This window comes from Staurois parvus, unplaced genomic scaffold (genome assembly GCF_062004578.1).
Source record: "Staurois parvus isolate SC_StPar_1 unplaced genomic scaffold, SC_StPar_1.0 ptg000159l, whole genome shotgun sequence".
NCBI classification, from domain to species: domain Eukaryota; kingdom Metazoa; phylum Chordata; class Amphibia; order Anura; family Ranidae; genus Staurois; species Staurois parvus.
The window spans coordinates 6,411,706-6,700,063 of record NW_028317955.1 but is presented as its reverse complement, the minus strand read 5'-3'; the positions used below and the strand labels follow the sequence as shown (position 1 = coordinate 6,700,063).

The window sequence follows — 288,358 nt, the reverse complement described above, 5'->3', positions numbered from 1 at the left end:
TCAGTGGAAGGAATAGTGCCCCATTGTTGGTGTCAGTAAAAAGAATAGTACCCCATTGTTGGTGTAAGTGGAAGAAATAGTGTCTCATTGTTGGTGTCACTGGAAGGAATAGTGCCCCATTGTTGGTGTCAGTGGGAGGAATAGTGCCTGTCATTGGTGTCAGTGGAAAACATAGTGCCCCATTGTTGCTGTCACTGGAAGGAACAGTGCCTCACATCAGTGGGAGCAACACTGTCCTAAGGGCTGGATAAAGACAAGGGCCGCAGTTTGGAGACTATGGCTGTAGAACAGAGAAATTAAATAAAGAGATCTACTATTGGTCCAAGGCAGGGCTGTGAATAAGGGGGTACCACTAGTCCTCCTGTACGGGGCCCAGGCAGCTGGGCGAATCGGATGTGGGCAGGGAGGGTGATTTGTATGGTGGGAGGGGCAATTACTGGAACCGATCCCCTGTATTGCTCCCTCTGCAGCAGCTGAAAGCTGGCTTCTTCTTCTCTCCCTTCTGTTTGCTTTCAGCTGTTGTAGAGAAAGCCATACAGGGGATCAGTTCCAGTAATTGCCCCCCTTCCTGCACCCATTACCCTACCTATGACCATACATGATAGTTTCACCTGTATGCCCCCACTCCCGCAGTTCTGCCGGATTCCCTCCTCTCCTTCCACACCAGCAGCTGCAAGCACACAATAGGATCCTTCAGGATGGAGAGTGGTGGAAGTGTGCGATAAATAAGTCCCATTTACCAGCCCCTTCTTTTCCTGAATGAACACAATGAGTGATTGGTACCAATCATTCACTGTGTTCATTCATAAATAAACCATAGTAAACTGTTTTTCTTGGGATGGGGGGCCCTGTCATGTTGGCTGTATGGGGCCCCGTGGTTTCTAACAGCAGACCTGGTCCGAGGTCTCTAACACACTAGTACATCAGCAAAGGAATACGTTCAGCACAAAGCACATCATACAGTTCACTATGCAGTCACTTGTATTGGCTATTCAGCACATTTCCTCTCCTAGAGAACTGCGAATGGGTGCCTAGAAAATTCCCCCTTCTCAAGCCTGTAAATGTATTTGTCCAAAGAATCTTCTGTGGTGTACAGAACAGTGATGGCTGGCATGTCTGTGCTGAGAACACACTGTATGTACAAACCCTCCCTGTCTATTGTTTTCTGGGTGCTTCTCCTCTCTATTCCCTATGGCTTGTCACTCTCCACTAATCTGCAAACAATGGCTACTTCATAGAGGAGATAGGGATGGCTTTATACTGAGAAAGCTCAGGCCAGCTTTAGGAATAGACATCATAAATAATGAAGTGACACCTGGCATAGTATTCTCACTGCTGCCGTACAACTCTGCAGACTTGTGTTTAAATGGAATATACTATAGCATGCCAGTTCTGACGTGTGGAGGCTGCTTTTGTTTTCTTTTTTCCTTTTTTTTCTATTAGTAGAGAATCCAGTGTCCTGAGCATCGAACTAAAATCTTATAGGATGTTATCAGCTTTCCCAGTTGTCTTCTGTGAACTACTAAACAACACCCTACTATGTAATGAGGAGGTGTTCATAACTTCACTATGCACTTTATGGTGGCTTTATCATGCTACTACTATCACTATCCTTTTAGTTTTTCGATTATAGTAGCACTTTACACATTTGGGAGATTATTGCAAAAGAGATTCCGATTAGATGTATTGGAAAATTTGCTGTGTGCATTTTTGTAATATGCTGATCTCCTTTGATGGGCACTTCCATCTAGTGGCCGTAATGTGGCATTTTTTTTATCAAGGTATTTCAGTAGATGACTGCATTGTGGCCCCTGGAGCTGAAGGTAATAGATAATTATATTACAAAAAAAATGGTGATCATTTGTAGTGCTTGAACAAATACTTAAAGTGGTTGTAACCTTCAGACATGAAATATGAACAAATCATATCCCTCTATAGTGTGTAAAAGCACTAAGTGTTATTTCTGTCTGCTGCTTTGTTCCTCTGCAATCAGCATGAGTCACTTCTGACAAGTTTTCCTGACACCAAGAGAAAAATGGTGACAGGGGAGGGACATCCAGGAGACTGACAGCCTCAGCTCTGTTCATGTGTGCTGTGTGAAGGGGCGGGGGTGTCTCTCCCCTCCAATCAGCACTCAGAGCTTTCCTCACTGAGCTCTGCAGAGCAGTGGTGTATATAGGTTTTTTGCTGCCCTAGGCAACACAAAAATTGGCGCCCCCTGCAGAAAGAGCCTGACAGTGTCCAAGAACACCCCTGCCCTCCACCTGAGCCTTCCACTACCACTGCCCACCATACACCAGCCACCATCCCCCATGACAAGAGAGAGAGAGACTCAACTTTAAAGCTTCGGACATCCCCAGGAATGAGAGTTGGGCTGTGCATACACCGTCATGAAACCCACAGCATGTCTCTGAACCCACAAGGTCCCCATGCCACGTGTGTCCCTTCTTCCATCCCTTCTTCCAAGGGGCAGTGATGCCCCCCTGAAAAATGCCGCCCTAGACAAATGCCTTGTTTGCCTTCTGGTAAATACACCCCTGCTGCAGATTGTAATTTCAGCTCTGCCCCCTTTTTTCTGAACTCTCAGAACAGCTTTAAGATTTAGCACTTTGAATGGATGTAGAGAAGACAATACTGCAGATAAGCAGGTACAACTTATGTAGGCAGAATGATTTCATCCCCCTGTATCACCTGAGGACAATCACTTCACTGGATATATGTAAGGTTTACAACCACCTTAAAGCTAAACTCCAGGTATAAAACCAGAATGTATATACCGTATATTCCTCCATAGCCACAAAGGATATAAATCTACTTTATGTGCACCAAATGCCTTTGCAATTCCAGATATTACTTTCTAAAAGTAGCAGTAACATCATCACTGTGCTGTACATAGCCCGTGCAGAGGTACCCAGCAGGCCCCACCCACTACAGACAACTATCAAAACAACTATAAGCACACAAATACCCAATGCTGTCAGATCAGGATGATAGGAGGCTGATGTCCACCATAACAAAAATCCATAATCTGCCGTGGATCAGTTCCTGCAAGCTCCTCCTCTATATCCGGGATGGTCATAACTAGCACACTAAAAACAGAGCAGACAGGAGTGCAGGACCCGGAGGGAAAGCTGTGTATCTTTATTAAAATAAAAACAATAGCAGACTCACAGTCAGACAGCTTCAAAGCTTGACAGAGGATCTCCCTCAAAACACGTTGCCCCCTCACCCAACGTAGACCAATTCATGTCATCCTATCATAAGTGACGTCTCTGGGACCTAATCGTGTCAATGTGATTACCACGTATGATAGACCACTACTGATTTTTAACTATGTATTTGTTGATGGATTTTTTATTAGAATTGTAATAATGAATGTTTTTATTGAATGTTTGACTCTGACTGGCATATTGCCATCAGCCCTATAGTAGAAGTACTGCTACAGCGCAGCGCGGCCACGCAAGATCACGTAAATATACTTGATTTGCGTTTCCGGGTAGGGGGCGCGCGACGCTATTGGTGGCTGGGGATGTCGATCAATGGGTCCCAGCTGGTGGTTCCCGAATGGCACTCGGTGATCATCGGCAAAGCTGACGGGAGAAACTTGTGTGTAAACAACATTGGTCTGTCTCCTGTCAGCATGGACATGCTGCTTTGTATCTGCGCAGCAGAAAGATACAAAGCAGCATGTCTCCCAAGTAAAGCAGCACACAGTTAACCCCTTCCTGCCCAGTGTCATTAGTACAGTGTCAGTGCTTTTTAGTAGTGATCACTGTATTAGTGTCACTGGGGATGTCAGTGACAGTCAGTTCCCACCCAGTCCGTGTCAGATTGCCCACCGCAGTCCAGCTATAGGTTGCTGATCGCCGCCATTACTAGTATAAAACAAAAATAAAAATTCCAGTATCTATACCGCCATTTGTAGACGCTATAACTTTCTAGTAAACCAATTATTATGCAATTATTGGGATTTTTTTCAGCAAAGACATGTAAAATAATAAATTTTGTTCTAAATTCATGAAATTTGATTTTTAAAATTTTTTTATTGGATATGTTTTATAGCAAAAAGTAAAAAATATAGATTTTTTGTTAAAATTGTCAGTCTTTTATTGTGTTTAGCACAAAAAATAAATGCAGAGGTGATCAAATACCACCAAAAGAAAGCTCTATTTGTGGGGAAAAAAAGGACATAAATTTCATTTATGTACAGCGTTGCATGACTGCGCAATTGTCAGTTAAAGTATTGCAGCGCTGTATAGCAAAAAATGGCCTGGTCAGGAAGGGGAGTAAATCCTCTGGAGGGTGAATGGTTAAAAAAAAGAATAGCAGACTCACATTCAGGCAGCTTCAGAGCTTGACAAAGAGTATCAAACTCAAAACGCGTTGCCCCCTCATGTAGATCGATTCATGTCATCCTATCATAAGTGACGTTGCTGGGACCTAATCGTGTCAATTGATTATCACATATGATAGGACACTACTGATTTTAACTATGTATTTGTTAGAATTGCAATAAATGTTTTTATGAAATAATGTTGTACCAGTTTGACTTCGGCTGACATATTTAAAGTCCCATGTATTTTTTTATTTCTTCTTTTTATGGGGGGGGGGGGTTGTGTTCCTGCTCACCTTTATGTATTCTACCTCCTCCTGTTAAGTTCATCATTATAAAAATGATTTCATCTTGCTGGAAGGGCAGGACCGTTCTCACCAATAGATTCCTATGGCAATTTTGTCAAGTAGTTCAACAATCTGGCATCCACCAAAAAACTGAACTATTACTTCTAGGTGGACCGGCCCTTGAAATAAGATATATTTATATTTTGTACCATGAATACCTCTATTGTTCAATGTGAAGCTGAAAGTGTTTCCAAAGAAGAAGGTTTTTGTGTAGCTGGCTCTTTCATTCCAATGGGCTCTTTTGTTGTTTAAAGAGTAACTTTCATAAATATTCATCTAAATCACATAACTGAAGGTGTGGGCTGATGAGGGGTTCTTACAGACTCGGTGTGGTGCCAGGAGTTTGCGGACTACAAAAACTTGCCTTTCTTTCTGCAGCTTGTTTTTCTACAGGAAAACAATTGGAAGGTATAGGGATGATGTATCTTGTTTTAAAGTGTTACTAAACCAATCAGTCTGTATATGCAGTAAAGCATGCTTGTTATACTCACTGTGGAACCGAAGGGGTTAATCCTCCGCATTGTGTAAAAAGGCTGTTTGTTCCTGTCTTCTCTGATCCTCCCCTTCTTCTACTGTCCCCAATCTAACTGCTGATAGTACAGAGCTCTAGGAGACACTCTGCACATGCTCAGTCTATTCACTGGTCATACTGGATGTGAATTGGCATGTGGTTTGCATGCTGTGCGAGTTGCAAATCGCTTGCCAAGTCACACGCTATTGTCCGCAATTAGAGCGGTCATATCGGTGCGGTTCCCACTTGGTCGGAGCCGCACCAATTTCTAAAGTAGTGTATACACTACTTCAGGTGCGATTTGCATAGACCTCTGTCTATTGTCTTGGAAATCGCACCTGAAATCGGCATCTCATCCAACTTTGAAGTCGCACGATTTTAAAGTCGGGTTTGATGTGACCGGGGTGTTAGCATGTATTGCTAGAGAGTTTTTTTTCTTGGGTCCGGGGAGACCGGATATAGTGAATGCAGGGTCCGGGCAGACCGGATACAGTGAATGCAGGGTCCGGGGAGACTGGATATAGTGAATGCAGGGTCCGATGAGACCGGATACAGTGACTGCAGGGTCCTGGGAGACCGGATATAGTGAATGCAGGGTCCGGGCAGACCGGATACAGTGAATGCAGGGTCCTGGGAGACCGGATATAGTGAATGCAGGGTCCGGGGAGACCGGATATAGTGAATGCAGGGTCCAGGGAGACCGGATACAGTGAATGCAGGGTCCGATGAGACCGGATACAGTGAATGCAGGGTCCTGGGAGACTGGATATAGTGATTGCAGGGTCCGGGGAGAGCGGATATAGTGAATGCAGGGTCCGGGGAGACCGGATATAGTGAATGCAGGGTCCGGGGAGACCGGATATAGTGAATGCAGGGTCCGGGGAGACCAGATATAGTGATTGCAGAGTTCGGGGAGACCGGATATAGTGAATGCAGGGTCCTGGGAGACAGGATATAATGAATGCAGGGTCCGGGGAGACCGGATATAGTGAATGCAGGGTCCTGGGAGACCGGATATAGTGAATGCAGGGTCCGGGGAGACCGGATATAGTGAATGCAGGGTCCGGGGAGACCGGATATAGTGAATGCAGGGTCCGGGGAGACCGGATATAGTGAATGCAGGGTCCGGGGAGACCGGATATAGTGAATGCAGGGTCCGGGGAGACCGGATACAGTGAATGCAGGGTCCGGGGAGACCGGATACAGTGAATGCAGGGTCCGATGAGACCGGATACAGTGAATGCAGGGTCCTGGGAGACCGGATATAGTGATTGCAGGGTCCGGGGAGAGCGGATACAGTGAATGCAGGGTCCGGGGAGACCGGATATAGTGAATGCAGGGTCCGGGGAGACCGGATATAGTGAATGCAGGGTCCTGGGAGACCGGATATAATGAATGCAGGGTCCGGGGAGACCGGATATAGTGAATGCAGGGTCCTGGGAATCCAGATATAGTGAATGCAGGGTCCGGGGAGACCGGATATAGTGAATGCAGGGTCCGGGCAGACCGGATACAGTGAATGAAGGGTCCGGGGAGACTGGATATAGTGAATGCAGGGTCCGATGAGACCGGATACAGTGAATGCAGGGTCCTGGGAGACCGGATACAGTGAATGCAGGGTCCGGGCAGACCGGATATAGTGATTGCAGGGTCCGGGGAGAGCGGATATAGTGAATGCAGGGTCCGGGGAGACCAGATATAGTGAATGCAGGGTCCGGGGAGACCGGATATAGTGAATTCAATAGACAAACAAATGAAACCAGCGCTCAAATCTTCATGCAGACTAGGGAATTGAAAAAGCCAAAACGAAGAGGTGCTGCCCCTCAAAGACCGGGAAATCTGAATACTGGTGAACAAAAACAGACCAGGGCGCACTCTCATTGTGCATTACCATGGAGACCCACTTATTTATTAAATGAAATGGAAATATACTCACAAACCAGCGAGAATAAAAAACAGAATGAGTGGTATGCAACAACAGCAGATGCAATGCTGTGCCCTTGGTGTGGATAAGCTGACGCGTTTCGGGAGACGAACTCCCTTCCTCAGAGCTCTGAGAGTTATGAGAATTGCATAATGCCAGCCTAAGGCTGGCCATAGACGGGCCGTTTATCGGCCGAATTGTCGGCCAATAAACGAAAAATCAGTTGTTGCCGATGCTGCCACCAATGTCTACGAAAAACTGATGTTTTTCGTGGATTTTCCAGCATGACCGATAAAAAGAAACAAGACAATCCATGAAAAACTGCTGACGGCATCGCCCCACTAACGGCGTAAATATCGGCGGATGTTTAGTGCGGATGAAAATTCAGCCGATAAATGACCCGTCTATGGCCTGCATAAGATCTGTACACGATGCAGGCTTTGGGACTAATTAATATACATGAATTTATTGCATTTAACAACATTTGCTGTATGGTGCTGTAGACACATTCCTGCGATTATGTTTTACGAGAAATGTCAATCGTCTAGGAAATACAGATTTCAACAGGAGCACGATGGTAGAAATTTGGAGGACGCTCAGCTGTTATCCCCCCCCAACCCCCAAAACTCAACCAACTACCCCCCCCAAAACTCAACCAACTACCCACCCCCAAAACTCAACCAACTAACCCCCCTTGCCTGAATGTGTGATACTAGAATCAATTGGATTGTTTGGAAATCATGCGCTGTATCTGACCAAGCAGACAAGTTAGCCCCTGCCCAAGGTCTGTTTGCCCTCAGGGATGATATCCATCAATCCTTTAGGGCTCCTATAATTAACACAAACACTGGGGGTCTAATCTTCCCCTTGTAAACCTGCTGTGCATACAAACATTTAAAGAAATGTAAATGGGGCCCAGAGACAACAATCCCAAGTAGTTGATGTGAAGAATCCTGAGGTTCAGATGCAAAGGACAAACATTTGTTGTAAACTTTGTTAAAAAGCCGGCACCTCTTGGTTCACACCTATCACACACTGATGATACCACAAGGATCTCTGTGCTGCCACTATACTCTACTTTGTTCCCGGCCGTCTGTATGAAACGGCTCATAAGAGTGAACAATATTTGATTCCAGTAAGACAGCCCATAGATGACTTGATTTTTTTTCCTTCCTATAGTTGCCAGCAGTAATCGAATGTAAAAAAATTCGACAGGCTGGTTGTACCCAAGATGATCATTTGATTACACTCAGCCCGCCCATACTTGAATCGAATTTCAGCCAGTCCCTGCTAAACCAGTCAAATCTCAATCCACGTATGGCCAGTTTTACTCTAGATCACTAATACCTGTAATGATTGTAATCAGTATATTAAAGCAGAACAAACCCGGGCAGCACGGTGGCTAAATGTTTAGCACTCCCGCCTGGCAGTACTAGGGTCGTTGGTTGAAAATCCCAACCACGGCACCACCTGCCTGGAGTTTGCATGTTCTCCCTGTGCCTGCGTGGGTTTCCTACTGGTACTCTGGTTTCCTCCCACACTCCAAAGACATACTGGTAGGTGAATTGGATCCTGTCTGAACTGGTCAATGTACAATATATATGTAAAGCGCTGCGTAAATTGATGGCACTATATAAGTACCTGAAATAAATCATAGTAAATAATCTATGGACAGCCTAAAGTGAATCTATTCTTTGCCTTTCCCACCACTCCATTCAGCTGCTGGTAGTGAAGAGTCATAACATAGAGCTCAGGACCCTCTCTCCATTCCCACTGGCCAGCACTGAGCCAATCAGCAAGCTCCAGTAGCATGACCTAGGAGTGAGGGGAGAGTGTCACATTCACCCCATACTAAGAAATGGAAGGTGAGTATAAGCTACTGCAGGGTCTTCCATTAAAGGCAACCTATAGCTTCTCCCTGTATGACAAAATTCACTTTCAGGTTCACACCACATCGGATACAAGACAGCCAATGAAGGGTAGCTTTCTACCAGCCACTGAACCTCTCTCCCAGAACAGCTTGGAACCTCTGGAACAGCCATAGAATCAATAGGCAGGTGAGGTCCGAATACCACAGGTCATGCCCACATTGAAGAAAAATATATTTGAAATATATTTTAAAAATATTCTTCCCAAATATATATATATATATTAACATATATTTGAAATGCTACGATTTTGGCCATATTCAATATATTTCAAAATATAGTTCAATAAATATATATATATATATACACACACTGTATGTTGAAATGTATTTTTATTACAAAATATATGAAAACCATTTTTAAAAATACATTTCAAATATACTGTATGTCTTTAAAAATACAAATCTACATTTCTGCAATGCATTTACAAATATATGTAAAAATATATGTTAAAATTACTTTTTTATATGTTAAAGAAAATCTGAAGAATATATTTAAAATATATATATTTTTAAAAATACCTGTATATATTTTTTAAATATATTCAGATTTTTTTTAACATATAAAAAAGTCATTTTAACATATATTTTTACATATATTTGTAAATGCATTCCATATACCATATATACCATACCAAAAACCTCAAGCGACGCAGTCACGCGCTAGAGTGACTATGGCGCAAAACCATATCCCAACAAGCGTTCACCCAATACAAATCCGCCTTCCTCACCTACACTTCCTCCCTCCATGCCAAGCAAGCCTACTTACCCTCATCAATACCCTCTCCTCCAGCCCTCGCCGGCTCTTCTCTACCTTCAACTCTCTGCTCTCTCCGCCCTCACCTCCACCCTCACCTCCACCCAGTACCTCACTCACCACCCACGAGATTGCTAACCACTTCCAAAGCAAGATCAACGCAATTCGCAGGGACATCACCACTGCTCAGACTTCCGCCCCACCTACCATCCCTCACACGAAAACCCCCTCAACACGCCACTCTTTCAACCCTGCTACCACTGAAGAGGTCACTAAGATCTTCTCTGACGCTCGCCTTACCACTTGCCCCCTTGACCCTGTCCCCACACAACTCCTACGATCTCCCTCCTCCTCCATCCTATGCTCCCTCACTCACATCTTTAATCTCTCCCTCTCTACTGGCACATTCCCCTCCCCCATTAAACACGCGCACATCACTCCCATACTTAAAAAACCCTTCCTGGATCCCACTGACCTAAACAACCTTAGACCCATCTTCCTGCTGCCATTCTCATCCAAACTCCTTGAGGGCCTATAATTGCCTAAGCTCCCACCTCACCGACAACAACCTCCTTGATCCCCTACAATCTGGCTTCCGTCCCCTACACTCCACCGAAACCGCCCTACTCAAACTAACCAACGACCTGCTAACCGCCAAAGCCAACGACCACTACTCAGTGCTACTACTCCTCGACCTCTCCGCGGCTTTCGACACGGTTGACCACCCCCTCCTCCTCAAAAAACTGTACTCTTTTGGCCTCAGAGACTCTGCTTTCTCTTGGCTCTCTTCCTATCTATCTCCACACTCCTTCAGTGTTACCTATAACGCTGCAACCTCCCCCTCACTCCCCCTCTCTGTTAGGGTCCCCCAAGGTTCTGTCCTCGGGCCCCTTCTCTTCTCCATCTACACCTCCTCCCTTGGTCAACTGATACACTCCCACGGCTTCAACTACCATCTCTATGCTGATGACACTCAAATTTATCTCTCTACCCCTTGCCTCACCCCTTCAGTCTCCGCCCGAATCACTAGCCTTCTGAACGACATATCAGACTGGATGTCACTCCAGTTCCTCAAATTAAACCTTGCCAAAACTGAGCTCCTAGTTTTCCCCCCAGCCCGGGCCCCCCCCCCCCCCGACCTCTCCATCACAACCAACAACACCACCATCAGCCCCACAAGCCAGAGTACTAGGTGTCATTCTAGACTCCAATCTGTCTTTCCAGCCCCAGATCCAATCGCTGACAAATTCATGCAGACTCCACCTCCGCAACATCTCCAAAATACATCCGTTCCTAACTCCTGAAACTACAAAGCAACTCATTCACTCCCTTATCATCTCCCGACTTGACAACTGTAACTCCCTCCTCACCGGCCTACCCCAACACAGGCTATCCCCGCTTCAGTCTATCCTGAATTCTGCGGCCAGACTCATCCACCTTACCAACCGCTCCGTATCCGCCACCCCCCTCTGCCAATCCCTCCACTGGCTTCCGATTGCCCAACGCATAAAATTCAAAATATTAACATTGACGTACAAAGCTGTTCATAACACTGCCCCAAACTACATCACCGACCTGATATCCATCTACCACCCAAACCGCACTCTCCGCTCCTTACAAGACCTCCTACTCTCCAGTTCCCTGGTCTCCTCCTCCCATGCCCATCTCCAGGACTTCTCCAGGGCTTCCCCCATCCTCTGGAACTCACTACCCCAATCCATCAGACTGTCACCTTCCCTCCTCACCTTTAGGCGCACCCTGAAAACCCATCTCTTCATAGAAGCCTACCCCTCTCTCACCTAACTGCTGATCTCCTCCGCTCTTCCCACCACTCCATCCCCCACAGCTATTTCCTCCTGTACCACTCTCCCCTCCCTCCTAGATTGTAAACTCCAAGGAGTAGGGCCCTCAAACCCCTCGTGTTTTTTATTGTATTGTTACTGTACTGTCTTGTGTACTGTCTCCCATTATAAAGTAAACCGTTGGCGCTATATAAATAATGTATAATAATAATATATGTTATTACTTATAAAATACAGAAAATGTTGGTCAAACTGGTTTTCCAGCATGTTGCAATTTTTTATTTATAGATTGTCATTTTCAAGAACTATTATCAATACAAGCGTATTTAAGGCAAATGAGGTTTAAAAAGTAATGACCGGGTAATACCTACCAAGCAAATGATAAGCAGATCTGGAGACTCAGTCACCAGAAATTCTATACAAATCTTGGCTACGAAAAGTGAATGCTCAGGTTACCCCTCCAGTGCCTCCTTATTGGTCCTTCAGCGTAATGGATGCCCTTACTAACCAATAGGGATGCTCAGGAGGTGAGGCAGGAAAAGTCAAGATTTACATATAACTTTAGCTGTCTGTATCTTTGGATCTAATTATAGTTTTAACATGAGGTTTTCGTAGAAGGTAACTTCTAATTATACATTGTTTCATCATATGCTCAGTTTGAACTGCCCAGGTTTGTGACACTGCTGTAAATTACATGAAATGAAGAAGACAGGTAATTACATAGGACAGGGAAGACGATAAGTACAATATGTTATAGGTACAACGGGTCAATTTTTAGCCCATAAATGACACTCTCATTCATTGTATGGAAACAAATAAAGACATATACTGTACCTGTACCAGTACTGTGACAACAACAACCAACTGCTACTGCAGACAAAAGCCACCCATATCAATAAACACTGAGGAGACACAATAGGAGGGGAAACTGTAGCAGAGGGACTATGTCTCTGGTTACATAACAATATATTCCCGGTCATTACCAGACCAAAGTATAAACATGCATTGAAACTCAATTACTTTGCATTTTTTCAGCCATTTTACCACATAATGAATGAAACGATGGAGGTTATTTACTGAAACTACAAAAAATCTGGTGCAGCTCTGCATAGAAACCAATCGGCTTCCAGGTTTTTTGCCAAAGCTTAAGGCTGGCCATACATTATACAATTTTCTTGAGAATTTTGCTTTAGATTTGCCAAAAACCATATAATATAAGATCAAAACTAAACAACACTTTCAATTTTATCCAGTTAAGAGGGCCCTTGCGCTACATAGTTGAAGATAAATCTAAAGGAAATTGGGCAGAAATTGAACAGAAAATTGTATAATGTATGGCCAGCCTAACTGAACAAGCTGAAGTTAAAAGCTGATTGGTTACCATGCACAGCTGCACCAGATTTGGAGTGCTCCAGTTTTAGTAAATCTCCCCCAATGAATGTTATTACTTTATGAGTCTCTCTGATCTAGTTTTGCTTAGTAAGAGATTTCTGAGCTAAGACCTGCCCAATTGTCATACACCAGTCCAATAGGATAGCTTTAGTGGCCATTGAGTGTGCGTTTATTGAACAGGGTGTATGCAGGTAGATGGGTTTAGCCCAGAAGTTAGAAATGTTAAAGGAGACCGTCCCCATCCCCTCCACTTTTAGTCTTCCTAATCTTACACCCATCTCCTCGCAATCAGACAATTTTTGAACCTTTTGTGGGGACCACACCCCCACACTTCCTGGATCTTGATCAGACTAGAATGACATATTCAGCTGCCCATGGCTTCCTGGGATATTCGCATCATGTATTCCAAGAGGTCTCGTGGTACTCTACAAAGCATAAACCACAGCGCATCATCAGGGAGTCGTTTGGCTTTTCCTGGCTCACGTAGCCGGCCCCCTAATGATGGGCTGTGACACATGAACGTAATCAGGCTGTAAGAACCGAGAAGAAACCACCTGCTCCCAATAGATGGAACCACGAAGAAACCAACTGCTCACAATAGATGGAACCACGAAGAAATCACCTGCTCCCAATAGATGGAACCACGATGAAACCACCTGCTCCCAATAGATGGAACCACGAAGAAACCACCTGCTCCCAATAGATGGAACCACGAAGAAACCACCTGCTCCCAATAGATGGAACCACGAAGAAACCACCTGCTCCCAGTAGATGGAACCACGAAGAAACCACCTGCTCCCAATAGATGGAACCACGAAGAAACCACCTGCTCCCAATAGATGGAACCACGAAGAAACCACCTGCTCCCAATAGATGGAACCACAAAGAAACCACCTGCTCCCAATAGATGGAACCACGAAGAAACCACCTGCTCCCAATAGATGGAACCACGAAGAAACCACCTGCTCCCAATAGATGGAACCACGAAGAAACCACCTGCTCCCAATAGATGGAACCACGAAGAAACCACCTGCTCCCAATAGATGGAACCACGAAGAAACCACCTGCTCCCAATAGATGGAACCATGAAGAAACAAACTGCTCACAATAGATGGAACCACTAAGAAATCACCTGCTCCCAATAGATGGAACCACGATGAAACCACCTGCTCCCAACAGATGGAACCACGAAGAAACCACCTGCTCCCAATAGATGGAACCACGAAGAAACCACCTGCTCCCAATAGATGGAACCACGAAGAAACCACCTGCTCCCAATAGATGGAACCACAAAGAAACCACCATGCTCCCAATAGATGGAACCACAAAGAAACCAACTGCTCCCAATAGATGGAACCACTAAGAAATCACCTGCTCCCAATTGATGGAACCACGAAGAAACCACCTGCTCCCAATAGATGGAACCACGAAAAAACCACCTGCTCCCAATAGATGGAACCACGAAGAAACCACCTGCTCCCAATAGATGGAACCACGAAGAAACCACCTGCTTCCAATAGATGGAACCACAAAGAAACCACTTGCTCCCAATAGATGGAACCACGAAGAAACCACCTGCTCCCAATAGATGGAACCACGAAGAAACCACCTGCTCCCAATAGATGGAACCACGAAGAAACCACCTGCTCCCAATAGATGGAACCACGAAGAAACCACCTGCTCCCAATAGATGGAACCACGAAGAAACCACCTGCTCCCAATAGATGGAACCACGAAGAAACCACCTGCTCCCAATAGATGGAACCACGAAGAAACCACCTGCTCCCAATAGATGGAACCACGAAGAAACCACCTGCTCCCAATAGATGGAACCACGAAGAAACCACCTGCTCCCAATAGATGCAACCACGAAGAAACCACCTGCTCCCAATAGACGGAACCACGAAGAAACCACCTGCTCCCAATAGACGGAACCACGAAGAAACCAACTGCTCACAATAGATGGAACCACGAAGAAATCACCTGCTCCCAATAGATGGAACCACAGAGAAACCACTTGCTCCCAATAGATGGAACCACGAAGAAACCACCTGCTCCCAATAGATGGAACCATCAAGAAACCACCTGCTCCCTATAGATGGAACCGCGGGACCAGGTAAGCAGCAGCGGAGCAGGGAATGGCTGTGGAAAACCACTGGATTTTCTGGGTGTGAGATTGTTTTTGGCAGCTAACCCAGTGGTAAAGGTAAAAGGGGATATAAAAAACATGGGGGCAGGGGGTTAAGGTGGAGTGAAATTCCTCTTGAGTTCCAAGATCCATAGAGGAACTAAATCAGAGAGGGACAATAAAAAAGGTAGTAGCAGGGAACCATTCTTACACAGCTGTCACAAGGTTAGAACAAAGGTTCTAGCCCTTCATCACTCTACATTCAACTGGAAAAAAGGTTTTACACATTGCTGTCCACTGAACTTGCCTCTTCCCTTCTACAGATACATTCATATGTATACTAGAGGAAGACAAGAATGGATTTGAAGGACAGTTGGCTGATAAATGTCCTAGTGGTTGGATCATGTGTGCACATCTTCGTATATCTACGGTCAGTCAGAGACATTAGAATACGTCCAGTTCCAGGCTTATCCAGACTCAAGAAGACCATAAGTTAGGCTGCTATTACAGTATGTATTATGTGAGACATCCTTGTCCATAGATATCCTACTAAAGCATTTACGCATGTGATGGTGGAGCACTGGATCCCACAGTAGACTGAAATCAGGAGTAAAACAACATCACTTTTAAAGGCAGCTCTCTGTCAACTACATTATTCCAGAGTAGTCTGTACAGACGTGATTCTCAACCTTTTTCAAACTAGGGCCTGGTATTTTCTTTCAAACCTTCCATACTCCAACAGTAAAACATAAAATGTATACTCACACAATGAAAGTATGGTAATGCATTGAAACATTGGAAAGCTCTGGATGGGACTGGGCCATTGTGGGAGGAAGAGCAACACTGTAGGAGATGGGGGGTCTATGGAGGCTGAGGGTTGGTAGGGGGCCTATGGACACTGTGGACCACTATGGAAGGTTGGAAAGCACTGTGAGAGGGATCTGCAATTGGCTGGCAGCCCAGAAGATGGGAGGCTGTGGTCCATCAGTAGGTTATGGCCTGGTGGTTGAGAACCACTGCTGTAGAGCATTAGGACTAAAGCGCCCACAGCTTGTTTCAGTGCAGTAACAATTCTTATTTTTCAGGACATCATCCATACAAGCAATGCGTTTCAGGGTCTCAGAACTCCCTCGCATCAGAGCTTGTGTCAATATATTTGGGAAGAATATTTTTTAAATATATTTCAAATATATCTTTTCTTCCATGTGGGTAGCTGACCCAAATCCCATGTTATCTGTATGAGTTTGCAATTGTTATCCAGTACAGACCTGAATTTACTGCCCTGATGAAGAAGGAGCTCTGAGCACCCAAAACGTGTTGGCTTTTAAATGATGTTTTATGTGTTACTGGACTTAATCAAGCTTTGTGCCCCTCTCATCCTTCTAATGATCTATGGCAGGGGTCTCCAAACTATGGCCCTCCAGCTGTTGAAGTACTACAAGTCCCATCATACCTCTACCTCTGGGAGTTTTGCCTGTGGCTGGCTGTCAGAGTCTTGCAAGGCTTCATGGGACTTGTAGTTCCTCAACACCTGGAAAGCCATAGTTTCGAGACCCCTGCTCTATGGACAAAAGTAGGTGCCAGATTTGGGTCGGCTGTAACAATCTCTATGTATATGGGAACCAAGCTGTCATCCCTCTCGTGAGCTCACCCTAATTTTTTTTTTTGATTCTGTACTTTTCTAGCACGTACCACAGATGTAGCAATAATAGGTAACGGGGTTATTGCTACAGACATGGAGATAGGGCAGGGTGAGTCTTCCTTCCCCATTCAGTCACAGTATGTTCCTAATCAGAGGTAAAGCCTTGAAAGGTGATCTCCAGCAGGACAATGTTTGCATTCTGACTTAATCAGGACATAAATGATTTAGCACATTAATGAGGTTGTGTTGTCTCTGAGCCAGGCTGGAGATGTCCTTGTGTAGATGACATTGTTTAGGGGCTTTCTACACAATACTGGGTATTATAACAGGTAGATGTCGGTCTGACCAGACACACAGGTCACAGGTCCACGTGATTGTCACTAATGATCCTGTAATATAGTAGTGTGACCAGGGGCGGACTGACCATTCGAGCACTGCCTGAGGGCCCGGAGTCAGTAGGGGACCCCATGAAAGGCCCCTGGTACCTTTTTTTTTTATTATTATTATTATTATTATTATTATACAGTATTTATAAAGCGCCAATAGTTCGCTCAGCGCTGTACATTACAAAGGGGGACAAAACATGTGACAGAACAATACCAATACAATGCAAAACACGAGGGGTTCGAGGGCCCTGCTCCTTGGAGCTTACAATCTAGGAGGGAGGGGATGGTGGCACAGGAGGAGATAGCTGTGGGGGATGGAGTGCTAGGAAGAGTGGAGGAGGTCGGCAAGTTAGCAGGGGGTGGTGTAGACTTCCCTGAAGAGATGGGTTTTCAGGGTGCGCCTAAAGGAGAGGAGAGTAGGTGATAATCTGATGGGTTGGGGAAGGGAGTTCCAGAGGATGGGTGACACCCTGGAGAAGTCCTGGAGGCGGGCATGGGAGGAGGAGACCAGGGAACTAGAGAGAAGGAGGTCTTGTGAGGAGCAGAGTGTGCGTGCTGGGCGGTACTTGGATATTAGGTCGGTGATGTAGTTCGGGGCAGTATGGTGGACAGCTTTGTACGTCAGTGTTAGGATTTTAAATTTGATCCGTTGCGCAATCGGAAGCCAGTGGAGGGATTGGCAGAGGGGGGTGGCGGAAACGGAGCGGTTGGTAAGGTGAATGAGTCTGGCAGCCGTATTCAGGATGGACTGAAGCGGGGATACCCAGCGGCGAGGCAGGCCAGTGAGGAGGGAGTTGCAGTAGTCGAGTCGTGATATGATGAGGGAGTGGATGAGCTGTTTAGTGGTTTCTGGGGTTAGGAACGTGCAGATTTTGGTGATGTTTGGTGAGGTGGAGTCTGCACAAGTTTGTTAAAGATTGGACTTGGGGCTGGAAGGATAGGTTGGAGTTCAGAATGACACCAATAGGCTTTTTTGGGTGTGCTTTGAGTGTGAGCAAAGAAACAGGGGCCCCATGATCCCCTATGGCCGGGGGCCCCATGAGTTGTCAGTCCGCCCCTGATTGTGACCACAAGAGTGTGAGGACCTTGAAACCCACATAGTCGGTCAGACTGACGTTTACATGCAGACATGGGAACAACATGGTGATCCTTTTTATCTAGTATCAAAGCTCTCTCTGGTGACACCTAGAACCCTCATGTAACGTATGGATTTCTATGGAGGTATGCAGCATTCTCTAAGGAAGCCCATACATTCATATTCTTGCTTCAATCAGAAGGATGAACTTTAATAAAATGATCCGATTCCCCCATCCACACATTCGAGGTGAAGGGGGGAATCCTTCCTGCTGTGGTAGTGTGTACTGACAGCAGGGAGACGTCCCCACTATCACAATGCAATGACGATTGTTTCTGGCTATGGCCGTCGGCACTGATCATTCGGGAAAAACCCAGCAGGCTAGTTGTACAAAGTCAATTGATAGATCTTCTTGTGTACAACCAGCCTGCCCATACATGGATTTTGAGCCATGTATGGCCAGCTTAACATGTAGCTTTTACTGATATCATATCATGCAGACTGCAGGCATGGTGCAAGAATTGGTCAGAAACTGCAGACATGGTGCAAGAGATGGTCAGAGACTGCAGACGTGGTGCAAGGGATGGTCAGAGACTGCAGACGTGGGGCAAGAGATGGTCAGAGACTGCTGACGTGGTGCAAGAGATGGTCAGTGACTGCAGACGTGGTGCAAGAGATGGTCAGAGACTGCAGACGTGCTGCAAGAGATGGTCGGAGACTGCAGACGTGATACAGGAGATGGTCAGAGACTGCTGACGTGGTGCAAGAGAAGGTCGGAGACTGCAGACGTGCTGCAAGAGATGGTCGGAGACTGCAGACGTGATACAGGAGATGGTCAGAGACTGCTGACGTGGTGCAAGAGAAGGTCGGAGACTGCAGACGTGCTGCAAGCGATGGTCGGAGACTGCAGACGTGCTGCAAGAGATGGTCGGAGACTGCAGACGTGATACAGGAGATGGTCAGAGACTGTGGATGTGATACAGGAGATGGCTAGAGACTGCGGACGTGGTACAGGAGATGATCAGAGACTGCGGACGTGGTGCAAGAGATGGTCAGAGACTGCAGACGTGGTGCAAGAGATGGTCAGAGACTGCAGACGTGGTGCAAGAGATGGTCAGAGACTGCGGACACGGTACATGAGATGGTCAGAGACTGCGGACACGGTACATGAGATGGTCAGAGACTGCGGACACGGTACATGAGATGGTCAGAGACTGCGGACACGGTACATGAGATGGTCAGAGACTGCGGACACGGTACATGAGATGGTCAGAGACTGCGGACACGGTACATGAGATGGTCAGAGACTAAGGCTGAAACACACTGGATGGACAGGACTGGGGACATGTTGCAGGAGACTACCAGAGACTTTAAACACGCTACGGGAGTTGTTAGAGCCCAGAACACAGTCTCCTCCGGTGACCCCCCCGTCCATCATGGCCCCCCCCCCCCGTCTCTCATGTCTCAATGTTCCCCCCCGATAATCTCTCATGTTTAGCGGATCTCCAGAGTTCAGCGGACATTGGAGGCGGTACGTCGTGTGGCTCCGCCCCGTGTATAGTAGAAGAGGAGAGGAGCCCCGCCCCCCAGGCTCAGTCCGGGATCCCGGTGAGAGGCGGATGGCCACAGTCCGGGAGAAGGCGCTGGTACTCGGTCTATGTATGGACTACAGCCCGGTACACCGACCGCCAGGTACTGCGGGGATCTATGTGATCGGTGTGTGTTGGGCTGTACATGGGGCGCACACAGGAGATCCCTATAGTGGGGAGAGTTGGGAAGTTGTAGGCGATGCTGTGTTCTCTGGTCATACACTGACCGACTTCTATGGGAAGATCTCCTGGGTGGTGTTATCCTTGTTGGGTTGGTTGGAGATGGGTGAGCACCCCAGTTTTCTATCTGATCCGTGTAGGGAGGGTCCATTGGGTGGTATTTTGGGGGGGGGAGGGTCCAGTGGATGGTATTTTGGGGGGGTCCATTGGGTGGTATTATTAATGGGGCGGGGGTCCATTGGGTGGTATTTATTATTGGGGCGGAGGTCCATTGGGTGGTATTAATAATGGGGCGGGGGTCCATTGGGTGGTATTATTATTGGGGCGGGGGTCCATTGGGTGATATTGGGGGGAGTGGTTGGGCTATCTTTGGTTGGTTGGAGATGGGTGGTCAGCCCAGTTTTCTATCTGATCCATGTGGGGAGGGTCCATTGGGTGGTCTTATTGGGGGGGGAGTGGTTGGGTTATCTTTGGTTGGTTTGTAGTTAGAAATGGGTGGTCACTCCAGTTTTCTGTCTGATCCATGTGTGGGGGGGTTGTATGATCACCTCTGGTCTCCAGGGTGCAGGTAGGTGATCAGGCAGAGACCTCCATGATGGTTGGAGATGTTCTCATTCGTCTGGGTAAATCTGTGGTCGTCCGGTCCTCCTTTTGTCTGGCTCTGATTTCCTCTCTCCTGCCATGGCACACATGTTCGCTGTGTACACCACACACACGGGCTGTCATGCGTAGAAGTTGCGTTCTATTCAGGTTCTGTGCGTTTACAGCGCCTAGTAGAATGGATCCGGTCTGACCGTTTCCCACAGCCGCACATTGGTGTGAGCTGAATCCATGGGAGGGAGCCTGGCCTCTGAGCCCCAGATCTCCTCCTGCTATTGGTTTGGGGCTCATTTGTACCAATCGGCACGCTAAGGTGCGCAAATGCATGTCTACTGCTGTCCACTGTGCGAGCGCACTACAACACTCCTGAACACATCGCAGTGATTGCATTTTTATTTACTTTTCTTTTGCTTTTTGTATACTTTGACATGAAGTCCTCTGTGATGTTCAGAAACAGTCTGTTCCAGGGGCGGACTGACAACTCATGGGGCCCCCGGGCAATAGGGGATCATGGGGCCCCTATGTCCTTGCCCAAACTCAAAAAAGCCTATGAAAAAGGTACCAGGGGCATCTCATGGGGCCCCCTACTGACCTTGGGCAGTGCCAGAGTTTCCAAATGGTCAGTCCGCCCCTGGTCTGTTCTAGGTTTTTTTTTTTTTTTTACAGCACACACCAAGACTGATTGATGGGACTTGGAAGCCGAGGGTTCTGCCTGGTTCAACCAATGTGATTAGTGCCTTTTGCAGCAACACACTACAGTCCAGTTAACATGGTTTCCTATGGGACACGTTCATATCTGGGCATTTTTGGAAAGGGTCCAGGACTTCTTTAAATGCAAAAAGCAGCATTTTTGCTACAATAGAAAAGCTGCTGAACTGCATGTAGTTTGTTTTTGTCGCGCTTTGTGTTTGTATTCTGCCCAGCAACAAAAAAAATTTCCACTTTAACACACAAAGAAGAAAAAAAGGAAAATACAGGGGTGCAAATAGACAAAAAGCACAAGGCATTGGTGTGAACATGACTGAAGTTTCATCACTGTGTTGGCCAACGCTGCTCATTGTCAGGTGTGAGCGAGCCCCCCCCATCCCCCGTTTCCACCGCCCGCTGTTCATATCCTAATCACTAGGAGTAATCTAGAGGGTCTTGTACTGTAGAGGTGATCTGCAGCCCTTACCTAGAATAGAGGTCCTCCACCAGTGCTAGGTGTCTCAGGGACAAGGAACAGGTCAGGATTACCTACAGGACCCCAGCAGGTCATGTTCTCCAGTTTCCTTCACAGATGGCCCAATGCAATTCTAGGTATTTAATCATTTGGGTGTCCTGAAAACGTGACCTGTTAGGAACACATGGAGTGCTACCTTGATGTAGACTTTAGAAAATGATTCTGTATAAGGCCCTGTGCACACTAGCATTTTTTATAAGCTCCCAGAAGCTGTCATCATTTTTTTTTTTTATTTGCTCTACTCCTAGAAGCTAAATATTGTTATCCATCCTATGTGTCCATGCACACTATAGGCTCGTAGCATTATTTTGAGCTTCAGCATTTAATAGTGTAAAAAAAATATATATTTTTTTTATTTGAGCATCTTTCAGCACAAAATGCTATGCTCTCCTAAACAGTGTTTTTTTTTTTTTTTTTCCCACTTTACATGTATGGTTAAAAAAAAACCCAAAAAAGATAGCGTTTTTTTCTCTTCTGCGCATGGAGCCTAAAACCATTTAAAATGTTTAATAAAAGGGGTTGTTTGGCAAACAAATTAATTGAGTAATTTAAATAATCTTTGAATTTTTGGTGTAAAAAGGTTTGCATTAAAAAAATGGGGATTTTTCAAGAGCAGGTTTTTGGCAAATCGAAGGGCTTGTTTACACTAGTGGTTGGGGTGAGGGTAAAACTCTATGGTTGACTCGCTTTTACTACCCCCTTCAGCTGCAGGCCAGGTCAGTGGCGGGGGGCGGGGGGGGGGTGCAATGTGTTTAGATGCTGCGGGTGCAATGCTTTGCATTATGGCCTTGTTAGGAATTATGCCCCTTGATGCTTTTGGTAGGCATAGCGCTCACTGAACGCAACCCATTAAAGTGAATGGGGCCCCTCTGCAAGCGCCCTGCAGCTGCTTGCAGCACCAGCTGTTACTGCTTGCTAGTGCAGGATTCAGGGGGTTAAAGCAGGTGGTGAGGAGGTGATACAATGCCGCCTCATTTCCTGTCAAATCCTCTGAAAAGTGAGCTGAATGTTGATCACTCTTCACAGAGCAACTCTAGCGTGAACACTTTTTTTCCCTTGGTCTGAGCAGTGCTGATACAGAGGTGAAGTAACATGTAAAGCTAATGATGGCTGTACACATAGCAATCTGATCAAACCGTTCTTCAGGCTGCGTTCACACCTAAGCATCATGTTTTCAAGCACTTTTTTTGAGCAGAATGGCACATTTGTGCAGCTTTTGTCAGGCATTTTTCAACTAGGCGTTTGGAGTGCTGCTGAAAAAAGGGGAGAAAGCTGCTGTTTTGAGTAGAAAATGCGCAACAGAAAGCTTGAAAAAACGCTCATGTCGCACTTTTCGGGCATTTCTTTTTAATTCTACAAGAAAAATGCTCAGTTCTGCCCAGGGGCGGACTGACAACTCATGGGGCCCCCAGGCAATAGGGGATCATGGGGCCCCTGTGTCCTTGCCCAAACTCAAAAAAGCCTATGAAAAAGGTACCAGGGGCATCTCATGGGGCCCCCTACTGACCCCGGGCCCTCGGCCAGTGCCCGAGTTTCCAAATGGTCAGTCCACCCCTGGTTCTGCCTGAAAAGTAGCTCATTCACATTTTTGAGTGAAAGATGGCTTGCTAGACGTGACAGATTGCTCAGGTGTGAACAAGGGCCATAAAAAACAATATGTTTTTGATTGTTGAGCATTTTTTGAGCTACAAGCTATAAATGTGATTGGGACCCCAAAGATTTGGACAATGTGATTGGCTCTAAGGATTGGACATTTTTTGAGTGAAACAGATTGATTTCATTGAAAGCATTCTGATCTGCCAGGATGGTAAATGCTATCATAGGAAAGTAGATCGCTATGATCTTTAGGCGTATGGCAAGATTGTTCAATACGCCAATCTTTCAGATGTCAATCGATCAATATGATTGTATAAGGAATCATTCTGTGTGTAGCTCCCAGAAGAGGGGGCCGTACATGCCTAGATTTCTTTAATTTTAGTCTAGAGATCAAAATAAATCGTATCGTCTTCCCTGATCCATGCTAAATGGTGTGAATGGAGGAGTCTTTCCTGACAGCGATTGTGTCCTGATATCCGGTACCCCCTGCTCTCAGAATACCAGAACAATGACCCCGTCTGGGCACAGTCACTGCTTGGACGACTTTTTCCACCCAGCTCCCTCAACTTAATTCCACAATCCGCTTTTGCTGAGCTTGGTGGTGCCGACAGGGACACTCCTGACTTGAATTTTGGCTGGTTGGACAGGAGTTGGCTGAAATTTGAGCCATGTATGGCAGCCTGCAATCCCTATGAAGGGAGTGGATCTATCAGAAACTTGTTCTGAAAAGCAAACTGTTTAATTAAAAAAAAAAAATTGTTACATGTGCAGAAATCCAGCTAAAATCCCCTTTATTGTATGTATTTGTATATTCATTATAGAGCTATACTGTGTATGTGGGGTGTGTTGGATGTCCTGTGCATATTTGTGATGTGTGCGCATATTGTGTGGTGGTGTACTGTTTTATTGTGCATGCGCTGTGCATATTTGTGTTGTGTGCATAGTGTGTGGTGGTGTGTGTTCTGGGTTTTCTTGTGTATGTGCTGTGCATATTGTGTTGTGTATGTGCTGTGCATATTGTGTTGTGTATGTGCTGTGCATATTGTGTTGTGTATGTGCTGTGCATATTGTGTTGTGTATGTGCTGTGCATATTGTGTTGTGTATGTGCTGTGCATATTGTGTTGTGTATGTGCTGTGCATATTGTGTTGTGTATGTGCTGTGCATATTGTGTTGTGTATGTGCTGTGCATATTGTGTGGTGGTGTGTGTGTGTTCTGTGTATATTGTGTGGTGGTGTGTGTGTGTTCTGTGTTGGGTGCACTGTGCATCTTTTGTGTATTGTGTGGTAGTGTATGTTCTGTGTTTTTGTGTATGTGCTGTGTTTTTTTTGGGTTTTTTTTTTTATGTATGCGCTCTGCATTTTATTTGTGTGGTGTTCTGTGTTTTTGTGTGCTGTGCATTTGTTGTGTGCGCTGTGCATATTGTGTGGTGGTTTGTGTTCTGTGTTTTTAATATGCATGTTCTGTGCATATTTGTGTTGTATGCGCTGTGCATATTATGTGGTGGTGTGTGTGTTCTGTGTTTTTATTGTGTATGTGCTGTGCATTTGTGTTGTGTTCGCTGTGCATATTGTGTGGTGTGTTCTGTGCTTTTATTGTCTGTACTGTGCATATTTGTGTTGTATGCGCTGTTGCATATTATGTGGTGGTGTGTGTTCTGTGTTTATTTGTGTGGTGTTGTGTGTTCTGTGTTTTTTATTGTGTGTGCTGTGCATTTGTTGTGTGCGCTGTGCATATTTTGTGGTGGTCTTTGTGTTCTTTGTTTTTAATATGTATGTGCTGTGCATATTTGTGTTGTATGCGCTGTGCATATTGTGTGGTGGTGTTCTGTGCTTTTATTGTCTGTACTGTGCATATTTGTGTTATGTGTGCTCTGTGCATATTTTCTGTATTGTTTGCTGGTGTGTGTTCTGTTTTATTGTGTAGTATATGATGTAACTGAGTTTCTCCCGTCACCAGTGTTCTATGCTGCCTCCTGTATGGCATTGTATACATGCTTCTGTTTTTATGAGTTTGTTTATGCACATGTTGTGGTTTGTGTTTTGTAGTGGCTGATTTTCCTATTAGTCAGTGGTTTTGAGAATCTGCTTCTTTCAGAGAACAGAGCTGTGTAATGCAGTTAACATATGGCAGTTGGCCGGGCTGTCCTTTGCCGCGTTACATGCGAAGGTATGCGATGTCTCAGCTCAGGGAATGTGGACGGGGCAGCTCAGCCGTCTGGTTTGAAATTTTGTATTTGCTCATTTCCTTTGAACCGGCTGTATCTTCCTGTCAGGGAGAGAGTATGGATTGTCTCTACCTGAATATCTCCGGATGGGGTTGTGTGATCAGAAAGAGAATCCTGGGTAGAGATCAGAACCATCCCTGTAATATGTTGTGGTCGGGTTGGACTGTGTTCTGTGTGGTCTGCTTACTTGTACAGCCCTGGCCAAAAGTTTTGAGTGACACAAATATTCATTTTCACAAAGTCAGTGTTCAGATCTTTTTGTCAGATGTTACTATGGTATACTGAAGTATAATTACCAGCATTTCATAAGTGTCAAAGACTTTTATTGATAATTACATTAAGTTTATACAAAGAGTTAATATTTGCAGTTTTGACCCTTTTTCAAAATCTCTGCAATTTGCCCTGGCATGCAGTCAACTTCTGGGCCACATCCTGGCTGATGGAAGCCCATTCTTGCATAATTAATGCTTGGAGTTTGTTATAACTTGTGCTTTTTTGTTTTGTTTCGGTTTCTTTTCTATTTCGCCCTCCTCTTGAGGATTGACCACAAGTTCTCAATGGAATAAATGTCTCGGGAGTTTCCTGGCCATGGACCCAAAATTTCGATGATTTGTTCCTCAAGCCACTTGGTTATCACTTATAGCAAGGTGCTCAATCATGCTGGACAAGGCATTGTTCCTCACCAAAACTCTTCTTGGATGGTTGGGAGAAGTTGCTCTCGGAGGATGTTTTTTTGTACCATTCTTTTCTCACGGTTGTGTTCTTAGCAATATTGTGGATGAGCCCACTCCCTTGGCTGAGAGGTAACCCCCCCCCATATGAATGGTCTCAGGATGCTTTACTGTTGACATGACACAGGACTGATGGTAGCACTCACCTTTTCTTCTCTGGACAAGGTTTTTTTCTGGATGCCCCAAACAATCGTAAAGGGGATTCATTAGGGTAAATGACTTTACCGCAGTCCTCAGCAGTCCAATATCTGTACCTCTTGCAGAATATCAGTCTGTCAATGATGTTCTTCCTAGAGAGAAGTGTCTTCTTTCCTGCCCTGGACACCAGGCCATCCTCAAAGTCCTTTCCTCACTGTGTGTGTAGATGCACCCACACCTGCCTGCTGCCATTCCTGAGCGAGCTCTGCATTGGTGGTGCCCCGATCCCGCAGCTGAATCAACTTTAGAAGACGGTCCTGGCACTTGCTGGACATTCTAGGGCACCCTGAATCCTTCTTCACAACAATTGAACCCGTCTCCCTAAAGTTCTTTATGATCTGATAAAAGGGTTGATTAGGTGCAATCTTGGTAGCCACAATATCCTTGCCTGTGAATCTTTTTGTGCAGAGAAATGACTTCATGTGTTTCCTTACAGATAAATTAATATTTGACATTATCAAAACTTTTGGCCAGGGCTGTACATGTGATTTGTTTGGGCCTCATGCTATGGTTGCCACCTCATCCTTTTAAAACTGAATACTTAATTACACAGGTTCTGTGGCTGATTAAAGTGGTAATTAAACTGCGTGCCTTATCTGCATTAAATTAGCCTCAGAACCTGTGTAACTTGTGTTCAGGTTTAAAGGGATGAGGTGGCAACCCTACATCATGCACATGGGTGGCTTGACCCATCGGCATCAAATTCCAGCGTTTTCGGGCACCTGGGCAACACAGGCTGACATCCATGGTGGTTGGGCACTGTACTGAGCGATATTGGCTGTATATTCTCAAAGCACACCACTCTAAATGCTAGCACAATGTCCAGCCACTGTGCATTTCATCCAGGCTTCTGTCAGCAGGGATGGACACTGCACATGTGCCTCCAGGGCACCTGAAAGCTCCAGGATCAAGTCCTTGTCCACTTCACTTGTGCAGAGCCCACACAGGCACAGCCCACTGTTCTCTATGGGTCGGTCAGTTGTAAACGGACACTGGCATCCGGTCCACTAGACCAATAGGGAACTGATCCCCATCAGTCGGTTTATATTGGATGCAGGCGGATGTAAACGGACACGTCTGTTTTACATCAGTCTTCTCCCCATAGAGGACAATGGGTGGTCCGATGGGTCTGCCTGCCCATGTGAAAAGACCCTTATTCTTTTTTTTTTTTTTGTTTTTTTTTTTTTTTTAGTTGCCAGCTGTGTCCGTTTTTGCTATGTTTGCACTAAATCAGGGGTCTCCAAACTTTCCAAAGAAAGGGCCAGTTTACTGTCCTTCAGACTTTAGGGGGCCGGATTGTGGCCAGCAGTGGTATAAAGTCTCAGGGCCAACATCAGTAATGGTAAACAAGGTCTCCGGTGTGGTGTTCAGGTGCCTGTGGTCAGTAGGAGGAGGAGTAGTGCCCCATTATTGCGATCACTGGAAGGAATATTGGTCCATAATTGATGATAGTGGATGGAATAGGGCGCCATCATTGATATTGGGGAAGAATCGTTTCCCATTGCTGGTGTCAGTCGGGGGAATTATGCCCCACTTTTTGTGTTCATGTTAAGAATAGTGCCCCAAGGGCTGGTTAAAGGCTAGCAAAGGGCTGCAGTTTGGAGACCCCTGCACTAAATGTAGAACTGCTTTGCTACATGTGGGGGCAAAGCAACAGATTCACTTCAGAATGCATACAGAGGATGCACTGGCCTGGTGCTTTATTGGAAAGATAAAAAGTAAGTATCGTACTCACAATAGGCAAACGGGTCAAAGGCACATCACACTAAACAGCGGTGTCCAGTCCACATAGCATATAAGTCCAAAAAAAGAACCCTGGACTTCCAGCAGGATAACGTGCTTCGGGGTCTCAACCTCCTCCTCAGAGCCACCAGAGGTGGCCACCTCCATCAGAGGTGGCTCTGAGGAAGAGGTTTTGTACTCTTTATTCGTCCAATAATTTTTTTTCGATAATGCACTAGGCCGGTGTGTCCTCTGTTTTTCTTTGTATCCAGTGGCATTGGACTACCCCTGTCTGAGGGCAGCAAGGAGTGAATTTTCCAGGATATCTGATGTTACCACAACCCTAGCAGAGTCCATCCCAAAGCACAGGAGTACAGAGTTTGCTGTGACTTCAGAATGCATGTAGGGGCAGAAGAAACATACCCAGTGCATCTCTGCAATACATACAAATTTCTGTAATTTTAATACCCTGCAAGTACTGATAGAACTATAGATTTTGCATTAATGCTCTATTACTAATTCCTGTTGTGGGCTGACGGTGCACAGCGTTTTCTGGAATTAAATTGTAAGGTATGGTATTAACCATGCCCAGGTTGACTGTTAAACTACAGTATAGACCTCCGTCAGACATGAGGGCTGCTTTGTAGTCCCAAAGGGTCAGGTAAAGACTCTGCAGTCCTGGGCTACTTAACCTAACACTTTCTTGCTCTGAGGGCAGAGATAAGGTTTGTGCTACAGATGGGGCTAGTACAGGGGCGGACTGACCATTTGGAAACTCTGGCACTGCCCGGGGTCAGTAGGGAGCCCCACGAGATGCCCCTGGTACCTTTTTCATAGGCTTTTTTGAGTTTGGGCAAGGACACAGGGACCCCATGATCCCTTATTGTCCAGGGGCCCCATGAGTTGTCAGTCCGCCCCTGGGCTAGTATTAAATTTAACTCTGTTAAACATGCCCTTGAATGAAGCCAATGAAATGCCAGAGGACTTTCCAGTCATGTGACTACTGATTGGTCATCATAATCACCTGATTTGGAGCTTGTTCCACCTTCCAATCATGAACTGTGACCAGAAGCTGTTGACAGAGTGAGTGCCGCAGCACAGAACAAATGGCTACCATTGACTGTTTCTGAAAATGCTGGTTACTTGGCTGCAGGATTTATGTTCCAGGTAGTCAAAAGCACTGAGACCAGGAATGGTGACCCCAGGAGTTTAAAAAACAAAGGTATACCGCTCAGGCAAACAATCCAGATCGATCCCAAACAGGTGCAGGCTCTGGATCGCCACCACACACGATGCAATAGGAAGAAGGGTCAGCCGCACACCGGAGGATAGATGAATATAGTGTGTATTTATTGATCCATAGGACACACAACACCAGGACATGAATACAGGACCTGTTAACGTGTTTCACACGATCTTGTGCATAATCGTGATTACGCACAAGATCGTGTGAAACGCATTAACAGGTCCTGTATTCATGTCCTGGTGTTTGTGTCCTATGGATCAATAAATACACACTATATTCATCTATCCTCCGGTGTGTGGCTGACCCTTCTTCCTATTTAACCCCAGGCGTTTCCCAAGAAATGTAATCCTAACAAACATGCATTTATAATTTGGTTGGCGCATGTCTTGGGCTCCATTCACACTTCTGCAGTTTGTTTATTGTCCGTGTTGCAGTGCTTTTTGCAGTTCGTTTTGTGTTTTTCTACATGCGTTTTTGTGTTTTTTGTTTTGTTTTTTTTTTGCTGGGCAGAATAAAAATGCAAAACCTGGCAAAAATGCACTACCATGCATTTCAGCAGCTTCTCCATTGAACTCTATTGTAGCAAAAATACTGTTTTTTTTCCTTTAACCACTTCAAGTCTGGACACTTTCACCCCCTTCCAGTCCAGGCCAATTTTCAGCTTTCAGTGCTACCACACTTTGAATGACAATTGCGCGGTCATGCAACACTGTACCCATATGAATTTTTTAGCTTTTTTTTTTTTTTTTAGACCGATAAAACTTTTGGTGGTATTTATTCACCACTGGGATTTTTATTTTTTTGCTATATAAATGAAAGTCAAAACATTTTGAAAAGTGTTTTTCTTATAACATTTTGCAAATCTTTATTCATAAATCTTGGCCGAAATGTATTCATCTATCTTTTTAGTAAAAAAAAAAAACCAAATTGGTTTAACCAAAAATTATAATTTTTCAAGTGTTTTTACATTTTTATTAATTTTTTTGGTTTAACATACTGTCACCCTAGCAGTACAGTGTCACCACAGTGACACTGTACTACTTGTGGGGGGTTATGAAGAATTTTTTTTTTTTTTTTTACACCCATAAAGGCTGTAAAAGCAATAATTTCTCCTATCTGGCTGCATTCTTACAGCCATTGAGAAATACTGTGCAAGCTGTAATTGGTCACAGCTGGTCAGATGGTACAAGACTGTTGTGAATGGCCCTGTACTATGTGACCTCTGTGATCATTCAGATTTCACTAGTAGTAAGCAATGATGTCAGGAAGTGACATCTTGCTTACTACTATTCATATGATCACTGATTGGCCAATCAGTGATCACATGATCGGGACCTCACACAGGTCCCATATAGCGATCGGTGTTCCGCTGCTCCTCCGGACACGGCAGGCACTGGATCGCGGTGCCGCGCGCTCAGGCAGGGAAGTGGGAGGACGTTTATAAACTGCCACCCACTCCTGTACTGCTCCCATCTTGCCATTTATGTACATGGGCCGGATGAGAAGAGGTTAAAAAGTCTGACCATTTCTAAAAACAAAGTGGCTCAAAATAGCATGGAAGTGAACATGTTCCATAGGAAACCATGTTGAATAGACTGTAGTTTATTTCTGCAAAAAGCACTAAAAAGTGAATTGGTGTGAACGGAGTCTATTGGTGCAATAGATTTAGACCTGGAGCAGTGTGTATGTCTAGATGCATTTGCTGTTTGGCTGACAGTTTTCTGCCTTTCTGCCGAGTGTATTCAATCTAGGGATAGGAGGTTTCCAACAGGGCCACCCTCAGTGAATTTTGACAGTTTGACCAAGAACCATCTGAAATTTTGCTCAGTGTATGGCCAACTGAAGTGCGTTAACTTAATGTGTTGTGTAGTCAGACGGGGCAGCCAAGCTTCAATGACATAACACTTCAAAAGTCACATTTGTGTCCAGGTTAACCTGTTGCTTTGCCCTTCCCCGGCAGCACATACTTGTGACTCTCTCCCCTGTGTAAGCTCAGAGTTCTAGTTGGAGCTTACACGGGGCTGAAGACCTCTGCCTGCATCAATGTGATGGCACTGGTCTGATCTCCAAGCACCACACTGTACCCTTTCCCCCTGTCCCCAAAATGATGCATATTCTAATTCTCATAGGCTAAATGTAAGGGGGGACCGTGAGAAGAAAAGGTAATTATGTTCTGCTTTCTGCTAGGGATGGTGGCTTTAAAGTAAACTCATTGCTTTGTCCTGAATGGGGAAAATCAAACTGGTTTTACACCATTAGAATTTTTTCATTTAGCCAGCGTCCAGGACTGATCACTTGCAGGCGATCATGACATGAGCGATTTACATGCTGGTGGCCTTAATCTGCTTTTCAGCCATTAGCCTCTTATTGCTTTCAGTGAGGCTGCCTCCTGCAGCTAATCACCAGGAACCCCCGCTGGTGCATTCGCAGGTGTGAATGTTCTCTAGCCTGATAGCCCCGGAGTAAAGGTAGATCAGCTCATTGTTGCCGATTGCAGTTTGTTTGCTGGGTGACGGCAGGTTACAGGCGTGTAGAGATAAGACACAGGAATGCTCTGGTATTGCATGATCTGAATGTGACCTTGGTCAGAGTGGAAGTCCAATGTACCAAATCTGGCTGCTTTGGAGCTTTAGCGGCTATATCCAGTGCTGACTAATTCTGTTGGCATCTAACTAAAGAGTAGCAAATGGTTACATATTATTGTCCAATATAACTGTTTCCTATAAACTTACACAGGAACGATGGGAAACCTTCAGCTTTGTTTAAAGAGTACCTGTTTTAGAAGATTGCCCATGCATTGCTTGACATCCCCTAGTCTAGGCACTTATTGACGGTTTACCAATTCAGGCTTGGATGGCTGCATACATTTGCTGTCTTGGTTCATTGTATTTGCTGAAAAAAAATTAAGACCTTTTACCTCCTATATGGCAAGTGTAACTTGTACAAGACACAGGCATGACATCTCATTGACACCATTCCTTGCATTGGTTTTTATGCTTCTCTGCGTATCCAGGGAACTATAGGCTGAATGCAAAATTTGCCATGAATTTGCAATTTTGTCACTTGACATTCTACTTGTATCTAGTCCTACCCTGCTAGTGACCACAAACTAAGATGTTGACCATCATAGGTCAGGTGATCTTGAGACATCTGTGAACTTTGTATGGTAAAGGGGGTCTGTTTTTTTTTTTTTCCCCCACTTCAAGAAAGGTGGCTGGAGGAGGCTGGTGAAAATTGGGAGATACTGAGAGCTACTTGGCAATTGTCTCATTCCGATCGTTAATAATCATTGTTTTTAGTAAAAAAAAAAAAAAAAATGCTTGTGCTTTTTCTGTTTTTTTTTGTTTTTTTGTTTTTTTTTTTCCTTTTCCTTTTCCTTTTTTGTTTTTTGTGATTTTATTTTTGTCTGCAGGAGCCTGTAAAGCATCAGCAGATCGCTGGTGTCATGCAGGTCTCCTGCAGTTCTGTCAGTATATCTGCCAAGCAGATGTACTGCCAGGAAGAATCCTGGAGCTCCATGGTAGTTGTGTACTGCTAGCCGACAACTGCTAAGGCTGTCAGGACTAGTCTCTCATTCAGTAGACTTTTATTATTTTTTTTTTTTAACGTTTGACAACTAGTGGAGGATCTTCTCCATGATGGCTGTCAAAGTGGGGTGGGGGGGTGTTGGGTGTTGGCCTGTCCGATCGTAACATGTTACACCCTGAATATGGGTGTAATGCGTTAACAAAGGTGAACTTATCCTTTAAGCTCATCACGTTACAATCTCATTGGACAATACCCTTTAGAGCTGTCAGCAACTGTGTAGTACAAGGGCGACCAAATAGGATTCAAACTGGATAATTTAGGAAGTTCCACATACAGATTTGGTATTGTGCTAGAATGTGCAGTCAGAAAAGTGAGCTGTAGCTAAATTAATGCAAAAGTGGACATAACTTTTCAACTTTCATGGGTTGTTCATATTTCACATTGGTAGAGTAAGTCTTCCCCTATAGCAAATCTTTTTCATTGCAGGTAAATGCATTCCAAGCAAAAGCAACTTTGCGTTCTTGAAGAAGGAAGGATGCAGGCTGTCCGACATCCACTGAAAGCTACAGAATGTGTACTCGCATGACACTACTGACAATGTCTTGGCATCGGTGACTCTCGTCAATGGTGTCATCCACGTAAATATTCTGTAGTCTTCTGTGGCATGTCATACAGCCTGTGCCCCTTTGTCAAAAACCCAATGACAACATGTTGCTTCTGCTTGAAATCCATTATTTACCTGCACTGAAGTGTCATAGAGGAAGTTACTCTACCAACATATGAAATTTGTATGACCTATGTATATTTATAAAAAGTGATTCCCATGTTTGCATTGCTTTGGGTACAGCCCTTGTATGTGTGGTGATCCTAGGGAAGGTGAAAAGTACCTATAAAGTATTGCAACTGTTATCAGTGGATCGTGGATTCAGTGCTTTTGGCTCCTGTAGACTTTTCTCCAGGTCCGTACAGAGGTATAGACCTTCAGCTACGGGGCGGAGGAAGTATTAATGGACTAAAACTGTGGGGAACTTCTCTTCACATGTGCTCCATTGAGAGCTACACTTTCTTGCTGTGGTGGCAGGTGGAACTTGTAGTTTTTGTTTAGTTTTTTTGTGTTTTTTGGTTTTTGTGGTGTTTTGTTTGTGTTTTTTTGTTTTGTTTTTTTATGGCTTACAGGTCCATTACACCATGATAGTCATCCAGTAATACCCCCTTCCCTGTATAGGTACTTAAACATACATATGTGTCTGCAGCTTGCTTGTCCTGCACAGATCTTTTCATGGTGGTCCCCTGGATTTTGTAAGTATTTTATAGTCTCTTGAGCCTGTAGTAGTTAATTTGCCCTCCTAAATACCACAAGTTGTGCCACAACCATAATACCGGTGTAATTGCTTTGAGATTTATAGCCGTGCGTGAATTGACTGCTGTTCTCCAAAGAACAAGGAACTTTAGTGTTATTTCTGCCAGTAAAAATGTCAACTGGTAAAATATATTTGTGGTTTTCAGAAGTACAATTGTAAAGCTGGTAATATTTCATAGCAGGGCGTATGAGAACTAGAATGCAGGCTGAAACCTATCCTGTAGGTTTAGTTGGTGAAACATGGGGGCTCCTGGCATCCCTGCAAGCTTGCTACTGCTTACATTCATCAAGGAGTTATTTGGGGGTTCTAACTGTGTGTCCCCATCATATGGCTTGGTGCGTTAGACTTTTTTTTTTATTTTTTTTTTATTTTTTGGGGATCTAGGGTAAATTTCTCCGTACATGGTTTTATCCAACAAAACTGGTAGGTCAATCTGCTACTATCCAAGGAATACATTGTGCCATAGTATGACTTTAGTTGTAAAACTATTAAGGGGTCAGTCTACCCAAAACAAATAGAAGTAGCTGTATTTTGTAGCTTCGCCCTCTAGTAACTTTCAGTGTAATCATTGCTAAATTGATCAGACTAATAGTGTAGGTGAAGCCTTTGAAAAGAATTCATGTATAGAAAAAAAAATCCAAATAAAACACACGATTTGTACATTTTCTAAATTACTGACAAATATAACCAACATGTTAATTTTTTTTTTTTTTTTTTCCTGCATTTTGCCAGGTCCGAACCTAAATAATAAACCATTCCGAGCCACCTACATCTGGAGCAGCATCATCCACGCTCTGCACACTCAGGTGGAGGTGAAGAAGCGGCGGCACCACTTGAAGTCCCACCCGGATTGTTTCATTGGCTCCGATGCTGTGGATGTTGTGTTTGCTCACCTGGTGCAGCACAAATACTTTGGCGATGCTGACATCCCACGTTCCAAGGTTGTGCGGGTGTGCCAGGCTCTTATGGACTGTAAGGTGTTTGAATCCGTATTGAGCACGTGTGTCTTTGGGAAAGAGAAGAAACGCTCCGTGTTTGAAGACAGTAGCTGCAGCCTGTACAGATTCCTCAATGTGCCACATCGTACTACTGGGCAGGTTGAAAAGGGCCATGGTCGATGTACGCCACAGAGGTATGTTGAGTCCGATGGAATGGGCTATAGAAATACCATATCAGGAATGAATACTCACCAGCCACTTTATTAGGTACACCTTGCTAGTGCCGAGAAAATATCCCCCACACCGTTACACAACCACCACCCTGAACCGTTCATACAAGGCAGGATGGATCCATGTTTACACCACATTCTGACCCGACCGTGAATGTCGCAGCTGAAATTGAATTCCCATTCTCCTCTGACCTCAACGAGGCGTTTTCGTCCACACTGCCACTCATTGGATAGTATTTCTTTTTCGGACCATTCTCTGTAAACCCTAGAGCTGGTTGTGTGAAAATCCCAGTAGATCAGCCGTTTTTGAAATACTCAGACAAGCTTGTCTAGCACCAACAACCATGTTCAAGGTCATTTAAATCCCCTTTCTTCCCCATTTTAATGCTGGGTTTGAACTTCAAGTAGCCTTCACCTTGTCAGATGCCTAAATGCATTGCGTTGCTGCCATGTGATTGGCTGATTAGCAATCGGTTACCAAGCAAGTGTACCAAATAATAAAGTGGCTGCCGCTGCTGTTTCTCAGCCAATGAGGAGGGAGAGACCAGGAGAGCTGAGACTCCTGTGCACATTGCTGAATTGTGATAGGGCTTAGGTAAGCACTAAGGGGGGGCTGCTGCACACAGGTCTTTTACTGGTTAAAAAAACAAAAACAAAACAAACCTTCAGCCTTTTAGAATTTAAGATAGTAGGGTGTTTTGGTGTCCCATTGATTCCCCCTACTGTACACCTTGTTCTAGAACTCACTGAGTGTGAGAAGTTCCCTCTCAGTTGTTGCTGCACCAAGTGCCCCCATGGGAAGATGACCCTCTCCTCATGTTCCAAAATCATACAGTGGTCACCAGTTGTCCGTTTCCAATCACTTCATTCCCTGTTACATCGGTCAAATAAGGAACGTGAATGTGTCAGTTCATTGTTGGTTTTACATACATTCTCAATATAAAAATGCAGAAAAATAAATTTGTAGTCTGTCAGGTACTGGTCAAAAGGTCAGCTGCCTCTAAAATATGGCTCCCTGCTGTCCCATCTTAAGGGGTTTGTAAAGTTGTAACTTTTTCTTTCTGGGCAGATTTTCTTTCACATCCTATCAGGAAGATGTGAAACTTTCTGCAATGAGGAATTTCCCTCTGACCGTTGTCACCCAAAGAGGTCTACCCAGTTGGAAGGTTTTTTTTTTTTTTTCTTTCTTTTCTCTTGCCTGTTCTGGCAACAACTGACATGTATTTCCCATTGTCTTGTCCATGGTCATCAGTACACATAGGGAGTACAATGCTACTTGGCCAGAACGCACAGCAATAAAAATTGTAATGACTACTCTACTCTTCAACTTTACAAATTCTACTCTATCCAATTTTTCTAACAAAGTTTTAGTTATACATATACTTATTAAAGTAGAACTGAAGGCAAAACTTTTTGGTTTTTTTTTTTTTTTTTCTTTCACTGATGATAAACAGGACACATAGGGTGAATCTCCCTAACGGAGGCATAGAAAGCAATCAAAACGTGGAAGGTGTTCTACTTCATCTCCACTCTGTCCAAAACTAAAGAAGAAAATTTTTTTTTTGCCTTTGAGTTGTATTTAAAAATCATCTGCCTTGATAAGTTTCTGAAATTTAAGTTTTTCCCCAGGAATGTCAGGAATTTCATTTTCTTTAATGAAAATTATACAACTTTTATACATTCTCAGGACTTTTGAACCAAAATCTTCATTGTGTATAAATTGGCAGTTGGCCTGTCATGTGATGCTGATATTTCTGTAGTAAAACTTTATTATATATTTTATTTTACTAGATTGATTATTGCTACTGCAAATGTTATAATTTTTGTTTTTCCTGCAGGCATAGGAGGCCATTCTTTGTACCTAGCTAGATGTTCCTTTTGTGCCTTCCTCTAAATTTATTTAGTTTCATGTTTTTTCGCTAGTGCCTTCTTTCATCTAGGGCACTTGCTGGACAGGAATAATGCAGGCGGTGGAGTTTAGCCATAGGCTGGTAGAAGTTGCTCACTGGTAACAAAGTAAACCTACATCAAAGAAGTACAGATTTGCCCCTTTTATAAATCTGGCACGGTTTAAAACTATAATCTTTAAGCCTGGGTTCACACTTGTGCGGTGTGACATATCACATGTGACTTCTGTGTGGTGCGATTTGAGCATGAACTGGTTGTGAATGTGGTGCGGAATTGGCACAGAAACCGCTGCAAATTCTGCACTGCATCAGTGTGCACTAATGCTATGGCTCCATGCACACTTTTTTTTTTTTCTGCTCCTAGAAGCTAAATGGTGGTGTTCATGCATACACTTTAAGCTGTTGGCATTTTTTTTTTTGTGCTGCAGCACCTAGGAGCAGAAAAAAATGTTTTTAGAGTGTTTGTTTTTTCCAGCAGACACTCCTAACAGTTTTTTTTGTTTTTTAGGTTTTTTGTTTTGTGTTTTTTTTTTTTTTTTTTTTTTTCTATATGTACTGTAAAACCACTATTACCAGAATTTTTTTATCCAGCTTTTTTTTTAGCTTAAAAGGAAAAAAAAAAGGCTAGTGTTCATAGAGAGTCAATGTGTATGTATTTTTAACATTTGCCACAATCTATAAATCGGGCTGAGCCGTGATATTAGAAGCTACACTCGTATCTTGGTCTGTCCTGTCTTGTATTGATCTATCCAGTTGAGGCAGTTCTACTGGTAGGCTTGTAGCCTGAGGTTTGTTAGTATTCATGTTGTACAAACTAGATCATTCTAGGTATGCTGAATGATGCCGGACAATTCAATTGTTTAAATTCTTAGAAACTAGCTGTAATGGTTGTAGTGTAAACAGATGCACCTGTTCCTTTTTTAATCTAATGTGATATCAGAGGGTTTGCAGTTGTGATCAAAACAGAGGTCCAGTATGGTGAGCTAACCTTTAGATCTAGAAAGCTGGCTGGCTTCCTGCTTCACAGGTTGCCACTGGAGTCCTCTTCCACTCCTCCATGATGACATCACGGAGCTGGTGGATGTTAGAGACCTTGCGCTCCTCCACCTTCCATTTGAGGATGCCCCACAGATGCTCAATAGGGTTTAGGTCTGGAGATACTTGGCCAGTCTATCACCTTTACCCTCATCTTCTTTACCAAGGCAGTGGTCGTATTGGAGGTGTGTTTGGGGTTGGAATGTTGCCCTGCAGCCCAGTCTCTGAAGGGAGGGGATCATGCTTTGCTTCAGTATGTCAGTACATGTTGATATTCATGGTTCCCTCAATGAACTGTAGCTCCCCAGTGCCGGCAGCACTCATGCAACCCCAGGCCATGACACTCCCACCACCATGCTTGACTGTAGGCAAGACACACTTGTCTTTGTACTCCTCACCTGGTTGCTGCCACACACACTTGACACCATCTGAACCAAATAAGTTGATCTTGGTGTCATCAGACCACAGGATATGGTTCCAGTAATCCATGTCCTTAGTCTGCTTGTCTTCAGCAAACTGTTTGCGGGCTTTCTTGTGCATCATCTTCAGAAGAGGCTTCCTTCTGGGATGACAGCCATGCAGACCAATTTGATGCAGTGTGCGGCGTATACTCTGAGCACTGACAGGCTGAGCCCCCACCCCTTCAACCTCTGGGAAATGGACATATGAGTGCTGCCAGCATTGCTGCAGAGACAGCTTCTGGATATGATGCTGAGCACTTAACTTCTTTGGTCAACCATGGCAAAGCCTGTTCTGAGTGGAACCTGTCCTGTTAAACCGGTGTATGGTCTTTGCCACCGTGCTGCAGCTCAGTTTCAGGGTCTTGGCAATCTTCTAGCCTAGGCCATCTTTATGTAGTGCAACAGTTTTTGTTCAGATCCTAAGTTATTTGCCATGAGGTGCCATGTTGAACTTCCAGTGACCAGTATGAGGGAGTGAGAGCAATCGCGCCAAATTTAACACATCTGCTCCCCATTCACAGGAGACTTTGTAACACTAACGAGTCACATGACACTGGGGAGGAAAAATGGCTAATTGGGCCCAATTTGTACATTGTCACTTAAGGGTGTACTCACTGTTGTTGCCAGCGGTTTAGACATTAATGGTTGTGTGTTGAGTTATTTTGGGGGGGGGTCAGCAAATTTACACTGTTATACAACCTGTACACTCACTACTTTACATTGTAGCAAAGTGTCATTTCTTCAGTGTTGTGAAAAGAGAGAATCAAATATTTGCATAATTTTCATACAGTATCTCACAGAAGTGAGTACATCCCTCACATTTTTGTAAAGGTCATCCTCTGCTTTGTTTGTAGAGCAAATATTTTACTTGGAAGGATCACTATAGGCATTGAAGATTTTCAATCAAAGGAAAACGTTCTTTGGGGCACTGGACTTTTTTTCTCTTTTTTATGTGTCACTAGACTTTTTATTTTTGTATGGGTCACTTGATTTTTTTCTTAATTTTGTTTTTTTGTATGTATCACTGGACTTTTAATTTTAATATTTTTTTTGACGCTTATACTAAAGTATGTTTGTTTATTATTGCTCACTTATACTGATTGGTGTGAGTTAGTGTGTTTTGCACTGGTTTTATATTGAGAATTTTTTTTTTGGTTTTTATACCTGTGCACAGCGGCATTTCACTTAAAGAGGGTGTTAGTGAGTTGGTCCTGGGCGCTGTGTTTTTTCTATTTGCATTCAAATATTTTACTTGTCAAGGAGTGGTAGTTTTTTGTAGGAAGCTGTATTTGGGTTTTTCCTATTAGAGGAAAAAGTGGAAGTGATCCCTATAGCATTTCACCTGTCTCCCTAGAAATAGATTGGGAAATCTGGCACTTAATGGACTGCTTGGAGCCTTTCCCATTTTATTTGAATTGGACTTAAAGCAGAACTAAACCCTCCTATCCTTAACAGCCAGTGAAGCTGCCATCTTGGCTTCTGTTGGTTCTGTAGTTGCTATTGTGCTGTATATATGATCAGCTTTGACACCAGCCATGCCTTGACAGTTTGGTTCAGGGCCAACATAAGCACACTAGTAACTGTATTCATTATTGAAGGCACAGGATAAATTGGTGGGTGATTTTTCCCTGGGCTTCTGCAATAAAGAGCCTGGCTGCTTGGCTTTTAAATTTTTTAAAGTGGAGCTCCTGTCAATCCCCCCCCCCCCCCCCCAAAAAAAATTAAAAATTAAGTCGGCAGCTAAAAATACTGTAGCTGCTGACTCTTAATGTAAGGACATTGCCTGTCCAGTGATCCAACGATGTTCTCACCTGAGCTGCTTCTTCAATCTGAGTTCAGTCAACCGCCGGCATCTTGGGGAAGGAAAACTGGCGGTGAAGCTTTCTGGTTTCCTATTGCGCATGCACAAGCTGCGCTCTGCTTTTGTGAATGGTCCTGCAGACTTTTGAGGCCCCATGATGCGTCCCTGAAGGTTGCAGGGGTAAGGAGGGGCCGAAAGTCACTCCGGCAATCTAACTGGGAGTGGGTACTTTCCAAAACCAGGTACCCCCCCCCCCCAGGAAAAAGTGCCAAATGTGGGGGGAGGATGCAAACAAGTGCAACGTCCTTTTCTGGGTGAAGTTCTGCTTTTGGAATTTAGTTCCACTTTAATGCTCGTCATAAGTAAGACTTTTATCTGATTTTATGACCAGAGATGGGCTGTGAAGTGTTTTTGATTTTGTTAAAGCCAGATTTTCTTCTAGCCTAGCCCTATAGATTCACTAACACAAAAACCCTTTTTGATTGCCCAACCTGCAGAAAGATTTGGTGCCTGGAATATAGCAGCTGTCATAAATACTGTAATATACTGTTCATTTCCAGCAACTAGCTCTCATGCGGTGTATGTTTAAATGCCGTGTGACCTTGCTGTATTGACTAACCTGTAATCTGTCACTGGCAGGCATGAACAGGCCAGGTTCCCGTCCGCTCCTCTGCAGTCACAGAGCCTGGAAGATCTCTGGGATAACCTCAGTCTGACACCTGCTGACCCAACACAGATGAATCTGCCCATAGACCTACCTCCCAAAGGTAAGAATGTATGGGATGATGAAGCAATACTTTGGGCCGTATGTTTAAGCCCAACTGTAGCCCAAAAATGTTTAGTTTTGTACAAAGTGGCTTTATTTATATAGTGTGTGTGTGTGTGTGTGTGTGTCTTTTGCCTTCCCTTGTAATGTTGGCCTTGCATGTTGTGGCTGCAGTTCTATCACGGCAGATCAATTCCCCAATGCCCATGTATTCATTCACCTAGCTTGTCTCTGTTCACTAAAGGGACAGGTAGCTTGTCCTGGGTCACACAGCCTTTCCAATCCTTGTGTTGCATCACAAATGGAGTGCTAACATGTTAAAAACACACTTCTTCCAGCATGGTAAGCTCTCTGAATGCTGTGCTAGTTTTGGTTGAGCCAAACCTCATGTTTGAACACGTTTCTGATACCGGAATGTAATGATTAGTCTACTAGTAACGGCACACAGGCCAACAAATGACACCTTGAAACTACATGAGCAGTGTACATCCTATGCAGGTAAAAACAAACTCCAAGTGCATGTAGGAAGGTTTATAGTGCTTTAAATTTAATTTTTTTTTTTTTTACATGGTCTTTCTACAATTCTACTTTCTGCCAAGAAGGTAAGAAGTGACCTTTAATTTCATTTTCAGTGTTTTCAAGAACTCCACGAGTAATTGTTAAAAATCTGATCAATACTAAAATTGCATGCTTTGACTGATTACTTGTAATGATTAAAGCACTGAATGATTACGTTGGGTTACTGTACCCACTTAATAAAGAATTTAAGAAACCTGAAATATTTGCCTCCAGGGCAAATCTGCTGCCAGACTAGTAACAAACACTTCTATTGACCAAGGCACAGTTTATGGCATTGTTCAGTTCTTGTTGTCACGTTCATTATAAAGTATAATGACGAGCTTAGTAAGTCCATGAAAGGAAGGGTTTATGTGTAACTTCACTTGACTATCTGTCAGTTTTTGGCTTCAAGATTGTGGAAGGAAATCTCTAAAAAGGTCCTTTGTATTACAATGGTGGTGATTGTAGTCTGCACACCATACGGGCTTTTAAATGGAAGATGACACTCTGTATGTTTTTGTTCTGCAGCACTACATGTACTGTCCCAAGTCCACCAAGACCTTTCCATCAGATCTTGGAGTGCTTTACAGTGCATGTGATTCCATGGTGGGTCATTTTAAAGTTGGAACATTCTAAAAAGTACTAGAGACCCAGTAAAGGCTTTAATAATTTTTTCTACAGTTTCATGCAGAGACTAGTACCTTGATGTGTGTCAAAGCGCAAAAATAAATGCAAAATATTACAGCTTATCAGTTCTTGGATGTGATGACTGCATTACTGTTCTTTAACCACTTGCCTACCGGGCACTTGTACCCCCTTCCTTACCAGGCCAATTTTCAACTTTGCGCAGTCAGTGCAACAGTGACAATTGCGCGGTCATGCAACATTGTACCCATATGAAATTTTTTATTTTTTTAATATTTTTTTTCCTCACAAATAGAGCTTTCTTTTGGTGGTATTTATTTGCCACTGGGTTTTTTTTTTTTTTTTTGGGGGGGGGTTTTTTACGCTAAAAACAAAAGCAAAACACTTGGAAGTTTTTTTGTTTCTATTATAAAATTTTGCAAAAAGGTAATTTTTCTCCTTCACTGATGTGCGTTGATGAGGCTGCACTGATAGGGAAAACTGATAGGGGGCGGCATGGGTGGGCAACACTGGTGGGCTGATGATCAGTGCTGATCCCTGCTGATAACTGCTGGTTTTCGGCAGTACTTTCCTCACGCTCTGACAGCTTGAGAGTGCAGCCGAGAACTGGCAATTGCATTTCCCGGTGATCAGCGTGTCATTGGACACAGCTGATCACATAGTAAAAGGCCGCAGTGATTGGCCTTTTAGCACATCATGTGATCAGCTGTGTCAGTAAGACACCGAGATCACCGGTGCACGCCCCTGGTGGTGCGCAGAACGTGTTCTAGGAGGACTTCATATGACGGCCTCCCAGAACTGGCCGGCCGCAGTGCAGCCGTCATTTGGCTATCTGCGGTCGGCAACTAGTTAAGGATGTGCCTTTCACCCAGTGATCCAACCAGTAGCACACTTACCTTGTCCTCGGGTGGCCACACTCTCCTTCCTTACTGTATCTGTGGAGGAGCAGCATTGTCACCCTAGGCTGCTCTTCTCTTGACTGCAAACCAAACCTCTTCATTACGTAAGGAGAGTTGTTGTAGTCAGCAGAAGATGTCTGGGAAAACATCATTTGAGATCAGTTTAGTGCACTGAACGTTTCAAGTACAACTGGATCTTGGCAGAAACTATAGGCCAGGGCTTAAAATTTCAAGTCCTGAGCTGCTAGTCAGGCTTTAAGAGTTACTCACACCAACAGACACCTGTACACACACAGACATGTACATACACACACAGAAACATGTACACATATATACACACAGGCATGTAAATACACACGCACAGACACATGTACATACACACACCTGTACATGTGTTGGGCGGCACAGTGGCTAAATGGTTAGCATTTCCACCTGGCAGTACTAGGGTCATTGGTTCGAATCCCCACCACGGTAGGTTAATTGGCTCCTGTCTAAATTGGCCCTAGTATGTATATGTATGAATGTAAGTTAGGGACCTTAGATTTTGTCCCTGAGGGTTAGGGACTGATGTGAATGTACTGTGTGTGTGTGTGTGTGTGTGTGTGTGTGTGTGTGTGTGTGTGTGTGAAGTGATGGTGCTATACAAGTACCTGAGATAAATAAATGCACATACAGACACAAACACCCCCCCCCAAAACGTTGGAGTGATTCGTTGTTCACTCACAGAGCCGGGTACTGCATTCTAGGGGGAGGCAGAGAGCACAGCACACTCCTTCCTTTGCTTTCACTTTGCTCAACTATTGAGCAGTCTGACGGCTCCCAGTGCCAATGACAGATCCGGCCTGAGCTCCGAGCCTGCTCAGCAAGGCGGCCCTGGGGGACACCCTTCCCCCTCCACCACCACCACCACCAAATTTCAAGCTATGCTATAGGAGATATCCTGTACTTGCAAAAAATATACTTGGCCTGAAAAAAGTAAATTTAATGCACCTCCATATGCAAGACGTTGTAAGCTGCAATATATGCATTGGTGATCTTGGGTTTAAATTTGCTTGACCGCAAACATGCATTCATTTTTTTTTTTGTGTGGTTTTTGTTTAAGTTCTCAGTGAAGTCTGGCAGGAACAAACAATTCGCCGACTACTGCAGCTAGTGGACCTCCCAATTCTGGACTCTTTATTGGAGGGTACTCCTGCCATGCCTAAAACACAGCCAACAAAGAATGAAGAGCTACTCATTGCTTCCCACTATCTGGACCGAGAAATCCTCAAGGCATTCAGTGACTCTCAGTAAGTGACAAGACCATTCTTTTCTACTCTTTGATCAAAGCAATTCTAAAGTGTTTATTATACAAATTGCTGCTATTTCTGGGTGGGGGCAAGAAGGGGATTTGGTTGGGGATTGTTCTTCCAGTGTAACCGATGGTAGAGATAAATGGGTTTTCCTTTAAGCCAGCCATAGACTGTTCGATTCTCGGCCGAAAATTGAACCATGTATGGGCAGGCTGAATGTACACTGTATTTTACATGTGCATTTTACGTGCGGTTATTGTTAGCAGCTGGTATAGCCACTAGCAATAATCCATGGTTTTTTTTCCCCCTTTAGGGATGGCTTCTCCCCCCCCCCCCACCACCAGGAGAATACAATGGCTTTGCAGGAGGGATTCCCCTGTCAACAGTGGCTGATGGGGGAATCCAGTGAATTTCTTTCCTGCAACTCATGGTTGAAGGAAATTTTTTGCTCTTTCTATAGCTTGCCTTGTATATGGAAAGTTCCACCCTGTGGTCAGGTGCCAACTAAAATTCATTACATAATCCGATCTATCCCAAAAATGTTTAACTTGGCTTCTCCATGATCCTTTAAGTCAGTGTCTTGGGTGGTGGTTTCATTGTCCCTGCAGCACTGCAGTTCCTTTTTTTTTTTTTTTTTTGCTTTAGGCAGTGTTTCAATGAAGCAGGACAGAACAGTAGCAGAACCAGATCTACAACATCTCATCCACTCTTGGAACACTGTCTTTAAAGTGTTCCCATGCTCACACTAATGTAAAACCTAGTGCTTTACTCTGCAAAGAGAAACGCACAGGTTTCCCTAAAGCTTTGAGCAAGAAATGCAAGTCAGCTGTGGTTTTTATGAAGCTTTTATTTTTTTGTGGCAGGGCGGACGAATGGGTTTCAGCAGCAGTGGACTGTTTGGAGTTCCTCCCGGACCAGATTGTTGTGGATGTGAGCCGAAATCTCCCTGAATGCCCTGACAAAGACAGGTCCTGGAAACTGCTGCTGTTTGAGACCATCAGCAAGTACTACAGCCAGAACAGGGTTCCTCTTGTTACCAACCCATTCTTTGACATTCACTCGGGCATTGCTGAGCTTTTAGGTAAGTGTTTAGAAGCCAAGACATGAAACTGTATTTACATTACAAAATCCTTCTTGGAGTTTGCAACTTTAAGATCCCTTGTGCATATGAGCCCAATTGGCAAGATCTGTTGTTAACTGTAGGAGGACAGGCTGTCCCATTAGCACAAGTCCTTTGGACAGACATTGGTGCTAGAGTTAATACACGGCAGTTTGTCTTCAGCATGTCACAAAGCATTGGAACAAACCTGGTGAAGGAGACCTTTTCATGGGGGGGGGGGGGTTACACATTTTCAGATTAACACTATTTTATGGAAAAGCTTTGTAGCACTTTGATGAAATCTTTACTAAAATGTTTATTATACAACATACATTTATCCCCGGGAAAGGGTCCAATCAATATTCTTTCCAAATGTATCAAACTGCAATGTTGTAACGATAAGGTCACCTTTTGACGAAAAAAAAAAAAAATAATTATATATATATATATATATATATATTACAATTTTTTTATTTTTTTTTTCTGCAGGAACCTGTAAAACATTGCACCAGCGATCAACAGTTCACTGGTTCCATGCAGGGTTCCTGCAGACCTGTCAGTATATCTGCTTGGTCATCATACATTCCATATGGGCAAGCAGATACTGACAAGAAGAATCTATGAACTACCACGACACTCCACAAAGCCGTGGTAGTTCATTGAGAACTACAAGCTGACATCAGCAGAGTATGTCGGTACTTGTAGTTCATTAATTCACAGAACTATGTGAATGAATAACATGGCTGTGTGGGCGGAGAGCCGCACTGTTTATAAAAAGTGCCAGCTAGTGCGGAAGTCTCCCAGTACTGCTTTCACAGGGTGGGTGGTGGGAAAATTGGGCAGCGGCTACAGCATTGGGAGCTTATTACATGTACCCAAAGATGAACTCTTCCTTTAACTGGGGAACAGCTGGGGCTGGATAGGACGACTTGCAGAGGCACATGTGGCCCACAAAATACAAGCTAAGCTATACAGGTGTGTTTTACAGGTAACCTCTTGACTTCTGGGCATCAGAGGTAAACAATCTTCTGGTCTGTCGGCTAGTAAACTAAGCCTGACACCACAGATGTTATGAAAGATGGTGGTCAACAATGATTACGACCAGTATCTGGAATAACTTTGCGAACAGCCATAAACTTTATGGGCAAAATCAGGTTACCTGACCATCACCTATGAACCTGGACAATCTATTCCAAGACCATGTTGAGTTTGATTCCATTGGCGGGTACAAAGCCACATTCATAAAGTCTTTATGGTGGAGAACTAGAGTGGATTGCACAGAACTCTGTGACTTCAAGTTTACTGAACACCTTTGGGATGAACTGGAACGCAAATTGCAAGTTAGGTTTGCTCATCCTACATCAATACCTGACCTTTGGCTGACTAAGCATTTGTGGTGGGGTGTGCCTCAACCAAGCTCTTGACTGGTCAGATTTAGGACTTGACACTTAAGCAAGATTTTGGCATTTTCAGATCCACTTTGAAAGCACTAATTCCCTTTTTTAGCATGTACGCTTATACCTCAGGGGATGCTTCAGAGAGTTTAAAGTGCATTATCCAGAACATGGTTACCAAACTATTTAATAGCAAATGACAAGCTGTTTAAATAAGTTACAAGAGAACGTGAGATAAGACCAAGTTAACTTGCAGATAAAGTGCTTCAGTTCTGTAGAGGTGTTGAGCAAACAATTTATGTACTCTAGTGCTTGAATGGCTTCAGTGACTAATTGTAGGATGTTGTCACTTCAGACAGCCAACTTTCAGTACATTTCCACTTCTTTCACCCGTAATTATGGCAATATTTAGTGGATTCGACATGTTGTATAGCTGAATGGAGAGAAGGCTCTGTACTGTTCAACCAAAAGACAAGAAATAAAAACACTTTGCATTCTTTTGAACCCAAACTTTGGAGCTGATCCAGAAGACAAAACCCTTTTATAATACATGGTCCAATGTGCTGCAACAGGGAAGAAATTTAATTCCAGATCCCCAAAAGGCAATCGTATCTCCCTGGATCAACATTAGTGTTCTTTTTATAATCATGGCTATTCTAGCAGACTAGCTTTAAAAGTAACTAACTTGGTAGGACTATCAACCAGGCTGAGCTGTTCTGCTGTTGGTATGATAAATATAGGTCAACTCCTTGGGTAGTGAAGCCAGAGGTGGGATCACAGCCAGACCCACATTTATTTCCTTTTTTTTTTTTTTTTTTTTTTTTTTTTTTAAGTAATGGCAACTCCTTCAATTGTCTGGTTTTTGTTTTAATAAACCCATAGACATTAGATGTCTGGCCAGATGCACTGTCCATGCCTTACGGAGTATTACTTGGCAAAGTGGGATCTGCTATGTGGAAACAGTTCGCCATTGTTTTTTTATCACTGCATCCAAACACATGCCCCTGATGGATGTGTGGGTCTCTATGAATAGTGTGCTGTGGACTTCCATTAAATGGTGGTTAGCTTTGTAGCCATATTCTTTCTATCTTGCATAGAGAACTATGGGGGAAGGGGAGGCAGGGAAGGCGTGCAGTCTACCATGATGACTTAACAGCCTAACTAGTTTAGCTAGGCTGTTGCTTTCGTAAAAGGCTGACAGTTGCTCATGTGGATTTCAACCAAGCAACACTTTACGGTGACGTTGACCTGAGATAAAGAAAAGTTCCTTCCCAGTTTGTAAAACTAACAGCTCTGGGGTTTGTCACATTCTCGGTTCTCAAGCCATCTGCCTTGTATGGTAGATCTGAAGGATGAGCATGGAGTCTTAAATGATTGGTCTACATGATGTAACACGTTTGATCCTGGCGTGCTGTTTTCTGTCATTTCATTTTTTAATGTTTATGAATGCTCAGTTGATTTTCTGTGTTGAGCAAAATGAAAAATGCAGAAACTGCCACCAACTAACAGACATTCGTGCCTTTTAGTCAAAAATAACCTAGCTGCATTAACTATACTTAAAAGAAATCTATTGAGGTGTGAAGGCTACCATTGCTGACTGTTTGGAAAGCACAGAAAAGTCACTGGATCAGCATCACAGCAAGGAAGCTAGCATTTTCAAAATCAGAATTGGCACAATTAGAAAGTGCTTTTTGGGAAGGAGGCTGCCACTGATCCCTTTTAATATACTGGTTTTCTGGCTGCCATGGTAATCCAATGGCTTTGGACCTTTAGGTCAGTGGCTTGGAACAAGTATGCTTACCAGTAATTCTGACTTCATAACATGCTTGTTCAGTCAATGTTTCGTAGTATCCATGCCAGAAGCAGCCAACAACTTTCATTTTCAGAGTGGTCCATACACTCCATATTTTTTCCTGTTTGGTTTCCTTCAAAGACTTCCTGTCATGAGACAAGTATGGGGGATGACTTTGTGGCCATTGTTGGAAATCTGAAAATGCTAGTTGCCCAGTTGTTTGGCTTCAGTACCTGGCACTAGCATGCTGCGAGTGTCAGGTTTTAGAATTCTTCATCCCTGTACTTGCAAAGACATACCATCATGACATTTTGTATGAATATTCTCAAAAGGATAGGTTACTTTCAAAATGTAAGTCTTCAGGTTTCCTTTTGAAGCTGATCTGCTTCTATTTTGCCCTTCACCCTCCTTCCCTTCACCAACATGCTTAGCTTAAATAAACCAATTTCTACTATATACCTGGTTTTAGACCCAGTGATGTCCTCACCAGGTCTCAGCTTTCCTATGCAATGGCTGGTGGGAGAGATCAGCGAAAAGCTGTTCATGGTCTTCTGAAAAAAATCACTCGCCCTACCTCTCATGAGCTCTCCGCTCTAATACAAGCAGTGAGCTGACTTTTGGGGAGTTGGACAAGTATAAGGCTCCATGCACACTGGTTGAAGTTGCTACTTCTACCGGAGTTTCTTTGCCTGTAAAAGCAGCTCAGTGTTATCCTATGTCTCCATGCACATTAGGATGATTAGAGGCATATTTTAAGCTCAATATCTAGAGGTAGGAAAAAACCCTTCTGGTTTGCGCTTTTGATTGGAGCTTTGGTTGGATGTGGGTCTTCAGCAGTGAATATTCCTAGGCAGGCTTCATTTTGCATGCAGATCATTTTAGTTAATGTGGATGTGATGCTGAGACTTCATAATTTAAAAATTGAGATCCAATGAGTAGAAAGGGTGAGCCAGGGAGTGGAAGGCTGAGTAGGAAAGACTAGATATTGGATGTTCTCAGAGGTGGGTTCTAGAGCCATTTCAGTACAGTAGAGGAACCTGTACACCTGTGAAATACTGAAGGTAAGCTTTTGCAGTTTACCTTCAAGTATTTGCACCTCTTTGATCTAGCTAGTTTCTATTACGCTTGCTTTTCTGATCTTCCTGAGTTTCATTAAACTCCATTTTGTACTTTTTCAGTTAATGGAAAGATGGAACAAGCGCTGGAAGCCACACAGTTGTGTTTGAAGCTCCTGGATTCTCACAGCCGGGAGGAGTTCAGACGTCTGCTCTATTTCATGGCCATTGCTGCAGAGCCCTCAGAGTTTAGACTTCAAGAAGAGGTACCGGCTTTGGGTGGATGTGAAAAGTTGTAAGAAGCAGGTTTCTTCTTAGAAAAGTCAGTGTGAGAAATTGCAGCTAGCACCCAACTTTTTTGAGCCATTTTATGAAAGCACTACCCCTGGCAGCCCAGCACGGTGGCCGGCAGGGATTGGTAAGCTTCCGATGCAAACTTGCGATCGGGAGCTTTCTGATTGTGTGATCACAAATCACAGCGGTCACATGACCTTGAAAGTCCACCTCTGCCTCCTGGTATTTAGAAGCTCATAAAGGGCCGGGAGGTGTTGGTGGGAAGGGGTTGACTTTTATGTGGTGCGGGTTCCCCCCCTCCATTCTAAAAACAAATGAATAATGATTAAAGCTGATCTCCAAACAGAAAATAACACTTCATTAATTTTTAAGTGCTTGTGCACATGGGTGCTGAAAGTTTATGCAGGATCTTGCTGGCAGAAAGATCTGCGTAAAGTCAGTTTGTCCCCACTCATCTGGACAATAAAAATTTACTTCATATGAGTTGAGATGTGAATGAGCAGCTATATGGGCATTCACTTTTTTGATTACATCACCCCGTTGGGCACCCTGAATGGCTTTCACATGGCAACGCAGGCACAGATTGACCACCTGTCTGCAGTCATTGAAAATGATGCAGTGTAGACTTGAATACAGCATTTTATGTACATGTGTACATTCATCATTCAATGTGTTTTTTATAAATAAGCATTGCAAGTGTCTAAACTTTGGCTTAATATTAGCCTCATAAATTCCTTTACAGCAGAGCTCAGATTGGGCAAGGGAGGAAAAGTGGCACAAGGAACCAGTCAGTTGTGCAGCAGTACATGTGCATTAAAAGGGGCATGCTGTTAGGAGGAGAGGGCAGAATGACATATAAGCTCATCAGTCTCCTCTAACTTTCCAGTTAGACTGGAGGAGGAACCAGACCTATATGTGTTACGGAAGTAGAGAAAAATTAGGTCTGTCCTGCTAGACAGCTGTGCTGTGTGACAGACTGGATGGTCAGGAATAGAAGCGAAAAATCTTATGACAGGTAAAATGGCTCCCTTTTTAATCCAGCTGTTTTTTTCAGCAGTTGTGCTTTAAGATGTACTCTTCTATACTTGCCTGGAGTCGCTAGGGTTGAGTGGAAACGATATAGAATAATCTTGCATGAGTGTAGACTTTGATCCTCCTTTTTAAATTTAAAAGTAAAATAAATGCAGCCTAAAGGCAATGGAAATATGAGAACTGCTCAGAAGAAGCAAAGTATTCTGAATTTCAAACCAAACTATTTGTGTTTCTGTCTGTCGTAAAATGTGAGCAATGCTGAGGAAGACTGTTGTGCCGAGGGGGTGATTCTTTCAAATAACTGTTTTGGGTTTTTTTTTCAGAGTGAAAACCGAATGACTGTAAAGAGAAAGTTCTCTCGCGCCATTGTCGACCACAAGAATCTGTCCAAGGGAAAGTCTGACTTGCTGGTGCTTTTCCTGCTGGACCACCACAAGGATGTGTTCAAGGTAACTAGGTTGATATGTTTGGATAATGTGAACTTATTCTGTGACACGGTACCAAGTACCATAATCATTCAAAGAAGATTTTATTGGATGAAGAATTCTTTGATTTGGGTCAGCTTCCATTTTGATCTTGGTCAAAAAACAGTGGCTGTAGGCAGGGGCATATCTGCTGCAGGGCAAACAAGGTGCCTTCAGTGGGTCTTTTTTTTTTTTTTTTTTTTTTTTTGGGGGGGGGGGGGGGCGGCAGCTCCTCCCCCAGGCAACTGGAATATCATCCATGGGTGCAGGGTGTACACTACACGCATAAATATTGTCAGGCGCTACAGCAGTGGTTAAGTATCCCCGCATAGTGCCCCCTTAGCTCAGTTGCAGTCTCTTCCTGCTGTTCCCCTCCCCAGGGCGGCTGCGTGGTATTCTTCTCTGTCCAGTGACTGTGTCCCAGTGCTAAGGTGTCATGCCCTGAGCCATGTTCCCCCTTCTCTTCCCCCCCCCCCCCGACAACTTTCCCTGGGTGTTTCAGCTGCTGCAGAATTTCTGGGGGGGGGTCTGCTGGGTTTTGTGGGGCAGGGCAGTGATTGGCAGTTGTGCGGTTCCCAAACCCCAAATACCCCCCTCCTCCCTGCCTCTCCATCATAATCAATAACCCCCTCCCCACTATAAATAATAGCACCCTCTGCAGAGGTGGAGCCTAAAGGAGGGAGTGGAGTTTAGATTAAGGGGTGGATCTTAAATAGTAAGGGTGGGACAAACTTAGATGGTGGGGGGGCGGTGGGGATTTTAGTCTTGCCTAGGGCAGCCCAAAACCAAAATACACCACTGGCTATAGGGCTTGTTGGCAGAGGGTGGGGGAGGAAAACGGGTGGTCAATGGTAAAACCCTGCAAGAGGGTCTTACAAGGGTTGAGGTGCAGTTTCTAGATGGGCTACATTTAGGAAGACTTGAGAGAATCGTTTTGTTTCCAAGTGCTTTATGATGCTGAAAAAGTTAATCTCCCAGGGAATTTGGCAAGTGATGGATCTCAGTTGCTAAGACCTCATGCACACACGTTTTTTGTTTTTTTGCTCCCATAGATGCCTTTGCTCCATGGGAGGGAAAAATCAACTGGATAAAAGTTCCAAAAGCTGTTTTTGCTGTGCACGTGGCCAGAATATTGATTCTGGCTATTGAAATTAATGCATGAACGTGCATAAACATGATGGCCTTAATGCGTGATTTGGCGCTTCCCCCACCCCAAAACTCTTCTCTCCTGAAGGGCGCTCGTGGTGAATTTCTTTTTTGTCTCTAAATTCTCCTGCCTGTAAATGCAGATTTGTGCATGGGTACATTTGACTTTTTTATACCTAATAAATGTCCCTCTAACTCCTGTAAAAGTTTTTTGTTTTTGATGTCCTGTGTGCACAAGACTTTACCTGCACAAATATTAGTTTTTTGAACACATGGAGCCTTCCAATTGGTCCATCACTACAATTTTTTGTTTTCCATTTGGTCCCAAACCACAGTTGTAATAAAATAGTCAGTCTGATGGTTGGCACACCAGAGCTGCAGATGGAAATAGTAATGCAACATTCTAGGCTTATGTAATTTTAATTTATTTTTTTGTTAGATTCCTGGAAGTTTGCACAAAATGGTCAGCGATAAGCTGGTGGCTATACAGCAGGGAAGAGATCCAGACAAAGACACAGGTAGATATATCACAAATGTCCTTTTCCAGCCAAATGTTTTTCTGGTGATTGTTCACATGGTTCTAACATATGGGTACTTTAAAAAAAAAAAATAATGCCTTTTGAACAATGATTGGGCCCTATACATAACTGCATTTCCTAGTCCTATGGATGGTGTGATATTCCAGAAACTGCAGCCTGTGAAATGCCCAGAAACAAGCATTTGTCCGTTGTGGCTTGCAGCACTTTCTTGGTTTTTGTAATTGTTTTAGATCACTGCAGATGATTGCCTCCCATGTGTTTGCTTGACTGGTTCTCTTTAATAGAAATCGACCTTCATTCTTGCAGAAAGGAACACGTGACGTTAATATGCCCATGCAGGATAAAGCAACAGGTTCACCTTAATGGAGATCCTCCAAAGACGCATACCTGCTTTCTTTTTTCTCTCCAGCCAGTCGGTTCAGTTCAAAGTGAAAGCAAAGCCATGCAGGAGTGGAGTTGGAGTCCTAGCTTACACAGGGCTATGGATTTGCCTTGTGACAGCACAGTTCAAGCCAATACGGTCACATGCTTCTCTAAACTTGGATTTGCTGGCTATTTCCTTTTGGCTTAATGGAGTTGCGGAGGAGGGAAGGAAAGCAAAATATGCTGGGGAGGGTTGAGGGATTGCAGCAAACACATTACATTTTCTCCTTTTTATAATCCACATACAGACTTATGTTAGTTGCTGTATACACACAACTTTTCTGGATGGGGAAATTAGTGTGTGTGTGTGTGTGTGTGTGTGTGTGTGTGTGTGTGTGTGCGCTCAAAATAATAGCGGGCAGACATCACTAACCTGATCAATCACTGTTTTTGGTAGAGATCTTTCTACATGGCAAATAATTTGCTAGCAGGTATAGTAGAGTAATAGAAATCCAACAGTCATGACATGCATGCTACTGATTCTGTGTAATTGAATCACTAATTGAAAGGGGCATGTTCAAAATAAAAGCAGTGTGGAGTTCTATTAGTGAGGTCATTCATTCTTTGAAAAACAGGTGGCAATTATTGCCCTTATTTAAGGAAGGAAGGCAGCAAATGTTGTACATGCTGGTTACAGTGCATTTCTCTCTGAAATTCTGAGGAAAAGGGGTCGTTCCACACATTGTTCAGAAGAACAGCGTACCTTGATTAATAAGTTGATTGGAGAGGGGAAAACATATAAAGAAGTGCAGAAAATGACAGGCTGCTCAGCTAAAATGATCGCAAATGCTTTAAAATGGCAACCAAAACCTGAAAGATGTGGAAGAAAGCGAAAAACTACCATTCCAATGGATAGAATAGCCAAAATGGCAAGGACTCGGCCAACAATCAGCTCCAGGAAGATGAAAGAAGGTGTAAAGTTCCCTGTGAGTACTGTTACAATTAGACGCCTATGTGAAGCCAAGCTATCTGCAAGAAGCCCCCGCAAAGTCCCACTGTTGAAAAAGACATGTGCTGAAGAGGTTACAATTTGCCAAAGAGCACATTGACTGGTCTAAAGAGAAATGGCGCAACATTTTGTGGACTGATGAAAGTAAGATTGTTCTTTTTGAGTCTAGTGGCCGGAGACAGTTTGTCAGACGACCCCCAAACACTGAATTCAAGCCACAGTACACTGTGAAGACAGTGAAGCATGGTAGTGCAAGCATCATGATATGGGGATGTTCCTCATACTACGGTGTTGGGCCTATTTATCGCATACCAGGGATCATGGATCAGTTTGAATACATCAGAATACTTGAAGAGGTCATGCTGCCTTATGCTGAAGAGGAAATGCCCTTGAAATGGGTGTTCCAACAAGACAACGACCCCAAACACACCAGTAAACGTGCAACATCTTGGTTCCAGACCAACAAGATTGACGTTATGGAGTGGCCAGCCCAATCCCCGGCTCTTAATCCAATAGAAAACTTGTGGGCTGACATCAAAAATGCAGTTTGAGGCAAGTTGGTTGACTCCATGCAACACAGATGTACAGCAGTTCTCAGAAACAGTGCTTATACAGCTAAATATTAAATGATTCAAAGGAAAGCAAAATCTTCAAACATTTTTCAGTTTATATAGTGAATGTTTGAGTTTGTAAAGAAGAATACAAACACTGCTATTTTTTTGAACAGTCTAATCACTTTTCCTAAATTGTTTTAGAGGAACACAAATTTGCTTTATTTTTCTTCATGTTTCTATTTGGAATAGAATGTGTCGTGTTCCCAATGCATTTGTGTGTATGGAAATAAAAGCTATTAGAAGGATTTTGAGCTTTATTCACTTTTTTCAACACACTGCTATTATTGTGTGTATATATGTATACACTCTGTATTCCCAGTTGAGTGATTGACCTTTTTTGTCCTGGAGGCAGTTTTGAAAGATAATAGTGTTGGGAAACTAAATTTTACAAAATCTTGACTTTCTTTTCACTTCCTGTTGCATTTCCAGAGCAGGAAGTGAAGACTAATCCAGGGACATAACTGGCTTTCTTGCTGTTAGGGGTGCACCAATACCTGCTTAAGGCAGAGTAGTAGTACTGATACTTTCTCAAGTATTTGCAGATAGCCTGTTAATACCTATTTTGCCATTGGATTAATTTTTTTTTTCTTTTTATAGTTTACACCGTGCAGCTTGTCATGCAATTTGACAGTTCAAAATCGCATGACGAGTTGCAAGCCATCTGAGATTTTGTTGCGACTTGCGTTGACTTCTGTTAAATGAAGTTAGTCCAAATTGCACTGTAAGTGCGATTTCAAAGCTACAGATTGGTGTGATTTGGACCTCCCAATTTCATTGTGGCTTGCTACATTTTGTTTCCACAGAAGTGGATGCGAGTTGCAATGGAATCGCCAAAAATAGTGCATGAACTTTTTTCAAAATCAGAGCCAGTTGGCATTGCACTGATTGAACAGTTCCACAGGCTGTTCATTTGAACTGTCAAATCACATGACAAATTGCATTGGTGTGAAGTATCTGTTTTCAGTATTTGAGCATTTGCAGGAGTACATTTTTACTTCTGTAAATGCTTAGTATTGGCACAGATACTGTTATCGGTTCAACACTTGCTGTATTCACCACTAAAATAATAAAATGTGGCAATGAAGTCAGGGGATGGAGAGATCAGAAATCATTTAGCCATGGTTCACACCAGTGCAACTTGTTACATGACTTAAGAGTTTTTAAAGTCATATGACAAGTTGCACCCCATTAGAGGCATTAGAACCGTGCAAATCTGTGTGACTCCAGTCACAGCAACTTTGAAAAAGGTTAATGCATTATTTGTGTCATTTTAACAGATGTCAATGCTAGTTGAAATGAAGTGCAGTGTGTCAGCAAGGCGCAATGAAGTAGCACTGAATAGTGAGCTTTGATGTTGCACAAAGTAGATAAGTTTCAAAGCTGCTCTGGTGTGAACCGGGGCTTAATGCACACAAGCAGCCTAAGCCCTGTTTTGATTTCAAAGCTGCTTGTCAGTGCAATTTCATGTGCGGCATGCCTACATCTGTGGTACTTCATGCACAGATGTCAATGCAGGTTGCACATGAAATCGCCAAAATTAGTGCATAAACCTTGTTCAAAATCGGCAAGTCGGGGTTGCACTGATTTGAATGGTTCCACAGGCTGTCCATTTGAACTGTCAAATAGCATGACAAATCGCATTGGTGTGAATGAGAGCTAAATGTGTATATCTTGCTTCTATATAGCAGTTTCAAGTACACTTTTCTCTTGGTGTAAGATGCAGAAGCAATACAGAGAAAGGCTTGTTGAGCAGAGATGCGGGATTGTGATTATTCAGGCTAAAGGAACAAAGCTGCTGGTGGTGACATTTTTTTGAAATGTAATTTTTGTCTTTTTGTTCTCAGGTTATGCCTTTTGCCAAAGAATGGAGAAGAGCGAATTTGATTCTGCCACACAAAAAACAACACGGACAGAACTGTGGACTTTGTTGAAAACTATATATGAGAACACTAAGCTGTCCCCTAAAGAAAAGAAGCGTCTTCTGGGTCAGTTCTACAAAAGTCACCCAGAAATATTCATCCAGTTCTTTGGTGACAGAGTCAGCACGGTGTATAAATAATATATTGTAAATATGTAATAACATGTAAATGTCAAGTGTCCATATTGTATATGAATGTCTATTTTGCACATTAATAAAAGAAAAGCTTTTTTTTTTTAAATTTGGTGGCATGTAAATGGCATGAACACACATAGGGATGAATCAGACTGCACATAAAGGTACCTGAGCAGAGTGCACAGGTGATGTCCTAAACACCTAGTTTGCTTGATGGAGGTTGTCTGTTTAATAAAAAAAAAAAAAAAAAAAAAAAATCCCATAGCCCATGACTTTTAATGAATGGACCCATACATGTCCCAGGATCCATCACCATCCTCACCTAGGCTAGTTCTTCACTAGCCTCCGGGTTCCCAGTGCTGGCATCCTAACTGTGGGCAGGTGCCTGTGCAGCTTTCGGCTTCACAACCGGGTGCCGACTGCACATGCACGAGTCATGCTGTGCTTTGTGAATGGGACCGGTTGTGTCCTGACCTGAACCCTACTGAACAAATTTTGGATTGATTGAAAGGCCTACTGCAAGAAAGGTCTTGTCCAGCATTGGTAGCTAATTTTTATAATTTCACTTTTGGTTGAAGATTAATGAATTTTCAGATACACTCCAAAATCTTGTTGAAAGTCTACCCAGAAGAGTGGAGGCTGTTATAGCCGCAAGGGTTGGGCAAGTCATTAAGGTCCATGGATTTAAATGTCATTCAAGCTCATTTGTCTGAACTTTCATCTATCTAGTGTCTTATTTTAGCATAATAGGATTTCTGTACTAATGCCCACTCTTGCAAGAGTAGGTTTGTATGGGGCATTCCAGGGCTGTCCTTGAAGTTCTTTGGCCATTTTGCATGCTTCACTATTGTAGAGTTAAAGGACACATTCCCCCCCAAATTATACTTACCTAGGTGGATGCAGCATCTGTCCGTTGCTGGCAAAAAGTGAGAACTCTGTGATCACATGACCGCTGAGTTCTCACAGCTGCTCTGAGCAGAGAGCGGTGACTGTCAGTCCCCCCCCCCCCCCCCCCCCCGTGCTCACTAAACTGCTGGGCTATGGAGTGGGTGGGAATAGCTGGCTCAGGCTCTCAGCAGATTGCCGATCCAGGTGCTGCTCCAAACTGGGGTGGATCCGATGTTTAAATTGGGATCTTTTCCCCAGTTTCAGCCTGCTGTCAGCTAAACACAGGTCACAGCAGTGCAGAACAAACTGCACTCTTGTGATCCACAGGAGAAGTACAGCCAAAAGAGCTTTGGCTGTACTTCAAGTTTAAGGTACAGAAGGTCAGTTGGCAATTTTCCCAGAGGTCCTCCAGCTGTAAACTATACAGCTTCTGTGAGTTGATCAAATGTCTAGGTCTGGTAATACAATTTGTGCTTCTGAATATTTTGTTGAAATCTTGGCATTGTAAACCAGGTGGACAGAACATGTTCAAGAAGTATCAAAAGCAAAATAACGTGAGCAAAAAATTAACTATTCATAACAACCTGAAGTAACCGATTTTACTTGTTGCCGTGTTGAGCACTTTTTTAGATCCAATATTTGTGCAATGGTTTTTTTAAAACAATACAGCTGTATCTGGCTGAATACATTTTTTTTTCATATGTAATGTATACTTAAACCTTTTGCAACTACAAGAGAATGTAATGCTGAAAATCTTCATCGATGACGGTTTCACTGTTTTTAAGGCTTGGCTCACATAGTTGGGTCCATATATATTTGGACACAGGCACAATTTTTAGTTTTTTCAGGTATTTACCAAAACATATTCAAGCTATAGTTATAATGGATATGGGCTGAAATTGCACACTCAGGTTTAATTTGAGGGTATGTACATCCGAAGTGGAAGAAGGGTTTAAGAATTACAGCTCTTAAGAGTAGCCATCCCCCATATTTTTTTTTCTTCAAGGGGCCAAAAGTAATTGGACAATTGACTAAACAGTTGTTTGATGGCCAGGTGTGGGCTACTCCTTCGAAATTTCTTCAATTGAGTAGGTAAAGGTCTGGAGTGTTTCAAGTGTGGTATTTGCATTTGGAATCTCTTGCTGTGAACCTACATCATGCGTTCAAAAGAGCTGTCCATGCAAGTGAAACAGGCCATTGTAAGGCTTCAAAAACGAAACCAATCCATCAGAGAGATAGCAGCAACATTAGGAGTGGCCAAATCAACAGTGGTACATTCTGAAAGAAGAATGCACTGGTGAGCGCAGCAACATAAAAAGGCATGGACATCCATTAAAGACAACAGTGGTGGATGACCGCAGGATCCTCTCTATGGTACAGAAAAACCCATTCTCAACATCCAGACAAGTGAAGGACACTCTCCAGGAGGTGGGCGTATCATTGTCAATGTGTACAATCAAGAGAAGACTTCACAAGAGCAAATAGAGTTCACAAGATGCAAACCATAAGCCTGAAGAAAAGAAAAGCCAGATTAGACTTTGCCCCAAAAAAAGCCAGATCAGTTCTGGAAAAGCATTCATTGGACAGATGAAACTAAGATGAATCTGTCCCAGAATGATGGGAAGAAAAGTGTGGAGAAGGCTTGGAACAGCTCATGATCCAAAGCACACAGTGTCATCTGTAAAACATGGTGGAGGCAATGTGATGGCATGGGCATGCGTGGCTTACAGTGGCACTGGGTCATTGGTGTTTATTGATGATGTGACAGAAGCAGCCGGATGAATTCTGCAGTGTTTAGAGATATACTGTCAGCCTAGATTCAGCCAAATGCAGCAAAGGTGATTGGACAGCACTTCACAGTACAGGTGGACAATGATCCAAAACATACTATGAAAGCAACCCAGGAGCTTTTGAAGGAAAAATGGAATATTCTGCAATGGCCGAGTCAATCACCTGATCTCAACCCCATCGAGCATGCATTTCACTTGCTGAAGGCAAAACTAAAGGCAGAAAGACCCACAAAGAACTGAAGACAGCTGCAGGTAGAGCTTGGCAAAGCATTAGAAAGGAGGAAACCCAGTCTTTTTGGTAATGTCCATGGGTTCCAGACTTCAGGCAGTCATTGCCAGTAAAGGATTCTCAACAAAATATTAAAATGAACATTTTATTTATGATATTCATTTTGTCCAGTTACTTTTGGTCCCTTGAAAAAGGGGGGGATGGCTTCTCTTAAGAGATGTAATTCCTAAACCCTTCCTCCAATTTGGATGTACATACCCTCAAATTAAACCTGAGAGTGCACTTTCAGCCCATATCCATTATATAACTATAGCTTGAATATGTTTTGCAAGGGCTGAACTGCTGTAATACTGACACTCAATGGCTGAATATCTCCTTGCTATGGGAACTCTGCCATACTAAAGTCTCTATCTGCTCAACCCAGCTCTGATGAAGAAGGGAGCACCCTTCGAAACGCGTTAGCCTTCACCCCCCCCCCCCCTCCTTTTTTGATTTACCTGTAACCCTGTTTGGATTATGGTTACTTATGCCTGTTATACCATCACTTTGTGAGTACATTTCCTTATTAATAAAATTAGTCACTATTTATTGAGGTAATGCGCAAGGTTTGTGCGCTCTTTCTTTCATCTTCCTATACAGTTTTATTAAGCTTCCCCAGCTTCATGTTAGAGCTGCACAACCTCTGATCACCAGCGGATGAACACACAACACGCTGCTTGTCACTAACGCCTGTTTGATCTGAGTCTTTGAGCGCAGGAGATAATGGGTCTTTGGTGTATGTTTTGCAAAATACCTGAGAAAAAAACTAAAATTATGCCTGTGTCCAAATATATATGGACTTAACTGTATATGCATTTGATGCTTTCACCAGTGCTTTTTGCAGGTTTTTTTTTTTTTTTTTTTCTACATGCAATTTTGATGGTTTTTACAGCGTTTTTGTTCAGTTTTTTTTTTTGTTTTTTTTTTTTTTTGGCCAGAATAAAAATGTGGCAAATGCACTGCCATGCATTTCAGCAGCTTCTCCCTTGAACTCTATTGTGGCAAAAACACTGCTTTATTGCTTTAATAAAAAAAAAAAAAAAAAAAAGTTCCTGACCATTTCCAAAAATGCAGCAGCTCAAAACAGCAGATATTACCACGTTCTATAGGAAACCATGTTAAATGGACTTTGGTGTGAATGGAGCCTTAAGTGGTAAGTCAAACTAGATTTCCTCTTCAGAGCATATTTTATTCTCTTGAGGGCAGCACCACTAAATTCCTCTTCTCTGTGCCTCCAGGACCTATGAACTCCTGTGTGAGTCTCTCGCTTTGTGCTATAAATCTGTATGCAGCACACACAGCCAGGGTGAGGACACAGTGCAAAAGTCACACCTCAACCTTGGTGATTGACAGTGGCTCTGTCCCACTTGCATTGGCTGTGTGGTGCTCCTGAACAACTATACGTAGAGTTATAGTACAGAGCAGGAGCTTGCTTGTTGCAGAGATTCACACACAGAAATTCAAAAGTCCTGATGGCACAGGGGCATAGAATAGGAATATAGCGGCATAGGCAGGGGACAAATAAAAAAATTAATAGTTTTTAGGAGGAAATAAAACAAATTTAAAAAAAAAAAAAAACCCATAAAGCATGTAAGTGTATTTAGGGAAAAATTGGCCTTAAAAACTACTTTTAGACTATGTGTAAAACCTTCCTTTCCCAGCCACATGCTCGGCCATTCTGACAGGCAAAGCTGACATTTTCGGGTGTTTTTTTTTTTTTTTTTTTTTAAACCGTCCCTATGATAGTCGGCCTCACTGACCAATAGGAATATGCAGGAAGGGGTAGGTAAATGTCAACCCTGTCAGGCCCAGTGTTCAGCTAAAAAAACGGGACTGGAGCATGCTTCGGGGTTGTGCACCTATAACTGCACCTTGCCACAAGCGGGAAACAAGTAAGCTGGTGGTTTCTATATCTGTTTGCATTCATCTGTTTGTTCCTAGGTTATCAGCTAGCCTGTATGCTGTCACCTAGGGCCCCTTAGTGCAGGGCCCTGTTGGGCTGCCCTTCTGTAGGGATTCTTAGTTTAGTGGTCCTACCAATCCCCCCTCAACTGGTTCACTTTAGACATGGCTCCTGAGAGGTGGAGGAATCTGCCAGGGCCTGTAGAGGTCTCCTCTGCAATGAAAGAGGAGTTGGCTTCCACCTTCCAATCTTTAGGTATCACTTGGCAGATAGATCTCTCCCCAACATGTTCTGTGCCCAGAGCACTTACTCCTGTGGTGGCAGCTGTAGGGTCTCCTCCGAAGGTAGATCCTGTGGGGGTGCACTGACCCTACTACTTTCCAGACTGATTTATCTAGCAAGATTAACCCTTTTTTTTTTTTTTTTTTTTTTTTTTTGGAAAGCTGATTTCAATTTCACTTGCCATGCCCAGGCCTCATAACTGCCAGACCTGTTGAATCAAGAAATCACTTAAATAGAAGCATTTTGACAAAGTGAAGCATGCTAAAAGATCTCAAAAAGCAACACATCTAAAGAAATTCAAGAACAGATGAGAAACAAATTAATTGAAATGTATCAGTCTGGAAAGGGTTACAAAGCCATTTCTAAGGCTTTGGGACTCCAGCGACTCACATTGAGAGCCATTATCCAGAACTAGAGAAATCTTGGAGCAGTAGTGAACCATCCCAGGAGTGGCCGACCTACCAAAATTATTCCAAGGGCACAACGACTGCTCATTCAGGAGGTCCTAAAAGATCCAAGAATAACATCTAAAGAATTGCAGGCCTCATGTGCCTCAGTTAAGATCAGTGTTCACGAATTTAATAATAAGACGACTGGGCAAAAATGGCATCCATGGGAGAGTTCCAAGGCAAAAGCCACTGCTGACCAAAAAGAACACAAAGACTCATCACATTTGCCAAAAAAAAACTTGATTATGCCCAAGACTTTTGGGCAAATATTCTGTGGACTGATGAGACAAAAGCTGAACTTTTTGGAAGGTGTGCGTTCCGTTCCATTGAGCATAAAGCTAACAGCATTTCATAAGAAGAACATCCTACAACAGTCAAACGTGGTGGTGGTAGTGTGGTCTGGGACTGCTTTGTAGGTACACAGCCTTAGTACAAGTCCATCTTTTTTGGACCTAAGGTATTAAGGCATCTACAGCCTGATATGGAGTAACCATTTTGTGCTAGACAGGTGGTTTTGCAAAGGTAGTCTGCATGGGATTCATGGGATATTTAAACTCTTGCCAGAACCTTGGCTTAAATCCAGTGTTAACTATGCTTCCTCTGTCTTTCATCTCTGATTACTGCCACCTGTAAAATCTTGGGGTGCTTCAGAAATTGGATGTTGCGTAGGTCAATTGACCAATACAACTCAGTTGTATGTACTGTATGTTTCAGCTTATCCCTCAATTGCATTTTTTTTCACAGCCTTTAGTTGGATTAGGGTGCATTCACACTTATGATTGCACCCTGTGTGCAATCAGCTGCTTGAACCCCATCAGGAGTTGCGGCAATTGGCTGCGAGTAGGCAACCCATTGAAAGCAATGGGAGGCTGCTGGCTCTCACAGCTAGTCATGCCTTTTTGCATGTAATCAATCAGCGATCACGTGCAGTCTGCATCCAGGGCTGATCACTTGCATTTGATTGCTGCTTGAGCAGGAGACACAGGCGACAATTGGAGCCATAGGATCCTGCTGCTGTCAAACTCCTGCAAGGAGAGAAAGGGGATGAGGTTTACCAGCGCTGTGTGTGTCTATAGATGCACACAGCCTGGGCTGGAAGTGCACCCACATGGGTGTCGTCTCAGCACACGGCTCACTGAGAGGGCATCTGCAGGAAGGAAGAGCAGAGAGCTTTGGCATGGGAAGAGAAGGTAAAGAACTGCTCCATACAATTCCATTGCACAGAGCAGGTAAGCATAACCTTTTTTTTTTAATTAAAACAAATACCCTTTACAATCAATTCCTCTTTACAATGTAATGTCTTGTACTGCTTTTTTGCCATAATAAAAAGTATCTGACCTAAATAAATGGCTGTATAAAATCCTTCAATTGCCCTGTTTATTAAGTCCTGAACTGACCAAGACCTCACTAGGATTTGGTTCTATTATAACTGATTATTTTTTTTAATCACTCCTGTGTAACTTTGAGCTCTTTTCTGATATGGCTTAGACTTTTCCCTGCAGTTTAGATGGCCAGTTGAATGAAATAAAAAAATACAAACAAAAACGGATTCCTCCATAAACAAAAATTAGTTGGATGAAGCAGGGGCGGACTGACAACTCATGGGGCCCCCGGGCAATAGGGGATCATGGGGCCCCTGTGTCCTTGCCCAAACTCAAAAAAGCCTATGAAAAAGTTACCAGGGGCCTCTCATGGGGCCCCCTACTGACCCCTGGCCCTCGGGCAGTGCCTGAGTTACCAAATGGTCAGTCCGCCCCTGGGATGAAGGAATATCTGGGTATGGGACCTACCCCATGTGACAGTCTTTGGGCCTGAGTAGCTAGTCCAGTGACATCCACCCAACCAAAATCAGACACCAGAAATTACTCTGGGTGGGGAGGGATTGTGAATGAGTATACCATGCTGTGGATGGTGGATTATTAGGCAGCAGGAATAGGCAGGTGACAGTGTTTTTTTTTTCTTGTCTCGTTATATTTTTTTAAATCCATTTTGGTATTCGAAGTTTTGAGCCCTGAGGAAGTCACGTGATCCGTGATGCAACGTGTAGGACAGAAGCATGGTGACGTCATATCCGATAAGGATGGCAGCCGCCATCTTGGTACTCCCATTCACATACACCTTCCCTGCACTTTTTTACTGCAAGAATTTTGCATACAGATCTATTTTAACCCCCCTGGCGGTATTCCCGAGTGTAACTCGGAGTTAACTTTCAGTACCAGAAGCGGTAACACCGAGCTACACTTGGGAATACACTCTGGGATCCCTCCAGCACTTACCTTGTCCTGTGCTCCCACAATGTCCCCCCTGCAGCGTCCCCGGCCATGTCCTCTGACCGGTGCCGGCATCCATTTTCCGGGTTCCGATCCCTGCGAGCATTGGAACGTATGGGGGACAGAACCGGCGGGAATTTAAGAAATGTAAAAATTTGACATTCACTCAGTACACTAAAATCTGATAGTATTACATTACTGTATCAAACCAATTCACATACATTTTGTCCCGAGTGCTTTGTCCTGTGCCCTGCCTGCATTTTTACTGTTCTTTCTGCCTGGAAACTGAGAAACGTCCATGGTGTCCAAAAAGCGTCCCTTTAGGTCAAAAGCGGTTTTAGACCAGCTAGAGAACAGTGATAGTAAATAAGAACCACTTATTGAGTGATAATGATTTGTGGGGAAATTTGTCATCAGACACTGAAAACGATTGTGGCGTTCTATTTCAAATTTCAGTGTTTTTGGCTTGATTACATTATTGAATTAAATTTATTATTATATTATTATTTTTTATGATTATTTATTATATTATAATTTATGATTTCGTGTTTCAAATTTTATCCTACCCAGGATGTTTACTAGACTCTTGTTCAGACAGATTTCAGTGAGTTATTCCTAAGAATTACAGGCCTACAATAAAAAAACAAATTTACATTGAAAACAATGTACCGCTTTCAGCACAGAAATACTGACATAATCAGACCGTTAGGGAGGTTAAATGTGAGTAGGAATTTTTAGATGCTATTTAAAATAAAGTTTGTGGCATTTTACATCATGGGAGTCTTCTTGCTTGCATCTTCTATGCGAGACACTGGGGATGACAGAGGTTTGCGGCCATTGCTGGAGCATGCTTGTGAGTGTTTGTCGGCGCCATTGGAGAGGACCAGTGGCTTTGTGGTTGTACCAAGGATTGATTCCCTGAAAATATTGTTTGAGGCTTTCTATGCTTTGTGACCCCTTGTGGGTCGAATTTTAAAAGTGAGCACGCACGCTAGCTGGTGGAGGTTTTTTTCATATGTTTGCAGCACGGGATGTGTCAAAGCACACACTGAAGATTCACTGTGTTTTTGAAAATCATTTTTTTTAGACTGTTTTTTGTTTTAATTTAATTTATATTTATATGTTTTTTTTTTGGGGGGGGGGGGGCTGAGTCACTTTTTTGGATTGAGTTGCTCATCATTTTTTGGATTGATTATTTGTCACCCTCTATACATCAGCAATTGAGTTATGCACTTGTGTCTCTAGCACTTTATAGCCGTTTTTTGCAGCCAGTACTGTCACTTGGTATTTTTTGCCCAAATCGTGTTTATATGGTATGTTCACATTTGGATGAGGGATACATTTATGTGTAGTCTATGCCGTTCATTGTTTTCACGTATTATTCTTTAAGTAGTGCAGCACCCTGTCATGCTTTTTATTGAAGTTTGAGCACAGTAACTTGTGATAGCATCTTGTTACAGGCCACTTGTGACACATCTCCAGATCTTGTTCTGGCTGACATGGCCTGGTTTCTATTCGCAGAGTTTTCATATCTGTAGTTGGTGCAGACAAGTATATTTTGACAAAACCATTTCCTCTTCTCTATTTTGCCAGGCATGTCCCAACATACTTAATCCTAATTCATGCAAGGTTTCTTCTTTTTTTATATTTGTATTATTATTCTATTTGTCATTATATTATGACCCATTTGTGTTGTCCATGGTACACCCACTCCTACACTTCAGGCTGGGATTTTCACTAAATCTTAGTCTTCTTGTGGTGGTTTGAAAACTGATCGTTTAATCCTTCCTAGTTTATCCCTCGTCTGAAACTGTACTAACTGGCTTGCTAACTTGCATTGCTTTCACAAAATGGCTGGATTAAAACAATTACTAAATGTATTATTGGTAGAACTTGAAAGGGTAACTTTTATATAGGAATATTGGCAGGTTTGAGCAAAGTTTCCACCCTAACTACAGTTGTGGCCAAAATTATTCAACCCCCAATGCTGTAAAGGGGTTTAGGGACTATAGTGTACATTTGGAATTGTATTCAGAATCAAATCCTACAAGGACGTTGTAACTACCCAAATGCAACTAAAATGACATCAATTGTTTATGTAATACAGTAGTAAATGGTTCTTATGTGGTTTCTTCATTGCCACAATTATTCAACCCCTTAAAGACTACCACTCTGAAGAACAGAGGTTCATACAGGTGCTTTCCATCAGGTATTGAAAACACCTGTGGATGTCACCGAGCAGCAATCAAGCATAATAAGCACCAATTAGGCAGCTTTAAAATGACTGTGATACTCAGCTCCTTCTAGACATTTACTGGTGTGGTTACAAACATGGTGAAGGCAAGAGAATGGTCCAGGAAGACAAGAGAAGAGGTGATTTCTCTTCACAGGAAGGGCAATGGCTATAAGAAGATTGCAAAGATGTTAAACATACCAAGAGACACCTTAGGAAGCATCATTCGCAAATTCAAGGCAAAGGGCACTGTTGAAACGCTACCTGGTCGTGGCAGAAAGAAGATGCTGACTTCGACTGCTGTGCGCTACCTGAAGCGTAGAGTGGAGAGAAGTCCCCGTGTGACTGCTGAGGAACTGAGAAAAGATTTGTCAGATGTGGGTACAGAAGTTTCAGCCCAGACAATAAGACGCACACTGCGTAATGAAGGCCTCCGTGCCAGAACTCCCAGGCGTACCCCCTTGCTGTCTCCAAAGAATAAGAAGAGTCGACTGCAGTATGCCAAAAGCCATGTGGACAAACCACAAAAGTTGTGGGATAGTGTTCTGTGGACTGATGAAACAAAATTAGAACTGTTTGGGCCCATGGATCAACGCTATGTTTGGAGGAGGAAGAACAAGGCCTATGATGAAAAGAACACCTTGCCTACTGTGAAGCATGGTGGAGGGTCAATCATGCTTTGGGGCTGTTTTGCTTCTGCAGGTACAGGGAAGCTTCAGCGTGTGCAAGGTACCATGAATTCTCTTCAGTACCAGGAGATATTGGATGGAAACGTGATGCAGTCCGTCACACACCTGAGGCTTGGGAGACGTTGGACCTTTCAACAGGACAATGATCCCAAGCATACCTCCAAGTCCACTAGAGCATGGTTGCAGAGGAAAGGCTGGAACATTTTGGAGTGGCCATCGCAGTCACCAGACTTAAATCCGATTGAGAACCTCTGGTGGGACTTAAAGAAAGCAGTTGCAGTGCGCAAGCCTAAGAATGTGACTGAACTGGAGGCCTTTGCCCATGAAGAATGGGCGAAGATACCCGTAGATCGCTGCAAGACACTTGTGTCAAGCTATGCTTCACGTTTAAAAGCTGTTATAACTGTAAAAGGATGCTGTACTAAGTACTAAGATTGAATGTCACTTGGGGGTTGAATAAAACTGATAATGCTGTGAGCACAGAAAAGACATTTGTGGTTATTTCATTATAACTGTTATGTTATATTTGTCTGACCTACAAGTGCCTCTTTAATGTAAATGTAAGCAAGATGACTGAATGATCAAAAGCAATGTCAAACTGGCCAAAACACTCAATTTCAGTGGGGGTTGAATAATTTTGGCCACAACTGTATACCGTAATTTTTTTTTTAATATATAGATATTTCGTAAATTAGGCATTAAGAGTGAATTCCAGGCCAAGAACCTATGTAAAACACATTATAAATAGCTCAGACATGTTTACTAAGGGCTAATTTATGATTCTGGTATGGCCACGGTAGAAAAAAACCGCAAGTCTTGCTAAAAGCTTGTTATGACTAGCAATTCCATTAAGATCTGTATCCCATTCTCTTGCCTTGTAGCTCAAAGAGTGACTCAAAACAACAGGTTTACTTCAATTTCTCCATTTCTCAGCAGCATGAACCTTTTTCTTAGTCCACTCCAGTGTTTTTTACTTAAACAAATAAATAAAAGGAATGTGCTAATTAAATGAATAATACAAAGTGAATATAAGAAAATCAATATAAAATAAAATAAAAAATTATGCAAAAAAAGTGTCCATAAATAATGTTCAAAAAGATTTTTAATTAATAACCACACTGTTAGAACTACCACGAAAAAAATATTTTTAAATCACCCAACCAAGCTCAAAAAATAATAAAACAAATACCTTTTTGCTCTGGGAAATGTATAACAAATCAATTCTTGAATGCAATACTGTGTAAATCAACAAACAAATTTTCCTCCAATAAAAAATATTACTGTGTGAATCAACGAACGAATTTTCCTCAGATTAAAAACCACCATTCAAGGATATAACAAGGATATATCGCAATCCGATTCTTAGATGCGAGAACCGAACAAATTTTCAGATGAAACTCCACCATTCAAGGGTGTAGGTAATTTCCAGGAATATATCTCACGACTCTTTCCTATATTTCCATACCATAGGGACCATGTTTAAAGGTAAGAAAAAAGAATCATGGTGCAGCAAGTTTTAAAAATGTAACAAACTTTTTAATGAACGAATAAAACTCACAAGTTTTTTTCATCTGAGGAAAATTCGTTTGTTGATTCACACAGTAATATTTTTTATTGGAGGAAAATTTGTTGATTTACACAGTATTGCATTCAAGAATTGATTTGTTATACATTGCCCAGAGCAAAAAGGTATTTGTTTTATTATTTTTTGAGCTTGGTTGGGTGATTTAAAAATATTTTTTTCGTGGTAGTTCTAACACAGTGTGGATATTAATTAAAAATCTTTTTGGACATTATTTATGGACACTTTTTTGCATATTTTTTTATTTATTTTATATTATTTTTCTTATATTCACTTTGTATTATTCATTAAATTAGCGCATTCCTTTTATTTATTTGTTTAAGCAAAACATTTTTTTGATTTTTTGAGTTGGGAATTTGCTGCTTTGGAGTTAGAGGGTGTGGCACTTTTCTTAAAACACTTTGATCACTCCAGTGTTTGTCTTCCAGAATCAAAGAAAATATTTGTTCTGACCGTGTTGGGCAAATCACCAAGCAACAGTGCTGTCACATATAAGGAGTTAATAATACTGTGTAAGCTATGACTTGAGGGACTTGTAACTTTTCCTGTTCCCAATGATCAAATGGATTGTTGGGGGGAAGGAATGAACGAGAAGAGGATATGTGTTCACTCTTGGGGGATGGATTGGAGGGGGGATGGAATGAACAAGAAGAGGGTATATGTTCAATCTTGGGGGTGGATTGGAGGGGGGATGGTATGAACGAGAAGAGGGTATGTGTTCTCTCTTGGGAGATGGATTGGAGGGGGATGGTATGAACGAGAAGAGGGTATGTGTTCACTTTTGGGGGATGGATTGGAGGGGGGATGGTATGAACGAGAAGAGGGTATGTGTTCACTCTTGGGGGATGGATTGGAGGGGGGATGGAATGAACGAGAAGAGGGTATGTGTTCACTCTTGGGAGATGGATTGGAGGGGGATGGTAAGAACGAGAAGAGGGTATGTGTTCACTTTTGGGGGATGGATTGGAGGGGGGATGGTATGAACGAGAAGAGGGTATGTGTTCACTCTTGGGGGATGGATTGGAGGGGGGATGGAATGAACGAGAAGAGGGTATATGTTCACTCTTGGGGGTGGATTGGAGGGGGGATGGTATGAACGAGAAGAGGGTATGTGTTCACTCTTGGGGAATGGATTGGAGGAGGGATGGAATGAACGAGAAGAGGGTATGTGTTCTCTCTTGGGAGATGGATTGGAGGGGGATGGTATGAACGAGAAGAGGGTATGTGTTCACTTTTGGGGGATGGATTGGAGGGGGGATGGTATGAACGTGAAGAGGGTATGTGTTCACTCTTGGGGGATGGATTGGAGGGGGGATGGAATGAACGAGAAGAGGGTATGTGTTCACTCTTGGGAGATGGATTGGAGGGGGATGGTATGAACGAGATGAGGGTATGTGTTCACTTTTGGGGGATGGATTGGAGGGGGGATGGTATGAACGAGAAGAGGGTATGTGTTCACTCTTGGGGGATGGATTGGAGGAGGGATGGAATGAACGAGAAGAGGGTATGTGTTCACTCTTGGGGGATGGATTGGAGGAGGGATGGAATGAACGAGAAGAGGGTATGTGTTCACTCTTGGGGGATGGATTGGAAGGGGGATGGTATGAACGAGAAGAGGGTATGTGTTCACTCTTGGGGGATGGATTGGAGGGGGGATGGAATGAACGAGAAGAGGGTATGTGTTCACTCTTGGGAGATGGATTGGAGGGGGATGGTATGAACGAGAAGAGGGTATGTGTTCACTTTTGGGGGATGGATTGGAGGGGGGATGGTATGAACGAGAAGAGGGAATGTGTTCACTCTTGGGGGATGGATTGGAGGGGGGGTGGTATAAACGAGAAGAGGGTATGTGTTCACTCTTGGGGGATGGATTGGAGGAGGGATGGAATGAACGAGAAGAGGGTATTTGTTCACTCTTGGGGGATGGATTGGAGGAGGGATGGAATGAACGAGAAGAGGGTATGTGTTCACTCTTGGGGGATGGATTGGAAGGGGGATGGTATGAACGAGAAGAGGGTATGTGTTCACTCTTGGGGGATGGATTGGAGGGGGGATGGTATGAACAAGAAGAGGGTATGTGTTCACTCTTGGGGGGTGGATTGAAGTAAATTTGTTGGTTTGTCCTGCATAGATCAAGCAATTGATCACAATAAGGTGGGACTTTTTTTCGTTGCTGCTAAGAGTTCATAATAGGAATATTTCCATTCACATCCTGCCTTGATGATGGCTACCAGGAAAGAAGATTAGAAGTCGTAAGCCCTATCCACATGGGCTGAATATCGGCTGGATGGGGGTACTAAAAAACATAAGAGCCAATGGCTGCCAGCGCTGACCAGTGTGTTCTGGCAGGGGGCAGTATCCCTGTCAGAACACAATAGCTCAGCAGATACTGTAGATCACTGTACTAACATTGTATGGTTAGTACAGTGAACTCCTCCCAAGCTCTTTGGTGTTTTTGTTCAGCAGCTGGATTGAACGAAAAAACACATTTGGTGTTTAGATTAGAGGGCACAGACAATAAACCTAATTGGTTCTAGCCCCTCCTCAATTTATACAAAATACAAAAGCATGTGAAGTGTTCTGTGAGCCTCAGTTCACATACTGTACAGTTGCAAGAAAAAGTATGTGAACCCCTTGGGATTACGTGGAGTTTTGCATGAATTGGGCATAAAATGTGCTCTGAACGTCATCTAAGTCACAACAATAGAAGAACACAGTCTGCTGAACATAATACTACACAAACATTAGATGTTGCCATGGTTTAATTGCACATAACATGTAAACATTCACAGTGCAGGGAGGAAAAAGTATGTGAACCTTTGGACTTAATAACTGGTTGACCCTCCTTTGGCAGCAATAACCTCAACCAAACATTTCCTGTAGTTGTAGATCAGACCTGCACAACGATCTGGAGTAATTTTGGACCACTCCTCTTCACAAAACTGTTTCAGTGTAGCAATATTCTTGGGATGTCTGGTGTGAATCACTCTCTTAAGGTCATGCCACAGCATTTCAATCGGGTTGAGGTCAGGACTCTGACTGGGCCACTCCAGAAGGCGTATTCTGTGCTGTTGCAGCCATTGTTTTGTTGAATTACTTGTATGCTTTGGGTCATTGTCCTGTTGCATCACCCATCCTCTGCGGAGCTTCAGTTGGCGGACAGATGGTCATACGTTTTCCTGCAAAATGTCTTGATAAACTCTGGAATTCATTTTCCCATCAATGACAACAATCCGTCCAGGCCCTGAGGCAGCAAAGCAGCCCCAAACCATGATGCTCCCTCCGCCATGTTTTACAGTGGGGATGAGGTTTTGATGTTGGTGTGCTGTGCCTTTTTTTCTCCACACATAGTGTTGTGTGTTCTTCCCAAACAACTCAATCTTGGTTTCATCTGTCCACAGTATATTTTGCCAGTAGTGCTGTGGAACATCCAGGTGCTCTTTTGCAAACTTCAAACGTGCTGCAATATTCTTTTTGGACAGCAATGGCTTCCTCCGTGGTGTCCTCCCATGTACTCCATTCTTGTTTAATGTTTTCCTTATTGTAGATGTGTCAACAAAAATGTTAGCATGTGCCAGAGATTTCTGTAGGTCTTTAGCTGACACTCTGAGATTCTTCTTTACCTCATGCAGCATTCTGCGCTGTGCTCTTGCAGTCATTTTTACAGGACGACCAGGCCTAGGGAAAGTAGCAACAGTGCTAAACTTTCTCCATTTGTAGACAGTCTGTCTTACCGTGGACACATGAACATCAAGGCTTTTGGAGATACTTTTGTAACCCTTTCCAGCTTCATGCAAGTCAACAATTCTTGATCGTAGGTCTTCTGAGAGCTCTTTTCTGCGAGGCATGGTTCACATCAGACAGTGCTTCTTGAAACCAGTAAACCCAAAACAGGTGTGTGTTTTTTAAGGGCAGGACAGCTGTCAGCAACACATCCAATATCATCACACTGATTGGAGTCAAGGTTGGCTCACTCCTGGCTCCAATTAGCTCTGGGAGAAGTCATTAACCTAGGGCCTCACATACTTTTTCCTCCCTGCACTGTGAATGTTTACATGTTATGTGCAATTAAACCATGGCAACATCTAATGTTTGTGTAGTATTATGTTCAGCAGACTGTGTTCTTCTATTGTTGTGACTTAGATGACGTTCAGAGCACATTTTATGCCCAATTCATGCAAAATTCCATGTAATCCCAAGGGGTTCACATACTTTTTCTTGCAACTGTATATGCTATTCTGATGCACTTTAGAATGCATTGAATTGCATAACATGTGAAAAGTCCTTGTTTTCTACTGTGGCTGTTCACACCTATGTGGTGCACCCTCAGTGCAATTTTATACTTCAATATTTTTATTGAAAGATTGGAATACAGTGGTATACACAGAAATAGAAACAATATTCACCGACATGGTGAGATGGAGTATATAAACATATTCATAGAACATATAAGCACACGAGAAGTAAAGAGAAGAGATTTTATTAGTCAATGACATTATATACAGAGAACACCATCTCCACCAGGTAGCAGATGTGACATCAATCATTAAACATAGGCATTGCCTTAGAAATTTACCAAAAGTATAAAAACCAATTCAGGGAAAAGAAAAGAGAAAAGGATTAAGAATAGAAAAATCAAAAAATGATCTAGGGTAAGGCAGAAAAGATAGGGAAAAAAAAAAAACACAAATCCAGGGGGGAGAGGAGAGATAAAGAGGATCAGCTGCAATACTATTAAGTAATAGAGATATCTCTGATCCATGGTTCCCACGTCACCTCAAATCTGGCCACATCATTTTTGACAATGCTTGTACGTTTATCATTTACCATTATCCAATTAAGTTCTTGTTTAACCCCATCCAGTGGGATCAGTGATTGTCTCCAACTTCTATCTATGGTAATGCATGCCGCCAATAAGAGGTAAAGAATTAATTTAGTCGATTTTTTGGGAACGTCAGCAGGTAGCAAATGAAATAAGGCCACTTCAGGTGATCTTCGGATATTAACTCCTGTTACCGAATAGATAAAATTAAATATTTGGATCCAAAACCTATTCACTACCGGACATTTCCACCAGATATGGAACATAGTGCCTTCTTGTCTACAATGTTGGAAGCAAGCAGGTGATACTGAAGGGTACATTTTAGCAAGGCGCGTAAGAACCAGATACCAACGAAGAAGCATTTTATAATTGGATTCGATAAGAACAGTATTAATAGAGATCTTTGATAAAGTATGGGCCACATCTCGCCAAGTATCCAGGTCTAATGAGCTATTCAAATCCCGTTTCCATTGAGTCATATAAGATAATTTAGTGAGTGGATCAACAGGGGAAGCATAGACAATGGACAAACGACCCCTCATCGTCCCAGGAGACCTTTAAAGGACTGAGTGTGCAAGGTTCTATGAATAATTTGAGTTTGCTATTGATAAATGAAATAAGTTGATAATAATGAAACAATTCCCCAGGAGGCATCTGATACTTTGTCAAGAAACATTGGAGAGAACGGGGACGAAGCCCATCCAGGTAGTCTCCAATACGCAGTAACCCCTTATTTATCTACCATTGAAACACCGACGGCGATAAGCCAGGAATAAACTCGGGATTGCAAAAGACTGGAGCTAGTGGGGTATGTGGGGAGAAGAAAGGTTTGCGAGCTCGCCATCTATCCCACACCGTTAATGAATAGGACAATGTAGGACACAGAATAGGAGGACGCAATCGACTGGGAAGCCACATAACAGCCCCAATAGCGTAAGGATGGCAAGATAAGGCCTCAATGTCCACCCACTGGGGGACATAACCCCTGGCCGTAGTGCAAGATAACTGTGCTATTTGAGCCGCCTGAAAATAGGCCAAAAGATTAGGAAGTCCCAAACCGCCATGCTTCTTTAGGGAGAATAAGGTTGACTGGTTAACCCTAGGATACTTTCCCCTCCAAACAAATCTAGAGACTGCTGCTTGTAATAGTAACAGGTCCCGTTTGGGAACCATGATCGGTATCGTCCTAAAGTAGTACAATAATCTCGGCAAAAAGGTCATTTTAATAGAATTAATTCTGCCAAACCAGGAAAGTGGAAGATCCTGCCATTCTAGTAAGTCAGATTTGAGTTGTTTAAAGAGTGGAAAATAATTGGCCCTATATAACGACTAAATAGATTTCGTGAGATGGATCCCACTGGAAGTCAAATTTATCCTGGAGGTGACGAACCTCCGAGTCAGGTAACAAAATATTTAAGGCAATTGTTTTAGAGGAATTAAGCGTAAGACCAGAGGCCTCAGAGAAACGATGAAACAGGTGGAGGAGACCAGGTAAAGAGATCCAAGGATCAGCTATATACATAAGGACATCATCAGCAAATAGGGCGCATTTATTGTCCCGTTGGCCGCAGCAGATGCCTGAGATGGTGGGATCAGAACGAATAGCAATCGCAAGTGGTTCCATTGCCAAAGCAAACAATAGTGGAGAAAGAGGACATCCCTGTCTAGTTCCTCGCTCTATCAAAAGGGAGGCTGATTTATATCCGTGAATGGAGAGTTGAGCTGATGGGTTAGAATATAGGGCCCGTAATAATGTCGTAAAATAAGGACCAAAACCAAACCTATCTAACATCTGAAATAAATAATCCCAGGATAGACTGTCAAACACTTTATGAATATCTAATGATAACAATAGGATTTCCCTCTGTGAGGATTTGTCCCAATTGGATTGTATGGCTGACAGCAGGGCTAAAGGCCGACAAATTTGGTCCGAAGTTTGTCGACCGCTTATGAATCCTGACTGATCATCATGAATATACAGAGCCAAAAATGTATGGAGGCGTAAGGCCAGGATTTTAGTAAGAATCTTTAGATCACAATTTATTAAGGAGATAGGCCGATAATTAGAGACTATAGAAGCGTCCTTGAGGGGTTTGGGGATGACACTGATAAATGCCTTGTTTTGGTCAGGGAGCACCAGTCCCCCATCCCGTAGATAATTAAAATAAAGAGCCATATGGGGAACCAGGATATCAGGAAAAACTTTATAATAGTTATGAGGAAGATCATCTGGCCCTGGGGCATGAGGAGCAAGAGATTTCAAAGCATTCCTAATTTCTTCACATGAAATAGGCCGTTCCATAGACTCCCTATGGGTTTCCTGGAGAGAGGGGAGAGGAACAGAGCTCAAAAAAGTGTTGATAGGTGAGGAAGTAGCTCCTTGAGGCGAGCTATAGAGTTCAGTGTAAAAAGAATGACATTTTTGGAGGATCTTACCAGGATCTTGACAAAACGTTTCATTATTCAATCTGAGTTTAGGGAGAGCCGTTTGGGAATGTCTAGGAGTCAACTTACATGCCAATAAGGTGCCAGGTCTATCCCTCCAAGTAAAAAATTTATGGTTAGACCATCGGGGCTGTTTGTCAGCAGTGGTAGTAAGCAGGGGCGGACTGACAACTCATGGGGCCCCCGGGCAATAGGGGATAATGGGGCCCCTGTGTCCTTGCCCAAACTCAAAAAAGCCTATGAAAAAGGTACCAGGGGCATCTCATGGGGCCCCCTACTGACCCCGGGCCCTCGGGCAGTGCCCGAGTTTCCAAATGGTCAGTCCGCCCCTGGTAGTAAGACATAGATTTAATTCCAATCGAGCCTGATCGAGTTTAAGCAGCAAGTCCGGGCTGGTTTTCTTCTTATGCTGGGCAACCAAGTTAGTATATGATTGAGTTTTGATGGCTAGTAAGTCGTTTCGGGCTCTTTTAATTCGTGAGGAGAGTTGAATAATAAATCCCCTAACTGAAGCCTTATGGGCTGCCCAATTAATTGCCAGGTTTGTGTCCTCTGCTTTATTAAGTTCAAAGTATGCTTGTAAGTGTGAAGAGACGTCTTGGAAGTAGGAGGGGTTACCCAAAATAGATTCATTAAGGCGCCAGCAATAAGCAGTCTTACCAAATGTCCAGGATGACAATGTTATAAAAATCGGGTCATGGTCAGGCCAAGGCGTGGAGAGAATTTTAGCAGTGAGGAGTGTGGGAAGTGAGTGGGTATGAAGAAATATATGGTCAATGCGAGAATAACAATTATGGGCCCTAGAATAATGGGAGTAATCTCGAGAAGTTGGGTTAGCTTCTCTCCAAGCATCGACCAGGTCATAACGAAACAATAGCTGGGCTAACTTACGGCTCTGTCTAGGAGGGGGCTGAAGCACAGAGGTTCGGGAATGATCCAAAATCTGATCCAATGCCAAATTAGAGTCACCGGTCAGAATAACATCACCTTCGAATTTCTTCGCCATAGAGCTCAGCAAAGATTTAAAAAATTCCACCTGATTGGTATTTGGAGTGTAGTAGATTAGGAAAGTGAGTAAGTGTCCCCCCAAGTGGCCTTTCACCAGAAGATACCGTCCCTCCCTGTCCCGGATGATTTTGAATTCGGCAAATGACAGATGGCGAGACAAGCAAAGGGCAACCCCCGTTTTTTCTCTGTAGCATTAGCAAAATAACAGACAGGATAGTCTTTATGAACATATCCTGGGGAGAATGAAGAGGGAAAATGGGTCTCCTGCAAAGCAACTATATCTGCCCCAAAAGAGCGGTATGTATTAAAGGCCTTTATACGTTTAGAGGAGGATTGAGACCCTGAACATTGTGAGAGAGTAGACGAACAGTTCCTCTAGTAGATCGTTGGGGAGACATAATCGACAACTAAGGAACTATATAAGCTGGGAACCACCCTCCCTTGGGGCAAGAAAATGTCCCGACGAATTCAGATATGCTGACAGCTGACCCTGGGAAAGAAAAAAAAAAAGGAAGGGGGGGGGGGGGGGGAAGGAAAAAGAGAGAGAAAAAAGAGGAGACGTTCGGAATAAAGAAAAAATCCTTGTGTCAAGTAAGACCAGTGGTAGTATACAAAATAACATAGTATAAGCAAATCAAACTACGTAACAGCAATAGCAGAGCTATAGCCCTGCAAAGGAATGGATCTACCAAGAGAAAACAACTCAGGGAAGAGTCTTCCAATCGAGGAGGGCGCATAGACACTCCCCGGCATCAACAACAACAAACACCCATCAATAACATATCAAATAGTAATACAGAAAAAAAGAAAATAATCGAACCCTCAAATACTGTTATCAGCGGGTGGATGTGAGGTAACCCCAAGGTCCCCCCGCCAATCCTCTCACAACATCAGAGCGGCGGTGGCCAATGATCCCAAGGAGCCACGAAGAAACCACCACCTATCAGGAAATCACCAAAAAAAAAAAAAAACCATAAAAGGATATGTTAATTCAAGAAGTCTTCCCAGGTGATTTCCGTGACTCCATTTTCCTAGACTTTGGAGCAGTCCACAATGGTGAAAGCGGCGGAGGTCGAGATGCCGATCTTGCTGGGGAGTGGGATGTAGGACTGCGGGAGATAATACCCAGTTGAAGCAGGAAATCCTCGCCATCCTGGAATGTGGAGAACCCATAAGGCTTGCCATTAAAATTAAATTGTAGGCAAAAAGGGTAGGCCCATCGATACCGGATATCCTTCTGCACTAGGTGGGAAAGTAGAGGCTTAAGAGATCGCCGTTTCTGGATAGTGGTCGGAGAGACATCAGCAAAAATTTGTATCTTATGTCCCGCAAACTCCAGGTCCAGAGTCTCCCTACTATACTTCATAATTGCTTCCTTGACCTGGAAAAAGTGAGGCTTTACAATGATATCCCTGGGAGGCCTACCTTGTCTCGGGGGGATCAATGCTCTATGAATACGATCTATTTCAGTGTGAAGATCATCGATATCGGGTAATGCAGACCGCATGAGGGTTTGTGCACAGCTAGTAAGCTCTTTAACTGACTCAGGGAGTCCTCGAATGCGGAAATTGTAGCGCCTAGCCCGATTTTCCAAATCATCAATTTTAGAGTAAGCTTCCTCCAAGCGGTCTTGCAAGTCGGTAATCATATTGGAATTTTGGGATACACTATGGACTGTCACATCAACTTTAGACTCGATACTGTCCAGGCGTTGGCCCAATTCCTGAAAATCCTGTTTAAGGTCAGCCACCAATTTTGAAGTAGCTCTATCCAGTTCGCATTGCAGTAAATCAGCGAACCGAGCTATTAAGGTTGCATCACCTGAGTATTGTGGTGGATCTGAAAGGATTGTTGGCGAGTGATCAAGGCTGTCATCCTCAGGTTCTGGGCAGCTAATCTGACTGGAAAAGATGGCCGCTATCTCAGTACTCAGTGGTGAGGAGGCAAGGGAATCATGGCCTAGTGAACAGGCCGAAGCCTGGGACTCGGGCAGTGCTGGACTGGAAGGTGACTGGGGGGGCCGCAGAGAGTCACTGACCCCAGAACACGAGGCTGCCGTGGTCCTGTCCTGGCCAGTGGAGGATGTGGAGCCTGATTTCACCCTCTGGGGGAGAGGTGCTGCTGTATGGGAAGCAGAGGAGATGGTAGGGGCCACGGGTGCTGAGCCGGGCACCATCTTGGATCCTCCCTTCCCCGCAGGGATCGTTTACTGAGAGCCTCCACGGCTCTTCCCCGCTATTTTCCCTGGCATATTTCAGGGGCCCCGATATTCGGTCCAGGTACGGGGAGAGTCCCGGGAGCTACTGGGGTTCGGTGCCCGTGTACGGGTTATAATTGGCGCCGGGGGTGTGTGGAGCTAGTGCCGGGACATGTGATCCGGCTGGCTGCGCACCCTCAGTGCGATTTTAAAAAGAATCCTGTGCAATTTTCAGTGTGGTGCGGGTGCAATTTCCAGCTTTATACATTTTAACAATCAAAATTGCACCTGCACCACTTGAACAAATCTCACTGCATCCGACCATCAATTTCGCACCTCAGACTGCATTGCATATACACTCACCGGCCACTTTATTAAGTATACCTTGCTAGTACCGGGTTGGACCCCTTTTACCTTCAGAACTGCCTTAATTCTTCATGGCATAGATTCAACAATGTGTTGGAAACATTCCAAGAGATTCTGGTCCATATTGACATGATAGCATCACGCAGTTGCTGCAGATTTGTTGGCTGCACATCCATGATGAGAATCTCCCGTTCCACCACATCCCAAAAGTGCTCTATTGGATTGAGATCTGGTGACTGTGGAGGCCATTGGAGTACAGTGAACTCATTGTCATGTTCAAGAAACCAGTTTGAGATGATTTGAGCTTTGTGACATGGTGCATTATCCTGGAAGGAGCCATCAGAAGGTGGGGACAATGCAGTCATAAAGGGATGGACATGGTCAGCAACAATACTCAGGTAGGCCGTGGCATTTAATCGATGCTCAGCTAGTACTAAGGGGCCCAAAGTGTGCCAAGAAAATATCCCCCACATCATTACACCACCACCACCACCACCACCAGCCTGAACTGTTGATACAAGGCAGGATGGATCCATGCTTTCATGTTGTTTATGCCAAATTCTGACCCTACCATCTGAATGTTGCAGCTGAAAACAAGACTCCTTAGACCAGGCAATGTTTTTCCAATCTTCTGGTGTCCAATGTTGGTGAGCCAGTGTGAATTGTAGCCTCCACGTCCTGTTCTAAGCTGACAGGAGTGGCACCCAGTGTGGTCCTCTGCTGCTGTAGCCCATCTGCTTCAAGGTTTGTGCATTTAGAGATGGTATTCTGCATACCTTGGTTGTAATGAGTTTTTCTTTGAGTTACTGTTGCCTGTCTATCATCTCAAGCCATCCATTCTCCTCTGACCTCAACAAGGCATTTTCATCCACACAACTGCCGCTCACTTGATATTTTCTATTTTCCAGACCATTCTCTGTAAACCCTAGACATGGTTGTGTGTGAAAATCCCAGTAGATCAGCAGCTTTTGAAATACTCAGATCAGCCTGTCTGGCACTAACAACCATGCCACGCTCAAAGTCACTTAAATCCCCTTTATTCCCCATTCTGATGCTCAGTTTGAACTTCAGCAAGTCATCTTCACCACATCTAGATGCCTAAATGCATTGATTTGCTGCCATGTGATTGGCTGATTAGCAATTTGTGTTACCAAGCAATTGAACAGGTGTATCTAATAAAGTGGCTGGGGAGTGTATGTGAATACAGGCTCAATGCCCGCTGTAAACCTTGCTCTTAGACAAGTATTTACAAGCCAGAGCAAAAGGACATAACTGTGCACTAGGGAACACTTGATACAAAAGTCCATCTCACTTGAAGGACTTTTTTGGAACATTTAATGGTTAAAAGCATTGCATACAGCAAATATGTTTCAGAGAAAAAAAAACTTCCCATTCCTCAAGGCCAATGTACAAAAAAAAGAGTAAAATATACTGTAATTATCACATGTAAATTATATAGTAATACAAGTCCAGAAAAACTATATAATATAAAGATTACCCTTAAAGAGTCCATGCCAATAAAATGGTAGTTCTTCTATAATTAGGATATTTCGATACTTCTATATTTAGGATGATTCCATAACTGTATAAAATATAATACATATCTATTGTAAAAACGCAGAAGGCCTAGCGGTATCTAAACTTATCTAAGTTATATTTCAACCATGGATCTGTTTCTTTAAAGGAGAAATCACTTTACAGTGGGGCCACTGGAACCAAGTTTCACTTCTTTTGGTCTAGATTGTAAGCTCGAAAGAGCAGGGCCCTCAATCCCCTCATGTTTTGCATTGTATTGGTATTGTTCTGTCACATGTTCTGTCCCCCTTTGTAATGTACAGCGCTGAGCGAACTATTGGCGCTTTATAAATACTGTATAATAATAATAATAATAATAGTGCTGTGGTAGCACCCAGATGTTGTAGAGTTCCCCTTTAAACTCTAACACTTCTAGCAGCCTGTGTTTGTAAAAGCAAGGTTTTTGGCTCATCTTCCCCCCTCCCTTATTTCCTGTGAGTATTACAGTGGGGCAAAAAAGTATTTAGTCAGCCACCAATTGTGCAAGTTCTCCCACTTAAAAAGATGAGAGAGGCCTGTAATTGGCATCATAGGTAGACCTCAACCATGAGACACAAAATGAAAAAAAAAATCCAGACAATCACATTGGCTGATTTGGAAAGAATTTATTTGCAAATTATGGTGGAAAATAAGTATTTGGTCAATATCAAAAGTTCATCTCAATACTTTGTTATATATCCTTTGTTGGCAATGACAGAGGTCAAACGTTTCCTGTAAGTCTTCACAAGGTTGGCACACACTGTTGCTGGTATGTTGGCCCATTCCTCCATGCAGATCTCCTCTAGAGTAGTGATGTTTTGGGGCTGTCACTGGACAACACGGACTTTCAACTCCCTCCAAAGGTTTTCTATGGGGTTGAGATCTGGAGACTGGCTAGGCCACTCCAGGACCTTGAAATGCTTCTTACGAAGCCACTCCGTCATTGCCCGGGCGGTATGTTTGGGATCATTGTCATGTTGGAAGACCCAGCCACGTTTCATCTTCAATGCCCTTGCTGATGGAAGGAGGTTTGCACTCAAAATCTCACTATACATGGCCCCATTCATTCTGTCCTGTACATGGATCAGTCGTCCTGCTCCCTTTGCGGAGAAACAGCCCCAAAGCATGATGTTGCCACCCCCATGCTTCAGAGTAGGTATGGTGTTCTTTGGATGCAACTCAGCATTCTCTCTCCTCCAAACACAACGGGTTGTGTTTCTACCAAACAGTTCTATTTTGGTTTCATCTGACCATATGACATTCTCCCAATCCTCTTCTGGATCATCCAAATGCTCTCTAGCAAACTTCAGATGGGCCCGGACATGTACTGGCTTAAGCAGGGGGACACATCTGGCACTGCAGGATCTGAGTCCCTGGCGGCGTAGTGTGTTACTGATGGAAGCCTTTGTTACGTTGGTCCCAGCTCTCTGCAGGTCATTCACTAGGTCCCCCCTTGTGGTCCTGGGATTTTTGCTCACCGTTCTTGTGATCATTCTGACCCCGTGGGGTGAGATCTTGCGTGGAGCCCCCGATCGAGGGCAATTATCAGTGGTCTTGTATGTCTTCCATTTTCTAATTATTGCTCCCACAGTTGATTTGTTCACACCAAGCTGCTTGCCTATTGCAGATTCAGTCTTCCCAGCCTGGTGCAGGTCTACAATTTTGTTTCTGGTGTCCTTCGACAGCTCTTTGGTCTTCACCATAGTGGAGTTTGGAGTGTGACTGTTTGAGGTTGTGGACAGGTGTCTTTTATACTGATAACAAGTTCAAACAGGTGCCATTGATACAGGTAATGAGTGCAGGACAGAGGAGCCTCTTAAAGAAGAAGGTACAGGTCTGTGAGAGCCAGAAATCTTGCTTGTTTGTAGGTGTCAGGGCTCCCAGGTATGACCAGAGGTGTGTGACTGAAGCAGGGAAACGCAGACTTCAGATATGTGATTAACAATGTAATTTATTAACACTAACAATACAAACATAAACGCAGTGCAATACTAAACATAATACAGTGCAAACAAACCCAACCAACCACCCACAGATAACAGTACATACAAGCAAGCGTCGTCAGGCAGGCCGAGTCAATATCAATTGGGCAGGTAGGTACAGGGGGAGCAAGCGGAGAATGGTCGGGGTCACAGGCCAGGTTCAGCAGGTAGCAAGCAGCGTAGTACAGAGGGTCAGGCAGAGGGATGGTCAGGGTCACAAGCCAGGGATCAGAACAGGTAGCAAAGGAACAGAAACAGGATGCAGGACAGATACAGGGCCCAGGACAAACACAACACCAAGGCAGAGTCTGCAAGTCTGGCCATCCCTTAAATACACCAGTATCATCAGTTCCAGGTGTTAGCTGGCTGAAAGGTTGAGTCTCTGATTGCTGGGAGCACCCGCTGGCCAGCCCTGGTACTGCAGATCAAAAGGCAGGTGAGTCCCACCATTGCTGGCCAGTCCATTCCTGACAGTACCCCCCCCTCAAGGAGCGGCCTCAGGACGCTCCAAACAGTCCTAGCTGGGAAAAATGTTCCACCGCCCGGGTCTGGTAACTGGCGGGATATCAAAGACTGGCACACCGGGCAGGACTCCGGGCAGCGGTACACCGGGCAGAGGCACATCGGGCTGGACTCCGGGCAGAGGCACATCGGGCTGGACTCCGGGCAGAGGCACATCGGGCTGGACTCCGGGCAGAGGCACATCGGGCTGGACTCCGGGCAGAGGCACACCGGGCAGAGCCACACCGGGCAGAGGCACATCGGGCTGGACTCCGGGCAGAGGCACATCGGGCTGGACTCCGGGCAGAGGCACATCGGGCTGGACTCCGGGCAGAGGCACATCGGGCTGGACTCCGGGCAGAGGCACATCGGGCTGGACTCCGGGCAGAGGCACATCGGGCTGGACTCCGGGCAGAGGCACACCGGGCAGAGGCACATCGGGCTGGACTCCGGGCAGAGGCACATCGGGCAGGACTCCGGGCAGAGGCACATCGGGCAGGACCCCGGGCAGAGGCACATCGGGCTACCAGGCGAAGCGGCAGGCAGCGGGCCACCGGGCGGAGCGGCAGGCACCGGGCCCCCGGGCGGAGCGGCAGGCACCAGGCCCCCGGGCGGGGCGTCAGGCCTCGGGCCCCCGGGCGGGGCGACAGGCCTCGGGCTCCCGGGCGGGGCGACAGGCCTCGGGCCCCCGGGTGGGGCGACAGGCATCGGGCCCCCGGGCTGGGCGACAGGCATCGGGCCCCCAGGCGGAACTACAGGTCTCGGGCCCTCAGGCGGAACTACAGGTCTCGGGCCCTCAGGCGGAGCGGCGGGTGCCGGACCCCCAGATGGAGCGACAGGCCTCGGTCCCCCAGGCGGGGCGACAGGCATCGGACCCCCAGGCGGGGCGACAGGCATCGGGCCCCCAGGCGGGGCGACAGGCATCGGGCCCCCAGGCGGGGCGACAGGCATCGGGCCCCCAGGCGGAACTACAGGCCTCGGGCCCCCAGGCGGAGCGGCGGGCGCCGGACCCCCGGGTGGAGCGACAGGTCTCGTGCCCTCAGGCGGAGCGGCGGGCGCCGGACCCCCAGGTGGAGCGACAGGCATCGGGCCCCCAGGCGGGGCGACAGGCATCGGGCCCCCAGGCGGGGCGACAGGCATCGGGCCCCCAGGCGGGGCGACAGGCATCGGGCCCCCAGGCGGGGCGACAGGCATCGGGCCCCCAGGCGGAGCGGCGGGCGCCGGACCCCCAGGCGGAACTACAGGTCTCGGGCCCTCAGGCGGAGCGGCGGGCGCCGGACCCCCGGGTGGAGCGACAGGTCTCGGGCCCTCAGGCGGAGCGGTGGGCGCCGGACCCCCAGGTGGAGCGACAGGTCTCGGGCCCCCAGGCGGAGCGACAGGTCTCGGGCCCTCAGGCGGAGCGGCGGGCGCCGGACCCCCAGATGGAGCGACAGGTCTCGGGCCCTCAGGCCGAGCGGCGGGCGCCGGACCCCCAGGTGGAGCGACAGGTCTCGGGCCCTCAGGCCGAGCGGCGGGCGCCGGACCCCCAGGTGGAGCGACAGGTCTCGGGCCCTCAGGCGGAGCGGCGGGCGCCGGACCCCCAGGTGGAGCGACAGGTCTCGGGCCCTCAGGCGGAGCGGCGGGCGCCGGACCCCCAGGTGGAGCGACAGGTCTCGGGCCCTCAGGCGGAGCGGCGGGCGCCGGACCCCCAGGCGGTGCGACAGGTCTCGGGCCCTCAGGCGGAGCGACAGGTCTCGGGCCCCCAGGCGAGGCGGCGGGCGCCGGACCCCCAGGTGGAGCGGCGGGCGCTGGACCCCCAGGCGGAGCGACAGGTCTCGGGCCCCCAGGCGGAGCAGCGGGCACCGAGTCACCAGGCACGACAGTGGGCTCCGAGTCAACTGGCATGACCGCTGGCACTAGGTCAGACATTGGATCGTCTGGCTGGACAGCGGGCATCGGGTCACCAGGCATCAGGTCATTTGGCTCGACAGCGGGCACCGCGTCATCTGGCAAGGCAGTGGGCTCCGAGTCAACTGGTATGACCGCGGGCACTGGGTCAGACATTGGATCGTCTGACCGGACAGCGGGCATCGGGTCACCAGGCATCAGGTCATTTGGCTCGACCGCGGGCACCGCGTCATCTGGCAAGGCAGTGGGCTCCGAGTCAACTGGTATGACCGCGGGCACTGGGTCAGACATTGGATCGTCTGACTGGACAGCGGGCATCGGGTCACCAGGCATCAAGTCATTTGGCTTGACAGCGAGCACCGCGTCATCTGGCAAGGCAGTGGGTTCGGAGTCAACTGGCAGGACCGCGGGCACTGGGGCAGACATTGAATCGTCTGGCTGGACAGCGGGCATCGGGTCACCAGGCATCAAGTCATTTGGCTTGACAGCGAGCACCGCGTCATCTGGCAAGGCAGTGGGCTCCGAGTCAACAGGCACGACAGTGGGCACCGGGTCATCAGGTACCGGATTGTCTGGCTCGACAGCAGGCATCGGGTCACCAGGTATGACAGCGGGCACTGGGTCACCAGGCATCAGGTCATTTGGCTTGCCAGCAGGCACCGCGTCATCTGGCAAGGCAGTGGGCACCGGGTCACCAGGCACTGGATCGTCTGGCTCGACAGCGGGCATCGGGTCACCAGGTATGACAGCGGGCACTGGGTCACCAGGCATCAGGTAATTTGGCTCGCCAGCGGGCACCGCGTCATCTGGCAAGGCAGTGGGCACCGAGTCACCAGGTACGACAGCGGGCTCTGAGTCAATTGGCACGACAGCGGGCACCGGATCAGGTACCGGATCATCTGGATCAACAGCGGGCATCGAGTCAACTGGCCTAATAGGATCGTCAGGCTGGATCAGTTCATCATGCTGGGTAGAGGCATCAGGCTGAATGCCGGCGTCCGGCTGAGTAGAGGCTTCAGGCCGAGTAGAGGCTTCAGGCCGAGTAGAGGCATCAGGCAGAGTAGAGGCATCAGGCAGAGTAGAGGCTTCAGGCCGAGTAGAGGCTTCAGGCTGAAGAGAGGCATCAGGCTGCATACAGGCATCAGGCCGAGTACAGGCATCAGGCCGAGTAGAGGCTTCAGGCCGAGTAGAGGCTTCAGGCTGAGTAGAGGCTTCAGGCTGAGTAGAGGCTTCAGGCTGAACCACGGAAGGCAGGCTCACCGGTTTGGATACTGGCAGGATGGTATTGGTTGGAAAGAATTTTTGCTTTTTTCTGGTTTTAACTACTGGAGCACTGCAAGTAAACGCAGGTCTGCAAACGAATGGAGCAGCTGGAGACAGAGAAGAACTGGAGGATGGAACAGGAGAGGGAGCAGTTGCTACAGAGGGCTTTTTTACAGGGTTAAAGGCAGGATAGGTGCAGCGAGTGGGAACAGGGGACTGACATGCGGTAGATAGCCAAGTATACTGGGCTGTAACTGGAGGAGCTGTTGGGAATACAGGAGTAGAGTTAGAAGCAGGACTGGGTTTTTGTAAGCTGACTGAGGCTGGGTGCAACAAGTCTGTCCATGTCTGCAGTATGGGTTGAACAAAGCTGAGCTTACACAAAGCCTGTCTGGTCAATGACTGCACTGCGTTTATACAATCTCTTAGTGTCTGTGGTGAACATGTGGAATAACGCTCCAGAAAGTAACCCACATCATCCTCTAATAACCACACCAGGGACTCTACCTGGTCTGCACTAAATGGTGGCAAAAATTCATCCCTGCATTCGGGGGTACCAGATGAAACCAACTCTGCACAAACCTCAATCAAAGGCTGCACCTCAGAGAACTCTGTGCCCTGATCTACTAGAACATGAGCGAGCCGTATACATTCTAGCAGTTCATCCCGGGTATACTCCTTCAGAGTTTGATAAGCATACTCCCTGTCATCAAACACCAGCAGATATAAATACGCAACCTCATCCAGATCCATCCTTCCCAGCAACAAGCCAAGATGGCTTCCCTGTGCAGCCACTTCTGGTCAGGATTGGCCTTGGTGTAATGTCAGGGCTCCCAGGTATGACCAGAGGTGTGTGACTGAAGCAGGGAAACGCAGACTTCAGATATGTGATTAACAATGTAATTTATTAACACTAACAATACAAACATAAACGCAGTGCAATACTAAACATAATACAGTGCAAACAAACCCAACCAACCACCCACAGATAACAGTACATACAAGCAAGCGTCGTCAGGCAGGCCGAGTCAATATCAATTGGGCAGGTAGGTACAGGGGGAGCAAGCGGAGAATGGTCAGGGTCACAGGCCAGGTTCAGCAGGTAGCAAGCAGCGTAGTACAGAGGGTCAGGCAGAGGGATGGTCAGGGTCACAAGCCAGGGATCAGAACAGGTAGCAAAGGAACAGAAACAGGATGCAGGACAGATACAGGGCCCAGGACAAACACAACACCAAGGCAGAGTCTGCAAGTCTGGCCATCCCTTAAATACACCAGTATCATCAGTTCCAGGTGTTAGCTGGCTGAAAGGTTGAGTCTCTGATTGCTGGGAGCACCCGCTGGCCAGCCCTGGTACTGCAGATCAAAAGGCAGGTGAGTCCCACCATTGCTGGCCAGTCCATTCCTGACAGTAGGTGACCAAATACTTATTTTCCACCATAATTTGCAAATACATTATTTCCAAATCAGCCAATGTGATTGTCTGGATTTTTTTTCTCATTTTGTCTCTCATAGTTGAGGTCTGCCTATGATGCCAATTACAGGCCTCTCTCATCTTTTTAAGTGAGAGAACTTGAACAACTGGTGGCTGACTAAATACTTTTTTGCCCCACTGTATGTTGTATCGGTTCGTAGCTGGTATTCTTATCTGTAGCTGCTGTCCAAGGTTATTCTGTAGAGTTTAGGAAGACTTTTGAGTGTATAGAAAGTAAAAGAAGAAATGTATGCCTTGTGACGTAATCATTGGTATATACACTTGTAAGAAGTTTTCTATAACTCACTTAACAGATGAGGGCACGAGCCATCTGTTTATCAAAACAGCGCTGTTTTTAATCATTTGTATTCCTCAAGTCCGTGTCCGGAGTTCTCTGGTTTGCCAAAATTGCTGCTACAGTGCTATCACACACACCTCATAGTTATGCATGTATAAGAAATAAAAATCCACACAGTGTGGTCACTTCCCCTCCTGTGTATATGTCTGAGAATAAAAAAAACAAAAAAACAAAAAAAAAACCATACATTTCTGTAATACATGCAAACAACCCCATGCTTGATCCCTTTAAAGGCCTTGCAATTACAGAAGAATATCTGTCGGTCTGCCAGAAATGCACTCAGCCCGAGTCCTGTTGTGGGATGACAACACACTGTGGTTGTAGATTTTGTTGTCAGCCTTGCCCAGTTTTCTCTTGCCAAACTATTCAGACCCCTCCACTCTCCCATCTCCACAACATGAAGACTAATCATTTTGTAGTCCCAAGATAAGAACTGAGAGGGCTAATTATGCTCCTTGAATTAACACATAAACCAGACACAGGGCAGCTCTGAATTGATGACGTCATATCAGGTATTTTTCGGACTTACCAGATCTAAAAAAAAAAACATATTGGTATATTTAACAGAACAGAAGGAAGCAAATAAGAGAAGTCCATTGTTGGGGCTTTTATACACTTTAAATGGGAAGTAAAATATGCTTTCAATGAGCTCATATTTTGAGTTTTTCATCTGTTTATTTTGTATTGTTAGGTAAACAGACTTATACAGGCCATACATGGGTTGAATTCCAAAAAATTTTCTTTAGAAAATCAGAAATTTCATGCGATTTATAATCCGATGGTGCCACCATTGATTTCGAAATTCAACCAACCAAGCCTTCAATTTCTCCTCATGTTGCTACAGAAAATAATTTTCGTGGCCAAGAATTTTCTTTTCCTTTCAGGTCACAGCTCTATATTTCTTGCACAATTCTCCCATCATTGATTCAAAATTCGTTTATTTTTCACAAAAATTTCCAACATGCCCAATCACTGGTCACATGAAAATCATCCGTTTCTGTGACCCACTAATGGTGCTTAATTCAAATGAAAATTCTTAGAAAAGGTTTTCGAAATAATCATCACAATTATGACAAATCACGACTTGAACTATCTTGCTTTGCATGTAATGAGTCTATCTCATATATTAGTTTCACCTTTTAAGTTGCTTTACTGAAATAAATGAACTTTTGCACGATATTCTAATTTTTCGAGTTTCACCTGTTTGTCCCCAGCAGCCAGCATCAATAGGCTCTCCAGCACACCACAACCCCCCTTTATATACATTTTTGTGCTGGAGGTGCCAGAACTACGTTCCTGCACGTTTCCACTGAAAAAAAGTCCTGCGTGCATCTATATGCAAGTATTATACGGCTGTGTGAATGAGGCTTTTTTTTTTTTTTTTTTTTTAATCTTTCTTTATTTTAAACATATTAAGTTGGTGAAAACACACACAGTACAAACAACAGATGCCCTCGCAGGGGCATGAAACTACATGTTTTTGTTTATCTGAATATAGATGCAATGTTTTCTATAAAAAAATCCACACAGCTGCACATAGATCAGTGATACAACAATGACTATAGAGCCAGAAGACATCCATTTTACATTTGAGTACAATAATTCATGAGCATGGGAATATTTATGCATCTGTACTCATGTATATGTGGTATACATGCATTGGCTTCATTCATATGGCCATAAAAATTTGACGATTTCTAGGAGAAATGTTCCAGTGCAATGGTCTGTAAAATACCTGCATATAGATGCTTACGTTTAAACGCGTAAATATGTATGTGTACATAATGATAATTTATCTTTTCCTTTGTTTAGACTTCATTTACGTCCTTACAAACCCATATGGAAGAAAAATATATTTGAAATATATTTTAAAAATATTCTTCCCAAATATATTTCCATATATTTGAAATACTACAATTTTGGCCATATTCAATATATTTCAATAAATATATATATATATATATATACTGCATGTTAAAATGTGTTTTTATTAAAAAATATATGAAAAATATTAAAAAAAATACATTTCAAATATACTGTATGTCTTTAAATATACAAATCTACATTTTTGGAATGCAATTACAAATATATGTAAAAGTATATGTTAAAATGACTTTTTTATATGTTAAAAAAAATCTGAAGTCTGAAATGTGATACGTATTGCACTATGAGAGGCATGTTTTTTCTTTCATGACCTTGTCTGGCACTACACTTGCTTTGGGGAGTGATATGGGAAGCCTGCCAGTGCTCTACATTATAAAGCTGGTTGGGACCCCCTGTAATTACGGGGTCTCCATTTCTGGTAAGCCTCCATTCGGTACTTTGGTGATGGTGTGCACTCTGGTGACCAGTTGAAGCAAGTTTATCTACATTTGCACTTACAGCATTGTCTACAATAATACCATCAATTGTGGAATTTTCTTCTCATACTTATGGACTATGGTTTATGTCTATATGGACTTTTTATTATTGTGTTTTTTTTTGTTTTTGAAATGTTTCTACTAACCTTTATGTATATTTGAGGTGAATTTTTTGCACATTGAGATTTGACTTATCCTCAACCTCGATCACTCTTAAGAGGTGTGAGGGTCTTCATAGGTCTCATAGATAATGCATGATATTTTAGGTTAATTTGACCACATATTACGGTTTCTTACACGTATTTATGATTACTGTACTCACTCAATTTTTTCAAATTTTGATTGCCCTTCAGAGGGGTGAGAGTCTTCATAGGGCATATGTATGCACTTATTTAGTTTACAGTGTTTTATTTTAAATTTTTGATCATTTTCAGAGGTGTGAAGGTTTCCATAGTGCTCATAAAGTTTTAAGGGTTCACCTAGCGCAGTATCCATTTGAATTAGCCTTTTAAGAGACGATATCCTCTTATATACTTGCAGCTTTGTGACTTCAGTTGATTGGGGATTTGCGCGGTTTGAACTTATATACATACACTCTTATAGACTGCTGACACCTGCCGGCATCCGATATGCAAAGGACAGATGGATGGGTATCCATTCCCCATCTGTTCAGTGGATCTGATTGGATAATAATAATCGGGTGGAAATGGCTAGAAGGTCCATTTCCATCTAACCGTCCCAGTGAAATCAGCGGGCATTGTCTCTGTACGCTCTGCAGCAGCACAGTGACCTGTCATCCCCCTGCTCAGCCGGGATCAGCGGAGAGATCCCCCGTTGAGCAAGTGGATCACGCTGATGGATCCACTCCGTCTGAAAGGGGCCTGAATATCAGTAAATGATTGCGTCTGTGTGTGGTTGGCCTTAATGTAACAATAAGAACTCTATTTCAGGGATGCAATGAGCAAAAGTCAAATGTTAGCAGTCAGGTGAGACCAGGGGCCCCCATTGACTTCTCCATCACATCCAACAACGCCACCATCAAACCCGCCCCGCAGGCCAGAGTACTGGGTGTCATTCTGGACTCCAACCTATCCTTCCAGCCCCAAGTCCAATCTTTAACGAACTCGTTAGACTCCACCTCCGCAACATCGCCAAAATACGCACGTTCCTAACCCCAGAAACCACTAAACAGCTCATCCACTCCCTCATCATATCACGACTCGACTACTGCAACTCCCTCCTCACTGGCCTGCCTCGCCGCTGGCTATCCTCGCTTCAGTCCATCCTGAATACGGCTGCCAGACTCATTCACCTTTCCAACTGCTCCATTTCCGCCGCCACCCCCTCTGCCAATCCCTCCATTGGCTTCCGATTGCGCAACGGATCAAATTCAAATTCAACGTCAACACTGACGTACAAAGCTGTCCACCATACTGCCCCGAACTACATCACTGACCTAATATCCAAGTACCGCCCAGCACGCACACTCCGCTCCTCACAAGACCTCCTTATCTCTAGTTCACTGGTCTCCTCCTCCCATGTCCGCCTCCAGGACTTCTCCAGGGTGTCACCCATCCTCTGGAACTCCCTGCCCCAACCCATCAGATTATCACCTACTCTCCTCTCCTTTAGGCGCACCCTGGAAACCCATCTCTTCAGGGAAGGCTACCCCACCCCCTGCTAACTTGCCGACCCGCTCCACTCTTCCTACCACTCCATCCCCCACAGCTATCTCCTCCTGTACCACTATCCCCTCCCTCCTAGATTGTAAGCTCCAAAGAGCAGGGCCCTCAATCCCCTCGTGTTTTGCATTGTATTGGTATTGTTCTGTCACATGTTCTGTCCCCTTTGTAATGTACAGCGCTGAGCGAACTATTGGCGCTTTATAAATACTGTATAATAATAATAATAATTTACCACAAGGCAAACAAGGCATTTGCCTAGGGTGGCATTTTTCAGAGGGGCAGCGGCATTTTTCAGGGGGGCAGCACCGCCCCCCGGAAGAAGGGATGGAAGAAGGGACACACACAGCATGGGGACCAAGTGGGATCCGAGAGAGACTGCGGGCTTCTTCATAATGTATGCACAGAGTGACTCTTGTCCCTGGGGATGTCCGGAGCTGTGAAGGTGAGTGTCTTTTTTCTCTAGCTGGGGTGGGGGGGGTGGTCAGTGTATGGGGAGCAATGGTAGCAGAAGGCTATCTCGGGTGGGGGCAGGGGCTAGGGTGTTGTTGGTCAACATCAGGCTCTCTTCCTGAGGGAGGGGGGTGTTGGTCGGTGTTAGGGTCTCTCCGTGGGGGGGAGCCGATTTTTTTTTTCCAAGGGCAGCACAAAACCTAAATACACCAATGGGTGAGACGTAAATGAGTAACCACAGAAGGCAAGATGGTGGGACATATGAAGTCTAATCACAGTCAGATCTCCTGGATATATGATTGGGCGGACCGATTCAGTGGTTATGACAAATCTATATAACTCCAGCTGGTGCCGCAGGAAGAATGCTGTCATACCAGATATTGACCTTTCATCTCCACAAACAAGCCAGAGGAATGTGTACTGGGTATTGTAAATGATATTGTGATTCCAGTGCACTAAAGGTGGAGACATTCTCATACTTTTGGTGCAGTGATTTGTTTTTAAATAACCTGCACTGCCATTTATACCAGAATCCTGTTTATTATAGATACTACACATGAATACATCCCTGATATATCACAATATACAGAAATACAATCTTTTTTTTTCTTTCCCAAAGACAGCTCCACCTTTTATTATAGAAAAGCAGTCCCTGAGCTCCAGTCATGTGACTTTGCAGGTGATGTCATTTCAACTGTCTGCTGCAAGTAGGAGGAAGCATTTCCTCAGTCTCCTCTTCCCCAGTGAACAAACTGTGCATTGTAACTTTATAGAAAGTTATACATTGGGAGGCGATAGCAGGGGACTGATCTGTTTCAGGCATTTGTAAACACAGCCAAGAACTGCACAGGCACTTGGTTTCACATAACTGTAAGATCTCTGAGCTGGCTGGGAAATGTGCAGAATACGTCTCTCCAATCCTGAGGTCACTCATTTAGGTCTGACTTACACTTGTGTTTGGGGGGCATTCAAGTATATGGCTTATCCATGTTTTTAACCAACTCTCAACTGCTCCCCCTTAAAGTGTTACTAAACCCCCAACAGTAAAATCAGTCTGTATATGCAGTAAAGCATGCTTGATATACTCACTGTGGAACCTAAGGGGTTAATTCTCTGCATTGTGTAAAAACACTCTTTGATCCTGACTTCTCTGATCCTCCCCTTCTTCCAGTGCCCCCCTCTTATCTCCTGATAAGACATATCATGCGGTGTCACTCTGCACATACTCAGTTTAGTGTGTATTGCTCTAGAGGGTTTTCTTTTAATTTTCTTGGGAGAGTGCATGTGATCAGCACATGGCCAATCAGCACTGTCCAGACAGAGATAAGGGGTTCTGCATCCTTCAAGAGCAGAAAGAAAACTCCAACTACAAGCTTTAACCGGTGCTCTGCTGGACACTGATAGAAGTCACAAGACTGCTCTAACTGGTGATGAGAAAAGGTATTTAGCTGTTTATATTTACTAAAATAATTGCATTTCCATGTTGTATGTACTGTGGGAGACCAGATATAGTGAATGCAGGATCCGGGGAGACCAGATATAGTGAATGCAGGGACCGGGGAGACCAGATATAGTGAATGCAGGGTCCGGGGAACCAGATATAGGGAATGCAGGGTCTGGGGAGACCAGATATAGTGAATGCAGGGTCCGGGGAGACCAGATATAGTGAATGCAGGGTCCGCTGAGACCAAATATAGTGAATGCAGGGTCCGGGGAACCAGATACAGTGATTACAGGGTCCGGGGAGACCAGATATAGTGAATGCAGGGTCCGGGGAACCAGATATAGGGAATGCAGGGTCTGGGGAGACCAGATATAGTGAATGCAGGGTCCGGGGAGACCAGATATAGTGAATGCAGGGTCCACTGAGACCAGATATAGTGAATGCAGGGTCCGGGGAACCAGATATAGTGATTGCAGAGTCCGGTGAGACCAGATATAGTGGATGCAGGGTCCGGGGAACCAGATATAGTGATTGCAGAGTCCGGTGAGACCAGATATAGTGAATGCAGGGTCCGGGGAGACCAGATATAGTGGATGCAGGGTCCGGGGAGACCAGATATAGTGAATGCAGGGTCCGGGGAGACCAGATATAGTGAATTCAGGGTCCGGGGAGACCAGATATAGTGAATGCAGGGTCCGGGGAGACCAGATATAGTGAATGCAGGGTCCAGGGTTTAGTAACACTTTAAGCTGCGAAGGCAGCTGACGGGTTTATGTATGCATTGGTGCGGCAAAACGTATTCACACTGGGTAGATCCACAGCTGAACATGACCCATACAACTGCAAGCATTTGCAATGTATGGAGTTGTTCTGAGGGTTTTTAGAAGTTCAAGCAGGCTCCTCAACGCCTGTTAGATGCACTTTGGTGGGCGATCCACCATGGATCACTTTTCAGAGGGCAACACAATTGTAAATGAGCCTTTATTGATGTCATAGGTTTTGGGCTGCGTGTTTGCACGGTCTATATGGCATATCCCTTTCTTATGTTCTTGTGATCCTTGGACCTGGCATAGGGTCACTTTGACAGCTTCTTTGGACATGTAATTTTCAGTGTCATCCGAGAATATTTGATACCACCTAGGAAAAATCTCGGAATCCAAGTCACCTAAAAAGTGTCCAGGAAAAAGGTCGTCCTACATTATGTAGGCAGACGTCTGGAAAAGCTAAAAGCCAATATATATATATATATATATATATATATATTTCTTTTTAATGGTTGAACTAGATGGGCTTTTGTCTTTTTTCATCCAGACTATGTAAGTTTACAATTCAGAAAATAAACCAGCATGTTACAGTATTATTGATTATGTCCCTAGTTGTCCCTGCCTCTCCTTTTTGGTAAGTCACATAAAAAAAAGTATAATAAATATAATATAAAAGCATACTTAAGGGGGAAATAGCGATCCGCGGAGCATCACAAAGTACAATTAGATATGGTAAAGGGACGGGTAATGGATTACATGGAAATTATGAATTGTTTATTTATTTCCATGTAATCCATTTCCCGTCCCTTTACCATATCTAATTGTACTTTGTGATGCTCCGCGGATCGCTATTTCCCCCTTAAGTATGCTTGTGGTGTAGAGACACGTCCCCGTAACCATCTCCGCCCCTCTCCTCCCCTATTTAGATGGCCACCGCCACTGGTCAATCAGGTCTGAGGAAGAAGCTCCGCTTCGAAACGCGTTAATGTCCATTTTACGTCACCACGCTCCTACGTCTGACGTCATGTCCACCCTGGCGCCATTTGTGATCCAAGCTGGTTCTCCTTCAGTGGATTGCCGCACCAAGTATCCAGGAGATCCGTTCCAGCTGTCAGCTGCTGAATCACACACTCCTGCCTGTTCTCCATCGGCTCCCGGGATCCCTATAGGACGATGTCCAGGGTGACATGCCTAATTTTACTTCATTTCTAGTGAGTTGCCATTGGTTTTACCTTGCAATAAACCTACCTTTTTAATGCTGCACTTAGTCTGGTGCCCCTCTCTTCTCCTTCCTTGCTCATGACTGTTGTTAGTGGATTTGCAATACTTTCTGCAAATATTCCTATAGCTGGAAAAAGACCAGAAAGACCAAATACATAGCGCATGCTGTGATATAAGTGGTGATTGTAGATCTCGGTAACAATCAGTAATTGGAAGATTTTCTAGTAGTTGGACAGATTGCTCTGCCCCCTAGTGTCAGCTCTTGGTCAGAAAACCAGATGAAGGGCGTGCATCATTTGATGGGTCAATGTTCATATCTCCCAACATTCTAGGTTGAGAAAGGAGGACATTTTTTAGCACAAAGTAAGTAGGCAAAGGAAATGCCCGGTAATGTAATGTAAACCACTTTTTTCTTTTTTCAAAACAACTTTACCTTTATACTCACATAAAAATAAAAAAAACAAAACAAATCCAGCTCTGTCCAGCTATACCTTGCTGAAAGCAACTGTATTGGGGTCCAGCGTCCCCATATTCTTTTCAACATCATCAGGTGGCCAGCTGTCCCTTCTGAGTCCTAGCCGCCACATGCAGGGTTGCTGTTAGAAACATGGGGCCCCATACAGCCACCCCGACAGGCCCCCCCCAATAAACACTGTTTACTAGGCTTTGATTATGAATGAACACAGTGAGTGACTGGTACCAATCATTGTACTCATTCAGGAAAGGAAGGGGCTGGTAAATATGACATATTTATTGGACCTGTCCCCCACTCTCCATCCTGAAGGATCCTATTGTGTGCTTGCAACTGCCGGTAGAAAGGAGAGGAGGGAAGTACTGTGGGGGTGCAGGCACACAGGGGGGCTTGGGAAGTAAGGGGAAACATATGGTGCACAGGAAGGATGATGGGTGCGGCGGGGGCAAGTACTGGAACTGATCCCCTGTATGGTTCCCTTTGCAGCAACTGAAAGCCAGCGGTCGGGAGAGGAGAAGAAGCCAGTTTTCAGCTGCTGCAGAGAGCCATACAGGGGATTAGTTCCAGTAACTGCCCATCCCACTGTGCCGATCACCCTCCCTGTCCACATCTGATTCATCCAGCTGCCTGGGCCCCCTGCTGTCCTGGGCCCCGTACAGGAGGACTAGTGGTACTCCCTCACATAGCCCCGAAGCCTCCTGGAATGTAAAACTTGGCCATTCCAGAAGGCTTTGGCATGGGGTGCCTCATTCTTGCCTAGGCAAGAAAGGCGGAACTGCTGGCCTATGCTCTGCAGAGCAGGTATGTAGGCATGTAGGTCCTCTCCCCCCTCCAATTTTTTTTGTTACAGTTAGCTGAAGGAGGTCAAGACGGAAGGAGCAATTAAAAGTGAGTGATCTTCAGCTTTAAGGACCCGTCTGTTTTGGTGTAGATATCTACCCCCCCACACACACACACACACATACACACATACACACACACATACCACCCCAATTTTTTTTTTTTTTTTGCAGTACGCTGAAGGAGGCAAGATGGAAGGAAAAAGTGAGGGAAGGTCTGTGGAGTGAGTGAGGAAAAAATTTTTTTTTAGCTTAAGGGAGGGTTATAACCCCTGTCAGATTTTGTTTTACGTCTGTATCCCATTGGGGGGGTTCTCTACACTTCTTGTCCCACAACCAAAACAGGATGTGAGAGCAAATCCCTCCAAAGTGAGGAAAATCCCCAGGGTGACCAGAACTATTGTCCCCATTAGAAGACCAGGCTGCACACTGTTGTAGAGCATGAACGCATGTAAAATCGTCTGCTTATGCACTCATTCACAAAACACACAAAAAACGCACGTCATGCTTGTTGTACCATTTAGTTTGGGAATTTCTTTTCTCTTTTAAATTATACTCACCTACAGTCAGGTCCATAAATATTGGGACATGGACACAATTCTAACATTTTTGGCTCTATATACCACCACAATGGATTTGAAATGAAACGAACAAGATGTGCTTTAACTGCAGACTGTCAGCTTTAATTTGAGGGTATTTACCTCCAAATCAGGTGAACGGTGTAGGAATTACAACAGTTTGCATATGTGCCTCCCACTTGTTAAGGAACCAAAAGTAATGGGACAGAATAATAATCATAAATCAAACTTTCACTTTTTAATACTTGGTTGCAAATCCATTGCAGTCAATTACAGCCTGAAGTGTGGAACGCATAGACATCACCAGACGCTGGGTTTCATCCCTGGTGATGCTCTGCCAGGCCTCTACTGGAACTGTCTTCAGTTCCTGCTTGTTCTTGGGACATTTTCCCTTCAGTTTTGTCTTCAGCAAGTGAAATGCTCAATCGGATTCAGGTCAGGTGATTGACTGGGTCATTGCAGAACATTCCACTTCTTTCCCTTAAAAAACTCTTTGGTTGCTTTTGCAGTCTGCTTTGGGTCATTGTCCATCTGCACTGTGAAGCGTCCAATGAGTTGTGAAGCATTTGGCTGAATATGAGCAGATAATATTCCCGAAACACTTCAGAATTCATCCGGCTGCTTTTGTCAGCAGTCACATCATCAATAAATACAAGAGAACCAGCTCCATTGGCAGCCATACATACCCACGCCATGACACTACCACCATCATGCTTCACTGATGAGGTGGTATGCTTAGGATCATGAGCAGTTCCTTTCCTTCTCCATACTCTTCTCTTCCCATCACTCTGGTACAAGTTGATCTTGGTCTCATCTGTCCATAGGATGTTGTTCCAGAACTGTGAAGGATTTTTAGATGTCGTTTGGCAAACTCTAATCTGGCCTTCCTGTTTTTGAGGCTCACCAATGGTTTACATCTTGTGGTGAACCCTCTGTATTCACTCTGGTGAAGTCTTCTCTTGATTGTTGACTTTGACACACATACACCTACCTCCTGGAGAGTGTTCTTGATCTGGCCAACTGTTGTGAAGGGTGTTTTCTTCACCAGGGAAAGAATTCTTCGGTCATCCACCACAGTTGTTTTCCGTGGTCTCCGATTCTTTTGGTGTTTCTGAACTCACCGGTGCGTTCCTTCTTTTTAAGAATGTTCCAAACAGTTGTTTTGGCCACGCCTAATGTTTTTGCTATCTCTCTGATGGGTTTGTTTTGTTTTTCAGCCTAATGATGGCTTCACTGATAGTGACAGCTCTTTGGATCTCATCTTGAGAGTTGACAGCAACAGATTCCAAATGCAAATAGCACACTTGAAATGAACTCTGGACCTTTTATCTGCTCATTGTAATTGGGATAATGAGGGAATAACACACACCTGGCCATGGAACAGCTGAGAAGCCAATTGTCCCATTACTTTTGGCCCCCTAACAAGTGGGAGGCACATATGCAAACTGTTGTAATTCCTACACCGTTCACCTGATTTGGATGTAAATACCCTCAAATTAAAGCCGACAGTCTGCAGTTAAAGCACATCTTGTTCGTTTCATTTCAAATCCATTGTGGTGGTGTATAGAGCCAAAAATGTTAGAATTGTGTCAATGTCCCAATATTTATGGACCTGACTGTAGGTGGATGCAGTTTCGATCCAATGCTGCATCTGTCCCCTGCCAGTTCTAAGGGTGAGAACTGAGTGATCAGACACAATTGATCACTCAGTTCTCCTCACCGGTTTCAGCAGAGGGGTGGGACTGTCAGTCACCGTTGTGTGCTCTGCACCCCCAGCACTCACTGGAGCGCTGGTCTGTGAAAGGGGCTGGAGCAGCTGGATCAGGCTCTCAGAGGTTCGCTGAGAAGCTTAGCCAGGTGCCGGTCTAGGCTCCTGGGTGGATCCCAACCATATAGTTGGGATCTTTCCCCAGCCTGGACCGCCCGAGTGACATGAGCCGACCGTGGACGTTAGCCCGCTGTTGGCTGAAAACAGGTCACATGAGTGGCTGTACTTCTCCTTTAATGACACCTCAATTGCAGCAAGCAGGACATGAGGTTTTATGTGCGGCAAAATGCATGAAGCTCAAAAAAGGTGTATGAGCGCATCGCATGTAGGGCAGCCCACTGAAATGAATGCATGAAGTGAGAAGTAATTGAAGCACAATGGGCAATCAGCACTTTATTTCCAAGGAGAGTGTTGTTTCAGATCAATCAGAATCACGCTGCAGAAAGAAGAGGGAGAAGAGCGAGGATTTCAAATCCCTAGAGCGCTACACAGGCTATGTGAACAATAACAGCTCATCCCCCATGGAGGCAAGTACAGTAGTGACTGGAGGAGGGGAGGGTGTTAGGTTACCTCTTCATTTTTTGTGAAAAGGTGAACTTACACGTTAAACTTTTTTTTCTTTTCCTTTGTTTGTTAAAGCGGAGCTCCACCCAAAAGGGGAAGTTCCGCTTTAAACCTTGGTCCCCTGCTCCCCATTAAGGATTGGCACCTTTGGGGAGCTGGTACCCAAATTTGACAGGTACCCGCTCCCACTTCTGCTGCGATCACCTAAGTGATCGGAAATGGAAGTTGTCCTCCTACCCTCCCTCCCCGTAGTCTTCTGGGAGACATGACAGGTCCCAGAAGACTGTGCAGCCATTAAAGCGCAACGCTTCTCGCGCATGCGCAGTGGGCACCCGGCTGTGAAGCAGCAAGCTGTCACAGCCGGGTGCCCACACTGAAGATGCCGGCACCAGGGAGAGAAGACAGCCGGTGAAACCAGCCGTGGTGAGGACACTGCTGGACCGAGGGACAGGTAAGTGTTTCTATTTTAAAAGTCAGCAGCTACAGTTTTTGTTGCTGCTGACTTTTATTTTTTTTTTCCAGCTGGAACTCCGCTTTAAATCTTGTAGCTGTACAGTCTCCTTTTATTATGTAAGGTGCTGCGCAGATTGTTGGCACTATATAAATCCTGTATAATAATAATAGCAGAGATGGTAAAATTGCTCTTGTCTATAAGATACGGTGTACAGATGCGGGTAATGAACTGGTTAAGAAGTAGTCGCCAATGGCAGATCCCCTATGTGTGTCCTGGCAGGATCCCTGTGACATGACAGCATGCTCTGTCTGGACACAATGACTGCAGAGAATCAATGAGCAGAGCAGACTGTCAGCTGGAGCCAGTAGAGGTCTGGGACAGATAAACCAATGAGAAGAGCTTTTCCTGCACCAGTGACAGTCAGGGTTGCATTCTCCATCTACGCCCCCCTCCAGGGCCCAGCCTGTGGAAATGCTTCTGTCATCGCTGTTTGCAAAACAAACTGCATCTCCCAGCAGCAGAAAGGCCAGCTTCCGTAAATAAAGGCTGCCCAGCCTTCCATAAGCTGCACCCTAACGGCTGTGACTTGCAGGATCTCCTCCTCTCCCTGTGTGCCTGTATTATTACCAATCATCACTCATCAATACTGAGCCGGAGAGATCAGAATACGCAGCAAGTGCCCAGGGACATGACCACCCTGCTACGCTCATAGTGCTGTCTTGGCCTGGCCGGTCACTGGGATCAGACTCCTGCCATTCATACATTCCGTGAGTAACGTCTCCTCTCATTCATGTCATGGATTGCGTCGCTGTGTGTACTAGGAAGGTCTGGCCGTGCAGTTTTTGGTGGATTCTGGAGAGTTGCCGCACCTGGCAGTCTTGGTGGGACCTCTGTGCGGAGTTCCCGGGTCCACGCACCTGCTGTGACCATTAAAAGGGGCTCCTGACTGGCCGGGGAGGACCCCCCCAGTTGGACAATCCAAGACGTTTAAGCAGCCAGAACCTGACTCCACCTAGAACGGAAATATTGGGTGGTCTGACTCTTTAACCCCTGCTTCACATATATGCGGCCGTGTGGGCCGTATTTTGTGCGGGCACGAGAGCCCTTTCATTTAAATGGACTCCCATGCCCCGGGCCACGCAGGGAAGAATTCCATGCTGTTCTTTGGAACCTCGGTTCCCAGTATGGTTGCGATTTCCAATGCGGGCGGAGTGCCATTACAATTAATGGCACCCAAGTGCGGTTCCTCTGTGTGGGTGGTGCGGCTGCACGGATTTTTGTGTGGATCCGCAGCGGCACCACCTGCACAGATGTGATCCTAGCCTAAAAGCAAACATTCTTTGATCAAATCTCAGCCGATCTATAGAGAACATTTTGATTATCTGTGCTTGCGTGGGTTTCCTCCGGGTGCTCCGGTTTCCTCCCACACTCCAAAGACATGCTGGTAGGTGAATTGGCTCCTGTCTAAATTGGCCCTAGTATGTGTATGTATGAATGTGAGTTAGGGACCTTAGATTGGACGCCCCTTGAGGGTCTGATGTAAATGTTCAATATATATATATGTGTAAAGCGCCGTGTAAATTGACGGCGCTATATAAGTACCTGAAATAAATAAATAAATTATGTTTGCTCCAAGCCCAAATCCAGACAAAAAATTAAGTCTTCCGCATGCAGTGCGGTACATCGCCTGTGATTCGCACAGGAACCGCACCACATTCCTGTGCAAATCACATGCAATTTGTGCGGTGCGATTGGAGTCATACATTTTGTGTGGCTCTAATCGCACTGCACCTGCACCAAAAATGTGCAGGACCCTTTTTTGGGTCCGCACTATAATCGGATCACATGGGTATTCACACCTATACGATCCGATTCTGCACATCGCACCGCCTTTTGCGGACTGGTTTCGGGGTGTTGTTAACTTAACATACATACCCGCAGTGGTTCGCATGAACGGGGTGCGATTCTGATGCTGTGCGGAATTCACACAGAAAATTGCAAATCCGCACCACATCACTGTGAACCCGGGCTTAAAGCAGAGTTCTATGAATGACATTTATCCTGGGTTCACATGTGCGGTGCATCGCATGTGATTCGCACAGGAACTGCACCGCATTCCTGTGCAAATCACATGCAATTTGTGTGCAATGCGATTGGTGCCATACATTTTGTATGGCTCTAATCGAACTGCACCCACACCATAAAGGTGCAGGACCCTTTTTTGGGTCCGCACTAGAATCGGATCGCATGGGTATTCTGCACATCGTACCGCGTTTTGTGGACCGATTTTGGGTTGTTGTTAACTTTACATACACACCTGCAGCGGTTTGCATGAACAGGGTGCGATTCTGATGCGGTGGGGAATTCGCACAGAAAACACTGCGAATTCTGCACTGCATCAGTGTGAACCCAGGCTTAAAGCAGAGTTCCAGTGAACATGTAAAAAAAAAAAAAGTTAGCTACAAAAACTGGAGCTGCTGACTTAAACAACAGCCACTCACCTGTCCGATCCCACGGTGTCCTCCCTGCAGCCCTTTTTACTGCCCGTTCTGTGTCCCTGGTGCTGGCATCTTCAGTGTCCACTGCACATGCGCATCCGGGTGCCCACTGCGCATGCACGAGTAGTGCTGCGCTTTTAATGGTCCCATAGACTTCTGGCACCTGTCGTGTCCCAGGAGACTATGGGGAGGGAGGGAGGACAAGTTCTGTCTCCATTCACCTAGGTGATTGCACCGGAAGTGGAAGCAAGTACCTATCAAATTTGGGTACCCACTCCCCAAATGTGCCAATCAGGGGCAGACTGACCATTTGGAAACTTGGGCACTGCCCGAGGGCCCGGGGTCAGTAGGGGGCCCCATGAGATGCCCTTGGTACCTTTTTTTCATAGGCTTTTTTGAGTTTGGGCAAGGACACAGGGGCCCCATGATCCTCTATTGCCGGGGGACCCCATGAGTTGTCAGTCCGCCCCTGGTGCCAATCCCTAACGGGGAACAGGGGACCAGTCCTTAAAGCGGAACGTCCCCTTTTGGGTGGAGCTACACTTTAAAGGATAAGTTGATCTTTTTGGAAACCATAAATACACGTATTTTTGCAGGGGAATAAAATGCGCATTTATGGTATTTTTCCCTAAGGAAGGTGTTGCACCTGTGATGAGTGGACTAGGGGTCCTGTAGACAAGGTCTGCAGCTTTCAGCGTGTACCCCCGACAAGGGCTGTCTGTTTACACACTACAGGATGTGTGAACAAAGTACAAGGCCGATCATCAGCGACCTCACCATCCAGCCACTACTACAAGCCATCAGCTGCAAAGGCTGACCATAGCTGTAGGTTGTGCGTTTACAGGAAACTGTCAATGAATGACATGGCCGTGTGGGCAGAGCCCTGCATGCCCTGCCTTGGGGAGCCGCCATTTCTAACTGCTTGGGTATTGATCCTGACTCCGCCTCCATGTGTTCTCCTGACTCTGGAGTCTATGAGAGAGTAGTATCCCCTCCACCATTAGGAGGCGCCCTCACGGTGCAGGCAGTCCAGGAAGTGAGCAGGAGAGAGCAGGGCTGTGTTCTCAGGTACATCAAATGGGCATTTCAATAGTTTTCTTTTCTGGTTCAATGTGGAGCTAAAACAACTAATTGACTATAATAGATAATGAAAATAATTGTCAAGTAGTTTTATAATCGATTGGTTGGTCAGCAGATTAGTTGGCCTGCACACAGAATGCATTGTTTGTTTACATATCTGAAAATACAGTGCAGCACTCCGTACATGTCACTATACACAGTGCGGCACGCATACAGCTCGGTACATATCACTATACACAGTGCGGCACACATACAGCTCGGTGCACCCTCCGTACATGTCAGTATACACAGTGCGGCACGCATACAGCTCGGTACATGTCACTATACACAGTGCGGCACGCATACAGCTCGGTACACCCTCCGTACATGTCACTATACACAGTGCGGCACGCATACAGCTCGGTACACCCTCCACACGTGTCAGTATACACAGTGCGGCACGCATACAGCTCGGTACACCCTCCGTACATGTCACTATACACAGTGCGGCACGCATACAGCTCGGTACATGTCACTATACACAGTGCGGCACGCATACAGCTCGGTACACCCTCCGTACATGTCACTATACACAGTGCGGCACGCATACAGCTCGGTACACCCTCCACACGTGTCAGTATACACAGTGCGGCACGCATACAGCTCGGTACACCCTCCACACGTGTCACTATACACAGTGCGGCACGCATACAGCTCAGTACACCCTCCGTACGTGTCACTATACACAGTGCGGCACGCATACAGCTTGGTACACCCTCCATACATGTCACTATACACAGTGCGGCACACATACAGCTCGGTACATGTCACTATACACAGTGCGGCACGCATACAGCTCGGTACACCCTCCGTACATGTCACTATACACAGTGCGGCACGCATACAGCTCGGTACACCCTCCGTACATGTCACTATACACAGTGCGGCACGCATACAGCTCGGTACACCCTCCGTACATGTCACTATACACAGTGCGGCACGCATACAGCTCGGTACACCCTCCGTACATGTCACTATACACAGTGCGGCACGCATACAGCTCGGTACACCCTCCGTACATGTCACTATACACAGTGCGGCACGCATACAGCTCGGTACACCCTCCGTACATGTCACTATACACAGTGCGGCACGCATACAGCTCGGTACACCCTCCGTACATGTCACTATACACAGTGCGGCACGCATACAGCTCGGTACACCCTCCACACATGTCAGTATACACAGTGCGGCACGCATACAGCTCGGTACACCCTCCGTACATGTCACTATACACAGTGCGGCACGCATACAGCTCGGTACACCCTCCACACATGTCAGTATACACAGTGCGGCACGGATACAGCTCGGTACACCCTCCGTACATGTCAGTATACACAGTGCGGCACGCATACAGCTCGGTACACCCTCCCTACATGTCACTATACACAGTGCGGCACGCATACAGCTCGGTGCACCCTCCGTACATGTCAGTATACACAGTGCGGCACGCATACAGCTCGGTACACCCTCCGTACATGTCAGTATACACAGTGCGGCACGCATACAGCTCGGTACACCCTCCCTACATGTCACTATACACAGTGCGGCACGCATACAGCTCGGTGCACCCTCCGTACATGTCAGTATACACAGTGCGGCACGCATACAGCTCAGTACACCCTCCGTACGTGTCACTATACACAGTGCGGCACGCATACAGCTCAGTACACCCTCCGTACGTGTCACTATACACAGTGCGGCACGCATACAGCTCGGTACACCCTCCATACATGTCACTATACACAGTGCGGCACACATACAGCTCAGTACATGTCACTATACACAGTGCGGCACGCATACAGCTCGGTACACCCTCCGTACATGTCACTATACACAGTGCGGCACGCATACAGCTCGGTACACCCTCCGTACATGTCACTATACACAGTGCGGCACGCATACAGCTCGGTACACCCTCCGTACATGTCAGTATACACAGTGCGGCACGCATACAGCTCGGTACACCCTCCGTACGTGTCACTATACACAGTGCGGCACGCATACAGCTCAGTACACCCTCCGTACGTGTCACTATACACAGTGCGGCACGCATACAGCTCGGTACACCCTCCATACATGTCACTATACACAGTGCGGCACACATACAGCTCAGTACATGTCACTATACACAGTGCGGCACGCATACAGCTCGGTACACCCTCCGTACATGTCACTATACACAGTGCGGCACGCATACAGCTCGGTACACCCTCCGTACATGTCACTATACACAGTGCGGCACGCATACAGCTCGGTACACCCTCCGTACATGTCAGTATACACAGTGCGGCACGCATACAGCTCGGTACACCCTCCACACATGTCAGTATACACAGTGCGGCACGGATACAGCTCGGTACACCCTCCACACATGTCACTATACACAGTGCGGCACGCATACAGCTCGGTACACCCTCCATACATGTCAGTAAGTGCCTGAGAACTTGTGAAAGCGAATGTGTAAGGAGCAATGCCTCATGGGACATGTAGTCCTGAGCAAGAAAGTGATTCAAAAGGTAGAAGTTATTTTACCTTGTTAGAGGGGCACTCTGTACTATGTGGGTTGTTGGAGGGGCGCTCTATACTATACTTTGCGGGTTGTTAGAGGGGCGCTCTGTACTATACTTTGCGGGTTGTTAGAGGGGCGCTCTGTACTATGCGGGTTGTTAGGGGGGCGCTCTGTACTATACTTTGCGGGTTGCTAGAGGGGAGCTCTGTACTATACTTTGCGGGTTGCTAGAGGGGCGCTCTGTACTATACTTTGTGGGTTGTTGTAGGGGTGCTCTGTACTATACTTTGCGGGTTGCTAGAGGGGAGCTCTGTACTATACTTTGTGGGTTGTTGTAGGGGCGCTCTGTACTATACTTTGCGGGTTGTTAGAGGGGCGCTCTATACTATACTTTGCTGGTTGTTAGAGGGGCGCTCTGTACTATACTTTGCTGGTTGTTAGAGGGGCGCTCTGTACTATACTTTGCGGGTTGTCGGAGGGGCACTCTAAAGGCAGGAGGAGCCAGAAGAGGAGAATCGAGGCTGCTCTGTGCAAAATAATTACAGAGCAGGTAAGTATGACGTTTGTTATTTTTAAAAATTCCATCGTTTGCATTCACTTTAATGCGTTAGTCTGCTATCCGTTCTGCTTTTAAGGCCCCCCAGGTGGGTTATGTCATAATGTACTCGTATGCACAGCATATTAGCACAATATGGCATATTTACCTGTCAAACTGAGCCCTTCAGTGCTGCAGTGTACTCAATCCGGCAGGTCATGGGCACTTCCATCTTCGTCTGGTCTTCCTTCCGGGTTTCATGCCTGCAGCTGCTTGATTGACCGGTCCTCTGTTTTGTTATTCCCAAGCATGTGCATGGGAGTCACATCGCAGCGGCACAGATCGGGGCCATAAATGTTCACTGAGCATGCGCATGCGCGACTCGATGGACATGATAGCTGACAGGCAGAAGGAAGAGATAGGGTCTCTTCTGTAATAAATATCCTGCCTGCAATTTGAGACAAAAGAAAGTTTACTACCACTTTAAGGGCTCTTAAGAGCTCAGGGAAGATTAGCATCTGAACCCAGAGAGGTAATGGAGGTAATATAAGGCATTGCAATTACATTTAAAGGATAAGTTCACCTTTCATTACATGTTGCACCCATATTCAGACCCCAGCTCCCCGTCATGACAGCTAGCGGGGATCTCCTCCTCCTTGCTAGCTGGCACAAATTTTATAAACACCCACACGTCCGCATCATTCATTCACAGTGTTCTGTGAATGAATGAACTACAAGTCCCGACAGCCTTTGCAGCTGTCAGCTTGTAGTTCTCAATGAACTACCATGGTGCTGTGGAGCATCGTGGTAGTTCATTGATTTGTCCTGTCAGTATATCTGCTTGTCTGTACATGCTGTACAGGCAAGTGGATATACTGGAAACCAAAAAACAAAACTAAACTAAACAAACTCACACGGAGGGGGGGGGTCAAGAGGAGGAGCTTCTGTCTATTCTCTGCATTCCACAGAATAGATGGCAGCTCCTCCTCTTTTCATGGTGTGAGTTTGTTTAGTTTAGGCTCCATGTACACTGCAGCTGATAAACTCACATTTAGGAGCTTTTCTGCATTTTTTTCAGCAGCCCCTGAACTCTCCCTAATGTTTTCCTATGTGTCCGTGTACACATCACCGTTTTCAGTAATTTACAGGCAGTTGAGTTTACAGTCGTTTTTGTGAACGCACCAAACTTGCGTTTAGGAGTAGATTTTATCAGCGTTTCAAACGCCAAACATGTGTAAACGTGGCTAACCGCGTTTCTAAGCGTTTTGAAATTTTTTTTAACTCTTCTATTTCCAGATGCTGTCCAGAGCCTTTTTTCATCATGCAAAGCGTTTTCTCAGTACTCAAATGGACCCGGTACACCATACTTTCAGGTTTTGCATGAAAGAAAATGTTAGACACTGCTGCAATAATTTCTGCACAGAAATGAACACCACAAAAAAAAAAGAAAAAAGACAGCTAATCTCAACAAATACTGCTCTCTCTGCTTCTGCTCTCTCTATTTCTCTCAAAATGTCTGAAAGTTAATTATTTACTGTTTTTGAGTGCATTCTGGGCAATTTGGAAGGTCTCCTGAGGTTATCTTTAAAAAACGCTTCTAAATGCAAACATGCATAAACGCAGTATGCAAACGCGGCTAAACAGATGTTTTTTAACCTACGTTTTCCAGCGGTCAGTTTCCATCGTTCAGACGTGTCCCGTGTACATGGAGCCTTAGTTTTGTTTTTTGGTTTCTAGTTAACACCCAACTTCTATCTAATGGCGCTATTAGGCTACGTTCACACTAGCGTTGTGTGCAGGTGGCAGAGAGGAGTTTGGGAAGGGTTTTTACTGCTTCCCAAACGCCTCTGCCAATTCTGCACATTACAGCACATGGTGCTGTTCTAACGGGAGTGTATGCGTCGCGTTGCGGCAAAACGGACGCCTCTGGTCGAGTCAGGAGGCGTTGAAGCCTCCTATTCTCGTCTATGGTGCCGCTCCGCAAACGCCCGGCTGGCGTTTGCGGTGCGGTTGCGGGGCGTTTGCGGAGCGGTAACACCACTCAAACTGTATTACAGGCGTTTGTGGGGCGTTATTAACGCTCGGCAAACACCTAGCAACTTCCGCTAAACCGCGCATGCGGCGTTTGCCGAGCGTTAAAAAACGCTCCGCAAACACCGGACCAACGCTTGCCAAACGCTATAGGGGCGTTTGGCAAGTGTTGGTAAAACAGCCAAGTGTGAACGAGCCCTTAGAGTACATTTTGATTAAGCAGATATACTGGACAGATCTGCAGGAGACCTGCATGGCATCAGCAATCTACTGATCAGAGGTGCAATTGTCTACTGGCTCCTGCAACAAAAAATAATAAATGCACATATTTTTTTTTACCTGAAAAAAAATGGGCATTTATTATTTTTTGTAAAAAGGTGCACTTAGCCTTTAAAGTAAACATTTACCAGTATTGTGTGTTTATATTTATATTTAAAAAAAAATCTATTCATGCAAAAAAGTCTCAGTCTTTAGTATTACTTTATTATAAAAGAATTATATTCACCCTTCATATAGATTCATGTCTGACTCCTAGTTAAAATACCCTGTATATCCTACTTCTGGGTATATTTATTTTATGTATATACAGTTGTGTTTAAAATAATAGCAGTGTGTTGACAAAAGTGAATAAAACTCAAAATCCTTCTAATAGCTTTTATTTCCATCCACACAAATGCATTGGGAACACTACACATTCTATTCCAAATCCAAACATGAAGAAAAATATATCAAATTTGTGTTGTTCCTCTAAAACAAATTAAGAAAAGTGATTATTAGACTGTTCAAAAAAATAGCAGTGTTTGTATTCTTTACAAACTCAAACATTCACTATATAAACTGAAAAATGTTTGAAGATTTTGCTTTGCTTTGAATCACTTAATTAATATTTTGTTGTATAATCACTGTTTCTGAGAACTGCTGTACATCTGAGTTGCATGGAGTCACCCAACTTCTGGTACCTGTGAACAGGTATTCCAGCCCAGGATGATTGAACTACATTCCACAGTTCTTCTCTATTTCTTGGTTTTGCCTCAGAAACTGCATTTTTGATGTCACCCCACAAGTTTTCTATTGGATTAAGATCCGGGGATTGGGCTGGCCACTCCATAACGTCAATCTTGTTGGTCTGGAACCAAGATGTTGCGCGTTTACTGGTGTGTTTGGGGTCGTTGTCTTGTTGGAACACCCATTTCAAGGGCATTTCCTCTTCAGCATAAGGCAGCATGACCTCTTCAAGTATTCTCATGTATTCAAACTGATCCATGATCCCTGGTATGCGATAAATAGGCCCAACACCGTAGTATGAGAAACATCCCCATATCATGATGCTTGCACCACCATGCTTCACTGTCTTCACAGTGTACTGTGGCTTGAATTCACTGTTTGGGGGTCGTCTGACAAACTGTCTCCGGCAGCTGGACCCAAAAAGAACAATCTTACTTTCATCAGTCCACAAAATGTTGCGCCATTTCTCTAGGCCAGTCAATGTGCTCTTTGGCAAATTGTAACCTCTTCAGCAAATGTCTTTTTTTCAACAGTGGGACTTTGCGGGGGCTTCTTGCAGATAGCTTGGCTTCACATAGGCGTCTTCTAATTGTAACAGTACTCACAGGTAACTTTACACCTTCTTTCATCTTCCTGGAGCTGATTGTTGGCTGAGTCCTTGCCATTTTGGCTATTCTTCTATCCATTCGAATGGTAGTTTTTCGCTTTCTTCCACGTCTTTTAGGTTTTGGTTGCCATTTTAAAGCATTTGCGATCATTTTAGCTGAGCAGCCTATCATTTTCTGCACTTCTTTATATGTTTTCCCCTCTCCAATCAACTTTTTAATCAAGGTACGCTGTTCTTCTGAACAATGTCTGGAACGACCCATTTTCCTTAGAATTTCAGAGAGAAATGCACTGTAACCAGCATGTACATTTGCTGCCTTCCTTCCTTAAATAAGGGCAATAATTGCCACCTGTTTTTCAAAGAATGAATGACCTCACTAATAGAACTCCACACTGCTATTATTTTGAACATGCCCCTTTCAATTAGTGATTCAATTACACAGAATCAGCACCATGCATGTCATGACTGTTGGGTCTGTTGGATTTCTATTACTCTACTACACCTGCTAGTAAATTATTTGCCATGTAGAAATATCATTTCTACCAAAAACAGTGATTGGTCAGGTTAGTGATGTCTGACTGCTATTATTTTTAACACAACTGTGTGTGTGTGTGTGTATATATATATGTATATGTGTGTGTGTGTGTGTGTGTATGTATGTGTGTATATATGTATGTGTGTGTGTGTGTGTATATATATATATATTTTACTTTCACTGTTTCACAGTATAAAGTAACCCCTTATAGTAGTGATTATCTGCTGTTTTTGTACTATAAAGGGCTCGTTTTTGTTTTTTTTTCAAACCTCATCATGACAGGTTATGCAAAAAGCATGCTGCTGCTACTAAATGTCTAAGGCCTCTTTCACACGGGCGTTCCGTTTTTTTCAAACAGTTCAGTCATGTTCTTTTCAAGCAAAAACTGGTCAGTTTACATCCGTTTTTTCTTTCCATCAATTTACATCCGTTTTGTTGTCCATTATGATTTTTTTAACGGAAGAAAAATAGGGTTGTCTTCCGTTTAAAAAAAAAAAACAAAAAACCCCAGATGTTAACAGATACGGACATTAACGGATGTAAACAGATGATCATCCTTTTACATCCGCTAGTCCATAGAAATACATTGGTGTCCGTTTTTCCTCCGTAAACGGACATGATAAACGGACGTACGGAACGCCCGTGTGAAGGGCCTTAGTGACAGCAGGCACAGGTTGTATCAAGCTACCTGCCTTTGACAAGGGAGTCTGTCTTGCATAATATTATATTACAGTCCTGTCTGAAAATCTGCAAAATAGTGTATTGGGTCTTTTTTTTTTTTTTTCTTTCTTTAAAGAACATTTTTTTTATCAGAGTCTGATGATATGTACCAGATTCAACCTGTAATAATATATACATCTCTTCTGTATGATATTCCCCCGAGTGGATTAGTTATTTTGTTCCTTATAACTGGTCATTTATGTTTACCACTCCATATAGATATTCAAGAATAATTAGACTTTTTTTTAAACTTTATATATTAACTAAATTATACACCAAACTTTTTTTTTTAGGTTTGTATCCAATCGAAACAACAATCTGCCAACTAATTGATTATGAAAATAATTGTTTGTTGCAACCCTAGTTCAATGCCAGTGGCTAGCTGGGTGAGGGAGGCTTCCAAATTTCCTGGAGTTGGGCTTTAAAGTGGAACTTCTGTCTGCCTCCCTTTGTGACTGTGCCCCCTGCACGTATGTGTGCCCATGTGCCTAATTGCTCTACTTGACCTTCGGGTCCTGACAGAGCCCATCAGCACATTTGTGGATACGCAGGTCATTTTCCACACATGCGCAAAGAGAAGGAAGGTTACACACTTCCCTTCTAGCAATCTTTGTACATGTGTGGGAAAACCTGGGTATCATCAGGCTCGTTCATTCAAACTGGTCACACTCCAGCTGTGAGTGGCACATGTGTTAACTTATGCAATCCGAATGATCAGGAAATTCCTCTTCGTCTATAAAGGTTTTAAAGTCTACCTTTTGCCAAAAAAATGTAAATGCAAATACTGTATAATTGATGAAAACAAAAATGTGCATTTATTTATTTAATTTAGGAAATGAGCTTGCAAAGCTTTTCAGCCATGATCAGTGGATGGCGGGTGCAATGCACAGGCCCCTGCAGACACTTCCTCCAGCTACCTGCTCATACCGAGGTGCAGAATTTCAGTTAGAGAGTAGAAATGAGCTCAGGTGTGTTCAGAAATGTGTCCGAACCTGCATGAGTTATCGGAAGCTGTCAATCATATGTGTCTGCGGCATTCCCCAACCCACAGTGTTACGGGTGCAAGGGGCATGTATACATGCAGCTGCGGGGCAGGGAATGCTTTAGGCAGCTCTAATTGGTTATCTGCAGTGACAACTTCCAGGCTCGTGGGTTTGGACCAGGGGCGGACTGACCATATGGAAACTTGGGCACTGCCCGAGGGCCCGGAGTCAGTAGGGGGCCCCATGAGATGCCCCTGGTACCTTTTTCATAGGCTTTTTTGAGTTTGGGCAAGGACACAGGGGCCCCATGATCCCCTATTGCCTAGGGGCCCCATGAGTTGTCAGTCCGCCCCTGGTTTGGACTCATGGTTGGACAGGCTTGAGCTCATCTTTGTTCACACTAGCTTTGTTAGCAGGCGTTAGACAGGCATTTGGGAAGCATTTTTAACGCTCCTCAAATGCCTATGAAAATTCTACACATGACAGTGCTGTTCACACTGAAGTGTTAGCATCACATCATGGCAAAATTGACACCTCATGTTGAGTCAGGAGAAGTTGAAGCCTCCTATTCAAGTCTATGGTCTATGGTCCTTAAATGCCTGGCAGGCGGTTGCGAGGTGTTTGTGGAGCGTTAATACCATTAAACTTCATTATTGACGTTTGTGGTGCGGTTTTAACACTTGCAACCGCCTATCAAACACCTCAAAAACGCACACGCATAGGGCATTTGGGAGGCTTTTGGTAAGCTTTTGAGGAGCGTTAAATACGCTTCCCAAATGCCTGTCTAACGCCTGTCATATGCTATAGGGGCGTTTGGCAAGAGTTAGAAATTAGTCAAGTGTGAACGAGCCCTAAGAGAGCTGGCGGAAGGGTCAATGGAATCCAACTGCGGTGATCGCCATACATGCTTCATGAAGTGCTTCAAGTCCATCTGCTGTGGAGCAGATGGAACTTGTGGTGTGATAACGAACTGGGACTTGTAGTTTAATTATTCACAGATCTCTGTGAACAAAAGGTATGACTATGTGGGCAGAGTCACACACAGCTGCGCCGATTTTAAAATGAAGGCTGGCCATAGCTTATGCAGTTTTGATGATTCTCCATTAACACAGTCAGTGTTGATGGGGGGGCATCCCTCCTGATTTATCGACTTCAGTACAACCAGCCTGCCCATAGATGGATTGAAATTCGTCCGATTTCTGCTGAACCGGCTACATTTTAATCCATCTATGGGAGGCTTTATAGTTGCTGCCAGGGAGTAGAACATCCGCACACACCCTGTTGGGGTTTTTTGGCAGTGAGAGAGTCCACTAGGCACCGTGTTACATGCTACACCTTAAATATAAAATGTACCATGGTCATGAAGGTGGAGTAAGCCTTTAAAGCATAACTCCAAGTTTACTTTAACCTTAAAGTGTTACTAAACCCACAACAGTAAAATCAGTCTGTATATGCAGTAAGCATGCTTGTTCTACTCAGTGTGGAACTTAAGGGGTTAATCCTCTGCATTGTGTAAAAAGTCTGTTTGATCCTGACATCTCTGCTCCTCTTCTTGTTCAAATGTCCACGCTGATAAAACAGACTGAACCTGTAGCCCTTCTGCACACGCTCAGTTTAGTGTATATTGCTAGAGAGGTGCTTTTTTTTTTTTTTTTTTTTTTTTTTTTCCTTGAGAGAGTGGATGTGATCAGTACAGGGTCAACACTGTCCAGGCAGAGGTCAGGGGTTTTGCATCCTTCTAGTGCAGAAAGAAAACTCCTCCTACAAGCTTTAACCAGTGCTCTGCTGAAGTCACAAGACTGCTCTAACTGCTGATGAGAAAAGATATTTAGCACTTTATATTTATTAAAATATTTGCCTTTCCATGTTGTGTGCACTGTGGGGAGACCAGATAGTGTGAATGTGGGGTCCTGGGTTTAGTGACACTTTAAATAGTTTGCTTGGGCCAAGCTGGCCCATAGGAACGATTTCCTTTACGATTTGCTGCAGCCTGTGCCAGTGCTGTATAAAGTGTACGTAGCAACAGCTATGTACAGCATACAGTGCAGTGTTCAGGCAGCACTACAGACACTTCTTGTCTCCTGCTGGAATAAAGTTCCCCCCAGCCATTCACAAGAAGCCTGGCATTTTTATCAATCAATATGAGGCTTCCTTGGATTGGCAGAGGTAGGGAGGCGGGTGAATGACTTGATCATCTCCATCTCAGCCAGTCAGAGGAAGCCTTGTATTTATTATGAAAAAAGCAAGGCTTCCTGTGAATAGTTGATAAGCGCTCAGTCCAGTTTAATTTTGTTCTGACAGCAGATGGGAAGTTCCTGTACCGCTGCCAGAACACAGTGCTGTATACTTTATACCGATCAGCCATAACATTATAACCACTGATAGGTAAATTGAATAACATTGATTATCTTGTTACAATGGCACCTGAAAGTGGGTGAAGTATATTAGGCAGAAAGTAAACATGAAAAAATGGGCAAGCCTAAGGATTTGAATGACTTTGACAAGGGCCAAATTGTAATGGCTAGATATTTGGGTCAAAGCAACTCCAAAACTTCATCTTTTGTGGAATGTTTCCTGGTTTGCAGTGGTCAGCAGTTGCCAAAAGTGGTAGGAAGGAAGCAATACCGGAAAACTGGTTACAGGGTTATGGGTGGCCAAAAGAAAAGCTACTGTAGGCCAAATTGCTGAGAAAGTTCATGTCGGTTTTGATACACAGGTGCACATACTGTAGTTCATTGCAGTTTGTTGTTTATGGGGCTGCATAGCCACAGACCAGTCAGGGTGCCCATGCTGACCCCTGTCCACAGACAAAAGTGCCTACAATGATTATGTGAGCATCAGAACTGGACCACAGGAGAAAAAAAAGAAGGCAGCCTGGTCTTATGTATTCAAGAATGGTTTGAGGAACACAACTTGTTTGAGGTGTTGACTTGGCCTCCAAAGTTTGCAGATCTCAATTTGATCGAGTATATGTGAGAACTGCTACAAAAGCAAGTCTGACTGATGGAGGCCCCACCTTAATGGATCTGCAACTGACAGCATGGTGCCAGATACTACAGCATACCTTCAGAGGTCTAGTGGAATCCATGCATCGACAGGTTAGGATGGGTGGTCATAATGTTATGAGTGATCGGTGTATGTAACTGATGCCACACAATTTTTTTTTTTTTTTTCGTTTTGAATAGAGGAGGTAAGGATTAGAACCTTTGTCAGTTTTTTTTTCTGTGTCCCTGCTGGATCTCTGTTCCTGAGAAAGAATATAAAAGGCAGTCCAACATGTTAGACTTTAGAAGCAGGAGGTGTTGGAAATCTTTCAGAGATGGCACCTGTAAGACCCCTTTAACATGATTGGGTCCACCTGTAAAACTAGACAGGTGGACCTGATCGGACCCTTGTGTCCAGTTACAGACCTCCAATCTGATCCGCTAAAATGAAAAAGAAGGGGATCCATTCCCCTCCTTCTGGGCAGTCAGGTGCAAATGGACAGCTGGACCGTTTATACCCAATCGCCCATAGAGCAGAGCGGTCTGTGTCTGCTCTGTATAAGAGGAGCAGACATGGACCTGTCATCCGCTCTGCTTAGCGGGGGATCAGCAGACAGATCCCCTGCCAAGCAATCGGATTTCACCCTGTGTGAAAGGGGACTAATAATGGGATTTCCCTTCACTTTATAGAGATCTCCTCTTAATTCCTTGTTCACCTCTGTGAGAGAAAATGATGGGAAATCTCCCTACTGAGACAAGAACAGCAAAAACAAATCACTGATGGGTTTTACCCCTCTATTCCTGATCCAAAACGAAAAATAAATGTATGGGTTTACTTTAGAGTGACCAGATTTTCCAAATAAAATGTGGGGACACCCTAATGACCATGTCCACTTTTTAATAGGGTGGGATAGGAGAAGAGAGTAGGGGTGAGGCTACTAGGGGTGCTGAATGGTGTATATGGACAATTTGTGCTAACAGTGGGAGGAGCTTAAACAGATGTGGCTAAATCAAACTTGACCCTACTTTTCTGAGGGTCAAGAGTGCATAATGTACAGAGTGCAAAGGTCAAGAATAACTAATCCACACAGCGTAGAGGTCAAAAATAAGTAAAGCACGGAGTGTCTCCTATGAAACAATTGCCCTCCTCTCAATACAACCCCCCACCTCCATGACAAGACTATCTCCAGTGAAAAACCCTCCTTCCCTACTTGGATAGCACTTACCAGAGTTTAGCATTGCATCCGCAGGTGAGTTCCCCAGGTCCCAACACCGTGATTGTCCACATTTTTCTTCTATATGTCACTTATGCTGAAATTATTATAATACATGGATAACATATAGGTGGTCAGGGCTCCCGGGTATGACCAGAGGTGTGTGACTGACGCAGGGAAACGCAGACTTCAGATATGTTATAAACAATGTAATTTATTAACACTAACCATACAAACATAAACGCAGTGCAATACTAAAACATAACACAGTGCAAACAAACCAACCAACCACCCACAGATAACAGTACATACAATGCAAGCGTCGTCAGGCAGGCCGGGTCAATATCAGTCGGGCAGGTAGGTACAGGGGGAGCAAGCGGAGAATGGTCGGGGTCACAGGCCAGGTTCAGCAGGTAGCGGGCAGCGTGGTACAGAGGGTCAGGCAGAGGAGAATGGTCAGACAAGCCAGGGATCAGAGCAGGGTCAGCAGAGAATCAGACAGGAACAGAGAGCAGGAACAGGATACAGGGCCCAAGAGAAACACAACACCAAGGCAGAGTCTGCAGGTCTGAATGTCCCTTAAATACACCAGTATAATTAGTTCCAGGTGTTTGACTGGCTGCAAGGTTGAGTCTCTGATTGCTGGGAGCACCCGCTGGCCAGCCCTGGTACTGCAGCTCATAAGGCAGCTGAGTCCCACTATTGCTGGCCAGTCCATTCCTGACATAGGTTTTCATGACAATACATGAGCAAAAAACAATAGTGACAATACACAGTCCTACAGGGATGACTGGGGGTTGTGATGATGCGCTAGGGGCTCCTGGGGACCCACCATAGACTTATCAGGTGTAGGGAAGGGATTGAGTGCAGGGGTCAGTATAAGTAACACAGAGTTTAGAGTTCAGTAGTATGTAATGCACAATGCAGGGGTCAGCAGTAACTAATCCAGAGATCAGAAGCCATTAGGGAGTTTTGCAGATTGCAGGGCAGTAGTAAGTATTGCAGGGAGCAGGGGTCAGTAGTAAGTATTGGCAGGGAGCAGGGGTCAGTAGTAAGTAATGCAGGGAGCAGGGGTCAGTAGTAAGTATTACAGGGAGCAGGGGTCAGTAGTAAGTATTGCAGGGAGCAGGGATCAGTAGTAAGTAATGCAGGGGTCAGTAGTAAGTAATGCAGAGCGTTAATTCACAGTCAAGTTAAAGGTATCCACACTTGTGTTCCTATAAGTGCTTATAGTATCTTTCACTCAACGAAGTGTGCCAGAGGTTGTTCTTGGCTTGAATATTTTGCATGATATGACTTTTTTAGAAACTCATTCTGCCTATTTTTCATAATGTCTGTTGAGCAATTATGTATGTGCGTTCTACACTGTATAAATACTTTTTTTACAGAACAGTCTAGCAGGCATTCTTCCCTGGAGAATGTCCATGCATGTGTATGTGTTAATAAGTAACTTTGTTATCCACCGAAAGACAAGTGGTCTTGACTTGGTTCCACATCAGTAGTAAGTAATGCAGAGCTCAGGGGTCAAGAATAAGTAATGCAGAGCTCAGGGGTCAAGAATAGGTAATGCAGAGCTCAGGGGTCAAGAATAAGTAATGCAGAGTTTAGGGGTCAAGAGTAAGTAATGCAGAGCTCCGGGGTCAAGAGTAAGTAATGCAGAGTTCAGAGGTCAGTAGTAAGTAATGCAGAGTTCAGAGGTCAATAGTAAGTAATGTAGAGCTCCGGGGTCAAGAGTAAGTAATGTAGAGCTCCGGGGTCAAGAGTAAGTAATGCAGAGTTCAGAGGTCAGTAGTAAGTAATGCAGAGTTCAGAGGTCAATAGTAAGTAATGTAGAGCTCCGGAGTCAATAGTAAGTAATGTAGAGCTCCGGGGTCAAGAGTAAGTGATGTAGAGCTCCGGGGTCAAGAGTAAGTAATGCAGAGTTCAGAGGTCAGTAGTAAGTAATGCAGAGGTCAGTAGAAAGTAATGCAGAGCTCAGAGGTCAGTAGTAAGTAATGCAGAGCTCAGGGGTCTGTAGTAAGTAATGCAGAGCTCAGGGGTCAAGAGTAAGTAATGCAGAGCTCAGGGATCAGGAGTAAGTACTGCAGAGTGCAGGGGTCCGTGGTAAGCAAGAGAACGTGCAGAGCTCAGGAGTAAGTAACAGAGTGCAGGGGGCAGTAATAATAGCAGAATTCTTTTATCTGCACATGACTGGATAATTCAAATTAATATTCACATAATATATTGTGTGAACATTCTCAACTCCTTTATTTAATAAGCCTCACTGTATCAATGCTGAATTAAATGTACCTTGAGCTGTTTTCAGTTCATGCACCATATACATTAATACATAAGGATCATCTTAAAGGAAACGTGTGCTCAGAGGAGTATGAAGTCTGTGACTGCTAACTGCCCTTTGGGGGAAAACAAAAAAGTCTTAAGATCTGCAAAGCTTAAAATGAGTTACTATAAACAGCATTAAGTGTGGATTTTTGTTGCATCTCAATGGACCCCCCTGAAGTCTGGGGTCTTGGGTGATCACCGATTCTGCCATTTTTATCATCCATCATTGCACTGTATACTAATAAACTACAAATCATATAAAATAGCACTAAAAGTTCCTTTTTAAAATGAACCCTTGTAGTTTGCCTTTTGTTATCATTTACGTATAGTATTGTATTAGGTTTGTAAATCTCTCCTGAATGGACACATTTAAGATACAATATGTATGACAGATGTGCTTTTTTATGTAGACTTCACATTAGTCAGCAAATGAAGGTTCCATTATGGGAATAGGTTTTAGAACACAGGTATTTTAACAGTCCTTTCACATATATCATAGACACTGCATTATAAACCCATCAATGCTGTTTTCTGCTATGAGGAAACAAGACTCTGGCCATTTCAGACTGTCTGGAGCCTGATGTGACCCCAGCATGTCTTCTGTAGACACTGTAATAATTTTGAGTTCTATACAGAGATCTGGAGACATGACAAGGCACTAACTGAAAAATATGCCTGATTGTTGAATATTTAAAGTTACTGTCACAGGAAAAGGGAGTTTTTCTGGTAAGGTTTTGCATTTTTCATTAGTTATTTTGAAATGTTGTAGAAATGGCACATATAGTAGAGAATGAATAATTGTTTTGTACATTGTAAGAATTAACTTCAAAATGAGAGCTTGTAACAAGCTGGTTTATGTGCCAGAGCAGGGCTTGTTTTCTCAAAAAATAGGTGCAGGAACTCCCCCTCCCCCCCCCCCTTCTGAGCCACTTTGTCTCCACCCCTACCCACCTCTGGTACGTCCCATGGTTCCACCCCCTACTCACCTCTGACCACCATCCCATGGTTCCACCCCCTACTCACCTCTGACCACCGTCCCATGGTTCCACCCCCTACTCACCTCTGAGCATCGTCCCATGGTTCCACCCCCTACTCACCTCTGACCACCGTCCCATGGTTCCACCCCCTACTCACCTCTATCCACCGTCCCATGGCGCCACCCCCTACTCACCTCTGAGCATCGTCCCATGGCTCCACCCCCTACTCACCTCTGAGCATCGTCCCATGGTTCCACCCCCTACTCACCTCTGACCACCGTCCCATGGTTCCACCCCCTACTCACCTCTGAGCACCATGCCTTGGTTCCACCCCTACTCCCTTTTGAGCACCGTTCCGTGGTTCCACCCCTACTCACCTCTGAGCACCGTCCCGTGGTTCCACCCCCTACTCACCTCTGAGCACCGTCCCGTGGTTCCACCCCCTACTCACCTCTGAGCACCGTCCCGTGGTTCCACCCCCTACTCACCTCTGAGCACCGTCCCGTGGTTCCACCCCTACTCACCTCTGAGCACCGTCCCGTGGTTCCACCCCTACTCACCTCTGAGCATCATTTCGAGGTTCCACCCTCTACTCACCTCTGAGCACCGTCCCGTGGTTCCACCCCCTACTCACCTCTGAGCACCATGCCGTGGTTCCACCCCCTACTCACCTCTGAGCACCATGCCGTGGTTCCACCCCCTACTCACCTCTGAGCACCGTCCCGTGGTTCCACCCCCTACTCACCTCTAAGCACCATCCCGTGGTTCCACCCCCTACTCACCTCTGAGCACCGTACCGTGGTTCCACCTCCCAGTACCTCCCCTTTTAGAGAATACAGATCCAAGTATCATTTTGTGCTACTAAGTAGTTTGTATGAAATTTGCTAATGATAACAAGAAAGACAGTAAAATAGATTCCCTGCAGTAAGCAACAATATACCCCCCCACACACAAACACACACCACAATAGACTCCCCCCAGCAACAATGGACTCCCCACAACAAAATACCACCCCAGCAATAATAGACCCCCAACAGCAGCAACAGATCTGCTGTAAAAAAGCCCTGTGCCAGAGTGCATTCTAGGCTAGGTTCACACCTTTTACATCTGCACTTTCACATTTTTGTGGGGGGGGGGGGATATTTTTTTCGGGTATTTTTCATGCGCTGTGTATAGGACTAAAACATATGTTGATCCACTAAAAAGCACCTATAGTATTTTCACTGACACAGAACAGTGTGTGTGAACAGGCCCCATAGAGAAGAATCAAAATCTTTTTGTAATGCGTAGTTGGGCCTGGGGCAATGTTCAATAAATGGCACAGGTGTAAACATCGACTTCCAGTCCAATTTTATTCATTAACAAAGGAAGTGGAACATTCCAACCTCCTGGCTATTTGTTGCCCAGCTCTGTCCCCCCATCAAGACAGAGCTGCTTCAGTCCCAGCCTCTTTACTGGACTATTTGTTCCAGTGTCCAATTTGGACCTTCAATCTGCTCACACACTTAGTGCTCAGCTCACCACTCACATTACAATCTGATCATACAATCTCCTTTTAGATCTACCAAGGAAGGTAAGTATATACCCTAACTTTTCCCAATAGACTTTTTTTTTTTTTAAATTTTGACTACAGTTTTTCAGCACTGTGGGAAGCCGTGAATTGTTATTAGGGTTTGCTTTAATTTAGACCTTAAGTCACACTACACATTGGAGGGTTCAGACCCATTTCCTTTACGCTCGCATAGAGGTACTATCCCATGCCAAAATAACCAGCACAACCTATTGTACATAACTATAGAAAATACATATAACCATGCAGTGAAAAATGGAATATGTTACCCTAAAATTATATTTACTTGACTTTTGTAAATCCAATATTATTAAATAAAATATTGTGCAACCCTTAAATTATGCTGTATATAAACCCTGAAACACAAATGTAATATATTGTAGTTTACCTGTCCTTTTTTTTATTTTTTTTAATTTAAATATTTATTTTCAAGTGAACAAGTTATACAAACTTTCACTTTAAAAACATTAACACAATTATAGTACAATAATCATATCACCCATTTCTACTCCCCCCCCCCCCACATCTCCTATCTAAACGAAAGTGAATTCCTCTTGTATCTTATTTTTCTCTCTCTTTGGGAGGTTTATGTTTAAAATCTCAGTTTTTGTTGGATTGACTTGATATCTCCCCGTACTCTTTCAATGCCTTCATTAAATTTGGTAATGTTATCCTAGGGTTCCCCACAGAAAACAACATATCATCCGCATAAGCTGCCACCTTATGCTCTGTGTCTCTTATCCGTATTCCCTTTATATCCGTATTATTCCTTATTGTAGACAATAGAGATTCTAATGACAAAATATATAATAGTGGAGACAGAGGGCATCCCTGTCTTGTTCCATTTAGCATCCCGAAATACTCTGATAGATCCCCATTGACCATGATTGCTGCAGAGTGTACACTGTATAACTTCCTTATCCATTCTCTCATTCTGACTCCCAACCCCAATACTTCCAGTGTGTCCATCATGTATCCCCAATCTGCCCTATCAATTGCCTTTTCGGCATCGATCGAGAGCAGCACCACAGGGGTTTTCTCTTTTCTACTTTTATGGATGAGGAACAAAGATCTCAATCCATTGTCTCTGCCCTCTCTCCCTGGAACAAAACCCACTTGATCTATATGTATCCATTCTGGCATTAGTTCTTTCAATCTATTTGCGTATAATTTAGTATCTGTGTTCAGTAAAGAAATCGGTCTAAAACTTGAACAATGTTCAAGTTTACCTGTCCTTAGATATAATGACTGCCTTTTTTTAAGGCATTTTTTACTTTATTTTCACTGTTCTTTATGCCAGTAAAACATTTCCTGTCTGAGGGTGACAACGCACTTCCACCATACTGTATCTATTGGAGCAGTTGTGTCACCCTAAGCTACTCTTCTGGTTTGAACTTCAAATGTCTCCACTTTTTCCCCATCTCCATTTTATTGTGAAGGGGAGGTTGTTTAGTTCACAGAATGTGGCTTGGAACGCTAATAGTATTGTTTAAGGTTTCAGCTGAGTACATAGAAAATTACAGGGATATTGGATTTCATTTGGTATCAACAGGTACTTTTCTGTACTTGCAGAAAAATGTACTTAGTCTGAAGGAAGAAAACTAATGCAGCCACCAGGTTTAAGTCTAGTAAGTTGCAATATATTAAATGTTATATTAAAAATATATTACCATGCACGTCTTCATTTGAGTCCACGCACTCCTCCTTACTCATGGCCGCAGATTAAAGAGGACGGGTAATTTTTCTGTCAGCTGCAGGAAGTTTGCTTCACTATATATCCTACATTGGAATATCAAAATGGCTTTGAGGTGGATTATTGTTGAGGATCCTGGGAATACTTTTCACTGCATGATAAGAGGACACATTTTAGGTCTTGTGAACCTCTCGAATACACGATCTTTACACTATGTGCCTTCAGCACTTTATTGTTTTTCTTTGTACTCTATTATGTTTCTAATTTGCATTGAAATGCTTGCTGTACTTTTTTATATTTAACTGAAGATACTTTCAATAAAAAAATTACCCGATTTAAAAAAAAAAAAAAAAAAAAAAAAAGGTATTGGGCAGAGTCAGCACTACAGCAATACAGTGTGTGGTCACAGTTGGGATGGGAAGTCAAACATGGAATCTTCTTTCTTAGCGACCCTGCATTGTCAAACTTTGAAACGGCAGAATAGTGAGAATTGTCTGTCTCTAGTTATTACGGGTACTGATTGGCAGGTTAAATTTTAATACTTGATTTCCTTGAAGGCTGGAAAAGAAACAAACAGAAAAAAAAAAGATTTTTTTCTGGATTATAATGACTTCACTTGTAGCCAGGCCTGGAAGGCACACAGCCTTTTGGGCCCAAAACATAATCTTTCTGCACAGAACATTTTCTTCTTTTCCTGGACCGATCCTGCATATTGTAACAATAAGTCCACAACTAAAGCTGAAATCCAGGCAAATAATAAATTGGCAATTTTATATATGTATTCATTTTAAATAAATATAACAATTCAGTTATGTAATAATTTGAAATAAAATATAACTCAACATGCAGCTGTACATGTTTGTATGTTCCTGACATCTTGATATAATCCTGTTCACAGCACTGAGACTGGGAGTTGGAGAAGCAGCACTAGGAGCCAATCAGATATGCTGCATACATATGTGATGCCAGGGAACATGCTGGCAGGAGGAGAGAGCTCTAAGAGCTGATGGGTGAACTGTTTCTGCTTCTTTACTGCCCAATCACAGGCTGAGAGGTGAGCAAGCACTATTGCTTAACAGAAGCAGAGAAAAGTCAGATGGCCAGCCTGGCTTTACAGTCTGCACAATGAAGTAAATATCAGGACTGGGTGACCAAATATACACATCCTGACCTGTAAATCAATACATTTATATATATTTCAACTGTGTCTTTAATTGTTTGCCTGGAGTTCAGCTAAAAATACTTTCATTTCTACTGATAACAGGAAATAAATTAATGGCTGATATTTTTACAAGGAGAAGCTGCCTGCTATCTATAGGCAATATACCTGATGATAATATGATGATGATATGATGATACCCTCATCATATCACGACTCGACTACTGCAACTCCCTCCTCACTTGCCTGCCTCGCCGCTGGCTATCCCCGCTTCAGTCGATCCTGAATACGGCTGCCAGACTCATTCACCTTTCCAACCGCTCCGTTTCCGCCACCCCCCTCTGCCAATCCCTCCACTGGCTTCCGATTGCGCAGCGGATCAAATTCAAAATCCTAACACTGACGTACAAAGCTGTCCACCACACTGCCCCGAACTACATCACCGACCTAATATCCAAGTGCTGCCCAGCACGCACACTCCGCTCCTCACAAGACCTCCTTCTCTCTAGTTCCCTGGTCTCCTCCTCCCATGCCCGCCTCCAGGACTTCTCCAGGGTGTCACCCATCCTCTGGAACTCCCTTCCCCAACCCATCAGATTATCACCTACTCTCCTCTCCTTTAGGCGCACCCTGAAAACCCATCTCTTCAGGGATGCCTACCCCACCCCCTGCTGACTTGCCGACCTCCTCCACTCTTCCTACCACCCCATCCCCCACAGCTATCTCCTCCTGTGCCACCATCCCCTCCCTCCTAGATTGTAAGCTCGAAAGAGCAGGGCCCTCAATCCCCTCATGTTTTGCATTGTATTGGTATTGTTCTGTCACATGTTCTGTCCCCCTCTGTAATGTACAGCGCTGAGCGAACTATCGGTGTTTTATAAATACTGTATAATAATAATAATGATAAATCCATCACTGATTCTAGCCATTTCTTCTGGCAGTGACTTAGGGTGGTGTTGTAATACACATTGTCCTTCTGAGGTTCCACGAATTCAGGTACATAAAGCTAATTAGTATTTTCTTATTGTTAATAGGACAATGCCACTGGAACCGGGCAAGACGCAGTCTGGGGAAGAATCATCAAATGAAGCCAGCAGGACGAGCCGTGGGGACAACTCGGACGTGTCAGAGGAATCTGTCCGGAAGCGAACTCGGAATAGTACCCCCAGCCCACACCGAGGAAACGCTGCCCAGGGTGAGGTCTACCAGGTCATTTCTGTTAAAGTGAACAACTGCTGTCAATACTGTGAGGTGGTGAATACAAGGCCTATACAACTGTGCAGTGTAGGGTTAACAGCAGAGCAACATTAAGCTTGACTTATCTATTCCGTTCTTTTTTTTTTTACCCTTCTTATTTAAAGCAGTAATAAACCACAAAGCAAAAATGTATTATATTGCAGCTTACCTATTCTTAGATATGGTGGCTGCATTAGTTTTCTTTTTTTTTAGGATTTCTTTCCCTTATTTTCACCTGGTGATCTGGCCTGTATGTCTGTTGTTTTTCAAAAGAAGAAGCTCTCCTGCAGTTCCAGGAATAAGATAAACTAATTCCCACTGAAAACAGTGCTTACTATGGTCAGCTTTTACTGTAACTGCTTATAAAGCGTTAGCTGGAGTTTGGCTTCCATTTGTTAGTGTATTTAAATCTTCGAGTGCATCAAACACTCCCTGTAATGGTAAAGCATACTGAGCCCTTCACAAAGCTATGTGAAAGGGCAAGGACGCCATGTTGTTCAGAATTCAGCCATGACGGTTTGTAACACAAGTTGGCAAATAGCAGCAGTGGTCCCCTTTTCTTCATCCCCATTACATCCCAGTGACAGCCCAGGGCCACTCCTCAGCCTCTTTGTTGATCATTTGGTCTCTGTCAACACTCCCTTGATACCAAAGAAAAGTGGACTGCAAACACATCTGATAGCTCTTGTGTACCATCAAATGAAGAAAGATCTGTCAGGTTATGAGAGCCAACATATCGCCTTACTCATTGACTGAAGTCTGCTGAAACCAAGATTTGCAAGTATTTTTTCATATTCTTTGTAAAGAGCTGTGCAAACTGTTGGCGCTATATAAATCCTGTATAATATTATAATAATTTTCAACTCCTTTTTATTTCTCTGTTGCATTAATGTCTCTTTTGTAATATTTTTTTTGTGAATGTATTATTTGCACCATTTATACCTTTCCATTATTATTAAACTATATTTTGAAAAGAGCTAAAGCTGTCTCTAATGCCCTAATGCAAACTAAAAGGATCCCTGTCTCTTGAGTGCTAATGTGTAGTCTAAATCCCTGAATATGCCTGTCCGTGGTGACAGCGCATGCTACAGACGTTTATTCTAAAATCATAATTGGTATTAATATCTCTTGGTAAGAAAAAGTAGGTGGTGGCAGGCTAAAGGGTTAATTGCTTAGTTAACTAAACCCAGTGACAATCGCTCTGTCTGTCGTCACCTAGATTGTGGTCCCGCAAGCTGGAAAATCTTTGTGCCGGGTAGGGCTGAGAGCATCATTGTTGCGTATCAGTGACAGCGTAATGTGAGTTCGATCACCCATTGGTCACAAGTTTGTGTAAAGGGCAGTGGTCTGACACCGTGTTTGTCTAACTCCCCACCCCCCAGATTAACACTGCTGCTGTCCAAAGGTGCCCCCTCTGCTCCTTCATCCAGAGTGTAGCCACTCTAATACAGGAGGTGTGTTACTGGCCAGATCACCAGCTGAACCACCAGGGAAAAAAGAAAACTAATGCAGCCACCACATCTAATGACTGATGAGCTGCAATATATAACATTTTTGGTTTTGGGTGTAATACTGCTTTAATGTGTTATTTGTACCTGACATATCTGTTGATGTAATTTTTCAGTTCTTCAGCAGCATCTGATGCGTTTTCAAAGCCTTAGATCTAGCTAGTCACTGTCTAGTCTCTGTGTAGTAGTAGTATTATTATTATTCTACAGTATTTATAAAGCGCCGATAGTTCGCTCAGCGCTGTACATTACAAAGGGGGACAGAACATGTGACAGAACAATACCAATACAATGCAAAACATGAGGGGATCGAGGGCCCTGCTCTTTCGAGCTTACAATCTAGGAGGGAGGGGATGGTGGCACAGAAGGAGATAGCTGTGGGGGATGGAGTGGTAGGAAGAGTGGAGGAGGTCGGCAAGTTAGCAGGGGGTGGGGTAGGCTTCCCTGAAGAGATGGGTTTTCAGGGTGCACCTAAAGGAGAGGAGAGTAGGTGATAATCTGATGGGTTGGGGCAGGGAGTTCCAGAGGATGGGTGACACCATGGAGAAGTCCTGGAGGCGGGCATGGGAGGAGGAGACCAGGGAACTAGAGAGAAGGAGGTCTTGTGAGGAGCGGAGTGTGCGTGCTGGGTGGTACTTGGATATTAGGTCGGTGATGTAGTTCGGGGCAGTGTGGTGGATGGCTTTGTACGTCAGTGTTAGGATTTTGAATTTGATCCGTTGGGCAGTGGAGGGATTGGCAGAGGGGGGTGGCAGCGGAAACGGAGCGGTTGGAAAGGTGAATGAGTCTGGCAGCCGTATTCAGGATCGACTGAAGCGGGGATAGCCAGCGGCGAGGCAGGCCAGTGAGGAGGGAGTTGCAGTAGTCGAGTCGTGATATGATGTGGGAGTGGATGAGCTGTTTAGTGGTTTCTGGGGTTAGGAACGTGCGGATTTTGGCGATGTTGCGCAGGTGGAGTCTGCATGAGCTTGTTAAAGATTGGACTTTGGGCTGGAAGGATAGGTTGGAGTCCAGAATGACACCAAGTACTCTGGCCTGCAGGGCGGGTTTGATGGTGGCGTTGTTGGACATGATGGAGAAGTCAATGGGGGGTGGTGTCCGGGCTGGGGGGAAGACAAGAAACTCGGTCTTGGAGAGGTTCAGTTTAAGGAAGTGGAGCGACATCCAGTCAGATATGTCGCTCAGTAGGTGTGTGATTCGGGCGGAGACCGAGGGGGTAAGGTGGGGGGTTGAGAGATAGATTTGTGTGTCGTCGGCATATAGGTGGTAGTTGAAGCTGTGCGAGTGTATGAGTGTTTCTTAATTTATTCACAGATGCTTCCTTGCTACATTGTATGGCCCTGAAAACACTCAGCATCTCACCCCTGGTGCATACCTACATCTATATTTCTTCATGTAAATAAGCTATAGACCTCAGATGTTGGATTGATCATTATATTTGTTCTTTAACATGATAAAGTTTCCTGCACAACAATGTGCTGATCGTTGCTGTTTATATAGATGATCAAGTACAAGTCTTTCATAATACATGCCCCACGTTCACATATTCCAGCTAAGAAGAGACAAAATCATAGTAGGTAGCCTAGCAGTGCAGCAAAAGATAGGCATATGGATCAAGGTTTGTAGCAGTCATTAATAAATGCACCTTTCTATGGCAATCTGCTGATTATTATATATTGTATTGACTTTCCTGTATGTTGCAGCTAGTCCCCCTCGTTTTGTGTCAGTCGAGGAGCTCATGGATGCAGCTAAGGGTGTCACTAACCTAGCCTTGGCTCATGAGATTGTGGTGAACGGAGGCTTTCAGATCAAACCTATGGAGCTTCCTCATGGAAGGTAAGATAAGGATAGGCTAGGCAGTGGTAAAGGCCCTAAGCCAGGGGTGCCCAACTGTTGACCCTCAGGCCACATGTGGCCAGTGGAGCCCTCCGATGTGTCCCACGACCTCCTGCTCTGGGATGGCACACCAAATCCTGAATGCATCACGCCTGCAGGATAGAAGTGCATCAGGGTGAAAAGCAGTCTTCAGCCCCTTTCGCATGATCGATCCGATCGGGTCCACCTGTCTGTTTTTCAGGCGGACCCAATTGGATCTTCCATTCTATGGTGGACTTGTGTCTGTTTACACCTCTCTACCTCCAATCCGATCTTCTACTAATCTTCACCCGTCTGGGTGGGTTGGATCAGAGGGCCCACAGAGTAGAGCAGGCTGTGTCCATGTCCACTCTGCATATGCAGACCTGTTATCCACCTGGTCTGCTCTGCTCATTGTGGTCGGGGACGCTTCAAAAGGTTGGGCACTCCTGCCCTAAGTGGTAAACCTAAAATACAGTACAGTATATGTCCCATAGTAGGACTGTCTGAATGGACAGCTTGTGATACCCGTTGTCACCTACAGGTGGCAGTGCAGATGTAAGTTAATGCATAAGCTGTAAATTTATGTATCCCTCTTCATAGGAGTCCTATTACTGGGAAATTGCACAATCTGTCTTTATTGACCTTCTTCTGAAAATGCTAGTTGACAGACAGTATCCTCATGTCTTACATACTTTCATGGTCACCAACACAGAACAAAGATGCCAATCATAAGTTTCAACTTTTGCTTAATTCACTTGCTGCATTCTTGTTTGGGTCTGTAATTTGGAAATCATTCTAACCAGAGAAAGCCAAGCAATGAGCATTTTTCAGAAGGGGTCAGCAATGGCAGTCCATGTGTTTTCTTTCAAGAGAGGTATCCTTTATAACATAGTAACATTGCAACACAAGTATCCCTTATACCATTTCTCTAAACAGATACCTTTTATATAGAAAATCTCCAGTCTTGTGTAAAAGTATGTACAGTGAAGGAAATAAGTATTTGATCCCCTGCTGATTTTGAATGTTTGCCCACTCACTGAGACAGAATAGCAACAAAAAATTCAAAAGAAATGCATGTCTAACAAATTATGCACTGATTTGCATGTTCATGAGGGAAATAAGTATTTGATCCCCCTATCATTCAGCAGGATTTCTGGCTACCAGGTGTCTTTCAAACAGGTAACAAGCTGAGATTAGAAGAAGTCTCTTAAAGGGAGTGCTGCTAATCTCATTTTGTTACCTGTATAAAAGACACCTGTCCACAGGAGCAATCAAACAATCAGATTCCAAACTCTGCACCATGGCAAAGACCAAAGAGCTGTGCAAGAATGTCAGGGACAAGATTGTAGACCTACACAAGGCTGGACTGGGCTACCAAACTATCGCCAAGCAGCTTGGTGAGAAGGTGACAACAGTTGGTGTAACCATTCGCAAATGGAAGACACACAAAACAACTGCCAGTCTCCCTAGGTCTGGTGCACCATGTAAGATCTCACCTCGTGGAGTGTCAATAATCATGAGAACAGTGAGGAATCATCCCAGAACTACACGTGAGGATCTTGTCAATGATCTCCAGGCAGCTGGGACCACAGTCACCAAGAAAACAATTGGTAACACACTATGCCGACAAGGATTGAAATCCTGCAGTGCCCACAAGGTCCCTCTGCTCAAGAAAGCACATGCCCAGGCCTGTCTGAAGTTTGCCACTGAACATCTGAATGTTGCAGAGGAGGACTGGCTGAAAGTGTTGTGGTCAGATGAGACCAAAATTGAGCTCTTTGGCATCAACTGTGTTTGGAGGAGGAGGAATGCTGCCTATGACCTCAAGAACACATCCCAACTGTCAAACATGGTGGTGGAAACATTCTGCTTTGTGGGTGTTTTTCTGCTAAGGGGACAGGACAACTGCACCGCATCAAAGGGACGATGGACGGGGCAATGTACTGTCAAATCTTGGGTGAGAACCTTCTTCCCTCACCCAGGGCATTGAAAATGGGTTGTGGATGGGTGTTCCAGCATGACAATGACCCAAAACACAGGGCCAGGGCAACAAAGGAGTGGCTCAAGAAGAAGCACATTTAGGTCCTGGAGTGGCCTAGCCAGTCTCCAGACCTTAATCCGATTGAAAATCTGTGGAGGGAGCTGTAAGTTCGAGTTGCCAAATGTCATCCATCAAACCTTAATGACTTGGAGAGGATCTGCCAAGAGGAGTGGGCCAAAATCTCTCCTGATATGTGGGCAAACCTGGTGGCCAACTACAGGAAACATCTGACATCTGTGATTGCCAACAAGGGATTTGACACCAAGTACTAAGTCATGTTTTGTGAAAGGGATCAAATATTTATGCACTGATTTGCATGTTCATGAGGGAAATAATTTGTCAGACATGCATTTCTTTTGAATTTTTTGTTGCTATTCTGTCTCTCACTGTTACAATACACCTACCATTCGATTTTTAGACTAATTTCTTTGTGAAGGGGCAAACATTCAAAATCAGCAGGGGATCAAATACTTATTTCCTCCACTGTATCATTACAACAGAAGACATTTTTGTAATTTAATCTTATTAAAAATGTCCTTTTCATTTCAAACTACTACTACTCTTGGGTTACCTGACCTGCTAGATCCTTATGTCTCTTTTTTTAGGCTTCAGGGCAAAAACTATCCAACTGGGTTCTAAGCTCTGCCCAACTGGTCATATATTTTATATTACAGATAATGCAGAATCGGCACCCATCAAAAGGGTGCAGAACTGAGATCTTTCTATTGGTGTCACCAAATGGTTCAACCAGAGTCCAACCATGACTGAGATATCCATTTTAGTAGACTTATCCTCTCATTTGTTTTTATTTTCCTGCAATTTCTTGCAGCCTGGAAAGAACAGTTCGGGACATTGTGCACAAAGCATTCTGGGATTGCTTAGAGGCTCAGTTCAATGAAGACCCTCCAGTGTATGACCATGCAATAATATTGTTGGGAGAAATTAAAGAGGTAATACAGTTCTACCTTCTTTTTTTCAAATTGTCATCTTTTTCGATAACCTGTACAAGAGAAGACAATTCTAATTTAACTTGACATGGAAACACCATAAATTAAAATAGAAAAAACTCTGGATTGCAAGTCTTAATGCAAATGTTTAGATATAGAGGTGTGTGTGTGTGTGTGTGTGTGTGTGTGTGTGTGTGTGTGTGTGTGTGTGTGCGTGCGTGCGTGCGTGCGTGCGTGCGTGCGTGCGTGCGTGCGTGCGTGCGTGCACCATTCATAAAGTATTCAGACCCCCTTCACTTTTTAAAATTTTGTTATGTTGCAGCCTGATGCTACAGTTGTTTAAATTCCTTTCTTTTTTATTTATTTTTTTTATCATTCTACACTCAGTACCCCATAAAGACAAAGTGAAAACAGAATTGTAGATATGTCTGCAAACTTATTAAAAAGAAAAACTAAAATAGCACATATACTTACGTGTTCAGAGCCTTTACTCAGTACTTTATTGAAGCACCTTTGGCAGAAATTACAGCCTCAAGTCTTTTTGGGTATGCCACGGCAAGCTTTGCATACCTGGATTGGGGGATTTTATGCCCTTCTTCTGTGCAAATCCTCTTAGGTTCAGTCAGGTTGGATGGGTTCCGTTGGTGGGCAGCCATTTTCAGGTCTCTCCTGAGATGTTCAATAGGGTTCAAGTCAGGGATCTTGCTGGGCCACTCTTGGACATTCACATAGTTGTCCATAAGCCACTCCTGTGTTGTCTTGACTGTGTGATTAGGATCATTGTCATGTTGGAAGGTGAACCTTTGGCCCATTCCTGAGCTTTGTGAAATAGGTTTTCATTGCGGATATCTCACAGTCTGAAAGTCCTTCAGGTGCTTTTTTGCAAATTCCAATGGGGCTTTCTGAATCTTGCAAGTAACACCTGGTTGTGGCTGGTTTATGGTGAAATTATTTTCTTTTCTCTTACGGATTACGACCACCAACAGTGCTCACTGGAACATTAAGAAGTTTAGAAATCCTTCTATAACCAATGCCATCAGTATGTTTTGAAACAATAAAGTTTCAAAGGTCTTGAAAGAGCTGTTTGCTTTTACTCATCATGAGATGTTTCTTGTTTAACACCTTTATAATGAGACACCTTTTTATAGGCCATCAGTTGAAATTGAACCAACTGATATTAATTTGCACTGACAAGGGACAGGATTGCTTCCTAATTACTGATAGATTTCAGCTGGTGTCTTGGCTTTCCATGCCTTTTTGCAACTCCCTTTCTTCATGTGCTCAATACTTTTTCCCTGTGTCTTACACGCACGCACGCACGCACGCACGCACGCACGCACGCACACACACACACACACACACACCTGTTAAAATGTCAGGTTTATGTGATGTAAAAAATGAGACAAAGAGAAATCATTTCAGAACTTTTTCCACCTTTTAATGTAAACTATAAACTGTTTGTTGAAGAACAAGCTGAAATCTTTTAGGTAGAGGGAAGTAAAAATAAAAAACTAAAATAATATGGTTGCATACGTGTGCACACTCTTAAACTAATACTTTGTTGGAGCACCTTTTGATTTTTTTCCAGCACTCAGTCTTTTTGGGTATGAGTCTATTAGCATCGCACATCTTGACTTGGCGATATTTGCCCACTCTTCCTTGCAAAAACACTCCATAACTGTCAGATTGTGAGGGCATTTCCTGTGCACAGCCCTCTTCAGATCACTCTACAGATTTTCGATTGGATTGAGGTCTCGGCTTTGGCTGGGCCATTCCAAAACTTTAATCTTCTTCCGGTTAAGCCATTCTTTTGTTGATTTGGATGTATGCTTTGGGTCGTTATCATGCTGAAATATGAAGTTCCTCTTCATGTTCAGCTTACTAGCAGAAGCCTGAAGGTTTTGTGCCAATATTGACTGGTATTTGGAACTGTGTATAATTCCCTCTACCTTAACTAAGGCCCCAGTTCCAGCTGAAGAAAAACAGCCCCAAAGCATGATGCTGCCACCACCATGCTTCACCGTGGGTATGGTGTTCTTTTGGTGATGTGCAGTGTTGTTTTTGCGGCAAACATATCTTTTGGAATTATGGCCAAAAAGTTCAACCTTGGTTTCATCAGACCAGAACACACTTTCCCACATGCTTTTGGGAGACTTCAGATGTGTTTTTGCAAAAATTTATCCGGGCTTGGATGTTTTTCTTCATAAGAAAAGGCTTCCGTCTTGCCACTCTACCCCATAGCCCAGACATATGAAGAATATGGGAGATTGTTGTCACATGGACCACACAGCCAGTACTTGCCAGGTATTCCTGCAGCTCCTTTAATGTTGCTATAGGCCTCTTGGCAACCTCCCAGACCAGTTTTCTTCTCGTCTTTTCATCAATGAGGGACATCCAGTTCTTGGTAATGTCCCTGTTGCATCATATTTTCTCCACTTGATGATGACTGTCTTCACTGTGTTCCATGGTATATCTAATGCCTTGGAAATTCTTTTGTACCCTTCTCCTGACTGACACCTTTTAACAATGAGATCCCTCTGATGCTTTGGAAGCTCTCTGCGGGCCATTGATTTTGCTGTAGGATGTGACTAATAAAATGTCAGGAAAGACCTACTAAAACAGCTGAACTTTATTTGGGGTTAATCAGAGGCACTTTAAATGATGGCAGGTGTGTACTGACTCCTATTTAACATGATTGTGAATGTGATTTGCTTAATTCTGAACACAGTTATAAGAGGGTGTGCACACTTATGCAACCACATTATTTTAGTTTTTTATGTCTATTCCCCCCCAACAAAAAAAAAGAATTCAGTTTGTTTTTCAATTGAGTTGTACAGCTTATAGGGTGACATTAAAGATGGAAAAAGTTCTGAAATTATTTTTCTTTGTCTCATTTTTTTACATCACAGAAACCTGAAATTTTAACAGGGGTGTGTAGACTTTTTATATCCACTGTATAATAATCTAATATACGCAGGAGATTGGGATCCTTTTTGTTTTAATGTAAGAAAAAGCTTAAACTGTAAAATGGGTTTGGATGGAGTTCCACTTTTTGGAATTTGCAGTAGCCCTTTTATAATTCTATATTATAAATTATATTTCTTGGTTCTGATGGCAATTATTCGATGAAAAGAAAACCTTATGGGTTACTGCACATTACACAGTATCATTACTCTGTAAACCCAAGTTAAACCAATTTTTTAATTCAAAGCCCAACTATATTCAGAAAATCCTTGTATAATTATTGGGCCATATAAATAAAAGTGTGAAAGGGAATTTGTGTTGGTAATATCAACTAAACAGTACTTCCTTTATCTTGTGTCTTCTGTGCTTTTAGGATGAAGCTGATTGGTAGCTCACAGACATGTCTTGTATCAAACATGGGGCATATGGGCAGCACAGTGGCTAAATGGTTAGCACTCCTGCCTGGCAGTACTAGGGTCGTTGGTTCAAATCCCAACCACGGCACCACCTGCTTGGAGTTTGCATGTTCTCCCTGTGCCTGTGTGTTTCCTCCAGGTACTCCAGTTTCCTCCCACACGTCAAAGACATGCTGGTAGGTTAATTGGATCCTGTCTAAATTGGCCCTAGTATGTGTATGTATGAATGTGAGTTAGGGACCTTAGATTGTACACCTCTTGAAGGTTAGGGACTGATGTGAATGTACAATATATATGTAAAGCGCTGTGTAAATTGACGGCACTATATATAAGTACCTGAAATAAAAAAACATGTTCATATAAAAGTGTTATCCTTCTTCCACTCGGATTGTGACATAATATTTCTGTTTTTAAGGCCCTTTTCTCATTCCTGTTACCTGGTCACACTCGGCTGAGGAATCAGATCAATGAGGTCCTGGACCTGGAGCTCATTAAGCAGCAGGCAGAGAATGGAGCTCTGGATATCCCTAAGCTTGCAGACTTTACTATTGGAATGATGGGAACATTGTGTGCCCCAGCTCGGGATGAGGAGATTAGGAAGCTACGGGACATTAAAGAGCCTGTGCCCTTGTTCAGGTATGTTTAACTACCCTTCCCTGCATCTTTTATCTAGATCTCATTGGGATCCCGCCAGAAAATTTCCAGTTCACCCCCACCTACCTACTTACTTTTGATTGGAGTTCTAAAATCTTCTGGAGTACATGCATATTTTCCAGGCTTTTCCTAATTGAAATCACTAAATATGACCATCTAACACTGTTACCCAATTTCCTTATAATGGTTGATTAATTAATATGCATAATAAAGTATTTATAAAGCGAGAAACCGGTTGTTTTTTTCTTTTTTTTTCCCCCAGATAGTGTAGGGAAGGGGTAGAACCCCTGTCAGGAAGGGTAAATCCCTTCCTGGGGACATTTGTCAGTAAAACATTGGAAGTTTTCCCTTCTTCCTTTTCTGGTGACAATTATAAAATTCCCATTACTTTCTATCTTTTGATAGTGGTTGCCAGGTCATACAAAGAGTATAAATTTTTGCAGTGAGGGCAAAGACTGGAATACAAACCTGACATAGCATTCCAACACTTAGGCACACTGGAGCTTTAGAGGAAGGTTGCACAGCATAGAATAATATGACAAATGGCCACAGTCCTGCCCAGAATGCCCATATTAACAGATTATGACAGACTTACCTGTCACATGAAGCTCTCCAATCAGGGCTGCTGTTAGAAATCATGGGGCCCTCTATAGTTTACCTGACAGACCCCCCCCTCCCCTTTGGTGAAATATCAGGGATCTAAACAGACCCCTGATGTCTCTTATTTGAGACTGAAAAAGAGACTGAGAATATAGATTGAATGAACATGAAGCACTCTAATGCTTCCTGTTCTTTCACAAATTGAAGCATAGTAAACACAGTTTACTATGCTTTACTTATGAATGGACACAGGAATGATCAGTACCAATCACTCACTGTGTTCATTCAGGAAAGGAAAGGGCCAGTAAATAGGACATATTTAACACTCCCCACTCACCATCATGACATTACCCCCCTGTGTGCCTGCAGCAGCAGCCAGCAGGAGAGGCAAGGAGGGAAGCCGGCAGTGCTGCAGGGAAGGGGGGCACTCAGGGGGGGCCCAGACAGCAGGGTCGTGGGGGTGCAGATACTGATCCACCTGCAGTGCAGCCACAGGGAGAAAAAGGAGGAGAAGCTGGCAGGGCTACAGGGGGAGCCACAAGAGCCAGCAGTAAGGCAGTACAGACGGCCGTTCTGCTCAGCAGGTGCCCCAAACCTCTTTTGAATTGATGGAGCCAGGACCCAATACAGGAAGGCCGGCTGTACTGCCTTATCAGCAGTCCTGCCTTCAGTCCTGAGCTGCCACCTCTCCCGCTGGTCACAAGTACTTCCATCTTCGCCCAGTCTTCCTTTCAGGTTCGCACTCTCTGGCCGCTTGAATGGCTCAGCTGAAATGACATCACTCCTCCACAGTCACATCATCACGACGAGTGGTGCTGTAAATGCATGTTGAAGCATTTATAAAAACCCTGTCAGAAATGTAATTCCACATTAAGCGTAGCTGCATGCCAGCAGCCCAGGGGGAACCCCGGCATGTACTATTTATTTCTAATGTAGTGCACTACAACCCATGGTGATGTCACCTGTGTTTTGTAGTGTGCTGTAATGTACGCTCCTTGGCAAGGTTATTTTTGGTTGTTTTTAATTTTTGGCTGGAGTTGCGCTTGATGTGAATTGCAATATCCGTTTACCAATTGCTGTTACTTGTCTCCTGCAATTCTACATCGTATTGCTTAAAGCCAAATATAATTTAATTTACATTTAATTTTCTTTTATAGTTCTAGGAATGTCCTGTGAAACACATATGAGTTATTCTACAAAGGCTTATGTTGGCGAATGGCTTAATATTAAAGATTTTTAAAACTGCTTTAAAATGAATTTTCCTGCAGCAGTCATTGTTAACCTTTACTATATACATGTTGAAATGTATTGGAGGACAGTAATGGGCTCTGTAAGATGCTGCTAGGTGATCTGAAAAATGTAAATATTTCCAGACAAACAGCTAAATATACAGCTGAAATACATATATGTGAAGTGAACAATCTATTTGTAACTCTGGTCAGCCAGCCTTGTGATCCTGGTTCCCCTGCTAGACAGCATAGATGGGTCCCTGACTTCCAAGCACTGATAAGCAGTATAGCTTGATCAAGGACCTGCCCCAGCCTGTTATTGGACAGTGAAGGAGCAGCACCACCCGGAGGAGGGCATCTCTCTGCTTTTTTTCTCATGTCAGCAGGTTCCCACTATGAGATGATAGAAGTTTCCATAATGCAAAAATAAAAAAAAGTCGCACACGTCCTTTCTCAGCGTCTGACAGTCATAACTTTCCCTTCAAAATATAAATGGTTGAAGGCAGGGGTGAATTTTAGTTGCCTAGCCCTTATGCTCATTCTCTGGCTTTAGTACTTTGAGCCATCATGCGGCTCAGGAAAGCCAGAAAAGGGTTGCAGGTTCCAATGATATAGATTTGATGACATGGTGATTACATGATCAGGGGCCATGCTGATTGGTTCTCAACCTTTAGGAGAGAAGGAGCTGTTATCGACAGTGTGGTCTCACAGCTAGGAGCATGCACAGTTGCGTGCTCCTAGCTGTAACAGGGAGCATAAATTAATGTTCTTTCAGTTCAGGACGTTATAAATGTTAAAATAACGGATAGTATAACTAGAAGATGTGTAACTGGCGGCAGCCATATTTGCTCAGTACATCCTTAGTCTCAAGGGGCTATGCCTTACCACTTCAGTTTCAGTGGTCTAATCTGTCCTGATTGAAAACAATAGACTGGACTTTTCCAATAGTAATTTTAGCAGGAATACTAATGACATCCCTTGATGATATTGATGTCCTCTACAGCAGTGGTTATCAAACCTATTGAGACCAAGGCCTGGTAAATTATGCCAAAAAAATCCATGCTCGAACAGTAACAAAAAAAGTTAATAAAAGTATGGGAATGCAAAATATGTATGGAAATGACTCTGAAGGGGCCTTGGTGTCACTGTGTGTGGGGAAAGGGGGGGGGGAGATTCTGGAGAGGGTTAGAGGACTCTGCAGCAAACTTGTTGGCCCTGTAGAGCATGAGATTTCTGGAGAGGGTCGGGGTCCCTCCAGGAGGCTAGGGGCTTTGCACGGACATTGTGGAAGGTTGGGGGCCTTATGGGGCTAGGAGGCACTGTGGGAGGTTGGGGGCCTTGTGGGGCTATGAGGCACTGTGGGAGGTTGGGGGCCTTGTGGGGCTAGGAGGCACTGTGGGAAGTTGGGGAGAACTGTGGGGCACTATTGAGTATTGGGGGCTCCATGGGTGGCTGGAGGCTCTACAGCAGGCTAGGAGGCACTGTGGGAGACTGGGTGGCACTATGGGGGCTGAGCACTCTCAGGTGGCATGGGAGCACTTTGAGGGTTTGTGGGACGCTGCAAGCAACTGTGGGAGGTTGGTGGCACTATTGTAGTTGAGAGGCACTGTGTGGATCTGCAGATGTCTGAAAGGCCTGGGAGGAGGAAGGCATTGTGAAGGCTGGGTGCTTGGGGCACTGTGGGGGGTCAAGTAACACTGTGGGCAATTATAGGAGGTTAGGAGGCACTGTAGCAGGTTAGGGAATCTGCTGCAGGCTGAAGGCCCAGGAGAAGAGAGATAATGGCCCAACAGTGTGTGTGTGTATATTTGTGCGTGTATGTATGTATGTATGTATGTGTGTATATAAATATACAGTGAGGAACAGAAGTATTTGAACACCCTGTGATTTTGCAAGTTCTCCCACTTAGAAATCATGGAGGGGTCTGAAATTCACATTGTAGGTGCATTCCCACTCTGAGAGACAGAATTAAAAATAAAATTCAGGAAATCACATTGTATGATTTTTAAAGATTTTTTTTGTCTTGCACTGCTGAACATAAGTATTTGAACACCTGAGAAAATCAGTGTTAATATTTGGTACAGAAGCCTTTGTTTGCAATTACAGAGGTCAAACGTTTCCTGTAGTTCTTCACCAGGTTTGCACACACTGCAACAGGGATTTTGGCCCACTCCTCCACACAGATCTCCTCTAGATCTGTCAGGTTTTGGGGCTGTCGTTGAGCAACCGATCTCACCTCGTGGGGTATCACTGATGATAAGAAAGGTGAGAAATCAGCCCAGAACTACAAGGGAGGTGCTGGTCAATGACATGAAGAGAGCTGGGACCACAGTTTCAAAAGTCACTGTCGGAAGAACACTACGCCGTCGTGGTTTCAAATCATGTATGGCACGGAAGGTTCCCCTGCTCAAGTCATCACATGTCCAGGCCCGTCTGAAGTTTGCCAATGACCATCTGGATGATCCAGAGGAGGCATGGGAGAAAGTCATGTGGTCAGAGTAGAACATTTTGGTCTAAACTTCACTCGTCGTGTTTGGAGGAAAAAGAAGGATGAGTTGCATCCCAAGAACACCATCACTACTGTGAAGCATGGGGGTGGTAACATCATGCTTTGGGGGTGCTTTTCTGCGAAGGGGACAGGACGACTGCACTGTATTGAGGAGAGGATGAATGGGGCCATTTATTGTGAGATTTTGAGCAACAACCTCCTTCCTTCAGTCAGAGCGTTGAAGATGGGTCGTTGCTGGGTCTTCCAGCATGACAACGACCCGAAGCACACAGCCAGGATAACCAAGGAGTGGCTCCGTAAGAAGCATATCAAGGTTCTGGAGTGGCCTAGCCAGTCTCCAGACCTAAATCCAATAGAACATCTTTGGAGGGAGCTGAAACTCCATGTTGCTCAGTGACAGCCCCGAAACCTGACAGATCTAGAGGAGATCTGTGTGGAGGAGTGGGCCAAAATCCCTGTTGCAGTGTGTGCAAACCTGGTGAAGAACTACAGGAAACATTTGACCTCTTTAATTGCAAACAAAGGCTTCTGTACCAAATATTAACACTGATTTTCTCAGGTGTTCAAATACTTATATTCAGCAGTGCAAGACAAATACATTCTTTAAAAATCATACAATGTGATTTCCTGAATTTTGTTTTTAATTCTGTCTCTCAGAGTGGAAATGCACCTACAATGTGAATTTCAGACCCCTCCATGATTTCTAAGTGGGAGAACTTGCAAAATCGCAGGGTGTTCAAATACTTCTGTTCCTCACTGTATGTATGTGTATGTAGGTGTGTGTATATATATATTTATATATTTTTTTTTTTACTTCTGTGTGACTTGTGCTTTGTGTTGACATTTGTGTCAGGTGTTTATAGTATATTGTAAATTAAAGAAAGCCTTTTACTGTGTGTTGGCGGATGGTTTCCAGTGCTGCTAAACAAAGATTTATTGGAAGGCGTGGGTAAAACAGAGCTTATGTATTCCAAACTGTTTGACTGTTCCAGACAAATCCTCCATCCATCACTGTAGATTAAAGGATTGTGCTGTTTAATGTACAGTACTTGGCTTCGAAAATTGGGAATGTTGTCCAGAGCAGCAGAAGAGACGGACCGAGAGCACAATATAGGAGTTCGCCGACATCCACACACGTCTCTCTGTAATTGAGTTCCTTCCTTATGAAAAGATTAATCCAGAGGACGTACATGATTTGGGAGAGATTTTATATATGTACTGTTTCCCAGTTAATTTTACAATAAATATTCTGTCTTTCTAGTTGCACTCCATATCCAAATGTTTGCCGGAATTGGCAAAACAGCCTGGCTGGATTAATGTCACCATATGACATATGCCCAACAGCATGCTGTCTAGTATCCATTTCCATGAACAGAATTAGAGTTATAGGCTGTAGTTGAGCAGAGGTACATTTAGTAACTGTGCCTGATGTGCACTGTATTCTTGTCATATATTAAAGGAAAACTCCACCTGAAATAGATATTTCAGATATGCGTGGGCACTTAGGCCAAATCACCCACTGCCTTTGTGGAAACTCAAATGGTAAGAGCTCCAAACCATAGTTTGTGTCTCTTCTACAAGCAAAGAGTCACTGTCTCGTACTGGGGATCACTGTCTAGTACTGGGGACATGAAAAGTTAGCATATGGTTCAACTTACCAGCAACCATGCCAAAGTAAACCAGAGGATAGACATATAAAACCTGTAATTTCTGGCTTTTAAAGTTGCAGGCTCCAGGGCTGTCATCCCCATTCTCATTTTACCATCTAGCAAATGTGTAATGAGCATGCTGGATGTCGCTGAAACAGGAAATGAGAAACATCCCCCCAACAGTGACCCAGACAGCAACAAAAAAACAGTTTCAAACAGGCCAGGATCTAGGGGGCTGTTGGGGTGGGCTGGTCCCCCGCGCCCCGATCCCTGAGCGTGCATCCACTAATTCATGAGACTTGATGGGGACATATGATGTAAGGGGGCACTCTGATGGGGGCAGTTGCTGTAAGGGGGTATTCTGATGAGGCAATTGATGTGAGGGGGCACTCTGAGGAGAACAGTTGATGTAAAAGGGTACTCCAAGTGTAAGGGGGGACTCTGATGAGGACTCCTGATGTAAGGAGGGATAATAGGGGGCACAGGTTCTGCTTATTCCTCCTACTCTAATGACAGCCTAATGCATACTAACATTCCCTGTTCACACCTGCACCTCCTCTGTGCTACCTGTGAGACAATATTTCTGGGTTGTGATTTGTGGTATACAAGCATGCTGAGAGAACAAGTAATACTGGTTCCCTGAATCTCTGTCCCACTATTGACATTATGCCCCTGACTTATATTACTGCACCCCCTGGTCAGATAGGTTAGATCCAGCACTGGTTTCAAAACGTTAACCGCTCTATTTAAAGGTTTGGCTGGAGTTTCACTTTAACGGTTATCTCACCTCCACCCTTAACTTAACCCTTTAAAATGAACACCTAACTTTACTGCTAAATGTTAACTTCGCATTAATACCAACATGTATAGGAAAGGTGCATTCCTTGTTCAGTGACGTCTGACTCAAACAATATACAGTAAGTGCTGTCCAGTGCTTTATGTATTTTTATTATATATTCTGGACATTGATACAGCACCAACAATTTACTCCGCTTACAATCTGAGGTCTCTATCTCACATGCCTACACAAATACTAGGAGCATTACAAACGGGAGCCAAATAACCTACAAGCATGTCTTTGGAGTGTGGGATGAACTGGAGTACCCGGAGGAAACCCATACATGTACAGGGGGAACATGCAAGTGACATCTTGAGCGGGAATCAAACTGAGTGCGGCAAGGCAGAAGTGTTGTAATCTAAAGTTAGCCATAAACAGATTTAAATTTGGCCAGTTCTGAAGAGACCAGTAGAATGTTGATTCGTGTGTGGTCATCCCCATCTGACAAAAGTCAATTGTTAGATTGGCTTCTGTCAGACAAGCTGGAAAACATTCGTCGATTAGCAGCTAGTAGCAGCGATTCCCACTGTCAGAATGCAATGTCCAGGTGGGGGGAACCTCATCCACCTCGTCTTTGTAGATGGAAGAATCTGTGTAAAAAAAATGAATCCTCTATGGCTAGCTTAATAGACCTAGTCAGACAAGCCGTGAATTAGGGCATTTGTGTTTGGGGTTTGGACTGCTATATTTACATATGCCAGCATATAATGCTGAAGTGGGAGTGCAAGGAGCACATTTTGTTATTTGCAAGAAAAAAATATGTTAAAAATAATAATATATACTCACACATACTAAAAAGAAGAAAAAAATTGTAATATCGTAGTACTGCTGTGGTTTTGTGTTTTGCAAAAGCTGAACATCTGGCAGCAAAGATACACTTTTTCTTTATTATTTCAATAAACGACAGAAAACTAGAACATTTAACCTTAAAAAAAAGGCTACAATTGGTGCCCGGTAGTGCTCCTTTGGGGCTTGTGAGCAGACTTTGGAGGAGTGTCGGATTTGGCTTTTTACAGAATAAGGTGACCTTTTCTAGTCTACTATTTTGTGGTGGGTATGGTAAAGACTAGTCAGATATTCAAAATTGTGTCTATGCTCCAGGCTGACAAATTGCTCCGTGAAACAGGCTGTGAATGATAAAAGACCCATTGAGATTTGTCTCATTCCACAAAGGCATCTACATTGTATAATCCACAGAAAAGTTCTGCATCACTGAGTCAGTCTCTGACATGTTGTGACCTAGGGCCAAACACATCAGTGGAGGAGGCAGTATCTGGTGGCGTCAGGGGCGGACTGACCATTTGGAAACTCGGGCACTGCCCGAGGGCCCGGGGTCAGTAGGGGGCCCCATGAGATGCCCCTGATACCTTTTTCATAGGCTTTTTTGAGTTTGGGCAAGGACACAGGGGCCCCATGATCCCCTATTGCCCGGGGGCCCCATGAGTTGTCAGTCCGCCCCTGGGTGGCGTGTTGTTGTTCTGAAGCACATAAAGTTTGTTAAATAAGTGAGTAGCCCATGATGAACGTTGGTGCTCTGTTTTCGGTTTTCACATTGATTTCACAGTCTGGGTGGCCTACAACTCTTGAAGCACCCACTCCTAGTTGTAGAGCTGCTAAGGTCATTCCATCAAGTCTTACCACCACCTTTCATTTGAAGGTGTGAAAGATTGGAGTCCAGCATTTCACATCTACTTTTTCTCACATGACAGTGTCCTAACACAGATGAATGGGGCGCAGGTTGCACTTCTGCCCATAATCACAAAGGTTAGATGTGTATTAATCCCAAGTATTATTGTTGGGAACATTAATGAATATTTTTCTGTTTTGTCTCTTTTATCCCACAGAGCAATCTTCGCTGTTCTAGACTTGATGAAATTGGACATGGCTAACTTTGCAATCAGCAGCATCCGGCCTCATCTGATGCAGCAATCTGTGGAATATGAAAGGAAGAAATTTCAGGATTTCTTCGAAAAGCAGCCAAGTATGAACTCTGTTTCTTCCACAAGTTTTTTACTTTTTATAAAATAATTTTTGTGACCTGAATGCTTGCATCGTATCTCATGTTATCAGCCGTTGCAAGTTAAGGATACATAGACCTCTCTAGGCTCTCTCTGGTGGCTGCTCATCTCTATTCTGTCACATCCAGTAGTTGTGTTCATTATGTTAGTCACTGTGCAGAATAAAGCCTGGTACACACATTACGTTTCTTTTTGTTCAACCCAGCAGGCTGAGTAAAAAAAAAAAAGATAGCTGTACTAACTATGGGATGTAGTGCAGCAATCTCTCCTGCTGTGCTTTTGTGTTCTGACTGAGGGACTGAGCCATGCTCTGTGTCTTATAGACACACAGAGATGGCTTGGGATCGAGCACACAGGTGTGTCACAATAGGAAGTGGCTTCCTCTAGTGGCACACCAAGAAGATGAGGAGCTAGGAGCGCCGGCGGAGGACCCAAGAAGAGGAAGATTGGGGCTGCTCTGTGCAAAACCATTGCACAGAACAGGCAAGTTTGACATGTTTGTTTTTTAAAAATAAATCTTACCAATCACTGTAAGTACAATTATCCACAGCAACTAATCAGGAAATTAATGGTTAAAAAATAGAAATCAAAGAAAACAATCTGCAGAAAAATAATAGTTGAATGGAGAAGGGGTTATTTAGGGCTGATTAGGGTAAATAAAGGGTTATCAAGTGGTTAAAGAGAGACAAAAAAAGTATACATTTTCTTTTTTACTTGTCAGATAGAGGTTAGTACCTTTTGATCTGCAGATGAAAAAAACAATGTTACTTTGTATCTCTCTGTCCCATGTGTGGACAGTGTTGATAAACACAAAAGCTGGCAATAAACAGATTCCTCCACCCACACAAATAAGATGGATGGCGAAATCCACTTTCACCCCTAGACATCTTTTGCCCCGATACAAATCCTAGTAATACCTCAACAGGAATATGCAGTTCAGTTTTTGGCACCAATTCAAAAAAAGAATATCCGAGAACTGGAGACAGTGCAGAGAGGGGCAGCCAAACTGATCAGAGGCATGGAGGATCTTAGCCATGAGGGCAGATTAGAGGAACTGAACTTAATCTTCTTTAAGAAGAGGTGATTTGAGGGAATATGATAACCATGTATAAATACATAAGCTGTCCATAAAGTTATCTTGGTGTAGAGTTTTTCACTTGAAAGTCATTGAAAAGAAAAAGGAGGAAAAGAGGACAGACTTCTTCACAGTAAGAGCTGTGAAAATGTGGAATAGTTTCTCTTGCGAACATGTTCTAGTTTGTTTCTAGAAAACAAAAGTTGGATGCATTCGTAAAAGCACAGAATGTATAACTGCATAATAACATTTATAAGTAATAATACCAAAAACTGTTGATCCAGGGAATATCTGGTTGCTTTCTAAGGGATCAGGAGGGAATGTCTTTTTCTGTGTTAGGAAAAATAAAACCCTAAAAAGCACATTCCAATTTGCCCAAACTCTGGATCAGCTGTGGCTATATGGTTCTGTATATGGATTTTTTACATTCATTTGTGTATTCATTTTCTTCTATTGGTTTAACTTGATTAAATTGTATCTTTTTTTTTTAACCTATGTAACTTACTATTTCAAGTTAACGTTTGTAATGTTATGTAGTTGTTGTTGTTGATCTTATTAATAATATAATTAAAACTGCGAAAGAACAACCACTTAATGAAGAATAGTGTCTTCAGTAAGTTAATAGGAACAATCTGAACTTTATACACTGTTGTTGTTTCATTCATAATTGCAGAATAATTATAGAACAATTCTCTTCAGTCTTATCCAGAACTGGAAAACAAAAAGATTATGTTCATGAGAGAATGGCCCTATTATGTTCAGTCTGGGACTCTGCAGTGTTCATGCAGTAATATATGTATTTTTCATGGGACAGCTTTTTAAGGTTTATAAGGAGCCGCCAGCATGTCAAGTCACTGAAATGATATCGAACGTTTAATAAGCCATCAGCAATGTTTCAAGGTTGCAGGGAAATTCTGTATCAAGATATGACCTTGTGTTGTTGGTTATGAATGGCTGGCCAAATCTTACTAGCACTGGTCTTGATGAAGGGAGCCCTGCCTGGCCTTCAAACATCAATTTATGTGTCCTGCTCCTGCAGCTCCCTGGGAGACCCCTTTCACGTAAACCAGGAGGCTGCGGGAGCCCATTCACAGAATGGACAGGGGATGGAGCTCCTACGTCCTCAGGGACAGGGCTAGCTGAACTTGGCATAGCAGGTGAGAGTGGATGGGGCAGATAAAATACCAAGGGGGGGGGGGGGGGGGGTTGGACCAAACCTTTAAAAACATATTTCCACTGTTGCAGTCAAATTTCAGAAAAACTTACTATGTTTGTGTGTTTCCATTCACACAGCATGTCTACTTTAAAATAAATAAATAATAATAATAAAAAAAATTATATATATATATATACATTTCTTAGCTTTTTTGTTGTTTCCCAGGAGGAGGTGCCATGTCTGACTGCAAGGTTTATTGAAAATTAATTATACAGTGCTCATGCGTTGATGGATAAGCTGTGATATACAACCTATCAATACAAACTATATGATTAGAAAATTTGCAGAAGTCCTGTATTTGTGTAGAATACCACAATGCATATCAATTAGAAACCAGATGGACCGCGCATAAATATAATCATGTGCATATAATAAAGTCCCAATTGGTGAAAGTGCTTATGCTCAGCTTAATTGCAATATCTTGATTCGTCACTCATCCCAAAAAGTGCTCCACAGTGCTCAACAGAGTGCCCCACATGGACGAACACTCACCCTTAGCCAATGATCATCTATTTCTAGAATGGTCTATAACTCTTTAAGGACAATTCCCAATGAGCCAGTTGTCTCCTAATCTCCACAGGTTGGAGTAGACATGTTACCATGAAAAAAGGAAAATAAGAGGATATCCCATAGTGTAAAACTGTTTGGTAGTTTATTGGGGGTAGAACGATTAAAACTCACTCACAAGTGAAGTGCCTGTGCCTGGCACCCGGTGCACTCAGCCTTGTTACTCCTAAACATGGAAGCTGCTGTGCTGAATGCTCCCCAGAGCGGTGTGCGGTCCATAGGGCAGAAGTGATGTCGGCGGAAGCTAGGCAATAGCAAGTATAGAGTTCTCCAGCAGTGCAAAGAAGTAATATCAGACTTGTTCTAGCTGGGAAAGCAGAAGGTGATGTCAGTCCTACTACCAGTATAAGCCGTTACATCCACCTTTATGGAAGCAGAAAAGTGGCGTAATTCTTAGCAGCCAATTAAAACTTATTGTAATGAGCAAGCCCGGATACATTAAAATATAAAAACATACTTAAAATATAACTAAAGGTAAAACGTGTTTTTTTTTTTTTTTTTCATTTTGGATGGAGTGGTGATAGATTAGACCACCTGTCAGTTTTTTTTGTTCTCTATGCCCCCATTACTGTGATTCACTCTCGATTTGTCCTGGGGACCATTATCATGGAAGGTGAAAGAAAGTCACAAATTTTGAGTTGTCAACAGAACAGGAACCCTGGTGACAACCAGAGATTCCTTCACTTTGTGAGATGTTCTTCAACTTCCTGTTTTGGCTATGAACGGGAAGTGAATGGAAATCTCCTCAATGGGGCATAGATGGCAAAAACCTGTCAGGAGTTATAACCCTCACTTACTCTATCCAAAATGATAAAAAAATTACCTTTAGTTCCACTTTAAAGTTGGACAGATGTTGCAGTTTAACTTTTTATACAGTTTGAGGTGAGCCTGACCATTTTTTTTTTTTTTTACAGTTGGAGAATTTGGCTCCCTCCAGTGTCTTTGATGTTTGTCTTCTTAAATACTGTTTTGTTTGTAATGTTCTATTCTCTTTTTTGTTTTCAGGTTCTCTGGATTGTGTAACCAGCTGGCTTCAGGAAACAGCCAATGACCTGTACTCCAAGGACTCTGCTGGAGCATCTTCTGGATCTCCATGTTCTGCCTCTGTGTTAAATCACGCCTACCTAAAGCTTCTCACATGGGATCATGAGCAGAGACCTTTCCCAGAGGTACAAATCACTTACTAATGTTTGCATCCAGATTGGATACTATTTGGAGAAGGAGTCAGGGACTATAAGAATATCTTTAACATGGTGACATGGTATTTGTAATGGTCTTTTTAGGATCACTGCTAAAATTTTAGCAGTGATCCTAAAGAGTATGCAAACACAACATTTCATACTCCTGATATGTGCCTGCTGTACCATGTACTTGTATGAAAAAGTATCCTGTTCTTTGAATTGCTTCCTTTGTGTGAAATCCCTGGTGCTTCTGCCAGTCCCTCTGCTTTCCTATTAAAAACTGACCACACTAAGCAGGAGAGCACATCGTGGTCAGTTCTTTAGCTGTGCTGGGAACACAGCCTGCTCTCCTCCAATGATCAGACTTGTCCTGTCCCCTCCCCCCGCACAGCCGTTTACTGGGAAGTTCAGTGTACTGCTGTTTATCCTCCCCCAGCTCTTATGCAGCTGAGAGCAGAGGGTATGTGATCACTTATAAAAAAGAGAAAAAAGTTTTTATATATCTATACACAAATGTTTTGTCTTTCATTTCTATTTTAAACTGAATGGATTGTTTTTCAAGGTGAGGGTTTATGTACACTTTAACCCTTTTCCATTGCCTCCCACCAGCTCTTTAAGTGGATCTGATCTTAATGCCCAGAGGTGGAGTTCCTTATAATGTGATCACTGTGCTATGGTCCCATACATATTGGCGGATTAGCTGTGGTCAGAACTGCAGAAATGCCAGGGTTGCGTCCAGGGTAGGTTGGAGGATCTATTTACTCAGATTAGCAGTACATGTAAACAGCGGCAGTGACGGCCATTGCTTTATGCATATTACAAATCTTACAGCTGCTGCTGGTCGTGCACATTGTGTGCACCCCCGCCTTCAGTTTTTCACATGCACTGCAAGCAGTGTACATATACACAAACACACACAGACACACTGTGCCCACTAGCAATTTATTTTTAGCCATTTGTATTTTTATCTCTGTTTTTAAACTGTCCCTGTCATTGGTAAAACTAATGTAAATTAAACCCATCCATATAAAAGAAGTAGGCATACTCCTACCTACCTATCAGGAAAGAAGAATGTAGCAACCAAATGCATGTACTCCTGCGCTGAACTGTGGACTCCCCGCTATTGTGATCCCCACATGGGAAAAGAAATGCAGGCCTTGCTGCCCTCAATGGACCAGAGATATCCAAAAGAAACTGTGTGTGAAAGACAAAAAAGAGGGCGCACAGGCCTAGTGCATTACCTTTAAAAATAGGATTTATCTCCTAGATTGTAAGCTCGAAAGAGCAGGGCCCTCAATCCCCTCATGTTTTGCATTGTATTGGTATTGTTTTGTCACATGTTCTGTCCCCCTTTGTAATGTACAGCGCTGAGCGAACTATTGGCACTTTATAAATACTGTATAATAATAATCATAATAATTGATAAAAAGTAAATACTTACAAAATTAAAATGATGTAAAATCAGATAAACACAGGAAGCATGTCACACGAGATATGCAGTATGGTTCAGGAACCCCTGTGGGTGGTCTGGTGGGAGACTGGAAGCCTCTGGCTAGCTGGTGGCTGATGCGTTTCGAGGAAGCGCCTCTTCTTCAGAGCCAATGTGTGTCACACATTGCTGTGTTTATCTGATTGTACATCATTTTAATTTTGTGAGTATTTACTTTTTATCAATAAATCCTATTTTTTAGGTAATGCACTAGGCCTGTGCGCCATCTTTTTTTGTCTTTCCTACCTACCTATGCCAGACACAAATCTGCAAAGTGAAACAAAATGGGCACCAACCTTGCGCATTACCTCAGTAAACTGTGATTTTATTAAATTGAGAATAATACTCACAAACAACGAAGTGAATCAAGCATATAAGTCCTCAAAGGAACTTTAGGAGTCTAGAGCCAGTGCGAGTCACATTGCAGGGGTGGACTCTCAAAGTACAGCTAATGCGTTTCGAAGGGGGTCCCTTCTTCATCAGAGCTAGACACAAATCTGCTGCAGCCTCTTACATTGTGACTCACTACAAAGTTACAATGTACAATCTGATCACTAATGTAGAGCAGATTGAAGAAATGGTACCTCCTGCCTGCCTGACTGAAGACATCCTATCTGCCTAGGTAAATTAATTTCACTGTAGATCAAGGCTTGATTTTGAATGGTATCAGGTAAAGGCTTTGTTTGTGACTATACTGTTTTTGTATATTGTGACAGGTCGAGATTGAATGTAAAAATACTGAAAGGTTAATTTTAAAGTGGTTGTAAACCCTTACACATACCTAGTGAAGTGACCTGTTTCAGGTGATACAGAGATATGAAACAAATCCTCCCACATAAGTTGTACTTGTTTATCTATACACATTTCTTCTCTACGTCTGTTCAAAGTGCTTATTTTATAGTTTTAAGTTTGTCTGAGAGTTCAGAAAAAACAGGGGGGCATGGAGTTGAAATTACACACTGCAGAGCTCAGCGAGAAGAACTCAGATAGCTGATTGGAGGGAAGAGACACCCTCACCCCCCAGGAAAAGAGCTGAGGCTGTCATTTTGCTGGAGCTCCCTCCCGTCCCCTTTTTTCTCTTGGTGTCAGGAAACTTGTGAGAAATGACTTGTGCGGATAGCAGAGGAACGAGGCAGCAAATAGCAATGATACGTAGTGCTCTTGAGACAAGTACACAGCATAGAAGGATATGCTTTGTTCATATTTCATCTCTGAGGTTTACAACCACTTTAAGCTAAAATAAGATATTATTTTTTTTATATATTACTAGGAGGACCTCTAGGCTCCTACTTACTTGCTTTAATTTTTATACTGACATGTTTCCTCCCCATAGACTGTAGTGATGGACCAGATCCGATTTCAGGAGATGAAGCTGGAATTGTTGCAGCTCACCTTGGTGGGGACTTTGCTGCTTATAACTCACAACTCTGCTGGTCCTGCTGTCTCGGGTCTTCCAGGTTTTGCAGAGCAGATGAAGAGTCTTATCAGGCTTTTGCTAGAGGGAGTGGGAACTCCGTAAGTACACTTATCAATTTATTGGCATTTAAAAAATAATCTGGATGACATGAGCATTGCAGAGGCCTTCCTATGGCAGATGTACATAGCTACGTTTTTTAAAAGATAGTCTTTATTTCTCATGTGTTAGTGCAAGGCTGGCCATACCCTATACAATCTGTGTACAATCTTCTTTGGATTTACCAAAAATGTGTAATAAAAGGACACACCTAGACAATCAGTTCAAGTAGTGCCAATCAGGCAAATCTTTGCATGACATAGTTGATGGTAGATCAAAAGTAGGTTGTACAATCAGATTGTATAGTCAGCTTAACAGCTTCCTCATTTATGAAAGGTCTAGTGCAGTGCTTCTTAACCTTTTGGAGAACAAGGCCTGGTAAAATCTTCCAAAATCATCCTTACCCTAGCAGTAAAATAAAAAAGCAAAGTTTATACTTATAGAAGAAATGTATGGGAACACAAAACCTGTATTGAAGTGTTGGAAGGCTCTGGATGGGGCTGGGTGTCACTGTTGGGGGGAGGGGGTTATGGAGAAGGTTAGGGGACTCTGTAGCAAATTTGGTGGCCCTGTAGGGAATAAGGCTTCTGGAGGGGGTTGGGAGGCACTTTTAGAGGTTGGGGGCACTGTGGTGGGTTGGAGGCTCTGTAGGATGTTGAAGAGTACTGTGGAGGCTGAGGGTTCTTAGGGAGCCTGGGAGGACTCTGGCTCATTGTGGGATGTCTTGGGAGGGGGGCACTATAGGAGCTTGGAAGGCACTGTGAAAGGTTAAAGTAGGGTATACATAAACTTTATTTTTTTTTTTTCATTCAACCTGCATCCTCTGCATCCACATACTGAAATTCGGCCAGTTCCTGCTGAACCAGCTGAAATTCAATACATGTATACCCAGCGATTCCATTTAATATGGTAATTGATGTAGCACCCTCCTAGGTTAGAGTAGGCTGCTAGGCCAAATTTAGTTTTAGCTCCTCTGTAATTAGAGGAGCAGGGGTTAATTTGGGCCACTCAGGGTTTCACAGGCTGCTGCTCTGCTAATTCCCCTGTCTTCAAGAGAGAGCTGTAACATTGTGGCAGGGAGGACAGAGTTTGCAGCCTGAATATTCAGCCAATCCATGGGGAGGTGTGCCCAGAAGATGGTGGTAGGGGGCTCATAAATAGTGTGTGTGTGTGTCAGTGTTCCTGAGTCTAGCCTGCTGGAGGAGACCCCTGTTAAGGGGCCTTGTCCTCCTGAGCAGAAGCCTTGGAAGAAAGCCAGCCTGAAGACACCAAGGTCTTAGTTAGCTTGGGGGCCTATTCGCAAAGCTAGCCCAAGAATCCAGTGGGGCCAGGAGAGAGCTCATGGTATAGAGCTGGGAGGAAGCTCTGGGACAGAGACCAAGTTATCCAGTGGTGGTGTGAGTCTACATCTCCATTATTATGGTATAGAGCTGGGAGGAAGCTCTGGGACAGAGACCAAGTTATCCAGTGGTGGTGTGAGTCTACATCTCCATTATTATGGTATAGAGCTGGGAGGAAGCTCTGGGACAGAGACCAAGTTATCCAGTGGTGGTGTGAGTCTACATCTCCATTATTATGGTATAGAGCTGGGAGGAAGCTCTGGGACAGAGACCAAGTTATCCAGTGGTGGTGTGAGTCTACATCTCCATTATTATGGTATAGAGCTGGGAGGAAGCTCTGGGACAGAGACCAAGTTATCCAGTGGTGGTGTGAGTCTACATCTCCATTATTAGGAGGAGCCAGGAGGCAACTGATGATCTTGCTGGGTGAGTTAGCACAGTACTCCAGTTTTGCAAGGGTAACAGTAAGGTACTTTGGTGAAAGTACAGGTCACAGACAGCCGCAGATTCTGTGGGATTTTGTTGGGATCATGCAACCAGAAGTTGTGCAGTAAAGCCAAGATGTTGTGCCATACAGCCGAGAGTTGTGCAAGACATTCAGGATTTGTGCAGAGCAGCCAGAAGATAAGTAGTCCTCAAGTTGTTCAAATTTTTACAGTTCCTGGGTTTCCAATGCTACCTATCGCTATCCATGTTCACCAATAAAAACACAAAAAGAAACCCCGAGACTGTTCTTTGAGCCAGAGGAAGAATGTTGTAAAATGCTTTGTGCCTGGCTGTGTGTGCTGCAAGGGGAAAATAGGACTTAATTCAGCAGCAGCTCTTTAAGGGGTGTGCTAAATTATTAACAAGCGTATTTTTCTCTGCTCAGAGGTGTGAGTACAGACGATGCTCTCACCACACTCAGTGAGAAGATCTGTGTGGAAGTTGCCAGGTGCCTGAGTCAGCATGGATCCACTCCCTTCTCTCCAGAGAGAGAGGAATCTCTTAAAGGACAAATTCGGACTGCCTCATCTCCATCCAATCAGATATATCGATTAATAGGTAATATTTTTGTTTAACAATCATCAGAATAAATACATGATTTCTTTTGTTAGTTTGTCCCAGAATTGGCAGAATGCTTTGCATGTCCTGTTGCTCTTTCTATGGCATAGGATGGAATGGTTTAAAAAGGAATCTGTTCAGTATGTGTACAATGCTAGCAAAGCTTCTGGGTACACTTGAAAAGTCTATGCACTTCTAGATTGCAATATAATCTTGACAATCATTGGCCGTCTTCCCTACTGTACTCTAAAAACTGCTCTTATTACTGCCTGTACCCCCATCAGAGAGATTTTGCTTTCTTCCTGTCTCAGCGACCACAAAGACAGTGACAGAAAATCTTCCCAATGGCTACAGAAATGATGGAAAAAACCAAATGGAGGTTCTACTCAATCATATGTTATATAGAGCAAGCACCAAAAAAAAAAGCTTGGCTTGATTTGAACTTTGGGAGAAAAAATTAGATGCCTCCATGGGGTGGATAGTTACCATATACATCAGTGTTTCAGATGTGTTTTGGCATCTTGTGATCTGAGAGTCATATCCCCATATTTATAATATAATTTTGTTTCTTTCAGAATCCAGGATTCATTCATTTTTATTGAGCTACCTATCCACTGCTAACCAGAGATCCAGCCCTGCCCTGCCTGGTGGCCTCGGCCCCATACAGAAAGAACTAGAAGAACTGGCTGTGAAATTTGTACGCCTTGTCAACTATAACAAAATGGTGTTCAGTCCTTACTATGACTCCGTCCTGAGCAAAATCCTGAACAAACAAGACACACAGCCTTGAGTTTGCAATTGATATATTGACCGAGAAGAAGACGACTTACCACCACCTCTGCTTTGCATTAAATAGCTTTCAGTGTACAAGACGCAATGCTGGCCGACAGCAAACACATTAATCCCCCACACAGGATATTAGGAATACCAAATAAATATTTAATTCATGTCTACAGGAAAATTCACTACTGGTAAAAGTCAGGAGAGATGACCTTCCCAACTGGGAAGTTTAACTGTCTGGATCTGGAAAAGCATACGGGTTCCATAGTGGGAATTTATTATTCTGACTAATGCCTATAAGGACAGAGATTCCACGGATCTCAGGAAGACTATGTATTACCACTGGTGATAAGCTAAGGTCTGGGCTGAACTGTGGGAAACTGTCATGATAGCAGGCTGCCGCTCCACTCACCTGGGGTTGGTGAATTCCCCACCCTGTAACTGTATGTAACAAAGGGATGGGGATATTGGTGACAGCATTGACCTAATATGACCACATGGACAATGACTGAGCTAGTGGCCTGCTATCATGTGACAGTTTCCCGCAGGTTTGGCCTGAACCTTAGCTCATGACTAACTGACACAATGGGGTTTATTTACTAAAGCTGGAGAGTGCAAAATCAGACTCCCTTCTGCATAGAAACCAATCAGCTTCTAACCTCAGCTTGTTCAATGCAGCTTTGGCAATGAAACCTGGAAGCTGATTGGTTTCTATGCAGAAGTGAGTCTGATTTTGCACTCTCCAGCTTTAGTAAATAAACCCCTATGCTTCATAGTGTTTTTGTGGCTAACTTGTCTCTTGAAATAGGTGCAGTTCAGCTGCTCAACATTCCTGTTTGGTGTTTTGGTCAGAAAATTGTGAATTTGGCTGTAAACATGAACCATAAATCTGCTAATCTACATGTTATGTGCTATTGGGCAGCAGACATGAAAGCTTTCTTTAATCACTGTTGTTCCCTTAAAGCCTAACTCTAGATTTACTTTTACCCTAAATAGTTTGTTGAGGCTAACCTGTCCCAAATGAAATATCTTTACTGTATAAATTGGATGTAGCATTAGCTACGTACAGTATGTAGCACCATGTGCCAGAAGTGGTACAAGGACTTCCCATCTACTGATAGAACAAAATTGAGGAGGGCTGAGCGCTGCTTAGCCATTCATAAAGAGCCCTGTGTGTTTATCAATGAATACAAGGCTTCTTATGACTGGCTGAGGTGGAGAGGTGGGCGGATGATGTCACAATCTCCACTTCCGTCCTCAAGCAGAGAAAGCCTTGTATTCATTAATAAAAATACAAAGCCTCCTTTGATGGCTGAGCAGCCCTCAGCTCTACTTGATTTTGTTTTGGCAACTTGGCCCAAACTAACTATTACAAGTGAAAGTAAGCGTCATATGAGGCTTTAACATTAACTGGTGTCTGGTCATGCTTCCTTCTCCCTGCAGCCATAAACCTCTATGCTAATATAATAGGAAACCGCTTATAGCACGTTCTGCCCCCCATGTGTAACAGCATGCTGACAGATTACACTGTAACAAATCTTAACCCTCACGCCGGCCGCACGCAAATGTGTGGCCTCCCGGCATCTGGGCCTAGACGCCGAGCGGCCGCACATTTGCGTTCATGTAGCAAAAAACATATGTGGTGAGAACGCGTGCCCTGCGCGCTCCCAGCACACGTGAGGTACTCATGGAAAGGTCCCAGTCCGCTCTTTCGATCAGGACCTTTCCCGATTATGTGACCGGTCGTGACGTCACGGCGGCCACATGACACTAAGCCACGCCCCGTCCCACCCCCCCCTCCCGGCGCAGGGACTCCTCTTCACGCCGGAACTATCCGGCGTAAAGGAGTTAAGCTAGGTTCACACTTGTGCGACCTGCATTCTGCATAAATGCAGCCCATTCATGTCAGTGGGCTACCCTATCCACTGAAATGCAGGGGAAGAAGTCCCTGCCTTTTTTTTTTTCTCTTCAACTTGCGTGGCACCGTTTAGTCTGTGGGTCAGGAATATGCACAATTTTGCAAGCTTTCCCAACACTCACAAAATGTGAAGCTAGTCTTAATATATATATCCAGTCAAAACAATTTTCTTATTTTGGAGAGTGTTGAACCATAAGGACCCTTGTTTGGTTTTACATGTGGACTGGGGCTCCATTAAGCCGTCCATACACCAGAAGAATTTTGTTTGAAAATTTACATTTTTGGAAAACTTGTCTATTTGTCACAACTAATCATTAGAAAATGGAACAATTGTTTTTTGGGTGTAGTGATAAGAAAATGTAAACGAGCACAATGGAAGCTTTTTCTCATTTCCTATATGAGCGAAAGAAATTCTGATTGTGATTTACATCAGGAAAAAAGTGCACCTATTTTAATGCCTTGCTGTTGTGGCTCTGGCAGTGAACACTGTCTAATGCCAGAAGGAAGCCCAAAACTCACTGTTTAGGCAGCCATACATGGCTCGAAATTTAAGCTGTGAGAGGACTTGTTGGTACCATCAAGCTCAACAAACGTTGATGTAAATGTTAAGTTCATCTTTTTAAAAAAAATTATAAATGCACATATTTTTGCAGAAAAACAACTGCATTTATTATTTTTTTTTTCCTGCAAGAACCTGGAAAGCATTGCACCCATTATCAGCTGATCTGAGGTGCAATCTCAGGCTTCTGCAGCCAAGTCCTGCAGCTTTTAGGCTGTACCTTTGTATTGGCTGTTTACAAGCTGCAGGGCTTGTGAATGAACTATGGGAGAGCTCACCACGGCCTTCGAAGTTCATTCAGAACTACAAGCCATCAGCCACAATGGATGATGGTAGTTCAAGGTCATTCATTGATGGGATTTTGTGAATGAATGATGTGGCTGTATGGGCCACGCTGTTTTTGAATTGTGACAGCAGGCGCAGGGAGAGAATCCTTCACCCGCTGTTACAATGTCGCCGGCATCAGAGGGAGAGGCTGCGGGAACTGGAACCCTAAATACAGGTGGAACATGTTGCATGTTCCAAAAGTGAACTTAGGATGCACTCTTAGTTTGACTGATAGTTTTTCACCCAGCTCTATAGCTTTTTAAAGACTTATCAGATGCAGTCACTAGTCTGGTATTACACATAACAGTACATACAATTTCACGTACAATCTCTAGCACTGCAGATACCCTCATCCACACTGTTTAGCATGGATGGAGGAATCTACTTTTATTATACATTCTTTATTTTTCAGACTAAAAAAAGTTGTACATTTTATTCCAAAACATCCAACACAAATTGGAACAGTGAAAATAATACAGTCGGAACCATCCTAAATTGGATGCAGTAAGAATGAAAATACACAATTCCTTATGAAAGAAGTCCTTGTGTCTCATACGGAGGAAATTAAAGTGACAAACTTCTGTTCTATGCGTCCAGCTAGAAGAATAGCTATGCAGGTGACCAGCTACTACAAAGAGCAGAGTAGATAGACTCCGCTTACATACATCATTGGCTTGGTCACTGCTCTGGACTGTGCTGGTCAAAAATCTACACTCAGGTCCGGGTAAAAAAAAAAATCTTTTTTTTTCCGGATGGAGGAATCTATTGAACTTCTCTTCAGCCCCTGGCTTGAAAGAGAAATCTTCAGGGTTGATTTAGAAAGAATTTGCATACCCATTCACCCAGTAAGGATGCATCCACATTTGTTCCATGTGAATGGGGCAAAAACCAAATGTTAATAGTCTATATCCTGTGCTTCTTGATTGATTTTAGGTGTGAAATATTGCATATGGCCACTATATGGAGCATTGGAATTTCTTACAATACTTAACTCCATCTAGTGGGTATTCTCTGTTTAAAAAGCGATGATTTAGCCTAGGTTCACACTAGAATGTTGCATTTCCCCTCTCACAACATTAAAATTGCACTGCCCTTGCGATCTGCAGCAGGTGTCATTGCAATCTTAACGACACCCCAAATGCAGGGCACAAATGCAGTGCATTTACCTACATCATATTGCATGGTAGAACTTCTAAAGAGCAGAGCCCTCTGATCCCTAATGTATTCATTTGTATTGTAATTGTACTGTCTGCCTGTATGTTGTAAAGTGCTGAGTACACTGTTGGCACTATCTAACTCCTTTATAATAATATTAATAATTACAGAAAACAACCATGAAATGCAGTTGCAGTGCAGCTCCAAAATTTGTGCATGCATGTCTTTGGTGTGATGCGGTGCGATTTAAACCCATTGAAAATGAATCGGCTTAAACTGCACCACAATGAATCGTATGTGAATTGCACAGGAATTTGCGCAGCGGTTCCTGTACGATTCATATGTGGGGTATTACAGTCAAAATCACAGGGTATAGTCTAATAACATTGTTTTTGCGCCTTTCACACACAATGAATGTACATCTAATTTCACTGCGAGAATGGCCATGCAAGTGCGTATGGCTGGCCTTACAGTAGTATGTTGGTTACAGAGTAGCAGGCACGGAATAAGATTGCTTTTGTGTTTAGGTCATTGCTGAATTCAGATTATGACATAGAGGAACTGTGAGTTTCAATATGGAGATAACAGTGAAGTGTCTTCTTGCCCTTGTTTCAATAGGCATCTTAGCTGCAATGGGGTGAAATTTGTTGCTGACCATATTGAATCTTGTAAAGGAAATGAGACCATGCTGTAAGTCCTACTAGTTGTATTTATTTATTTCAGGTACTTATATAGCACCGTCAATTTACGCAGAGCTTTGCATATATATTTATTGTATATTTGCATCAGTCCCTAACCCTCAAGGGCTGTTAAGTTTCCTAACTCACATTCATATATACACATACTAGGGCCAATTTAGACAGGAGCCAATTAACCTGCCAGCATGTCTTTGGAGTGTGGGAGGAATCCGGAGTACATGGAGAACATGCAAATTCCAGGCAGGTGGTACCATGGTTGGGATTTGAACCAACGACCCTAGTGCTGCCAGGCGGAAGTGCTAACCATTTAGCCACTGTGCTGCCCTATCTTCCTCTATATCTATATAGTAGTAGTTGCTATACAAGATTCACATAGCAATCCAGAAAATATCTATAAAACAGGAGTCCCAATTCTTAATGTTCCAACAGAGAACAGAAAGCAGTTTTGTGTTCAGTTTATTCTCCTGTAAAGTATATAAAAAGTATATAAAACAAATATGATAAAGAATATATCCCATATACAAATACTGCCTACCTAAGTTCTAGTCTAGATCTGCAGCAAAATGTTTTGTGGCATTTCCCTGATTTTCATGTAAAGCACCTGCATACAATGACATTCTGGAAGTGGGAAAGCTTTCTTTCAGCAGGGCGTATCCTTGCTATCATTCTGCCATTGGCAGAGGTCCTTGTGTTGCCTCCTATTCATTGAGCATGTGCAGCAGCTCCATGCAGTAGAGAGTATATTAGAATGCTCTACCTAAGCTTCAAATCTTGATATAAAAATCAAACCTGCCTTTTTAACAACGTATAGGTCACTCTTCCACTGTATTAGTTATTGCAGAAAATGTTAACATTTATTTTAAAGTACTTATTTTTTTTAACACAAATATAAAACTATTCAAAGTAGTATTGAATCCAAATGAGAGACCCTTGAGGCCTGTGAGTATTTGTTTCTTTTGTATTGTTGCTATAAGGTTTTTAAAGGGAAGCTGCAATTAAAAATAAAAAAAATACTGGAAATTGACATGTGGAGGGTACCGCGGTTTATAGACTGATGGAGCATGACTTCTCCATCCTCTTATCTGTGCTCACACTACATTCCATCCAGAATAAAGCACCATTTCTCCTTTACTGTACGATGTTTGAGCATCTAGTATGTTTAAAAGATATTACTTTCTGAGAAAAAAATACTGGTTGTAAAAGAGACACTCTGGGGGGAGATTTACTAAAACTGGTGACAACAGAATCTGGTGTGGCTGCGCATAGTAACCAGCTTCTAACCTCAGCTTGTTGCTCTGACAATAAAACCTAGAAGGTGATTGGATACTGTGCACACCAATTTGTCTTTCTCCTGCTCTGTGTCCCATGTCTCTGCCTGTCCTGATGACAATAGCACAGGAACAATGCAACGGTGATGGCTGGCAACTGAATAGTTAACACAAGTACATTTTGAAGAAGGCAGAAAGCAATGTGAGCCCTGGTTTACACTGTGGAACTGCATGTGATTTGCACAGGAATCGCACCACAATCCTGGGAAAATCACATGCGACTCTGCGCGGTGCAATTTGAGCCCATTCATGTTGCATGGCCCAGATTGCACCACATCCACATGAAAAAGGTGCAGGCACCTTCCTTTTTTTTTTTTTTCGCCACACAGGAATTAGTTTGCATAGGTGTTCATACCCATGCATTCCAATTAGGGGAAATGCACTGCGTTTTGTGACCTGCTTTTGGGGTTTAAAAGCAGGTCACAAAATATGAAAGTCTCCATATAGACTGTAGAACAATTATGTAGTTACTAGTGGCTGTTCTAAGTCCTGTCTACAATTTAGATCATTTTGATTAATTACCCAGTTGACGCAGACTGTACAATATATGGTTGATGTGTGGTGCTTTATTTCTTTGAGTCTTCCCTGTGTTGAAAAGGTGTAATTCCCCTCTGCAAGGGGAGGTTTGAGTTCTTTGAATAAGCCTAGAACTGGAAGATAACACCCTCTCTCAAGCATAGATATCTAGATGTTTTCCAAAGTGTCCTGACAAAGCAGATGCTTCGGTATGAGAAATGCGTCGCACAACACCCTTATCCCATTGGTAGAATCAGCACTTACCGTAAAGAAAAATTAAGTTTCACATAATCGACTTTACTGAGTGGTGGGGTGCTTGAGGTCAGTTGCCCTGTGGGAATTTTCTAACCAGTAAGTATACTCTAATTCTGTACTTTTTATACAGATTCTTTTTTTTTTAATAATTTGCAAAAAAAAAAATGATATTTTTAAGAAACATGATGTTATACATGTATGACAATTAGTAGCATCTGAAAAGTCCTGATGTTCTTCTTTTATGGTGTCCTAACTTTGTTAGTTTAGATTTCCTTCAGTTTCCTGTCAGAATCCTTGTTGCTCTGAGTATAACTCTCAACGGACAGCAAGAGAAAGAGAAAATCACATATGTAAGCTTACTATTATTATAAAGGATTTATATAGCGCCAACAGTTTGCTCAGCGCTTTACAATGTAATGGGAGAAAATACAGTTCAATACAAGAGGGTTAGGAGGGCCCTGCTCCTCGGAGCTTACAATCTAAGAGGGAGGGGCTAGTGGTAAAAAAGGTAGTAACTGTGGGGGATGGACTGGTAGGAGGAGTAGAAGATTCCATTATTAGCTGAGGGCAGGATAGGCTTCCCTGAAGAGGTAGGTTTTCAGAAATTGCCTAAAGGAGAGTAGAGTAGGCGACAGTCTGATAAATTGGGGTAGAGAGTTCCAGAGAATGGGGGAGGCTCTGTAGAAGTCCTGGAGATGAGCATGTAAGGAGGAGACAAGGGAGCTAGAGAGCAGGAGGTCATGCGAGGAGCGGAGAGTACGATTTGGGTGATATTTGGAGACAAGATTGGTGATGTAATTTGGGGAAGAGTTATAAATGGCTTTATATGGTATTGTTAATGTTTTGAATTTTATCCGTTGGGCAATGGGAAGCCAGTGGAGGGATTGACAGAGAGGGGTGGCAGATACAGAAAGGTGGATGAGTCGGGCAGCAGCATTCATGATAGACTGAAGAGGGGATAGCCTGCGATGAGGTAGGCCAATGAGGAGGGAGTTACAATAGTCAAGGCGAGATATAACAAGGGAGTGAATAAGTTGCTTAGTGGTTTCCTAGGTTAGGAACGGGCGTATCTTGGAGATGTTGCGGAGGTGAAGTCAGTAAGATTTGGACAGCGATTGGATTTGGGGGTGAAAGGACAGATGGGAGTCTAGGATTACACCTAGCACCCTGGCATGAGGGGGGAACTGATGATTGTGTTATTGATCTTGATGGAAAAGTCATGGGAGGGGGCACGGGCTGGGGGGAATACTAAGAGCTCAGTTTTGGAAAGATTTAGTTTGAGGAAGTGGAGTGACATCCATGCCGATATGTCGCTTAGTAGGTTAGTAATGCGAGAGGAGACTGAAGGGGTGAGGTGAGGAGTAGAAAGATAGATTTGTGTGTCATCAGCATAGAGATGGTACTTAAAGCCATGGGAGTTTATCAAGTGACCAAGGGAGGAGGTGTAGCTGGAGAAGAGTAGGGGTCCAAGGACAGAACCTTGAGGGACCCCTACAGAAAGAGGGAGTGAAGAGGAGGAGGCAGCGTTATAGGGAACACTGAAGGAGCGCTGCTATAGGTAGGAGGAGAACCAGGAGAGAGCAGAGTCTCTGAGGCCAAGAGAGTGGAGTTTTTTGAGGAGGAGGGGATGGTCAACCATATCAAAAGCCGCAGAGAGGTCAAGTAGTAAGAGTGCGGAGTAGTGGCCATTCGTTTTAGCAGTTAGTAGATCATTAGTGAGTTTTAGTAGGGCAGTTTCAGTGGAGTGTAGTGAGCAAAAGCCAGACTGTAAAGGGTCAAGAAGGTTGTTGTCAGTGAGGTAGGCGCTCAGGTGATTGTATACTAAACGTTCTAGGAGTTTAGAGGTAAACGGGAGCAGGGAGATGGGTCTTAAGTTCAGGTTGGTGGGGTCCAGGGAGGGCTTTTTAAGTATAGGCGTGATGTGTGCATGCTTTAGTGGGAAGGGGAAGGCACCGTTTAGGGAGAGATTGAAGATGTGAGTGAGGGAGCATAGGATGGAAGAAGAGGGTGACCGTAGTAGTTGTGAGGGGACAGGATCCAGGGGGGCAGGTAGTGAGACGGGCTTCTGAGAAAACCTTAGTGACCTCTTCGGTAGTAACAAGGTCAAAAGAGGAAAGTGTTAAGGGAGGTTTAGTATAAGGGATGCTAAGTGGGATAGATGTCTGTGCAGTGGCGATGCCCCTACGAATTGCATCAATCTTGTTTTTGAAATGATTTGCAATCTCGTAAGCAGTGAGTGAGGTACTGGGTGGAGGTGGAGAAAGTAGAGAGTTAAAGTGGAGAAGAGACGACGAGGACTGGAGGACAAGCTATTGATGAGAGTGACAAAGTAGGCTTGTTTGGCAGCATGAAGGGAGGTACTGTATGTTAAAGAAGCAGATTTATATAGGGTGAAAACTTGGTGAGATTTGGTTTTACGCCACAATCGCTCCAATGCACGACTATGTTGTTTAAGATTTCTGGTGTCGTCAGTCTGCCAAGGTTGTAATGGTCGGGGCATGATGCTTCGTGTTGTTAGAGGAGCAAGTGAGTCTAATGTGGATGAAAGTGAGCTGTTGTAGACAGCAGAGGCCAGGTCAGGGCAGGACAGGGGAGAGATTCTGTCAGAGTTGGTCAGTTGTAGAGTGGAAAATAGCAGGGTTCAAGTTGTGAAGGTTTCTGTGGGTAATTGTTTGCTGCTTGGAGGGATAGGTGTTTGAAGATGAGGACACTGTGAAGGTGATGAGATTGTGATCAGAGAGAGAGAGAGGAAAGGGGGTGTTTGTGAGGCCGTAGGGAGTGCAACAATGGGAGAAAACAAGGTCTAATGTATTCCCATCAGAGTGAATGGAGGACTGTGTCCATTGTGTTAAGGCAAAAGATGAGGTTATGTTGAAGAGTTGGGATGTAGCCGGGTTGTTGACATTAATGGGGATGTTAAAATCTCCAAGAATGATCGTGGGTAGTTCAGAGGAGAGAAAGTAGGGTAGCCAGGCGAGGAATCATCAAGAAAGCGGGACATCGGTCTGGGAGGCCGATAGATCACTGCAATCCTAAGAGAAATGGGAGAACAGCCGAATGCAGTGAGTCTTGAAAGAAGAGAAGGATAGAGTGGGAAGGTTAGGGAGGACTTGAAAGGTGCTCAGTGGGGATAGAAGCAAACCAACCTCACCTCCTTTCTGACCACTGGGTCTGGGTGAGTGGGTCCAGAGAAGGCCTCCATAGGAAAGTGCTGCGGGAGAAGAAGAATCTGCTGTTTGAAGCCAGGTTTCTGTAATTGCTAGTAGGTTAAGGGAGCGGGAGACAAAAAGGTCATGGACAGAGGTGAGCTTATTACAGACAGAGCGGGTATTCCAGAGTGCACATGAAAAAGGGAGGGTAGTTTTTAGGAGCACGGGGACTGATATTAAATTGAGGGGATTGCAGCTATTCCTGGAGGAAAGAGGGTGCCTGGTGTGGGGTGAGATACTGGAGGACCAGAGTTTGGGGAGATATCCTCAGCGGTTAGAAGGAGGGTGAGGAAAGTAAGATGGGAGCGGGATGTATATGAGTGCACGTGCCTTCTGGTGTTTGGGTCAGCAGGTGAGTAAAGTATCAGCAGTGAGGGTGAGATGTATAAGCTTTGAGGTGGAGCAGAGGGGTAAAGAGATGAGATTTTGGGAACACAGGATAGTAATATGAAAAGGGGGAGTAGAGGTGGCATATTAAAAAGGTAGCTAGAGTGGGACTCAGACTTGTAGGAGATGTTTCTCAAGGTGTTTACAGTCCATCCAGTGTGCAGTAGAGTTCTTTGTTGTATCTTCCTTCTGCTTGGGTTATCCTGCTTTAGTTAAAACTGCTGTGTTCAACTGCATCTTCACACTCCAGAATTAACCAGCTGCCGACCGCAGATAGCCGAATGACGGCTGCACTGCGGCCGGCCAGTTCTGGGTGGACGTCATATGACGTCCTCCCAGAACGCGCTCTCCTGCGTGCCCCAGGGGGCGCGCACCCGGCGATCTCCGTGATCGCTGTGTCCTACGGACACAGCTGATCACGTGATGTGGTAAAAGGCCAATCACAGCAGCCTTTTACCACGTGATCAGCGGTGTCCAATGACACGCTGATCACAGGGAAATGCAAGTGCCGGTTCTCGGCTGCACTTTCCTCACGCTGTCAGATCGTGAGGAAAGTACTGCCGAGAACCGGCAGTTGTCAGAGCGGGGATCGGCACCGATCATCAGGGCACTGATGATCAGTGCCCTGATGATCGGTGCCCAGCAGTGCCACCCGCAAGTTCCGCCCAGGAGTGCGCCCACTAGCTCCGCCCACCTGTGCCCAGCAGTGCACCCACCTGTGCCCCTCTGCAGTGCCACCTACATGTGCCCAGCAGTGCCACCCACCTGTGCCCACCCACCAGTGCCGCCCACCAGTGCCACCCACCAGTGCAGCCCAGCAGTGCTGCCAGTCAGTGCCACCAGTCAGTGCCCAGGGGTTGTGCCAGTCAGTGCCGCCAGTCAGTGCCCAGCAGTGATGCCAGTCAGTGCCGTCTATCAGTACCCATAATCAGTGTCATCTATCAGTGCCGCCTATCCGTGACCCCTAATTAGTGCTGTCTATCAGTGCCGCCTATCCGTGCCACCTCATTAGTACTGCCTATCAGTGCCCTTTAGTGCTGCCTATCAGTGCCCATCAGTGCCGCCTATCAGTGCCCATCACTGCTGCCTCATCAATGCACATCGGAGAAGGAGAAAAAATACCTGTTTGAAAAATTTTATAAAAGAAACAAATAAACTTTTTTTTTTTTCAAGTTTTTTGCACTTTTTTTAGTTATAGCGCAAAAAGTAAAGGGCCCAGTGGCGATTAAATACCACCAAAAGAAAGCTCTATTTGTGAGAAAAAAATGATCAAAATTTCATATGGGTACAATGTTGCATGACCGCGCAATTGTCAATCAAAGTGCGGCAGCGCTGAAAGCTGAAAATTGGCCTGGTAAAGAAGGGGGTATAAGTGCCTGGTAGGCAAGTGGTTAAACACACGCAGAAAACTGCACCCCATTTGTGACTGTGCCCTCCGTCTGTGATCTCCCCCCTATACTATATCTGCTGCTTTATATTAAAGGAGCAGAAGTCTTTTGAAACTGTACTATTTATTTTCTTTTGTGGATTGCATGAACATTGGTAAGGACTCTTTTTGGGCATTTATAGCTATCTGTCCCCAATGGGGAGTTTTCTATGCCCTTCTGTCCCCCTTAACAGTGGTCACCAATTACAGGAATCTCCCCAATAGGGCCATAGAAAGCCATAAAAGATTAAAAGCATTTCAGTGTCAAACTTGAAAAGTACGTGAAGCCAAGGTGTTTTTTTCTTAATTTTAGAAGGTTTAGAACCCATGTCAAGTCTTTCCAACTATCCATTAGAGAGATTTACTCTCTCACTTTATGTCCTGCTGATGTTTTACCAGATAGGAAGTGAGGGGAACTATACAACAGCAATGCAGACAGAAATAAAGTTTCCCTTTTGTAGAGTAGGAGGATGGCTTTGGCCTCTATCTACCACCGTCAGATTTTTACATTTTGCCTGTGTGCCTTTTGCTGAATTTCCCTCACTTCTGATATGCTGAAACCATTCTTAACAAGAGAGGAAGTGAGGAGAAATCTCTCTAAAATAAAACAAAATAGCAGTAAGAACCTGACAGGGTTACTCTTCCTCACTCTTGGTTTAAAGCTTGAATTGACTGAGGTGGGTCTTTTTCCATGAGGCTACATATATGTGTACCTGTGTTTGTGCTGGGCATGTGACACACAACATGCTTCCAGTACAGAGACCGGGCTCTCAAGGAGTACTCTGTGGCTCATACTATAGATCAGGAACCGGGAGTCCCAATTCCTGATCAATGTGATAGCTAATCAGGGACTATCACAGTGATCAGCTTTCTCCATGGAGTAAGATACATTGCATATTTCTCTCCTTGCTATAGGAGAAAAGCAAGTGTGTATAAAAAAAAAAAACAGTGGGGGAAAAAAAAAGGATCGTAAAAAACAGGATTTTTTGTTACTCACCATAGAATCCCTTTCTCTGAGTTCACTGATGGACACAACTGCTTCTTCTTTATCCATGGCCAAACAGGATTCCATAGTCCCACCTACAGGAGTAGAACACTATGCATTAAACCCCCTCTCTGCTACAGGCCTCCAGTCAATCATAAACAGTGTCAAAGGAGAAACTCCATAGAGGGGTGGATACGGTGTCCATCAATGAACTTAGAGAAAGGGATTTTATGGTAACACATTCCTGTTTTCTCTTACGTACATTGACTGACACAGCTGCTTCTTCTTTATCCATAAACAAACAGGGATGTCCCTAAGCAGTGCTGCAATTGGGGGTGGGCAATCCAACCAATGGAGAAAAAGAAAGGTCAACATGCCAACACTCCGAACCACCCCAAGGGATGCCCAAGAGTCCTAAACAGTCACCTGCAAAACTTTGCGGCCAAAGCTAGCATCAGAAGATGTGAACACCAACTCTATAGAGAACTCAGACCAAAGGGCAGCACTGCAAATTGATAATGCGCATCCCCGATAGCAAAGCGTAGGTAGCGCCGATGCTCCTCGCAAATGGGAATGTGCAGGTAGACGTCCTCGATGTCTGTGGAGGCCAGAAAGTCCCCTTAGTGGAGGGAGGCTACCACAGAGCAAATGAATTCCATCTTGAACTTGTGAACCCCCCAGTAGATATTCAGGGCTTTGAGGTCCAGGATCGAGCGTAATTCATTCGTCTTGAGAACTGTGAACAGATTGGAGTAAAAACCCTCAAACTGCACCAACTCGGGCACTGGGGACAATCAGGCAGTGGAGGAACAGATCATGCACAGCCCTGTAGGCACACTGTCAAAAGCCACAAATTGGAAGGAAAGAATCGGTCCCGTGGAAAGGAATGAAACTCTTATGACTGGAGAGAATTATTTTGCGGACCCACTTTTAATAAATAAGGGAGGTTCACAGCCCTGGGAACCTGCAAAGTTGACCCCCCCCCTCACTGTGAAAAAGGGTGGGGGTAAACCTTTATGCTGAGGAGGACTTCTCTGCAGGCTTAGAAGACTTCGGGGGCCAAGGGTGCCTGGCACCACCCGTGGAGCCTTGAAGGGTTTGGAAGCCTTGGCTGAGGAGCCAGGGGAACGAAAATGTGCTTATGCACCATGAACAACCAACTGGGCTTCTGACGTGGTTCCTTTCCCTTCTTGGCTTGAGGGAGGAAGGTACTCTTGCCACCCATAAGGTTTTTGATAATGTCATCCAGCACCAACACTTGAGCCAAAGAACCCCCTTGAGAACAAAAGCTGAGATGGACAGTTTAGAGAGAAGTGAAGCTACATCAAGGGATGCCTCACAAAATGTACTTTATTTCCTGGACCAGTTGGTCCACTAGTTCCACATATACCTGTGGCATCTGACTAGAGGTTAAGGCTTGTCACGGAACCTTGGCCCATTCAGTCAGTGTCTGGGACACCAGGACCATAGTCAAAACTGGGCTAAGTGCCGATCCGACTCCGGCGACAGTGAACATAGTATGGGCCGCTGCCTTCGCTCTGTGGTCCTCGCAGGATCTTTAAAGAAGGGGGATTCTTCCACCGGGATCACTGTGGCCTTGATAAGCCCAGAGATGGGAGGGTCCACCACCGGTGGAGAAGGCCACATGGGAAATGAACGACTCCAGGACAGCTCACAGCGTGTCTAAGGGAACCGAAAGACCCTTCACCTAATGGGGGGGCCACAGAGGGGCTGCATGCTCCTGAAACTCCATTGGACAAGCATTCTAACCCTTTGCCTCTCAAAACAAAACAAAATAGTTTGGGCTGGCAAGCCCGCCTTGCAGTGCAGAATCAAGAAAACACACTGCTCCAACAGGCCTATTTTTGTGATCGTTCAGCATTAGTGGAAGGTGATGAAGGAGCGCTGCTGTCTAGGAAAACTGATTAAATTATTTAATTACAAGAAGTTCTCAGTGGGTCCTACCCCCTCTTTAGTCCTCCCTCTTTCTGCTCTTTTATCCGCCATTTGTTCCTCATCATAATAAATGCAGCTGTTGATCAAATGGTAGAACAGCAGCAGGACCAGGAGGAGCCAAACCATTCTGTATGGGGAAGTGTTCTGTCCCTTTGGAAAATGTCAGGGATAAAAAGCTTAAGACCACTGACCTGTGCAGCCTGCAGTGATTAAACCACGTCATCACAGATTCCTAGGTGCCACCAATATGTCTGCACAGCAACTGGGAAACCTACTGAGAAGGCCATAATAAATACGTCTCTATATTAATAATTGAACTTCTTTCATCTTCTCCTTTAATTATAACTTTAAAAGTTAATCAAGATCATGTTCAGCTACACATATTGTACATTGAGTACACTATGTCACTTATATTCAGTAACTTGTTCCTAGAGAAGAACATTGCAAGTCATATGTGTACAATGGCAGGAATGATTGGTATGTGTGCACTTCCTCTGTTATCTTTACTGCAAATAACGTAAGGGTGAAATCCAGACAAACAGCGAAATGTACAGCTGAAATATATACGTACGTTTCCTGTTCATAGATTTGTAATTGTTTTCATCGATTACTGTGATTCAGACACCACAGACAGACAGAAAAGGCAGGCACTTTACTTTTCTCTACTGCAGTTTAAGGGTAACTCCACTTTCATGTAAACAAGAATTAGCAAATCAAAAAAAATAATATATAGTGTATACATTTGTGACTCAAGTCCTATTGTAATTGAATGTTATTAAAAATTACCTTTCCTTTTCAGTCTGCAGCACTGTAATTTTCTGTAAAATACAATGCAATATGGCTACCTTCAGGTGTTTTGTACACAGGTGTACAAAACACAAAGTGTCCTGCCCCCTGAAAATGGCCTTTTCCTGCTTGAGTGATCGGCTTACTGATTTTCCCAGTCAACTGAACTAAGATACAAGCCACATTTCTGGCATCCCCTGCAACAAAAATTTTGTGTGAGATACTCCCAAAGGGAAATCATGTCTAAAGGGATGCAGACCATGCCAATTTCCTCATTAGAGCCCTGCAGGTGCAGCAGATGATTGATAATTCACTCATGATAATTCACTGTACAGATTCATCCTACGGAGGTCTCACCTGGACCCATTCATCCAGGCCTAACGGTTGTAAAGGTGGTGGGGTTGGTCTGCTCCTGTCACCGCAGAGCACCTTCCGAGTCCTCCCAAACCCCCCCTCCCTATCCTTCTCCTCCTTCGAGGCCCACTGCGTCCGACTATTCTCCCCAACTCCCCTGAAGATTGCTGTGATATACCGGCCTCCTGGATCCATATCCTGCTTCCTGGATGACTTTTCCTCCTGGCTACCCATCTTCCTCTCCTCTGAGCTACCCACCATCATCCTTGGGGATTTCAACATCCCTGTCAACCTCGACAACCCGGACACATCCCGTCTCCTCCACTTAACCTCCTCCTTTGCACTTGCACAGTGCATACAATTCAGCACATGAACACAGACAAACAGCTATTTCTTCTGAATAACAGAAGGTAGGAATCTGCAACAACATTCGTTAGAATCCTTGCAATGTACATAGATAACCCTAAAAAAAAAAAGTTGGGACTCAGCGAGAGCTTACAAACGGCAGCTACTGCACTAAAAAAGGATCACAAACCTTCTCAATAAACAATAAAATAGAAAGTGCAGCGCTAAAAGCAATAAAATTCAATATGTAAACAGTAAACGCACAACTGCAATATGGTAAAAGCAGTATAAAACCAGGACGTAAATGTCACTACCAATAAATAAAATAAAAGGTGACAACCCAAGGTGAAGTGAAAATGGCCTGGTCAGGGGGGGGGGGGGGGGTAAATCCTGGAGGGCAAGTTGTTAATAGAAACCAAGCTCCCAGCAGCTTCCCCTGCATCTGCAAACATTTTACAAGCCTGGTGTGACACCCCAAGGAGTAATCAAAGCTGTCTCTTGCTAAAGGTACAAGGTAAGAGAAAAAAAAAAAAGAGTGCTGGGACATGATTGAGAAGGAGAGGGGTTTGAGAGTAAGTTGGGCCATGTTTATACATATTTTTTAAAGAGTAACTCCACTTTTGTAAGAAAAAAACATTCCCTTCAGGGTTATCTATGTTGACAACCCAAGGTGAAGTGATGACTTAAGCAATTAAATGGTTACACCAATAAACATGATCTGTATAGGAAAAAACGTCCAAATAAAGTGCAAAAGTTGTTATGTTTCCCAAATAAGGGACTATATACCAAAAAATGGTACTAATATCAGTAGTTCAAAATGGATGTATCCAGATGAGTAACGTTACAATCCCAGTGTGAGAAGAAAATACTCCGGTGACATGCGATAAATAGTAAGATTGCACACTCACCAGAAGCGCAATCTTAATGCGCATATGTCATATAAATCAGCCAGAGGTCTCATCTTTTATAGGGTAGAATACAGACTGGTGTGGAATGGAGGGAACGAGAAAATAATATGATCCTGCTGCTGATGTTCCCTGGACTGAAGAAGTGCATTTAAACCCCCCTATGACCCCAAGTGATCATCCCAGACCAGAGGAGGGAGATTTCTGACCAGACCCCATCAAAGCTAACCCTTAAAGGGGACCTCTGATTGATGTCTAAAAGCCAGATCCACAGAGGAGGTGAAATTTATGTCCTTTTTTCCCACAAATAAAGCTACGCAGAGCAATACAAAGCAGCATGCTGGTGCTGGCAGGGGAGAGACCTGTATTATTTACATACAGACCTCTCGTGTTCCTTGACCGAGACCCGGTGACCGACAGCCGTACCTGCCAATGGTGGCACGGGTAGGGCGGCGCGCGCCCCCCTATCCAGAAATACAAAATTATGTATACATATGTGATTTTGCGCAACCCTGCCGCCCTGTAGCAGTACTTCTGCTATAGGGCGGTTGGGAAGTGGTTAATGTAGGCATACCTTCAGGACCACATTTCCCCGAGCACTTTTCATACAAACAATGGGGGGAATTTACTAAAACTGGAAAGTGCAAAATCAGCTGCAGCTCTGCAGAGAATCCAATCAGCTTCCAGGTTTTGTTGCCAAAGCCTAATAGAATCTGGTGTAGCTGTGCATAGTAGCCAATCAGCTTCTAACTTCAGCTTGTTCAGAGTGCTCCTGTTTTAGTGAATTTTCCCCAGTGTGTAGGCAGGCTTTTTCATAGTCAAGGCAGCAGTTTTACTGGGAAATAAATCAATGTATTCATGTGGAGAGGGATAGGTTGGGGGGCTTAGCTTGGGTAGGTGGAGTTCTGTAGTCCAGCAAACGGTTGAAAATGACGCTTCTAATTTTAGACCAGCAAAGGCTTTGGGGGTTATTAACTAAGATCGGAGAATGCAAAATCTGGTGCAACTCTGCAAAATAAAAAACAATCAGCTTCCAGGTTTTATTGCCAAAGCCTAATTGAACAAGCTGACGTTTGAAGCTGATTGGCTACCATGCATAGCTGCACCAGATTCTGAGTGCACCAGTTTTAGTAAATTTCCCCCACTGTGTTGTCAGCCCAAACAGGAAGTCAGGAGCACACTGGGTTTCTGACAGATTATCAGTTATTTTTTCTGTACTTGCAGCTTTTTAAGTGGATAAACATGCAGTATATGGGCATGTATTGCACAGGTGTACTGCATATGTCTCTGTTATATTGCCCTGACAGATTCTTTAACAACATGAATGACGGTCCCGCACACATTTGTAAACAGGGACCGCACCACACATGTGAGATATGACCATGAATATGAAAGCAAGATCAATAATTCTAGTCCCGGACCTCCTGTGTAACTTTAAATTGAAAGCCTTTTAACCCCTTGGCGCCAGCGCCTCCCGGCCCTTTAAGAGTTTCAGAAGCCGGGAGGTGGGGTGGGGTTTTAGGGTCATGAGCTGATTTGCTGTCATGGCGGTCACATGATCGGAAAAGGTCCCAATCGAAAGGGGAGATCAGAACCTTTCTGGGAGTCAGGGACATATGTGCTTGGAGCACGCAAGGCATGCGCTCTCAGCACATATGTATTTTCTAACTGCACGCAAATATGCAGCCGCTCGCTGTCAAGGCCCAGACGCCGAGAGGTTGCATATTTGCGTGCGATCGGCATCAAGGGGTTAAAGTAGCGCCTATGGATAATTTAATGTACTGTAGTTTGTCGCTTTTCCACAGGTGTGCAAAATTTAAAGCGTGACATTTTTATCTATTTATTTGGCATAACATCATCTTTTATATTTTTCTATTCTGAAGGGTTCCCTCTAAGAAATGAAAGTTGGAAGCAGTATGTGACTTGCTTTAAGGTCCTTGGTAGGTATTTTGGTGCAGGCAGTACTGTGCACTGTAACAGGATCACATGTAAACAGCCGTGCACAAAATAACTAAGCTTTTCACACCCAAAGCAGGTCCACAAAGTTAACTCTCACATTCAGTTTTATTCAATTTCCTTTTATTTATTGTATGGAAAAAAAAAAACTACAGCTGACTGACAGGCAGTCAAATAACAGTTTAAAAAAAAAACTGGACTCACACTTTAAACCATTTTATCTTTTTCAAAAATTCCCCGGGGTCCTCAGCAGTGCAGTACAGTCAACACTAGCACAATACAAAGAAGATCTGGAAATGAACAGTGGGTTTCACAAATTTGGAGGGGTCCAAGTGGTACAGAACGAAATGTTTTATCATAGTGATATCTCCTTTCTATCTTACAGTGTTGAGTTAAAATAGCAGCTGATTCATTGAAATAAAACCCAACCGAGATAAAAGGCTGCGGTGCCCTCTAGTGTGCAGGAATGTAATACAGTCCAAGCTGAAAATTAAAAAAAAAAAAAAATAAATGCTGGTACCCTGCCACAAATAAAACAAGCTGAGGCCGCTTGGGGAATCAGGCTATTGTTTTCAGTTTTAAAAAAAACACAAACATTTGCTGTTTAAGCCATCCAGTTTTTGAAAATAAAATGCTGAAGCTCACCGAGTCTTCTCTGTACACCAAAACAAGCATGAAGAAATGAAGAATGTACAATTGAAGACTTTGTCCTTCCTGCAGGAATTAATTTTTCACAGGCACCGATATCCACTCATTTCCAAGACGCTGTTAACAAAATGTTTAAAGCAGAAGGTACGAGGCAGAGAAATCCATTGGTTGACAAGTCTGTCTCTTTCAGGCATCTTATGAATTTTTCACAGCTTCACCGAATCCTCTTCTGCTGCCGAGCTCTATAGATGTCATGAACAGGAGGCACTACAGCACCCTTCTCTTCATCATCATCAGAATCTTCATTGGGTCTTTTGAGGGATTTATTAATCAAGGTGTTCACTTCAACTGGTCCGTTGGTCTCCTGCAGCAGTTCCGCCTGACCCCCAGTAATGACTCTAACAGCTTCTTCAACAGCTAGAAAGAAAGATTTCCTTTAAATATATCAGAATTACAGATTACTACATAGTGTATAGTCCATCGGGTGGTCTTGCTGGAACCGGAGCCACTAGGGGAGTACCAGAATGGATATCAAAGATAGGGAAGACAAACAGACACTGAGGCAGCTCTTCAGAGTTGGAAGCAAAGCTCTAGTGTAAAAAGGCATGGAAAGAAGGCGCCTCTAAGGGCTCGTTCACACTTGACTGTTTTTCCAACTCTTGCCAAACGCCCCTATAGTGTTTGACAAGCATTGGTCTGGCATTTGCGGAGCGTTTTAAACGATGTGCTAACGCCGCATGTGCGGTTTAGCAGCAATTGCTAAGCATTAAAAACGCCCCACAAACACCTATAATGAAGTATGAATGGTGTTACCGCTCCGCAAACGCCTCGCAACCGCACCGCAAACGCCGGCTGGGCGTTTGCAGAGCGGCACCATAGACTTGAATAGGAGGTTTCAACTCCTCCTGACTCGACCAGAGGCGTCCATTTTGCCGTGATGCGACGCAACACGACGCTAACGCTCCCGTTTGAACAGCACTATGTGCTGCAATGTGCAGAATTTTCCCAGGCATTTGGGAAACGGTAAAAACGCTTCCTACACGCCTGTCTGCCGCTTGCTAACAAGGCTAGTGTGAATGTAGCCTAAGTGTAGTATTGGCAGTTTATTAACATACAAAGATAAAATTCCAGGGGTCACGTTGCCGCTGGACGGCCCTGAACCCTTACCACCAGGAACATTGGTCGAATTTACTATGATGAGCCTGTCATGTTTTGACTTCTGTAAGTGGAATTGTATCTTTGTATGTTAATAAAATACCACACTTAGAGGCACCTTCTTTCCATGTCAGATTACTACATAAACCATCAAAGGGAAATATAGGGGCTGCCATTTCATGCTTCCTTCAGAAAATGTTAGATGCCTGGCTGTCTCTGGCATTGGTACTACTAAGACACTGTCCAGGAATAAAAATGCAGAGAAGCAGACTAATGTCAGAACTCCTCTACATGTTTGTGGTCAGTGACTCAGAAAGTAATGATCTGGATCAAAATGACAGCCAGGGAGAAATCAGAAACTGCAGGCTCCATACTTCCTTCCATACAAGAATGATACGGAATAGTTTTTGCTGCACAATTCTCATTCAAATTCCATTCTATGCAGCTTGCTATTGGGGGTGCCGCTCAAGGTGGAGGAGCCAGGAGCACTGAGCAAAACCACTTCTCTGAGCAAAACCACTTCACACAGCAGGTGAGTATGACATGGTTGTTATTAAAAAAAAAACAAAAAAACCTTTAATATCACTTTAATGTCCAACATCCTAGAGGTGGGGATTGACCCCCCAGAAGCCATCTGGGTCCCCCCAGTGCTTCAAAAAAAAAAAAAAAAGGTTTGTGCCCAAACATACTTCCACTGTTTTGTAGTTTCCTTACAATTGTGTCTGCCTTACTGGCATCACATGTTCATTAAAGGATCATTAATGTACTGTATATGGGCACTGCAACTCATGATGCCTTGCTCAGCCTTAGACCAAGGTATAACTGACATTCATAAGCAACCAGAAAAATACCCAATAATGAGTTACTAGTTACAAGATAAATGAAAATAACATCTATATGAAGAGATAACAACAGCACACAATTATTAAACTCAACGAAACATGAAATAGCAACAATCATCTCTAAATATACTGTACGTATAATGGCTATACAATCATATACCAACCAACCTGTTTTTATTCTTTGCGGTTTATTGAATCCAGATTGGAAGGGTGGCCCCTGACATCACCAACGGTCTGCACATAATGTTCAGTGAATGTAATGCTTCTGAAAGCAGTCAGAGACTGCAATATCACACAGAGACTGCAGACATGCTTTCGAAGTTGTAGAATAGGGACATGCTTCATGGAGCAGTCAACAGTCATGGACTTCAGAATCATTACATTAGACTGATGCATATCACATTTGTGCGTCCTAAAACCTTCTTTAAAAGTTACATATATTTTTTATGTGCCACTGACAGCCCCTACGTGGACGTGTCTTTTGCTCTGGTTTTTCTTTGTTAAATTGTTTAAAAAAGTTAATAAAAATCATTAAAATTTAAAAAAAAAAAAAAGTTACTTTTAAAATTGATCTTGCTGTGAGAAATATCAAATGTTTTATAAGTTCAGAGTTAAAAAAATGCATTTTCATCTGCATTGTATTTGCTTGCCTGGGAATTCAGCTTTAATGGAAGAGTTATACATCTTAAATATATTTGCTTCAGATCTTATCTGTGATATTTTTTTTGTTTACTCCAAACTGAATATACTTTAGCAATCCAGCTAGAGATGCCCCGATCTCCCAGACAGATCAGATGTGGATGTTTACAATTCAGCTGTCAGTGAAGTCCTATTCCAGCTTAAACCAGTGTGATTAAATAAATGATTTCATTAGTTTCAGCAGGCTGAGCCAATACTTACTATCTGGAAGCTTACACCTGCGTAAGATCTCCATAACTTCATCCACCTGCACAAAAGGACCCTATTTTGATAAAAATAAAAGTAGTTATTTTTTGTGCCTAAATTTCCATACTTATAATAATGACACTTAGGGCAAAAATAGAGGAGCCGTCACTGCTAACGTCTCTTTAAAAAAGCAACTCCAGAGCTGGCACCCTGATCTTGGCTTTGGTAGTGAGCCAGTCCCCTTGATCAAGGATACAGCCACTGAATTTTAAAAACTGAACTTCCTTGTTGCATGCAGATTATTAATTCACAAAGCAGTGGAGCCTGGATCAGGAGAACAGGTCTCAACCACTCCCCCCAACCCCCCTCCCTCACTCTGGGGTCTCCCCAAAGTACCAATGATACCAGCACTGCTCTCTGCACCGATACACTGTAAAGAATGATGTGTTGATGGCGCTCAGCGAATGGGGCTATGAAGGAAGACTGACGACATCTTGTGGTGAAGAAGAGGTTCTGTTGGAACTTTTTCAAATAATAAAACTCTAGTCCAGCCTTGGGATTTAAAGTACGCTTGTCATAACAAAAGTATGAGTCTGCTGCTGCTGCCTTCCTTTTGGAGATGCTAGGTTTCTGGTTCTGTCTGGCTTCAATAATTTTGAGCCTCAGGCCAAAGACCTGTAAAGCTGTAAAGGGGTCACTACATGTTCCAGGTTGGTGACTCAGAAAACTGAATTGATAGTATCAGCCTAACATCCAGGGAATGAGGAGAACAAATAAGAGACGTTCATTGTTTTAGATACAGTATAGACAGAAACTGCAACAACAAAGTACAGTTAAAGGAGAGTCGTTCATACTTCTAGAAACATAAACACTCTCCTAATGTTGCTATGTGCTGGCCAAATTGAATGATATTCAGTGAATGCAGGATTTAATTTTCTCAGACAAGGGTATACATCATAAATTCTGGAAGAGGTGCCATTACTGGAATGAATTTGCCTCTACACCTGAATATAAATATCACTTGAGACAGAGACTTTGGTTTCAGCTTATCTGTCTCTAATCCCCTGCCCCATAGCCCATCCCGTACCCCCTTCTACTGTTTAGATTTATAATTAACTTATGTCTTAACCTCTTCAAAATCCAATTTTTAAAAAATAAAGCTCATATGTTAAAGGTGTAACAGTCTACATGTATTAAGAATATCTCTATATGACATTAGACTCACTGTAAACATGTTACAGCCGAGTGACTATCAAAGGATGTATAATAACAGATAAAAGAATAAGTTCACCTTTTGTAACATGTTACATGTCTAACTCGTGAATAGGGTGTAACATGTTACTGTGCTCCAGTCCCCGCACTCCACCTAATCCCCCTCTGTGACAGGGTGGTGATCCTCTCCCCCATCCTCTATCACAATAAAAAAAAAATAGCACGGCTGTGCTGGGCTCCACCTGCACAGCCTCATTTATTCACACAGCTCTGTGAATGAATGAACTACAAGTCTCATCTGCCACTGTGACAGACGGCTTGTAGCTCCCAATGAACTGCAAGGGTGCTGATGAGCGATTTTGTAGATCATTAATTCTTCCTCCAATTCAGTAACAGCTCATATGGAAGGTACAGGCAGACTGTTGTAGTGAGAGTCTGTAGGAGCCTGACATTGCACCCACAAATCCACTGGTCACAGGTGCAATTCTTTGCAGGCTGAAGTGTGAAAAAAAAAAATTAAATGCACATTTTGTTTAACCTGCGCAATCATGGTTTTTTTTTTACAAAATGTGAACTTTTGTTATAATGTATTGGTTTATACGGTCAATGACTATCTCTAAACCAGTGTATGTGCCTTGTTTATCAATAACATACCCAAAGAGGTGCTAGGAAAGAAAATGTACCAATTATTTCTATTTTAACAGCCTAATTTTTCGGTACTTTTTTGCACATTTTCTTTTTGATGCAAATTATTATATGTTTATATCATATGTCCACTTTCTTTATTGGATGTTTATGCATATCGCTTTTATTTGTTAACATTCAACTGAGACGGACGTTGTCTGACAAACTGATGTGTTTGTTGGTTAACATATGATGTTCTAGATTTTGTGGGATATATCTAGACATAATTTTTCATCATTATGACTATGTTTTTTTACTCATTCTTGTAGCCCTGACAAAGGGGAAGTGGTGTTGCCCCACAAATGCATTGGCTGTTATTTTTTACTTTTTTTTTTTTTTACCAACAATTAAAATGATCTTGGACTCTTTCCCCTGGGTTTTGATCTGGTGCTCCTTTTTGTATTTCTATGGTTTATATAGAATTTCTAACAAAGGGAAAAACTATGCTTTGCATTTAAAAGCTGTGTGGGTTCAGGCCTACAAGGGGCATTCACTACAGCTTCATAAGGCTAGGTTCACATCTGTGCGGGTGAAGCCACTGTGGATCCGCACGAAAATCCGTGCAGCTGCACCACCCACACAGAGAAATGCGGCCCCGCGGGCGGGTGCCATTAGTTCTAATGGCACGCCGCCTGCACTGGAAAATGCAATCGTACTGGTTCCGAGGTTCCCGTGTGGGCTGCGTTTTCCAAAGAAGTGCAGGGACTTCTTCCCTGCGTGTCAACAGGCACGGGAGTCCATTCAAATGAATGGGCTCTCATGCCCGCGCAAAAGGCGGCCCACACAGCCGCATATATGTGAACCAGGGGTAAGTCTGTATAAAGGATTTCACAGTTTCAGTTTCTCAACAGTATTATAAAATGATTTTGATCCAAACCAAATGGACTGGTTCAGAGATGCTAAAAAGGCAACAAATGGCATTTTGTGACTGACAGTGCCTTGTACTGGGTTGCCATTACTAGTCAGAATGATACAGAAAAATGTAGGTGTGCATTAAGCTGTTTAGGGTGTAAGACAGGCAGGTGTCAGTGTACTCTGAAATGCAGAATATGTGTATGGATATCAAGCACAGAACAGGCCTGTGTAAATATTCCCCAACTGTCAAAATTGTTTTCATCATCTTTTGGCACAATATTAATAGATGGCATTGTGTTTGCAAAGTAAACAGGATAAAGTTCAAACATACAATAGGTATAACTACATTCTCATAGTGCTGTATACAGTGATGTCAGTGTCTGACAAGGGGTTACGGGCATTTTCCCCAATATAGCAAAGGCTAGGGCCAAAGATGTAAGGACTTGCAATCGCCATTTTACAAAGTAATGACCTATTAGATTGTCACAGAGAGAGATATGGAAAAGTGTATATGCTGCTGAAAATCTATACAGATCACCCCTCAATTCCACAGGTTTTAATAATTGGCTAAAATACAGGTGTTAACAATAAGCCAGTATCCTCAGGGGTTGTGGCAAAACAGTTCTCAGAAACTTTCCCCCTTTCCTGTTAGAATCTATTAGATAAGATCACAGCAGAGAACACTGCAGTATTATTTAGAAAGGAAAACAAAAGGAGAAAGGCATAGAAATGAGAGCAATATACCACTTATTTACCTGGTAACACAGGGGTGGAGGAAGCAGCTTCATTAATAGCACAGCAGCAGGAGGCACTGGGAACACACCTCCAGGTACTGGGTGAAGTCCAGGAGCTACAGAACACAAAACAAACAGCTGTCATGCAACTGGGCGCCATTACACCTTCATTAGATGCTTCTACACATACATACAGTTGTGTTCAAAATAACAGCAGTGTGTTGAAAAAAGTGAATAAAGCTCAAAATCCTTCTAATAGCTTTTATTTCCATACACACAAATGCATTGGGAACACTACACATTCTATTCCAAATCAAAACATGAAGAAAAATATATCAAATTTGTGTTGTTCCTCTAAAAAAAAGTGAAGAAAAATGAATATTAGACTGTTTAAAAAAATAGCAGTGTTTGTATTCTTCTTTACAAACTCAAACATTCACTATATAAACTGAAAAATGTTTGAAGATTTTGCTTTCCTTTGAATCACTTAATGAATATTTGGTTGTAGTCGGACTGTTTCTGAGCACTGCTGTACATCTGTGTTGCATGGAGTCACCCAACTTCTGGCACCTGTGATCAGGTATTCCAGCCCAGGATGATTGGACTACATTCCACAGTTCTTCTCTATTTCTTGGTTTTGCCTCAGAAACGGCATTTTTGATGTCAGCCCACAAGTTTTCTATTGGATTAAGATCCGGGGATTGGTCTGGCCACTCCATAACGTCAATCTTGTTGGTCTGGAACCAAGATGTTGCACGTTTACTGGTGTGTTTGGGGTCGTTGTCTTGTTGGAACACCCATTTCAAGGGCATTTCCTCTTCAGCATAAGGCAGCATGACCTCTTCAAGTATTCTGATGTATTCAAACTGATCCATGATCCCTGGTATGCAATAAATAGGCCCAACACCGTAGTATGAGAAACATCTCCATATCATGATGCTTGCACCACCATGCTTCACTGTCTTCACAGTGTACTGTGGCTTGAATTCAGTGTTTGGGGGTCGTCTGACAAACTGTCTCCGGCCACTAGACCCAAAAAGAACAATCTTACTTTCATCAGTCCACAAAATGTTGCGCCATTTCTCTTTAGGCCAGTCAATGTGCTCTTTGGCAAATTGTAACCTCTTCAGCACACGTCTTTTTTTCAACAGTGGGACTTTGCGGGGGCTTCTTGCAGATAGCTTGGCTTCACATAGGCGTCTTCTAATTGTAACAGTACTCACAGGTAACTTTACACCTTCTTTCATCTTCCTGGAGCTGATTGTTGGCTGAGTCCTTGCAATTTTGGCTATTCTTCTATCCATTTGAATGGTAGTTTTTCGCTTTCTTCCATGTGTTTCAGGTTTTGATTGCCATTATAAGGCATTTGCGATCATTTTAGCTGAGCAGCCTATCATTTTCTGCACTTCTTTATATGTTTTCCCCTCTCCAATCAACTTTTTAATCAAGGTACGCTGTTCTTCTGAACAATGTCTGGAACGACCCATTTTCCTCCAAATTTCAGAGAGAAATGCACTGTAACCAGCATGTACAACATTTGCTGTCTTCCTTCCTTAAATAAGGGCAATAATTGCCACCTGTTTTTCAAAGAATGAATGATCTCACTAACAGAACTCCACACTGCTATTATTTTGAACATACCCCTTTCAATTAGTGATTCAATTACACAGAATCAGCAGCATGCATATCATGACTGTTGGGTCTGTTGGATTTCTATTACTCTACTATACCTGCAAGTAAATTATTTGCCATGTAGAAATATCATTTCTACCAAAAACAGTGATTGATCCGGTTAGTGATGTCTGACTGCTATTATTTTGAACACAACTGTATATCAGGATCACTACAACATCATACAAATTGTCTAAACTAAGAGTTGCAAAACTTTCTAAACAAGGGGCCAGTTTATTGTCCTTCAAACTTTAGGGGGTTCAGACTGTGACCAGCAAAAGTGGACATTTTCCTGATATCAGTAGGAGTAAACATTGCCACATTTGGTATTAGGGGGAGCAATAGTGCCCATTGTTTGTGTCAGTGGGAGAGATGGTGCCCCGTTGTTGATGTCAGCTGACAGAATACACTGTGTGCACAATTATTAGGCAAGGATTTGACGATTAATTTCATAACTACAGTGCTCTCGTCAATCCAAAATGTTAATAAACCTCAAACCTGAATATTTAAGAAAGTAAAAGTGAAGTTTTGGCTTTCTTAGGAGAATATCTATGTGTGCACAATTATTGGGCAACTATTAGTGTGCAGAATTATTATGCAACTAAATGAATATTTTCCCATCTCATTTGTTTATTTTCATCTGTTAAACTGAGAATAATAAACAAACTCAAAATTTACAAATAAACATTTAAAAAAAAAATAAATAATTGACCAATAATGCCACCCTTGTTTTCAATAACAGTCATAAGCCATCTAATTATGGAGTATGTCAGTTTCTTGATCTGTCAACGAAAAAACTGTCTGTGCAGCAGCAATCACAGCCTCGCAGACACTGTTCAGAGAGGTGTACCGTTTTGTTTCACCGTAAATCTCCCGTTTAAGAAGGGCCCGCAAGTTCTCAATAGAGTTTAGGTCAGGTGAGGAAGGGGGCCATGTCATTATTCTTTTATCATTAAAGCCCTTACAGGCTAGCCATGCAGTGGAGTACTTTGATGCATGTGATGAGACTTGTCCTGCATAAATATCATGGTCTTCTTGAAAGATGGAGACATTTTCCTGTACCACTGCTTGAAGAAAGTGTCTTCTAAAAACTGGCAGTGGGTTTGGGAGTTTATTTTGAGTCCATCTTCAACCTGAAAAGGTCCAGCTAGCTCATCTTTAATAATACTAGCCCATACCAGTACCCCACCTCCACCTTGCTGAGTCAAAGAGGAGCTATCTGCCCGTTGCTGATCCAGACATGGGCCCATCCATCTGGTCCATCTCTCTCATCTCATTAGTTCATAAAACGTTTGAAAATTTTGTCTTCAGATATTTCTTGGGCCAGTCTTGACATTTCAACTTATGCATCTTGTTCAGTGGTGGTCGGGTTTTAGCCTTCCTTAAAGCGATTCTAAAGGTTAATTTTTTTTTTTTGTAAAATAACAATCGTCTATACTTACCTACTGTGTGTAGTGGTTTTGCACACAGCAGCTTGGATCCTTCTCTTCCCGGATCCCCAGCAGACTCTCCTGGCTCCTCCTGTCTGTCGAGTGTCCCCGCAACAAGCAGCCTGCTATGGGGGCACCCGCTGCTCTGTGTGTCCATTCACATATGAGGCTGTGGCGTGGCCCCGCCCCCTTTCCTCATTGGCTGACTGGCTGTGATTGACAGCAGCGGGATCCAATGGCTCCCGCTTGCTGTCTCAGCCAATGATGAGACAGAGACCCAGGACAGCCGAGGTTGTCATTCACATCGCTGGATCGTGATGGGGCTCAGGTAAGTGTTGTGGGGGCTGGGGGAGTTGCTGCAAACACGAGATTTTATCTTCATGCATAGAATGCAAGAACATAAAAAACCTTCAGCCTTTACAACCGCTTTAACTTGGCCATGTCTCTAAGCACTGACCACCTTGTACTTCTGGGCACTCCAGGTAGGTTGCAAATCTGGAATATGATAGCAATGGATGATAATGGGTTCCTGGTAGCTTCGCATTTGATTCTTCTCAAATCTGTGGCAGTTAATTTAAGTCTTTTTTCTCAACACGTTTCTTGCGACCCTGTTGACTATTTGCAACAAAATGTCTAATGGTCCTGTGATCATGCCACAATAACCTTAGCAATTTCAAAAGTGCTGCATCCCTCTGAAAGACGGTTTACAATTTTTGACTTTTCAGACTCAGTTAAAAATCTTTTTTTGCCCATTTTGCCTGAGGAAAAAGAAGCTGCCTAATACTTATGCACATCTTGATATAGGGTGTTGAATTCCTCAGGCCACACCCTCCCTCATTACACAAATACACATTACCTGATATGCTTAAATCCAATTAGCATTCCAGTTTATACAGCTTGGAGTTGGGCAATATGCATAAAAATGATGATTTGGTCAAAATACTCACTTGACTAATAATTGTGCACACAGTTTAGTGTCTCACTCATTTCAGAGGGAGGAATAGTGCCCCAAGGGCCAGATAAAGGCAAGGAAAAGGCCGCAGTTTGGAGACCATTTGTCTAAACCAGGGGTGGCCAACTGTGGCCCTCCAGCTGTTGTAGAACTACAAGTCCTGTGAGGCATTGCAAAACTGACAGTTACAAGCATGACTCCCAAAGGCAGAGGCATGATGGGACTTGTAGTTCAACAACAGCTGGAGGGCCACAGTTGCCCACCCCTGGTCTAAACCATAGCATGTTGTGCATCCACATTACAGTTCTCACCTACTGAGCTTTACAGCAACTATATAGCTGACTAAAAAGACAACCCTCATCTCTTAAAGAAACCAAAGGAGCTTCTAAAGATTTTATGTAATTATACACATAACCATTCAAATTTTGGTGATGACTTACGAGCTAGGTGTCTTGGTTGAAATGGGATCATCTGGCTGGTGTCTGGTTTTGGGTATTCTGGTTTTCTGTCAATGTCATCCTTTAGAGATGGGACTATGGAAGGAGCCACCACTGGGTCTGGGATCAAAGATGCCAATTTGGCACGGGAGACATCCTAGAAAAATTGGTGCATGTTGTCATTACATAAAAAAAAAATATAGCTCAAAGATAGATGGGTATGGTGCAATAAAAGAAGGGGAAGGAAAACTGAGAAAAAAATCAAATTACAGAGAGAGAGAGAGAGAGAGATAGGAAGGAAAGAGAAAAAATTATTGAGCACCTGGAAAAGGAATAAAAACAAGCTTGTAACTTGAAGGAAAGAGAGGGGGTGATAACAAAAAATAAAGTCGAGAAAAGAGCACAGAAAACATGAAAAAGCGAGAAATAACCGAGTTAGGTGCAGAAAAAAAACAGAAAGATAAAGCAGAAAGTGTAAAAGATTTGGGGATGGAATAAAAAATCATGTATAAAGCATTTATGTACCTTATATCCTAAAGCTTTGAGTTCACTTGCAGAACACGGGTACAGATCCATGAACTTGTACCTGTCTACCAGTAGCGCCGTCTCCTTTCCCTCATACTCTTCTTTGAACGCAGTATATCTCCTCTTCTCTACTTTCAGAATACTCGCTAGATCTCCAATATTACTCTCAAATGCCAAGAATCGAGCCCAGATCTCACTAAGGAAAGCACAAAAAAATTAATTCTTGACATTGCCAATACAAAATTGTCACTACATACCGTTATACCTGCTTGATGATTGGCAAGGATTTTTGGCCATACTTCACTTGTGGGTCACAGGAGTGCACTTACTTTTGCTCTCCTGTGACCCAGAATCAGCCAACAGTGGGCTAAAGTCCACTGTCATCACAGAGCTACCCCATGCTCTGGAAGGATTCCTACCATTTTGTTGGCATCCACCGAGATGCCTAACTGACAGCTGGCTCCAGCTCTCAGTGTGTGGCTGAGCGCTGAAGCCAGCTGCACCCCACCCCCATCCAGAGCTGCAGTGAACACTGGAGGAGAAAAGCAGTGACTAACAGTCACCTCTTTCTGCTCAGAGCTACAGAGAACTGAGTGATCAGTGGCAGAGGGCAGCTGCAGTATCACACCAATGCTGCAGCATATAGGTGAGTATGAATGTTTGTTTTTTTTCTCTTCCCCAAATATGTCAATTTGTTTTTCCTATAGGTTCAGGTGAATGGTCTGAATTCAAAGAGACATAAGTGATCACGGGTATGCACACTCAAAATTGAATGGTTCAACTTTGGTATTTTCTTTAGAAATACTGGACCCTCTTACAACTGTAAAGTGAGAAAAGACTAATAGACCTTTAAAACTGTAGGCATATGGAATAGTTCTAATCCTAAGTATCTGTGCTATATATATTTTATATACTGCAAACTCTGTGGTTGATTTACTAAAGGAAAACAGACTGTGCACTTTGGAAATGCAGTTGCACCAATTTTCCCAGAGCTTAGTGAATGTGGTGAAGCTTCATTTTGTAAAGAATACCCAATCGGGTGCAAGGAAAATAGAAAAAAATAGCTTTTTTCTTGCACATGATTGGATGATCAGTACAGCTTCACCTTATTCACTAAGTTCTAGGGAAAAATGAGTGAAACCTCACTTGCAAAGTACACAGTCTTTTTGTCTTTAGTAAATCAACCCCGTGACTTCATTGCTGTTGTAAACATTCATTCTGACAGCCCAGGAAGGACACCACATTTTTAGGTTTCCTCTATTGTTTAATACATGTTGTATTTATCAATATAAAGATAAAAAAGAACTGTTTATGAAAGAAAGAAATCACAAGTTGATGCTAGTAAAAATGGAGACTAATATGTACCAAATGGCATGTTGTAAATGTGGCCACATAACATAATACAACCTATGCAACATCCGTCTGTGATAGGATGATAGCAAAAAGATGGAGGGAATAATGTTTCTTCCATTATAACCAGATTAAAAAAAAGGATGTGCCCCAATACTAACACAATCTCTTACTGAACAAGGGCCACTAACTATTCTGATCTGCACACCTTCATCTCCTGTAATACTGTAGAAAGGACAATAAACCACGTCAGGACACCTCACTTCACATGAACTCCCAAGACAGTCACTCGTATAGCCAACATAATGTAGGAACCCCCTTAAGTATTGAAGAAGTGAGCCTCCCATTCTACAAGGATCATCCACAAACCGCCTGAGGGTAGCGGGGTTTTGTGGTTCATACAAAGAAGTGTCCTGGCCTAGTTTGTAGTGCTGTCAGATCCTGTGCTCTTGGGAGTTTTCGGTTAGTGCAAAACTATGCATTTCAGGTTTTTAAAATTAATGATTAATCTGCACTATTCAGTGCGCCTATGGTTTGCTTTGTTGTTTACAGTACCCCTGGATACTTTTAAAAGGCTGCAAATGTTTGTGCATTGCTGAATTACTTTAGGGACAACCTGGCTAAATGTGTGGTAAATGTGTTTGGTTTTTTTTGGATTGTATTGTATTGTAAAAAAAAGTGTTAATAGCAAGAGCAACCAATACATATACGCAGAAAACATCTGAATAGGGATAACGTCAGAATACACAGAGAAGCACATGCAAGAAAAACAGATACAACAGGCATGAAAGTGCTGTCATGAACAACAGGCATGTCAAACTAAAATTAAATATGCACAGCATAACCAAAAAACAGGCTATATCATGATCACTATCGGATAAAAAGACAAGTGCAAAAAACAAGGAAGCTGAGGAGAGAGACAGGAGAGCCCTGTCTTTCAGTGCCACAAATTAGAAAGGATAGTGGAATTATATTATTACATCGCAGTAGGTTGCAGTAAACCATTCCAGTGGTACACAACCAAGGAGAACCAGACTTTGGTCCCTTAGAGTGGGCTAGGTCTGGAGTGCTTGGTAAGATAAGAGATATACTAAAAATGTCACAAAAATTCTTGCATTGGTGGATTGGAGGATTTTGCAGATGGAGCAGGCAATTAGAGAGCTAATGATATATTGCTTTAATGTAACTACAACAATAAATATATGTTATCATTGACCTCTGCAACACAAAACGTTTGTAAAAAGTATATGTGAACCCTCACCTTGTAAAACAACCTATTTAAAATAAAAAAGAAAGGCAACACATTTGTGTGTCTGTATATATACAGTATCTCCCAGAAGTGAGTACATCCCTCACATTTTTGTAAATATTTGATTCTCTCTTTTCATGTGACAACACTGAAGAATTGACACTTTGCTACAATGTGACGTAGTGAGTGTACAGCTTGTATAACATGTAAATTTGCTGTCCCCTCAAAATAACTCAACACACAGCCATTAATGTCTAAACTGCTGGCAATACAAGTGAGTACACCCCTAAGTGAAAATGTCCAAATTGGGCCCAAAGTGTCAATATTTTGTGTGGCCACCATTATTTTCCAGCACTGCCTTAACCCTCTTGGGCATGGAGTTCACCAGAGCTTCACAGGATGCCACTGGAGTCCTCTTCCACTCCTCCATGACGACATCACAGGGATGGTGGATGTTAGAGAACTTGCACTCCTCCACCTTCCATTTGAGGATGTCCCACAGATGCTCAATAGGGTATATGTCTGGAGACATGCTTGGCCAGTCCATCACCTTTACCCTCAGCTACTTTAGCAAGGCAGTGGTCATCTTGGAGGTGTGTTTGGGGTTGTTATAATGTTGGAATACTGCCCTGCGGCCCAGTCTCTGAAGGTAGGGGATCATGCTCTGCTAGAGTATGTCACATTACATGCTGGCATTCATGGTTCCCTCAATGAACTGTAGCTCCCCAGTCCTGGCAACACTCATGCAGCCCCAGACCATGACACTCCTCCCTCCACCATGCTTGACTGTAGGCAAGACACACTTGTCTTTGTACTCACCTGGTTGCCGCCACACATGCTTGACACCATCTGAACCAAATACGTTTATCTTGGTCTCATCAAACCACAGGACATGGTTCCAGTAATCCATGTCCTTAGTCTGCTTGTCTTCAGCAAACTGTTTGCAGGCTTTCTTGTGCATCATCTTTAGAAGAAGCTTTCTTCTGGGATGACAGCCATGCAGACCAATTTTATGCAGTGTGCGGTGTATGGTCTGAGCACTGATAGGCTGACTCCCCACCCTTCAACCTTTGCAGCAATGCTGGCAGCACTCATACATCTATTTCCCAAAGACAACTCCTTTGGTCGACCATGGCGAGGCCTGTTCTGAGTAGAACCTGTCCTGTTAAACTGCTGTATGGTATTGGCCACCATGCTGCAGCTCAGTTTCAGGGTCTTGGCAATCTTTTTATTGCCTAGGCCATCTTTATGTAGAGCAACAATTCTTTTCATCAGATCCTCAGAGAGTTCTTTGCCATGAGGTGCCATGTTGAACTTCCAGTGACCAATATGAGAGAGTGAGAGCGATAACACCAAATTTAACACATCTGCTCCCCATTCACACCTGAGACCTTGTAACACTAACGAGCCACATGACACCTGGGAGGGAAAATGGTTAATTGGGCCCAATTTGTACATTTTCACTTAGGGGTGTACTCACTTTTGTTGCCAGTGGTTTAGACATTAATGGCTGTGTGTTGAGTCAATTTGAGGGGACAGCAAATTTACACTGTTATACAAGCTGTAGGGGTGTACTCACTTCTGTGAGATAATATATATATATATATATATATATATATATATATATATATATATATATATATATATAAAAACACACTATAAATACCTTTGTTTTTCTATTTTATCACATGCTAGGAACGTCAGGTATTTCACATAAAGGAGGAAATATCAAGAGAACAGGATACCTTTTAATACAAGTACATGGTACAAAAGACACTTATCAGGAAAATGAAATGTTGGGGTAACAAACACTTTACGATTTCTATACAAAAAAATTATTTTACATACCCAGATTTCTCAGGTGGCAGACTCCCTGATGTTAAAACTCGTTCAAATAACACCCTTGTGTTGTTGTCCTCTGAAAAAAAAAAAATACACCATACATTCAGCCAGGGATGTGCATCAATTGTTTCTTTGCTGTACTGTATGGCTGAGAGATGGGGACAGACTACAGGAGGATATGGGTGTATCTCTCACCATAAACAAGGGACAGTAAGAGAAAGGCCTGTGCCTGCTCACATCACTAGAACATTGAGACTTAACACAAACTTGTTCCTGACTACACAATGCTACTTATGTCAGGTGCAATGATGGTTGTCTGGTCACACAGAAACCAAAATGCTTGAATGTTTAGTTCTGTGAGTGATAAACGGTGTGTCCGACAGTCCAGCTTCCAGAGACATCAGGGACATCAGCCAGGTATGGTATATGCATAGTTACATTGATCCAAGACGAAATATATATATATATATATATATATATATATAATATCCATACCGGGAATTCCTCTTTAAGATCTGATTGGTTAAACCCCAAAATTTCAAATGCAACAATTTAGAAGCTGCATACAAGGTTTACTGTAGTAGACCATTTTTGGTAGGTAAATATGTAGCAATTGTACGTACAGAGATTGACGCGGTCATCCATCTTGCTAAAGATCCCCCATCTTGTATCATTCTATCTCCCTCCAATCCCCCTCCCTCAGGAATGTGGTCTGTGTGTATGCGGAGAACTTAGACATCAGGCACAGCGGGATAGCTCCATGGTTATAAACCCCAATTAGCCTGGGCCCAGTATGTCTGTGAGACTCTTGCTTGAAGCTAATTGTAAAGCCATAAACCCCATCAGTCACTGGACTTCAAAAGACATTCCTAGATAGCCGTAAAACCGACAGCATATTTAAAACCCACTTTTCCTTATAATTTCATATCTGAAGATAGGAAATAATTACAATCAAGACAAGCATATATTTGGATAGCTCAGTTTAATGCGAGTCGCCTGGTATCTTACACCCCTAGTTGAAGTCTACAGGAGAGCAGAAAGCCATATAGTTCTAGCTGGAATAGTGAGAGATGGCATATTTGATGTCTAGACGTTCAGGATATCATTCTGCACATTAATCTACTAGTGGCTAGGCTGCTACACGTACCTAGGGAAGGTTATTGACCATGGTATAACTGGGAGGGATTTGGTCATAGCCTGAGTTCCCCCGCCTAAACACCCCTCCCCAAATAAGTTGATTGGTTCTCTGCTGTAAGGAGACACCCTGCTGGGTTCCTAGAAAAAGGATGTTATGCTTGGAGCGTTAAGATGAAGAGATCTCTCTTTTAACACCAGGAACCAACTTTGGGAGAAAAGGCACCCTTTTGCTCAGGACCCTTGAAGCTGCTTAAACCAAGGCTGATAGCAAGTATTCTACCTCTCTAAACTTCTGTTATCTCTCTGTTGTGTTATCGCGCTCTGTATTTATATATATATATTGGCTACATCTTTTTCTGTAAATATTTTTATTGCACCATTTTGACCTTTTTAGTAATAAATCCTATTTTCTGAAAAGTGTTGAACTGTTTCTAAAGCTCATTAATGCAAACTAAGAATCCTGGTCTCTGAAGAGTGCTACTGTGTGTTTTTAAATCTCTATATACATCTGCCTGCGGTGACAGTGTGTATACAGAAGATTATTCAAACATCATAGTGTTATTGCTAATAGTGGCGAGTTTCCTCCTTTTCTCTACAAAAAGGCAGTGGTGGCAGTGTGAAGGGTTAATTGCGTAATTAACCTGACCCAGTAACAATCGCTCTCAGGCTGCAGGTACATAGATTGTGGTTCATTAGCTGGAAAATCTTTGTGCAGGGTGCAGCTGAGCGTGGCATTGTTATGCACGTGACAGCGCGATTTTAGATTGGCTAATCCTTCGGTCACGAGTTGGTGAGAAGGGCTGATGCCTCGACCGTCACAAAATATAAACAGGTCTATACATTAGACCAAAAAACAGGAATGTCTGAAGAGGAAGCAAGGACAGAAGAATTTGGTGGCAACAAAGGGGAAGGTCAATCCAAATGAAAGAGTTGGGAGCTATGATATCAAATCTATAAAAAAATTACCATTGAGGTGAGATAAATAATCAATATATGCAAGAACATATTCTGGGATGTCTCCATATTTCTTCAATCCTAACTCAAATATCTTGAAGGCCACAGATGTGTCCTATAAAAGAAAGGGTTGTTGTTAGATTTTCTGAACACAGTCTAAAGGTGTGAGCAGGTTGTAACTATGTAATATTTGCAAGAGTCAGCTCCTTGCACTGAGCTCGCACAACCACAGCATGCTACCTGAAGAAAGCTTTTGCTTCATTTTGATATAGTATCAATAAAAGGCTAAATCTGCCAGAATAAAGATATACAGCTTAAACACATTGGCAAAAACTTAATTTTTAGTACTGACCTACAACCTGCTATTCTGCTTTTCACAGTAAGGGAAAATACAATCTTTTTTTTTCTCTTCCAAACTCAGTACTCATATTCTAAACTCCATAGTCACAATGTGTTATGCACATTTATTTGGGCATCACAAATTAATGTATATGATACCAAGTCATAGGATAATTCTCCTTTTTCCCACATTATTATTATAGTATAAGAAATGCTAGGTGAAGTCCAAGATCTATTGTGATTAAACATAAGTAAACTGGGCAGAGCTCTGAGAGACTATAGCAAGAAACGGACTACCTTTTCAAAACAACACTCTAAGGGACTCACAAAATTGGACATGGTGCCTAGATTCCTTTAGCCCTCAACATTACAAATATATTTTCTTCTAAACCTAAAGACATCAGTTTACAAAACTGTAACACAAAATTAATACACGTGACTGTAATTTTTTAAATTGCTCAGCTGAAAATATCTGTCACTTTTTCCTAATACATATCCTGATCCTGGTGTGTTAGATTTGTGAATTTAATCTGTTACGTTTTATTTCTAGGTTTTCCATAGAAATGATAAGACACAGTACCCGGAATCTTCTCACCTTACTACAGTAATACTCCATTAAGGCTGCTGTGACGTATACATGATGGCGGGTCCGAATATCTTCTCTGGCTTTTTTGAAGATCATTCGCCCAGCTTTGATGCCCTCTGCCCGCCTTGCAAACTTCATGTATTGAATATAAACCTGAGGAAACATATCTGACAATTAGAATTCTGAAAATATACTGACATTACACAGATTAAATGTTTTTTAACCACTTGCCTACTGGGCACTTTTACCCCCTTCATGCCCAGGCCAATTTTCAGCTTTCAGTGCTGTTGCACTTAGACAATTGTGCAGTCACTGTAACCATATGACATTTTTTACATTTTTATTCATATAAATAGAGCTTTCTTTTGGTGGTATTTAATCGCCCCTGGGTTTTTATTTTTTGCACTATAAAATAAAAAAAGAAAAAAAATTTGAAAAAAAAAAAGTTTTTCTTTGTTTCTATTATAAAATTTTATAAATAGGTAATTTTTCTTCTTCATTGATGTGTGTTGATGAGACTGCACAGATAGGCATCACTAATGGGCACTGATGAGGTGGCAAGGATAGGCAGCACTGATGAAGTGGCACTGGTGGGCATTGATGAGGAGGCACTGATGATGCTGCACTGGTATGCAGCAATGATGGGCACTGACAGGCAGCACTGACTGGCGGAATTGCGGGGCGACACTGCTGGGTGCAACTGCTGGGCAGCACTGATGGATGGCAGTGCTAGGCACTGGTGGGTGGCAGTACTCGGCACTGATGAGCACTGATCAGTGCCCTGATTATCAGTGCGAATGTCCTCTGTGACATTTGCCAGTTATCGGCAGTACTATCCTCACGCTGTGACAGTGTGCGGAAAGTGCTGCCGATAACCGGCAACTGTATTTACTTTGTGATCTGTTGTGTCATTGGACACAGCTAATCACGTAGTAAAAGGCTGCTGTGATTGGCCTTTTACCTAGTCATGTGGTCAGCTGTGAACATAGGACGCAGCGATCGCCGATAGCGCTGGGTGCGCGTCTCTGTGGGCGCGTTCTGGGAGGACCTCACAGGACGCCCTCCCAGAACTGGACAACCGTGCTGCTGTCGTCATTCGGCTATAACGCGGTTGTAAAGTGGTTAATATATCTCTTTTTTTACAACTTTCTTATAACCTATCCCAGTCACAAATGGCAATGCTAAAAGAGCACCGACATCTACTTTGGCCAAGAACTGCAAATGTAGATAGTTTATAGATCAAAACAAAGGTTTTGTCATTTTATAAACCAAGTAAATGTGTTTTATTGGGAATTTATATGATAAGACCAATACAAAGTGGCACATAATTGTGAAGTTCAAGGAAACTGATAAATGGTTTTCAATTTGTTTTTTACAAATAAATATCTGAAGAGTGCGGCGTGCATTTGTATTCAGCCGCCTTTCTCTGATACTCCTAACTAAAATCTTGTGGAACTACTTGCTTCAGAAGTCACCTAATTAGTAAATAGAGTCCTCCTGTGTGTAATTTAATCTCAGTATAAATACAGCTGTTCTGTGAAGCCCTCAGAGGTTTGTTAGAGAACATTAGTGAACAAACAGCATCATGAAGGCCAAGGAACACACCAGACAGGTCAGGGAAAAAGTTGTGGAGAAGTTTAAAGCAGGGTTAGGTTATAAAAAAATATCCCAAGCTTTGAACGTCTCACAGAGCACTGTTCAATCCATCATCTGAAAATGGAAAGAGTATGGCACAACTGCAAACCTACCAAGCCATGGCCGTCCACCTAAACTGACAGGCCGGGCAAGGAGAGTATAAATCAGAGAAGCAGCCAAGAAGCCCATGGTAACTCTGGAGGAGCTGCGAGAAGCCATGTGGGGGACACGGCAAACATGTGGAAGAAGGTGCTCTGGTCAGATGACACTAAACTGAACTTTTTGGCAAAACACCATGTGTGGAAAAAACGAACAGTGCACATCACCCTGAACACACCATCCCCACCGTGAAACATGGTGGTGGCAGCATCATGTTGTGGGGATGCTTTTCCTCAGCAGGGACAGGGAAGCTGGTCAGAGTTGAAGGGAAAATAGATGAAGCCAAATACAGGGCAATCTTAGAAGAAAACCTGTTGGAGTCTGTAAAAAACTTGAGATTGGGGCTGAGGTTCACCTTTCAGCAGGACAACGACCCTAAACATACAGCCAGAGCTACAATAGAATGACTTAGAATTAGATCAAAGAATATTCATGTATTAGAATGGCCCAGTCAAAGTCCAGACCTAAATCCATTTGAGAATCTGTGGCAAGATTTGAAAATTGCTGTTGACAGACGCTCTCCATTCAATCTGACAGAGCTTGACCTATTTTGCAAAGAAGAATGGGCAAAAAGTTCACTCTCTTGATGTGCAAAGCTGGTAGAGACATCCCCAAAAGACTTGCTGCTGTAATTGCAGTGAAAGGTGGTTCTACAAAGTATTGACTCAGGGGGGCTGAATACAAATGCACGCCACGCTTTTCCGATATTTATTTGTAAAACATTTATGAAAACTATTTATTGTTTTCCTTCCACTTCACAATTATGTGCCACTTCGTGATGGTCTATCACATACAATCCCAATAAAATACATTTACATTTTTGGTTATAACATGACAAAATGTGGAAATTTTCAAGGGGTATAAATACTTTTTCAAGGCACTGTACATGTGAACCAAGGCTAAGAGAGAAGGTACTCTATCCAAAACTTGAATGGAGTTACACTTTATTAAAACATAAAAGGTTCCTGCTTAAGTCAGTTATAGATTTTCAAAATGAGCACACTACTGCTTAAAATAAGTAACTTTATGAATTTAATAAATGTAATGATAAGGTCATTATTAGAGGCATGTAAGCAACAGTAGCATATGTCTGACAGAGCTATTTTGCAAATAAGAATGGGCAAAAAATTCACCCTCTTCATTAGCAAAGCTGTTAGAGGCGTCCCCAAAAGACTTGCTGCTGTAATTGCAGCGAAAGGTGGTTCTACAAAGTATTGACTCGGGGGGGCTGAATACAAATGCACGACACACTTTTCAGACATTTATTTGTAAAAAAATGTTGAAAACCATTTATCATTTTCTCTCCACTTCACAATTATGTGCCACTTTGTGTTGGTCTATCACATAAAATCTCAACAAAATACATTTACGTTTTTGGTTGTAACCTGACAATGAGGAAAATTTCAAGGGGTACGAATACTTTTTCAAGGCACTGTACATGTATTACTCTTACATAGGGGGTGACTCAGTATAAAATTAGAGTCGCTGAATATAGAAAACACTTAACCTTTCCTAAGGTCATTATGTCACGAAGGCTGTAATGGCGAGGATGTTCCTTAAACTAATGGATAAGCGTACAACAATTAACTATATGTTGTAGCAGGGTGTCCTCTTGTGCCCATCTGACATGTCAGAAGAGACCCATGAAAGAAAAGTATTGTATGACAATCTACTTCAGTAGTGCTGGTTGTGCCCCATGTAGAAAAAAGTTGTGTTGGAACCACGCAGTTACACTAATTTTTGTACAAAGTATTTATTAAAGCTGTACTTCAACAAAAACTGTGAAAAACAAAAGCTAAAATGTCAAAACTATTCAGACAAGCATTACAATTTAAATAAATATCTTGTTTTTATTTTTAAATATGAAAAGTTTTTCATGTCAACATACCTCCCGTGCTTGTGATGAGAAAGTAGCTATTATGTATCCCAGTAACTAACAACACTGAAAACAATGGGTATGATTTTAGTGACACTGTGTTCACTTCAATCATATGCAAGAATAGATCCTGGTTTTCCATTGCAACTGGTTGGATAAACAAAGTGAATACAGCTTTGACTGATTTACTAACCTCAGTAAACATTCACTTTGCTAAGTGAACAGTTTCAAGTTATTAGTTATTCAACCCCACAGTGTCTGTGGCCATCTCTCCCACTACATCAGACCCAATGACAGCACAGCTAGAAATAAACTTCAAGCCACTGAAGCTGATTATCTGGTTCTCACTTATTCCCAAGTGACATGAGAAGTGGCTGCATACAAGAACAAAAACAATGAGGTCATGCTTTGGTAATAAGGTGCATGGGACCACTCTAAAATCTTAATTTCTTTCATAGAAGGGGTTGATGTTTTTCTGTGGAGAGATTGTGTATTTTCACTATTTTTTATTTATTTAGTGGAGTTTTCATTTAGTGTAATTAAACAGAGAAAATATATGGTTAACAAAAAAAAAAAAACTACTTACCAAGGTGGGATCAATATCGTCTATTTCAAGAAGTCTTTTATATATACTGTGAGTCCTATCATACTTCATACGACTCTGCAATGCACATAATGATGAAATACATAAGACATCTGGACTACACAACAGGACACAGACACTAATGCAAGGCCAAAATTAAAGGTCATAAACCCCAACCTCACTTTTGCTAATGCTGTATGATTTCCTGCAGTGCACAGCTGTGTACTGATACACAAAGACACAGAGTACAACAAAAATAGAATTTTTTTTTTTACTATTAACTGTAGGTTTTCCCATCCCATCCCCACCACTCCACGGTATTTCTGCATACTGGTTGGTATGCAGGCAACTTGAGCAGTTTCCGTCAATGAAAATCATTCTACATGACTTATCTCTGCTAGAGTATTAAGTTGGAAAATCTCCTTTAATTTAAGGCCTACCTCTTCATAGTCGGCATAGGCAAAGTATAACAGCATATTCTTCTTTAGCAAGGTGCTAATTGCACGTTCATAAATACTGGCAGCTTCATCACTGAACAGTTTGGCGTTGTTCATATCCTGTTATGAAAGTAAAAAAATAATTTAAAAAATAGGTACACTTCAATATCATCTTACAGTCTAAGTTAAGCGCAACATATAGAAGGACATACCCCTTTCTCAGCCAGCAGCTTACTGGACTGTTCAAGATACTGTGCAGCTTCATACCATATGTCTGGATGATGCCCCAACACCAGCAGGCACTGCTCATAGGCAAACATGACTGAAAGAGAACACGTTGATATTCAGCAGAAATGTCACAATGGCTCACAAAAGACTGCTAGGCAATAAAATGGACTGAATGATAATATTCTTTTTAAAAATGTGTTACAAATACACATCCATACAGTTCAAATACAGTTCAAGTGAATGTTTTTATTTTATAAAGGGTGGTATAGTTCAAAATTCTGCCATAAAAGGGGAAAAAAACATATGTAAACAATACACATGAGAAGGACAAAGCAGCAGTTTGGACAAAACATTAATTCGTGTTAAAAGGTACACTACTTAAACCAGGAGTCCTCAAACTGCGGCCCGCCGAGGACATTTATCCAGCCCGCCGGGCAGGGGCGTATCTGCCTCGAGGCAAGGGACTAGGGTTTGGCAGATCGCGATCTAAAATCATCGGGAGGGCAGCCGCCGAGCAGAGGCGTGCAGTGTCCTGTCTCTCCGCCCTCTCCTCTCCGAGCTGCGGAAGTTTCATGTGTGTGTATGGGGCCCGGAGAGCACCGCTCCTTTGTGTGCGATGATCGGATCAGGTAGGATGGGGATGTCTGGGGATTTACAGCGGGATTTACACCTGGGGTGACACGTTGTCTGCCAACCTGACTTAAACAGTGCATGGGTGGAAACTTTTTGGAGGAAGTGCTGGATGTCCATGGCAAGCAGATCATATAAGTGTCCTGGACGGAGCAACAATATTGTCAGTGACCTCATGGCGGTTTATGCTGGGAAAAAGGGATGCACTGATACTGTTTTTTTTATTGGCGAGTACATGTACTGATACTTTCAGTCAAGTATTCGGCGATACTGAGTACCGATACTTTGCGATGCGATTTGCGTCAATGGATGTAAATTGCACCGCAAAGAAAAGCATGCGATTTGAACAGGAATACGAATCCTGTCCAAATTGCATATGGTTTCCCCACTGCCCGCTGCAAGAAGTGGAAAGAAAGCGCTGGGGAATTTAAACCTCCTCCACTTTCTCTCCCCTCCTACCACTGACACTCAGCATAGGATGCCTGCAGGGAGGTTTCCCGCACTGCTCCTGTGTGAACTCAGGCTATGACAAACCTGGATTCACACAGAAGTGGGGAAACCGCATGCGATTTGGAAAAGAATCACATTCCTGTTCAAATCACATGCTAATCTTTGCGGTGCAATTTGCATCCATTAACGCAAATTGCACCGCAAAGTATCAGTTAAGATATCGTGAGTACTTTCACGAGTACAAGATACCGGTATCGGTGCATCCCTACTGGAAAGAAATAACTGATCTCTCCAAAAAATGTTTTGGTGAAAGAAAGGTTTTACCTTGTAAGTTGGCTTGTGATACTGTGCCAGATTAGACAGTAGCGTTCAGTGTTGAGGCAGAAGTTTGGACGGGATAGTAAAAGCCCAGGTTTCTCCTGTTTAAGTAGTGTATCTTTAACACTGATTAGTGTTTCGTCTGTACTGTTACTTAGTGCTCCTCATATCATACCGTTTAGCAGGTGCTGGAAAGCAATATGTCACATACTGTGTTTTTTAGCAATAAAATTCTGTCATGTTTGTATTGCTGTGTGGGATTTTATCTCCCTTTCTGTCCCTGTAACACCAGGACAAGTACAGGAAACCCAGGGCTGTAGTGATGGGTTATACATGCAAGCTAACTTTAGGTGAATCGACACTGGCAAGGAACTTTACTAGGATCGCACCTAATGCACGCTCATATAACCAAACCCACTCTGTGAGGCTCCAGATATTTTGCAAGCAATAGGGGAATGGGGAAGTTTTTCCCCATGGAAACACTGAAGAAGCAGACTTGATGCAATACATATGTCAAATATGACTGACAAAAAAAACATGTAAAAAATACAAATGAGATGCATAAAGCAGCAGTTTAGACAAAACATTAATTCATGTTAAAAGGTACACTACTTAAATAAGAACAGACGTTTGTCATCATTTCTGAATAGATGCAGAGTGATCCTTACAACCACTTTATATACCATTTCTTGTACAGTAACATACCTCTTTTTGTTATGAGGGTCTGGTCTTCTGTCCGAAGAGGATTACTTTTCTCCCACTGTATGTATTTTTTCCACATCTCTACCTGTTGAGCTTCCTGTGGAGTATTCTGTGGGGGCACGGAGGGAGCGTTGCGATCCAAGCCTTTCATTACTGTCTCATATTCCTTTTTAGAAAAAAAAAAAAAATCAAAAAAATAAAACTATACTACTCAGTTTCCTAGATCCTAAATGTTAAACACTATCCATAGAAATACTCTGAAACATTATATAGTGATCAGACATCATAAGATCTTTCAAATCTCTTAAAATAACTCTGTTCCCATTTTTAAACAAAAAAAAAAAAAACACAAAAAAGGTGCCTGTAAAGAAAAGAGTTACTATTTAACCCCCACCCACCTGTGCCTCCATTTACCACTGTCTTGATGAGCTACACTGGCTGAAATATCTTAACCATTTGATACACTTTCGAGTGTGTCAGATGTCTGGCCACATCTGTGCTCTGTGGTTCCTTTCTCCAGCCCCTACATTACCATTGGGTGCTGTAGCAACAAAGAGGCCTGAGGAAGCAACCACAGAACAAATGAGGAATCAAGCAAACTATACTCCTGGAACTGTCAGATGCTGAAGATTTTTCAGACAAGACAGATTGCCAGTAGAAGGGGTAAGTACTACCCTCTCCTTTGCAGACAAGTCTTGGATTTTTATTAAAAATAATGACAGAATCGCTATAACCAACACAAACCCAACTCTGTAACCAGACTAGCAATGCAAGTACACATCTAGAAGGTTTCATATGGCAGATAACCCAGGCATAACATCTGACAGGACAAAACCCCCTTTATCAAATGCATATCTACACACACTGGGTAGGTACCTCTATAGCTCTGCCTTATTTTCCCCATGGAAACACTGAAGAAGCAGACTTGATGTAATACATATGTCAAATATGACTGACAGGTCTGGACTCACCTTAGCCACTCTCCTGGCATTCATATAATCTCTACTCCGATCTTCTATCATTTTCTTTGCAAGGTGGACATTAATACCCTGAAGACGGCATGAAGAGTGTTAATCAGGTGTACAACATCTCAAACAGACAAACACTATCCTGAGATGTAGCTACGCAGCTTACCTCTTCGTACTTGTTATAATCTCTCCAGAGTTGTTCTATATTAATCATAGGATTGACACAACCTCGCTGGTAGACCCTGCGTACAGCTGTGATTCTTTGGTTTTCTGCATAGGACCCCACAGCTTCCCTGATTGGTAAGAAAGCAAACACCTTACTATGTATTGAAAAATATCAACTCAACATTTATATTCAGACTGATCCAACAAGCCAAATAATGGCTCTATGCATGTGGGAGGCAGACAAAGAAGAAACAGGATTTCATCAAAGCTTCAGAAACCTGAGCAAATATAAGTAAAACTTGAATTAATCACATATTCAATGGTACATAAACTTTTTTTCTATTGAAAAAACTGGCAGGTTTGTTTTTTTTTTGTAAAGGAAATACAGTGGCAGCAATTTCAGCACAAAGACTTTCTACACCTACCATTCACATTAAACCTTATAATTACATTTATGTTATCATCACAATATATTATCACGATACACTATATGGGCTAAAGTTTGCGGACACCTATCACTCCTATAATAGCTTTTTTCAACATCCCATTACAAAAAAATGGGCATTAATATGTAGTTGTCCCCGCATCTCATCTATAACAGCCTCCACTTTACTGGGAAGGCATTCCACAAAATGATGGAGGGTGTCTGTAGGAATGTTTGCCCATTCAACCAAATGAGCATTTGTGAGGACAGGTAATGATGTTGCAGTTGAAGACCTGGTTCACCATCAGCATTCCATTTCATCCCAAAGGTTTACCAGGTTTGAGGCTAGAGTCTGTGCAGGCCGCTCAATTTCCTTCACACCATCCAATCATGCCTTTATGGAGCTGGCTTTGTGCACAAGGGCACAGTCATGCTGGAACATCCCCAGGAATGTCCCCAAACTGTTGGAAGCTCAGCCTTGCCTAAATTATCTTTATACTGTATGCTGTAGCATTAACAGTACCCTGCACTGGAAACACCCAAACTCAATCATTTGGAGGGTGTCCACATACCTTTAGCTACGTAATGTGTTTTCTTTTCTGACTTATCTTAAGAATACTAGCAAAAAGGTAATTTCACCAGTCTCCAGAGTTTCACTTTAAAGCAGTACGGAAGTTGTTTGGTTAAGCATTTTTATTTTATTGGTGGAGCCATTACTGCTACTAACATCAACAATTACTGCATGAGTCTGTAGCAATTAATGCTGTGTAGAGACTTCTAAAAGCAAAGTGTGAAGACTATTTTGAGAATGTTCGTTCAAGGATCTATTAAGCTTAAAAATTATTGTTAGCATAAAAACTTACACTCCTTTCAAAAAATTGATGTAATCAACCCAGATCTGAAAATGAAAAGAAAAAAAAAAAAGCATTGTTAATATGCCCATTCTTAAGGTGAATATAGTACATGATAACAATGTTATTGTATGAAAAGTGATTATACCTGATATGACATTATTTCCATGCCAATTTTATCTAGAGCAAAGTCGTATGCTTGTGCCATTTTCTCCCTGCAGGGCAAAAGGTTTATGGAAATCATGAAAGACAGGAACCAAGAACACAACATGTCCTCTGACACAACAACAAAAACTGTTTTGTTTTTTTTCAAGATGTGCCTGTTAAAGGTTACTGCACTGTGTATGTCATCTCGACTTTTCCCACTGTCAAACAAGCCTGCTGCTGTCTACATATTATTACATGTCACTACAGCACTACAAGTACTGAATGTTCCAGGAGTCACAAAGAACATAAAGTACCAAAAGCCCTACTAATAGGAGTGTTAAAGGATATGTGTAACTTTTGCAAATTAACATTATTTTAAACAAAATACTAAATACCATGACATGCCTATTTTGCAGAAAACGACAGTTTGCAACTGCTCTGCTTCTCCATGCATCCTGTTTGTTTACATCACGAGTGTCAAACTGGTGGCCCACCAGCTGTTGCCAAACTGCAAGTCCCGTGAGACATTGCAAGATTGACAGTTACAAGCATGACTCCCAAAGGCAGAGGCATGATGGGACTTGTAGTTTTGCAACAGCTGGAGGGCCGCCAGTGTGACACCCCTGGTTTACATACTATGGAGGATGTGCCTGCTCTAATTAATGGATGAAATCCAGTGAACTAGATATTACTCATTAGCAGCAGCAACTTTCTCCAGTTGGGAGTGATGTCTTAGGAAGTCAGCATGTAACACTATGGGATGATTAAAGGGCACGCAATTTAAACCAGCTTTTTCCACAAAGATTAAATTACATTTCATTTAGAATTATACATAAAAAAGCTGGCGGCATTAGGTTGCAAAGCCATTTGTCATTTTTACATATCTTACATAAAGCATTTCCTATTTTTAACACCCTCAAATTACAATTCCCCTCTTTAGTCTGAAGTCAGCACTGACAAAACAAATGTGCATAATATTGTTTAGGTGCAGTGGACACCATCTATATAAGATTCTGTGAAGCAGCTCTGGGCACTGTATCTGAATATTAGGTGAACCTGGGGCCAGTTTATGAACATTAAAGCATTTAAATATTTTTAACAATGAGTAAATCAGTTTTAAAACAAGCCCCCACTAAACTGTTTAGCTGAAATCACTGTGGAGTAATGAGTCAAAGATTACATCAGAAACTCTTAATGCCGTTGACATATATGCGGGTTGTGGTTTGAACCGCATCCAATTCGCATGACATGTGAAAAACATTGCTTCCTATGGTGTCTGTTCACATATGTCCAGTGCACTGGCGATGCGGATTCAGTGCGGTGTTAAAAAGAGTCCTGTCCCATTTCTGAGCAGTGCAGTCCGATTCAGGTGCGGATTCCATTTCTAAACCGCATATGTGTGAACAGGATATTCCTGGGAGCTAATCCTGTCCTGAACATGACATAAACCTGATGTAAACCTGTGAACAACTACTGTATCAATTAGCTGTGAAACTTGAGCTTCAATCCGCACCGCATGTGTGTGAATCAGCTCTTTAATGGGTTGCAGTCAGTTTAGAAACAGCCTATAGCACCTGTTTCTTGCTTACATCAGAACACTAGAAGGCTGTAAAGTCCCTGCCATAAGCTAATGCAAATACAGATACGTTGCCATTTTAATGCTTTCAGGATCACTTGCTTACAGTTCCTTCTGGTACAGAAGTAAATGAGGTCATGTTTTAAAATATGTTGCTGTTTTTTAAAAATAAGTAAATATTTAATTATCAATATACTGGCTTCACATTAAAAGGTTAGTTCACCTTCATAAAATAACTGCCTATGCAGGTAAGGGGTGTTGGAGACAAAAACTAACTGTGCCGCTCTGACTAAAGACAAATAATGCCCTTGCTATAGGTATAGGCCATTTACATACAGTGTTACAAAATATATCGTGAGAGCAAAGAAAATTGTAAAAAAGCAGCTAGCAAAAGTAGCAAACCCTCCTATGCCACTGAAACATAAGCAAATATACAAAGGTGTAGCGCTAATATTGATCTCTGTGAACTAATATTTACATACAGTACACCATGAAGCCTGAGTAGAATACTCCCAGGATGTTGCTTACTGAGGCCTACTCAATACTGCTCACCTCCACAGTCACAGGAGTTTTTTCCCCTAGTTCAAACCCCCTTACATGCTCTCTCTCCCATTAGGCAGTAGCTCAGCATTTGAGAGCAGACTCCTGTGATGGTGGAGGTGAGCAGTAATGACTAGGTCTTGCTTAGCAACGTCCTGGTTGTATTCCAGTCAGGCTTCATGAGGTATGTAGCCTTATAGCAAAGGCATTATTCAACTTTAGTCAGAGCTGCTCGGTTTGTTTCTATCTACAAACGCCCCGTTTTTACATAGCCAGTTTTTTGGAAAATGTGAACTAACCCTTTAATGCACACCTACTAATGCTAGGGTGCCATTGTCTAGCCTGTAGAGGTCTGTGTGCATCCTTCCATGGATATGCCTCCCCAGACCATCACTGATCCACCACCAAAAAGGTCATGCTGAATGACGTTACAGGCAGCATAATGTTCTCCTCGGCTTCTCCTGACCCTTTCACATCTGTCACATGTGCTCAGGGTGAACCTGCTCTCATCTGTGAAAAGCACAGGGCGCCAGTGGTGGACCTACCTATTCTGGTGTTCAATGGCAAATGCCAATCAAGCTCTATGGTGCCAGGCAGTGAGCACAAGGTCCACTAGAGGATGTCGGGCCCTCAGGCCACCTTCATGAAGTCTGTTTCTGATTGGTCAGAGACATTCACACCAGTGGCCTGCTGGAGGTAATTTTGTAGTCCTCTGGCAGTGCCCATCCTGTCCCTCCTTGCACAAAGGAGCAGATACCGGTCCTACCGATGGGTTAAGGACCTTCCACGGCCCTGTCCAGCTCTCCTAGAGTAACTGCCTGTCTCCTGAAATCTCCTCCATGCTCCTGAGACTGTGCTGGGAGATACAGAAAACCTGGCAATGGCATGTATTGATGTGCCATTCTGGAGGAGCTGGACCACCTGTGCAACCTCTGTAGGGTCCAGGTATCGCCTCATGCTACCAGTAGTGACACTGACCCTAGCCAAATGCAAAACTAGTGAAAAACAGTCAGAAAAGAGGAGTAGGGAAAAAAAATGTCAGTGGCCTCCACCTGTAATACCATTCCTGTTTTGGGGATCATCTCATTGTTGCCCATCTAATGCACCTGTTGTTAATTTCATTAACACCAAAACTGATTAACAACCCCCTCTGCTACTTAACTGACCAGATCAATATATCAGGAGTTTAATTGACTTGATGCTATACTTTCAGCAGTGTATTTTAGTAAATATAAACTGCTAAATACCTGTTCTCATCAGCAGCATGTAGCAGTCTTGTGACTCCTATTAATGTCTGGCCGATCACTGGTTAATCTTGTAGGAGTTTTCATTCTCTCCTGACTGTCCTATGAGGCTGCATGACCACTGACCCTCTGTCTGCACAGTGCTGATTGGCCCTGTGCTGATCACATGCACTCTCCCAAGAAAAAGAAAAAAAACTCCCTAGTAATATACACCAAACTGAGCATGTGCAGTTTGCCCCCAAGGCTCTGTTCTATAAGCAGATGGATTGGGGACATTAGAAGAAGGGGAGGATCAGAGAAAACAGGATCAAACTACCTTTTTACACAATGTGGAGAATTAACCACTTAGATTCCACAGTGAGTATAACAAGCATGCTTTACTGCATATACAGACTGATTTTACTGTTGTGGGTTTAGTAACACTAACTTTTTTTACATGTGTGAGGTTACCATGCTAAGATAAATAATCTTATAGGCGTGTGTTGTTTTAAACACTTTGTATAGTTTTAATTATATATGTACTTTGGGGCACATATTTTCGTTACATATGCAAGCTCTGCTTCTTGCTTAGTAGTAACAAAAAATGTCACTATGATTAAAAACACAAAGCCTATTTGCAATCACCAACCACATGAACCACCAACAATGCTACTGGTAGTGGAAATGTCAACTTTGCTTAAGTTGGCCACAGATGGGTCAGTTTTTTTTCGATTAGACTGTTGGGCTGATCGAAAAACTGAACAGATTTCCCCCTGTTCACACAAGAGAGGTGGACAGGGAAATCCTCCCCATTGTGTCATTGTATTCTGACAGCGAGGATTCTGCTGCCAGCAGAAGACACTGATCAGAGCTACAGCTAGAGCGTTGGTTGTTATAAATGGAAGCGGCCATAGATGGATCAAAATTCAGCTGGTCCCTGCTGATCGTCAATAAATCTATGGCAAGCTTTATATTTTAAGTGACATAACAGAGTTAGAGAGCAACCTTATTTCACCACAGCTGAGGAGGTCCTTTTTATTTTTACTGAAACTAATGTGATTTGGCATTGCAGATATGTTACTGTATATTAATTAATGTATAACGTTGATTTTAACACCAGCTCCGCTGTAAATGTGCAGCTGCTATTAGTCATGTCTCCACTTTTCTTTGCTTCAGTTTTCATACTTTGGCCCCCTTTTTGGACTTACTTGTAACTTGGAAGCTTCCCTTTGGTCTCCCGAACATAGGACACATAACATTTCCATAGATCTATGTGTAAGACCTTCATGAGGCATCTTTGAAATAACTGTAGGTAAAATTCAACAGTTGGTAATCTACAGTAACATGATGGCCATTTGTGTTATTCAGTTTGTGTAACTAGGTAGCATATACAAAGTGTTGACAGGATTAAGCACAAATATTTGTGAGAGCTGTGTTGGAAAGCTAGCAACAGGCATAAAATAGTGGTCTTCAGTAACATGGTATTTGGAGTGAGTCGTGAGTGTGCACGCACGCACGCACGCACGCACACACACAGGGGGTAAAATAAGTATTTAACACGTCACCATTCTTCTCAGTAAGTATATTTCTAAAGGTGCTATTGACATAAAATTTTCATCAGATGTTGGTAATAACCCATGTAATCCATAGATACAAAGAAACCAAAACAAATAAGTTCAGAAATTCAGTAATTAGAAAGCAATCCTGCCCCTTTGTCAGTGCAAGTTATTATCAGCTGGTTGAGTCTCAACTGATGGCCTATACAAAAGGTGTCTCATTATCATTATCACATGATGGGTAAAAGCAAAGAGCTCTCTCAAGACCTTCTCAACCTTATTGTTGCAAAACATTCTGATGGCATTGGTTACGCAGGATTTCTAAACTTCAGAATGTTCCAGTGAGCACTGTTGAGGCCATAATCCTCAAGTGTAAAGAACATTATTTCACCATAAACCAGCCACGACCAGGTGCTCCTTGCAAGAATTCTGACAGAGGAGAAAATAATTATCAAAAGAGTTGTCCACCAGCCAAGGACTACTTGTGGAGAGCTCTAGAAAGACCTAGAATTACCAGGTAAGATTGTTTCAAAGAAAGCACTCAACCACCATGGCCTGTATGCACGCTCACCACGCAAGACTCCAGTGCTGAAGAAAAAGCATGTAAAAGTGGGTTTAAAGTTTGCTGCACAACATTTAGACAAGCCTGTGAAATAATAGCAGAATATAGTCTGCTCAGATGAGACCAAAAGTTAACTCTTTGGATGCCATAATACACACTATGTTTGGAGGTCAGATGGCACTGCAAATCCCCCCAAAAACACCATACCAACAGTGAAGTTTGGAGGTGAGAACATCATGGTGTGGGGCTGTTTTTTAGCATATGGTACTGGTAAGCTTCATATCACTGAAGGAAGGATGAATGGAAAAATGTACCAAGACATTCTTGATAAAAATCTGCTGCCATCTAACAGGATGATGAAGATGAAACGAGGGTGGACATTCCAGCAAGACAATAATCCCAAACACAAAGCCAAGGAAACACTCAATTGGTTTCAAAGAAAGAAAATAAAGCTGCTAGAATGGCCCAGCAAATCACCTGACTTGAATCCAATAGAAAACTTATAGAAAGAACTAAAGATCAGAGTTTATAGAAGAGGTCGACAGAACTTTCAAGATTTGAAGACTATGGAATAATGGGCCAAAATCACACCTGAGCAATGCATGCGACTAGTTTCTCCATACAGGAGGCATCTTGAAGCTGTCATTACCAACAAAAGATTTTGTATGAAGTACTAAATACATTTCAGATAGAGTATTCAATACTTTTTCCCTGTGTAATTCCATTTGATTACACACAACTTAATTTCTGAACTCATTTGTTTTGGTTTCTTTGAACGTATGGATTGCATAGGTTGTTAGCAAAATGTGGTGAAAATTTCATGTCAATAGCACAATGACGTGTTCAATACTTATTTTAGTGTGTGTGTGTGTGTGTGTGTGTGTGTGTAGATAACAGAGAGAGAGATATCTTTGGCTGTTTTATTTCTTAAGTAGCATTAGTTAAACAGTATACACTTTCTATCCCTGGAGGTATCTTTCCATTATCTGGAACTTTGGCACAAGGACTTTGTGAAAGCATAATTTTCTCAGTTGAGAAAGTTGATTGAAGTTATAGAACAATAAATAGCCTTATGTATTTTACTTTTCATAATTCCACAAAAACAAAAAAAATGAAATCAACAATTAGAAGAGGGGCTATATAATTTTCAGAGAGTAGAATTTAAAGTGGATCTCTAACAAAAACATTTTAGTCTTCAAAGGAGGTTTTGTTGCTGTGTCTCCATTAAGCAGACTTTCTCTTTTTTTTTTCCTAGAAGCAAGGTGTGAGGTGCTGGATCATGTATTGTGGTGTGGGTGTTTTAAGTAAAGAATTAAACCAAAAGGGAGTCATTCCCCTTAGGAAGCCCTCTAAGAGTTGGCTATCAGCTCAGAAAAAAATGTGGTGTGTGAGAAAGTGCCAGTAAGGGAATGTAAAAAGTCCAAATTTTATGTTGTTTAGAATCTTGTACCATAAAAAAGTAAACACATTTTGAGGTTTCAAAGGATCTCCTTTATCAGGGCTACAAACAACACAGAAAAATGTTTCCATGACAGAAAGTTATTATTTGAATACTGATGGCAATGTATTACTTGTTTATGGTAGCTCTGATGAAGGGGGCCCTTTGAACCCCAAAAATGCTGTGGCCTTTTATGGTACAAGATTCTAAATAAAATCAAATCTGGACTTTGTACGTTGTTTCTGGTGCCTTTCTTCCCACACACCAGACAATAAAAACCTGACAGGAATTCTTTTAGTCCAGGTTCACATGGATGCCGTGTAGGGAACCGCATGTGATTCAGGCAGGAATTGCAGCACATTCCTGTTCAAATCACAGGTGATTCTTTGTAGTGCATGCATCTTTTTTTGCCACACTGGGATTGGATCGCATGGGCGTGAACACCCATGCAATCTGATTCAGCCAATCGCACTGCGTTTTGCAAACCATCTTTAAGGTGTTGTTAACACTGACACCCACAGTGGTTCGCATGGAGTACGACTGTGATGCAGTGCAGGAAAAGCACGGGAATTGCTCCTAATCCAGTACTGCATCAGTGTGAACTGGGACTTAGGGTCAATTCACATCAGAACACAGTAAACAGGTTGTAACACACTTCCCAGCACAAGAAAATAGGTACTGTTACAATTTTTTGCAGAACAATGGAGCATTCACTGCACACTGTGGTTCACTGCAGTGCACGAGTACGGTGTTCTGGACATGTGCTAGGATGCCATTAAAAACAAGAGGCATAGCAATGAACATGTGCATGATGTGTTAGTGCACCTTATCACAATGTGACAGTGTAAACAAGTTCTTCCATGTACAATAAAAAGAAAAAAAAATGTTTTGCTTGGACTTCCACTTCTACAAACCAATTAAGAAAAACATTTACATTATATTTATGGAGCTTTGTTAGCTATATAAACACAACAAAAAAATTGCTTCAGGATTATATGTCCAGCTATTTAGCATTGTCTGCAAGAGATTGTGATGAGAACCGTGGATCAAACTCACCTTTTCAACCTTGTCATAATTTTTAGCTTTAATCTGTGTACAAATTAAAAAGGGGAGAAAATAGTTAGTACAACATGGTTTTGTGTGATCTGAGAGAATAATCTGTTTAGCATCGCAATAGTGAATGTCTCCATCAGACTGATGTGTTTATTGTACCTTACAATAAGTATTACCATAAGACAGAGGTGTCCAACCTGCGACCCAAGATGGCTATGAATGTGGCCCAACACAAAATCATAAACTTACTTAAAAATGATTTTTTTTTCTTTTTTTTAACATTTAAAAAAAAATGCATTTACGGTCAGGCTCCATTCACACTAGGGCTTTTCAAATTGTGGGTTGAATAGCTGCGATTCTCCCAGCGATTTAAAAACGTGCTGTAAAAGTGTGAGAACGCTTGATCGCGGATTCAGGTGCCATTTACCTGAAAAAGTAGGGTGTTTATGCCGCAGTGCATTTTTTGGCATGGCAATCGCACCGCGATTGTGCAAACAACAACCTGGGATGCACGACGGCAAAAAAGCGTGTCCCTCGATTATGTTTGCCTCATGAAACGTGCAGCAATTGCGGCAAAAACGCCCTGCATGGCACCTGAACATTCAATCACACGGTTTCACACATTTACAAATTGCGGCCATTCCACCCGTGATTTGAAAAGCCCTAGTTTGAATGGAGCCTTAGCAAACACATGCAGCAGAACCAAAAATTTACAGGGTCTCTTTACTGGACTTGTGAACAACTATTTTGCAAGGATGGAGCCCACGAAGGGCAAAATTAGAATCAAAATATCTATCTTAAAAATTCATTTAGAATTGCTACTGCATCCTTCGGCCCAGACAGATTCATGGGTGTCAAACTGGTGGCCCTCCAACTGTTGCAAAACTACAAGTCCCATCATACCTCTGGGAGTCAATCTTGCAGTGCCTCATGGGACTTGTAGTTTGGCTATGGATGGAGGGCTGCAAGTTTGACACCTGTGATAGTTTATCAAAAGCAGTGTCAAAGATTGCACTAGTTTTATGTTGCCCTCTTTTACTTTTATAATAAAAAATATTACCAAAAAAATGAAGTTTTATTACTCATCTAGGTACAATATCTATTATCAATGATCATTAACTTGTGATCTGCCCAACATTTTCTGTTTATCAGCTTTCCTTATTGCTAGTGCATTTTATGTGTGGCCCAAGATAATTCCTCTTCTTCCAATGTGGCCCAGGAAAGTCAGGTTGGACACCTCAGCCATAAGAAGTGTTGTTGCTTCTTCTTAGTGCTCTTTTACTCCAAATGCAATTCCAAGCTGTTTGCTGTGCATTATAATGCATGGTACTTTAAGAGATCCCGTTGCCAGACCATTCCTTTTTAACAAAAATCTTCCTATAAGATTATACGTGCATTTAATGTATTTATTTTTTGTGTGTAGACATCCAAAAGACTTTAGAAACTTCTGCTGGGTGGCACCAGCTTGGATATGATGTCACCAGCCCCAGAGTTGTCACCTCAAGTTACATGCTATAGAACTCTCCTTTGCTCCTGCCCAGCAGCTACATAAAAGGTTCAGTAGAGAGGTGAAGAGAGTGGCAGAGGAGCTAGGCCAGCACAGGCAGCAGCAAGGCACTATAAATTGGCTATTTTTTTTGCAAGGATGGAGGGGGCTGTGGTAGGGCACTGACTCTTAGCCAAAGTTTCTATCAAGACTAAAGAGAGAGTGCAAATAAATACAAAAAACAAAAATTAAGAAAGGAAAAACATTGCAGGTAAGCATTTAAAAAATACTTGATTTTAAATGCTTACCTGCAATTTTTAAGCTGGTGACAGGGTCTCTTTAAAGAAATCCATGCATGTCAATATGCCCATTCTCAACATTGTGTAGTGTGTTTTAAATAATATCCTGCAGTTCTGAGTGATGTAATTTCCCTTTCAAGTCGGCTGGGGACCTACATAAATCACACTGCGTCTAAAAAGCACAGGACATGCAACACTGCATAACTTTCCAATGCATCTGATGTGAATGAGACTTGCATTTGTTAAGTGTTTTGTTTACCAATGCTTAATTAAAAATAAGTATTAGAGAGGTCATGTTAAAAAAAATATTGTGAATGGTATCCTGTTTATGCCTCCTGTTTTTCACTGCAGAATTTTGCAACTGTATGTGCGCCACTGCTGCATACCCATGACACAAAAAAAAAAAGGCATTCATCCTATTATAGCCTTCTATTAGTACATTTAAACTGTGCACTTTACTATTAGAATACTGTGAACTGCACTAGTACACTAATTATTTTACCACTCACAGATCTGAGATCACAGCACATACAAACACCCATCCTTGCTTAGCATATTCCAACTTAGTGCCCTGCAGCATAGATGTATTGAAGGGTACGGTATTTCTGCGATGGTATTTCTGCAATTGAATGAATTGGAACCACAACACCCATCATATTGAGCTGTACTGCGTGATCAAAACAATAGTGTTACCATTGGGTACTGCCATGAACAGGTGAGAACCCAGCTCTAGTCTTTTCATCCACCATACCAATCAATGCCAGAGACGGCCCTAAAATCATATGTAAGCAGTAATGTTTTGAAAGTATGTATTTTAGACAGATCCGCCTACTGATTTATTGTATCAGCGCTAATATAGCAGAGCCTCACTGTAATTTGCAAACCTAGGAGTATTTGCTTTAAAATAATTATTTTGTAAAACAAACCTGTGTGAAAATCTTGACAAGGAATATGCTATTCACTGCATCTAACATCACTGCATAGAATGGCAGCTTCACTTTGAGCAGTGTTTTTTTTTTTCCCCCAAGCTGTTTCAGTTTATGATACATTCCTATTTTATAGGCTGTAGGTGATTTACAAGCTGTAAGCCCTGGTTCACATATATGCGGGCCACGTTTTCTGCGGGCACGAGAGCCCATTCATTTGTGACACGCAGGGAAGAAGTCCCTACACCTCTTCTGAAACCGCAGCCACACTGGAACCTTAGTTCCCAGTACGGTTGCGTTTTCCAGTGCCGGCGGCGTACCATTAGAACTAATGGCACCCGCCCACGGGTCCGCATTCCTCTGTAGAGGTGGTGTGGCTGCACAGAATTTCGTGCGGATCCGCAGCAGTACCACCCGCACAGATGTGAACCTAGCCTTAATCCAGTTTTTATATTTTAAGAGCAGTCTGTGGAACCATGCAACATTCAACAGGGTGTAATTTCAGATGATGGCAGATGCATGAGCATGTTTTACTATGACAAAGTGATTACATTACAACCATTTTTAAACTAGCAAGAAAATTAGCTGCAAAATTTTACCAACGAGGAGCCATCCTGCAATGATAGCATCCTAGAATTCTGGTTTCAAATAGTGTGAATTTGCTGTGTCTGCATCCATTTCCATAGGCTGCCTGCATGCAGCTTGGGAAGGATGAGGAGGCCAAAACAAAGGAGGCCTGCACACAGTACAGGGGCTGGTATCTGAATGAAGTAATATTATTAAATATGCATGATCAGTCCCCTTTTGGGTGGCCCCCACCATGTATAGTAAGGGTCTTCTGCTTCTTTTCCTTGCTAGCTCTGGGATTGAGAACCAGTCACCCAAACCCTTTCATGAAGGGACCCTAGACTTCCTGGATGTGTGTCTGTCTCAGACCTTCGCAAATCAGTCAGCATTTGGCTGTCCAGGATTACATGCGCTAGGGTTGCATATACAAAGCAAACCTGACAAAGAGTTTGCTAAATGAAAGGCATCCTGATTTGCATTGCTGCTTTGCTTGATAACTGTCCCCCCCCAAGCTTGATTTCTGAAACTTTTTACAATAGTAAAGCCCACACTGGACTATAAGGCTAGCCATACACAGTTAGATTTCTATTGTTCAGCTCCGCAGGATAAATAGGAGAAATTAATCGATTCCCCTATCAACACTAAACAGCATGGATAGATGAATCTCTTCTTCCAGTTACTATATTTAAGCAGCCAAGACACCCATGGCGGCCTAAATACCCCACCAGTGACTGCATCTTATAAGATGCAATTAGGGACTGTTCACACCGGAACGGTGTGAAAGGTGCTTTTCCCACACTGCATGTAAACGTGCTGCGCTATCTTGGGTAAAGGCTTGTATCTTCCAGTGACTGCACACTGGTAAGCTTCTGAGCTCACATCTCCTTAGGGCACCATCCTTATAGACCTACCCCACACCATGAGTCCTGTTTGGTAGCAAGCAATGCAGAGTAACAAGGAGAATTACGAGAGGCTGGCCTGTGTTGTTCTGTACTGTACTCCAAGATATGGAATTTATAGATAAGTCAAAATTCTTCTTACCTTAAATCATATAGTACAGGGCACTGGCAACTTAATCATACATCACTGGATCTCCCCAAGCAATGAATATAACAGCTAGGCAAATGGAACTGTGTTAACAGGCCCAAGAAAACAACATGAGTTAAAGACCTAATTTCAGGGTGCCACTTTGTGGCTGAAAGCTGAATCCACAGAAGATTGGACATCCACATGGTAAAACTTTGAGAAAGTATGACTAGAAGACCAGGTGGCTGCTCTACACAGTTGGGCAACAGTGGTTGGTGCCTTAAGGCCTAGGATATTCCAACAGATCTGGGTGCATAACCAGAGCTGCTTTTAGAAACCACAGGGCCCCCTCCCCCCTAAAAAAACAAACAAAAGTTTACTGTAATTCAGTTATGAACACAGTGAGCGATTGGTACTGATCACTCATTGGGTTCATTTAGAAAAGGAAGGGGCTATTAGCTGTGACATATTTTCCAGACCCTTCCCCCACTCTCCATCCTGAAGGATCCTATTGTGACGGGAGTGTAGGAAAGACGGCAGCACTGTGGAGGTGGGGGCAGCAGGGAGAAATGTATGGTGAACAGGTGGGTGATGGGCGCGGGGGGGGGGGGGCAATTACTGGAGCCAATTCCCTGTACGGCTCTCTGCGACAGCTGAAAGCCTGAGGGAAGGAGAGAAGAATAAGCCAACTTTCATCTGCTGCAGAGACCCATACAGGGGATCTGTTCCAGTAACTGCACCTCTGCCGTGCCGATCAACCTCCTTGCCAACTTCCAATTCACCCAGCTGCCTGGCCCACGTACGGGAGGACTGGTGGTACCCTCTTATCCACGGCTCTGTGCGTACACTACAGGAGGAGGTTTTCTCGTAAGAGCATAGGCTCTTGTAATCAAGTTCCATATCCACCGTGCAATGGTGGATTCTGAAGCAGGGTACCCCATGTGAGGACCTAAAGAGAGAACAAACTGGGAATCCATTTGTCTAATGTAAACAGTAGCATTTAGGTATACTCCAATGCAGGGGAAGGCAACCTCAGTATTCCATCTGTGGTGAAACTATAAATCCTGATGCACTGCAAGTATTTAATCATAACTCCCAGAGGCACAAACATGATGAGATTTGTAGTTTCACCACAGCTTGAGTGCCGAGGTTACTTACCCCTGCTCTAATGGCTCTGACTACGTCTAGTCAATGTAGGGAAAATTCATTTGAATGCTTAGGAGCAGGGCAACAAGATGACAGAACAATATCCTCACACAGATGGAACTGTGAAATCACCTTTGGAAGAAAAGACTGGGTGTAATACATTGTCGTTGTGACGTATGAGTAAACTTTTTTTTTTTACAGGAAAGGGTCACTGGCTCAGAGACATGTCTGACAGACGTGATGGCTACCAAAAAGGTTAATCTGTTGCCAAAACCCTCTATGGAAATATCCCTGATGGGTTCAAAGGGTGGTTGCTTCTGCAGGAAAGAGAGAACCAAATTGTGGTCCCAGGGAAGCACTGGGTGCTGCAAGGGGCCTAACAAGAGAAACACCTTGAATAAAATTTTTAGAATTTTTGTTACAAGGGCCTTTGAAAATAGATGGCTACGGCAAATACCTACTCTTTTAGGCTGTAAGTGCTAGATTCTGGATAAGACCTGTTTGCAAGAAGTCAGAATGTAAGATACACAGTAATCTCTGGAGAAGGTCATCTAGACAGCCCATCACTTGAAAGTCCTAAGTTCTTAGGAGGGAAAGTAAGGACACTAAGATCGAATACCCTGGGAGCAGAGGATAGGCCGAAGGGCAGTGCGATCAATCTCAAGAACAGCAGACTTCTTTTTCTACTTGACAAAGGTCAGCAAAGATTTCCTTTCTTTCAGAAGTGGCCCAGTCATTATTAACTGCACATTCTATCTGTTCATGCAGGAAATGTTTTTCAAATTTTAGTCAGTCTCTTCATGCTCAGAGAAGCATGGCAAGACAGAGGAGAATCAATCTGTACAATGCCAAGGCTTTTGTGGACACTGGCAACAAGCTTATCAACCATAGCAAGCATGTTGAGTGCAAGCATGAAGCTCACTCTTAAATATAGTGGCAATGTGGGGGAGAAAAATCTTCTGCAGCTTCCTCCAACAGGGCCTCAACATCCTCTTCATTCCTTTCTGATTCTGCATCCTCTAGGACTGGAATATCAGAGCCCAAGTTTGATTGAGAAATAAGAGGAGAAAAGGCTGGGCTTTCTAAGCCATGGCCAAAGATGACCACAATCTGTCCAAGGTATTGTGACACAGATGCAGAAACCTCTGCTTCTCTCAAGTAGGCAGCTTTTTGCATGCCTAAAATAGAGCTAGAGCCGCTCTGATGCAAGGGGCACAATATCACGGAGGTTGGCTGCTGTGTGGGCCTTCAGCAAAGCGAAGGTTCTCTTGTAGTTTACAGTTGCTCTCTGCCATGGCTACAAGTGATGGTATTCCCCTGTGGGGTACTCCTACAGTAGAGGGCAGGAGATAGGCTAAGGCTGTCAGGAATGAGTACATGGTAACCCCGGTGAAGAACCGTCCTGCAATGAATCCTTATTGAGTACTGTCAGGAGGAAACACCTGAGTACTTTATAAGGGCTCTGGGTGAAAGTGGCATCAAAGTGTGTGACCAGTGGTGTGATGTAATTTCTGGTCATCCACCAGACTGGCTATACACTCATGGTGTATGAATATGTTGCCTGTGTCCTGTACTGTACGATCAAGATATAAATTTTAGGGGGTCAATGTACTTTATTTTCATTTACAAATAAGCAATGAATACATGACAAAAGGACTCCCAGGGCACTATTCATTTTCTAGAGAACAAAAGCAGAAGCAGTTTTGTCTCTCTGGCTGAAACCTGAGAAAGAACCATCTTTAAAGGGAGGCGGCACTGTTCTCGCTTATTCACTTACATGTACACATTTTAGCTTGAGCTATTGAGTTTTATGAACAGCAAACTGTTTACGACTAGGGTCAAGTTAAGAAAAAAAAACCCATACACACACACATACGCAATAGAGCTCCACCTTCCAGATGAAAATAGGACTACAAAATGTAATACATTATTTAGTAACCGATTAATATCTAAAGAATGCTGCCATTCCATGACTCATACACATTATAGAGTATGCACAGCAGTGAATGTCAGAGAATGTCTCTTTATTAAAGCCTAATCACACAAGTTTTTTAGGTTGTTTAATCATAGTTGTGCTAAAACAGTTGTGTTAAATTTTCTAAAGGCTGTACCACCAAAGTAACCCGCATAATGTGACACACATGCTCAGCACACCTTATGTGGCACTTTTACAGTGTTGTGCTAACCCAACAATTTTTAGATTCCTTATATGTATCTGTTGGACCATGTACTTTATGAAAGAGTATTGTTATCTTGGCACTACTTATTTTATGTGAAATGCTTTCCTATCTCAAACTGACCACACTAGTCATGGAAGCACATCCAACCTAGCATGGTCAGTTTTCATCCTTGCATTATACCCAGGAGCACAGCATACCTATACTTCAAGGAACAGACTTACGCTTACTGCCCCTCTCCCCCCCCACCCCCAAATCTCCATCAATAATTTTCTAAACTCCCTGTGAAACAAGGAACAGAAGCCATGTATGCGATCACTTCTAAAAAAGAAAGGTATTTATAATGTTTAATCTATTAACCACACACAAACATACATATATAAAAACAGTTTACCTTGCATTTCTATTTTAACCCAAATGAGCTGTTTTACAAGGTAAGGGTTCATATATACGTCAAACTGAGAAATAAATGTAGGCTTTCATTTCTGAGTGTTCTTTAGAAAATGGCACCTGCCTGACTTGCACATTGATGATTTGGCTTCAATGTTTTCTGATCACTGATCCAGAACAGATTCTTCCAAGTCACTGACTCAAAAGTATTAAAGCCAGGCACAGCCAATGTGCACTCTTAAGCAGCCCACCATTTATGTTGCATACATTTGGGGTCAATTCTTGGCTCTCTAAAGCATGCCATGCCTTATACAAATGTCTTTCCTTTCACCACGAGTATAGTTGCTGCCAGTGATTGCAAGCAAAAAAAAAAAAAAAAATCCAACAGGCTAGTTGTACTAAAGTTGATCAATAGATTTACTGCAGTACAACCAGCCTGCCCATAGCTAAATCGAACCACAGCCAGTCTCTGTTGAATCAGCAGAGATTTGATCCATCTATGGCCAGAGAGAGAGAGTGAGAGTGTGAGTGTGTGTCTCAACCCTTTCCCTTCTTTTGCACTCAGGAACAAGTATTTCTGCAGTGCTGCTAGCAGGCAAATGTCTTACTCTAGTCTCCACAGTTGCCAGCTATATAAAGCTATGAAGCACTAAATTTATATCTGTCTAAAATGACAGAATAACGTTCCAGAGACTTGGAGAGATGCATTTTCTACTTAACCCTTTCACGCCTAAGGGTAAAACAAATTTTAATGCCCAAGCACAATTTTGCAATGTTGACGTGCTAGTACAGCCATACATATCATCAAAAATACTTTGTACATCTAGGTGAATTATACCTTGTTTTTTTCAGGACAAATTAGGTTTACATTTAGTGGTAAATTGATATCTCCTGATTTTTTTTTTAATCAAAAGGAAAACTGGCCCAAAATAGTAAAAAAAAATGTGGCTGTGTTTCTTGTTACTACCATAACCTACCACCAAAGATCGCAGCGATACCATATAGGTGTATGTTAGTGGTTGTCTGTACCCAGGATTACAGGCCAAAAACAATAGTGCGCATTTTTTTTTTTTAACCTAACACCACACTGACACCAATTAAAAAAAAATCCTGACCTCTGACCCTGACCCAAACACATACCCTGGCACTGAGCTAGATCAAACCTTGATCTAGGTATTTTTTAACAAACATTTTTTTCCCCTATGCCAGGAGTTAGAGAGATATAATCAGGAGGCTATCACTGCAATCATGTGACTCAGAATAGCGAGCCACAGGACCTGATCGTTAGAACGGGGCGCGGGGCTCTCAGTGGCACCCCGGTCTTTGTGCTGGGAGTGCACTGTGCAGCACGCTCCCAGCAAAGACCGGTACGCAAATATACGGTCCCACGGAAAAAAGCTCAGTTCTGTGTGGTCGCATATTTGTGTGACGTCGGCGCGAAGGGATTAAAAACAATTAATGTATAATGTAGACCGATACAGTAAATACAGCAAGTTTTAAATGAAATCTAATAGAAAGTGTTCCTAAACTGTAACTAAAACGTTTTTTAATTTCCGGATAGATTGAAGAGAAATTAGAACACCGGTCAGGTTTTTACTGCTGTCTGTGCCCCCATTAGAGAGATTCACCCTCTTTATTTGTTTGGTATACTGATGTCATCATAGGTGAAAGTAAACGTTATTGGGGTTATAATCCCCTCCAACTTTACCTGAGAGAAAAAAAAAAGGTTTGGCCTTTAGTTACACTAGAACCCATGGATTTAAGCTGGGTACACAAGGATTAAAATTTGGCAGGTTGAGGAGGTAAATGCTTATTGTTCTGCAGGTTAAAAAAAGTTACATTCATTATTTTTTATTAGAAACCTGTAAAGCATTGCACACATGCATGCAGTGTCAGGCTCCTGCAGACTGTCAGTGTAGCTGTCTGCCCGAGCCTCATATGGGCAGGCAGTTACTTAATGACAGGAAGAATCAATGAACTACTAGAGCGCTCCTCATAGCTCATTGAGAACTACAAGCCGTCAGCCACAATGGATGATGGTACTTGTACTTTTCTCATTCATGGAACTGAGCCGGGTAAGTGGAGCCACGCTGTCTGCAAATTGTGACATCAGGTGATGAGATCCCCTACCCGCTGTCATAACAGGGGCTTGGGGGCTGATTATTTAGTAACATGTTACACCCTGAATATTGGTGTAACATATTATGAAAGGTGAACTTAGCTTTTAGCAGACCCCCTATTTAACACCAGACAGACAATATAAACAAATATTGGAACAGCTATAAAAGGTGTTATAAACACTGCTATCAACACTCATCAAGAGCACAAAGCACACATCTGCAGTGTACATACATACAAACATACATATTTTGTGCCACTCTCACATGCTGTGCTTGGTAAGCTGTACTGAAAGAAGTTTGAAATATCTCACTCATAATAATGCTTAATGTCATTGCATGCCTGTCCAAAAGTTCTAAATTTCAAGATGAGATAGATCAAACACCAAGGCCCTTTTAGTTTAAGGCAAATGCCCAGCACACTAGGGGCTCATGTACATGGGCCCTTTTTGGCATACAACGTAAACTGTGTGTGAATTTCCATGCCCAGTATACACAGCTGCCACGTACAGCCGGCCATAGCAACAAATAGCTGTATGTGTATGCCCTTGCATGTGTGTATACAAACCCTGGCAACAGGAAATGTGTGGATTTATGGAAATAGTGGTGTAAAGCCATATGCGGTCAGTTATTATCATGATCAGTAAAAATATATCTGCCATTTACTTGTTATGCCAAAAAAGCACCCATGTGCGTGAGCCCCTCTCAATGAATCTGGGGTTCTTCTCCCTGGAGAGCACTGTCACTTTTCGAATGTGTGAATGGAAATATAAGTCCCATCTTATTTACTCCATCCATCTTTTAGGACAAAGAATTGCAGATGTCCTTCATGAATTGTTACTTTTTAAATAGTTAACAATGAAGAAAAAAAAAAGGAGTGCTTTGTCCAAGTATCCATATATTCCCTCAGCTGCAGCTGACAGATAATAGGCCTCATTTATCATTTTGCGAGGAGCAAGCTATGTAATTTAGTTACATAGCTTGCTCCTCGCCCCCCCCCCCAAGTTCTGCAATACCTCCTAGGCACTGGTAGATTACACCCAAAAACAACGTTTTGTATTGTAAAGAGACCAACTTTACGCTCCTGCCTGATGCTAAAGCTCACAAGGGCAGATATTAGCACAGCAGGGAGTTCCCACATCTATAGTCCTCCAGAAATAGGAAGACTAGCACACGTGTGCTGGAATGGAATCTTTGAGCAAGGAGGTGGGACATTTTCTTATTTAAAAAAAACAAAACTGTGGTATTAAATACAAAACAAATATGCAAATATGAACCTGTGAGCAGGTGTACTGATGATGTAGGGGTTTTTGAGTATCAACTTATCTCTACAATACTGCTTTTTGCACAAAAGATACTTACAGATTCGAGTACAGTTTTTAGTCGGCTCTAACAACACACTTAAATTGGAACATCTTCCAAATGAAGACTGTGTGTAGAACTAAACTGAAGGAGTAGGTAAGTACAAACATCCATAAAGGAAATCCTTCCAGGATGAGAAAAAAAGGGAAAAAGAATAATTCCCACCTTGACCAGATTTTGGCAAATAGGATGAACTGGTCCAAAAGGACAGTTTTGCACTTTGCTCAAAATCCTGATTCTTTAATTCAGGAGAACTGAAAGGTATATTATGTTAAGGAATTCTCCCACAATCCCCTATAGAGGTATATGGCAAACATCTGCTATACTCAAGGAATGTAGATTATATGAATCTTGTTTTAGGCCCCTTTCGCATGGGCAGTCTGATCAGGTCCACCTATACATTTTTCTGGCAGACCCGGTTAGACCCTCCATTCTCCTCTATGGGCAGTTAGATGTAAACAGTTTTGTGTCCATTTACACCTGACTACCTCCAACCCAATTCGACAAATGGAAAAAGATTCGCTTCCCTCAGCCTGGATGGAGCGGAACAGATTAGAGGGCAGTCGTCTAAACGGAGAACCAGTCCAATTTCAACTAACTGCCCATACAGCAGAGCTGGCAGTGTCAGTGTCTGCCCTCCATAAGTGAAGCGGACACGGAGCTGTCATCTGGCTGCTCGGCTCAGCAGGGGATCAGCAAACAGATCCAACCCATTTGAAAGGGGCCTAAGCAGATACTGCAAGAATGTAGGACACTGCTCTTTGTAAGGCAAGGTCTCCACAGCATTCCACAAGGAAGGGGAACCCCCCCCCCAAAAAAAAGGCACTAGGATGGACATACTAGCCAGTGTCGTAGGTAGGTTGTAAAATCAACAGGAAAATGCTGAAGAATCAGACTTTCATAAAGGCAAGGGTATACAATAAAGTATTGCTGTTCCTCTCTATCAATGTTCACTTATTGTGCAAACCCTGTGCATATGTACATAAATACCACCCCAAATGTATATGTAAATAAATATAAATACCGTGAATAATATAGCGACTCAAAAAGCAATACCATATAAGCAAAAGTGTCAAATCACAAAAGTACTATAAAAACTAGAAAAGCTACAATTTCTGGGGAAATTGTGTGAAGTGTTCTTGCCTCCTCCAGAAGTCTGCAACTGGAGGGGGCGGAGTAACTGGGTGGAGTGGCTTGTCACTCTGCTGCCTGCTCACACACCTGGGTTCCTATGGCAACTCATTCTACAGCAAGGGCAGAGAAGAGCGGTTAAAAACAAACTGTTCCAACTTGCTCACTTCACTGGCGGTTTCCATTTTCAAATGGTTGTAATTTAAAAAGTATAAATCCTACACCAAAGAGCTTTATATTGTGAGAATCACAAGACCCAGACCTACATTTTGATGTATAGTATATGTCTCTGAAATACTAAAAATGAGGACACAGTTGCAGTTTAGAAATTGCCCTTCAAATTTGAGGTGGCTAGAGTGGAGTTTCAATGAATGTCAATGGGCGGCGTGAGTTGCAAACAAATGGTCATATCGTGAAAACTATCAGGACTATGGCTTAGCCGTGGACATTTTTAGTGGCAGCAGGGATAGCTGAACGTTTTGATATAAGATTTGTGTAGGTGGGCTTGAAAATGAGGGAGTGATGGCAGTTTAGAAATCATGTCCTGATTTTTTTAGCTGACAATCTAGCTTTTGTCAGCTCCCACTCTAGCTTTGAACATTCCACCATTCATTCCCATGGGACCAATTTCACCACAAAAATGCTGATATTTCGTGAACCATTTGGCGAAACGTTCCACAAAGTAATAGCACACAAATCGGGAACAATCCGCACGTTTCGGTATAATACTGTCTATGTGGGAGGAGTTAGGGTGGTAAATTTGGCTATAATAAGAATATATATGTGAGATAACAGTAAGTGGTCTTGCCATGCAAGAACACTTAATAATAGATTTTTTTTATCTTTTCAGTCTTACGAAGGACTGTAAACCATAAACGTCTCCACTTCTTCCTGTGTTTCATCTCATGTGTGTAATCCAAATCTTACATAAATGATTCCCACCAATGCGCTCACCTCAAAATGGTGGACCTGCCAACCATTAGGTCATAACACACTTCATCCCACTTTGGGGCTCCTTTGATGACTCCACTTGATTATAGCTTCAATAACATGTATTCTCCTATTGTCCCAGGAGATCAGATATGCTCCTCAGTCACCTGGCTCAAGTGCCGAGACCAGAAGGGACGCAGGAGCCACGACCCCGCTGTTTGTACTTTATGCCATTGTTCTAAGCCCTGATGTAAATAAATTTTTAATTAATAAATTGATTTATCGAGGCATATCACACAATGGGAACTTCCTTTTCATATGAGTCCACTGCACGGAGATAGTTTTTTAAAGGGCCATATACCAATATATGTGGAAGAACATATCTCCAGGGACAACAGGAGAATACATGTTATTGAAGCTATAATCGAGTGGAGTCACCAAAGGAACCCAAAAGAGGCACAAAGTGTGTTATGACTTGGTGGTTGGCAGGTCCACCACTTGAGGTGAGCACAGTGGAGAACGGAATCACCATGTATTATTTGGATTAAACACAAGAGGTGAAACAGAGGAAGACGTGGAGACGTTTACAGTCCTTCACAAGACTGCAAAGATAATAAAAAGGACATGATTTGACACTTATGCTTATATGGTATTGCATCTTGAGTTGCTATATTATTCACTGTATTTATATTTACATATATATATTTGGGGTGGTATTTATGTACATATGCACATTAAGTGAACATTATTAGAGAGGTAGGTGCAGCAATACTATTTGTTGTATATTTATGTACATGTTATGGGAACACAAATTTTTTGTTTGCAGCCATCCTACAGAGCAGCAATCACTAAGTGGCGGACTGTGGTCTGCAACCAGACCAAGGAACAGTCCTGTCTCGACCGCAGCCATGCCACTGCTGGGTATCCTCTTCTGGGCCTCTCACTCAGCCACAGATGTCATCCTCACAGTGGGCAGGGTGTGAGAAGCTGGAGATCAGGACTGAGGGGCGGGAACTGGTGATACCCAGCTTGTTAATATGCAAAACCTTCCGCTCTCCGCAGCTCGAGACAGAGAGCGAGTCTTTTCATATTATCAAGCCAGGAAATCACCCACTTGTTAACATAACTTGGTCAGCTCCCGCCCCTCAGTCCCGAACCGCAGCTCCTCCCACCCACTATTAGGATGACCTGTGGTGGGCTGGAGGCCCAGGAGAGGACACCCCAGAAGGAATTAGTGCCCCTGCTCTGCCTAAGGTACCATAGGACTGTGCAGGGGAAGGCTTGCATTAAAAGGGGCACTGTGTTTTGTTAAAGGGTGCTGTGATGTTTGAAGTGGCACTGCGATGTAAAGGGGGGCAGTGATGCAAAGGGGAACTGAGGACACCATGGGACTTCTCTAAAGAGGCGACTGATGTAGGGGAACTACAGTGTGAAAGGTACGCTAAAGATGATAATGTACCAGGGGAATGTGTTATATCGCTAGCGAGATTCAGACCTCTGCTGAAAGGAAATTTTGCTGACTGGACATCTGTAAATTTTAATTCAAGACCCCTGCTATAGAGGTATGTTTATGGTGTTTTGTTTAGTTGATATAATCGCATTTTACACGTTTTTGGAATATTTATTACATTTTTTGGTTTATCTATCACTATGTACACATTGGAGGCGTGGGATAATACACAACTTAATTTTTGCCTAAACAAGGGCAAGTGTGTAGTAGGAACTGATCCTTTTTGATTTTACAAGTCACAAAATCCCTGAAAGGAGGGATAGGGCTTGAACACAGTCCGGCATGAAAGAAAAGTATTCCACAGTGGGTTGCAGAAATGTCAGAAGGGGCAAATAAATAAAAGATTCTTGATCCAAAGGTTTACAGTAGAGCTACAAGGGAAAGATTGAGCATTCAAACCAGCAAGTGAACCAGCAGGATGGATGAACAACCTCCCACTTGCAAATGAGGAGGTATATCGGTCATGTGAACACAGCTGAGCAGAGGAGACAGAGAACCAGGCCATGAGATCTGATGCTTGAGTTTGAGGTGAATTGTGATCAGCTAAGAGGAACTACTGTAGTAGACGAAGAATAAAGTTCCTACTTCCCCATTTCAAAATCTCCTGCCTTGAGATAGGAACATGTTATGAGCGCAAGAGGCATCCAGGATAACCCTGTCATGAGCAGAACCAAAAGAGAGCCATACCCTAAAAAAAAAAAAGGGTAAATACATTTACTGTTCTGTAGTATATCCGCAGTGCACCAGGAAGAAAGCCCAGGCACCCTACGCATCTGAACAGATGCAAGACAATAGCTCAAGCTCTGTCAGATTGGATGGAGAGGGTCTGTGAACATCAATTTTCAAGTCTTGCCACAGATTCTCAATTGAATTTAAGTCTGGACTTTGACTGGGCCATTCTAACACGTGAATATGCTTTGATCTAAAAACTATTCTATTGTAGATAGGCCAAAAAAAATTAAATTTTGGTCTCATCTGACCAGAGCACCTTCTTCCAGATGTTTGCCGTGTCCCCCACATGGCTTCTCCCAAACTGCAAACGGGAGTTCTTATGGCTCTTTTAACAATGGCTTTCTTCTTGCCACTCTTTCGAAAAGGCCAGATTTGTGGAGTGCACGACTAATAGTTGTCCTGTGGACAGATTCGTCCACCTGAACAGTGGATCTCTGCAGCTCCTCCAGTTACCATGGGCCTCTTGACTGCTTCTCTGATTAATGCTCTCCTTGCCCGGCCTGTCAGTTTAGGTCAGGGGTATCCAAACTTTTTTCAAAGAGGGCCAGATTGGATGAAGTGAACATGGTGGAGGGCCGAACATTTTTCCAAACATTCTTTGAACCATTACAATTAAATGCAAATAAATTATTTTATGCCAAGTTACCGTATTTTTCGCCGTATAAGACGCACCTGACCATAAGACGCACCTAGGTTTTAGAGGCAGAAAACAGGAAAAAAAAAATTCTGAACTAATGGACTGCAGACACAGTACAGATGACCAGAGACTGCGGACAGCACAGGGATGACCAGAGACTGCGGACAGCACAGGGATGACCAGAGACTGCGGACAGCACAGGGATGACCAGAGACTGCGGACAGCACAGATGACTGCTGACCTTAGGGGAGGTGGGGAGCGGGTACCTGAATTTGACAGGTACCCGCTCTTACTTCCGCAGTTGTTCTTTGATCTTACCTGTTCCTCGATCCAGCCGCGCGCTGTCTTCCCGGCTTCTGTAATAGCGCTCGGCATGACAGCCGGGTGCCCAGTGCGCATGAGCGAGAAGCACTTGCGCTTTGTGATTGGTCCGGCGGCTTCTGGGATCTGTCATGTGTCCCAGGTACCGCCTTACCATTCACAAAAAGCACTGCTTCTTGCGCATGCGCACTTGGCACCCGGCTGTCATGCCCAGCGCCCACACTACAGAAGCCGGGAAGACAGCGCGCCGCTGGATAGAGGAACAGGTAAGGTCCCGCTGCAGAGCTGAGCGGCCGGCCCGGTATTCTGACAAGGCCGCAGTGGAAATACCGGACCGGCCGCTCCATAAGACACACTGACATGGAGGGCCGTATTAAACCGACCCTCGGGCCGTAAATGGCCCACGGGCCAGACTTTGGACATGCCTGGTTTAGGTGGACGGCCATGTCTTGGTAGGTTTGCAGTTGTGCCATCATTTTCAGATGATGGATTGAACAATGCTCCATGAGATGTTTAAAGCTTGGGATTTTCTTTATAACCTAAACCTGTTTTAAATGTCTCCACAACTATATCCCTGACCTATCTGGTGTGTTCCTTGGCCTTCATGATGCTGTTTGTTCACTAATGTTCTGTAACAAACTTATAAGGGCTTCACAGAACAGCTGTATTTATGCTGATATTAAATAAAACAGGTGGACTCTATTTACTAATTAGGTGACTTCTGAAGGCAACTGATTCCACTAGATTTTAGTTAGGGTATCAGAGTAAAGTGAGCTGAACACAAATGCACACCACACTTTTCAGATATTTGTAAAAAAATTGGAAACTATTTATCATTTTCCTTCCACTTTACAATTATGTGCCACTTTCTATTGGTCTATCACAAACTCCCAATAAAATACATTTATATTTTTGGCTGTAACATGACAAATTGTGAAAAATTTCAAAGGGATATGAATACGGTTTCAAGGCACTTTAAGTTAAGCTTTAGCACCATGTTACATCCATATTTAGGGTGTAGCATGTTTCTGTCCCTCGCCAGAGCTTCTTGCCTTGTGAGAGTGGGTGGGTAATCTTCACCCACTGTCGCAATTAGAAAACAGTGCAGCCATTCAGTTTCTGGTGAATATATTAGACTACAAGTACCGTCAGCCATTGCGGCTGACAGACTGCAGTTCTCAATGAGCTGCGAGGACACTGCTGAGCATTCTCATTGTAAACGGATTCTTCCTGCCATTCAGTAACTGCCTGTCCATATCAGAGGTAAGGGCAGACAGTGTACTGAGAGTCTACAGAACTCAGTCATTGCAGCCCCAATCTACTGATCACAGGTGCAATGCTTTAAAGGCTGCAATGTAAAAAAAACAAAACAAAAAATAATGCACATATTTTTATGTTTGTTTTTACAAAATATAAACTTATCCTTTACCATTACCACTGAAAGATAGCGGTGGCGGAAATTTAAAAATGTTGCCCAATCAACTGTGAGGAATCTCTCAGTGTTGTACTCACCGTACAGGTCAAGGCTGGGTAACACCATAGGCTGTGCCATGGCTCTGGTCCTGGAGAGGGCTTTGTGGTTAGCCAACAGAGCACAAAAGGACTGGAAAATGCCACAATGAAGAACCCAGACTTCATCTGTACATATGGGGTAATTAGTGGGACCATTACAGTGTGAGTATATATACACACACACACACACATATATATATATATATATATATATATATATATATATATATATATATATATATATATATATATATATATACATACATACACACACACACAGTTGTGTTCAAAATAATAGCAGTCAGACATCACTAACCTGATCAATCACTGTTTTTGGTAGAAATGATATTTCTACGTAGCAAATAATTTACTAGCAGGTGTAGTAGAGTAATAGAAATCCAACAGACCCAACAGTCATGACATGCATGCTGCTGATTCTGTGTAATTGAATCACTAATTGAAAGAGACATGTTCAAAATAATAGCAGTGTGGAGTTCTATTAGTGAGGTCATTCATTCTTTGAAAACCAGGTGGCAATTATTGCCCTTATTTGAGGAAGGAAGGCAGCAAATGTTGTACATGCTGGTTACAGTGCATTTCTCTCTGAAATTCTGAGGAAAATGGGTCGTTCCAGACATTGTTCAGAAGAACAGCGTACCTTGATTAAAAAGTTGATTGGAGAGGGGAAACCATATAAAAGATGTGCAGAAAATGATAGGCTGCTCAGCTAAAATGATCGCAAATGCTTTAAAACGGCAACCAAAACTTGAAAGACGTGGAAGAAAGCGAAAAACTACCATTCGAATGGACAGAAAAATGTCCAAAATGGCAAGGACTCAGCCAATAATCAGCTCCAGGAAGATCAAAGAAGGTCTAAAGTTACCTGTGAGTACCGTTACAATTAGCCAAGCTATCTGCAAGAAGCCCCCGCAAAGTCCCACTGTTGAAAAAAAGACATGTGCTGAAGAGGTTACAATGTACCAAAGAGCACATTGACTGGCCTAAAGAGAAACGGCGCAACATTTTGTGGACTGATGAAAATAAGATTGTTCTTTTTGGGTCTAGTGGCCGGAGACAGTTTGTCAGACGACCCCCAAACACTTAATTCAAGCCACAGTACACTGTGAAGACAGTGAAGCATGGTGGTGCAAGCATCATGATATGGGGATGTTTCTCATACTACGGTGTTGGGCCTATTTATCGCATACCAGGGATCATGGATCAGTTTGAATACATCAGAATACTTGAAGAGGTCATGCTGCCTTATGCTGAAGAGGAAATGCCCTTGAAATGGGTGTTTTAACAAGACAACGACCCCAAAACACACCAGGAAACGTGCAACATCTTGGTTCCAGACCAACAAGATTGACATTATAGAGTGGCCAGCCCAATCCCTGGATCTTAATCCAATAGAAAACTTCTGGGGTGACATCAAAAATGCAGTTTCTGAGGCAAAACCAAAAATAGAGAACTGTGGAATGTAGTCCAATCATCCTGGGCTGGAATACCTGTTCACAGGTGCCAGAAGTTGGTTGACTCCATGCAACACAGATGTACAGCAGTTCTCAGAAACAATGCTTATACAATATTAAGTGATTCAAAGGAAAGCAAAGTCTTCAAACATTTTTCAGTTTATATAGTGAATGTTTGAGTTTGTAAAGAAGAATACAAACCCTGCTATCTTTTGGAACAGTCTAATATTCACTTTTATTCAATTTTTTTTTTTTAGAGGAACAACACAAACTTGATATATTTTTCTTCATGTTTTGATTTGGAATAGAATGTGTAGTGTTCCCAATGCATTTGTGTGTATGGAAATAAAAGCTAATAGAAGAATTCTGCGCTTTATTCACTTTTTTCAACACACTGCCATTATTTTGAACACAACTTTTTACATACATACATACATACACACACATACATACATGTGTGTGTATGTATATATATATATATATATATATATATATATATATATATATACACACACATACATATACATATATACACACACATACACACACACACACTCACTCTCACAGAAGTGAATACACCCGTCACATTTTTGTAAATATTTTATTATATCTTTTCATGTGACAACACTGAAGAAATGACACTTTACTACAATGTAAAGTAGTGAGTGTACAGCTTGTATAACAGTGTAAATTTGCTGTCCCCTCAAAATAACACACCGCCATTAATGTCTAAACCGATGGCAACAAAAGTGAGTACACCCCTAAGCAGTGTAACAGGACCGGTTCCACTCAGAACAGGCCTCGCCATGGTCAACCAAAGAGGTTAAGTGCGTGTGCTCAACGTCATATCCAGAGGTTGTCTTTGGGAAATAGACGTATGAGTGCTGCCAGCATTGCTGCAGAGGTTGAAGGGTGGGGGGTCAGCTGGTCAGTGCTCAGACTATACGCCGCACACTGCATCAAATTGGTCTCCATGGCTGTTGTCCCAGAAGAAAGCTTCTTCTAAAGATGATGCACAAGAAAGCCTGCAGTTTTCTGAAGACAAGCAGACTAAGGACATGGACTACTGGAACCATGTCCTGTGGTCCGATGACACCAAGATCAACTTATTTGGTTCAGATGGTGTCAAGCGTGTGTGTGACGGCAACCAGATGAGGGGCACAAAGACAAGTGCGTCTTACCTACAGTCAAGCATGGTGGTGGGAGTGTCATGGTCTGGGGCTGCATGAGTGCTCCCAGCACTGGGAAGCTACAGTTCATTGAGGGAACCATGAATGCCAGCATGTAATGTGACATACTGAAGCAGGGCATGATCCCCTACCTTCGGAGACTGGGCCGCAGGGCAGTATTCCAACTTTATAACAACCCCAAACACACCTCCAAGATGACCACTGCCTTGCTAAAGAATCTGAGGGTAAAGGTGATAGACTGGCCAAGCATGTCTCCAGACATAAACCCTATTAAGCATCTGTGGGGCATCCTCAAAACGGAAGGTGGAGGAGCTCAAGGTCTCTAACATCCACCAGCTCCGTGATGTCATCATGAAGGAGTGGAAGAGGATTTCAGTGGCAACCTGTGAAGCTCTGGTGAACTCTATGCCCAAGAGGGTTAAGGCAGTGCTGGAAAATAATGGTGGCCACACAAAATATTGACACTTTGGGCCCAATTTGGATATTTTCACTTAGGGGTGTACTCACTTTTGTTGCCAACGGTTTAGATATTAATGGCGGTGTGTTGAGTTATTTTGAGGGGACAGCAAATTTACATGTTATACAAGCTGTACACTCACTACGTCACATTGTAGCAAAGTATCATTTCTTCAGTTTTGTCACATGAAAAGATAGAATATTAAATTAACAAAAATGTGTGGGATGTAGTCACTTCTGGAAGATACTGATCGATTTAGATTTGTCATATGCTGGCCAACCTGGCTCTGAGGAAGGGGATACACCCCAAAAATGCCTCAGCTCGCAACTACACATTGTGGCATCTCATGATTTTTTTAACACTATGCACAAATTCTACTTTTGTGAGTACCCATTTGTGATATGTTTTACAGAATAATCTCTCTGACAATGCACATGTTTGCACCCTCCTGTCTGTTCTCTTTGTAGCTGCTACTTGATTTCTCCTTCCAAGGAAGGCTGCATCATCTGTGCATTTCTGATGGATTTCATTGGTTATCATCCCTTGACCCATTTGACAGCGATGGATCTCTGAGCGTGGGAGATGATTGTGTGGTTGCATATAATAGCCAACACCATTTAACAAGGAACTAACTCCTAACCAGAGCTGTCAGTGACAGCTCTGATTGAGCACTAACAGTTGCACAAAATGTCAGATGGTGGACCTCAAAAGGGAGAATGTTTAACAACATATTCCCAGCATGGGTCATTTTGATGAGGAACATTAGCGTGAAGACTTCAGGCAGGAAGGGATTAAAAAGGGAAGAGCTGCTGAGTAAACAAGATAACCTTCATTATACTGCAAATACAAGTTGTCTAGATATCATGCTGCCTCTCTAGTTTCAGTACTTAAAATGGTTTTAAAGCCTAAATCCTTGCATTAAGGTAAAAAAAAGTTTAGGCGTTAGCATCTCCTCTCACTCCCCCTTTGACTTGCCTAAGCCCTCATTCGATCCAGCACTATGCATGTCTGCAGCTCTTCTTTCCCCTCACTTCCGTATCTCCCTGGTGCACTGGGAGCCATTGGCTCCCAGCACGGTCAATCAAAGCCAGTGATGAGGGAGCAGGGCCGAATCCCACTGTCGGTGTTAATGGGCGCAGCAGCAGGGCTCAGGAACGAGCACACATAAGTGTCCCTAAGGGATTCGGCTTCCCGTGGGGGCACTGAACAGAGAGGAGGTTAAGTTTTTTGGGGGTGTGGAAAAAAACAAACAAAAAAAAAACCACAAACAAAAAAAAACCTTTACAAAATCGCTTTAAAGTGGTTCTGAAGGCTGAAGGTTTTTTACTTTCATGTATAGAATGTTTGTGCAGCTCCCCCTTCCCTTATAATCATCTGAACCCGATCCCAAAATGTGCACAAGAGCAGAAGCTCTCCCAAGTCTCTGCCTTCTCATACAAGAGGTGGCTGGGGAGAGAGCATGCACAAGTGTCCCCAGAACAAGCAGCTTGCTATAGAGGCACTTAGCAGGGGGGAGGGGACAGGAGCACCAACAGCAGACCAGAAAAGAGGAGGATCGGGGCTGCTCTGTGCAAAACCAGAGCAGGCAAGTATAATGTTATATTAAAAAACTAAACAAATGAAAAGTATGCAGATAAACATTTCTGACTTTCCTTTACATTTCCTGATCTAAATACCGTATTTTTCACTCCATAAGACGCACTTTTTTCCGCCCAAAAAAGGGGGGAAAATGTCAGTGCGTCTTATGGAGCGAATATGGAGCGGCCGGTCCGGTATTTCCACCGCCGCCGTGTCAGAATACCGGGCCGGCCGCTCAGCTCTGCAGAAGGGCCTTACCTGTTCCTCTATCCAGCGGCGAGCTGTCTTCCCGGCTTCTGTAGTGTGAGTGACAGCCGGGTCCCAAGTGCGCATGCGCAAGAAGCGGTGCGCTTTGTGAATGGTAAGGCGGTACCTGGGACACATGACAGATCCCAGAAGCCGCCGGACCAATCACAAAGCGCAGCGCTTCTCGCTCATGCGCACTGGGCATCCGGCTCTCCGTCGAGCGCCCACACTACAGAAGCCGGGTAGACAGCGCGCGGCTGGATAGAGGAACAGGTCAAATTCAGGTACCCGCTCCCCCCCCCTCCCCAAAGGTCAGCAGTCATCTCCTGTACTGTGTCCGCAGTCCCTGGTCATCTCCTGTACTGTGTCCGCAGTCCCTGGTCATCTCCTGTACTGTGTCCGCAGTCCCTGGTCATCTCCTGTACTGTGTCCGCAGTCCCTGGTCATCTCCTGTACTGTGTCCGCAGTCCCTGGTCATCTCCTGTACTGTGTCCGCAGTCCCTGGTCATCTCCTGTACTGTGTCCGCAGTCCCTGGTCATCTCCTGTACTGTGTCTGCAGTCTCTGGTCATCCCCTGTACTGTGTCCGCAGTCTCTGGTCATCCCTGTACTGTCTGCAGTCTCTGTTCATCTCCTCTACTATGTCCGCAGTCTCTGGTCATCTCATGTACTATGTCTGCAGTCCATTAGTTCAGAATTTTTTTTTTCCTGTTTTCTGCCTCTAAAACCTAGGTGCGTCTTATGGAGCGAAAAATACGGTACATCTTTCAGGTCTGGGAATACTAAAGCCAAAATGGGGCAGTACAGAGTATTAAGGAATTACTGATGAACCTTTAAAATTACGCTATTCCTGTTAAATAAAAAAGGTTTACAACTGAGCATGGGAATGTTTGTGTTTCCGGAGAAGAACATTACATATCCAGTCAATAAAACATCAAGAAAACAAGTACAGAAAAATGTTTTTAAATTAGTTTAATAAAACAAACCATGAACTAGTTAAAACACAGAAACAATCTATAGCAACAAACTGTACAAATTGTTTTGATACTGAAATGTAAATTAGTCCGGTATCAGAGTACACAATATACCAAAAAAGGTGTTAAGAGGATGTTAAACTTTAGAGAAGTAAAATTTCTTTCAGACAGTTTTTGCAGAATGTTCCGTTATGTCCTTTAAATGTCAATAATACAGTATAAAAAGTTTAAACAGGAATCTAATGTAAACCCAACCGAATTTCAACATTTAGATTCTGGCAATGTAACTGAAGATATACAGAACATGCAAGTATATATTTCCATGACTGAAAAGCAAAAAAGGATACCACAGTTTTCTTCTGCACTCCACCTAAAAAGAAGAGAATGGTGGCAGAACTCCCTTCCCCAACTTTGAGAATTCGGAGAGAACAAAAAAACAAAAACAAAAAAAAAAAACACTCCACCCTCCAATGGCTCAAAAACCCTTGAGGTTGAGGAAAAAAGGTGTAATATTTGCCTTACTCTGGAAGGCTCCCACAAATTGTGCATCCGCAGAGATTCTGCCATGACTCTAATTCACACTGCAATTGTGGCAAAATGCAGCATGTGTTTTTATGTGCCAAACAGTGTAGTTTTGCTGCAACAATAGCGGCACATTGCTTTGTGTGAAGCTTGTTTCTCAAGAAGGAGGAGTTTCTTTGGGCAACAAGCTTTACGTGATGTGGATTATCGCATGATAATAGTTGCAAAACTGCATCATGTTTGAGGTGACATTAGAAAATTAATGGCACCCAAACACACATTGCGATTCGCCACAACTACAGTGCGATGGCGGGCAGAATTACATTAGTTCTGCCTGCAATTCAAAATCTCAAAGTGTGGATGCAGCCTTGTGCCTTATTCCTCATCTACCAGTTATCAAGCATTTAACAAACTTGGTAATTCCTGGAGCTGGGCTCCCAAGAACCTAAAAAAACAATATTGTTTTAAATTTTAGTTCTGGAAAGAGCAATGAGGTGTTGGAACTCCTGTAATGCTTTTATTGCTGCTTGTACCTTTGTTAGAGATATACATAATTTTCCCTGGTGATTTTCTTCTGTGAAACACACACACACACACACACACACACACACACACACACACACACACACACACACGACCAACAACAGGAAAAGCCTAATGGAAACACTGGTGACCTTTAGAACATTTATCTCACTTTGTAGGCATAGCAAGAAGTGAGGAAATCCCCTCCAGTGAAGGGATGAATATGGCAAAAAAACAAAAAATAAAACAAAAATTTCCCAATCTATTCAAAAATGGGGGAAAATCTTAAGCTTTTGGCTTTGCATATATTTGAATTATGACTACTGAAATACATGGTATGCAAAATCCTTATTACATAACACACCCAATTACTGAATTGGGTTTTACCCTGGCTGCACCCAACACCATACCTTTTATTGCCTAATTGACTAGAATAGTACAGGTCAGGTCCAAGTTTCAGTCATATATAGGGCTGTATTTAGTCACAGAACTGCCCAGGCATAACTAAAAGATGCCAGGAGGTGTCAATTTATCTTCATGCTCCCCTTAGGGCCCATGCACACTGGGCATAAAAAAAAAAAATGCTGCTTATACAGGCCTTCAAGCTGTATAAGAAACTGTTAACCTATGTGCTCATGCACATTAGGGCGTTTAGAAGCATATTTGCAGAGGAGAACCTAAACATCACAAGTCTTTTTGAAAGGAGCTTTGGGATCATAAAACGCAGCTTCAGAGCATTCAAATACAAGCAGAAGGGAATGCTTTGGAAAAACCGCTTATAAAAGCAATTGCCCATTAACGCTTGTGTGATACGAGCCACTGTGAGCATTTTTTTATGCTTTTTTTTGCCATTTCTGTCTCTAGTGTGAATGGACCCTTAGGGTGAATTGGTATAGGGATGCAAAGAGCCAGGGAGTAGCAAACTACCAATCCCTGAACGGAAAAGGGGTGGGGGACTATGTTGCACATAATCTTCATTGTTTTGGCAATCTCTCGGGTTCAGCAGACATTTATATGAGGTCTCTACTCCAAACATAGCCTCAGTGGTGTCAGGATAACATGGGTAGAGATCCACAAGCTTCCCAGCTGATAATCTTGGTGTGCAGGATTGACATCCCTGGGAGCACTTCCTAGAAGCAAGGGTTCCTGGTACAGAAGAGTATGCAGCATACCATAGGTTTGTGCTTAATTTATGGTTTAGGCTAGGGTTGCCCACACTTTAAGGGTTAGGGTTGAGAAACCTCAGAGTTAAGTGCTCACTGTAAAAGTTGCTTTTTGGAGTAAGGGGTGAAAAAAGGAACAGGGGAGGGGAAGAAAGGGCAGGTTTAAGTGTTAGGGGCTCACTTTAGAGGCAACATGTTTTGGGGGAAGGGGAAATTGTATGGAATTAGGTTAAGTGTTATGGTGTAAGTGTTTAGGGCTTCAGTGGTGTGATAGTGGTGGGACAGGGTATGTCTTACATTTTTGGCCAAAGTCTGTAAAATGTATATTGGAAACGGCTAATAAAGTAAAAAAAACAAAAAACAAACAATAACCCTAAACATCTACATTTTTTACACTCGAGACTTAGGCTTAAAATAACTATGAAAAAAATACAAGCTTTAATGGACATGTAGGCATTTACATATTCTTAAAAACCCTTCAGCCTTTACAACCCCTTTAAAGAGTATCTAAGCCCCAAAAACAAAAATTATTATATTGAAGTTTACTAATCTCCTTAGATGTGGTGGCTATTTTTTCATCTAATAATCCTGAAAAGACCTTTGTTGCAGCTACCCTCACTTCTCCACATTATCTATGGAAGCAGGTAAGGTTAGTTCACCCTTTCAGGGAAAAAAAAAAAAAAAAAAAGTAAGTACAGCTGGTACTTGGGGGGCACACAGTGTAAGTTCACATTAATGAATTTGAGTGCACTACTTTTAGTGCTTTAGCTCCTATACCCAACAACCTAACAATATTTGTCCTCCTTTTATCTAGTAAACATCCCACTGAAATATTTTACTATATCTGTTCAATAAGTGCATAAATAGGAAAAAAGAAAAAAAAAGTTGAACCTGCCAGAAATCAGATGCTACCCTGTATAGTCTGCAATGTTAGCTTCCGCATGGTTATCAACCCTGCCTAAATGACTTGAACTACACAAGTCCCCCCCCCAAGATATTACGGAAACAAGTGTCATCACCCTAGAACTGGAAGCTTGTTACTGGCAAGAACACCATACAGAAATAGAGGAAAAAAACTGAAGAAAATAAAACTAATTCAGCCACTGCCTTCAAGGACTGGGAAGCTTTAATACATTACATTTTGTTCTTGGGTTTAGAGGCTGCTTTGTAGGATCTATTTTTGCCTCTTTGTGCTAGCCCCCACCCCGAATTTTGAATGCAGATCATCTGCTTTTCAGCCATCTGTGGCTCTCCTCATATCTTCTGCATTTTACCTTCTCCAAAACCAACAGAATGGATGCTTCTGATTCATATGCCACTCCATCAGAACACCTTTGATATATTACCTACTCAAAATTTCTACATTGTTCAATAGAAATGCTAGGGGAAGGCAGCGGAAACCTCATTTTATGGAAAAAATAATTGAAAAGGTACTTTAATAGTTTAAGTCCCATAAAGAAAAATTCAAAATCGTCATAAGGCTGGGTGTTCTATGACAATACCTTTGGTTGTCTTATTAGGGGATGATGGTTTAATAAAACACATTTCAAGTGATTGTAAAGGCAGGTTTTCTACCTTCATGCATGCTTCCCCCACAGCCCCCTAATACTTACCTGAGCCCCCTCTCGATCCAGTGATATGCACAAGAGCCCTGGCTGTTCCACAACTCCCTCTCCTCATTGGCAGAGAGCAGTGGGAGCCATTGACTCCCATTGCTATCAATCACAGCTAGTGATCCAATGAGGACAAAGTGGGGGGCGGTGCCGAGCCACAGCTCTGTGTGTCTTTTGGGCGCATAGAACTGGGCTTGAGAGTGACCATACACCAGTGCCCCCTTAGCAAGCAGCTTGCTATTGGGGGCACTGGTCATGGGGGAGGAGCCAGGAGCACCGGAGGGGGACCAGAGAAGAGGATCAGGGCTGCTCTATGCAAAACCTTTACACAAATAAGGTATTTGTTTGCTAGGGTTTTTTTGCCAAACTTTTAAATTCTACCTTAATATAAGTGTCTAGTGTGATGGCAATACTAGAATATGGTGGGACGTTTTGAAGCTTGCAAACATATCTTGCATGATCACAAGCGAACATATTTATACTTATGACCACATAACAGCCAGTTTGAGAGAGCAAAAAAACCCTTTAGCCTATTGGCCATACAGTAGAAAAACCATTTGCAGCTAAAACACAAAGGGTAAACCTTTTTTTAAAAATTAAATATATATATAAAAAAATGCAAGATTTAAATACATTAAAAAAAATAAAGACAAAATCTTTGTATAAAACGTTTGCTAATGTTTTTGTCACATTCATACATGCAAAGGCAGAAAAAGGGAAAAAAAAACAAAAAAAACAAAAAAACACACCACAGCCATATTCTTTAATACCAGTAGTTCCTCATATCTCCAGTGCCATGAAGTGGCCAAAATGAGGTTTTTCCTGTGCATTACAGCCACTAGATGGCACCAATGATGTAGTATAGAAAATACATGTGGATGTTTTTCCCATTGGTATAGTGAAGGTTTTATACATTAAGTGTTCTTGCATGGCAAGACCACTTACTGTTTCGCCGAATGGTTCATGAAATATCAGCGTTTTTGTGGTGAAATTGGTCCCATTGGAATGAATGGCGGAATGTTCAAAACTAGAGTGGGAGCTGACAAAAGCGAGAGTGGGAGCTGAAAAATCAGGACATGGTTTCTAAACTGCCAACACTCCCTCATTTTCAAGCCCACCCACACAAATCTTATATCAAAACTTTCTGCTATCCCTGGTGCCACTAAAAATGTCCACGGCTAAGCTATAGTCCTGATAGTTTCACAATATGACCATCTGTTTACAAGTCATGCCGCCCATTGACATTCATTGAAACTCCACTCTAGCCACCTAAAATTTGAAGGGCAATTTCTAAACTGCAACTGTGCCTTCATTTATAATATTTCAGAGACATACTATACATCAAATCTAGGTCTGGGTCTTGTGATTCTCACAATATAAAGCTCTTCGGTGTAAGATTTATACTTTTTAAACTACAACTGTTTGAAGATGGCAACCGCCAGTGAAGTGAGCAAGTTGGAGCAGTTTGTTTTTAACCGCTCTTCTCTGCCCTTGCTGTAGAGTGCGTTGCCATAGTTTAAGCAGGCAGCAGAGTGACAAGCCACTCCACCCAGTTACTCCTCCCACTCCAGTTGTAGACTACTGTTGGAGGCAAGAACACCTCACACAATTTCCCCAGAAATTGTAGCTTTTCTAGTTATTATACAGGACGTATATAGCGCCGACAGTTTGCTCAGCGCTTTACATTATGGAGGGAGACAGTACAGTAACAATACAGTTCAATACAAGAGGGATTGGAGGGCCCTGATCCTTGGAGCTTACAATCTAGGAGGGAGGGAATAGTGGTACAAGAGGTAATTAGCTGTGGGGGATGGAGTGGTAGGAGGAGTAGAGGATTCCAGTATTAGCTGAGGTCAGGGTAGGCTTCCCTGAAGAGATGGGTTTTCAGAGTGCGCTTAAAAGTGAGCAGAGTAGGCGATAGCCTGATAGCTTGGGGTAGGGCGTTCCAGAGGATGGGTGAAGCCCTTGAGAAATCCTGGAGACGAGCATGGGAGGAGGAGACAAGGGAGCGAGAGAGTATAAGGTCTTGCGAGGAGCGGAGAGTACGGTTTGGGTGGTATTTAGAGACAAGGTCGGTGATTTAATTAGGGGCAGTGTTATGAACGGCTTTATACATGAGTGTTTTGAATTTTACCCATTGGGCAATTGGAAGCCAGTGGAGGGATTGGCAGAGGGGGGTGGCAGATACAGAGTGGTTAGCAAGGTGAATGAATCTGGCAGCAGCATTCATGATAGACTGGAGTGGGGATAGCCTGCGATGAGGTAGGCCAATGAGGAAGGTGTTACAGTAGTCAAGGCATGATATAATAAGGGAGTGAATGAGTTGCTTAGCGGTTTCCGAGGTTAGGAACAGTCGTATCTTGGAGATATTGCGGGGGTGAAGTCTACATGAGTTTATCAGTTATTGGACTTGGAGTCTAGGGGGACAGATTGGAGTCTAGGGGGGTAGTTGAAGCCGTGGGAGTTTATCAATAGATCCCAAAGTGTTTTTTCCCCGTATAATCGTTTTACAATTTAACTGTACAAACTCCTTTAGAACTACCAACAACTATGTATCGAAAAGGTCCTCCTGATTTCATTTAAATTTAGTGGAAAGCAGAGACTGAAGTAAATGAGCTATATGGCTTAGCAGCAATATCATTTCATTCATGTATACCTGTAATAGTCAGTGAAATTTCCCATTTACCCCGATCTGGTATAGCCAGGGCTGGCTTTCTGAACAGAAAAACAAGGCACATGGTTTCCCACACACTGACGTTTATAAGTATGTGTTCTGCACAGCCAAGTCTGCCAGTGCAATTCTGCAGGGTTGCAAGGTCCTCAATGGTTCCAGCACATCCTGAGCATTTCTGTTGGTGGTATGTGCCATGTATACATCCTGGTTCCATATACCTTGAACTAAACAGGCACCAGGATAGGACAACACTTTGCCCTAACCCTCTTGTCAGTTGTAGTACTGCATCGCAAACTAGCACATTATGAAAGACTTGCCTGAAAAAGTCACCACTGCAGAGGCTTTCCATCTGCGCAGGTTGTGGCGCATGAATGGCTGAGTCGTGATGACCTCCCTCACTCAGCGCACAGGAGTCTCGGCCACGGCACAAAGCTCTGAAGAACGGCACGGGTATGCTATTCCTTCAGAACGCATATGCCAGTGAAGTCACTGCCTGCTACTCACTAGAATATCTCCTAAATGATCCCCCTAAAACCGGGCACCGTATTCATATTACCTACAGGTGAGCTTTATTATAAGCTTACCTGTGGGTAAAAATAAAACAAGTGTTTACTACCATTTTAATCTTAAAGGTTTCTGGCTGATCCAGTAGCAAAAATGTCCTTCCTCTGCCTCCAGCAGCAGGCTGTGCTTCCTCCTGGACAAGTAATGACATGTGAGCTCTGCTGAGACTACTACTGTGAGCCCAGGCTGCCTGATGAGGAAACCCCAAGGTGTGTATCTGACATCCTGGTTTCTACAAAGTGGATTGAATGAAGCCAGGCATCATCCAATGCAGAGGACTGTCAGCTTTCGAAGGAATAAAAAGAATAGTGCTAGGTGTTTTTTTTTTTCGTATGCGGGAAAGTATTGGAAAAAAAAAAAAAAAAAAGGTAGTGAGGGAAAAAGAAAAAAAAAAAAAGCCCTGCTAAAGTGAAAAGCTCATCTCCTGGAAATAAATTGGCTTAAATTCAGAAAAATGATCTACAGAGGAAACGGATTTCACAACTTAAATAATGTGGCAAAAAATACTATGATGGAGTCAAAAGCTACAGCTAAATTTTTATAAGAAGGTAGATACACACATTGTAAGCATACCATAAGCATAAAATATAAAGTCCCGAGCTGAAATAAAGATGCCTAATTTACTGAAGCATGATTTGAAAAGATCTCATATTAACCACTTGCCCTCCAGAGGATTTAAGCCCCCCCCCCCCCACCCACCAAATAGGCCATTTGCACGCTCATGCAATGCTGCACACAATTTTATGTCCTCTCCCCCCACAAAAAGGTTTCTTTTGATCGCCTCTGCGTTTTTTAGGTTTTGTGCTATATCTATAAATAAAAAGAAAAATTCCAATACGTGTAAATTAAATTGGTTTATGTGAAAGTCAGAGCATCAACAAATTGCAGGGTAATGGAATATTTATCTTTTTTTTTTTTTTAAATACAAGTAGTGGCAGCAATCAACCTATAGCAGGACTGCGGCAAGTATTCTGACACTGGAAGGGGGGGACTGTCAATGATATCCCCAGTGACACCAATACAGTAATCAGTGCTAATAAAAAGCAGTAACAGTGTACTGACACTGGGCAGCAAGGGGCTAACATCTGGGGCGATCAAAGGGTTAACTGTGCGCTTTACACTGTAAGCACACTGCTTTGTATGGCTCTGCTATGTCATCTGTGTCCCATTGGGGAGATTAACCTTCACTTCCTGCCCCACAGACACAAGAAGTAAGGGAAAAATCACTGCCAAATTGGGGACCCCAATGTCACCAGAACTAGGGTCCCTGTTGGAAGATTTCCCCTCTTACTTTTCTGGGGACAACCCAAAATGTGTTTTATTTTTTTTTTACTTTCACTTGATAATGGTAAAAATCCATCTTCACTCTACCCAAAAATAAAAAGATTTGTCTTTAGTTATACTTTAACTAGGAAACAAGATGAAAAGCCAACAGTCTCTGAAACAGAATGGCCAAGGCAAAGATCTGTCCCTTGAGGGTACTCAAGTCCAAATGCGGAGTGAAACCAGGCTAGAGTAACGACAAGATGCCTTCTACAAGTACTTCCTAGGCAATATAGGCTTTTCAGAAGCGATAATAGATTTTGCAAGAAGCCGACTTCCCAACCTTCAAGAGAGTGGGGTATGACCAAATGAGATAGGCATCTGTCCCTTTGGACATGGGATTCAACAGTCATGAAGTGGTAGGCCACGTGAAATGAGAGTGGGGCCAGGGCATGCTGAAGAGCACAGTGCGCAGAAGTTGCCAACTGTCTGCAGAGTCAATAGCTAAAGACCGCCAAACTTGGTGTGGCCTTCAGCTTAGCACAACAGTGCGTAGAGAGCTCATAGAATGGGTTTTCCATGGCTGAGCAGCTGCATCCAAGCCTTACATCACCAAGTGCAATGCAAAGCGTCGGATGCAGTGGTGTAAAGCAGACTGCATTGTGCCAAGTGTAAAGATTGACAGAGGGAGGATTATGGTGTGGGGTTGTCTTGCAGAGGTTGAGCTTGGCCCCCAGTGAAGGGAACTCCTTAAGGCATCAGCATACCAAGATATTTTGGACAATTTCATACTCCCAACTTTGTGGGAACAGTTTGGGTATGACCCTTCCCTGTTCCAACATAACTGTGAACCAGTGCACTAAACAAGGTTGATAAAGACATGGATGAGCGAGTTTGGGGTGGAGGAACTTGACTGGCCTGCATGGAATCCTGACCTCAACCGGATAAAATACCTTTGGTATGAATTAAGAGCAGAGACTGTGAGCCAGGCCTTCTTGTCAGACATCAGTGCCTGACCTCACAAATGTTCTTCTGGAAGAATGGTCAAAACATTCCCATAGACCAGGCGTTGGCAACGGTGGCCCTCCAGCTGTTGTAGAACTACAAGTCCCATGAGGCATTGCAAAACTGACCATTACAAGCATGACTCCCAAAGCCAGAGACATGATGGGACTTGTAGTTCAACAGCTGGAAGGCCACAGTTGCCCACCCCTGCCATAGACACTCCTAAACCTTGTGGACAGCATTCCCAGAAGAGAGTTGAAGCTGTTATAGCTGCAAAGTGTGGGCCTACTCAATATGGAACCCTACGGACTAAGACTGGGATGCCATTAAATGTTCATGTGCGTGTAAAGGCAGGCGTCCTAATACTTTTGACACGACAGTGTGTGTATAAAACGCACAAAAAAGTATTCATACCCCTAGAAACTTCCCACTTTAGCCATGTTACAAACAAAACCATAAATTATTTTATTGGGATTGTATGTGATAGACCAGTGGCACATAATTGTGAAGTAGAAGGAAAAATGATAAAATGGTTTTCAAAATTTATTTTTTTTTTACAAATGTCTCTGAAAAAAGTGTGGTGTGCATTTGTATTCAGCCCCCTTTACTCTGATACCACAATAACTAAAATCTAGTGGAACAAAAAATTGCCTTCAGAAGTCACCTAATTAGTAAACAGAGTCCACCTGTGTGTAATTTATTCTCATAAATAGAACTGCTCTGTGAAGCCCTCAGAGGTTGTTAGAGAACATTAGTGAATAAACAGCATCATGACAGCCAGGGAACACAGACAGGTCAGGGATAAAATTGTGGAGAAGTTTAAAGCAAGGTCAGATTATGAAAAGAAAAAAAAAAAAATTATCCCAAGCTTTGGACATCTCACAGAGCACTGTTCAATCCATCATCCGAAAATGGGGAAAAAAGAAAAAGAAAAAAAAGGAGTATAGCACAACTGCAAACCTACGAAGACATGAACGTCCACCTAAACTGACAGTCCAGGCAAGGAAAGCATTAATCAGAAAAGCAGCCAAGAGGCCCATGGTAACTCTGGAGGAGCTGCAGAGATCCACAGCTCAGGTGGAAGAATCTGTCCACAGGACAACTATTAGTCGTGTACTCCACAAATCTGGCCTTTACGGAAGAGTGACAAGAAAGCCATTGCTGAAAGAAAGCCATAAGTCCCCTACATGGCTTCTCGCAAACATGTGGAAGGAGCACTGGTCAGATGACACCAAAATTTTACTTTTTGGCATAAAAGAAAAAAACACAATGTGTGGCAGAAAACTAACTGCACATCACCTTGAACACACCCACCATCCCCACCGTGAAACATGGTGGTGGTAGCATCATGTGGGGATGCTTTTCTTCAACAGAGACAGGGAAGCTGGTCAGAGTTGATGGGAAGATGGATGGAGCCAAATACAGAGCAATCTTAGAAGAAAATCTGTTAGGGTCAGCAAAAAGACAAGACTGGGGTGAAGGTTCACCTTCCAGCAGGACAATGACCCTAAACATACAGCCAAAGCTACAATGGAATGGTTTAGATCACGCGTATTCATGTGTTAGAATGGCCCAGTCAAAGTCCAGACCTAAATCCAACAGAATCTGTGGCAAGACTTGAAAATTGCAAAATAGCTCAAGCTCTGTCAAATTGGATTGAGAGTGTCTGAACAGAAAAGATTTGGCAAAAATTTCACTCTAGATGTGCAAAGCTGGTAGAGACATCCCCAAAAAGACTTGCAGCTGGAATTGCAGTGAAAGGTGGTTCTACAAAAGTATTGACTTACTGACAAATGCACATCACACTTTTCAGATCTATGTTAAAAAAAAAAAAAAAAAATTAAAAACCATTTATCATTTTCCTTCCACTTCACAATTATGTGCCACTTCTTGTTGGTCTATCACATAAAATCCCCATAAAATACATTTACGTTTTTGGTTGTAACATGACAATGAGGCATATGTCAAGGGGTATGAATACTTTTTCCAAGCTACTGTCTGTAGATCTATCTAGGTATGCTGTGTGAATAGGTACACAAGCGTATACTGTGGCATTCTTTAATAAAATTTACTTTTTAACTGTGTTTTCACTTTTCTAGTCACATTTAAGAAGTCCTACTATTATCTTGTCAGCTGTCAGACAGAAGGGGTCCAATGCAAAACTATGCAACTACCGTGGCAGATAAAACAGTTCCCATGTTTCAACCATACATTCAACTGCTCAGCTAGTTATGCTTTAGTTTAATGCTTCCATTAGTGGCAGGCAGACATTCTTGTTGCAGACAGTACAGAGTATGCACAGAACATTGTGGTACGCTCAGTCTACTACTGGCTACCACTGACCAGCTCTAAAAGAAGAATGTTGATTCAACCTGCAGAGGTCAAATGTCTGCTTTGACATTCTCTGAAATCAGGAGAATTGGATGGAAATGAAGGAGCACAGCAGTAAAGCAAAAGGAGCCTGAAAAAGTTTAAAGATCGGTCATAAATCGATTGAATCTTGGCCAGTTCTGCAGGAACCAGCCGCAATTCGATCCATCTATGGGCAGGCTGATTGTACCAAAGTTGATCCATTGATTGACTTGGATACAGTCAGCCATGTTGAATTTTTAGCATGTGATTGTCAGTGGCCATAGCAGCTAGCAATAATAGAAACAGAGAAAAGTGATGGCACAAAAAGATAGATTTCTCCACCAAGTCTACCCATTTTTTGTCCCAAGCATGTTTGCACCTATTTACGGTTGACTGGCTCACTACCTCTGCTGGAAGTTTATTCCAAGCATCAACTACTCTTTCAGTAAAATAGTACTGAGATTAGTTTTGAACTTTCCTCCAGTTAGTTTAAGGTCCCCATGTTCTTGATTTTGGCTGCATGTTGAAAATAAATACTGCCCTCCTGAACCTTACTCACCCCCTTGATGTATTTAAAGGTTTCAATCATGTCTCCCCTTTCCTTTCTTTCCTCCAGACTGTACATATCAAGTCCCTGAAGTCGCTCTTGATATGTTTTATCCCCCAGACCTTTCAATATTTGTTACCCGTCTCTGGACTCGTTCCATCTTAATATCTTTTTGTAAGCAAGGTCTCAAGAACTGGACACAGTATTCTAAATGAGGTCTAACTTAAAGATCTGAGAAAAAAAAAAAATGGGGGAATCAGGATCTCCTTCCTATTGGTGACCCCTCTAGAGATGCATCCTAGAATTCTATTTGCTTTCCCCACTGCCTGGCTGCTCATTTTGAAGTCATCTGAAACAAGTATCCCCAAGTTTGTTCCCCTGAAGTGCTGGCCAACAATGTGCCCCCAATGTTGTACTCTCTCAAGGAATTCTTTTTTTCACCTAGGTGCATTTTACATTTCGACACCATAATCAGTGTGTTCTCCCAGAAGGGACAGCTCCCCACGTCACCCTACCAGGAGAACACAATAGCTTCACGGGAGGGATTCATCCATCAATACTGACTACATTGATGGGGGAATCAAGCAATTTTCTTTCCTGCAACCCGCAGTGGTAAAGAAGAAAATCTATGGCCTGACTGTTAATAGTAGATTTACAGAAAGTGTGTCAAGTAAAAATTTAGAAAAATCCTAGAGGCATTAAAGTTATGCACAGAAAAAAAAAAAATAATATTTATGACACTTACTGTAAAGTACTGTAAAAATAAAAATCACTACTATTCTTTACTGCTATTTCCTTTGTGTCCTAAATCTTAACAGGAAGATACAACAGTGCTTGCAGAACACAATATTTGTATGGAAAGAGAGTAATCTGGGTAATTTCAAAACATTGTAGGTATGGTGCATAAAATATACATTTTTGGTAAAGCATACTACTGTTACCCAGTGCAAAAAAGGATTACGTTTGCAAGAGGGAGAGACACAGCATCCTGAGCCAATAACGGATTTATTGTTTCGCACAACATTGACACTTTAAACACTAAAATAAGCTTGTACAGGTAAAAAAACAAAAAAAACCAAACACACAGAGAAAGACGACATCAGAGTGCTACTGCTCCATCACTGTCCAATCACAGACTAGGGCATGACCAGACCAGGTTGTAATGTAGTCAGTAGTCACAGACTTGGTTGTGCTGTTTTGGAATAAGTTCCAGGATTACAAAAAAAACTGAACATATATATACGAATCCTTCTGCAGGTAAATGGTTTACATTAGGTATTACATCGTACAATTAGCAGTTTGCCTGGAATTCAGTTTTTAATGGTCTGAAAAGTTAGGAGTCTACTGAAGACAAGAAATTGTCAGCATGTAGAAAGTTGTTGAAACCACTTTAAAAATTATACCTAGTTAAGACTGTACACCTGTGAAATGTTTCAAAATGCATCACGAGAGGGAATGTGCATTCAGGATTACCACTATCCCACTGTAGGAAATTTCCTGTTCCTCCCTTGAAGCCTCTTAGGGCTCATTGAGAAAGGCATTGACACCATTCAGCGTCATGAGCCACTCTTTTCTGAGTTTGCTTCCACCTTGGAGGTGCGCACAGGCAGTCTATACAACTAAGATGCAGCTTTTGCAGGAACTTAAAGATACACCATGTTCACATCAGTTCACCCACTCCTACACAAGTCAAATTTTGACATACGGCTGTGTCCATGCATCTGCTGTTTCTGCATCCACTTGTAAAGGCTGCCTGCATGCAGCTTTAGATGCAAAAATATAGCAACTCAGCATGCAGTATGGGTATCAACACCCATCTGATGAGCCCTTACTACAGCTGTGTTTTTTTCCCCCCAATATATAATTTTTAATAGTGTGGGGAAGTGTCAGTATTTCTGATTTGCATCTGTGACCTTACAGGGGAAGGAAGGTGGTGGGCTTTTACTTCTTTCCTACACCTGTTACAGCCATATAAGAAATGAGAGGCAGGCATCATCGGAAAATCAATAAAAACAGAGGTTTTAACTCCTCCCCATATTACTGAAAGGCTGTACTGTGTACCCTTAGTTATACACTCACCGGCCACTTTATTAGGTACACCTTGCTAGTGCTCAGAAAAATATCCCCCACACCATACCACCACCACCAGCCTGAACCGTTGATACAAAGCAGGATGGATCCATGCTTTCATGTGGTTTACGCCAAAATTCTGACCCAACCATCTGAATGACTCAGCAACCAGTCTGCCCATTCTCCTCTGACATCAAGGCAGTTTCATCCACACAACGGTCACTCAATTGAAATTTTTTTCTTTCGGACCATTCTCTGTAAACCCTAGAGATGGTTGTGCGTGAAAATCCCAGATGATCAGTTTATTTTATTTTAAATACTCAGATCAGCCCATCTGGCACCAACAACCATGTCACATTCAAAGCCTCTTAAATCCCCTTTCCTCCCATTATGATGCTCGGTTTGAACTTCAGCAAGTCATCTTCACCAAATCTACATGCCTAGATGCATTGAGTTGCTGCGACGTGATTGGCTGAATAGCAATTAGCAAATTTGTGTTACCAAGCAATGTAACAGGTGTACTTAGTAAAGTGGCAGGAAAGTGTATTTCCTAAACAGGGACAAAAAGCAATAAAAGTAGTGAAATAAAAAAGCCCAAACCATGAAATGAATCAAAAATTATACACAAAATCATAAATTCTGTGGTTATAAAATAAAATGTCCAAAACCACCAAAATGGACACAAATTTTAGAATTTTTTCAAACAGTGAAGAAACCAAAAGCAAAAAAGGGTCCCCTTTAAACATGCAAATAGTGCTCCAAAAAATTTTTGGGATAAGTGTAATACAGAGAAAAGACTCCACGGATCCACACCTTCCTGTGAACACTGATTTATTCCGCACTCACCAGAGAAGAATAAATTGCATTTCATGGATACATTATCCTCCAATTCCCAGGGAAAATTTTCTCTCCATAGCCTCCTCCATATACAAGAGCTTCCTTACATCCAACTTCAAAAGGGATTTCCCCTCATAACGATGTGTTATATAGGAAGACAAAGGAGAACCAATAGTGCAATATTGCAAAGACTTAATTGAATAAAAAAAAAAAAAAAAAAAGTGATTTACTCACACTAAAACTTATAATAAGTCGCTAATTGCCAAAATCCTCCAAAACAGACTTCCTAATGTAAAACGGATTCCAGAAAGTAAAGCAAACTGGCAGCACTGAGTAAGCGATCAGCTCTAAGCATGTACAAGATGACCCTGGAACGCACCGACTGGCATGCGCTCCACTTACCCGGATATGACGTCACACGCTCAACATAGGAAACCGGAAATACGTCTGGCTGCCGCGTTTTGCCCCGCCCTCCAGGGCGTTATCAAAGACCTAGACCATATCACTTATATACTACACTGGCGTGCCACCTAATTAAGAATTAACCAATCAGGATTACTTATGGTAAAAATCGGGGATAAATTAGGGAAATATCCAACCTTCCCACAATGCCAAATAGTCATTAATAAGCTGCCAGTATGTTTACCTAGCGGGTCCCCTTTCATAATAAACAATAAAATTAATTTTGTTTATCCTGATTAATTCTTAGGTGGGAGGCACGCCAGTGTAGTATATACAGTTGTGTTCAAAATAATAGCAGTCAGACATCACTAACCTGATCAATCACTGTTTTTGGTAGAAATGATATTTCTACATGGCAAATAATTTACTAGCAGGTGTAGTAGAGTAATAGAAATCCAACAGACCCAACAGTCATGACATGCATGGTGCTGATTCTGTGTAATTGAATCACTAATTGAAAGGGGCATGTTCAAAATAATAATGCGGAGTTCTGTTAGTGAGATCATTCATTCTTTGAAAAACAGGTGGCAATTATTGCCCTTATTTAAGGAAGGAAGGCAGCAAATGTTGTATATGCTGGTTACAGTGCATTTCTCTCTGAAATTCTGAGGAAAATGGGTCGTTCCAGACATTGTTCAGAAGAACAGCGTACCTTGATTAAAAAGTTGATTGGAGAGGGGAAAACTTATAAAGAAGTGCAGAAAATGATAGGCTGCTCAGCTAAAATGATCGCAAATGCTTTAAAATGGCAACCAAAACCTGAAAGACGTGGAAGAAAGCGAAAAACTACCATTCGAATGGATAGAAGAATAGCCAAAATGGCAAGGACTCAGCCAACAATCAGCTCCAGGAAGATCAAAGGTGTAAAGTTACCTGTGAGTACTGTTACAATTAGAAGACGCCTATGTGAAGCCAAGCTATTTGCAAGAAGCCCCCGCAAAGTACCACTGTTGAAAAAAAGACGTGCTGAAGAGGTTACAATTTGCCAAAGAGCACATTGACTGCCTAAAGAGAAATGGCGCAACATTTTGTGGACTGATGAAAGTAAGATTGTTCTTTTTGGGTCTAGTGGCTGGAGACAGTTTGTCAGACGACCCCCAAACACTGAATTCAAGCCACAGTACACTGTGAAGACAGTGAAGCATGGTTGCGCAAGCATCATGATTTGGGGATGTTTCTCATACTACGGTGTTGGGCCTATTTATCGCATACCAGGGATCATGGATCAGTTTGAATACATCAGAATACTTGAAGAGGTCATGCTGCCTTATGCTGAAGAGGAAATGCCCTTGAAATGGGTGTTCCAACAAGACAACGACCCCAAACACACCAGTAAACGCGCAACATCTTGGTTCCATACCAACAAGATTGACGTTATGGAGTGGCCAGCCCAATCCCCGGATCTTAATCCAATAGAAAACTTGTGGGGTAACATCAAAAATGCAGTTTCTGAGGCAAAACCAAGAAATAGAGAAGAACTGTGGAATGTAGTCCAATCATCCTGGGCTGGAATACCCGTTCACAGGTGCCAGAAGTTGGGTGACTCCATGCAACACAGATGTACAGCAGTTCTCAGAAACAGTGCTTATACAACTAAATATTCATTAAGTGATTCAAAGAAAAGCAAAATCTTCAAACATTTTTCAGTTTATATAGTGAATGTTTGAGTTTGTAAAGAATACAAACACTGCTATTTTTTTGAACAGTCTAATATTCACTTTTTTTCAATTTTTTTACAGGAAAAACACAAATTTGATATATTTTTGTTCATGTTTTGATTTGGAATAGAATGTGTAGTGTTCCCAATGCATTTGTGCGTATAGAAATAAAAGCTATTAGAAGGATTTTGAGCTTTATTCATTTTTTTCAACACACTGCTATTATATTGAACACAACTGTAAGTGATAAGGAACCGGAGGTCTAGGTCTTTGATAACGCCCTGGAGGGATGAAACGCGTCACGCAGACGTACTTCCGGTTTCCTATGTTGAGCATGTGACGTCATATCCGGGTAAGTGGAGCGCATGCCGGTCGGTGTGTTCCAGGGTCATCTTGTACATGCTTAGAGATGATCTCTTACTCAGTGCTGCCAGTTTGCTTTACTTCTGGAATCCGTTTTACATTAGGAAGTCTGTTTTGGAGGATTTTGTCAATTGGCGACTTATTTAAAGTTATGTGAGTAGATGGAGCACTTTTTTATTCAAAATTGAAAGTCTTAGCAATATTGCACTATTGGTCCTCCTTTGTCTTCCTATATAACACATCATTATGAGGGGAAATCCCTTTTGAAGTTGGATGTAAGGAAGCTCTTTTATATGGGAGGAGGCTATGGAGAGGAAATTTTCCCTGGGAATTGGAGGATAATATTGTATCCATAAAGTGCAATTTATTCTTATCTCTGGTGAGTGCGGAATACATCAGTATTCACAGAAAAGGTGTGGATCCGTGGAGTCTTTTCTCTGTATTACACTTATCCCCAAAAAAATTTTTGGAGCACTATTTGCATGTTTAAAAGGGGACTTTGTTTTTGGTTTCACCACTTTTTGTATTTGGACAAATTTTATATATTTTTTCATTTTTTTTTTGGCGGTTTGAACAGTTATTTTAGAACCACAGAATTTATGATGTGTATAATTATTTTTTATTTCATGTTTTGCGCTGTTTTATTGTTTCACTGATTTTTATCAATTTTTTTGATTCTTATCAAGGCACAGCAGCATTCAATTACAAATTTTTCACATAGTTCTTGTGGTGCAGGTTGTTTGTTTTAGAAAGCAATAAAAACCTGGAAGAGGCTATAAGCTTTCCTCAGACTAAACAAAAACTTCTGGCTATAGTTCAGCTTTTGGAAGTACATTGTCTATTAACAGAAAATTAAACTATACCCATATTAGATGTGTTACAAAATAGGATTTGCCCAATATATTTATTATCTGCCAGTTGTGCCGAATCACACAATTCAGTCACACAAACAACTCTGACCCACAAACTATAGGATTCTTCACAGACGGAACAATTCTGCACATTTATGATCAGATGAAGCATGAAATATAGGTCATAAAGTATAGAAATAGTGTATGTGCGGCATCCTCACTGTTAAACCACACGTAAAAAAAAAAAAAAAAAAAAAAAAAAAAAAAAAAAGGGGGGGGGGGGGGGGGAGAAGGGTTCAAGCACTCATTTCACAAATCAAGTTAGATATTTCATTCAAGTTTTCATAAAGATATCTGTCCACCTTCAGCCATCCTAATGCATTAAAAAATATGTTTTAGAAATATTTTGTCTTAGATTAAATTAAAACATGGTTACGATACTAAAAACACAGATATTTTTAAAGTTGTGGAATGTGTACAGAACGGTAATATACTAAAGACAAAATTACTTTTTCTACCTAAAAGTGGTGCTATGCAATTTCATGCTACGCATTCCCTGCATTAGGGTAAATAACACCCCACCCCACCTGCCCTAGCACCCCTTCCCCCCTCCAAGCACTTACCCAAGTCCTTTACTGATCCAGCGCTGTTGAAGCTCTTCTCTCCTCTGTCCAAAGAGGGGACAGCTTTGTGCAATATCATTATACAGAGAAGAGAAGTGCACGATTTTTTTTAAAAAAAAAAACAACAACTTTAAAGTTTACCTTAATGCAATCCCTGCTCTCTTCTGTCCCCGCTCACAGGCTTGGCTGAGAGCAGAGAGACCCAAGATGGTTAGGGGCCACTCCATGCAATTCCAGTGCATAGAGCAGGCAAGTATACCATTTTAGGCCCGGTTCAGATCTTTGTATGTCAGGAATGCTGCCCTTTAGTAGACACATATGTGGTGGCACCACTAAATGTTAATAGCACCCCCACAAATGCGGTTCAGTGCAGCATATTCTTGGAAAGTCATGGACTTCTTTTCTGCGTTTCTCGTGTGTAGGGCAGCCTGATGAAATGAATCGGCTACCCTACATATGACACATGGGAAAGAGCCCATAGCTGCTTGCACCTGTAGGTGTGAACCAAAACGAATGGTTATTAGCTGTAATTAGTCTCTCATTAAAATAGAAATCCACTGTAGAACAAAATACATATAGCAATTCAGTTGCAACTCCAAGACCTTGCTGTTACAACTGAATTCTAGGCTATTCTGAAAGGTAAAGCTTTAATACTTCCAAGTAAACTTGAAGACATCATCAAGGAAAGCTACCCAATAGCCACTAGGATGGTGCAGGAGGTGGTAAGAAGCAGATAAGCTGTCACTTTCACTATGTGCCAAAGGTTTGGTTGTCAGAACTTCCCAGAATGTGGCTGTGACAGCAAGGATGCTGCAGTGATAGGTATTTAAAAAGGTGTACTTGTCTATTATACCTGCAAGAGATTATTTTTTTGTAATGAAAGTTCTTCTAAGTGAAAAAGTATTATTCACTACTAAAATACCTTTTAGGTGCAACCACCATGACATAACAATCCAATTAATTTGCACACAATAAAATGTCTAATCATATTTGGAGTAGAACTGTCATTCATTCATAGCTGTGACAACCCCAGTTCTCAAACAGTCTCAGCATAGGATGTGGCACACATACAAGAATCAATGACTGGGCAGGCATGACCTTGATGGAAACATCTGTAGGCATGTCTATTAGCCAACTCTCCCACAAACCTGTAGATTGAAAGAGGTGGGGGAAAATGGGGCAGCACAGAGCATAGATGCATCTTAGTCTAAACAGTACGGATAATGTAAACTTTGCAGAGCCGATTACATTCCTCCCTCCATGCACCCCAAAAGAACAGATGTTCAAAGGGATCTACCAGAGAAGCGATTTGTTGCTCCCAAAGAGAAAGAAACCTCTGCTTACAGATAGAGGAAAAAAAAAAAAAGGTTGGCTAAATACACTCTACATACAACATGGCAGAAACTTGATCCACATTCTCAACTCCACAGCCAACCCAAGCATCTGCTCTTTTGCACAAAAGTCTGCAAACATCTGCACTAAAATCTCAGAGCAGTCACATTGTACCCATACATTCAAATGTCATCTGAGTTCTTCTATTACTTACAATCTGACCATACTGTGCAACAACCTAGAAATACAATTGAAGGATCCCAGAATACTTGATTACCCTACAAACTCAGACAAGTGCATATTTGATGACATTCAGATTTCCTGAAGATCTAACTGTTGGGGAACACTCATGCAATCATGCACCTTTGTAAATGGCCAGCTTGAGGCCTTCCACACACAACTGTGAAATTCACACGATGCAAGCTGGAGTGCCAGATGTGTAACATTTCCACCTTTGGCAGTCAGACAATGGAGACGATTAATAAAAATGTGAGCTTAAAGTTGAAATTCAGTCAAACTCTAAGGCTAAACCTACTCCCACCACCATTCTAAGCCTATTCTATCTAACCCAGTAAAAGAAAGACCTGTATACCTGCCCTTTCTGAAGCTGCTCCGGTCCCATGATCAGCTGTCAGCGGTACCTACAGTGTAGAGGGACAGACGCCCTATAGTAAGCCCATTAGCGACCTCATCTCCCAGGCATTTGCAGCCCTGTGCGATCTCTCCTCTACACAAAAGTCACTGATCATGTGACCGAACCGGGTTAAGAATGGGTAAGTACACAGATCTTTTCTTTACAGGGTTAGATAGAATAGGCTTTGAATGGGGATGGGAGTAGGTTTACCCTTAGCAGAGAGGAAGACTGGCTGACTGCACTTCGATATACATAAGATCCAAAAGATTTATTTATGCTCAAAAACCAAGACTCACAGTAAAAACTCACGAAAACAAAATAACGAATATAGAACAAAAACAAATCATATCAATGCATATTTAAAACAGTAGGGGGCGATATCCGATCTAAAATTGCTCGGTGTATACCTATACATTAAACCTTAAAAAGGTTCAGAACATTGCCTCCCACAAATCACAAAAATAAATACACTAAAAATCGCAGCACTCAGTACAGGCTATAGAAACAGTTAGGAACCCAAAAGCATAACCACCTTTCTGGAAGTCTGTAGGAGGGAGGTTTACTGGATTTTTCAGTTACAAACCAGTGTCCCCATGGGGTTAAATTATTAATGGGATGTTACTCACTTTTGAGTAAATCCAGGTTGCCCCTCTCCTCCTTGGCATCCCATGTTTCTAAACAGAATTTTGTTCAGCTCTTCAGATTGTGTCAATATACATTAATATTTGTTTTATAGCCATTACTTGTGTTCATGGGTTTTTAACGCAAGTCTTGTTGTTTGAGCAAACACAGCTGGACAGATGGAGAAACTATCAAAATGGTAGAACTCTTGTTTGTAAAGTATTATGATTAAGCGCCTGCCAACACTAGTTCTCCTTTGATGAAAACCTTTGGATCTTATGTATATCTATGTGCGGTCATCCAATCTCCACCTCTACTATCTCATGAGCCGGACCAGCACCTGATCTTTTGAAGTGGAATGATTGTGGCAGACCTACCTGGAGTTTAATGTTTAGCCTTAGTTAGGTTTAAGTAAACATCCACTTTAAAGCTGAATTTCAAGAATTCAGCCACACTAGGAGTTAAGTCCAATTAGATACATGTTACCTCTGTGACTTCTGCACATTTCAAGTGGCTGAATTTCAGTTTTAAAAAACTATATGTATAGCGGAGAGTTTGTACAAAACCCAAAAGATTTTTTTTTTTTTTTTAGACATTCCCCATATATAAAAACACTGTTCACTTTAAGAAGTGTACAAAAAACAATAAATCATCTAAAAGAGCTGTGAATAAAGTGTGGTGTGACAATTTAGTCAAAGCTCTTTGACAGAAGCCAAGCGCTGCCCTAGTGAAGCCATTTTTATCCATTCATATCAGTGCTGTCAGCCTACAGTTTAAAAAACATCTGCATCTTCCTCTTTAATCTATTCTGATGCAGTAAACCCCTCGCATACAGGATGCCAAAACCAACATACATGCTTTCAGAAAAAGGTAGGAATAATAGCTTCCACCAGTACCCAATTATTTATACTATCTTTTGTATGAACTCCCATTTAATGTATAGTGAGTGTCAACATAAAAAGCATGTTTAAAACCCATCTAATAAAATGTGCTAAAACCATTTCCATTCCATAGATTTAAACATCAATAAACAGCTACCTAGAGTACAACAATCTGGGTGTTTTGCTGAGCATCACAAACCTTTTGAATAGAATTTATGTAACTGTTGAGGTGGTAAATTACTGGAATGAAAGCTGCGGAGGAAATGTTGGTTATTTCTCATGCAAACGGCATAATGCTAAAGAAATACATGGTATTTTAGAACACCCACATGAAAACATTACGTAATATTTTATTACAAAACACAACTACTTTTCCAGGATCCCATTCAAAATATTTTGCAATAGTATTGGGTAGAAATTTGATTAGATCTAATAATAAATGACACAGGAGGCAATAAATTGACACGACAAATAAATAAAAGTCTAAAGCACTCCATACAATTAAAATGTTTTAATGTTGTTGCAGTATCACTACGCAACAATCATCAGTGTAGTAACACTTTGGCAAAGTCAGAATCTAAAACTTTAAACCTGATTTACATGAAAAAAATTATTGAACTTAATGTGTTCTATGTGTGTTGTCCCGTCTTAATACCATATAGTCAATGCAGTGTAGTGTTTGCAAACCCATATAAAATATTTAAAAAAAATAAAATAAAATATATATATTAACCTCAGCTTCAATGTAAAGTTTCCAGAATCTGCCAGAACTTGGGAACTGGGCCACTAGACGCTCATAAGTCTTCCGGGCTTTGTCTATAGGCTGATTCTAGAATTTGAATAAACAGCATGTACAGAATTACAAATGTGTACAGACCAAGAGTAATGTTATGCCATTATTGGGACTGAGAAGGAACGTAATGTAATCCTATGTCACTAAACCTGTGCCTCTCGAATGAGAATGCTCCATGCGTCGAGGTCATATGGGTTATCTTCCAACTTCTTCTCTGCCTTCTTAACCTTTTCCGGAACGTATTCTGCAGCCTTTTACATAAAAATGTAAAGGAAAAAAAAGAAAAAAAAAAAAAAAGAGAAAGTTAACTCACAGATAATTGGCTCTAAAAAATGTGTACCTATTTGATTGGCAGTAAATGAGTGAATACAGCAAATTATAGTCAAGGACCCGAATGCAAAGATTTACATTTATGATGACAAACAAGCGCTTTAATTATCAGTGTTTAACTGCTTTCCCGCCGCCCAATAGTAGAACTACTGCTACAGGGCAGCAGGGCTATGCAAAGTCACACACACATATACATTTATATACACACACACACGATTTGCATTTCCGGGTAAGGAGCATGCACGGATTGAAACCGCACCAGACCACACAAAAAGGGCAGGTGAACGAAGAATGATGTATTTATTGAACAACAATAGTAAAATGACTTTTAGCAAGTAGTAAAATCAACTGTAGATTGAGCCATCCAGCAGCTGGGGAAAACTGCTGAGTGGCCTCATTTGAAATATTGATCAATTTCAGTAATACACAATACCCAACCATCAGTGATTTAAATTAATCTGGTGGTGTGACTACAGGTGAAACTCAAAAAATTTGAATATCGTAAAAAAGTTCATTTATTTCAGTAAAGCAACTTAAAAGGTGAAACTAATATATGAGATAGACTCATTACATGCAAAGCAAAATAGTTCAAGCCGCGATTTGTCATAATTGTGATGATTATGGCTTATAGCTCATATAAACCACAAATCCACAATCTCAGAAAATTAGAATATTACATGCAATCAATAAAACAAGGATTGTACATAGAACAATATCGGACCTCTGAAAAGTATAAGCATGCATATGTACTCAGTACTTGGTTTGGGCCCCTTTTGCAGCAATTGCTGCCTCAATGTGGCATGGTGAGGTGTTATGAAAGACCAGGATGCTTCAATAGCGGCCTTCAGCTCTTCTGCATTGTGTGGTCTCATGTCTCATCTTTCTCTTGGCAATGCCTCATAGATTCCCTATGGGGTTCAGGTCAGGCGAGTTTGCTGGTCAATCAAGCACAGTAATCCTACGGACACAGCTGATCACATGATGTGGTAAAAGGCCAAATCACAGAGGCCTTTTACCACATGATCAGCTGTGTCCAATGACACAGATCACCAGGTAAATGCAGTTGCCGGTTATCGGCTGCACTTTCCTCACACAATGAGGAAAATACTGCCAATAACCGGCAATTGTCAGAAAACAGATCGGCACTGATGATCAGTGTCACCCACCAGTGCCCAGTGCTGCCCATCAGTGCAGACTCATCAATGCACATCAGCGAAGGAGAAAAATTGCCTGTTTGCAAAATTTTATAACAGAAACAAAGAAAAAAATTTTCTAATTTTTTGCTCTTTGTGTTTATAGCGAAAAAAAAATAAATAAAACCCAATGGCGATTAAAAACCACCAAAAGAAAGCTTGTGTGAGGAAGTCAATTTGTAAACATGACGCAACGCGTCGGTACACGGGGAGGAACTTCGGGGAACGTGGTGACGTCATTTCCGGCATGGGGGCCATATTGGATCACCTTTTGCAGATACCCATGCAGTACACCCATAGCATGTGGTAGATGAGCTAGAAACAAGATGATTGTTATGCGAGTGGGCATTTTTATTTGGATTATTCATTTAATAACCCGGTTACACTGTGGAGGGTCTCTGCTTGTATTTTACTATGATCCTGGGTGGAGCTGGCTGCTAGTTGGTTGAAGGCTGGAGACGCTTGCCATCATTGAGGGGAACCCTGGGAGGAGTCTGTCCTTGTAGGATCGGTTGATTCCCAAAGCGAGCTGGCCCTTTGGGGTCTAAGTGAGGTGAGGGGGCATTCTGGCTATTGGAGGGTTGTCACTTGTGAATCACCTACACAGCACGACTATTGCATGAGAGTGAAGTGGGAGAACCACTATATGTGTTGCTATCTTTGGGACTATTTAACCATTTGTCCACAGTTGGTTTGCACATTTTGTGTGTCATTTCACAGTATTGTGTTACGGTTTATATTTCACTATGTGCACTGTGTATTCCCAGTGAGAGGGGCTTCACGTATTACACAATTATTTATATAATATACACTTATTTATTTATATGTAGATTTCCCTGATGTGGGTATCAAGGGGATTATTATGTACCAAGTTGGTTTATTTTGATCACCATTTATTTACATATTTATTTATTCATCATTTAATTTTGTCAGCGCTGCAGTTATATTTATAGGCAAGCAGACTGCTTCTACAAACATTTGTGAAAGAACGGGCCGCTTTCAGCAGCTCAGTAAATTCAAGCGTGGTACCGTGATAGGTTGTCACCTGTGCAATAAGTCTTCCCGTGAAATTTCCTTGCTACTAAATATTGAAATAATTCCAGTTATTATAACAAACTGGAAGCAACTGGGAACAGCGAAGTGGTCGGCCACGTATAATGACAGAGCGGGGTCAGGACATGCTGAAGTGCGCAGAAGTCGACAACTGTCTGCAGAGTCAATTGCGGAAGACCTCCAAACTTTGTGTGGCCTTCAGATTAGCACAACAGTGCGTAGAGAGCTTCATAGAATGGGTTTCCATGGTCGAGCAGCTGCATCCAAGTCTTACATCACCAAATGCAATGCAAAGCGTCGGATGCAGTGGTGTAAAGTACACCGCCACTGGACTCTAGAGCAATGGAGAAGTATTCTCTGGAGTGACAAATCACTTCTCTGTCTTGCAATCCGATAGACGTGTCTAGCGGTTGCCAGGAGAACAGTACTTGCCTGACTGCATTGTGCTAAGTGTAACGTTTGGGGATTATGGTGTGGGGTCTTCAGGGGTTGGGCTTGGCCCCCTAGTTCTAGTGAAGGGAACTCTTAAGGCGTCAGCACACCAAGACCTTTTGGACAATTTCATACTCCCAACTTTGTGGGAACAGTTTGGGGATGGCCCCTTCCTGTTCCAACATTACTGCGTACCAGTACACAAAGCAAGGTCCATAAAGACATGGATGAGCAAGTTTGGGGTGGAGGAACTTGACTGGCCTGCATAGAGTCCTGACCTCAACCTGATAGAACACCTTTGGGGTGAATCAGAGCAGAGACTGTGAGCCAGGCCTTCTTGTCCGACATCAGTGCCTGACCTCACAAATGTGCTTCGGGAAGAATGGTCAAACATTCCCATAGACACACTCCTAAACCTTGTGGACAGCCTTCCTAGGCGGCTTTTTTTCATTATCCCTCTTGTATTGAACTGTATTGTTGCAGTATTGTCTCCCATTATATCGTAGATTGTATTGCAGATCACCGGTAAACGCAGTTGCCGGTTATCAGCAGCACTTTGCTCGCGCTGTCACAGCACGACGAAAGTACTGCCGATAACCGGCAATTGTCAAGAGGACGGATTGGCACCAATCATCAAGGCACTGATGATCAGGGCCCAGCAGTGCCACCCACCTGTGCAGTCTATCAGTGCAGCCTCAACGCACATCAGTGAAAGAGAAATTACCTGTTTGCAAAATTTTATAATAGAAACAAAGAATTTTTTTTTATTTTTTTGGCTTTTTGTTTATAGCGCAAAAGCTCTATTTGTGTGAAATAGTGATAAAAATTTCTTATGGGTACAGTGTTGCAGGACCATGCAGTTGTCAAAGTGCAACAGCGCTGAAAGCTGAACATTGGCCTGGGCACGAAGGGGGTATAAGTGCCCGGTAGGCAAGTGGTTAAATGGTAAATCAGAGGCTGCCTTAAGGGAAATTACAGACCCCAACATAATAAGAAGCAAATTACCTATATTACAAAACAGGAAAGTAGTTAACTATCATTTACTTTCTTGTATTTTATCAACAAGCAATTTTCTAGTTTTTCTCCTGAGAGAATAACACACCCTACACTCTTCCCCAGTGGACCCTTTAGATGAGGAGTGATGATCGTTTCGTAAAGTGTGGGAAAAGTCATAACAGCACAGCAGCTAAAAAGCCAACTGAAATATGCATTTTCCAACACATTTATGAGGGTTTATTATGGAGTGTAACCACAACTCTGAAAGTAGACAACTGTTTGGCCTCAAACATGAAATTTCACTTCATACCATGCATTGGTCAAGCACATCATAAGAACCAAAACACATTTTCATCAACATATATTGGAAGCAAATCACATTTCTTGACCACATCTACAAACAATGTAAATTCATCTTATTTGTTTTCAAGTTAAAATAACCCGAAAAAAAAAAAAAAATCATACCAGGGATGATAAATTTGTATCGCCCGATGCAGGTATTTTTTTTTTTTTTTTAAAACTTGTCAGGCGGAAGCATTCTGCTGCCAATTGCTTCCACACAGCCCACAGTGCCAGCCTTTGCCCCTCCCCCATGTGAACCACCCCCTGCATTGTCTCCCGGGTTCCGCTTGCCCATCTGCGGGCCCGGTTCGGTCGGCTAGAGAAGAAGAAGAAAGAGGAGAGCAGACACCTCCCCTGCCCCTCTTGTCCTGACCTTGGAGTGACATTGCGATGTCACTTCCAACTTTCCGTTGACAGATTCCCAGCCATAGAGGCCGGGAAAGAACGTAATGCAGTGCGATGTGCACAGCATTACATTCAGGGGAGCACAGGGAGACATGCAGGGTCTTTTAGAACTTCAATGTCCCAATAAATAGAATCTCACCAAAAATCACCACCTTTCTGTCCCCCAAGTGATGAATAATAAAAAAAAAAAGTTTGTAAATTGTAAAAAATGAAAGTTACACCTAAGCACATAGCTGCCCCCCACATATACGCACATACAAAACACAATTACACGCTGGGGTGCCTACGCATTAAAAAGTTGATTGCGATACACGTTACATGTCACATATCCAGGATGAGAGCAATAATTCTAGCATGAGACCTCCTCCGTACACTATACTGATGACCTATAAAAGGGGCTTTAAAAGTGTCACCTATAGAAAATATAGAGTACTGAAGTTTGACACCATTTCACGAGCGCACAGAAATTTAAAGTGTTGGGTATCTATTCAGTCGGCACAACCTCATCTTTTATACTTTAGAAAAAAAATAGTGTAATGTAATGCTTTTTTTGTGCCAAATTAACTTGCGTGTATTTTTACTGAAATGTTGTGGTAATATCATGTGACATAAATTGGAACTACCACTATTTTATTCTATAGGGTGTCTGCTGTCAGAAAATATATCATGTTTTGGGGGGGGTTTGAGTAATCTTCAGACCAAAAATTATTTTTTAAACTTGTGCAAAAACGGCTCTGGCAGCGATAAGGATAAGCCCGACACTCCTTTCCTGACAAGCACCCAATCGGTGCTCATTACACTGCTAGATCTCCCCTCCCTAGAATTAGCAGGTACAATTGTTTCAAAGAAAACAATAAGTAACGCACTCAACTGCCATGGCCTGACACTCATTTAAAGTTTGCTGAACAACATTTAGGACAAGCCTGTGAATTACTGGGAGAATATGGTCTGGTCAGAGGAGACCAAAATTGAACTCTTTGGATGACATTATTATTATAATACAGGATTTATATAGCGCCAACAGTTTGTGTAGCGCTTTACAATACAAGGGAGACAGTACAATTACAATACATTTCAGTACAGAAGGAATAGGAATAAGTTGAAGACGTCTCCCATTTTAATATCAGTACCACCTGGGGAGACCTGTGCCCTTTCGCTCTGAAACTTAGATCTGCTAACCCAGGACTTTGGCAAGTACCTTAACCCTTTCACCTCTCTCTGATATCGCTTTGCTGTTAGTCTCTGTATATTTACAGTCATGGCCGAAATTGTTGGCACCCTTGATATTTCTCCAGGAAATCATGTATTTCTCACGAAACGTATTGCATTAACACATGTTTTGCTATACACATGTTTATTCCCTTTGTGTGTATTGGGACAAAACAAAAAAAGGGAGGAAAGAAAGCAAATTCGACATAATGTCACACAAACCTCCAAAAATGGGCTGGACAAAAGTATTGGCACCCTTTCACAACTGCGGATAAATAAGAATGTTACAAGCATGTGATGCTCCTGTAAACTCACCTGGGGCAAGTAACAGGTGTGGGCAATATAGAAATCACACCTGAAAGCAGATAAAAAGGAGAGACGTTCACTTAACCTTTGCATTGTGTGTCTGTCTGTGCCACACTAAGCATGGACAACAGAAAGAGGAGACGAGAACTGTCTGAGGACCTGAGAACCAAAATTGTGGCAAAATATCAACAATCTCAAGGTTACAAGTCCATCTCCAGAGAACTAGATTTGCCTTTGTCCACAGTGCGCAACATTATCAAGAAGTTTGCAACCCATGGCACTGTAGCTAATCTCCCTGGTCGTGGACGGATGAGGAAAATTGATGAAAGATTGCAACGCAGAATAGTCCGGATGGTGGATAAGCAGCCCCAAACATGTTCCAAAGACATTCAAGCTGTCCTGCAGGCTCAGGGAGCATCAGTGTCAGCGCGAACTATCCGTCGACATTTAAATGAAATGAAACGCTATGGCAGGAGACCCAGGAGGACCCCACTGCTGACACAGAGACATAAAAAAGCAAGACTACAGTTTGCCAAAATGTACTTGAGTAAGCCAAAAGCCTTCTGGGAAAACGTCTTGTGGACAGATGAGACCAAGATAGAGCTTTTCGGTAAAGCACATCATTCTACTGTTTACCGAAAACGGAATGAGGCCTACAAAGAACAAAACACAGTACCTACGGTAAAATATGGTGGAGGTTCAATGATGTTTTGGGGTTGTTTTGCTGCCTCTGGCACTGGGTGCCTTGACTGTGTGCAAGGCATCATGAAATCTGAGGATTACCAAAGGATTTTGGGTCGCACTGTAGGGCCCAGTGTCAGAAAGCTGGGTTTGCGTCCAAGATCCTGGGTCTTCCAGCAGGACAATGACCCCAAACATACGTCAAAAAGCACTCAGAAATGGATGGCAAAGAAGCGCTGGAGAGTTCTGAAGTGGCCAGCAATGAGCCCAGATCTAAATCCCATTGAACACCTGTGGAGAGATCTTAAAATTGCTGTTGGGAAAAGGTGTCCTTCCAATAAGAGAGACCTGGAGCTGTTTGCAAAGGAAGAGTGGTCCAAAATTCCGGGTGAGAGGTGTCAGAAGCTTATTGATGGTTATAGGAAGCGACTGATTTCAGTTATGTTTTCCAAAGGGTGTGCAACCAAATATTAAGTTAAGGGTGCCAATACTTTTGTCCAGCCCATTTTTGGGGTTTTGTGTGACATTATGTCATATTTGCTTTTCTGCCTCTGTTTTATATTTGTTCCAATACATACAAAGGGAATAAACATGTGTATAGCAAAACATGTGTTAATGCAATACCTTTTTTGTGTGAAATACTTGATTTTCAGGAAAAATATCAAGGGTGCCAACAATTTCGGCCATGACTGTATATCTCTATCTTAGTTACATCTTTTTCTGTAAATATTTTTATAACACCTGTTTGACCTTTTAGTAATAAATTTTCCTTCCGAAAGTGTTGAACTGTTTCTATAGCTCTGTATTGCAATTTACGAATTTCTGCCTCTAAATAGAATGCTGTTTGTTTAACCCTCTGTATAACTGTGTTATACAGACGATTACCTCAACCATTATAGTGTTATAACTGATATCGCCGAGTTTCCTCTCTGTACAAAAAGGAGGTGGTGGCAGTGTAAAGGGTTAATTGCGTAATAACCTGACCCACTAACAATCGCTCAGGCTGCCGGTACATTGATTGTGGTCCAATTAGCTGGAAAATCGTTGTGCAGGGTACAGCTAGGTGTGGCATTGTTGCGCACATGGCATCGCAGTTTTAGATCGGCTAGTCCTTCGGTCACGAGTTTGGTGAGAAGGTCAGGGGTCTGATGATGCAATCGTGACATATTGGTTTATGACATAATAAACACCATGGTTGGAGGTCAAATGGCACTGCACATCACTCCAAAAACACCATACCAACAGTGAGCAGGTGGGAACATCATGGTGTGGGGCCGTTTCTCGGCATACGGTACTGGCAAACCTCATATCATTAAAGGAAGGATGAATGGAAAAATGTACCATCTACTTGGTAAAAATCTGCTGCCATCTACCAGGATGACAAGCCCAGACACAAGACAATGATCCCAAACACAAAGCTAAGGAAACTCTCAATAGGTTTCAAAGGAAAGAAAATAAAGCTGCAACAAAGGCCCAGCCAATCAGCTGACTTGAATGCAATAGAAAATATATGGAAAGAACTAAACATCAGAGTTCATAGAAGAGGCCCACAGAACCTTCAAGATTTGAAGACTGTGTGGAAGCATGGGCTAAAAATCACACCTGAGCAATGCATGCGACTAGTTTCTCCATACAGGAGGAGTCTTAAAGCCGTCATTACCAACAAAGGATTTTGTACAAAGTATTAAATAAATTTCAGTTAGCGTGTTCAATACTTTTTCCCTGCCATTTCATTTTATTACACAATTTCTGAACTTGTTTTGGTTTCTTTGTATGTATGGATTACATGGGTTGTTACCAACATGTAACATGGTGAAAATGTCATGTCAATAGCCCTTTTAGAAATATATTTACTGAGAAATGGTGACGTGTTCAGTACTTATTTTACCTAATGTAAATGGCTTTATTTTATTATGTGGAGATTGTATACTGCAAATTAACAGGCACAACATACATGCTGTAGGCAAACCCATACCAAACAGTAAATGTTCAATAGGCAATACAGGGCCAATTTAAAGAGGCAAAGTGCATAGCTCTTGCAATTACAACAGAGATCATCTCTAAAGTTGCTCTAAAGCCTAAACTTGTTACCTTTATGCATTCCCTGCATAAAGAAGAAAAAAAAAAAGGAGGAAGGTTTAGGCAGCAGAATTGCCCCCCTTTTACTTGCCTCTCTCACTCAGACCAGCACTGTGCCTAGCTGCAGTCTCCTCTCTACCTCTTCACAGGGACTGGCAACAAGAGCCATTGGCGCCTGCTGCGGTCAGTCAAATTTAGTCAGGAGCCCCACTGGCTCACACAGCAACGGGAGCCACATGAGGAGAAAGTGGGGGAGGACCTAGCTACGTTCTGTGTGAATGGACAATGTTCATTCACAAGAGTGTGGCTTGGGAGGGAACCTGCTTACGTACCCCCACAGCAAAAGGCTTGCTATTGGGGGCATTCAGGAGGGGGAAGCAAAGGGAGCAAAAAAAGAGGATTGGGGCTCTGTGTAAAACCATTGCCCTGAGCTATGGCAAGTATAGCAGGTTTATTTATTTATTTTTTTTTAAAGATACAACCTATAGAACCATTTTAAAATGTGTGCACCAATGCAATTCTATAGGATTCAAAAAAATGCTATCTGCACGATTTGAGTTACTAAAGAATCTCCAGACCTTTTCTGAGTTACAAGCATTTACATGGTCAGGTGTGAACAAGCACCATAGGGAATAATTGATTTAAGTTTGAGTGTTTTTCAGCTTCAATCTACATAATGCTCTGGTGTGAATGCAGCCCAAGGACAGAGAAGTGGTCTAGATCAATTAGAACAGTACTAAAATCTAGAATGTGCAAGTCTGCAAAATAAGGCTACATTTACACCTGCATTTTTGCCCAACAGTGTGTAGATGTGATAAAGTCAGCGGTGGGTCCCGGCGATCAGCTGCATGAGGCAGCCGGCTCCCACCACTAACTGCAGCCACTTGCATGCAATCGTTATGCGGAAATTACTGCGAGTGATCAGCCTGGGATGCAGTTTAGGTTCTAGGCCGATCGCTTGCAGATAATCGCAGCATAGTGATTACGCGCAAGTGGCAGCAGTTAGCGGCGGAAGTTGGCAGCCTAATGTTTTCAATGGTGCCTCCTCCTGCAGCTAATCGCCAGGATCCACCACTGATTTTCTCGCACCTACACATTGTCAGGTAAAAGCACAGGAGTTTATGTGGCCTAAACCAGATCCTGCACAACAGTATAGGAACACTTGTTAGGCTCCTTTCACACTTATGCGACTGCAAAATTGCACAATTTTCATTGTGACTTGAGACAACTTTGGATGAGTGCGACTTTGGCTTTGACCAAGGAAGGTTGTTCATGCTGTTCAAAGTCGCACACAATTCGCATAAATAACATTCAGGTGCGACTCATGCGACTTTTGAGAGTCTACACTGAAGTCCACTCAAGTCGCACAAAAGTCCACTCAAGTCGCACAAAAGTCCACTCAAGTCGCACAAAAGTCCACTCAAGTCGCACAAAAGTCCACTCAAGTCGCACAAAAGTCCACTCAAGTCGCACAAAAGTCCACTCAAGTCGCACAAAAGTCCACTCAAGTCGCACAAAAGTCCACTCAAGTCGCACAAAAGTCCACTCAAGTCGCACAAAAGTCCACTCAAGTCGCACAAAAGTCCACTCAAGTCGCACAAAAGTCCACTCAAGTCGCACAAAAGTCCACTCAAGTCGCACAAAAGTCCACTCAAGTCGCACAAAAGTCCACTCAAGTCGCACAAAAGTCCACTCAAGTCGCACAAAAGTCCACTCAAGTCGCACAAAAGTCCACTCAAGTCGCACAAAAGTCCACTCAAGTCGCACAAAAGTCCACTCAAGTCGCACAAAAGTCCACTCAAGTCGCACAAAAGTCCACTCAAGTCGCACAAAAGTCCACTCAAGTCGCACAAAAGTCCACTCAAGTCGCACAAAAGTCCACTCAAGTCGCACAAAAGTCCACTCAAGTCGCACAAAAGTCCACTCAAGTCGCACAAAAGTCCACTCAAGTCGCACAAAAGTCCACTCAAGTCGCACAAAAGTCCACTCAAGTCGCACAAAAGTCCACTCAAGTCGCACAAAAGTCCACTCAAGTCGCACAAAAGTCCACTCAAGTCGCACAAAAGTCCACTCAAGTCGCACAAAAGTCCACTCAAGTCGCACAAAAGTCCACTCAAGTCGCACAAAAGTAGTGTAGGAACTACTTTCAAGTTGCACAGATATGAATGGCACTTATTGGGAAACAAGGGGTGTGACTTTTCATGTGACTATGGACCTCAAAGTCACAGGACAAGTCGCACAAGTGTGAATGGGCTCCTACAATATAACAGTCACTACAAAGGATGCATGGAAAGTAACCAGTATGAAAAAATATCAAACTGTAAAGCCCCATTCACACCTAAGAGTTTTGTAATTAGAAGCCTAAAGCTCTAATGCGTCTGTATCACCACACGACAGTGTGAACCCTGGCCTTAAGCTACTTTCACAAGGCTCAGTTGCAAAAAAAGGTAAGGGCCCTTTCACACCCAACACAGTAGGATGCAGTTGGCTGCATTTTAGACTGCACTCCAACTGCATAGACCGTCATAATCAATGTACTCCTATAGGCAGAGTTCACATCACTGCAGCTTCAAAGAAGTAGAGCATGCTGCATTTTTCTGCACTGTAGATGCGCTTCAAATGCACTGCACTTCACCACACTGTTCCCAAGGAAAAAAAAAAGAAAAAAAAAAAAAAAAAAAAATTATATATATATATATATATATATATATATATATATATATATATATATATACACACACATTTTTTAAATTAGTGAATATTATAACCTGCCCTTCCTCATTCCATTTCCTGAATTCATGCACATGGTCTGCGTGGAGAGCCAGTACAGCCATAATGGCATACAGGTCACCCATAAATGCAGAGAACTTAATGACAATGGTCCTGGAGTACCCTGTGCTCTGTGACCCCAGACATAAGCATTACAAAAACAACAGAAGAAAAAAAAGGCAGATCTGGGAGAAAACTACAGCAAGAATTGACCCAGATTATGAAGAAATGGACAGACAGAAGGAGAACACTGGTAAGTTGATGACTGCATGTGTTTATCAGGATAGCCAGATCAGTCACAGTCTTCCAGAACACAGTGCAGTGATCATATGGACCCCCAGTGATCACATGGAACCCTTGGCTGCCTGCACCAATGATGAGAAATGCTTCTCTCTACAAACTAGGAAGAAATAGGGACCTCAAAGGAAATAGAAGAAAGCCAAGCCCAAAAAGCACTGCAACTGCATGATAAATGCAGTGCAAAACACATGCAAACGCATGTCAAACAATTCAAATGCATGAGAAACAATGCAGTCAAAAACGTGCAGTTATGTGCACTTTGGTGTGAATGGGCCCTAAAAACAAAAGTGCGTTTTTGCTGCTTTTGTCACCCGACATGCAAGTAAAAAAATAAAAATTGCACCTTCCCATTGTAATTAATTGAAAATCCACAGATGCATTTTTTATGAGTTTTCAATTAATTTTAACGGGGAGGTGCAATTTTTTTTTTTTTTTTTTTTACACAGCAAACATGCAAAAAAAAAAATGCAGCAAGTCAGACTTTAAAAACCGCAAAACACCCACAACTGACCAGTGCGAACAGTTCCATAGGATTTAATGGTCAGGTAGAGGCGGACATTCCAATCATGTGACCACTGTAATGGTATCAAATGTGCCCACCCCCTCCTGCCTCTTACACATTGGTACCGCTCTATCACCATAATGGGTTTCTTCCCAGTACAACAGGAATGTCATGTAAGACAACAGGGAGAGACTACAAGCACATGGGAACAATAGGCATGACTGCAAAGCTGCTCTGCTGAATGGCAATAGGTAAGCATTGCCACTCAGTAAGCAGTAATACAATTGGCAAAATAGTGAATGTAAGGAACAACAGATAAGATTCAGCAAACTTACCAACACTAAATTAAAAAACTAGAACTTTAAAGCGGTATTAAACCAAAAACCGCAGCTAACAGATTATTAGATGTGGTGGCTGCATTAGCTTTCTGAGGCTTTTACTTCCCTGCTTTCACCTGGTAGACCTGGCTAGTAGCACACCGCCTGCATTAGAGTGCCCACTCTGGGTGGATGATGAAAGGGGGCAACTTTGAAAAGTAGGATTGTCAGTCTAGGGGAAGGGGAGTATTAGATGTACTAGGGGATTTAAATACAGAAGAGCAAATGGTTTGTCTCAACCTTACTGCTACATATGTAGGAAATCATGTTCTGTTGAAAAAATAAATAAATAAAAACAGACTTAAAGCAGAGTTCCGCTCACCCTGTCAAAAAATAAAAGTCAGCAGCTACAAAAACTGTAGCTGCTGACTTTTAAAAAACAGCCACTTACCGGTCCTGCGGAGTGTCCCCCGTAACCTGTTTCACAGGCCATCCTGTATTCCAGGAGGCCGGCATCTTCAGTGCGGGTATCCGGCTGTGATAGCTTGTGGCTCCACAGCCGGGAACCCACTGCGCATGCGTGAGTAGCGCTGCGCTTCATGAATGGTTCTGTAGTCTTCTGGGACCTGTCAAGTGTCCCAAAAGACTACAGGGGAGGGAGGACACCTTCCTTTTCCGATCGCCTAGGCGATTGGACCGGAAGTGGGAAAGGGTACCTGTCAAATTCGGGTACCCGCTCCGCCCCCCCAAAGGTGCCAATCCTTAATGGGGAGCAGTCCTTAAAGCGGAACTTCCCCTTTTGGGTGGAGCTCCGCTTTAAAGGCTGGATTACCACATAAAGGGAAAAAAAGCCAAAAAAGAAAACCACTACCAAGAATTGGTAAGTGAATGGGCTGTGTGATGTGTATTTACGTGTGAAAATGGGCAAAAAAACAAAACAAAAAAAAAAAACCCCACACAAGTGAGAATGAGTGTTTCTGCTATGCTCAGGAAGTGAATGGAATGTGCTTGGGAGGAGGGCTTTCAAGCAGCAAGAATAACCTGGGAGGAGAGGTGAATTAACCACACTTTTTTTTACCAAAGTCACACAGGAATTACTTTTAGAGCAAGGCACCACTGAAATAAAGATTATTTCCCTTGTCATGTGATTCTCTGCAACTCAAATCCATCACGTCACACAAGTGTGAGGGCCAGTTCACAACACATACAGTCCAGTATGTTTATTTTCTGCATCAAACAGCATGAACAGAAGATTACATTGATTCCGTTGCAGTGTGTTCCAGTACAGTCAACAAAAGTAGAACATGCTGCATATTTTTCAGCAAAGCACTGCAGTGGAAACGCATAAAAAAAATTTCACCGGAACGCATTACTAGGGGAAAAAAAAAAAAAAAAAAAGGAAACTTTGGAAAAACAATAAGAGGGGAATAGAAGCACTGGAGCACATCAAAACACACTGGAATGCATGAAGAACACGCATACAGAAATGCATCCTGAACACATCTGGACTGTTTTTCTGTGGCGTGAACTGGCCCTTAATTAGTGACGTGCACTCCGACATGTTTTTACGTGTTTTGCTGTGTTCAGTGCAGTTCCATGCAGCATGTTCTACTTTTGTTGACTCAGTTGGAATACACTGCACTGGTGAAAACTATGCCACTGGAAACCATGTCACCTACTGTCCATGTTCTTGATGCAGAAAAAAAAATGCATTAGACTGCATGTGGTGTGAACTGGCCCTAATACCATTTTAAAGATCGTCTTCTTTTTGTGCATGCAGTGCTGGATAGAAGCGTGTTACTGTGGGATCACCAGGTGAAAGGGAAGGAAACAAAAGAGGAACATGAAATCTAATGCAGATCTGAGGACTGGTACGCTGCAAAAGATTACATTTGGTTGTTGGGATTAGCTGAAAAGCAACAGTGGTGGTCAACGCAAAATTTAAGGCCTCTAGTTGTGGTCCCAAAACCTCCAGAGGACCTCACAAAAAGAAGTGAATTTATGCACCTCAATGCTCCAAAATTTTGGTGCGACTAGATTTTTCCCCCCATGTATTACAAAGCACACTAAAGAAGTTGGGAGAACTACGCAGCACAGGGGCCAGCGGTCGCCATAAAAAAATGCACAGCACCAGTCGCCATAAAAAACGTGCAGCACCAGTGTCTGCGGTCACAATAAAAATTGCAGCATTGGTGTCAGTGGAAGTCACCATCTGGTGATTTGGGGTCGCGGGTGGATTCACCACAATTCCAAATCGCACTGCAATCCAGGCAAAATGTAAAAAGGAACAGTTTGGCCGCAATTATTGCACGGCAAACCACATTGCACAAAGTTTGTCACCCATAAGATGCACTTGCTCCTTTTTTGGGCAAAAAGAAGATTTGTGGGTGTTTCTTTTGCGTTGCAAAACCGCACCGCGTTTGAGGCGTCAGTAAAAATGAATGGCATGAAGGGGCACATAGTGCATTTTGCTAGGATTGTAGTGTGATTTTGTTGAACTCTGCCAAATCTGCCCACAATCCCAAATCAGCAGATATGAACGGGGCCTACAGGAGAAATCAGCACCACACTGGCAGCCGCCTGTTATCCAGGAAATAACACCAACCAGCCAGGAGGGGAAAGCAAAGAGCTGTACCCTGTGCAGGACTGGATGGGGTGGGGGTGGGGGGGGGGGGGGTATGGCAGACATGGATGGGGGGGTTAAGGCATCCATTTAAGAGCCCCGGCCCCCAATACACCTCACCGCGGCCTTCTCACGACCCCCGCCCCCCCGGCCCCCAATACACTTCACCACGGCCTTCTCCTCACGACCCCCTGACCCCCAATACACCTCACCACGGCCTTCTCCTCACGACCCCCGCCCCCCAATACACCCGATCGCGGCCTTCTCCTCACGACCCCCCCCCCCCCCCGGCCCCCAATACACCTCACCGCGGCCTTCTCTTCACGACCCCCCCGGTCCCCAAAACACCTCACCGCGGCCTTCTCCTCACGACCCCCCCCCCGGTCCCCAAAACACCTCACCGCGGCCATCTCCTCACAGACCCCCGGCCCCCCAATACACCTCACCGCGGCCTTCTCATCAGCCCCCATTACACCTCACCGCGGCCTTCTCCTCACAAACCCCCGGCCCCCTAATACACCTCACTGCGGCCATCTCCTCACAAACCCCCGGCCCCCCAATACAACTCACCGCGGCCATCTCCTCACAAACCCCCGGCCCCCATTACACCTCACCGCGGCCTTCTCCTCACAAACCCCCGGCCCCCTAATACACCTCACCGCGGCCTTCTCCTCACAAACCCCCGGCCCCCCAATATACCTCACCGCGGCCTTCTCCTCACAAACCCCCGGCCCCCCAATACACCTCACCGCGGCCTTCTCCTCACCCCCCCGGCCCCCCAATACACCTCACCGCGGCCTTCTCCTCACAAACCCCCGGCCCCCCAATACACCTCACCGCGGCCTTCTCACCCCCCCGGCCCCCCAATACACCTCACCGCGGCCTTCTCACAAACCCCCGGCCCCCCAATACACCTCACCGCGGCCTTCTCCTCACAAACCCCCGGCCCCCCAATACACCTCACCGCGGCCTTCTCCTCACAAACCCCCGGCCCCCTAATACACCTCACCGCGGCCATCTCCTCACAAACCCCCGGCCCCCATTACACCTCACCGCGGCCATCTCCTCACAAACCCCCGGCCCCCATTACACCACACGGCGGCCTTCTCACAAACCTCCGGACCCCATTACACCACACGGCGGCCTTCTCACAAACCCCCGGCCCCCATTACACCGCGGCCTTCTCACAAACCCCCGGCCCCCATTATACCTCACCGCGGCCTTCTCACAAACCTCCGGCCCCCATTACACCACACCGCGGCCTTCTCACCCCCCGGCCCCCATTACACCACACCGCGGCCTTCTCACCCCCCGGCCCCCATTACACCACACCGCGGCCTTCTCACCCCCCGGCCCCCATTACACCACACCGCGGCCTTCTCCTCACAAACCTCCGGACCCCATTACATCACACCGCGGCCTTCTCCTCACCACCCCCAGCTCTCCGGCCCTCTGTCCCCCTCACCTGCTCAGCTGTGCCCTCCCCGGTGGCCATCATCCACGCACAGCTCCTCTCCGACTCGCCACACTACTCTCCTCTCCTTCGTGATCAGCCTCCTGTATGTACCGTACACTAAGATGGCCGCCTATGGAAAGAAAAAGCTGAATGGGATGGGCGACATCTATGGCGACGAGCGGTATTACAGATGGGGAGAAATAAAATATCGCCATCTTGTGTCCGATTTCAAGAATACCCCATAAATTGACCACAATGCTGTTTAATTACATATAACATTTAGAAAACGATATCACATTTATTTGGGTACAGTGCTGCAAGGCTAAGCAGAACTTGTAGGCCTCAAAAGTGACAGTTGGTGTGATGTCATAAGCTGTGAGCCAATCACAGCTAATAACATTACACCAACTGTCATTTTTGTATCTGAAGTCACTTCTACGCTGGGAGCTGAGGAGAGTGGCAGCGTCAGAAGCTCTCCTTCGATTGACTGCTATTGACAGCGATTCTTCATCCGATCACTCCTATATACTACTATTATCATTATAATAGTATTGTTTATATTGTTATTATTCATAATATTGTAGTTTTAGCTGATTTTCAGGTAAATTGTCATCCAAAGCCAGCAGGATGCCGCGACCTTCAGGTCGCATATCTCGGGGAAGGCCCTCACCTCCGGAGTGCCAGGAGTCTCCGATTGCCCATCGGACAAGGTCCAGAGCACAACTTCGTCAGAGACAGGAGGACGCGGCAATCAACAGGAGCCGTTCTCCCAGAGACCGCAACCACCCAGCGCCACCACCTGCCATGGAGCAGCACGACGAGGAGAGGGTAATATGTGCCATCTGTCTTGCAGGATATGAAGATGGTGAGGAAACCAGAGTGCTGATCTGCTCTCACCAATTCCACGTTGGCTGCATCCAACGATGGGTCCAGGAAAGAGCAACTTGTCCACTCTGCCGGGCTGCCATCCCTAACCTGCGATGCCGGAGACTCAACCTTGAGCTCATCATGAACCTCACCATTGAAGACATGATAAACAGCAGGTTTGCAATTGAGGTTGATGAAACTGGTGCTTATTACCTTGTTCAACTGCGTTTAGAATAACATGTATTTTCTTTTTATACAGGAAGCTTGCAGTGCTTGTGTAGTTGTAGATGGTTTGAAAAAAAAAAAATGTAAAAATAATTTTAAAAAAATGTATAAATGTAAATGTATAGTATAACATGTCTTTTCTTTTTATACAGGAAGTTTGCAGTGCTTGTGTAGTTGTAGATGGTTTGAAAAAAAAAAAAGTAAAAATAATAAAAAAAAAATGTATAAATGTAAATGTATAGTATAACATGTCTTTTCTTTTTATACAGGAAGCTTGCAGTGCTTGTGTAGTTGTAGATGATTTGAAAAAAAAAAAAAAAAAAATTAAAAATAATAATAATAAAAAAATGTATAAATGTAAATGTATAGTATAACATGTCTTTTGTTTTTATACAGGATGCTTTATTAGTTTACAGGGATGTTTAATTCCTATTGCCCAACGTCCAATGCTCCGCCCCTCCCCCACTATTCCGCATGTCCCCCTTCTCCCCCCACTAATCCCTATGTCCCCCCCCCGACACTTATCCCAAATGTATGCCTCCCCCTCTCAACTTATCCGAAATGCCTCCTCCCCCCACACACTTATCCCCAATGTTCCTCCTCTCCCTCCACTAAACCCCAATGCCCTCCCCTCTTTTCCCACTTATCCCCAATGTCCCCCCTCTTCCCCTACTTGTCCCCCCTCTCCCCCCACCTATCCCCAGTGTCCCCCCACTCCCCTGTCCCCAATGTCCCTCCTTTCCTCCCACTTATCCCCAATGTCCCACCTCTTCCCCTACTTGTCCCCCCCTCCCCCCCCCTCTCCAATGTTCCTCCTCTCCCCCACTTATTCTCAATGTTGCTTCTCTCCTCCCACTTATCCCCAATGTCCCCCCTCTTCCCCTACTTGTTCCCCCCTCTCCCCCCACCTATCCCCAGTGCCCCCTCTCCCCCCCGTCCCCACTGTCCCTCCTCTCCCCCACTTATTCTCAATGTTCCTTCTCTCCTTCCACTTATCCCCAATGTGTCCCCTCTCCCCCACATTATAAAATTACCACAATGACCCCTCCACCTTCCCAATTTAACCCCAATGCCCCATTTACTTAGCACCTATGTCATCCCCTATCCCCCTCTTAGCACTAATGCCTTCTCTCCCCACTTAATATTGCACTCCTACTGTAAATTGTAGCTGCTCTTCTGCAGCCACCCCTCTGTCAGATACTCTGTGGGTGGGTGAAAGAGAATTTGGGGGTGGGAGGATGACTCTATACTAGAAGGGAGGGTTGTAAACTGTCCTGCGAGATACAAATTCCTGAGCCTTGCACGCTGTACGTAGCACACTCCTCAACTGTGCACTCTCTGCATAGCGTATTCCTGAACCCTGCACTCTGTACGTAACACACTCCTGAACTCTGCGGTCTGTATGCAGTGCACTCCTGAGCTCTTCACTCTGTAGGCAGTGCACTCCTGAGCCCTTCACTCTGTAGGCAGTGCACTCCTGAGCCCTTCACTCTGTAGGCAGTGCACTCCTGAGCCCTTCACTCGGTAGGCAGTGCACTCCTGAGCCCTTCACTCTGTACGCAGTGCACTCCTGAGACCTTCACTCTGTAGGCAGTGCACTCCTGAGCCCTTCACTCTGTAGGCAGTGCACTCCTGAGCCCTTCACTCTACGCAGTGCACTCCTGAGCCCTTCACTCTGTATGCAGTGCACTCCTGAGCCCTTCACTCTACGCAGTGCACTCCTGAGCCCTTCACTCTGTACGCAGTGCACTCCTGAGCCCTTCACTCTGTACGCAGTGCACTCCTGAGCTCTTCACTCTGTACGCAGTGCACTCTTGAGCTCTTCACTCTGTACGCAGTGTACTCCTGAGCTCTTCACTCTGTACGCAGTGCACTCCTGAGCTCTTCACTCTGTATGCAGTGCACTCTTGAGCTCATCACTCTGTACGCAGTGCACTCCTGAGCTCTTCACTCTGTACGCAGTGAACTCCTGAGCTCTTCACTCTGTATGCAGTGCACTCACAAACTCTGTCCTGTGCAGTATGCACTGGTATTTAACAATGCTCCATTAAGACCCTCCCACTGTTAGGCTGTGCTGTGGTTGAGTTCCTTCACCTATTCTCTGAGAAAAAAAAGCCCTAGTGGGCTGTCCCATCCCACCAGGACACCCAATCAACCAGCCGGCGCTTCCAATGGCTGATCATAGAGGCAGACAAAGACTGGAACCCCGCTGTCCGCCTCTATGAAATAGGAAACAGGAAGCAATGAGCATACATCACCACTTCCCGGGCACCATTTTTAAAAATGGACAGCATTTGATCACACCAATCTTGGTGTGATTGTCACAGATCCAAACGCATACCCACAGCGACTAGCTAACCGAGGCGTAGTCCGCCTGTGACTTGGGGTAAGAGGGAATGACGGAGACTTACTTTGAACATATAAGACTGGCCGTGATACATTTTCACAGCCCGCACTGCCTCTGGCCACCACTATAGAGAGACTCCACTCCAATCCAGATGGCTAACCACACACAGGCAGATACAAATCTTACGTACAATCTGGTGCACTCTAATGCAGGCCATAGACGGTTCGTTTACGAAACATTGGTCGTTCTGTTGCCACCAATGATTGCAAAAATCAGCAGTTTTTCGCAAATTTTCCAGCATAATAGGAAGAGTTGAGGAGGAATCGTGAAAATCGGCCGATGACATTGCCCCACTAACGGTGCGAAAATCGGCCGATTGTTCTTTCGGACGAAAAATCGTCCAATAAACGAACCGTCTATGGCCTGCATTAGGGATTGGGAGCAGTCCAGCAATTGGCGCACCCTTCTAGGATTCCTTCAGCTATCCTACAAACGGTAGCTTGCCACCACCCAACAGTTTGTTCGCAGACTGGTCTGCTGGGCCACCACACACACACACACAGATCTCCGTCTGACAGATCTGCATGCAATCTGCCAACACGCAGTACAATTGCATAGAGATTGGCAATGACCTTAGACTGAGCACATTTAAACTACAATACAATACAACAATCTCTTTGTAGAGATATGAGCCCGAGCTTAAGTACCCAGAAGTTACTTATTAATTTTGTGATTTAATATCCCGAAAGTGGGCAGTGCATAAAATATGTACAAAGTATAAAGAGTTACAAAAAATATAAAAACACACACAATTGGCTATAAAATAAAAGGGAATAAAAACAGAAATAAAACTTTTACCAAGCGTTATCCTGTGACTGGAGCAAGTCAGAGAAAGTCCACGATTCGCCACGAAACCGGCTCTTTACGAATCACCTCATCCATATCTCAGGGTCCTCAATTTATTGAAATATTGATGTGGGCTTGATTTTAGCCCTTGGCCAATCAACCCTTGGGGGTGTTCCTGTATCAGCCACAGGACGTTCTGAAGTGCCCAAAGTCAACTGAACTAGGAACGGTTTGAATTACCAAGTCAGGGATAGAATTTCCGACACCAGCGCATCAGTCCGATGGCGACAGTACCAATCACTGTTCAGCTGTTTGAGCCGTTTTTCACAGATGATCTTTATGCATTGATTGTGGATCAAAGCAATTTATATGCATGACAATTTATCGCCACCAACCCAAATTCAAACCTTGCCAGACCATTCGCATGGAAACCCATTACGGTTTCCGAATTTAAAGTTTTTTTGGGCCTAACTCTCAACATGGGCATTAATAAAATAAATGAATTGCGGTTGTATTGGTCCACAGACCCACTTCTTCACATCCCCATGTTTTCTGCTGCCAGGGCCAGGCATAGATATGAGACAATATTACATTTTATGCACTTCACCGACAACACGCTCAGTTGTCCTCGGGGAGACCCTGAATTTGACAGACTCCACAAAATTCGGCCCCTCGTTAATCACTTTAACCAAACATTTGCAGATGTGTATACCCCCCCATCAAAACATCTGCATCGATGAGTCCCTCATTAATTTTTCTGGCCGCCTTGCATTCAAACAGTTTATCCCCAGCAAGCGTGCCAGATATGGGGTCAAGGTGTATAAGACCTGTGAGAGGGCAACAGGCTATACATGTAAGTTTCAGATTTACGAGGGAAAAGATAGTCATGTGGAGTCCCTCGGATGCCCAGACTACATGGGGAGCAGTGGCAAGATAGACTTGGCGTCATCCTTTTTCCATATGGGGTACCACTTATACGTGGACAATTTTTATTCAAGCGTGCCACTGTTTAAACATTTGTTCAATCTTGGAATTTGCGCATGTGGCACAGTGTGACCCAATCGCTGGGGCTTCCCCCAACGTCTTGTAAATATCCGTCTTAGAAAGGGGGAAAAAGCCTGCTTGAGAAACGAAGAAATGCTCGCAGTGAAGTGGAAGGACAAACGGGATGTTTTTGTCCTGTCTTCCATTCACGCAGATACGACCATCCAAATTTTCATGGCAGCTGGTGTTGTTGAGAAGCCCCTCTGTGTCCACTACTATAACCTTAACGTGGGAGGGGTGGACTTCAACGACCAGATGATGAAGCCATACTTAGTTTCCCGAAAAGCCAGACGCTGGTACAAAAAAGTGTCTGTTTATTTATTTCAATTGGCTATATATAATGCTTTTGTTCTTTACAAAGCAACTGGACATAGTGGATCCTACCTAAAATTCCAGCTAGAGATCATCAGGGCCCTTTTGCATCCAGAAGGTGCTGTGCCCCAAACCCCCAACCCAGATGCAGTCAGCCAGCTGCATGAGAGGCATTTTCTCAATGCCATTCCTGGTACTCCAACCCAAAGGAGACCCCAAAAAAGATGTCGTGTCTGTAGCAGACATGGAATTAGACGTGACAGTCGCTTTTGTTGTCCCTCCTGTCCTGACCAACCTGGCCTCTGCGTCAAGAACTGCTTCCGACTCTACCATACACTAGTGGAGTATTAGTATAGGGTACAGCACATCACAGTTCAGGGCACATTTACACAGGGTCTCAAAAGATGTTAGGTAGTCAGAAAACAGGCTTTTGGAGAGACCCTACCATCTGTTTCTAAAATGTTAAAGTTTAAAAAAAAAGAAGTTAAAAAAAAAATAAAAATAAAAAAGTACAAATCCCCCAAAAAATTAAAAATTTTAAAAACCAAAAATAGTTATAGTTTTTTGTTGTTGTTGTCATTTTTGTTATTGTTCTACTTTTACTGTTTTATTGTTACTGTTTTATTGTTAACCTTTGCTGTTTCCAGGAATGCTTCAGCTGCAGCACTGACCTGTTTATTCTGACAGCAACAGGAACTTGCTCTCAGAATATACATAGATCAGTGTGGGCAGCGCTGTTGGATGAGATTTTTCATCCACAGTTAAAAAAAGAGCATATATGCCAAAGCATGGGGGCCTGGGGTGGCCAGTGGGTGGATGGCACCTATGCTTCGGCATATATATTTTATATTTGTTGGCACATTTCATGTGTGCCCACCATTAGAAGTGGGTGGATGCAGGGAGGTTTTCTAATGGTGGGCACACCACCACACACTTTTCCTTGCAGAGATATTTCAATGATAAAGTTGTTTTATTGAGTTACTGTTTTATTGTTAACCATTGTTGATTTCTTTGCAGGAATGTCAAACTGCAGCATCCACTTGTTTATTCTGACAGCAACAGAGTCTTGCTCTCAGAATATACATAAGTAGGTGTGCGCAGTGCTGTCGGATTAGATTTTTCATCCGCAGTTAAAAAAAGAGCATATATGCCGAAGCATGGGGGCCTGGGGTGGCCAGTGGGTGGATGGCCCCTATGCTTCGCCATATATATTAGAAGTGGGTGGATGCAGGGAGGTATTCTAATGGTGGGCATACCACACACTTTTTCCGGCAGAGATTTCTTTGCATTCTTTTCTTTTCCATTCAGCCCACAGGCTGCATAAAGAAAAAAAGAACATAGCATATACACCCAACAAGGACCAGCGATGTACTGGTACATCACTGGACTTTGAATGGTTATACCAGGGTGATGCCTGCAGTTGCAGGCATCATCCTGGTATCGTTTTTTTCAGCCTGCGATGGGCTTTCATGTAAAAGCAATCCTAGTGGCTAATTAGCTGCAGGATTGCTTTTACAAGCAGCAGGAGAAAATGCCCCCCCCTCCCCCGCTGCCTTCCACGGCCTTCTCGGGCAGTCCCGTGCCATCGGGGAAACCTGAGAATGCAGCCGGTGTTTCTGCCAGCTGATCATAGAGCTGATTGGAGACCGGAATGGTGCCAATCATCTCTATAGTCTAAGAAATCAGAAGCTCAAGCATTTCATCACTTCAGTTGTGCAGGATATAAACAGCGCCATTTGTAAATTGGGAAAGCATCTGATCACACCGATCTTGGTCAGATTAGATAATGTAAGGGCAGAGGAGATATCTAGAGTATGATAGACCCCAGATTTCTCAAAAAAGAATATATGACAATGCCCATTGAACTTACAGGGGATATTTGAATTCCCTGTGATAGTATTAAAAGTGATCAAAAAAAAAAAAAATTAAAGGGACAGTGTAAAAAAATTAAATAAATCAGAATGACAAAAAAAAAAAAGTACACTCGCCCCCCCACGCACTTGCGGTCGTGAGCGTTGACCCTGTGCCAGTATGGAAACAGCAGTTGCACCATGCATGTGAGGTATCGCCACGAACGTCAGATCAAGGGCAGTAATTATAGCTCTAGACCTCCTCTGTAAATCTAAAATGGTAGCTCGTAAAGGCTTTTAAAGCGTTGCCTATAGATATTAAAAATGTATGCAGTTTGTCGCCATTGCACAAGGCATGCGCAATTTTAAAGCATGTCATGTTTGGTATATATTTACTCAGCATAGCATCATCTTTTATATCTTACCAAATAATTGGCCAATATAGTGTTTTTGTGCATTAAAATTAAAAAAGTGTATATTTTTCAAAAAAATTGCGTTTGAAAAATCGTTGTGTGAGTATTATGTGAGATAAAAAATTGCAGCACCCACCATTTTATTCACTAGGGTGTCTCCTCTAAAAAAATATATAATGTTTGGGGGTTTAAGTTAATTTCCTAGCAAAAATACAGATTTTTTTTAAATGTGAACAAAAAGTGTCAGAAAAGGTTTGGTCTTCAGGTGGTTAGAAGAGTGAGTGATGTGTGGCATAAACTTCTAATGCTGGGCATAAAATGCCCCCACCCCCCAAAATGACCCCTTTTTGGAAAGTAGGCACCCCAAACTATTCATGTTGAATCAATAGAAGAATTAATTTTTTTACCACAAGTTTTTGGAAAATGACAAAAAAAAAATTTACACAAAATTGTCATTTAAATAATTTATTGCTCATACATGCCATATGTATATGTTGAATTACTCCCCAAAATACATTCTGTTACTTCTCCCGAGTATAGGGGTATCACATGTGAGAGACATTTTGGCAGTCTAGCCAAGCACAGGACCCCAAAATCCAATAAGCACCTTCAGGCTTTTAAAGGGCTTTATTTCCTCATTACACTTCCTGACTACCTATCACAGTTTTGGAGGCCCTGGAATGCCAGAATAGCACCAAACCCCCCAAATGACCCATTTTTGGAAAGTAGACGCCCCAAGGAATTTTATAAGAAGAATGGTGAGTATTTTGCAGATCTCGTTCATTGCCACAAGTTTTTGAAAAATGAAGAAAGAAAACAAAAACATATTTTTTCTTTTCCATTTTATAATTTAAAACCTTGTGAGAAAAAATGAGATCTGGAAAATATTACCATGCCTCGTTTTAAATTCCTTGGGGTGTCTACTTTCCAAAAAGGGGTCACTTGGGGGGGGTTTGGTGCTATCCTGGCATTTCAGGGCCTCCGAAACTGTGATAGGTAGTGAGGAAGTGAAATGAAGAAGTTACGCACCTTCAGGCTTTCAAAGTGGTCATTGGATTTCAGGCTCCTGTATGTGTCTAGGCTCCCAAAAAGTCTCACACATGTGGTATTCCCATACTCAGTAGAAGTAGCAGAATGTATTTTGGGGGGTAAGTCCACATATACCCATGGCTTTTGTGAGCAATATATCATTTAAGTGACAACTTTGTGTAAAAAAAAAACCAAAAAAAATGTTTTTGTCATTTTCCAAAAAGTTGTGGAAAAAAAAAAAATCTTCCATGGACTCAATAGCTTCTCAGCAGATAGCTTAGGGTGTCTACTTTCCGAAAAGGGGTCATTTGGGGGTGTTTATACTATCCTGGTATTTTAGCACCTCAGGAAATGTGATAAGCAATCAGAAAGTAAAAGCTGTGTAAATTTCAAATTATCTATACCATAGTTTGTAGATGCTATAACGTTCACACAAAGCAATCAATATACACTTATTGGGATGTTTTTACCAAAAACATGTAGCAGAATACATTTTGGCCTAAATTTATGACGAAATTTGAGTTTTTTGGATATTTTTTATTACAGAAATGAGAAAATATTGTTGAAAATTTGGGGGTTTTTTTGTTTATAGCGCAAAAAATAAAAAGAGCACAGGTGATCAAATACCACCGAAAGAAAGCTCTATTTGTGTGAAAGAAAGGACATAAATTGAATTTATGTACAGCATTGCATGACCGCGCAATTGTCAGTTAAACTAGTGCAGCGCTGTATAGCAAAAAATGGCATAAATTACAGTATCTATACCATAGTTTGTAGACACTATAACTTTCACACAAAGCAATCAATATACACTCATTGGGATTTTTTTTACCAAAGATATGTAGCAGAATACATTTTGACAAATTTATGACTAACTTTGAGTTTACGATATATTTTTTATAGCCAAAAGTAAAATATACTGTTTCTTTTTCAAAATGTTTGTGTTTTTTTTTGTTTATAGCGCAAAAAATAAAAAGCGCACAGGTGATCAAATACCACCAAAAGAAAGCTCTATTTGTGTGGAAAAAAGGACATAAATGTAATTTATGTAAAGCATTGCATGACCGCTCAA

The 288,358-nt window shown here is 43.1% G+C and overlaps 3 protein-coding genes across 5 annotated transcripts; 2 read left to right on the top strand and 1 right to left on the bottom strand.

Moving 5' to 3' along the window:
• Window positions 1–19,817: 19,817 nt before the first annotated feature.
• On the top strand, window positions 19,818–57,916 carry DEPDC7 (DEP domain containing 7). The gene is made up of 9 exons (XM_089675883.1): window positions 19,818–19,916; window positions 35,157–35,556; window positions 41,436–41,563; window positions 44,767–44,953; window positions 45,820–46,037; window positions 50,420–50,562; window positions 51,946–52,071; window positions 53,672–53,750; window positions 57,602–57,916. Exons 1-9 carry the CDS (start codon window positions 19,844–19,846, stop codon window positions 57,814–57,816), a joined length of 1,569 nt encoding a protein of 522 aa, XP_089532009.1. The 5' UTR covers window positions 19,818–19,843; the 3' UTR covers window positions 57,817–57,916.
• A 45,155-nt stretch (window positions 57,917–103,071) lies between these two features.
• Window positions 103,072–163,545, top strand: TCP11L1 (t-complex 11 like 1). Of its 3 annotated transcripts, none has more exons than XM_089675881.1 (10): window positions 103,072–103,384; window positions 128,116–128,276; window positions 131,529–131,661; window positions 134,553–134,673; window positions 138,466–138,686; window positions 147,374–147,510; window positions 151,411–151,574; window positions 154,409–154,590; window positions 156,800–156,972; window positions 157,548–163,545. In XM_089675881.1, the coding sequence occupies exons 2-10, from the start codon at window positions 128,120–128,122 to the stop codon at window positions 157,760–157,762; spliced, it is 1,503 nt and encodes a 500-aa protein (XP_089532007.1). In that variant the 5' UTR covers window positions 103,072–103,384; window positions 128,116–128,119; the 3' UTR covers window positions 157,763–163,545. The 3 variants fall into 3 exon arrangements, with proteins under 3 accessions (XP_089532007.1, XP_089532006.1, XP_089532008.1); XM_089675880.1 differs by lacking the exon at window positions 103,072–103,384 and adding an exon at window positions 110,620–110,637; XM_089675882.1 differs by lacking the exon at window positions 103,072–103,384 and adding an exon at window positions 126,969–127,095.
• A 13,378-nt stretch (window positions 163,546–176,923) lies between these two features.
• On the bottom strand, window positions 176,924–278,517 carry CSTF3 (cleavage stimulation factor subunit 3). The gene is made up of 21 exons (XM_089675879.1): window positions 278,363–278,517; window positions 261,510–261,611; window positions 261,301–261,396; window positions 213,829–213,861; window positions 210,425–210,522; window positions 205,879–205,945; window positions 205,743–205,777; window positions 204,457–204,583; window positions 204,294–204,371; window positions 203,326–203,488; window positions 201,207–201,316; window positions 200,998–201,114; window positions 200,561–200,635; window positions 196,314–196,457; window positions 195,392–195,494; window positions 193,295–193,364; window positions 188,848–189,043; window positions 188,326–188,479; window positions 183,854–183,948; window positions 180,363–180,423; window positions 176,924–177,882 (listed from the first exon to the last, which is right to left on the bottom strand). Exons 1-21 carry the CDS (start codon window positions 278,393–278,395, stop codon window positions 177,680–177,682), a joined length of 2,160 nt encoding a protein of 719 aa, XP_089532005.1. The 5' UTR covers window positions 278,396–278,517; the 3' UTR covers window positions 176,924–177,679.
• Between the last annotated feature and the right edge of the window lie 9,841 nt (window positions 278,518–288,358).

Excerpts from the sequence above, each read along its gene's own strand:
- DEPDC7 (XM_089675883.1), top strand. The coding sequence starts at position 19,844 with ATGGCCACAGTCCGGGAGAAGGCGCTGGTACTCGGTCTATGTATGGAC. Across the intron at positions 19,917-35,156 it reads CCCGGTACACCGACCGCCAG|GTCCGAACCTAAATAATAAA; the intron begins GTACTGCGGGGA and ends GCATTTTGCCAG. Across the intron at positions 53,751-57,601 it reads AGATCCAGACAAAGACACAG|GTTATGCCTTTTGCCAAAGA; the intron begins GTAGATATATCA and ends TTTTGTTCTCAG.
- TCP11L1 (XM_089675881.1), top strand. The coding sequence starts at position 128,120 with ATGCCACTGGAACCGGGCAAGACGCAGTCTGGGGAAGAATCATCAAAT. Across the intron at positions 147,511-151,410 it reads TTTCTTCGAAAAGCAGCCAA|GTTCTCTGGATTGTGTAACC; the intron begins GTATGAACTCTG and ends TTTTGTTTTCAG. Across the intron at positions 151,575-154,408 it reads AGCAGAGACCTTTCCCAGAG|ACTGTAGTGATGGACCAGAT; the intron begins GTACAAATCACT and ends TCCTCCCCATAG.
- CSTF3 (XM_089675879.1), bottom strand. The coding sequence starts at position 278,395 with ATGATGGCCACCGGGGAGGGCACAGCTGAGCAG. Across the intron at positions 261,397-261,509 it reads TTCTCATTCGAGAGGCACAG|AATCAGCCTATAGACAAAGC; the intron begins GTTTAGTGACAT and ends TTCAAATTCTAG. Across the intron at positions 205,778-205,878 it reads TGGAAATAATGTCATATCAG|ATCTGGGTTGATTACATCAA; the intron begins GTATAATCACTT and ends TTTCATTTTCAG.